Source organism: Canis aureus, chromosome Y, assembly GCF_053574225.1.
Source record: "Canis aureus isolate CA01 chromosome Y, VMU_Caureus_v.1.0, whole genome shotgun sequence".
NCBI lineage: Eukaryota > Metazoa > Chordata > Mammalia > Carnivora > Canidae > Canis > Canis aureus.
The window spans coordinates 932,048-1,220,405 of NC_135650.1; the positions used below are offsets into that span (position 1 = coordinate 932,048).

At 41.1% G+C, this 288,358-nt stretch overlaps 6 protein-coding genes and 1 long non-coding RNA gene across 18 annotated transcripts; 2 read left to right on the top strand and 5 right to left on the bottom strand.

Annotated features, from left to right (window-relative positions):
* Positions 1-9,354: 9,354 nt before the first annotated feature.
* Positions 9,355-11,726, bottom strand: LOC144309403 (testis-specific Y-encoded protein 3-like). The gene is made up of 5 exons (XM_077890473.1): positions 10,956-11,726; positions 10,151-10,228; positions 9,878-9,989; positions 9,589-9,734; positions 9,355-9,495 (listed from the first exon to the last, which is right to left on the bottom strand). The coding sequence occupies exons 1-5, from the start codon at positions 11,634-11,636 to the stop codon at positions 9,355-9,357; spliced, it is 1,158 nt and encodes a 385-aa protein (XP_077746599.1). The 5' UTR covers positions 11,637-11,726.
* A 3,546-nt stretch (positions 11,727-15,272) lies between these two features.
* LOC144309404 (testis-specific Y-encoded protein 3-like) lies at positions 15,273-17,360 on the bottom strand. The gene is made up of 5 exons (XM_077890475.1): positions 16,874-17,360; positions 16,069-16,146; positions 15,796-15,907; positions 15,507-15,652; positions 15,273-15,413 (listed from the first exon to the last, which is right to left on the bottom strand). The coding sequence occupies exons 1-5, from the start codon at positions 17,246-17,248 to the stop codon at positions 15,273-15,275; spliced, it is 852 nt and encodes a 283-aa protein (XP_077746601.1). The 5' UTR covers positions 17,249-17,360.
* A 3,834-nt stretch (positions 17,361-21,194) lies between these two features.
* Positions 21,195-23,566, bottom strand: LOC144309405 (testis-specific Y-encoded protein 3-like). The gene is made up of 5 exons (XM_077890476.1): positions 22,796-23,566; positions 21,991-22,068; positions 21,718-21,829; positions 21,429-21,574; positions 21,195-21,335 (listed from the first exon to the last, which is right to left on the bottom strand). The coding sequence occupies exons 1-5, from the start codon at positions 23,474-23,476 to the stop codon at positions 21,195-21,197; spliced, it is 1,158 nt and encodes a 385-aa protein (XP_077746602.1). The 5' UTR covers positions 23,477-23,566.
* A 6,430-nt stretch (positions 23,567-29,996) lies between these two features.
* LOC144309388 (uncharacterized) lies at positions 29,997-55,813 on the bottom strand. Of its 5 annotated transcripts, none has more exons than XR_013375397.1 (6): positions 55,734-55,788; positions 51,760-51,926; positions 43,803-43,953; positions 40,527-40,627; positions 35,249-35,387; positions 29,997-30,926 (listed from the first exon to the last, which is right to left on the bottom strand). It is a non-coding gene; the product is annotated as an uncharacterized LOC144309388 (long non-coding RNA). The 5 variants fall into 5 exon arrangements; XR_013375395.1 differs by having other exon boundaries at positions 29,997-30,932; XR_013375396.1 differs by lacking the exon at positions 29,997-30,926 and adding an exon at positions 35,083-35,100.
* On the top strand, positions 55,800-163,174 carry LOC144309386 (cullin-4B-like). 5 transcript variants are annotated; one of them, XM_077890458.1, is made up of 21 exons: positions 55,800-55,905; positions 58,063-58,281; positions 62,003-62,118; positions 84,691-84,809; positions 85,066-85,120; positions 88,538-88,611; positions 89,308-89,470; positions 89,569-89,658; positions 90,779-90,861; positions 91,602-91,669; positions 93,255-93,373; positions 99,801-99,993; positions 100,785-100,889; positions 101,613-101,723; positions 126,524-126,609; positions 127,012-127,119; positions 127,947-128,060; positions 136,000-136,105; positions 139,082-139,254; positions 161,028-161,180; positions 162,933-163,172. In XM_077890458.1, the coding sequence occupies exons 2-21, from the start codon at positions 58,077-58,079 to the stop codon at positions 163,026-163,028; spliced, it is 2,337 nt and encodes a 778-aa protein (XP_077746584.1). In that variant the 5' UTR covers positions 55,800-55,905; positions 58,063-58,076; the 3' UTR covers positions 163,029-163,172. The 5 variants fall into 5 exon arrangements, with proteins under 5 accessions (XP_077746584.1, XP_077746586.1, XP_077746587.1 ...); XM_077890459.1 differs by having other exon boundaries at positions 55,895-56,030; positions 162,933-163,174; XM_077890460.1 differs by lacking the exon at positions 100,785-100,889 and having other exon boundaries at positions 162,933-163,173.
* A 16,982-nt stretch (positions 163,175-180,156) lies between these two features.
* Positions 180,157-223,443, bottom strand: LOC144309396 (serine protease 53-like). Of its 4 annotated transcripts, XM_077890469.1 has the most exons (15): positions 223,322-223,443; positions 222,823-222,985; positions 222,229-222,476; positions 221,712-221,848; positions 207,102-218,838; positions 205,977-206,174; positions 205,278-205,446; positions 204,279-204,538; positions 203,980-204,113; positions 203,813-203,869; positions 203,569-203,728; positions 182,734-182,869; positions 182,108-182,355; positions 181,019-181,152; positions 180,157-180,506 (listed from the first exon to the last, which is right to left on the bottom strand). In XM_077890469.1, exons 1-15 carry the CDS (start codon positions 223,380-223,382, stop codon positions 180,234-180,236), a joined length of 14,115 nt encoding a protein of 4,704 aa, XP_077746595.1. In that variant the 5' UTR covers positions 223,383-223,443; the 3' UTR covers positions 180,157-180,233. The 4 variants fall into 4 exon arrangements, with proteins under 4 accessions (XP_077746595.1, XP_077746596.1, XP_077746594.1 ...); XM_077890470.1 differs by having other exon boundaries at positions 181,115-181,152; positions 203,569-203,869; XM_077890468.1 differs by having other exon boundaries at positions 203,569-203,869.
* A 40,327-nt stretch (positions 223,444-263,770) lies between these two features.
* On the top strand, positions 263,771-275,727 carry LOC144309417 (RNA-binding motif protein, X chromosome-like). Its single transcript, XM_077890479.1, has 9 exons — positions 263,771-263,897; positions 266,078-266,196; positions 266,667-266,773; positions 269,436-269,610; positions 271,086-271,238; positions 273,120-273,234; positions 274,103-274,228; positions 274,308-274,396; positions 274,901-275,727. Exons 2-9 carry the CDS (start codon positions 266,088-266,090, stop codon positions 275,203-275,205), a joined length of 1,179 nt encoding a protein of 392 aa, XP_077746605.1. The 5' UTR covers positions 263,771-263,897; positions 266,078-266,087; the 3' UTR covers positions 275,206-275,727.
* The last annotated feature ends 12,631 nt before the right edge of the window (positions 275,728-288,358 follow it).

Consider the following 288,358-nt stretch of genomic DNA (forward strand, 5'->3'; position numbering starts at 1 on the left):
GTGGGTAGTATTTGTCGTTTATAATGGCTGAGTAATATTCCATTGTATACATAAACCACATCTTCTTTATCCATTCATCTTTCGATGGACACTGAGGCTCCTTCCACAGTTTGGCTATTGTGCACATTGCTGTTAGAAACATCGGAGTGCTGGTGTCCCGGCGTTTCATTGCATCTGAGTCTTTGGGGTAAACTCCAACAGTGCAATTGCTGGGTCGTAGGGCAGGTCTATTTGCAACTCTTTGAGGAACCTCCACACAGTTTTCCAGAGTGGCTGCACCAGTTCACATTCCCACAAAGAGTGTACGAGGGTTCGCTTTTCTCCGCATCCTCTCCAACATTGGTTGTTTCCTGCCTTGGTAATGTTCCCCATTCTCACTGGTGTGAGGTGGTATCTCATTGTTTTTTGATTTGTATGTCCCTGATGGCAAGTGATGCGGAGCATTTTCTCATGTGCATGTTGGCCATGTCTATGTCTTCCTCTGTGAGATCTCTCTTCATGTCTTTTGCCCATTTCATGATTGGATTGTTTGTTTCTTTGGGGTTGAGTTTAATAAGTTCTTCATAGATCTTGGAAACTAGCCCTTTATCTGATAGGTCATTTGCAAATATCTTCTCCCATTCTGTAGATTGTATCTTAGTTTTGTTACCTGTATCCTTTGCTGTGCAAAAGCTTCTTATCTTGAAGAAGTCCCAATAGTTCATTTTTGCTTTTGTTTCTCTTGCCTTCATGGTTGTATCTTGCAAGAGGTTACTGTAGCCAAGTTCAAAAAGGGTGTTGCCTGTATTCTCCTCTAGGATTTTGGTGGAAACTTTTCTCACGTTTAGATCTTTCATCCATTTTGAGTTTATCTTTGTGTACGCTGAAAGAGAGTGGTTCAGTTTCCTTCTACTCCAGAACTGTGAGAGGAGTCGGAACAAGGATTTTCTGGCATGGACCTTAAAGATGCATCACAGAGAGGATTGGAGAGAGTCCTTGCCGTGTAAAGTTCCCTTGATGGTACACACCAGGAGCAAAGGAACAGCAGCCACCACGAGAGGAGCCGGAGCAAGGCTCAGATCATGACCCCTATTATCCATAATGAATAACAACCTTCATGTCTAGGCCGAAAGATAAATAGCGCACTGAAACTTAGGGCATTGGTGAAAATGTGTTGTTGTTGGAGAAAAGGAAGAGATTTTGTAAAAAATCTATTCAGGGGGAGGGACAGGCATGAGTGCCGTTGTTGGAGGAACGTTGGAGGAAGAATCAGGAGACTTCTCAGTCCAGAGCCTTGAGAGCTGACCACGCTGTCTGCCTGGGAGGCACAGAGCAGGGTATGACGTGATCAATTTCCCATCCCTGGCGTTTTTGCCCAAAAAGAGAGCACAACTCCTATCTACACACGAGAAAGCATCAGATACATGTGAACTGAGAGACAGTCTACAATTATCGGTTGCTAGTATTCTTCAAAATTGTCAACATCTTCAACAATTAGGAAAGACAAAAGAAGTGTCACGGAAACGAAAGCCATGTGACAACTAAGTGTAATGTGCTATCACACACAGGTGTCCAGCGGAAGAAGCACCTTCCTTGGAAAACCTGGCGGAATCTGAGTGCCGTCTGTAGTTTAGTCCTAGTGTACACATGTGGGTCTCTTCGTTTTTATCATTGGAGCGTGGTCAGGAGATGTTCACCTCTGAGGGAGACGGATGAAGGGTGTACAGAAATTTTCTGCACTGCGTTTACAAGTCTGCACTTTGAAAATCATCCCGACCAATGCAGTACCTTGTGGTCTCAGCTATGTATTTCAAGGGTTTGGGTTGATTCTGCCTTGCATTTTTTTATGTTTTATAGAGGGTGGCTGTTCAGGTTACCTGCTCTTTCTCTGTTGTTGGAAATAAAAGCACTCATCTACCAAAAAATGAATGAATGAATGAATGAATGAATGAATGAATGAATGGCAAAATCAATCAATCAATCAATCAGTCAGTCAATCAATCGAGGAAGTCTGGCCGGAGGCAGGCGGCAGGCCATGCAGGAGCCCTTCCTTACTAGGCCTGGGGGAGGGCCCCGCATTCACTGGGCGGTGCCCCGGCCCCTGCGCCACACTGTGCGGTTGTGTATCCCTCCTGGACCTGCACGATGGGGCAGGCAGTCCTAAGTGAGCCAGGTAGGATCTGGCTCCCACGGACACAGTCCCCCATCCACCACAGGCTCTCCTGCCACTCACCACCCTCAGCCACACAGCCAGGGTGGTGTGGAGTGTGCGGACCTTCAGGGGGATCGGGGGCCAGACCTCGTGCGCTCTGCGAGGTCTGCTGAGTCCCTGAGGCCTCTATGCTCCCTGCCCCTCCTTGACTGGAACCATATGGGACGCCTCGGGCCGCCACCAAACAAGTAGTGCACCCCATTGCAACAGTACAGGCACTGGGTCCCGAAAGGAAAGAATTGGGGTCTCCTTCAGAGGCAGACGGACTCAGACGCCCAGCTCATCTTGGTTATTTTTATTTACTCAAATTCTCGTTCGTTTGTTTATTGATTGATTGATTGATTGATTGATTAGTGAGATGCATACACACAAACACAAACACACACAGGATCTTGTGTTTCTAACTTTTAATGAAAGTTACATGGCTCCTGGAGCCCCATCATGTGTCTGACGTGTCAGCACCACAGCGTCGTCCTCAGTGATCTCCTCTGCAGGAGAGCCGTGTTGACCGCTGGCATCCATCTGTATGTGTGCGACGGCTGTGGACAAGTGTGCCGTCGCCTCATATTCATCTCGGCATCTTGAGGCTCCCTGGCAGGGACAGAAACACCCAGGGCCTCAGGTACACGCAGAGACACAGACAGCCAGGCGGCCATGACACAAGTCTGTATGGTCTCTGGGCCAAGGGGCCGACGCACGAGTGATTCTCGGCCTGGCTCCAATGGCTATGATTCTCCTGGCCCCCGCAGCGCCCCCCACCCGAGCAAGGGGGGTTCTGCCTTTAGGTTTCCTCCACGCACGCGCCCACGGAATTCAAACTCGTGCTCCTTAATGTCGGCATGCTGGCCAGGGTTCTCTGTGTGCCTTTTGGGCGGCGGAGGGGACGCCAATGGAGACCGAGGGGATTGCTGCAGTGATTCCACCCCCGCCTAGCGCCTCGTTGCAAAGTTTCGCCTACGCACGGTGTCAAGGGCAGCAGGGACACCTTGGCCGTGCCCACACGTCTGGCGGTACTCGGGCACCGGAGGACGGGGTTCAGGGCCCCGCCAGGACCATTCGCACAGGCGGTGCGGCTCGGCTGGCTTTGTTTCTCTGGCACGGCTCATTGCAATGACAGAGCCCTTTCCCAATGTCTTGAGCTTCCCCAGGCACGAGCCCTTTGGCACGGCCCTTCCCCAGCCTCCCGGGTTCAGGGGGATGATGCCAACTTGACCTGGGGTCACTCCCCGTCAGGGCCACCCGCAGCCTCAGTGTGTCAGCCAAAGTCCCCCGAGATCCCCCCTTTCCACGCCCACACCCTCGGCTCCTCACCTGTCCTCCTGTGGCTTCCCTCTCCCGGCGCCTTCTTCCTCTCGTAGTACTTGAGGACATTGGGCCACAGGTCATCCATGATGAGCTGGCAGGAAAGAGAGAGCGGGACTCACATCCCCACCCGGAGCAGCTGGGGGACCCAGCGAGCTCACTGACCCAGTCTGTCACAGGGCCCCACCTCAGCGATCCTGCCTGACCCGGCAAGGTGGTGGCCACAGAACCAGTTGAAGAAGTTAAGGCCGTTGTCGTGGGTCTGGCGACGGTAGGCCTCCCGTTCGTAGTGCTGCGACCACTGGATGGGAGTGGAGTGCGACGCTCTGTAGCCTGCAGGGCAACCGGCACGTGAGACGGTGCTGCACGGTGAACCCGGTTCCACCGTCCACCCGCCGCTTCCAGGCAGGCCTGCAGGCCGGCAGGCAGGCAGGCAGGCAGGCAGGCCGGCAGGCAGTCATGCCGAGCTGTCTTACCAGCAGCACTGACGACATACTCCTTCACGAGGACTTCGTTCTGGAAGTAGGATTTCTTGCCAAAGAACAGCAGGATCCTGCGGCAGGCACTGGGAAAGGTGACTTCCTGCACCTGCCGACAAATGGGGGACACGGAGACGGGGTTGGGGGTTCCCGGGGAGCGTGGTGACACCTCTGTGCTGAGGCCTCCCCCTGGCAGCCTCAGCTCGCCAATCACGTGTCCTAGCCTCTCGCCTCCCGACCCAGGACCCTCTTCCGCGCCCTGGGCCTGACCTTCAGGTTCGTCATGAAGCGAAGCATGCGCAGATCTTGCTCACTGATCACGGCTGACAGCTGGGGGTGGTTCCCAAACTGCTTTAGGTCAAGGAGCCTTCCGGGGCTGGAGATGCGAGAGCTACAACAACGCCGCAGGCCCGCACAGCAGCGTGGCCCTGGCGCCCCTGCCCTCCCGCCGGCTCCCGGGCCATCCGCACAGGCTGCACCGAGCACGGCCCGCTGGGCCTCGGGCTGCTGCCCATGTGCGCGCTGCCACGGGACGGGAGCTGTGTATCCCGAGACACGCCCCTCCCCGCACCCCGTCCACCGCACATGCCTGTGGCCCCACGGCAAGGCACAGTGGGCTGCTCCCGGGACGGTGCACGTCCCTGGCTCTGGGCGACCAGGTCAGAGGTGGGCACACGCAGCCCCCTGGCTGCAGCAGTGTGCCGAGGCGAAAAGGGGCTTTGCGGGGAGCCGCGGCCAGTGCGGAGACCCTGCTGCCACTCCCACGTGTGACCCGGACCGCATGTCGTCCCGCGCACTTGACACTCGCTGCCTCTGGGGACGATCCAGCCCAGGAGGAGCCCACCCTCAAGCGGGCTCCCAAGGCTGTGGCGATCACCGGGGCATGAGCGTCGTCGCCACTCCCACCCCGGGACGGGCGGGGAGCGTTCACCAATGCTGTCCGAGGGATGCCCATACCCCACAGCGCCCCTGCCCTCCTCACGGCCCGCTTGGCTCCGGCCCCCCCACCCCCAGCCCCCCACGTCCCCCCCACCCCCGTCACCTTGGGGTCCTTGCCCCACAGCAGCAAGGATACAGCCTTGGCCCAGAAGCCACGGATGCCCTGCATGTGGGCGCTTCGCTGTTGCAGGCGATGGTGCCTTCTCTGACCCAGCCTGAGCTGGAACGGAGCAAAGGAGCGCCTGCCTCTTCCATTGGTGGGCTCCATGTCTGCCCGCAGCGCCTCGAGAGCCTCCAGCGGGCACTCCAACGGACTCGGCCCTGCCTCTGGATGCTCTGACCCTTGCTGCTGCTCTTGCAGCTCCCTGGCGCCTTCCTCTCCCTGGCCCTCCTCCATGGCCTCCTCCGGCTTATGTGCCTCTTCCTGAAGATTCGCCTCCTCCTCCAGCATGTACTTCGTCTCAGACATGACGGCCTCCTCCTCAGCCTCCCCCTCTTCCTCGTGAGCCATCGCCACATCCTCGGCGTCGTCCTGCTCGGAGTCATCGTCCACCTCAGGCCTGTCGTCTTCAGTCTCCTCGTCGTCGTCAGTCCCGGTCTCCTCATCAGATTCCTCGGGGTCAGTCTTCATCTCATCGGCCTCCTGGTCGTCCGCTTCAAACTGCGTGCCCTGCTCAGATTCCTCCCCCGAGTCCTCCTCATGCTCACACTCCTCCTCCTCTCCCACCGCCTGAGACTCCCCCTCCCTCTGCCCCTCTTCCTCTGCCTCCTCACGGTTGTCAGCCGCCGCCCCGTCTACGACCTCGACCAGCACCATGGCGTCTTCCACCGCCAGCACCAACTCCACAAGCAGCGGGGCCTGCTCGGTCTCCCTCCCGGCGCTGGCTTCATGCACACGCTCCTGCACGGTCCCAACGCCTAGGGACTGCAGCGTCCCCTCATCCCTCGGGGTGCCTACGTCCCCGCGGGCCCCGGCTGCCTGAAGTCTCCATTGCAGCACGAAGCAGGGCCAGGATGCCGGGGCAAGCCCGGCTTCCCGGGACCCCGTCTCGCTCTCCATGGGGCCCCGGCCCGGTTCCCAACGCCCCCCCGCCCCCCCCGCCACGGGCCTGTAGGGAGCTGGGCCGCTGTGAGGGAAGGCGCTGGAGGTCCGAGTCCGCGAGTCCCCGCAGTGGCCCGGCTCGTGGCTGGCGGAAATACGCCCCCTAGGGCCGCCGCCGGGAGGCGCGGGCGAGAAGGCGGCGCAGGCGCAGAGCGGCTCCTGGCCTGCCGCCTGCTGCCAGGCACCTGTGCCCTGACTCACCGGGAGCTCCACCCCCGGGAGTGGAGTTACGTGCCGGACCTTGGCCCCAAGGAAGGCCCTGCCAATCAGGGGCAAGGCGGTGGGAGGGGCTCTGGGCGGTCCCGCCCTCCCACGACTAGCCCTGAGCCAGGGAGTCCAGGAGACCGAGCAGCCGCCTCGGCGGAGGTCGGGTCGGTGTCCTCCAGCCCCCGTCCGTGTCTCTGGCCATTTTCCTGGCCGACATCTGCCAGACGATGCCCAGGAGATCCCCGAGAGCGTGCCGCCCACTGCGTCCTGGGGCACCACCTGCCGGCACCGGAGCCTTTACATCCAGGAGGTCTCTTGAGGATGTGAAGAGCCAGAAAGAGTGTCACTCCCACTTTGCAGTTAAGAAGGAGAGCCGAAAACAAAGCCTTTGAATTCACAATTTGTCACTAACTCGTGAGGGATTTGAGGTTGCAGGGCAACCACGCGCGCGTCCTAAAGCCCGAGGAAAAGACGGGAGCTCTGGCTTACTTGGAGAGGACAACAGGCAGATGATGGTGACTAGAATTCATCCAGGGGAGTGTTCACTTGCAAGACAGTGAATCCCATGATGACCACAAAACCTGGGGAAGTCTGAAACATCTTGAGGGCTTTTCTCGCCTCGACCTTACAAGATGCATCACAGACAGCATTGGACAGAGTCCTTGCCGTGGAAAGTTCCCTTGACGGTGCACACCAGGAGCAAAGGAACAGCAGCCACCACGAGAGGAGCCGGAGCAAGGCTCAGATCATGACCCCTATTATCCATATTGAATAACATCCTTCCGTCTGGGCCGAAAGATAAATAGCGCACTGAAACTTAGGGCATTGGTGAAAATGTGTTGTTGTTGGAGAAAAGGAAGAGATTTTGTAAAAAAATCTATTCAGCGGGAGGGACAGGCATGAGTGCCGTTGTTGGAGGAACGTAGGAGGAAGAATCAGGAGACTTCTCAGTCCAGAGCCTTGAGAGCTGACCACGCTGTCTGCCTGGGAGGCACAGAGCAGGGTATGACGTGATCAATTTCCCATCCCTGGCGTTTTTGCCCAAAAAGAGAGCACAACTCCTATCTACACACGAGAAAGCATCAGATACAAGTGAACTGAGAGACAGTCTACACTTATCGGTTGCTAGTATTCTTCAAAATTGTCAACATCTTCAACAATTAGGAAAGACAAAAGAAGTGTCACGGAAACGAAAGCCATGTGACAACTAAGTGTAATGTGCTATCACACACAGGTGTCCAGCGGAAGAAGCACCTTCCTTGGAAAACCTGGCGGAATCTGAGTGCCGTCTGTAGTTTAGTCCTAGTGTACACATGTGGGTCTCTTCGTTTTTATCATTGGAGCGTGGTCAGGAGATGTTCACCTCTGAGGGAGACGGATGAAGGGTGTACAGAAACTTTCTGCACTGCGTTTACAAGTCTGTACTTTGAAAATCATCCCGACCATATGCAGTACCTTGTGGTCTCAGCTATGTATTTCAAGGGTTTGGGTTGATTCTGCCTTGCATTTTTTTATGTTTTATAGAGGGTGGCTGTTCAGGTTACCTGCTCTTTCTCTGTTGTTGGAAATAAAAGCACTCATCTACCAAAAAATGAATGAATGAATGAATGAATGAATGAATGGAAAAATCAATCAATCAATCAATGAATCAGTCAGTCAATCAATCGAGGAAGTCTGGCCGGAGGCAGGCGGCAGGCCATGCAGGAGCCCTTCCTTACTAGGCCTGGGGGAGGGCCCCGCATTCACTGGGCGGTGCCCCGGCCCCTGCGCCACGCTGTGTGGTTGTGTATCCCTCCTGGATCTGCACGATGGGTCAGGCAGTCCTAAGTGAGCCAGGTAGGATCTGGCTCCCACGGACACAGTCCCCCATCCACCACAGGCTCTCCTGCCACTCACCACCCTCAGCCACACAGCCAGGGTGGTGTGGAGTGTGCGGACCTTCAGGAGGATCGGGGGCCAGACCTCGTGCGCTCTGCGAGGTCTGCTGAGTCCCTGAGGCCTCTATGCTCCCTGCCCCTCCTTGACTGGAACCATATGGGACGCCTCGGGCCGCCACCAAACAAGTAGTGCACCCTGTTGCAACACTACAGGCACTGGGTCCCGAAAGGAAAGAATTGGGGTCTCCTTCAGAGGCAGACGGACTCAGACGCCCAGCTCATCTTGGTTATTTTTATTTACCCAAATTCTCGTTCGTTTGTTTATTTATTGATTGATTGATTGATTGATTGATTAGTGAGATGCATACACACAAACACAAACACACACAGGATCTTGTGTTTCTAACTTTTAATGAAAGTTACATGGCTCCTGGAGCCCCATCATGTGTCTGTCGTGTCAGCACCACAGCGTCGTCCTCAGTGATCTCCTCTGCAGGAGAGCCGTGTTGACCGCTGGCATCCATCTGTATGTGTGCGACGGCTGTGGACAAGTGTGCCGTCGCCTCATATTCATCTCGGCATCTTGAGGCTCCTTGGCAGGGACAGAAACACCCAGGGCCTCAGGTACACGCAGAGACACAGACAGCCAGGCGGCCATGACACAAGTCTGTATGGTCTCTGGGCCAAGGGGCCGACGCACGAGTGATTCTCGGCCTGGCTCCAATGGCTATGATTCTCCTGGCCCCCGCAGCGCCCCCGCCCCGAGCACGGGGGGTTCTGCCTTTAGGTTTCCTCCACGCACGCGCCCACGGAATTCAAACTCGTGCTCCTTAATGTCGGCATGCTGGCCAGGGTTCTCTGTGTGCCTTTTGGGCGGCGGAGGGGACGCCAATGGAGACCGAGGGGATCGCTGCAGTGATTCCACCCCCGCCTAGCGCCTCGTTGCAAAGTTTCGCCTACGCACGGTGTCAAGGGCGGCAGGGACACCTTGGCCGTGCCCACACGTCTGGCGGTACTCGGGCACCGGAGGACGGGGTTCAGGGCCCCGCCAGGACCATTCGCACAGGCGGTGCGGCTCGGCTGGCTTTGTTTCTCTGGCACGGCTCATTGCAATGACAGAGCCCTTTCCCAATGTCTTGAGCTTCCCCAGGCACGAGCCCTTTGGCACGGCCCTTCCCCAGCCTCCCGGGTTCAGGGGGATGATGCCAACTTGACCTGGGGTCACTCCCCGTCAGGGCCACCCGCAGCCTCAGTGTGTCAGCCAAAGTCCCCCGAGATCCCCCCTTTCCACGCCCACACCCTCGGCTCCTCACCTGTCCTCCTGTGGCTTCCCTCTCCCGGCGCCTTCTTCCTCTCGTAGTACTTGAGGACATTGGGCCACAGGTCATCCATGATGAGCTGGCAGGAAAGAGAGAGCGGGACTCACATCCCCACCCGGAGCAGCTGGGGGACCCAGCGAGCTCACTGACCCAGTCTGTCACAGGGCCCCACCTCAGCGATCCTGCCTGACCCGGCAAGGTGGTGGCCACAGAACCAGTTGAAGAAGTTAAGGCCGTTGTCGTGGGTCTGGCGGCGGTAGGCCTCCCGTTCGTAGTGCTGCGACCACTGGATGGGAGTGGAGTGCGACGCTCTGTAGCCTGCAGGGCAACCGGCACGTGAGACGGTGCTGCACGGTGAACCCGGTTCCACCGTCCACCCGCCGCTTCCAGGCAGGCCTGCAGGCCGGCAGGCAGGCAGGCAGGCAGGCAGGCCGGCAGGCAGTCATGCCGAGCTGTCTTACCAGCAGCACTGACGACATACTCCTTCACGAGGACTTCGTTCTGGAAGTAGGAGTTCTTGCCAAAGAACAGCAGGATCCTGCGGCAGGCACTGGGAAAGGTGACTTCCTGCACCTGCCGACAAATGGGGGACACGGAGACGGGGTTGGGGGTTCCCGGGGAGCGTGGTGACACCTCTGTGCTGAGGCCTCCCCCTGGCAGCCTCAGCTCGCCAATCACGTGTCCTAGCCTCTCGCCTCCCGACCCAGGACCCTCTTCCGCGCCCTGGGCCTGACCTTCAGGTTCGTCATGAAGCGAAGCATGCGCAGATCTTGCTCACTGATCACGGCTGACAGCTGGGGGTGGTTCCCAAACTGCTTTAGGTCAAGGAGCCTTCCGGGGCTGGAGATGCGAGAGCTACAACAACGCCGCAGGCCCGCACAGCAGCGTGGCCCTGGCGCCCCTGCCCTCCCGCCGGCTCCCGGGCCATCCGCACAGGCTGCACCGAGCACGGCCCGCTGGGCCTCGGGCTGCTGCCCATGTGCGCGCTGCCACGGGACGGGAGCTGTGTATCCCGAGACACGCCCCTCCCCGCACCCCGTCCACCGCACATGCCTGTGGCCCCACGGCAAGGCACAGTGGGCTGCTCCCGGGACGGCGCACGTCCCTGGCTCTGGGCGACCAGGTCAGAGGTGGGCACACGCAGCCCCCTGGCTGCAGCAGTGTGCCGAGGCGAAAAGGGGCTTTGCGGGGAGCCGCGGCCAGTGCGGAGACCCTGCTGCCACTCCCACGTGTGACCCGGACCGCATGTCGTCCCGCGCACTTGACACTCGCTGCCTCTGGGGACGATCCAGCCCAGGAGGAGCCCACCCTCAAGCGGGCTCCCAAGGCTGTGGCGATCACCGGGGCATGAGCGTCGTCGCCACTCCCACCCCGGGACGGGCGGGGAGCGTTCACCAATGCTGTCCGAGGGATGCCCATACCCCACAGCGCCCCTGCCCTCCTCACGGCCCGCTTGGCTCCGGCCCCCCCACCCCCAGCCCCCCACGTCCCCCCCACCCCCGTCACCTTGGGGTCCTTGCCCCACAGCAGCAAGGATACAGCCTTGGCCCAGAAGCCACGGATGCCCTGCATGTGGGCGCTTCGCTGTTGCAGGCGATGGTGCCTTCTCTGACCCAGCCTGAGCTGGAACGGAGCAAAGGAGCGCCTGCCTCTTCCATTGGTGGGCTCCATGTCTGCCCGCAGCGCCTCGAGAGCCTCCAGCGGGCACTCCAACGGACTCGGCCCTGCCTCTGGATGCTCTGACCCTTGCTGCTGCTCTTGCAGCTCCCTGGCGCCTTCCTCTCCCTGGCCCTCCTCCATGGCCTCCTCCGGCTTATGTGCCTCTTCCTGAAGATTCGCCTCCTCCTCCAGCATGTACTCCGTCTCAGACATGACGGCCTCCTCCTCAGCCTCCCCCTCTTCCTCGTGAGCCATCGCCACATCCTCGGCGTCGTCCTGCTCGGAGTCATCGTCCACCTCAGGCCTGTCGTCTTCAGTCTCCTCGTCGTCGTCAGTCCCGGTCTCCTCATCAGATTCCTCGGGGTCAGTCTTCTTCTCATCGGCCTCCTGGTCGTCCGCTTCAAACTGCGTGCCCTGCTCAGATTCCTCCCCCGAGTCCTCCTCATGCTCACACTCCTCCTCCTCTCCCACCGCCTGAGACTCCCCCTCCCTCTGCCCCTCTTCCTCTGCCTCCTCACGGTTGTCAGCCGCCGCCCCGTCTACGACCTCGACCAGCACCATGGCGTCTTCCACCGCCAGCACCAACTCCACAAGCAGCGGGGCCTGCTCGGTCTCCCTCCCGGCGCTGGCTTCATGCACACGCTCCTGCACGGTCCCAACGCCTAGGGACTGCAGCGTCCCCTCATCCCTCGGGGTGCCTACGTCCCCGCGGGCCCCGGCTGCCTGAAGTCTCCATTGCAGCACGAAGCAGGGCCAGGATGCCGGGGCAAGCCCGGCTTCCCGGGACCCCGTCTCGCTCTCCATGGGGCCCCGGCCCGGTTCCCAACGCCCCCCCGCCCCCCCCCCGCCACGGGCCTGTAGGGAGCTGGGCCGCTGTGAGGGAAGGCGCTGGAGGTCCGAGTCCGCGAGTCCCCGCAGTGGCCCGGCTCGTGGCTGGCGGAAATACGCCCCCTAGGGCCGCCGCCGGGAGGCGCGGGCGAGAAGGCGGCGCAGGCGCAGAGCGGCTCCTGGCCTGCCGCCTGCTGCCAGGCACCTGTGCCCTGACTCACCGGGAGCTCCACCCCCGGGAGTGGAGTTACGTGCCGGACCTTGGCCCCAAGGAAGGCCCTGCCAATCAGGGGCAAGGCGGTGGGAGGGGCTCTGGGCGGTCCCGCCCTCCCACGACTAGCCCTGAGCCAGGGAGTCCAGGAGACCGAGCAGCCGCCTCGGCGGAGGTCGGGTCGGTGTCCTCCAGCCCCCGTCCGTGTCTCTGGCCATTTTCCTGGCCGACATCTGCCAGACGATGCCCAGGAGATCCCCGAGAGCGTGCCGCCCACTGCGTCCTGGGGCACCACCTGCCGGCACCGGAGCCTTTACATCCAGGAGGTCTCTTGAGGATGTGAAGAGCCAGAAAGAGTGTCACTCCCACTTTGCAGTTAAGAAGGAGAGCCGAAAACAAAGCCTTTGAATTCACAATTTGTCACTAACTCGTGAGGGATTTGAGGTTGCAGGGCAACCACGCGCGCGTCCTAAAGCCCGAGGAAAAGACGGGAGCTCTGGCTTACTTGGAGAGGACAACAGGCAGATGATGGTGACTAGAATTCATCCAGGGGAGTGTTCACTTGCAAGACAGTGAATCCCATGATGACCACAAAACCTGGGGAAGTCTGAAACATCTTGAGGGCTTTTCTCGCCTCGACCTTACAAGATGCATCACAGACAGCATTGGACAGAGTCCTTGCCGTGGAAAGTTCCCTTGACGGTGCACACCAGGAGCAAAGGAACAGCAGCCACCACGAGAGGAGCCGGAGCAAGGCTCAGATCATGACCCCTATTATCCATATTGAATAACATCCTTCCGTCTGGGCCGAAAGATAAATAGCGCACTGAAACTTAGGGCATTGGTGAAAATGTGTTGTTGTTGGAGAAAAGGAAGAGATTTTGTAAAAAAATCTATTCAGCGGGAGGGACAGGCATGAGTGCCGTTGTTGGAGGAACGTTGGAGGAAGAATCAGGAGACTTCTCAGTCCAGAGCCTTGAGAGCTGACCACGCTGTCTGCCTGGGAGGCACAGAGCAGGGTATGACGTGATCAATTTCCCATCCCTGGCGTTTTTGCCCAAAAAGAGAGCACAACTCCTATCTACACACGAGAAAGCATCAGATACAAGTGAACTGAGAGACAGTCTACACTTATCGGTTGCTAGTATTCTTCAAAATTGTCAACATCTTCAACAATTAGGAAAGACAAAAGAAGTGTCACGGAAACGAAAGCCATGTGACAACTAAGTGTAATGTGCTATCACACACAGGTGTCCAGCGGAAGAAGCACCTTCCTTGGAAAACCTGGCGGAATCTGAGTGCCGTCTGTAGTTTAGTCCTAGTGTACACATGTGGGTCTCTTCGTTTTTATCATTGGAGCGTGGTCAGGAGATGTTCACCTCTGAGGGAGACGGATGAAGTGTGTACAGAAACTTTCTGCACTGCGTTTACAAGTCTGTACTTTGAAAATCATCCCGACCATATGCAGTACCTTGTGGTCTCAGCTATGTATTTCAAGGGTTTGGGTTGATTCTGCCTTGCATTTTTTTATGTTTTATAGAGGGTGGCTGTTCAGGTTACCTGCTCTTTCTCTGTTGTTGGAAATAAAAGCACTCATCTACCAAAAAATGAATGAATGAATGAATGAATGAATGAATGAATGAATGAATGGAAAAATCAATCAATCAATCAATGAATCAGTCAGTCAATCAATCGAGGAAGTCTGGCCGGAGGCAGGCGGCAGGCCATGCAGGAGCCCTTCCTTACTAGGCCTGGGGGAGGGCCCCGCATTCACTGGGCGGTGCCCCGGCCCCTGCGCCACGCTGTGTGGTTGTGTATCCCTCCTGGATCTGCACGATGGGTCAGGCAGTCCTAAGTGAGCCAGGTAGGATCTGGCTCCCACGGACACAGTCCCCCATCCACCACAGGCTCTCCTGCCACTCACCACCCTCAGCCACACAGCCAGGGTGGTGTGGAGTGTGCGGACCTTCAGGAGGATCGGGGGCCAGACCTCGTGCGCTCTGCGAGGTCTGCTGAGTCCCTGAGGCCTCTATGCTCCCTGCCCCTCCTTGACTGGAACCATATGGGACGCCTCGGGCCGCCACCAAACAAGTAGTGCACCCTGTTGCAACACTACAGGCACTGGGTCCCGAAAGGAAAGAATTGGGGTCTCCTTCAGAGGCAGACGGACTCAGACGCCCAGCTCATCTTGGTTATTTTTATTTACCCAAATTCTCGTTCGTTTGTTTATTTATTGATTGATTGATTGATTGATTAGTGAGATGCATACACACAAACACAAACACACACAGGATCTTGTGTTTCTAACTTTTAATGAAAGTTACATGGCTCCTGGAGCCCCATCATGTGTCTGTCGTGTCAGCACCACAGCGTCGTCCTCAGTGATCTCCTCTGCAGGAGAGCCGTGTTGACCGCTGGCATCCATCTGTATGTGTGCGACGGCTGTGGACAAGTGTGCCGTCGCCTCATATTCATCTCGGCATCTTGAGGCTCCTTGGCAGGGACAGAAACACCCAGGGCCTCAGGTACACGCAGAGACACAGACAGCCAGGCGGCCATGACACAAGTCTGTATGGTCTCTGGGCCAAGGGGCCGACGCACGAGTGATTCTCGGCCTGGCTCCAATGGCTATGATTCTCCTGGCCCCCGCAGCGCCCCCGCCCCGAGCACGGGGGGTTCTGCCTTTAGGTTTCCTCCACGCACGCGCCCACGGAATTCAAACTCGTGCTCCTTAATGTCGGCATGCTGGCCAGGGTTCTCTGTGTGCCTTTTGGGCGGCGGAGGGGACGCCAATGGAGACCGAGGGGATCGCTGCAGTGATTCCACCCCCGCCTAGCGCCTCGTTGCAAAGTTTCGCCTACGCACGGTGTCAAGGGCGGCAGGGACACCTTGGCCGTGCCCACACGTCTGGCGGTACTCGGGCACCGGACGACGGGGTTCAGGGCCCCGCCAGGACCATTCGCACAGGCGGTGCGGCTCGGCTGGCTTTGTTTCTCTGGCACGGCTCATTGCAATGACAGAGCCCTTTCCCAATGTCTTGAGCTTCCCCAGGCACGAGCCCTTTGGCACGGCCCTTCCCCAGCCTCCCGGGTTCAGGGGGATGATGCCAACTTGACCTGGGGTCACTCCCCGTCAGGGCCACCCGCAGCCTCAGTGTGTCAGCCAAAGTCCCCCGAGATCCCCCCTTTCCACGCCCACACCCTCGGCTCCTCACCTGTCCTCCTGTGGCTTCCCTCTCCCGGCGCCTTCTTCCTCTCGTAGTACTTGAGGACATTGGGCCACAGGTCATCCATGATGAGCTGGCAGGAAAGAGAGAGCGGGACTCACATCCCCACCCGGAGCAGCTGGGGGACCCAGCGAGCTCACTGACCCAGTCTGTCACAGGGCCCCACCTCAGCGATCCTGCCTGACCCGGCAAGGTGGTGGCCACAGAACCAGTTGAAGAAGTTAAGGCCGTTGTCGTGGGTCTGGCGGCGGTAGGCCTCCCGTTCGTAGTGCTGCGACCACTGGATGGGAGTGGAGTGCGACGCTCTGTAGCCTGCAGGGCAACCGGCACGTGAGACGGTGCTGCACGGTGAACCCGGTTCCACCGTCCACCCGCCGCTTCCAGGCAGGCCTGCAGGCCGGCAGGCAGGCAGGCAGGCAGGCCGGCCGGCAGGCAGTCATGCCGAGCTGTCTTACCAGCAGCACTGACGACATACTCCTTCACGAGGACTTCGTTCTGGAAGTAGGAGTTCTTGCCAAAGAACAGCAGGATCCTGCGGCAGGCACTGGGAAAGGTGACTTCCTGCACCTGCCGACAAATGGGGGACACGGAGACGGGGTTGGGGGTTCCCGGGGAGCGTGGTGACACCTCTGTGCTGAGGCCTCCCCCTGGCAGCCTCAGCTCGCCAATCACGTGTCCTAGCCTCTCGCCTCCCGACCCAGGACCCTCTTCCGCGCCCTGGGCCTGACCTTCAGGTTCGTCATGAAGCGAAGCATGCGCAGATCTTGCTCACTGATCACGGCTGACAGCTGGGGGTGGTTCCCAAACTGCTTTAGGTCAAGGAGCCTTCCGGGGCTGGAGATGCGAGAGCTACAACAACGCCGCAGGCCCGCACAGCAGCGTGGCCCTGGCGCCCCTGCCCTCCCGCCGGCTCCCGGGCCATCCGCACAGGCTGCACCGAGCACGGCCCGCTGGGCCTCGGGCTGCTGCCCATGTGCGCGCTGCCACGGGACGGGAGCTGTGTATCCCGAGACACGCCCCTCCCCGCACCCCGTCCACCGCACATGCCTGTGGCCCCACGGCAAGGCACAGTGGGCTGCTCCCGGGACGGCGCACGTCCCTGGCTCTGGGCGACCAGGTCAGAGGTGGGCACACGCAGCCCCCTGGCTGCAGCAGTGTGCCGAGGCGAAAAGGGGCTTTGCGGGGAGCCGCGGCCAGTGCGGAGACCCTGCTGCCACTCCCACGTGTGACCCGGACCGCATGTCGTCCCGCGCACTTGACACTCGCTGCCTCTGGGGACGATCCAGCCCAGGAGGAGCCCACCCTCAAGCGGGCTCCCAAGGCTGTGGCGATCACCGGGGCATGAGCGTCGTCGCCACTCCCACCCCGGGACGGGCGGGGAGCGTTCACCAATGCTGTCCGAGGGATGCCCATACCCCACAGCGCCCCTGCCCTCCTCACGGCCCGCTTGGCTCCGGCCCCCCCACCCCCAGCCCCCCACGTCCCCCCCACCCCCGTCACCTTGGGGTCCTTGCCCCACAGCAGCAAGGATACAGCCTTGGCCCAGAAGCCACGGATGCCCTGCATGTGGGCGCTTCGCTGTTGCAGGCGATGGTGCCTTCTCTGACCCAGCCTGAGCTGGAACGGAGCAAAGGAGCGCCTGCCTCTTCCATTGGTGGGCTCCATGTCTGCCCGCAGCGCCTCGAGAGCCTCCAGCGGGCACTCCAACGGACTCGGCCCTGCCTCTGGGTGCTCTGACCCTTGCTGCTGCTCTTGCAGCTCCCTGGCGCCTTCCTCTCCCTGGCCCTCCTCCATGGCCTCCTCCGGCTTATGTGCCTCTTCCTGAAGATTCGCCTCCTCCTCCAGCATGTACTCCGTCTCAGACATGACGGCCTCCTCCTCAGCCTCCCCCTCTTCCTCGTGAGCCATCGCCACATCCTCGGCGTCGTCCTGCTCGGAGTCATCGTCCACCTCAGGCCTGTCGTCTTCAGTCTCCTCGTCGTCGTCAGTCCCGGTCTCCTCATCAGATTCCTCGGGGTCAGTCTTCATCTCATCGGCCTCCTGGTCGTCCGCTTCAAACTGCGTGCCCTGCTCAGATTCCTCCCCCGAGTCCTCCTCATGCTCACACTCCTCCTCCTCTCCCACCGCCTGAGACTCCCCCTCCCTCTGCCCCTCTTCCTCTGCCTCCTCACGGTTGTCAGCCGCCGCCCCGTCTACGACCTCGACCAGCACCATGGCGTCTTCCACCGCCAGCACCAACTCCACAAGCAGCGGGGCCTGCTCGGTCTCCCTCCCGGCGCTGGCTTCATGCACACGCTCCTGCACGGTCCCAACGCCTAGGGACTGCAGCGTCCCCTCATCCCTCGGGGTGCCTACGTCCCCGCGGGCCCCGGCTGCCTGAAGTCTCCATTGCAGCACGAAGCAGGGCCAGGATGCCGGGGCAAGCCCGGCTTCCCGGGACCCCGTCTCGCTCTCCATGGGGCCCCGGCCCGGTTCCCAACGCCCCCCCGCCCCCCCCCCGCCACGGGCCTGTAGGGAGCTGGGCCGCTGTGAGGGAAGGCGCTGGAGGTCCGAGTCCGCGAGTCCCCGCAGTGGCCCGGCTCGTGGCTGGCGGAAATACGCCCCCTAGGGCCGCCGCCGGGAGGCGCGGGCGAGAAGGCGGCGCAGGCGCAGAGCGGCTCCTGGCCTGCCGCCTGCTGCCAGGCACCTGTGCCCTGACTCACCGGGAGCTCCACCCCCGGGAGTGGAGTTACGTGCCGGACCTTGGCCCCAAGGAAGGCCCTGCCAATCAGGGGCAAGGCGGTGGGAGGGGCTCTGGGCGGTCCCGCCCTCCCACGACTAGCCCTGAGCCAGGGAGTCCAGGAGACCGAGCAGCCGCCTCGGCGGAGGTCGGGTCGGTGTCCTCCAGCCCCCGTCCGTGTCTCTGGCCATTTTCCTGGCCGACATCTGCCAGACGATGCCCAGGAGATCCCCGAGAGCGTGCCGCCCACTGCGTCCTGGGGCACCACCTGCCGGCACCGGAGCCTTTACATCCAGGAGGTCTCTTGAGGATGTGAAGAGCCAGAAAGAGTGTCACTCCCACTTTGCAGTTAAGAAGGAGAGCCGAAAACAAAGCCTTTGAATTCACAATTTGTCACTAACTCGTGAGGGATTTGAGGTTGCAGGGCAACCACGCGCGCGTCCTAAAGCCCGAGGAAAAGACGGGAGCTCTGGCTTACTTGGAGAGGACAACAGGCAGATGATGGTGACTAGAATTCATCCAGGGGAGTGTTCACTTGCAAGACAGTGAATCCCATGATGACCACAAAACCTGGGGAAGTCTGAAACATCTTGAGGGCTTTTCTCGCCTCGACCTTACAAGATGCATCACAGACAGCATTGGACAGAGTCCTTGCCGTGGAAAGTTCCCTTGACGGTACACACCAGGAGCAAAGGAACAGCAGCCACCACGAGAGGAGCCGGAGCAAGGCTCAGATCATGACCCCTATTATCCATATTGAATAACATCCTTCCGTCTGGGCCGAAAGATAAATAGCGCACTGAAACTTAGGGCATTGGTGAAAATGTGTTGTTGTTGGAGAAAAGGAAGAGATTTTGTAAAAAAATCTATTCAGCGGGAGGGACAGGCATGAGTGCCGTTGTTGGAGGAACGTTGGAGGAAGAATCAGGAGACTTCTCAGTCCAGAGCCTTGAGAGCTGACCACGCTGTCTGCCTGGGAGGCACAGAGCAGGGTATGACGTGATCAATTTCCCATCCCTGGCGTTTTTGCCCAAAAAGAGAGCACAACTCCTATCTACACACGAGAAAGCATCAGATACAAGTGAACTGAGAGACAGTCTACACTTATCGGTTGCTAGTATTCTTCAAAATTGTCAACATCTTCAACAATTAGGAAAGACAAAAGAAGTGTCACGGAAACGAAAGCCATGTGACAACTAAGTGTAATGTGCTATCACACACAGGTGTCCAGCGGAAGAAGCACCTTCCTTGGAAAACCTGGCGGAATCTGAGTGCCGTCTGTAGTTTAGTCCTAGTGTACACATGTGGGTCTCTTCGTTTTTATCATTGGAGCGTGGTCAGGAGATGTTCACCTCTGAGGGAGACGGATGAAGGGTGTACAGAAACTTTCTGCACTGCGTTTACAAGTCTGTACTTTGAAAATCATCCCGACCATATGCAGTACCTTGTGGTCTCAGCTATGTATTTCAAGGGTTTGGGTTGATTCTGCCTTGCATTTTTTTATGTTTTATAGAGGGTGGCTGTTCAGGTTACCTGCTCTTTCTCTGTTGTTGGAAATAAAAGCACTCATCTACCAAAAAATGAATGAATGAATGAATGAATGAATGAATGAATGAATGAATGAATGGAAAAATCAATCAATCAATCAATGAATCAGTCAGTCAATCAATCGAGGAAGTCTGGCCGGAGGCAGGCGGCAGGCCATGCAGGAGCCCTTCCTTACTAGGCCTGGGGGAGGGCCCCGCATTCACTGGGCGGTGCCCCGGCCCCTGCGCCACGCTGTGTGGTTGTGTATCCCTCCTGGATCTGCACGATGGGTCAGGCAGTCCTAAGTGAGCCAGGTAGGATCTGGCTCCCACGGACACAGTCCCCCATCCACCACAGGCTCTCCTGCCACTCACCACCCTCAGCCACACAGCCAGGGTGGTGTGGAGTGTGCGGACCTTCAGGAGGATCGGGGGCCAGACCTCGTGCGCTCTGCGAGGTCTGCTGAGTCCCTGAGGCCTCTATGCTCCCTGCCCCTCCTTGACTGGAACCATATGGGACGCCTCGGGCCGCCACCAAACAAGTAGTGCACCCTGTTGCAACACTACAGGCACTGGGTCCCGAAAGGAAAGAATTGGGGTCTCCTTCAGAGGCAGACGGACTCAGACGCCCAGCTCATCTTGGTTATTTTTATTTACCCAAATTCTCGTTCGTTTGTTTATTTATTGATTGATTGATTGATTGATTAGTGAGATGCATACACACAAACACAAACACACACAGGATCTTGTGTTTCTAACTTTTAATGAAAGTTACATGGCTCCTGGAGCCCCATCATGTGTCTGTCGTGTCAGCACCACAGCGTCGTCCTCAGTGATCTCCTCTGCAGGAGAGCCGTGTTGACCGCTGGCATCCATCTGTATGTGTGCGACGGCTGTGGACAAGTGTGCCGTCGCCTCATATTCATCTCGGCATCTTGAGGCTCCTTGGCAGGGACAGAAACACCCAGGGCCTCAGGTACACGCAGAGACACAGACAGCCAGGCGGCCATGACACAAGTCTGTATGGTCTCTGGGCCAAGGGGCCGACGCACGAGTGATTCTCGGCCTGGCTCCAATGGCTATGATTCTCCTGGCCCCCGCAGCGCCCCCGCCCCGAGCACGGGGGGTTCTGCCTTTAGGTTTCCTCCACGCACGCGCCCACGGAATTCAAACTCGTGCTCCTTAATGTCGGCATGCTGGCCAGGGTTCTCTGTGTGCCTTTTGGGCGGCGGAGGGGACGCCAATGGAGACCGAGGGGATCGCTGCAGTGATTCCACCCCCGCCTAGCGCCTCGTTGCAAAGTTTCGCCTACGCACGGTGTCAAGGGCGGCAGGGACACCTTGGCCGTGCCCACACGTCTGGCGGTACTCGGGCACCGGACGACGGGGTTCAGGGCCCCGCCAGGACCATTCGCACAGGCGGTGCGGCTCGGCTGGCTTTGTTTCTCTGGCACGGCTCATTGCAATGACAGAGCCCTTTCCCAATGTCTTGAGCTTCCCCAGGCACGAGCCCTTTGGCACGGCCCTTCCCCAGCCTCCCGGGTTCAGGGGGATGATGCCAACTTGACCTGGGGTCACTCCCCGTCAGGGCCACCCGCAGCCTCAGTGTGTCAGCCAAAGTCCCCCGAGATCCCCCCTTTCCACGCCCACACCCTCGGCTCCTCACCTGTCCTCCTGTGGCTTCCCTCTCCCGGCGCCTTCTTCCTCTCGTAGTACTTGAGGACATTGGGCCACAGGTCATCCATGATGAGCTGGCAGGAAAGAGAGAGCGGGACTCACATCCCCACCCGGAGCAGCTGGGGGACCCAGCGAGCTCACTGACCCAGTCTGTCACAGGGCCCCACCTCAGCGATCCTGCCTGACCCGGCAAGGTGGTGGCCACAGAACCAGTTGAAGAAGTTAAGGCCGTTGTCGTGGGTCTGGCGGCGGTAGGCCTCCCGTTCGTAGTGCTGCGACCACTGGATGGGAGTGGAGTGCGACGCTCTGTAGCCTGCAGGGCAACCGGCACGTGAGACGGTGCTGCACGGTGAACCCGGTTCCACCGTCCACCCGCCGCTTCCAGGCAGGCCTGCAGGCCGGCAGGCAGGCAGGCAGGCAGGCAGGCCGGCAGGCAGTCATGCCGAGCTGTCTTACCAGCAGCACTGACGACATACTCCTTCACGAGGACTTCGTTCTGGAAGTAGGAGTTCTTGCCAAAGAACAGCAGGATCCTGCGGCAGGCACTGGGAAAGGTGACTTCCTGCACCTGCCGACAAATGGGGGACACGGAGACGGGGTTGGGGGTTCCCGGGGAGCGTGGTGACACCTCTGTGCTGAGGCCTCCCCCTGGCAGCCTCAGCTCGCCAATCACGTGTCCTAGCCTCTCGCCTCCCGACCCAGGACCCTCTTCCGCGCCCTGGGCCTGACCTTCAGGTTCGTCATGAAGCGAAGCATGCGCAGATCTTGCTCACTGATCACGGCTGACAGCTGGGGGTGGTTCCCAAACTGCTTTAGGTCAAGGAGCCTTCCGGGGCTGGAGATGCGAGAGCTACAACAACGCCGCAGGCCCGCACAGCAGCGTGGCCCTGGCGCCCCTGCCCTCCCGCCGGCTCCCGGGCCATCCGCACAGGCTGCACCGAGCACGGCCCGCTGGGCCTCGGGCTGCTGCCCATGTGCGCGCTGCCACGGGACGGGAGCTGTGTATCCCGAGACACGCCCCTCCCCGCACCCCGTCCACCGCACATGCCTGTGGCCCCACGGCAAGGCACAGTGGGCTGCTCCCGGGACGGCGCACGTCCCTGGCTCTGGGCGACCAGGTCAGAGGTGGGCACACGCAGCCCCCTGGCTGCAGCAGTGTGCCGAGGCGAAAAGGGGCTTTGCGGGGAGCCGCGGCCAGTGCGGAGACCCTGCTGCCACTCCCACGTGTGACCCGGACCGCATGTCGTCCCGCGCACTTGACACTCGCTGCCTCTGGGGACGATCCAGCCCAGGAGGAGCCCACCCTCAAGCGGGCTCCCAAGGCTGTGGCGATCACCGGGGCATGAGCGTCGTCGCCACTCCCACCCCGGGACGGGCGGGGAGCGTTCACCAATGCTGTCCGAGGGATGCCCATACCCCACAGCGCCCCTGCCCTCCTCACGGCCCGCTTGGCTCCGGCCCCCCCACCCCCAGCCCCCCACGTCCCCCCCACCCCCGTCACCTTGGGGTCCTTGCCCCACAGCAGCAAGGATACAGCCTTGGCCCAGAAGCCACGGATGCCCTGCATGTGGGCGCTTCGCTGTTGCAGGCGATGGTGCCTTCTCTGACCCAGCCTGAGCTGGAACGGAGCAAAGGAGCGCCTGCCTCTTCCATTGGTGGGCTCCATGTCTGCCCGCAGCGCCTCGAGAGCCTCCAGCGGGCACTCCAACGGACTCGGCCCTGCCTCTGGATGCTCTGACCCTTGCTGCTGCTCTTGCAGCTCCCTGGCGCCTTCCTCTCCCTGGCCCTCCTCCATGGCCTCCTCCGGCTTATGTGCCTCTTCCTGAAGATTCGCCTCCTCCTCCAGCATGTACTCCGTCTCAGACATGACGGCCTCCTCCTCAGCCTCCCCCTCTTCCTCGTGAGCCATCGCCACATCCTCGGCGTCGTCCTGCTCGGAGTCATCGTCCACCTCAGGCCTGTCGTCTTCAGTCTCCTCGTCGTCGTCAGTCCCGGTCTCCTCATCAGATTCCTCGGGGTCAGTCTTCTTCTCATCGGCCTCCTGGTCGTCCGCTTCAAACTGCGTGCCCTGCTCAGATTCCTCCCCCGAGTCCTCCTCATGCTCACACTCCTCCTCCTCTCCCACCGCCTGAGACTCCCCCTCCCTCTGCCCCTCTTCCTCTGCCTCCTCACGGTTGTCAGCCGCCGCCCCGTCTACGACCTCGACCAGCACCATGGCGTCTTCCACCGCCAGCACCAACTCCACAAGCAGCGGGGCCTGCTCGGTCTCCCTCCCGGCGCTGGCTTCATGCACACGCTCCTGCACGGTCCCAACGCCTAGGGACTGCAGCGTCCCCTCATCCCTCGGGGTGCCTACGTCCCCGCGGGCCCCGGCTGCCTGAAGTCTCCATTGCAGCACGAAGCAGGGCCAGGATGCCGGGGCAAGCCCGGCTTCCCGGGACCCCGTCTCGCTCTCCATGGGGCCCCGGCCCGGTTCCCAACGCCCCCCCGCCCCCCCCCCGCCACGGGCCTGTAGGGAGCTGGGCCGCTGTGAGGGAAGGCGCTGGAGGTCCGAGTCCGCGAGTCCCCGCAGTGGCCCGGCTCGTGGCTGGCGGAAATACGCCCCCTAGGGCCGCCGCCGGGAGGCGCGGGCGAGAAGGCGGCGCAGGCGCAGAGCGGCTCCTGGCCTGCCGCCTGCTGCCAGGCACCTGTGCCCTGACTCACCGGGAGCTCCACCCCCGGGAGTGGAGTTACGTGCCGGACCTTGGCCCCAAGGAAGGCCCTGCCAATCAGGGGCAAGGCGGTGGGAGGGGCTCTGGGCGGTCCCGCCCTCCCACGACTAGCCCTGAGCCAGGGAGTCCAGGAGACCGAGCAGCCGCCTCGGCGGAGGTCGGGTCGGTGTCCTCCAGCCCCCGTCCGTGTCTCTGGCCATTTTCCTGGCCGACATCTGCCAGACGATGCCCAGGAGATCCCCGAGAGCGTGCCGCCCACTGCGTCCTGGGGCACCACCTGCCGGCACCGGAGCCTTTACATCCAGGAGGTCTCTTGAGGATGTGAAGAGCCAGAAAGAGTGTCACTCCCACTTTGCAGTTAAGAAGGAGAGCCGAAAACAAAGCCTTTGAATTCACAATTTGTCACTAACTCGTGAGGGATTTGAGGTTGCAGGGCAACCACGCGCGCGTCCTAAAGCCCGAGGAAAAGACGGGAGCTCTGGCTTACTTGGAGAGGACAACAGGCAGATGATGGTGACTAGAATTCATCCAGGGGAGTGTTCACTTGCAAGACAGTGAATCCCATGATGACCACAAAACCTGGGGAAGTCTGAAACATCTTGAGGGCTTTTCTCGCCTCGACCTTACAAGATGCATCACAGACAGCATTGGACAGAGTCCTTGCCGTGGAAAGTTCCCTTGACGGTACACACCAGGAGCAAAGGAACAGCAGCCACCACGAGAGGAGCCGGAGCAAGGCTCAGATCATGACCCCTATTATCCATATTGAATAACATCCTTCCGTCTGGGCCGAAAGATAAATAGCGCACTGAAACTTAGGGCATTGGTGAAAATGTGTTGTTGTTGGAGAAAAGGAAGAGATTTTGTAAAAAAATCTATTCAGCGGGAGGGACAGGCATGAGTGCCGTTGTTGGAGGAACGTTGGAGGAAGAATCAGGAGACTTCTCAGTCCAGAGCCTTGAGAGCTGACCACGCTGTCTGCCTGGGAGGCACAGAGCAGGGTATGACGTGATCAATTTCCCATCCCTGGCGTTTTTGCCCAAAAAGAGAGCACAACTCCTATCTACACACGAGAAAGCATCAGATACAAGTGAACTGAGAGACAGTCTACACTTATCGGTTGCTAGTATTCTTCAAAATTGTCAACATCTTCAACAATTAGGAAAGACAAAAGAAGTGTCACGGAAACGAAAGCCATGTGACAACTAAGTGTAATGTGCTATCACACACAGGTGTCCAGCGGAAGAAGCACCTTCCTTGGAAAACCTGGCGGAATCTGAGTGCCGTCTGTAGTTTAGTCCTAGTGTACACATGTGGGTCTCTTCGTTTTTATCATTGGAGCGTGGTCAGGAGATGTTCACCTCTGAGGGAGACGGATGAAGTGTGTACAGAAACTTTCTGCACTGCGTTTACAAGTCTGTACTTTGAAAATCATCCCGACCATATGCAGTACCTTGTGGTCTCAGCTATGTATTTCAAGGGTTTGGGTTGATTCTGCCTTGCATTTTTTTATGTTTTATAGAGGGTGGCTGTTCAGGTTACCTGCTCTTTCTCTGTTGTTGGAAATAGAAGCACTCATCTACCAAAAAATGAATGAATGAATGAATGAATGAATGGCAAAATGAATCAATCAATCAATCAATGAATCAGTCAGTCAATCAATCGAGGAAGTCTGGCCGGAGGCAGGCGGCAGGCCATGCAGGAGCCCTTCCTTACTAGGCCTGGGGGAGGGCCCCGCATTCACTGGGCGGTGCCCCGGCCCCTGCGCCACGCTGTGCGGTTGTGTATCCCTCCTGGACCTGCACGATGGGGCAGGCAGTCCTAAGTGAGCCAGGTAGGATCTGGCTCCCACGGACACAGTCCCCCATCCACCACAGGCTCTCCTGCCACTCACCACCCTCAGCCACACAGCCAGGGTGGTGTGGAGTGTGCGGACCTTCAGGGGGATCGGGGGCCAGACCTCGTGCGCTCTGCGAGGTCTGCTGAGTCCCTGAGGCCTCTATGCTCCCTGCCCCTCCTTGACTGGAACCATATGGGACGCCTCGGGCCGCCACCAAACAAGTAGTGCACCCCGTTGCAACAGTACAGGCACTGGGTCCCGAAAGGAAAGAATTGGGGTCTCCTTCAGAGGCAGACGGACTCAGACGCCCAGCTCATCTTGGTTATTTTTATTTACTCAAATTCTCGTTCGTTTGTTTATTGATTGATTGATTGATTGATTGATTAGTGAGATGCATACACACAAACACAAACACACACAGGATCTTGTGTTTCTAACTTTTAATGAAAGTTACATGGCTCCTGGAGCCCCATCATGTGTCTGACGTGTCAGCACCACAGCGTCGTCCTCAGTGATCTCCTCTGCAGGAGAGCCGTGTTGACCGCTGGCATCCATCTGTATGTGTGCGACGGCTGTGGACAAGTGTGCCGTCGCCTCATATTCATCTCGGCATCTTGAGGCTCCTTGGCAGGGACAGAAACACCCAGGGCCTCAGGTACACGCAGAGACACAGACAGCCAGGCGGCCATGACACAAGTCTGTATGGTCTCTGGGCCAAGGGGCCGACGCACGAGTGATTCTCGGCCTGGCTCCAATGGCTATGATTCTCCTGGCCCCCGAAGCGCCCCCCCGCCCCCGAGCACGGGGGGTTCTGCCTTTAGGTTTCCTCCACAAACACGCCCACGGAATTCAAACTCGTGCTCCTTAATGTCGGCATGCTGGCCAGGGTTCTCTGTGTGCCTTTTGGGCGGCGGAGGGGACGCCAATGGAGACTGAGGGGATCGCTGCAGTGATTCCACCCCCGCCTAGCGCCTCGTTGCAAAGTTTCGCCTACGCACGGTGTCAAGGGCGGCAGGGACACCTTGGCCGTGCCCACACGTCTGGCGGTACTCGGGCACCAGAGGATGGGGTTCAGGGCCCCGCCAGGACCATTCGCACAGGCGGTGCGGCTCGGATGGCTTTGTTTCTCTGGCACGGCTCATTGCAATGACAGAGCCCTTTCCCAATGTCTTGAGCTTCCCCAGGCTCGAGCCCTTTGGCACGGCCCTTCCCCAGCCTCCCGGGTTCAGGGGGATGATGCCAACTTGACCTGGGGTCACTCCCCGTCAGGGCCACCCGCAGCCTCAGTGTGTCAGCCAAAGTCCCCCGAGATCCCCCCTTTCCACGCCCACACCCTCGGCTCCTCACCTGTCCTCCTGTGGCTTCCCTCTCCCGGCGCCTTCTTCCTCTCGTAGTACTTGAGGACATTGGGCCACAGGTCATCCATGATGAGCTGGCAGGAAAGAGAGAGCGGGACTCACATCCCCACCCGGAGCAGCTGGGGGACCCAGCGAGCTCACTGACCCAGTCTGTCACAGGGCCCCACCTCAGCGATCCTGCCTGACCCGGCAAGGTGGTGGCACAGAATCAGTTGAAGAATTTAAGGCCGTCGTCGTGGGTCTGGTGGCGGTAGGCCTCCTGTTCGTAGTGCTGCAACCACTGGATGGGAGTGGAGTGCGACGCTCTGTAGCCTGCAGGGCAACCGGCACGTGAGACGGTGCTGCACGGTGAACCCGGTTCCACCGGGCCACCCGTCGCTTCCAGGCAGGCCTGCAGGCCGGCAGGGAGGCAGGCAGGCAGGCAGGCCGTCATGCCGAGCTGTCTTACCAGCAGCACTGACGACATACTCCTTCGCGAGGACTTCGTTCTGGAAGTAGGAGTTCTTGCCAAAGAACAGCAGGATCCTGCGGCAGGCACTGGGAAAGGTGACTTCCTGCCCCTGCCGACAAATGGGGGACACGGGGACGGGGTTGGGGGTTCCCGGGGATCGTCGTGATACCTCTGTGCTGAGGCCTCCCCCTGCAGTCTCAGCTCGCCAATCACGTGTCCTAGCCTCTCGCCTCCCGACCCAGGACCCTCTTCCGCGCCCTGGGCCTGACCTTCAGGTTCGTCATGAAGCGAAGCATGCGCAGATCTTGCTCACTGATCACGGCTGACAGCTGGGGGTCGTTCCCAAACTGCTTTAGGTCAAGGAGCCTTCGGGGGCTGGAGATGCAAGAGCTAGTACAACATCGCAGGCCTGCACAGCAGCGTTTCCCTGGCACCCCTGTCCTCCCGCCGGCTCCCAGGCCATCTGCACCGGCTGCACCGAGCACGGCCCGCTGGGCCTCGGGCTGCTGCCCATGTGAGCACTGCCACAGGACAGGAGCTGTGTATATCGAGACACACCCCTCCCCGCACCCTGTCCACTGCACATGCCTGTGCGCCCACAGCAAGGAACAGTGGGCTGCTCCCAGGACGGCACACGTCCTTGGTTCTGGCCGACCAGGTCAGAGGTGGGCACACTCATCCCCCTGGTTGCGCAGTGTGTCGTGGCGAAAAGGGGCTTTGTGGGTTGCCGTGGTCAGCGCTGAGACCCTACTCCCATTCCCACGGAGTGACCCAGACCGCATGTAGTCCCGTGCACTTGACATTCGCTGCCTCACCCTCAAGGGGGCTCCCAAGGCTGTGGCGATCACCGGGGCATGAGTGTCGTCACCACTCCCACCCCTGGACGGGCGGGGAGCTTTCACCAATGCTGTCTGAGGGATGCCCATACCCTACAGCGCCCCTGCCCTCCTCACATCCCGCTTTGCACAGCCCTGTCATCCTGGCATTCTTGCACATAGCATCAAGGATACAGTTTTGCCCCAGAAGCCACGGTTTCCCCGATATGGGCACTTTCGTGTTCCAGGGAATGTTGCCATCTCTGACTGGGTCTGATTTGAACCGTGTAAGGGAGTGCCTGCCTTTTTCATTGCTGGGCTCCATCTCCCCGGAGTGCCTCTTTTGCCTCAGGGGGGACTCCAAGGGACTCAGACCTGCCTCCGGATGCTCTGAGCTTTCCAGCTTCTCTTGTATCTCTTGTCCTCCTTCCTCCCTCATGCCCTCCTTGGTGCTCTTTTCCCGCTTCTCTTCCTCCTCCTCAGCTTCTTCATCGGCCACTTCCCGCTTAAACTTAGCTGGGTCCACAGCTGCCCTCTTTTCTAATGTGACCTCCTCCTCATGTTCGTCCTCTTCCTGTCTTCTTGTTCACCCTCCTTCTCCTTTTCAGTGTTCTTCATCTCTCAGGCTCCTCCACCTTCATCTCCTCCTCAGCCTTCTCCCCAGCCTTCTCAAACTCTTCCTTCTCACTCTGCTCTTCCTCTCCATCTTCCTGTTCCTGTCCCTCCTCAGCCTGCAGCTCCTTGTCCTCTTGTACACTTCTATCCTCCACCACCTCCTCAGCAGACTCCGTATCCTCCACTACCACCAAGTTCATTTCCCTGATTATTTCTTCAACCTCCGGCACCAAGTCCTCACTGGGGCGGGCCTCCTCTGTCTCCTCTCCGACCCTGGCTTCTGGTTGGGGCTCCTGTGTCATCCCAACCCCTAGGGATTGCAGCGTCCCCACCTCCCTTGGGGGGCTACAACCCCTTGGGCCCAGGTCACCTGATGTCCCAATTCCAAGAAGGAGGGCCAGGATTCTCATGCAGGTCCCAATTCCCTGGACCCTGCCCTGCTCTCCATTGCCCCCTTCCCAATCCCGAGTCAAATGTTTGGTGGCACCTGGACCCCTTGGAGCGCAGGAGCTGAAGGTGCAAGTTCTTGGTTCCTGGTAACTAAGGGGAGGTTGGCAACTGGAACCCTGCCATTCGTAGCACTGTGCAGAGGCGCGAGGCCGGAATGTTCGCACCCGCACAGTGGCTCATGGCCTAATGCCGCAGGCGAGCGGTGTTGTTATTGGCATAGCCCCTCATCAACTCCCCCAACCACATGCTGCCACCAGAGACTTCATATCTAGGAGGTCCCTTCGGCGGCAGCCACCCGCCATCCAGGAGCCTCACCAGGCCCTTCCTTACTGAGCCTGGGGGTGTGCTCTGGATTCACTCAGGGGTGGTCCGGCCACTGCACCTCGCTGCGCACACGTGTATCCCTCCCGGACATGCATAGGGTGGGGACGGCTGGGAGGGGGTGTCACAGGCAGCCAGGCAGGATCTGGCATCCAGGGACACGCTCCCCCATCCAGCGCAGGCTCCCCTGCTGTCCACCGTCCCCAGCCCCTGGTCCCAGGTTCCAGGCCACCAGCACCCCTGGCAAAGAAATAATTGGCCAGAAATTAGGAAGAGCAAACCCAGGGCAAGGTCCATGGGCCAGCGGGCTGCCTAGAAACCTAGTAACATAACCCCACTGAGGTTGGCGATTGGATATCAGTGGCATAATTAAAGGGCAGGATATGTCACCTAAAGCGTCATTCTGGATACTTGTCCTCAAAGCCAATGGTAGGACTGGCTAATACCATCTCCTTTTCTGTCTGCCCCTTTTGAAAGGCTTGGGTTCCTCCTTCCTTGTCTGACTTTCACACTAGGCTTCTCCTCTGGGTCATTACCAGTTATGATATACCTCCAGCATCCTGGTGCACAGAGCCCACTTCATCCACCTTCCTGAGGAGCATCTTTGCCCTCTCTGTTCCTCCCCTGTCCTGCAAGTTCTCCTACAGTGGTTCGGCCATGGAATGCAGGATCACCGACGGGCGGGATGGCAAAGGGAGCATTTGCAGCACACTTGCCGTTCTGAGGTTCTCAGGGCCTTCAGGACTGTTACACAGCCCATGACGGTGCGCTGCAGCAGTGAAGGTAGAGGCATAGGATGCACACCTCGTGAGTTGCAAGGAAGGCCCCGTGGTTACTGGAAAGCACGTTTGTCATAGAAGGACCTCATTTCAAAGGAATGGGCCAGGATGCCTGGGGGATTTGGACTTAGCTGGGATCCAGTGCACCATTTTTGAGGGTCACAATGTCACTAGTTTAAAAATCTGCTTTCCAGGATGCTTGGGTGGCTCAGTGGTTGATGATCTGCCTTTGGCTCAGGGCGTTATCCTGGGCTCTAGGGTTGAGTCCCACAGTGAGCTCCCTGTGGGAACCTGCTTCTCCCTCTGCCTGTGTCTCTGCTTCTCTCTGTATCTCTCATGAATAAAATGAATAACATCTTAAATAAATTAATCAATTAAATAAAAATCTAATTTCAACGAAAATGCGGAAGCCTGCGGGGAGGAAAACTGACACACACTCCTGCAAGACAAATGGGAATATTTCTGACACTGTCCCTGGGAGAGCCCAGATTCTGGAAGTGCTGATACAATGAAAACCAATGCAGCTCTTGTGAGAGTGCCCCACACAGCCTCCAGAAAGGAGGGTCCTGAGGAAATATTGCACCTGAAACAGCACTACCTTGGGGAGCCAGAAGAGTGATTTTGATTGTGTGTGTGTGTGTGTGTGTGTGTGTTTGTCTGAGTGGAAGGGGTTTGGGGATGTTGGAGAGAGAGGGAGAAATAGGGAAAGGGTGGGAGGAATGAGAGGAGGATTAGGCTGGGCAAGAGGCTGTGAGACAGAGGAGGATGGAAGCAGGCAGGGAGGGTGGGGGAAGGAAGCAGGATAGTAGTGACGGAGGGAGGGAAGAGGGGAAGAGAGGGGCATGGATGCACGAGGGGACTGTGGAGAGGAGGGATAGTGGATGGCAGGTTAGCAGGGCAGAGGGAGGGCAGGCCCGCAGGGTGGAGGGCCGCAGGCTGAATTCTGAACATTGCCAAGGACAGAGAATGATAGGAACCATCCCCTGCGAGACTTTAAGAGGATGAGAAGGAGAAACAAGGTGACAAGGACATGAAGCGCACGTGTCCTCCAAGGTCTGCAGGATCACCTCATGCCTACGATGAGCACTTGGGAAAACAGGACTGCCAGAAAGGGATGGGAAAGAGGAAAGGGCAGCATGTGCGTGAAGACCTAATGTGCCGAAGCTTTGCGAATTCTCTGGAAAACGCTGAGTCTGCCCATCCAAGGACCCCGGTGTGCTCCTGGCTGAGGGAATTACCATCCCAAGAGATGCCCTGTGCAACGGGCTCACCTCAGCTGGCTGAAAGGCAAAGAACGACTCTCAGAATCTGCATGGGCAGCAGTGACCCAGAACTCAGCCAGGTCCTTCTGAAGACCCTCAGCGGGAGGAAGAGACAACCTTCTGGTGGGATGCCTGGAGGCCAGAAGGCAGTGGTTGAGTGTTCACCAAGTTCAAAGTAGAATGCTGTAATATACGTTACATTAACTTACATGAACATAGGTGATGTTGGGCAAGAATGACTGAGAAAATGCTCACCAGATGCAAGGTCAAGGAGCAAGAGAATGAGCCCAGGGGGCCTCTATGCTAAGGACTGTGTCATGCTGAAAAGAGCCTTGGTGAGACGGTTAACTGAAAGTGCTGGCCTGAACTAACGCCTCCCCAGAAAGTACTGGCAGAAACAGGAGAGCAGGACCTGTGTTTGGAAGTAGTCTGCATTGCCTACGTGGGCTGAAAGACAAGGGCGTCCAAGCAGACGTACATTTATTTTCCTCGGCTCGGCTCACACAAAGCTACATCTAGTAAAGCGAAGGAACATACATGGAGTAATGTGAGACACACAGGGGCCGGCTCCCCATGCACTGTGCTAACTACAAGTACACAGAGCAGCAACCCCGCATTCCCCTGGGGTAGTGCGCTCACTGGAACTCTCTGTGGGGAGAGCCCTCAAGAAGGCCTGTTAAGCGTCATTATGGTAAAGCACTGTGCTGAAGCAGAAGAAGCCAACCCCAGAACGATGTGTGCTGGAGTTGAGCACCCGTGTGGAAGGAAGGTAAAAGTGTCAAAGGTGCGCAATGAGCCAGAAGGGAGAGCAGTGGTTACCTGGTGTGGGGGTGGGGGGGCGGGACCCAAGCAGAGGTTGTGCACACCTAACCAGCACGGGGCGGGGGGGCAAGCAGTACGGAATACTTTCCCTGCCTACTTAGCGTTTTTGATTAGCCAGGTGTCTGCAGAGACATTTCAGAATGAAGGGGCAGAAGGACCTCCGAGAGGTGATGGATGCGGGCCCATGTGGGATGACCATCACGTTCCCCCCTTACCTACCACTTGTCACCAGCCAAGGGGAGCATAACCCACTGGTGTCACAGAAATCGGCGTGTTCCCCAAGTCATGAATCAGACACCTCAGTGGGAAGCCTTGGGGCTATTAAGGATTCAAACAGGAGCAGGGTACAGAGAACACAAACAACACAGTGGCACGAGAGTCTGTCCCAGTGAGCAAAGACCTTAGGCAGCAAAGACATGAGGCAGCAATGGAGGAAGGTGCATAGGAGGGCCCCACATTGTTGAAACCCTGCCGACGACCAGGCTGGGAGCAGCAGACAAACCTCTTAGGCCTGAGGCCACAAAACAGTGGAGGGTGGGGGCCAGGAGGGTGGGGACTCGGGGTGGGGTTGGGGTGTGCGGACCCTGTAGGGACATATGGGCCAGACAACTTGCACGCTGCAAGGCCTTCTGAGTCCTCTGAGGCCTCTTTGGGGCTCAACAAAATAAGTGGTGTACCCCGTTGGAACAGGAGAGGCACCTGGTCACAAAGGAAACCATCAGGGTCTCCTTCAGAGGTGCACAGACTCAGAGGCAGCAGCTCTTACACCTAAAGCCACAGGTCCCCCCAGAGGTACTGTGGCAGAGCAGAGACTCGCCGAGCCCAAGGCACTTTCGAAGGCACAGCTGTGCATGTCTGTGCACAGGCACAGCTGCTAGATTGCAGACGAACGGCATAAGCAGACAGAGGCAGGCAAGGGCATGGTCAGGGAATCAGGGACCCGGAAGCAATGGGGCGGGGGGCTGTGGTCAGACAAAATCCTTTCTCTATCTGGAGAAGAACATGAAGAACCCGAGAGGCTGGGGGTACATTCACGTGCTGCCGAACCCCAGAGCCCTATAAGCCTGCCAATTCCTATGGTGGGCCTCTCTGAACAGGCAGCACAAGTGCCGGCAGGCGTGTGAGTGTGTGTGTTGGTTCTCGCGAGTGGTTGTGCCTGTAGGACGGTGTGATAGTAGCTTTCAGTGATGCCTCAGTATATGCTGGTGAGTGAGAGGGTGGGAAGGAGCATGTCAATGGGTCTGTCGCTACATGCAAAGCTATGCGTCAGTACAGGTGAGTGAGCAGGTGTGTCCTAGGAGCATATCAGCATGTGTGTCAGTTCCAGCAGGTGAGTGTGAGGGTCAGTTGGCGTGTGTGAATGTGTCCGGCAGTACATGCGATTATGCATGTTGACAGGAGCAGGGGAGTGTGTGTTAGGCACACAGGCGCCCATGTGTGTATGTTTGAAGGTATGAGTGTGTACTTCAGGATGTGCGAGTATGTGTAACCATAGCCATGTGTGTGGGTGGTTTGTGTGCGTATGTGTGCGTGTGCCGGTGCGGGCGCCTCTCGTAAGTTTGAGCGTGTGGGTCCGTACCAGTGAGTGAGTGAGTGCCAGTATGGGAAAGCGTGTCACTCACCAAGGGCCAGTGTGTGTGTGTTTGTTGGTTTGAGCGTGTGACAGACAGTATGGGAATGGGTGTCCATTTGAGGGAGAGAGTGTGTGTTGATAGGAACTGGTGTCAGAGAGCTGTAACGGGTAGGTGATCAAGTGCCAGTGTGAGTGTCAGCTGCAGTGTGCTGGTGAGGTTGTAGTAGGAACCCTCCACCTCCACTTTGGAGAACAACCCTAACACTGTATGCTAAGTAAACATGAACAGTAAATATCTCCTACCAAATATCTCTTAATCTTACCCCTGGTAGGGTGGGCCTCCAAAAATATCCCAAATTTCCACCTGAAAGTCCCCAAATCACACTGACTATACATCCTCTCCAAGGCAGACATCCTCTTAAATGGCATCCTGGCTCCTAGGCCCATATATACATGTCAGAGGGTTCCTGAAGTCCATCCTTCTTCCACAGAAGTTTCTCTTGGGCTTTAGGGGCCCCATTCTCCTGCTACTCCATGCACAGGCCAATGTGAGTCTTTCTGTTGGTCATAAACCAAAGCTACAAAGCAGCAAAGCCGCAGCTAATGCTGTCATCACCAGCAACACGGGCCTGGATTCAGCCAAGTTCAGCGCATGAAGCCAAAGAGGTCCCAGAGGCTGTCTGTCTGTTTACCAAACAGGGGCCTGAACCTTAGTACCCCTTCAAATCTACATACTATCATAAGGAGTGATTCTTTGTGGGTGTTGTACTCCTTCTAAACCATCTTCCCTAGGGTTCAAATGAGGGCTGTCGTAGGCACAGTGCTTTGGAAGTGGGCAGAGTCTACAAGACGACAAGACACAGTGGGCAAGACACAGGTAAGACTGAGGGTTCCTCAATGCCATCATGTCCTAGCAGCATGCTTAATTAATATGCCTCTTCATGGAGTGATATTCTAAATGAGGTGATGGGGGCAGTTTAGGGAAGTTACCAAGAAGGATTTCCGAGTTCACTGCGTCCCATGTTTACAATCAGGTGTCACCCGCATCCAAGTCCATAAACCAGAGGGCAGTCTGAAGGCTGGCAGGGCAGAGTGTACTCCACAATGAAATACAGAGGAGAAGTTGCACCTGAAAGGTTAGGGATGTCAGAAAGTTGGTGGTGGGGGGGTTGCTGCGGGCAGGAGGAGGGAGGGAATCGCAAGAGGTGCAGGCAGAGAAATGGACCCTCCCACCAGGGGACTCAACGGGGATTAATAATCCCATAATATTGGGCTTTAAACACCAGAGGGACTAAATTCCATTAGTTCATATAACCAGTGGGACTGGGAGCCTCGAGATTTGGAGGTTGGTAGATGTGGCACTGGGAGAGCTGGATGGGCAAGTGATAGCTAGGTTACTGTGCTTAAGGAGACAGACCCTGCATGGAGAGACAGCATACACAAAGCAGTTTACACAGTGTCATGGGCAAACAGGGCATAGATCTGTTCAACTGATTTCAAAAACAAGGAGCTGGCAGCCCCATTATGCTCCCCCACTAGGCAACATAGGTACCGAGATGCCTGCAGGGGAAGGACTGCACAGACGCTGGCTATCTGACCTGCTGATAGTGCTTCATCCCCAAGTTCTCCTGGGGACTGCATACTGCAAGCATGCAAAGCACCTCAGCCTGAGGTTAGGGCAAATGTTGTTGAAATCATATGGGTACCATGCCCCTCTGCTGGGCACACAGCTGCCACACATGCCATGACCAGCTACCATGCTGCAGCTGGCCTCATACCCTGGTGCCGCGCACCAGACACCTTTGTGTTCAGGTGCCAGCTGCCACAGTGTGCTTCAGGACATCTAGCACAGGGCCAATGGCTCAGGGAGGCCTGGGTGGCTCGGTGGTGGAGCGTCGACCTTTGGATCAGGGAGTGATCCTGTGTTCCTGAGATGGAGTCCTACATTGGGCTCCTCCTGGGGAGCCTGCATCTCCCTCTGTGTCTCTGCCTCTCTCTGTGTCTCCCATGAATAAATACATAAAATCTTTTTTAAAAAACGACTAATGACCCAGCATGAATTTTGACAACGCAACCACTCTGCTCCCTAGTTGCCCGACAGGAACCCCCTGACTGCCAAGACCTAGCCTGTCTGGGTCTTACGAACAGTGCACCACGAACAAGCACAGTGCACAACAGGCAGAAAGTCACTGCCTCCAATGGCACTGAACACAAAAGCCACTCAGACACAACAGTAGGCCGGGAGCAGCTAACATACAATTCTCTCCTGATTTGTCATGTTCTGGAACAGGGGACAGTGCACTGCGGGACACTCGTGATCTCTTCTTCAGAAAGTCACTACTTTCAAAACAACACAAGAAGTTGTTCCTGTCTCATGACCCTGAGATGAAGAGTCACATGCTCTGCTGACTGAGCCAGCCAGGCACCCTCAGAATGAATTTTTTTTTTAAAAAAGGAGACCCAGCAATATGCCTCTTTGCTAGAGAATGATTTTGTACCCAAACAAAATGTTTGTTTCAATGTGAAACATTGAAAGTGAGGGAGTAGAGAACCTTGATAATGCAAAGGACATCAACGTAAAGCTACAGCAGTGTCGGACAAACTAGACTTTCAACCAAAGGCTGTAGTAAGAGATGAAGAAGGACATTATATCATTCTAAAGAGGTCTATCCAACCAGAAGATGTAACAATTGTAAATACACTTATGTCCCTAATTAGGGGGTAGCCAAATTTATAAACCAATTAATAGCACAATTAATGAAACTCACTGACACTAATATAGTAATAGTATGGGACTTTAACATTCACTCAGAGCAATAGAGACGTCATCTAAGCAGAATGTCAACAAGGAAACAAAGGCTTTGAATAACACATTGGACCATATGGACTTTGCAGATATATTCAGAACATTTCATCATAAAGAAGAGGACTACACATTCTTTTTGAGTGCACATGGAAAATTATCCAGATGAAATCACATACTGGGCCACAAATTGGCTCTCAATCCAGTACAAAATATTGAGATTGTACTACGTGTATTTGCAGACCACAATGCTTTAAACCTTAAAGTCAAGGACAAGGAGAAATTTCAAAGGGACACAAATATACAGAATGCTAAAGAGCATCCTAGTAAAGAATGAATGGATCAACCAGGAAGTTACAGAAGAATTTAAAAAGTAGATAGAAACAGATAAAGATGGGTATGTGACAGTTCAGAACCTTTGGGATACAGCAAATGCAGTCCTAAGAGGGAAGTATATAGCAATATAGGGCATTCTCTAGAAACAAGAAAAGTCTCAAGCACATAATCTAAACTTAGCCAAAAGGAGCTGGGGAAAGAACTCATATAAAGCCTAAATCCAGCAGAAAAGTGATAAATTATAAAGATGAGAGATATAGAAAACAATGATATAGAAATATTTTAAAAAATGAAAAGCAAGAGCAGATAAACTAAGCTAGGAGTTATTACTTTGAAACAAGTACTAATACTCAATAAACCCCTAGCCAGACTTATCAAAAAAGAAAAGAGAAAGGACCCAAACTAATAAAATAATGAAAGAGGAGAGATCACAACCAACACCAAAGAAACACAAACAATTAGAAGAGAATATTATGAGCAATTATATGCCAACAAATTAGATCTAGAAGAAATTGATAAATGCCTACAAATATACAAACTATCAAAATTGAAACAGGGAGAAGTAGAAAACCTGAAACAGACCCCTAAGTGGCAAAGAAATTGAAGCAGTAACCAAAAATCTCCCAACCAATGAGTCCAAGAAAAGATGGATTTCCAGTGGAATTCCACCAAACATTTAAAGAAGAACTAATACCCATTCTTCTGAAACTATCTCAAAAAATAGAAATTGAAGGATTACTTCCAAGCCCATTCAAGAAGACAAGCATTGCCTTCATCCCAAAACCAAAGACCCTACCACAAAGGAGAATTACAGAGCAATAACCCTGACGAACATGGATGCAAAAATTCTCACCAAGATATTAGCCAAAAGGATCCAACAATACTTTAAAAGAATTATTCACCACGACCTACTGAGATTTATTCCTGGGCTGCAAGGGTGGCTCAACACCTCCATTTCAATCGATGTGTTACACCACATTAATAAGAGAAAGAACAGGAACCATTGATCCTCTCAATCGATGTAGAAAAAGCCTCTGACTATGTACGGCATCCTTTCTTGATAAAAACTCTCTGTAGTCTAGGGATGGAAGGAACCTACCTCCATATCATAAAAGCCCTCTATGCAAAGCCCGCAGCAAATATCATTCCCAGTGAGGAGAAACAGTTTCCCAGTTGGGAAAATCCAAATCAAAACCAGTGAGTTAAGTTACCACCTCACACGAGACGGGATGTCTCAAATCAACAATTCATGAAGGAAGAGACACTGGCAAGGATGTGGAGAGGAGGAACACTCTTACACAGTTGGTGGGATTGCAAGCTGGTCTAGCCATACTGGAAAACAGTGTGGAAGTTCCACAAAAATAGTAAAAAATAGAGCTGCCCTATGACCCAGCAGTTGCAATACTAAGGTATCAAAGGGTACAAGCATAGAGTTTTGAAAGGGGAACATGCACTGTAGTGTTTCTACAGCAACATCCACAATAGCCAAACTATGAGCAGAACCCAGATGTCCAATGACAGATGAATGGATAAAGAAGAAGTGGTATACATATACAATGAGATATTACTCAGTCAGTGAAAGGAAAGAAATCCTGCCATTTGCAATGATGTGGATGGAATTAGAGGGCATTATGCTAAGAGGTGTAAGTCAGTCTGAGAATGACATATGATCATATGATTTCACGCATATGTGGAATTTAAGAATCAAAACAGATGAACATGGGGAAACAGAGGGAGAAATAAAGTAAAACAAATTCTGAAAGGGAGGCAAATCCCAAGACAGGCCGCACTCTAGGAAACAAACTGAGGGTTGCTGGAGGGGGGGAGGTGGATGGGGGATGGGATAACTGAAGAGATGGGCAGTAAAGAGAGTACTTTAATGTATGCAATTGATGAATCATTAAGACCTACCTCTGAAGCTAATATAACAGTACTTTTTAATTAAATTTAATTTAAACATAAAATAAAATTTTACAAAAGGAAAACTTTGTGTTCCCAAAGGAGATGTGATAGAGGTTAAAGCAGAAAACTCATTTAGAGAAATAAGTGCTGAAACTTTACAAATCCAAAAACAAGAATTGAACAGAGAAGTCCGTGAATCTACTAGAACACCCTGTTATGTCAATGTGAAAATACCATCTTCAAAATGCATATATTAGAAACGTTAAAAAGCAAGAATAAATCAAGATTTATAAAAGCATCCAGGGAAACAAGGAATAAACTACAGAAGAACACCCATTAAGCTCTCAATGCATTATATGTAGAAAAAAACAGAACAGGAGAGATTGGAAATTCTTATCCAATGGATGTTCAAAGGGGATATTTTACACAGCAAATTTGTCTGGTCAGGACACGTGGGGTGGGCAGAGTTTTCTGCTGGTCCTCTGGGAAGGGGCTCCCACACTGGGACTGAGGCAAACTTGAGCCAGAAGGGTAATACTGCTGGTGTGCTTGGGTGTGGGACCTATTATAAGCAAGTAAGGCAGTCATTGTTGGCATTGTGCTTTACTGGAGGTATGTGGCTCTGTGTTTATGCAGAGGTACAGGGGAGGGAAAGGGTCCCAGCTAGCTCCTTTGTCCTTGGAGATGGATCTCTGGTGCTTGCTGCTCTCAGAGAAGCACTCCAAGGAGAGCAAATTATCTGTCTCCTGTGTGTCCCAAGTATTTTTCAGATCACTGTTCCTGTGCTATCTGGCTCCAGTTGTTCTTTGCCTGCCTTCTCTCCAGGAGAACAGTGTCCTCTGGATCCCATCCCCCAGCCCAGCATAGTGGCTTGTAAAATTCTAGGTTTGGGACCCCTGAGTGATCAGTGGCTGAACATCTGCCTTCAGCTCAGGGAGTGATTCTGGGGTCTGAGATTGAGTTCTTCATGGGGCTCCCCGCAGAACTCCCCTCCCTCTGTGTCTCTGCCTCTCTCTCTGTGTGTCTCTCATAATCAAGTAAATACAATATTTTTTAAAAACAAAAAATAATAACAAAACTCTAGATTTTAGGGACATGGTGTGGGCAAGGACCTTCACTGGTTTTCTGGGGCTGAGGGAGGTTTCAGACAGAAGGGCAGTCATGTCAAATCACAGGTGTGTGGGACTGAAGCATTTCTTCCCTACACCATGTCTCTACATTTCCCACCTTCTTCAGTGTACCTTCTTCTTGCCCTTCAGTTGTGGAGTTTGTTCTTTCTGTCTTCAGGTCCATACTAGGGTATTTAGGATGATTTGGTTGTTATCCACCTGTGGTAGAAGGATAAGAAAACCCTAGGGTCCTATATCATCATCATCTTAGCTCTTTCTCCACTTTCTTTGTTTTAAAAACAACAAACAACAACAACAACAACAACAACAACAACAACAACACCCTTAATTTCAGTGTTCATTCTATTGTTCCAATCTCCATTTCATTAATTTCTTCTGAATACTGTTACCTTCTTCCTTCTAACTTTGGTCTTAGATTGTTTCTTATTTTCTAGGTTCTTCTTTTTCCTTCTTGCCTTGCCTTTATTTTTATTTTTAGTATATTTTTAAATTTGATTTTGACTTGCCAACATATAGTATAACACTATACTCATCCTGTGATGTGCTCATCCTGTCCAGTACCCCCCCTCAGTCCCTAGGTTCTTGAGGTATAAAGTCAGGTTGCTTATTGATCTTCTCTTTAAAAAATTGGTATTTATTGCAGAAAAATTCTTTCCTAGAATTGTTTTTCTGCATTCCCTAGGTTTAGAATAGAAACATGCTTTATTGGTATTTCATTTGTTTAAACATATTTCCTATGTCCCTTATAAGTACTTTTTGGACTTACTGGTTGTTCAGGCAAATATTGTTGGTTTTCCACATACTTGTAAATTTCCTGGTCTATCTCCTGTTATTGATTTCTAATTTCATGGCTTTGTGGTCAGAAAAGGAGCTTCATATGATCTCAATCTCCTTAAATTTGCTGAGAATTGTCTTGTGGCCTCTCATACAAACTATTTTGGAGAATGTTCCATGCCAACGGGAAGAGAATGTGTATTCCACTATTGTTGAATGGATTGTTCTATAAATGTCTGCTAGGTCCACTGGGTCTACAGCATCTTTCAGATCCAAGCTTTTGTGTTTATGATCTCTGAATGACTTATGCATTTATTGGCAGCTTGGCTCACTGGCTTGTCTCCCTCCCTCCCTCCCTCTGTTCTATAAATGTCTGCTAGGTCCACTGGGTCTACAGCATCTTTCAGATCCAAGCTTTTGTGTTTATTTTTTATTTTATTTTATTTTTTTTGTGTGTGTTTATGATCTCTGAATGACTTATGCATTTATTGGCAGCTTGGCTCACTGGCTTGTCTCCCTCCATCCCTCCCTCCCTCCCTTCCCTCCCTCCCTCCTTCCCTCCTTCCCTTCCCCCCTCCTCGCTTCCCTCCCTCCCTTCCTCACTCCCCCCCTTTCCATCCTCCCTCCCTTCCTCTCTCCCTCCCTCCCTCCCTTCCTCTCTCCCTCCCTTCCCTCCCTCCCCCCTTCCTCCTTTCCCTCCCTCCCCTCCCTCCCTTCCCTCCCTCCTTCCCTTCCTTCTATCCTTTCTTTTTGATGGTCTCTCTCAGTTAAAATCTTTTTGTTTTGAGATACATCCATTTGCTTATTTTTCCTTCTGTTTACCCTGAGAAAACATTTTCTAAAAACATCGCTAAGATCAATGTCAAAGAGCTTAAATTCTATGTTTCCTTGCGGAGTTTTATAGTTTTCAGTCTTACATTTATTTCTTAATCCATTTTTATTCTATTTTTGTGTATAGAGTAAGAAAATAGCCCAGTTTCATTCTTTTGCGTGCACCTCGCACTTTTCCCAATACCACTTAGAGAAGAAAGTATCTTTCTGAGCTGTATTTTCTTACCTCCTTTGCCATACATAAAATGATGATATAAGTGTGAACTAATTTCTGGGCTCTGTACTCTTGAGCTGTCTGTTTTTTGGGCCAGTATCATACTGCTACAATCACTATTAGTATTGCAGTATATATCCAAATCCAAGAGGGAGATACCTCCACGTTAGCTTTTCATTCTGAATATGGCTTTTCTACACATCCATGCCAGTACCTGTTTGTTCTTGTGGAGTTAATTTTAGGCTGTGGAAATTTAGGCAGGTGTGAGATGAAATTACTTTTTTAAAAAAAATTTAAATTCAATTGGCCAACATATAGTACATCAATAGTTTCAGATGTAGCTTTCAAGAATTCATCAGTTGTGTATAACATGCAGTGCTCATTACATCACGTGCCCATCACCCAGTTACCCTACCTCCCCTCCGCCCTTCATCTCCCCTACGGAACCCCTCAGTTTTCTTCTCAGGAATAAGAGTCTCTCATGGTCTGTCTTCCTCTCTGATTTTTCTCCATTCAGTTTCCTCTCCTCCAATAATCACTTGCAGTGTTTCTTATCTTCTGCATATGAGTGAAACCATATGATAACTGAGTGGTTATCACTGAATGACTATTTCACTTAGCATAATACCATACAGGTCCATCTACATCAGTGTAAGTGGGAGGTATTCATTCTTTCTGATGGAGGAGTACTACTCCTTTATATACATCTATATATCACATATACACACTCTGGCACACCACATCTTCTTTATCCATTCATCTGTCAATGGACATAATGGCTCCTTCCACAGTTTGGATTGTGAACATTGCTGCTTTGAACACTGGGGTGCACGTGCCCCTTTGGATCACTACATCTGTATCTTTGGGGTAAATAAGTGGTAGTGCAATTGCTAGGTGGTAGGGTAGCTCATTTTTAACTTGAGTAATATCCACACTGCTCTCCAAGTGGCTGCACCAGCTTGCATTCCCACAAACAGTGTAAAAGGATTCCTTTCCCCACATTCTCTGCCACCATTTATTTTTCCCGTCTGTTGACTTCAGCCATTCTCACTGGTATAAAGTGGTGTATCTCTGTGCCTTTGATGTGTATTTCCCTGAAGGCAAGTGAAATGGAGCATTGTTTCATGTACCTGTTGGCCATTGTTTCTGTTGGCCATCTGTCGGTTGTTTGTTTGTTTGTTTGTTTGTTTTGCAGAAATGCCTGTTCCTGTCTTCTTCATTTCTGCCCATTTCCTGACTGGATTATTTGGTTCAGGGCTGTTGAGTTTGATAAGTACCTTTCTTCAGAATTTTATTTATTTATTCATATCACACACACACACACAAACACAAACACACAGAGGGAGAGAGAGGGGCAGAGGGAGAGGGAGGCTCCATGCAGGGAGCCCAATGTGGGACTCAACCCTAGGACTCCTGGATCACTCCCTGAGCCAAAGGCAGATGCTCAACCACTGAGCCACCCAGGTGTCCCTAACAAGTTCTTTGTACATCTTGGATACTAGCCATCTATCTGATCTGTCATCTGCAAATAACTTCTCCCATCCTGTAGGTTACCTTTCACTTTTGTTGACTGTTTCTGTTGTTGTGCAGAAGATTTTTATCTCGTTGAAATCCCAAAAGTTCATTTTTGCTATTGTTTCTCTTGGCTTTAGAGAGGTGTGTAGCAAGAAGTTGCTGTGGCTGAGGTCATAAAAGTTGCTGCCGCCTTATTAAAAAGAAGAGAGAGAAGACTCAAATTAATAAAATCATGAATGAGAAAGGAAGATCACTACCAACACCAAGGAAATACAAACAATTTTAAGAACATCGTATGAGCAGCTATATGCCAATAAATTAGGCAATCTAGAAGAAATGGATGCATTTCTGGAAAACCACAAACTACCGAAACTGGAACAGGAAGAAATAGAAAACCTGAACAGGCCAATAACCAGGGAGGAAATTGAAGCAGTCATCAAAAACCTCCCAACACACAAAACTCCAGGGCCAGACATCTTCCCTGGGAAATTCTATCAACATTGAAAGAAGAAACAACACCTATTCTACTAAAGCTGTTTGGAAAGATAGAAAGAGATGGAGTACTTCCAACTCATTCTATGAGGCCAACATCAACTTAACTCCAATACCAGACAAAGACAACAACATAAAGGAGAATTACAGACCAATATCCCTGATGAACATGGATGGAAAAATTCTCAACAAGATACTAGCCAATAGGATCCAACAATACATTAAGAAGATGATTCACCATGACCAAGTAGGATTTATCCCTGGGATGCAAGCTGGTTCAACAACTCGTAAAACAATCAATGTGATTGATCATATCAGCAAGAGAAAAAACAAGAAACATATGATCCTCTCAACAAAGATAAACTCAAAATGGATGATATATCTAAATGTGAGACAAGATCCCATCAGAATCCTAGAGGAGAACACAGGCAACACCCTTTTTGAACTTGGCCACAGCAACTTCTTGCAAGATACATCCATGAAGGCAAAAGAAACAAAAGCAAAAATGAATTATTGGGACTTCATCAAGAAGCTTTGGCACAGCAAAAGAAACAGTCCACAAATCTAAATGACAATCTACAGAAGGGGAGAAGATATCTGCAAATGACGTATCAGATAAAGGGCCAGTATCCAAGATCTATAAAGAACTTATTAAACTCAACAGCAAAGAAACACACGATCCAATCATGAAATGGGCAAATGACATGTGAGGAAGACCTAGACATGGCCAACAAGCACATGAGAAAATGCTCCACACCACTGGCCTTAAGGGAAATACAGATCAAAACCACAATGTGATACCACCTCACGCCAGTGAGAATGGGGAAAATTAACAAGGCAGGAAACCACAAATGTTGGAGAGGATGTGGAGAAAGGGGAACCCTCTTGCACTGTTGGTGGGAATGTGAGCTGGTGCAGCCACTCTGGAAAACTGTGTGGAGGTTCCTCAAAGAGTTAAAAATAGACCTGCCCTACGACTCAGCAATTGCACTGCTAGGGATTTACCACAAAGATACAGATGCAATGAAACACGGGGACACCTGCACCCCGATGTTTCTAGCAGCAATGTCCACAATAGCCAAACTGTGGAAGGAGCCTCGGTGTCCATCGAAAGATGAATGCATAAAGAAGATGTGGTCTATGTATACAATGGAATATTAATCTGCCATTAGAAACAACAAATTCCCACCATTTGCTTCTACATAATGGAACTGGAGGGTATTATGCTGAGTGAAATAATTCAATCGGAGAAGGACAAACATTATATGTTCTCATTCATTTGGGGAATATAAAAATAGTTTTCACTATTTCACTAAGGGAATAAAGGGGAAAGGAGAAAAATGAGTGGGAAATATCAGAAAGGGAGACAGAACATGAGAGACTACTAACACTACTAACACTGGGAAACGAACTAGGGGTGGTGGAAGGGGAGGTGGGTGGTGGGTGGGGGTGACTGGGTGATGGGCACTGAGGTGGGCAATTGATAGGATGAGCACCGGGTGTTTTTCTATATGTTGGCAAATTGAACACCAATAAAAAATAAATTTATATAAAAAATAAAAAGCGTTATGCCCTCGTTAAAATTTTTTTTATAAAGTTGTTGCCTCTGTTCTTCTCTAGGATTTTTTTTAAAGATTTTATTTTTTAAATTTTTATTTATTTATGATAGTCACAGAGAGTGAGAGAGAGAGAGGCAGAGACACAGGCAGAGGGAGAAGCAGGCTCCATGCACCGGGAGCCCGACGTGGGATTCGATCCCGGGTCTCCAGGATCGCGCCCTGGGCCAAAGGCAGGCGCCAAACCACTGCGCCACCCAGGGATCCCCTTCTCTAGGATTTTGATGGATTTCTGTCTCACATTTAGGTCTTTCAACCATTCTGAGGTTATCTTTGTGCCTGGTGTAAGAGAATGGTTCTTTTGCAAGTGGCTATCCAATTTCCCCAACACCATTTGTTCAATATTCTCTTTTTGGCATCATATATTCTTTCCCGCTTTGTCAAAGATGAGTTCGCCATAGAGTGAGGGTCCATTTCTGGGTTCTCTATTCTGTTCCACTGACCCATGTGTCTGTTTCTGTGCCAGTACCCTGCTGTCTGGATGATCACAGCTTTGTAATACAGCTTGAAGCCAGGCATTGTGATGCCACCAGCTTTGTTTTTCTTTTTCAACATTCCTCTGGCTATGTCAGGGTCTTTTCTGGTTCCATGTAAATCTTAGGATAATTTGTTCCAAGTCTGTGAAAAATGTCCCTGGTATTTTGAAAAGGATGGCTCTGAACGTGTAGATTGCTCTGAGCAGCACAGACCTTTTCACATTTGTTCTGCCAATCCGTAAGTGTGGAATGTTTTTCCATCTCTTTGCGTCATCCTCAATTTCTTTTAGAAGTGTTCTGTAGTTTTTAGGGGACCTTTGCCTCTTTATTTAGGTTTGTTCCTAGGTATCTAATGGGTTTTGGAGCAATTGTCAATGGGATCAATTCCTTAAAGTCTCTGACTTCTGTCTCATTGTTAATGTATGGAAATCCAAATGATTTCTGTGCATTGATTTTGTGTCCTGTCACTTTGCTGTATGAGTGCTAGCAGTTTTGGGGTGGAGTCCTATGGGTTTTCCATATGCTGTATCATGTTGTGTGCAAAGAGTGAGAGTTTGCTTCTTCTTTGCCCAACATGAATGTCTTTTATTTCTTTTTGTTGTCTGATTGCTGACTTGTCTGATTGTTGTCTGACTGGCTGAGACTTTTAGCACTATGTTGCACAACTGTGCTGAGAGTGGGCATCTCTGTCACGTTCCTGACCTTAGGGGAAAAGCTCTCAGTTTTTCCACTTTGAGAATAATACTTATGGTGGGCTTTTCATAGAGGGCTTCTATGATACTGAGGTATCCTCACACTGTGGAGAGTTTTGATCAAGAAATGATGCAGTACTTTGTCAAATACTTTTTCTGCATCAGTTGAGAGGATCCTATGGTTCTTGTCTTTCTCTTATTAATGTGAGTTATCACATTGACTTATTGTGAATACTGAACCACATCCTTACCCAGGAATGACTCCCATTTGCTCATGGTGAATAATCCTTGGAATGTTCTATTGGAGCCTATTGGCTAGTATCCTGGGGAGACTGTTGACGTCCATGTTCATCAGGGATATTGGTCTGTAATTCTCCTTCTTGATGGGGTCTTTGGTTTGAGTATCAAGGAAATGCTGGCCTCATAGAATGAGTTTGGAAATTTTCCTCCCATTTCTACTTTTTGAAACAGCTTCAGCAGAATAGGTATTACTTCTTCTTTAAATGTTGGTAGAATTCTCCTAGGAAGCCATCTGGCCCTGGATTTTTGTTTCTTGGGAGTTTTCTGATGACTGTTTCGATTTCATTGCTGGTTATTGGCCTGTACAGGGTTTCTATTTCTTCCTGTTTCAATTTTGGTAGTTTATAAGTTTCCAGGAATGCATCTATTTCTTCCAGATTGCTTATTTTGTTGGCATGTAGTTGCTCACAGTAGGTTCTTAAAATCATTTGTATTTCCTTGGTGTTGGTCAGGATTGCTCCTCTTTCATTCATGATTTTATTAATTTGGGTCCTTTCTCTTTTCTTTTTGATTACTCTGGCTCAGCGTCTATCTATCTCATTAATTCTCTCAAAGAAGCATCTCCTGGTTGTGTTGATCTGGTTTCTATTTCACTCATTTCTGCTCTAATCTTGATTCTTTGTCTTCTCCTGTTTGGGTTAGGCTTTATTTGTTGTTCTTTCTCCAGCACAGGTAGGTGTAAGGTTAGCTTGTGTATTTGAGATTTTTCTAATTTTTTTGAGAGAGGCTTGTGTTGAAATGTGCTTCCGTCTTAGGGACGCCTCTGCTATATCCCAGAGGTTTTGTACAGTTGTGCTCTCATTCTCCTTAGTTTGTATGAATCTTTTTAATTCTTCTTTAATTTCCTGGCTAACCCATTCATTCTTTACTAGGATGGACTTTAACCTCCAAGTGTTTGTGTTCCTTCCAAATTTCCTCTTGTGATCAATTGAGTTAAAATTTCAAAACACTGTGGTCTGAAAATATGCAGGGAAAAATCCCAATCTTTTGGTATAATTTAGACCTGATATGTGACCCAGTATTTGATCTATTCTGGAGAATATCCTGTGTGTATTCAGGAAGAATGTAAACTCTGCTGCATTAGAATGGAATGCTTTGTATCGATCTGTGAAGTCCATCTGGGCCAGAGTGTCATTCAAAGTCCTTGTTTCCTTGTTGATCTTCTGCTTAGAATAATATGTCTATTGCTGTGAGTGTGGCGTTGAAGTCCCCCTACTATTAATGTATTATAGCCATATGTTTCTTTACTTTGGTTACTAATTGGTTGATATAATTGACTGCTCCCACGTTGAGGACCTAAATATTCGTAATTGTTGACTAGACCCTTTAAGCATGATATAATGTCCCTCTTCATCTCCAACTATAGACTATAGTTTAAAAATCTAATTTTTCTCATAAGAAAATTGCTATCCCAGCTTTCTTTTGAGGTCCATTTCCATGGTAAATGGTTCTCCCCCTGCCACACACACTCATTTCCAGTCTGATGGTGACTTTAGGTCTAAAATGGGTTCTTGTAGACAGCATATGGATGGGTTTTGCTTTTTATCCAGCCTGGTACCCTGTGTTTCTTAACTGGATCATTTAGCCCATTTACATTCAGAATAACTAGTGAAAGATAGGAATTTAGTGCTGTTGTATTACCTATACAATCCCCGTTTCTGCAGATGGTCTCTGTTTCTTTGGGCTTCCCCTTCCCTTACAGGATCCCCCTTAACATTTCTTACAGGGCTCATTTACTGGTCACAATTTTTTTTTCTTTTTTCTTTTTTTTTTTTTAGTTTCTGTCTCTCCTAGAAACTCTTTATCTCTCCTTCCATTTTGAATGAAAGCCTTGCTGGATAAAGTATTCTGGCTACATGTTTTTCTCATTTTCTACCCTGAATATATCATCCCAGTCCTTTCTGGCCTGCCATGCTCTGTGGATAGGTCTGCTGTTAATCTGATATTTCTCCCTCTGTAGTTAGGAACCTTGTCTCAAGCTGATTTTAGAATTTTCTCTTTATCTCAGAAATTTGGAAGCTTCACCATTATAATTTGGCATCTTGATTAGTTTTGATGATTTTGGGAGGTTTCTCTCTATCTCTTGGATGTGAATGCCTGTTTCTTTCCCCAGTTTAGGGAAGTTCTTAGGTAAAATTTTCTCCAATACACCTCCTGGCCCTCTACGTCCCTCCACGCCCTCTGCAATCCCAGAGGATTTATAATGGATTTTATAACGGATTTTTTAAAAATAATAAGTTTATTTTTTATTGGTGTTCAATTTGCCAACATACAGAATAACAACCAGTGCTCATCCCGTCAAGTGCCCCCCTCAGTGCCCATCTCCCATTCACCCCCACCCCCCGCCCTCCTCCCATTCCACTACCCCTAGGTCGTTTCCCAGAGTTAGGAGTCTTTAGTTCTGTCTCCCTTTCTGATACTTCCTAACAATTTCTTCTCCCTTCCCTTCTATTTCCTTTCACTATTATTTATATTCCCAGAATGGATGAGGCCATACAATGTTTGTCATTCTCCGAATGACTTATTTCACTCAGCATAATACCCTCCAGTTCCATCCACGTTGAAGCAAATGGTGGGTATTTGTCGTTTCTAATGGCTGAGTAATATTCCATGTATACGTAAACCACATCTTCTTTATCCTCTAATGCATTTTTTAAAACTATCACTTAACTCTCAGAGCCTGTCCTTATAGACTCTTACTTGTTTTTGTCTTTTCCTCAGCTTCCTTATGTCCCATCAACTTGTCTTCTAAGCCACTTTTTCTCTCTATTGAGAATAACTACTCTAGCTACTAGAGCATCCAGTTTAGACTGCATCTCAGAGTGTTTTAACACTCTGATTGTATCTCATTTCTGCACTATGAGGTTCTCTAGAGTCTTTCAAGTTTATTTTCATGTCCAGTTAGTAACTTTATAATTGTGATTCTGAATTCTGTCTCCAACATCTTACTTAAGTCCATATCCATTAGATCTGTGGCAGGGAACATTACCACTGATTCTTTCCTTTGTGGTCAATTCTTTCTTGGATGTATGAGTGTGCAGAGTCAAAAATAGCAACCATGACCCAAGCAGAATACTGGGCAATTCTGAGGAGGTCAGGAACCAGAAAATAAAAGGAAACAACAAGAAAAATAAAAGCAAATTTTTAAAAAGGGGGAAAGTAAGTGGTGGGGGAAAGTGAATACAATCTCATACACGGACCAAATTGGCGATCCATTTGTTGCTGAGTGTATTTTGGTCTGTACATGTTAGAAGGTACTAAATTCCAAATTTACTTTTTAAAAAGCAATATATATCTATATAATAAAATTGAATATGGTGAAAGGATGCTTTATCTATCTACATATGTCTATAACATGTAAGTGTAAAATAGGAAAGTTAAAAAAGAAAATAATAATAAAAATAAAGGTTGATATAATTCTGTAGTGAAGACAAGAAAAGGGAAAGCATATTGGGTCATTTTAACCTAAAAGACAAAAAAAAAAATCATAAGAGAAAAACTTGCATTCTATGTACTCCAATTCTGAAGCTTTCCACCACTGTTTGATCAATAAACCTGCTGTTTTCCTGTTATTCCAGAAGGTCTTCTGGGCGAGAAGCCTGCTGTAGTACATTCTCATGAGTCTGTGCCTGGGTGGAGATGCACCACCCCTTGCCAGGTGGCAGGGCTCAGCTTAAGTTGTTTGTGAGGTCTTTGCTCCCTGGAGGCCATGCCTCTCTAGAGGGTGAAATGGGAAAATACGGCTGTTCCCAGATCTCCAGTCCTGGAGTAGGGAGATCCCACTGTATGCCAAACTGCAGACTGCTAGAGAGCCCAGTCAGTCACTCAGATCCTTCCTTGATACAGGTGGGAGGGAGTGGGGAGAACACTGATTTGCACGATTTGTATGTTTTGCCCTCTCCTGCATGTACCTGCTCCACCCCTCCTGAGGAACCAGAGCGTTACCCTGCTTCTGTACGTTGCAGGGCTCTGGCACAGAAAGAGTTCACTTTGGTGCAATGCACATCTGGTCTGCTTCTCCAGATGAGACTGGAGGTTGCTGTGTTCAGTCCTTTGCAGGGACCCAGCATGACAGCAGTTACCCCATCTGTCCACAGTTTGTAGTTTATGCAATAACAAGCTAAGTCTTCTTCCAGGCTCATAGACCTAAACCCATTTTCCCACTCCAATGCTTGAGAATTCTGCCAGCTTAGGCACCCATTTCTATTCTTCTAGGAATATTGAGACCTCACTGTCCCATCTGCGATTGTGCTGTTTCACCACTGAGGGAAATACCTCAGACGCAGATTTCTGAAGGTCTTGACTTTTGAGTCTCAGGACTGTACAGTTCTCTCCCAGCCCCTTACAAAGGCTCCCTGCCCCAGCCCATGCTGTTTATCTTCCCATATATTCCCTCCATTTCTGCTCTTCTCAGTCCTACCTTTCAAGAAGTGGTCACTCCCATGTTTGTAGAGTTTCAGTTTTTGTTTCCTTTCAACGCAGGTTGAATTCATAGGTGTTCCGGATGTTTTGATAGTTATGTAGCTCAATTTGGCAACATCCCACACACTTGGGGAAGGTGAGTGTTCATTCACATGGTCTCACTTTCTGTGGGAGAAATCACAGGGTGATAAGATCTAAGTTCATATATATATATATATATATATATATATATATATATATATATGCAAACTGGTATTTTTGTCTGTTTATCTTAATTATGTGGTGAAACTTCTTCTCCGGACTTCCTCAAGTGTTATGTTGTCTGTGGGTGATTGTCTAAGACAGGGTCCACAGACATATCTGAGATCTATGTGCATATTACTTGACACTGAGGTGGGTAAAAACTCCTCTTGGATCTCTTGGCATGTGATGCTGGAATGTACATCTCCAATAGAAGCAATTGTGTGCACAAATGGATGCCAATTTCTTCTGATTAGAAAGGACAACAAACAAAGATATTCATGTCATCATTCTTAAATGATCAATTCTATAGCAGTCAGTGCATCCACAATATTTTACCACTCTGCATTTCCAGTTATTCCATCATTGCAAATAAGAACTCCATATTCAGTAAAAATTCTTCAAATTGGAAAAAAGTAGAAGTATTTTGAAGGTACCATTGGTAGAGATGACCCAATGACCATTTACAAGCAACATTCATAAACACTATGTAGATAGCCTACTCTGGATTCTTTAACATTCTGTACGTGGCTAATAGTCCAAAGGAAATCTTTTCCCACCTTTGCTAAGTAAAATTGAGAACCATTACTTGTATTGTTAACTTAGATTCTTTTGTGACCCAACTATTGAAGACTAGAGTATGGAAGAAAGATAAATGAGTGTTTGGGAGGCACGCCCTTTTTAAAAAAAAAAAAATTTTTTTTTGAATTGGAGTTCAATCTGCCAACATATAGTGTTACACCCAGTGCTCATCCTGCCAAGTGCCCCTGCTCAGTGCCCATCACCCAGTCACCCCAACTCCCCTTCCAACTCCCCTTCCACTACCTCTCGTTCCTTTCCCAGGGTTAGGTGTGTCTTATGTTTTATCACCCTCACTGATATTTTCACTCATTTTCTGGGAGGCACTCCTGTAAAAGCTTGGATCAAACTATCCTATCACTAGACTGGAAGTAATTTCATTTCAGTTCATCAGACAGTGCATGGACGGAAGATATTTTCATGATGTCAGCAAGGCAAGGAGGTTATGTAGTTGTGGCAGTATATATCAGATACAAGAATTCTGGTAAGGTTCTCAAAGGATCAAAAATTAATTGCAGGGTTTATGGAGAGTGTTGGGATATAGAGAAGGAAAGATTAAGTTTCTATCTGATCTAGCTGACTAGGACAAAATACTCCAGCTGTTTCATGCTCAAAATCATGTCCTATCTTTCAAACACCTGTTAAACTTGGAAGATGAAAAAAATACACATTTTGGATTTTCTTATAGGTTTTGTATTTCTTTTGGCTTTCCTCTTGACCTTCTCTCCCACTATAGAAGAATTTTATTACTTTTACAAATCAGTGAGAAAAGAAGTCTTTCTTTCTTTCTTTTTTTTTTTATTTTTTTTTGGTTTAGATTACGAGGAAAGAGAGGGTTTAAGTTGTATTGACGATGTTGAAATCTTAGTCACTCTTTCACCTGGATTTCAGAGGAAAAATGAAGTTCACTCATTAAAGCAATATATTGGTGAGGTAGATTGTCAAAAATATGATATGATTGTCTAAGAACAAAAACATGAGTACCACTGACTCCAGAACAGTCCATTGACTCGGTGTAACTTTTATCTCAACCTGCTAAATTCTTCAATCCAGAGAACATTTCTGTTATTCTAGGGATAAAGATGACTAATGCTTCCTTGTTAAGGGACATTTTTTATTATTATTTATGATAGTCACAGAGAGAGAGAGAGAGAGAAAGAGAGAGGGAGACACATAGGCAAGGGAGAAGCAGGCTCCACGCACTGGGAGCCGACGTGGGATTCGGTCCCGGGTCTCCAGGATCGCGCCCTGGGCCAAAGGCAGGCGCCAAACTGCTGCGCCACCCAGGGATCCCTTTTTTTTTTTTTTTTCAATCTGAAGAGTACAGCTCTGTAGGTGCAATTGTTTTATTTTTTGTTTGTTTTTCCCTTTTTAAAAATAAATTTATATTGTATTGTTGTTCAATTTGCCAAGATACAGAATAACACCCAGTGCTCATCCCGTCAAGTGCCCACCTCAGTGCCCGTCACCCAGTCACCGCCCCCCCCCCCCCCCCCCGACCCCCCACCGCCCACCTCCCCTTCCACCACCCCTAGTTCGTTTCCCAGGGTTAAGAGTCTTTCATGTTCTGTCTCCCTTTCTGATATTTCCCAGTTATTTTTTCTCCTTTCCGTTAAGGGACATTAATATTAACAATTTAGAGATTTAATAGCCTAACAGAAATTGAGGCGGACTTGGTGAAAAAGTCAAAAGTTTTTCAACCTGACTCTTGTTTTCCCTGGGAAATATGAGGGTCAGTATTTCATTCCATCTTCCTCAAGGTTGGAAACATGATTCACTTCACTTATTGAATATTTATTGTGCTAAGTAAGATTTTGAGGGATGGGAATATAGATGGCAATAAAAAGAGATAAAAGGCCTGAGCTTTATGATCTCACATTTTCTATAATGCCTTTGCTGTTATGAAGGAATGTAGGAGTGAGAATTAAAATAATCCATAACATTTTTAAGGTCAACAAAGGTACAGAGTAGTAGTATGTGTTATGTGAAAAGAAAGTTAAAAAAAAAAAAAAATTGGTATTATTTAGAGTGCAGTTAGTTAACATGACAGTGTAATATTGGTTTAAGGTGTACAATATATTGATTGAAATATTTTTTCAAGGGGTTGCCTGGGTGGCTGAGCGGTTTAGCGCCTGCCTTTGGCCCAGGGCGGGGGTCCTGGGGTCCAGGGATGGCGTCCCCCGTCGGGCTCCCTGCGGGGAGCCTGCATCTCCCTCTGCCTGTGTCTCTGCCTCTCTCTCTCTCTCTCTCTGTCTCTCTATTTCTCTCATGAATAAATAAAAACAAAATCTTTAAAAAAAGTAAAAAAATTTTTTTTTTCATAAGTGGATATGTACTTATGTTTAGATACATTAACTTTCATTGATTTAAAGGATTTAGTAACACAAAGTAGCAATATAAAATGGTGAGAGTAGCAATTACTGGCAGGCATTCAGATGCACCTGGGGAAAATGTTAATTACGTTTTCTAGCAAAATGAATTAATAATAGAAATGAAATGTTTCATTTACGCACGTACATGAAAATTCACAATGTTTACCCATACTGTTTATTGTGGTCCTAATAGAGGTTAATTTAAATAACAAAATTACCAGGACTTCCAGAACATACATAAAAGCTAATCAGAATAATTCTTTTTTTTTTTTTTTAAAGGGTGAAGGAGTTTATATCTTTAATTAAGCTGCGAGATGGTAATTGTTCCCTGTATCATCACTGATAACTTCGTTAGATACTGTCTAAGAAAGCAGTGGATGGAGAGGCGGAAGCATTAGGATATGCAATTGATTCATTTCTGTTCCACTACATTTCTGTTCTGTTTCTGGTCATTTAAGTAAGTCAGTGCGAGGGGGATCCCTGGGTGGCTCGGTGGCTGAGCGTCTGCCTTCGGCCCAGGGCGTGATCCTGGAGTCCCGGATCGAGTCCCCCATCAGGCTCCCTGCGTGGGGCCTCCTTCTCCCTGCTCCTGTGTCTCTGCCTCTCTGTCCATGTCTATCATAAATAAACAAATCTTTAAAAATAATAAATAAGTAAATGTGTACATTTGGGGGCTCAGTAATGTACCCCAAGGTGCTTTCCTTTTTTTCCCCCCAAGACTAATGATCTGGTAATTGTAGGCTATGTTTCCATAGACATGGCTATAGCGCCTCTCTCCTACCCCTTGCAGTGCCCAGGATAAAACTTTGCTTACCATCCGTCGGTCATAATGGGATTTTAGACTCCCGTCATTTCCGGTGGAGACCGGTTGAAGTCTCGCATCGCGAGACCGTGGGGCCGTGGGGTAGTCCACCGGCGGTCGTTGCTGAGGTAGTTTTCCATCTTTTAGAGAGGCAAGTACTTTGCGCCCCAGCATCCAAAATGTGTAAATTATTACTAGTTCGTTATGCCTTAATCTTGAGAGTAACTTGTTGGTATTTTAGGTCACAGTGGTTAACAGGCTTCTGTCGTTGGCTTTGTAAGTGACTCTTTAAGAATGTGAATATTTATTTTCTTTATTGACCTTGCTTCCATCTTTTCGTTTTCGAGTGAACATCCTATTTTTCTCAGCCTTTTTCATTTCCATTTTTCTTTGCCTCTCTCTATATATTGTGCGCCTTTTCAAGTTTGTTTTTCATTATATCTGATTTGAGTGTGTCTTCGACTCTTAGTTTGCCCGTCCATGCTGTGCCTTTAGTGCAGTTTATACGGGTATTTCACTTTGTATTTCTTAGGTTTCCACAGTTTGGTGTGGTTTCTCTCATATTTACACAAGTTGTTACTTTTGACTTTTATTTGTACATTTTGGTTTTTATTTATTTATTTATTTATTCATTTATTTATTTTTATGATAGTCACACAGAGAGAGAGAGAGGCAGAGACACAGGCAGAGGGAGAAGCAGGCTCCATGCACCGGGAGCCCGACGTGGGACTCGATCCCGGGTCTCCAGGATCGCGCCCTGGGCCAAAGGCAGGCGCCAAACCGCTGCGCCACCCAGGGATCCCCATTTTCGTTTTCTTTTTAATCCAGTTTTAAATCTCTGACTTTTTATGTACCCATTTTTTTTTTTTTTTATGTTCATCTGTTTCCATTTTTCGATGTCCTGTTTTTTATTTTAATGCTTTTATGTGGTAATCATCACTGGTTTCTTTCTGTTGATGTCATTTAGTTTGTTCACATACGTGTCCTCTCCAGTTCTTGAAGTACTTTGTTTTTCCCTACTTCTATTCTTTCCCTACTTCTATGTTAGGGAAAAGAGTTCTACAAATATAGAATGTTTACCTTGTGTCTCTGTATCTTCATGACACAAGTACTATTTTATTTGTTTTTTTGACTTTTCATATTTTTATCCCTCAGAAATATAGCCTGCATTTCATTCTCTGAGTCTTTTGTCTTTTCATTTTCTTTGTGTTAATGTCTTTATTTCTTCATGCCTGCTTTTAAAAATGTCTTGTTGAGCTTCTCGTACATTGCACGTTTGTGAGCGTCCACCATTGCTTCCCTCTCTTCCCCTGAATTTCTCTCGTGTTTATCCATATATTCATTTCTATCATAGTTTCTTTATGCCTTTCTCATTATGTGAGTAAATATTCTTTGCCTGATTCTTTTTTCTCTTTGGTTTTTCCCCACCATATTGTACAACCCCCTTTCTTACTGCTTCTACTGGTTTCCCGCCTTTAAACCCTTACTAGATGCAACTTTCTGCCCATGCATCAGTTTTTACTATTTTCTCATTTTCCATCTTATCTCTCAGACTTGCCATATTTTCTGCACCTTTATGATGAATATTTCATGAGAGTCCAGAGCGTTGTGTCTTTTGTGTACCCCTATATCTCATGTGTTCCAAACACCTGAATGGTACACAATAAATAAAAATCTTGTGCTCTGCCTTTCCTGACTTTCTATACTTCATTTCTTCTTGTCTGTTTAATATTTTTTAGCCATTCCTATGGTTTGTCTTTGTCTCTTTTCCTCTCAGGGTAGCTCTTTGTTGCAACAGGTTCTGAAATTTACATTTATGGGTGCCTTGCACTTTTCTTTCTTTCTGAGTCTGTTTCCATTTTCTGTCTGGAGTTTCTTTTATTTATGTATTTATTTTTTATGTATTTATTTGTTTTTACCTTTTTACTTCCCGTTTTCTCTTGTTCTCTGATCTTTGTTCTTTCCTTGGCATATATGCCCTCTACACGTTACTCTAAAAAATATTCAGGATTATTTTCTCATTTACTACTACATTACCACTTCTTGTTTCAGTTTTCTTCTTCTTCTTCCTTTTTTTCTTTTTTTTTTTGACTTTGCTCTTGATTATTTTTCTCTCTTGTTTTGATGGTTATTCATTTTTTCACACTGAGACCCTGGGGTAACAACCAGAGCCAAAGGCAGATACTTAACTGAGCATCCAAGTTGCTGTTATCTCCTCCTGTTCCTAAATTTCCTTCCTTAAGTCAGACTTCTTAAATCCAGCAGACAAAATTATAAACTGGAATTTTTATTTATTTATTTTTTACAGGACTTAATGTGAACATGGCTGAGGAAGACTCATCCTCATCATCTGCTACTACCTCTCGGGAACAAGAACAACTTGAAAACAGAAACTTGATAGTTCCCTCTGTGGCTGCAGACCATCACACAGATGACTTGACTGAAGCCTCCACAACTCTGTCTGGTTTTGCCAGTGTCAAGCTTGGCACAGGCTCTGTCAAGAAATTAGTAATCAGAAACTTTAAAGGTAACATAATGATCATTTTATAAAGATTTCAGTTTTAGCTCCACATTTCCTATTGCTGCTTTTTGATTTTTGAATTCTGAGAGATAAAGTTATATTTTTTGCGGCACAGGTAAATTTTAGAAGATTTAGGAACATTGCTTTCCCAGCCACGATATAATCATGCAGTAACCCGTGACCTTTGGAAATTTGCTCCGTGCTTCACTTTTTTGTTTCCCTCTAAAATACATTTTCAGTTCTCTCTTAGATTTTGAAATACATTCTAGACTTCCAAACCTTTGTAGATTAGTTTCCCATCTTTTTAGTGACTAGATCTGTGTTATAGTGAAAAGTGGTCTTACACAGATAGTCAAAAAAGCAACAATTTAATTATTTGCTGACATAAAATATGTGGTAAAAATAATACACTTGGATGTGAATAATAAAATCATAAATAAGATCTAGTAGTAAGAATAAATGGATTTTATGCATTTAAAAGTTTTTGAGAAGGGCAGCCCCGGTGGCTAGGCCGTTTGGCACCGCCTTCAGCCCAGGATGGGATCCTGGAGACCCAGGATGGAGTCCCATGTCGGGCACCCTGCATGGAGCCTACTTCTCCTTCTGCCTTCGTCTCTGCCTCTCTCTCTCTTTCTCTCTCTCTCATGAATGAATAAATAAAATCTTTAAAAAGAATAAAAATAAAAAAATAAAATTTTTGAGGAAATATTAATATAAAAATTAGAGACTCAACAATTACTGAATCAAGTTTTTTCACGTAAGGTTTTTAAAAGTAAATCCTTACATTTGTATTTTTTTATTTTATTTATTTTTTAAGGATTTATTTATTTATTTATTTATTTATGAGAGAGAGTTAGAGAGAGAGAGCGAGAGAGAGAGAGAGAGAGAGAGGCAGAGACACAGGAGGAGGGAGAAGCAGGCTACATGCCAGGAGCCCGACACGGGACTTGATCCCGGGACTCCAGGATCATGCCCTGGGCCAAAGGCAGGCACCAAAGTGCTGAGCCACCCAGGGATCCCCACATTTGTATTTTAAAAACCAACATTTTTGATATCCCATTAGGTTTCTCATTGTTTATACAGTTTAAAGGATGTATTCCAGCCTTGTTACTATCTTTAACTGTGAGGAATTTTGTTTGTTTAGAAATTCTCATATTCACTTCTTGTCTGCTTACAAAGTACAACTCTTGATTGTAGGGAAAATCTCAAATATTACAGAATTTCTGTAGAACACCCCACATTCTGTAGAACTTTTCAAAAATGTTTTTAATATTTTGCCCCCTAGTGGTTTTTCTGTTTTATCTGTCTAGAACCTAGTGCATGCTACTAGGTGTATTACGCAGAAGTTTGACTTTCAATTGTTGCAACTGTAAAAAAGCAATCTTTAGGAATATTTCAAATAACATGAATTCATATTATATTCATGCGTCGTTGAATGAATGAAAATTAGGACTTCCAATATCTTTTGGTATATTTCAATATTTGTAGGATAAATTTCAGCAACTGAAATGCCTTGGTCTATACCTCTTGTTTTCGTTTTTTTTTTGTTTTGTTTTCGTTTTTTAGTCGGTATTAGTCGATATTAGTAATTTGATCTGCTTTTGTTTTCATAGTTAAGGTTTAGCTGTATTAAATATCTCTTAAAGTTATTTAAATAATTTTGACTAATTTCACATTCCTACATGAAGGATTTAAAAAATATGCCTTTCTGTTTCACATTTTTAACACTAAAAACAAATTTAGAAAATACTCTAGTGCATTGAGTTGGAAGATTGAAATAGTACTCTACTGTTTTGAGTATCATCATACGGACTTTTGATTTTTTTGCTGACTTTTTTTATATGAACTTGTAGATTTGAAGCAACACTTCCTCTTCTTTTCTCATGATATAATTAATAATGGTTTTTAGGCTTTTAAAATAACTCATTCTTTCAGGGGAAATTTTGTATAATAGTAAATTTCTTGAGAGTGAATGTGATGATTAAAAACAAAGCAAAACAAAACAAAACAAAACCTGAGGCACTCGGGTGGCTCAGTCAGATGGATGACTGACTTTTGATGTCATCTCAAGTCTTGGTCTCAGGGTCTTCAGTTCAGGCCTTCATTGGGCTCCATGCTGAGTGTGTAGACTCTCTTTTATTAGTTCTGCGCTTGTATTTTTACTGAGGTGAAATTCACTTTACACAAAATTAGACTTTAACTGCTTTAAAATGGACACTTGTGGGTTTAGTAAATGACAATATTATGTAACTACCACCTGAGTCTAAACCTGAGACATTCTTTTAAATATTTTATTTATTTGAGGTAGGGGAAGGGAGATACCAAGAGAATGAATGAAAGAGTGAGTAAGGGGAGGGGCAGAGAGCGAGAGAGAAGCAGACTGGATTCTCAGCATGCTTGAGTGGGGCTCAATCCCAGGACCCTGAGATCATGACCTGAACTAAAACCAGGAGTCGGATGTTTAACTGACTGAGTCAACCAGACATCCCGGATTCTGAACTAAGTAATTTTAATCATTCTCATTTAGTCCTTTGTAATCACCTCAAACTGAAGCCCCATAAGCATAAACATTATCGTTTCCCTGCCCCTTCCTTTTGCTTTCCTATCTCCTCTCTACCAGATGGTCAGCAGTTTGCTTTCTGTCTCTATGGAATTACATATTCCGGATGTTTCATATAAATGAAATCATTCTGTAAGTGTCCTCTTCTGTCTGGCTTCTTTCACATAGTATAGTGCTTTTGGAGTTCATTCATGTTGTGTGGCATGTGTGATAGCTTCATTTTTATGGGCTAAATAAAACTCCATTGTATGGACATTCATGCTGCTATGAACATTTATGTCTAATATTTGTATGAATGCCTGGTTTTAATTCTCTGGCTGTATAGCAAGAAGGGAATTGTGAGGTTACATGGTAATTTTGTGTTTAACTAATTGAAAAACTGCTAAGGTTTCCCACAATTTTATATTCCCACCAGAAATGTACAAGTGCTCCGATATATCTACCTTCTCTCAAAAACTTGTCGTATGCTTCCTAGTAGGTGTAAAGTGGTTTATCATAATTTTACCTACATTTATCTGTTTACTTATATTGACTGAGTTTTCATACGCTACTTGGCCATTTGTATAAATTCTTGAAAATGTCTCTTCACATTCTTTGCCTAGTTATTAATTGCATTTATCTTTTTTTGTAGTTGAATTGCAAGAGTTTTTATTCTAGGTGCTTGATACTTATCGGTTGTATGGTTAGCAAATATTTTCTCATATCCTCAGGGTTGTATTTTTGCTTTCTTGGTTTTTCATTTGGTGCACAAAAATTTTTACATTTTAGAGTAATGAGCTCCAAGAAATTTTCTTTTGTTGCTTATACTGTGGTGTCAAGAATGAATCTATTGCAAGATCCAGGATTATGAATATTTATCCCTATATTTTGTACCAAAATTTTGATAGATTTTTCTTTCATATCTATAGTCAGGCCTTTGATTTTGAATTATGTTTTGAATATGTTAGGTAGCAGTCTGTCTTCATTTTTTTAAATGTAGATATCTCGTTGTCCTAGTGTTATTTATTGGAGAGACACATTTTTACCTGCTCAGTGGTCTCCACACACCTGTTTAAAATAAATTTGTTTTAAGTGTATGATGATGTTACATTTCATCATTTGGACACCGTTAGTATTTGGCCATTGTCTCCTAAACATTTGATTCATAATCTTTTGTTTATTTATTAGATAAACCCTTGATACTGGAAAACTACACTGAAGAGGCATGGCAAAAACTAAAAGAAGCTGTGCAGGCTATCCAGAACAATACCTGTGTTCAGTACAGCTTGGAAGAACTCTATCAGGTGTGTGTTATTTTGGGATATATAAATACTCATTACTAGTAATGGAGACAGGACATATATTAGTAATTGTATTATATTTGCTTGCATCTATTTTATCATTATGCATTATAATCAGAGAATCCATCGAAGATTGCAATCATGAAGTTCAGTTTCTGAATTTATAATTGGTAGATTTATTTAGCTGCAGTTATGCTGTGTACACTCTGCTTTATGTATATTCTTATTCTTTGGTTATTTTAATTCAGTTTAATTTAGCAAGATTTTGTGTAAGTTTCTCTTGCTTTAAAAATAATCTAGAATGGCTTTTTATTAAAATTGGAGAAAAATGCATCCAATGACGAATGAACGTCAAGACTATCCAGGACCTTGTAAGTAGTTTACCCCATAAATAGATATTAGAAAGATAACTACATTGTTGAATACCAGTAGTTCTTTCTTTGTTTTATGTAGCATATTTACCTTTTTTCTCCATACAACTTTACATTAGCCCCCCCCCCCCAAAAAAATATTTCTCAAAGGAATACAGTAGAATTTTGGAGCTGTTATTCAGACTAATTTTTTTAACTTGATTTACTCTTTTATAACAACATAATCACTATTCATTTCCTTCTTTTTGTTACGATCCTAGCTTCATTCTTTGTGTTTTCTGGACTCTTACAAATTACAAGCTGTTAGCATTTTTTGGTTAGTTTTCCTTTTTACTCAAATCATCTGTTTTATAGGTAGTTGTATACCTTGATCTCATTTTTTAAATTCTCCTATGTGCACAATTTGAAATGCTGAACCTCAGTTCTTTTATATGAATACTTTAATCCACACTATCAGCTGATAGTCCTGATAAAAGCATTTGGCAGGAGATTCTATTCTTTCAGGCCTCAGTTTTCTCATATTTTAAAGTGCTAATAATAACACTGTAGTATTTAGAGCACAGTGTAATTTTGTTAGGTATAAGATGATGTATGATTGAGATAAATGATTTGAAACAGTATCTAATAGAGAGCACCTAAGTAATTTTGAAGCAGTCACTCTTTTTTCTCTAGCTCCTCCTTTGGACACGTGGAATAGTTTTACACTCATATATGCCTTCTGTATATTATATGTACAGTCAGAAAATTATCCTTTTAGAGATATATGTGTATATTTTATAAATAGGATATTACTTATTCTCAGTAAGTCTTGTACACTTAAGTATTTGTACTTACTCTCTTGAATGTGAAGTTCTTGTAGTATACATATTCTTTTATCCATTTTTTATTACAGTGAAACAAACATAAGATATTATCATTTTAGGTTTACGTTTCAGTGACATCAAGTACATTCACTGTGTTGTGCCATTACTAGCACTACCCTAGTTCAAGGACTTTTTTCATTCCCCAGAGGGGAAGCCCATGCCCATTAAGGATTCAGTCTCCATTCCCACCTCACCCGTCTTCTCAATTTCTTTTCTATATGTAGAGAGTTACCTAATCTTGGTATTTTGAATAGTGGGAATTATGCAACAGGCAAGCTTTTGGAACTACCTTTTTTCACACAGTATATATTTTCAAGGTTTGTTTATATTGTATCATGTTATACTACTTCATTCCTCTTATAGATAGGTAAATAACATTTCATTATGTGATACACCACATCTTTTTTACGAGTAATGAACATTTGAATTGTGGGTTGTTGTGAATAAGTCTTCTGTGAGCATTTGCGTGTAAAATTTTCTTTGACTGCTGGCTTTCAATTATTTTGGTTTTATATGGTGAAATGGAAGTGCTAAATCATGACACAGTTCTATACTTAAGTTTTTGAAGTATGGTCTAATTGTTTTTCACAGTGGCTGTCCCATAGTACTTTCCTGTACATTCTCTGTGAGGGAATGTACAGGATCCAGTTTTTCCACATCGTCCCCAACACTTGTTATTTTACATTTTTTCACTGTAGACATCCTAGCAGACGTGAAGTGGTACTCATTGTGATTTGCATTTTCTGAATGACAGTGACATGAAACATCTGTCTTCTCATGAGCTTGTCTTCTTGTGTGTGTCCTTTGAAGATTGTTTGAAAATGTGTTTTTCAAGTCTGCCTTTTATTAAACTGTATTTGTCATTTTGTTAAATTGTATGAGCTCTTGATATATTCTGGATGCTAGACTTTAAGATATATTGTTTGCAAGTATTTTTTTTTTTTTTACCATTCTCTGGATTGTCTTTCTACTGTTTATGAGAAGAGATTTTTGAAAGTGAAATTTACATAACAAAAAATTAACTTTTTCTCGTTTCAGAAGAAGTAAAATTTAGTGATTCATCACTTATATATAGTGTTCCTTCCATCACATGCCCTCCTTAATGCCCATTACCCAGTTCCCTTATCGTCCCACCTCTCTCCCCTCCAGCAACCCTCAGTTTGTTTCCCAGAGTTAGGAGTCTCTCGTGATTTGTCTTCCTCTCTATTTTTATCTTATTTCCTCTTCCCTTCCCCAGTATTGACCAGTTTTGTTTCTTAAATTCCACATAAGTGAAATAAATGGAATTTGTTTTTCTCTAACCTGTTTCACTTTGTATAATACTCTTTAGTTCCATCCACATGATTGCAAATGGCAAGATTTCATTCTTTTTGATAGGAATAATATTCCATTACAGGTATACTTCGCTTCTTCTTTGTCTTTTCATCTGTTGGCGTCCATTTGGGTTCTCTCTGTAGTTTGGGTAGTGTTGATAATGCTGCTGTAAAGATTGGGGTGCATGTGTGCCTTTTCAAATCAGCATTTTTGTATTCTTTGGATAAATGCTTAAGAGTGCAGTTGCTAGGTCATATGGTAGCTCTCTTTTTAACTTCTTGAGAAACCTCCATACTGTTTGCAGCAGTTTGCATTCCCACCAGCAGTGTAAGAGGGTTCCCCTTTCTCCACACCTATCTCAGGACCTGTGGTTTCCCGTGTTGTTCGTTTTAGCCATCCTTACCATTGTGTTTTTGATTTGTATTCCCTGATGCTGGAGTGACGTTTAGAATCTTTCCATGTGTCTGTTGGCCATTTGTGTTTCTTTCTTGGATAAATGTCTTCTTCTATCTGTTTCTTACTTAACTGGATTGTTTATATTTGAGGTGTTGATTTTGTGCAGTTGTTTATAGATTCTGGATACTAACATTTTTACTGGTATATAGTGTATTTATAATGTTGTATTGGATAAGCAGTATCTTACTAAATTTAATTTTTATCACCCAGATGGAAATTAAACAGTTACATTTCAATTTTTATTCCCCACCTGTGGCCAACACTGATTTGGTTTCAATTTTTTAATTTCATTTTTAAGGATTATCTTGTTCAGGATATTTCATATAAATGCAGTTAAATAGTATGTCTCTCATGTCAGTTTTCTTTCAGTTGGCATTATGTTTTTAAGATCCAGCTATGTTGTGGCATGTACCTATACATCATACTTTATTACACTGAATAATAATTCATAATATGGATGTGCCAGAATTTATTTACTCACTCATCTCTTGGTAGAGCTATGATCCCATTTTTGATTGTTGTAAATAGTGCTTTTATGAACACAAATGTACGTGTACTTGTTTGAGTGGGGTTCTCAATTCATTTGTGTATACCTAAAGGAGAATTGAGAAATCATGTGATAATTCCATGTTTAACTTGTTTAGAAGCCGCAACATTTGTTCCTCAGTAGATGTACCACTTTACATGGTATTGTCCATATATATGAAGGTTTTAATTTCTCCACACCCTTTTCAACACTTTTTTTTTAGTTCTTTTGATAATAGTCATCAGAGTGGATTTTAAGTAGTTCACACTGAAGTTTGATTTACATTTCGCAAATGACTAATGATGTTCAATATGTTTGTATAGGCTTGGGATATTTGTATATTTGATTTTTTTGAGAAATGTCTATTAAGTACTTATATTAATAATATCACCTTAATAAAAAATGAAGTACTTAATAGACATTAAATTTAACATAACAAAATTTCCCATTTAAAAATATGCAGTTGGTTTCAGCTCAGTCATAATCTCAACGTTCTAAGACTGATCCCTGCATTGGGCTCTGGCTCAGGGCAGAATCTGTTGAGGATTCTCTTCCTCCTCTTCTACTTTCCACCCTCTTTGCCTGTCCTTCTTCCATTGCACATGCTGTTTAGATCTGGGTTCCATTCATATATACTGTTAGAAAAAGTTCCAACTTTGCTTACATGTGGTATCAATTCATTTAACCGATTATTCTCTTCTTGTTGAGTGGTATTAGTATCCTTGCCAAGTACCAGTGGAATTATGGATGTATGTGTGTATTTATAGTGTATTTCTGGTTTTTTAGCTGTATGCCTGTCCTTATTCCAAAATTATACTCTTTTGATTATGCTAGGCTTTATCATAGCCTAGGCTTTATTGCTTTTCCTATTTCCCCAGACTCCTCCTCAGATAATTCTAATTGGTCTTAATTTCATGTTTGCTGATTTTAACTTCAGCTGTTATATTTTCAGCTTTGGGTTTTTGCTTGTTCTTATGATATATTTTTATTGAAATTCTCCATTCATTGAGACGTGATTTAGCTTGTTTCCTTTGGGATGTTTTTGGCCAAAATATAAAAGTCATTTTAGCATATGATAAAATGTATTGATTGTGGTAAGTCCAAGTCTTTGCTCCCTTGTGGGTAGCTTTCGTTAATTTCTGTATTCATAGAATGGGCCATATTTTCTTTTTCTTAAGATTTTATTTATTTATGCATGAGCGACATAGAGAGAGGCAGAGACACAGATAGAGGGAGAAGCAGGCTCCATGCAGGGAGCCGGACCTGGGACCCAATCCTGGAAGCCTCGGCAGGAGCCCCCAACCCCCACCCCCACCCCCGCTGCTCCCGGGGCCGCGCAGCCCGCGTCGGCGTGGAGCCTCTGCCCCAGCCGCGTCGGAGCTGCTCCCCTGGCCGCGCAGTCCCCTTCGAGTACTCCAGGGGTCGTGTAGCCCCTTCCGCGCGGAGCCTCCACTGGAGCCTCTCCGAGCTGCTCCCGAGTCCAGCCATGAGCGCGCTGCAGCCCTTTTATGGAGCTCGGCCTCCGGGTGTGGCGCGCTCTCTCCGGGGCGCAGGTGTCTTTTAGTGTCCCAGGGAGCCTGAGGGCATCCCCGCCCTCCTGGGATCCTGCTCTAACTCCCTGCGAGCGCCTTTCCACCTGGGAAGGTTGGTGCAGCTCCTGCTTCTCCAGGACGGAGCTTTCCTGTCCTGGGGACACTCACCCAGGCCTTAGCCCAGCTCCTGGCGGGGCCCCTCCCCCTCGGATGCCTTTTGTTTCTTTATCCACCGCACCGCCCCCAGGTCTTCCTACCTTGATAGAAGCGTGAACTCTTCTCACTGTATCTTTCTGCCGAATTCGTAGGTTTTCAGGATGATTGAAGGATATCTAGGTAATTTGGTGGGGACAGGTGACTTGGGGACCCTACTCTTCCGCCATCTTGCCCCATGCCCCTATAGTTTTTTTTAAAGTTTTAAAAAATTATTTAATTTTTTGTTAGTTATCATACAGTGAAATATTGCTTTCTGGAGTAGAATTCAGTGATTCATCACTTAAATACACCAGTGCTCCTCACATCATTGCTGTCCTTAATGGCTGTCAGTCATCTAGCCCATTGCCACCCAATCTCCTTCCATCAACTCTGTTTTTTCTTTATTACTAAGAGTCTCTTATTGTTGGTTTTCCTCTTTCCTTTTGCCCCATGCCCTCGTCTTCATGTGTTTTGTTTCCTAAGTTCTACATCTAAGGGACATCATATGATATTTGTCTTTCTCTGAACTTATTTCACTTAGCATAATGTGTTCTAGCTCCATCCACATAGTTGCAAATGGCAAGATTTCATGTTTTGATGACTAAGTGATGACTAAGTAATATTCCATTGTAAATATACCACTTCTTTATCCACTCAACAGTCCATGCACTTTTGGACCATCTCCATAGTTGTGCTCTTTCCATAGCTTGGCTTTTGTTGATAATACATCAGAATGCATGTACCTCTTAAAATTTGTATTATTGTGTCCTTTGGGTTATAGTGCAGTTTCTGGGTCACAGGTTAGTTCTATTTATAACTTTTGAGGACCATTCATCGTATTTTCCAGAGTGCCTGTACCAGTTTGCATTCCTACCAACAGCATAAGAGAGTTCCTGGTTCCCAAATCCTTGCCAACCCCTATTATTTCTTGTGATGGCTAAATTCTTGTGAATGGCTAATTTTAGCCATTCTGACAGGTATGAGGTGGTGTCTCATTGTGGCTTTGATTTGTATTCCCTGATAATGAGTGATGTTGATTGTCTTTTCATTTGTCTGCTATCCATCTAGGTATCTTCTACTCAGTTCTTTTTTTTTTTTTTTTTTGACAAGTAATTGAATTTATTGTGAGGGACATTAAAGAAATTTCCATGTATCATAGAAACAGATTAACCCTTTCAGGGCTTCATTTTCTTTTTTGATATTTTTTAATTATAAATTTATTTTTTATTGGTGTTCAATTTGCCAACATACAGAATAACACCCAGTGCTTATCCCGTCAAGTGCCCCCCACAGTGCCCGTCACCCATTCACCCCCACTGCCCGCCCTCCTCCCCTTCTACCACCCCTGGTTTGTTTCCCAGAGTTAGGAGTCTTCCATGTTCTGTCTCCCTTTCTGATATTTCTTACCCATTTCTTCTCCCTTCCCTTCTATTCCCTTTCACTATTATTTATATTCCCCAAATGAATGAGAGCATATAATGTTTGTCCTTCTCTGATTGACTTATCTCACTCAGCATAATACCCTCCAGCTCCATCCACGTCAAAGCAAATGGTGGGTATTTGTCGTTTCTAATGGCTGAGTAAAATTCCATTGTATACATAAACCACATCTTTTTTTATCCATTCATCTTTCAATGGACACCAAGGCTCCTTCCACAGTTTGGCTATTGTGGACATTGCTGCTAGGAACATCGGGGTGCAGGTGTCCCGGCGTTTCATTGCATCTGAATCTTTGGGGTAAATAAATCCCCAGCAGTTCAATTGCTGGGTCGTAGGGCAGGTCTATTTTTAACTCTTTGAAGAACCTCCACACAGTTTTCCAGAGTGGCTGCACGAGTTTACATTCCCACCAATAGTGCAGGAGGGTTCCCCTTTCTCCACATCCTCTCCAACATTTGTGGTTTCCTGCCTTGTTAATTTTCCCCATTCTCACTGGTGTGAAGTGGTATCTCATTGTGGTTTTGATTTGTATTTCCCTGAAGGCAAGTGATGCAGAGCATTTTCTCATGTGCATATTGGCCACATCTATGTCTTCCTCTGTGAGATTTCCAACATATGACTTTTAGTTCGACACAGTTCTTATCAGAGCTAATGCTTTGGAACTGACAGCAAGAAAATGACCAATGGAGAGAGACCAGAGAGTCTGCTGTACCACAGACAGTGGACACTAAAAGATATATTGGGTCTTAAGAACAGAGGTACCTTTCACTGGGAAACTACATTTACAACTAAAGAGAACACTTACTCTCAAGAAGTGCAAGAGGATGTCAGATGCTCTACTTAAGCTGACTGGTGAAGGTCTTTCCCTCTATGAGGCCAGTCTGAAAAAACTGAGAAACACAGCTTTTCCCCCAAATGCCAAATGAAGGGCCAATAAAAGATCTCAAAGAACACATACACACAAACAAGAAAACATGGCCTACTCAAGAGAATAAATGGCCCTTAAGAAAAGGCTTAAGAAATACCTGACAAAGAATTCAAAAGAACCATCCCAAAGCTGAACAATCAGCTAAAAATGAAGGTGGACAACAGAATAAAATCGAGAATGATGCCAGTGTAAAATGAGAACAGGTCCTGAAAGAGAAAGTATAGGGAGGAAATAAGCAGATGCATGGATATGAATAATACAGTAACTGAAACATTCACTAGAAAGGTTTGCCATCAAACTTGATCAAGCAGAAGAAAGAATAAATGAACACAAAGACAAGCCATTTGCATTCTTGGGTCAAAGAAGCAACAGAAAAAGTCAGAAAAGTAAACGAAACCTAAGGGATTTATGGGACACCATCAAGGTTTATAAATATTATGGGGGTCATTCAGCACAATCAGTGGGATTCTTTTTCAGGGGATGCAGGGATGGCTTTCTGTTTGCAAATTAATCAGCCATCAATGTGATGCACCACACAAGCAAAATGAAAGAGGAATATCAGTACATCTCAAACATCCATGTATGATTTAAAAAAAAAAAAACCACATCAACTTTCCATATCAAGGAAACAGAAGCAAAATCAAACTGTTGGAAATGACACCAAAATTCAAAAAACCTTTGGCATAGAGGAGGGAACCATAAACAGAATAGAAAGTCAGCCTACTGAGTGGAAGAAGATCTTTGCTGATGATATACTAATAAGGGGTTAGTGCCGAATCTACATAAAGAATGATTAGTCAAAAAGACTAATAACTTCATTGAAAGAAGGGCAGACAATCTGAGAACTAGAGAATCAGTTTTCAAAAGAAGACATCCCAAGGGCCAACAGACCGACGCCTGACATGGAAACATGCTCAACATCTCTCATTATCAGGGAAATGCAAATCAGCACTACCACACGTATCCCATTCTATCTGACCAAATGGCTAGAATCAACAACACATGAAACAAAGTGTTGGTGAGGCTATGGAGAGAAAGGAACCACTGCTAGTGGGAATACGGCCAAATAAAGAATTGAAATGAGTTACTTAAGTAAACTGAGAGGCTGGAGAAACACCACAGGAAGACAATTCATTGACATCAGCAATAACAGAAATACATAAGGCAAATGTGACATTAACAGAAACAGAAATCACAAAGAGAGAAGCAAATGAATTCTGGAGATGAAGAACCCAGTGAACAAAATAGAGAATTCAATAGTGAGCACCAACATCAGGACAGACCAAACAGAAAAAAGAATCAGTAAAACAGGAGAGGAATTTGAAATAGCCCAGTATAAACAAACAGAGTAAAAGAAGCCTCCTAGACCTATGAAGCACCACTGCAAAATCACAATACCCAAACCCTAGAAATCCAAAAGGGGAAGAGAGAGAGAGAGGCAGCAGAAAGTTTTTTTTTTCAAAGAAGTAGTGGGTGAGAACTTTCCCAACCTGGGGAGAGATTTGAAATCCAAAGCCATGAAGATACACACTACCCCATTACTATGGTTCAAATGATCTTCTCCAACACTCTGCGATAAAACTGAAGAATCAAAGACCAAGAGAGATCCTAAAGGCATCAAGAGAAAAAGAGATAATATACAAAGATACCAATTGGATAATTTACCAGCAGATTACTCACTACAAACCTTACAAGTCGGAGAAAGTGGGATGATATGTTCCAAGGGCTGAAAAAAAAAAATATTGCCAAGCATAAATACTCCATCTAGTGAAATTATCCATTAGAAATAAAGGAGAGGGCAGCTGCAGTGGCTCAGCAGATTGGCACCACATTCGGCCCAGGGTGGGATCATGAAGACCCAGGATTGAGTCCAATGTCGGGCTCCCTGCATGGAGACTGCCTCCCGTTTGCCTCTCTGTCTCTATCCCTTTCTATCTCTCTCTCTCACTCTCACTCTCTCTCGCTCTAGCTCTGTGTGTGTGTGTCTGTGTCTCATGCATAAATAAAAGAATATAAAAAAAGAGAAATGAAGGAGAAACATTTTCGCATATAGAACTAGAGGAACTCATCATCACTATGCCTGTCTCACAAGAATTGGAAAGTTCTTCAAGCAGAAATCAAAGGACATTGATCATAACAATAACTTAGAAAAATATATGACATTGGTATAGGCAAATACATCGTTAAATTGAAAAACTCTAATACTGTGTAGGAGGTGCATTGCCTACTTAAATATAGTAAAAGTGTAAAGCTATCAAAAATAACTAAAGCTAGTATAGTTTGTTAACAAATGCACAGTACAGAATATGGCAAATGTAACACTAAATGCAGAAAGGGGGGGCATCATTTATGTATGTCATAGAACACATTTCATACATGCTATGTGGTTTTCTGCTGATCCACCCAGGCATTTTTCATCCTGTGTGGTATAGACTGTTGTCGGTATAGGCTCTTATGGCTAACATGTTTTTATGCAAGTCTCACGGTAACTGCAAAGCAAATACTTACAGATTCACATAACAGATCATGATGATATACCACCACAGAAAATCACCAGTTAAAGAGAAAACTAACAGACACCACACTCACCCAAACTATCCAAAAACAAAACAAAACAAAACAAAACCAAACACCAGGAAACTACAAAACACATCAAACCAATAAATGGCATCATTAAATCATTATGTATCCATAATTAATATATTTACACTGAATTACCCAATGAAAACGTACTAAATGAATGCATTAAGGAAGGGCTGCTAACAAACAACTCTTCAGTTTTGAGCACAACAGAGGCTCAAGCTGAAAGAATTGAAAACACATTCCATACAAATGGAACCCAAAAGAGAGCGGGTACAGCCACACTTATGTCAGACTAAATAGACCCATTAAGCCAAAAACTGAAAGATGTGACCACGAAGGTCATTACATAATGATAAGATAGTCAACTTGTCAAGAAGGCATAACCATGCTAAATATATATGCACCCAATACTGGAGGAACTAAATACATTAGGCAAATACTAACAGATCTGAAAGGCAAGCAAGGGACTTGAATAGTCCACACTCAGCAATGCAAAAGATATTCAGACAGATAATCAGGAAGGGAATGGTGTGAGACAAAAGAGAATTAGTGTCTGTTAGAAGTAGACATATATAGGAAATTCATTCCCAGAGCAGCAGAATATGATCATCTCAAGCGCCCATGCAACATTTGGCAGGACAGATCAGATGACAGGACACAAAGCAAGTCTTACCAAATTTAAGGAGTTTCCGATCCTACAAATACAGCTTGTCTGACTACAGTGCTATGAAACCAGAAATCAAGAACAAAAGGGAAACTGAGAAGCCTATAAATAAATGGAATTTATTAATATGCTCATGAAGAACTTATGGTTCAGGAAGAAATCAAAAGGAAAAGAAAAGCTATGAAACAAATGAACATGGAAAACACACCAAGGCCTAAGGGAGGATGCAAAGGCTTTTCTAAATGAGAACTTTAGAGAGATAAATGCATAAATATGTGAAACTTCTAACATAAACAATCTAACATTACAGTTCGAGGAACTAGAATAAGAGGAACAACTTAGACAAAATTACCAGAAAGAGAGGAATAACAAAGATCAGAGGACAAAAATCAGTGAAAAAGAGACTAGGAAAATCCTACCAAAAAGATCAACAAAACAAAGAATTCACTTCTGAATATACATACTTTCAGCTCACTTAGGGAAAAGAAAGAATATGCAACCAAAAACAGTCAGAAATGAGTGAGGAAACATTTCAACTGATACCACAGAAATAGGATCATAAGAGACTACTATACTCAATTATGTATAAGCAAATCAGATAACCCAGAACTAATGGATGAGTCCTGGAAACACACAACTGACAAGACTGACTCAGGGGGATACAGAAAATATGACCAGTAACGAATAAGATTGATTCATTAATCAAAAATCTTCCATGTGGCAGAGAGGAAGATGGCAGCAGAGTAGGAGAACCCGAGGCTCATCTAATCCAGTGAACAGAACCAGATAACCATAAATCATGCTAAATGCCCCAGAAGCCAACCTGATGACTGAGAGAACAAACTCCAGAACTACAGGGAGTGAAGAAGCCAGATTAAGGAACATGGGAAGTGCAGAGACATGGCTGAGGGAAGAGAGATTGCAGGTGCTGTGGAGGGCAAGGACCCATGGCCATGGAGAAGGGTGAGAAATGCAGAAGCACAGAGGGTACACACAAGGGGAGCACTTCCCCAAAGCCACTGGCTGGGAGAACAAGATGGGCTGATTCTTGCAAGCAGCAGGGCTTAAAGCCTATAGTTTTATTTTTATTTTTTATTTTTTTAATAAATTTATTTTTTATTGGTGTTCAATTTGCCAACATACAGGATAACACCCAGTGCTCATCCCATCAAGTGCCCCCCTCAGTGCCCATCACCCATTCCCGCCCCCTCTTCTCCTCCCCTTCCACCACACCTAGTTCGTTTTCCAGAGTTCGGAGTCTTTATGTTCTGTCTCCCTTTCTGATATTTCCTACCCATTTCTTCTCCCTTCCTTTCTATTCCCTTTCAGAATTATTTATATTCCCCAAATAAATGAGAACATATAATGTTTGTCCTTCTCCGATTGACTTATTTCACTCAGCATAATAACCTCCAGTTCCATCCACGTTGAAGCAAATGGTGGCTGTTTGTCATTTTTAATAAGCCTAGAGTTTTAAAAGTGAACTGGATTTGGCTGGGACAGAGCCCCAAAAGCTTTGAGCTGTTCCTCAGGAGAAGGTAGCCAAACAACCCAGGTGCTGACAGCATCGAAACAGCCACCTAAAGGACACATGGAGGCACACAGTGGGGATATTATGCACTCCTGTCAGAGAATGACCCTATGAGATAGCATTCATGAAGATACCTCTCCAGGAACAAAGGCACTGGCAGGCGCCATCTCCATCCACTGCCCCTCAGCATAAACATGGAGCCACTTGTGGGGAGCAACACAGCACCCACCCTGGTTGCCTAACCTACTTACAGCAAGCCCCAGCTCACTTCAGAGTGGAGCATACCCTGTTAAAACTCAGCACTTTCAGGCCAAGAACCAAACACTGCCCACTGCAAGTAAAAAGAGCCCCTTGCAGATGACCAGCCTGAAGGACAGAGCAGCCAAAACACAGCAGCAGAGTGCACAGAGCACAAGCCACAGACATTCCCTGGACCAAAAGGCTCTGGACAATACATGACCTCTTCTTCATAGGATATAACTCTCAGGAGGAAAAAAACAACAAAAGAATCAGATAAGATCTCAGCGCTACCTGAAACAGTTATGAGTAATATGCCTGGTGGAGAATATTAAACAATAGCCTAAGAATATTCTCTGGCCTTCAGAGAGCAATAGAAGATATCAGGGAGACCCTTACCACAGAGACATGAGTTTAAAAAAAAAAAAAAAAAGGTCCGAAATGAAAAATGCAATAAACAAGAATCCAAACAGACAATGCAATGAACAGCATGCCCAGCAAGCAAAAGAACAAATTGGAGACCCAGAGAAGAAAGAAATACACACACGCACACACACACATGCACACACACACACACACACACACACACAAAAGACTCCACAGGGAATAATGAAACTGAACAAAATAGAGAAAGAATTCTGCAGCAAGAGAATAGATTTAGGGAACTCAACGAGTCCATCAAATGTAGTAACATCCAGATTACAGGCGTCCCTGAAGAAGAGAAGAGCAGGCAGAAAAATTTATTTGGGAAAACCGTAGTTGAACACGTCACTAATATGGGAAAGGAAACAGACATCCAGATCCAATACACACAGAGAACTGCCATCAAAATGAACAAAAGCAGGCCAGCACCAAGCCAATTGTGATTAATTTTGTGAAATATAGTGATAAAAGCTGTAAAAGAAAAGAATTCCCTAACTGATAAGGGAAGACCCATCAGACTAGCAGTAGATCTGTCCACAGAAACTTGGCAGACCAGGAGGCAGTGGTTTGAGATATTCAAAGTGCAGAATGGCAAAATGCTGCAGGCAAGAATGTCCTATCCAGCAAGGCTGTCAATCAGAATAGGAGACATAAAGAGTTTCCCAGACAAACAGAAACTAAAGGAGTTTGTCACCACTTCAGCAGCTCTGCAAGAAATCTGGTAAGGGACTCTTTGGATGGAATGGAGAGACCAAAAGCAACAAAGACTAGAGAGGAGAGACTACAGATAACATGAAAGATAAATCTCCAGACATAATGACAAAACAAGGATTAGAAAGGCACTAAACCCACATCCATCAATAATTACTCTGGATGTCAGTGGACCAAGTGGTCCACTCAAAAGACACAGAATATTGGAATGAATAAGAGTATTTTAGACCCATCTATGCTGCCACAAGGGACTGATTTCAGATCTGAAGATACCTGCATATTTAAAGGGAGAGGATGGAGAAACCTCTCTCAAGGAAATGGAGCAGCGACACTTGTATCAGACAAAATATGCTTTAAAACAAAGACTGTAACAAGAGACAATGAAGGACACTACCTAATAATAAAAAAAGGACCATCCAACTAAAGGATCTAACAATCATAAGTATATATGCACACCACATATGATCAACCAAATAAATAAACTGGTTAATAACAACCATAAAAAAACTACTGATAATAATATTATAACAGCAGGCGACTTTAACACCCCACATAACGGCAACTTAACAGATAGAAAATCTTCAAGGAGAGAATGGCTGAATGACCCCAAGGAGTGGATGGTTTTAAGCAGGAATTTTCAGAGCATCTCATCCTAAAGCAGCAAAATACACATCCTTTTAGAGTGCACATGGAGAACAGTCCTCAGAATAGATCACATACTAGGACCCAAAACAGGCCTCAACAGCTACGAAGAAGACTGAGCTCAGGCCATGCACATCTTCAGACCAAAATGCTATGAACCTTAAAATCAATCAGAAGAAAAAGAATTGGAGAGACCACATATACATGGAGGATAAAGAACCCACTAGTGAAGAAAGATGAGTTAACCATGAAATCAAGAAAGAAATTGACAACTATGGGGGAAACAAAAGAAAAGGAAATCATCACATCCAAAACCTTTGGGTTGAAACATAGGTGGTCCTAAGAGGGAAGTATATAGCCATATGGGTCTTCCTCATGAAGCAAGAGAAATTCCAAATGAGCAACTTAACCTTCCATCTAGAGGGGCTAGAAAATAGAATAACAAGCAAAACCTAGAGCCAGCAGAAGGACAGAAATAATAAAGATGAGAGCAGATATAAGAAACTAACACAGAAGAACAGATCAACAATACCAGGAGCTGATTCTTTGGAAAAAAAAAAAAACAATAATATTGAAAAGCCACTAGGCAGACTTAAAAAAAAAAGTAGAGGAAGAATCCAAAAAAAACAAGATCACAAATCAAAGAGGACAAATACAAGCAACACCATAGAAGTTAAAAGAAATATATGAAGACCATCATGAAAACTACATGCCAACAAGTTCAACAATCCAGAAGAAGCGGATAAATTCTTAGAGTCTTCCCAACCACCTAACTTGAAACAGGAAGAAACAGAACAGTAGAACAAACCAATAAGCAGCAAAGAAATGGTCAGTAATCAAAAAATTCACAACAAAGCCAGGAACCGGTGGCTCCTCAGTGGAATTCTACCGAACACTTAGAGAAAAGCTAATACCCATTCTTTCCAAACTATTCCAAAACCCAGAAATGGAATAGTATGGGAAACTTCCAAGTTCATTCCATGACCAAACCAGTATGTCACTGGGGTGCATGGGTGGCTCACTCTGTTAAGCGTCAGCCCTCGGCTCAGGTCGTGGTCTCAAGTTCCTGGGATCAAGCTCATTGTTCAATGGGGAGTCTGTTTCTCCTCCCTGTGCCCCTCCTTGTCCTGGAACACACACACTCTCTCAAATACATAGAAATAGTTTGTTAAACATACAGACATGCACACGCACATGTGCCCTCATGCATCCGTGTTGTTGCTGCCACAACAGACATATGAAATAAGTAGATCAGAACTGAGAACCCAGAAATGGACCCTCAACCCTATGGTCAACTCATCCTCAGCAAAGCGGAAAAGCCTATCCAATGGAAAAAAAGGAAGTCTCTTCAATAAACAGCGCTGGGAAAATTGGACAGCCACATGCAGACACAGGAGCAATTTCCTGCAGCATACAGAAAAATAAACTCAAAATGGGAGAAAGACCTAAACAAGAGAAGGTGTCGAATATGAATAAAATGGTTAAGATTCATGGAAAAAAGATTTATCTAGTTCTGTGTGTCTGTGGGAAAAAATCAAGAGGCCTGGACCAACCTCCACGGTGTCTTTTGACTAAGACAAAGAGAAGACAGTTAATTAATGAATGGAACACATATGTGGATCAAACAGGTTGTAGGTAGGTAGTAGGTATTGTAAACTGACCAAAGAAAGTTCAACATTTCTGCATGTAACCTTCAGAATATCAAAACCCCTTTCATGTAACCATAGTACCGTAGACTTGTTTTTCCACTAGATTAGGTCACGCTCTGTCTAGCACCTCTGTCTTTGTGTCACGATCACTGCTTTCTCAGGAAATCAATAAAGAAAAAACAATAGTTCTTATGAGAAAAGCGGTGTCTTAATCTTTAGAATGCTCCAAGATTCTTGTGAAAAAATGGAAAATGTAATTATCTACTGAACCAGATCCTAGGGAAAACAAGGCAATGTAAAATGATATAAATAAAGCCCCTCTGAAATGACCATGAGGAGATGTATGCACCCTGACTCTGTGTGGGTGCGCGCTCTCCTCTTTCTGGGGACGTTGGCCTGTCCTTCGAGAGACCCACCCCAGCTGGAGCTGGACTCTGGCAAGTGGCACCCAATGTGGGGCTGGAGGAGGTAAGCACTCTTCTACAGGCATGGACAGGATTCTGCTCTTGGGTGCTGCAGACCCCTCTGTGAAGGAATACAGAGTGAGAGTGAGCAGATAGAAAGAACTTCGAGAAGCTGTAGGCCATAAAGAGTCAAAAGAGAGATGGCTCTTTACTGAGAGTATTAAGCACATGATAGAAAAATGAGGTATTAAGATTACTCATGCTCAGTTAGCTAGATTTTTAGGCTTTGTTGAACTTTGATGTCCTTGGTTTCCTAGAGACGGTAGTCTCGGTGTTAGAACATGGAACAAGATTGGGGAAGAAATGAATTTATTCTACTCAAATCATGGGCCAGAAAATGTACCCGTGGAGGGGTTCTCATGGTGGGGACTTCTAAGAGATATGTTAGATCTGTTCCCTACTTCCCCAGGCTTTACAGGAAAACTAAATCATCATAATACTCCCTCTCCCCTCCCCCAGAGCAAACTCCACCCATGCATAAATCTACTTCTCAGGTTTTCTCCTTTAAGGAAGAAAATTCTGATGATGAAAACCCAGAAAGAAAAAAAAAAGATGAGAAAGAGAATGGAATAGGGGTGATGACCAACTTTCCCCTGAAGATGAGGCTACTTTAGAGGAAGAAGCCACTAAACTAAGTATCATGAACATGATTGGGACCTTTTAGCTAATGCCAGGGCACCCGACTATGAATCAGTGGCTAATTTGCATAAAACCTCAAAAACCACAAGGAGAAAGGCTTCATTACGTAAAACATCCCTAGATCCAATTAAAAATACTGGCTTCAAAGGAACAACGTGGGATGTTCTGAAAGATGCGGACTTGACATTTAACTTTTTTGCTGTGACTTCTGATGATGAATGGGGTGAGGCGCAGTAGGAACCCCTTCCTTACAAGGTTTTAAAGGAACTTAAAAAGGTGGTTTCTGATTATGGTCCTATTTCCCCATATACTATGCAACTAGTCAAAAGAGTAGCCAGTCGATGTGGATGACTCCTTATGATTGGCATCAGACTGCAAAGTCCTGTCTGTCTGAGGGAGTATACCTCCTATGGAAAGCAGAATATGAGGAATTAGCTAAACAATAAATTGGTAATAACAGAAAATCAGGGCGCGGCTCCATAACTTTTAATATGATAATGGGGTTGGAGGAATGGTCACAGGCTTGTGACCAATTTAAATTGTCAAAAGAGGTGTTAAGCCAATGTTCCAGCATCGCTGTTGACGCTTGGAGACACGTACCTGCTGGAGAAATTAAAACTACAGGCTTAAGGAATATCAAACAAGATCCAGAAGAAGCATACTGGGACTTTTTAGCAAAGCTTATTGATGCAGTTGAAAAGAATATTCCGAATGATGAGGTTTCTCAAATAATTATAAAGCAACTAGGCTTTGAGAATGCTAATGTCAACTGTCAAACTTTAATCAGACCTGTTAGAAAGACATGTTCTTTAACATAATGATTATGTTAAGGGATGCTCAGAGATCACACCATCTTATTTACAAGGCATTGCTATTGCTACAGCGCTTCAAGGACAAAGGAGCTTCAGTTTCTTGCAAAAATGACTAATGCAAAGTTTTTTTAAAAGACTTTATTCACAGAGAGAGAGAGAGGCAGAGTCACAGGCAGAGGGAGAAGCAGGCTCCATGCAGGGAGCCCAACATGGGACTGGATCCTGGGTCTCCAGGATCACACCCCAGGCTGCAGGGGGCACTAAGCCGTTGGGCCACCGGGCTTGCCTCTAATCCAAAGGTTTTTAAGCCTAATAATAGTACTTGTTTCTCCTGTAGTCAACCAGGACATTTAGGCAGAAAACGCCCTCAAAACGTAGGACATGATCCCGGAAGTACAAACATGCCTGCTACTTACTATATCTTGCCCCAGAACTCTATGTCCTGATTGTGGCAAGGGGTATCACTAGAGTAAGGAGTGCAGATATAAAAATCACAAGAGGGCAGCCCGGGTGGCTCAGCGGTTTAACACTGCCCTCAGCCCAGGGCATGATCCTGGAGATCCGGGATCAAGTCCCACAACCGGCTCCCTGCAGGGAGCCTGCTTCTCCCTCTTTCTGTGTGTCTCTGGCGGTCTCTCTCTGTTTGTCTCTCATAAATAAATAAATAAATAAAATCTTTAAAAATAAATAAATGGTTCTTGTTTTTTCTCTTGCTGATAGGATGAATCACGTTGATTGTTTTACGAGTGTTGAACCAGCCTTGTGTCCCAAGAATAAATCCTACTTGTTCATGGTGAATAGTTTTCTTAATGTATTGTTGGATCCTAATGTCTAGTATCTTGTTGAGAATTTTTGCATCCATATTCATCAGGGATATTGGTCTGTAATTCTCCTTTTTGGTGGGGTCTTTGTCTGGTTTTGGAATTAAGGTAATTCTGTCCTCACAGAACGCATTTGGAAGTACTCCATCTCTTTCTATCTTTCCAAACAGCTTTAGTAGAATAGGTATGGTTTCTTCCTTAAACGTTTGATAGAATTCCCCTGGGAAGCCATCTGACCCTGGACTTTTGTGTGTTGGGAGGTTTTTGATGACTGCTTCAATTTCCTCCCTGGTTATTGGCCTGTTCAGGTTTTCTATTTCTTCCTGTTCCAGTTTTGGTAGTTTGTGGCTTTCTAGGAATGCGTCCATTTCTTCTAGATTGCCTAATTTATTGGTGTATAGCTGTTCATAATATGTTTTTAAAATCATTTGTATTTCCTTGGTGTTGGTAGTGATCTCTCCTTTCTTTTTTTTTGAACTCTCCTTTCTCATTCATGTTTTATTAATTTGAGTCTTCTCTCTTTTTAATAAGGCTGGCTAATGGTTTATCACTTATTATTTCTTTCAAAGAACCAACCCCTGCATTTGTTGATCTGTTCCACAGTTCTTCTTGTCTCGATTTTGTTGAGTTCTGCTCAAATCTTTATTAACTCTCTTCTTATGCTGGGTGTAGGATCTATTTGCTGTTTTTTTTCTAGCTCTTTTATGTGTAACGTTAGCTTTTGTCTTTGAGTTCTTTCCAGTTTTTTTTTTAATAATGGATAGACCTCCTAATTATGATAAATATCCATCTTCATCTCCTGTTACAGTCTTTGTTTTAAAATTTAGTTTGGGAACCTGGGTGGCTCAGTGATTGAGCATGTGCCTTTGGCTCAGATTGTGAATTTGGGGTCCTGGGACAGAGTCCTACATCAGGCGCCCTGCAGAGAGTCTGCTTCTCCTTCTGCCTGTGTCTATACCTCTTTGTGTGTGTCTCTCATGAATGAATAAAATCTTTAAAATAATTTTAAAAAATCTACTTTCTCTGATATGAATATGGCTACTATGTCTTTCTTTTAAAGTCCCATTCATATCCTAGGTGGTTCTCCATCCCCTCACTTTCTATCTGCAGATGTCCTTAGAGATCTTGTTTTTTTATTTCTATTTTTATTATTTTATTATTTTTTTAATAATAAATTTATTTTTATTGGTGTTTAATTTGCCAACATACAGAATAATACCTAGTGCTCATCCCGTCAAGTGCCCATCTCAGTGCCCGTCACCCAGTCACTCCCACCCCCCGCCCTCCTCCTCTTCCACCACACCTAGTTCGTTTCCCAGAGTTAGGAGTCTTCATGTTCTGTCTCCCTTTCTGATATTTCCTACCCATTTCTTCTCCCTTCCCTTCTATTCCCTTTCACTATTATTTATATTCCCCAAATGAATGAGAACATATAATGTTTGTCCTTCTCTGATTGACTTATTTCAGTCAGCATAATACCCTCCAGTTCCATCCACATTGAAGCAAATAGTAGGTATTTGTCATTTCTAATGGCTGAGTAATGCTCCATTGTATACATAAACCACATCTTCTTTATCCATTCACTTTCGATGGACACCGAGGCTCCTTCCACCGTTTGGCTGTTATGGACATTGCCGCTAGAAACATTGGGGTGCAGGAGTCCTGGTGCTTCATTGCATCTGAATCTTTGGGGTAAATCCCCAGCAGTGCAATTGCTGGGTGGTAGGGCAGATCTATTTTTAACTCTTTGAGGAACCTCCACAAGTTTTCCAGTGGCTGCAACATTTCACATTCCCACCAATAGTGTAAGAGGGTTCCCTTTTCTTCGCATCCTCTCCAACATTTGTGGTTTCCTGCCTTGTTAATTTGCCCCATTCTAACTGGTGAGGTGGTATCTCATTGTGGTTTTGATTTGTATTTCCCTGATGGCAAGTGATGCAGAGCATTTTCTCACGTTTGTGTTGGCCATGTCTGTGTCTTCCTCTGTGAGATTTCTGTTCATGTCTTTTGCCCATTTCATGATTGGATTGTTTGTTTACTTGGTATTAAGTTTAATAAGTTCTCTGTAGATCTTGGAAACTAGGCCTTTATCTGATAGGTCATTTGCAAATATCTTCTCCCATTCTGTAGGTTGTCTTTTAGTTTTGTTGACTGTATCCTTGGCTGTGCAAAAGCTTCTTACCTTGATAAAGTCCCAATAGTTCTGTTTCTTTTGCCTTCGTGGATGTATCTTGCAAGACGTTACTGTGGCCAAGTTCAAAAAGGGAGTTGCCTGTGTTCTCCTCTAGGATTTTGATGGAATCTTGTCTCACATTTAGCTCTTTCATCCATTTTGAGTTGATCCTTGTGCATGGAACAAGAGAGTGGTCTAGTTTCATTCTTCTGCATGTGGATGTCCAATTTTCCCAGCACCATTTATTGACGAGACTGTCTTTCTTCCAGTGGATAGTCTTTCCTCCTTTATCGCATATTAGTTGACCATAAGGTTGAGAGTCCACTTCTGGATTCTCTATTCTGTTTCATTGATCTATGTGTCTATTTTTGTGACAGTACCACACTGTCTTGATGACCACAGCTTTGTAGTACAACCTGAAATTTGGCATTGAGATCTTGTTTTTTTAAAACCATTCTTATACCCCGTATCTTCGATTGGATCATTTAATTCATTTACAGAGTATTGTAGCAAGATACGAATGTAGTGCCATTGTGTTACTGTCAAGTTGATGTTTCTGTTGATGTTCTCTGTTGCTAAGCTCTAGCCAGAAAACATAAGGGCAAATTCCAGAGTCAAATATATTTATAGATCTTTGAGAACAAGGTCTGTATTTACTCCCCACCATAACCAGTAAACTATATTGGATTAGATTTTTACCGTGGTAAAAGGGTTAATACCAAAAGGCGCTATTACTGAAATGTAGCAGATTTTTTCTTTATCAAATGTTCCTTTAATTGTAAGGGTTTTGGTGAAATCCCAGAGCTCTGAAAAAAATTGGTTCTACAGTTTTGCTGACCTAATTTTTTATTTAAATTTTTTTTTAATACCGTGTTTGGTCACATCACTCCTGTGATGTGGGGATATTATAATATAAAAAAATCGTTTATTTATTGCTTATTGCAAGCATTTTAAGCCACACTTAATAAAAATAAAATAAAAATGGTTGTAGTTATTGTACACATTATTTTAAATTCCTTTCTTAATTTTTAAATTTTAAACAAAGATTATTATCTTTTAAACATTCCCAAAGGTAAGATATAGATTAATTTACTGTTTAGACAACTAGTTTCATGGAATTATTTTAAATTTTAAAAAGTTAATTATGGGGATCCCTGGGTGGCGTAGTGGTTTAGCGCCTGCCTTTGGCCCAGGGCGTGATCCTGGAGACCCGGGATCAGGTCCCGTGTCGGGCTCCCGGTGCATGGAGCCTGCTTCTCCCTCTGCCTGTGTCTCTGCCTCTCTCTCTCTCTCTCTCTGTGACTATCATAAAATAAAAATTAAAAAAAAAAATAATTATGGTGAATGGGTACTTAAAATTACTGCTTACAACAGGCTTGTATATACTCGGATGGAAGAATTTTAAGAACATTTTCTTCAGATATTATAAATTTTGAGATAGTTTTTTATTATTTAATAGTCCTTAATATGTTAAACTATTCCTATTCATTTATGAATTCATAAGAAATAAGTTCATAATCACTAGTCAGTATTATCAATAAATGCAGAAGAAGTGAGCTTGGTTATTTTCAACTTACGCATATATGTTTTTAATTTTTCAGAGTGTTAAAAACCTTTGCTCCTACAATTTGTCTGCAAACTTATATAAGCAGTTGAAGCAGCTTTGTGAACAGCACATCAGAGCAGAAATTCATCAACTCAGAGAGTATCCTTTTTTCCCCTTTGAGTTGTTTATCTTCTGTCCAATTTTCTATGTTGATATCTGAGTAAAAATACTAACTTGGCATATGGGGTTAATATTGTTTTTGTATTTTTATGTTCTGTTTAAAAATGAGGGGTGCTTGGACTTAATGGTTAGCATTATTCAGTTTTACCAAATGCTGTCTTTTAGTAGTCTTATCTTGCATTTGCAAGATCTCTGTTAGTTTTAGAATATAAACTTTTCCTTAACATTACCTCATGTATTCTTTGGATACTGGCCCTTTTCTAAAGAAAATGGATAAATGCTGGCAAGATCATGCTAGACAAATGGTAGTATATAGAAACTGTACTTTTTAGCTAAAAGAACTACTATGGAATGTGTTAAGTGGTCTCTAAAAGAAAATCAAACAATATAGTTAACTCACACTATTTAAAAACATACTTGGAAATGCTTTTATGGTAGAAGTCTAGTTCTTTAAGATTTGTTTTAGTTTATTGGTGTGTATAAATTTAGGAAGGTTTTTTTTTTTAAGAGAGATATTATATTTTAGATATAGACAACTATAATATTTAACATAAATTTAGGATTAAAGAAGAGTTACAATATATATGCCAGATTTAGTCTCACTAAATAAATACTACTATAAATAAGTAATTGTCATTTGAAGTTTGAATATACAAGGGATGTGCTATAAAGGCATTGGAGCTATAACAAAGGGAATTATACTAAGGTAAAAAGGCATTTTAAATATCTCAACGATATTTGAAAATGACATTTTCAAATGTATCAATGTTTCCATGTATATTTGAATATGAAAATATGCAAATTGTGCCTGCTTTTCAATTTTGGTATAATAAAGTAAGTATAAGATAATATAATGTGTTAATACTCTTACTATAAGTTTTGAATTTTTTTTTTTAATTTTTATTTATTTATGATAGTCCCAGAGAGAAAGAGAGAGGCAGAGACATAGGCAGAGGGAGAAGCAGGCTCCATGCACCGGGAGCCCGATGTGGGATTCGATCCCGGGTCTCCAGGATCGTGCCCTGGGCCAAAGGCAGGCGCCAAACTGCGGCGCCACCCAGGGATCCCCTAAGTTTTGAATTTTTATTTAATGTGTAGAAGCAATGCTGTGAATTCAAATCTTCACTAATGAAAAGTGTATTTCTCAGTTTCGTACATAAAGATGAAAAGGTTTTGATGACTGTCTCATTTCCTCCCTGGTTATTGGCCTGTTCAGGATTTCTATTTCTTCCTGTTCCTGTACTTAGTGATTTTCCAGAAATGTGTCTATTTCTTCTAGATTTCCTAGTTTATTGGCACATAGCTGCTCATAAAATGTTTTTAAAATCATTTGTATTTCCTTGATATTGGTTGTGATCTCTCCTTTTTCATTCGTGACTGACTTTTTTTTTATGGTTCTTTTACAAAACATCTCTTTGGGGGTATAATGTGATATACAATAAGGCACAGATACTTGACTATACAGTTCAATAAGTTTTGACATATATATCCTTGGTCATCTCTGCCTCTGAAACAGAACAGGAACTGAACATGGGTCCCCTCACTCTGAAAGAAAAATCTGTGGCTGCCTCCATTAAGAGAAGAAAGAGCTAACCTATGCCTCTTCTGTAGCTTACTTTACAGGAATTGAAAGGGAAGGCGATATGAACTTTGATTGTTTAAATGAATTGCCCTTCATATTTGGTTGATTTAATTCTTTGTTTTTGGAGTTAAGATCCATTCTCACTCATTTCCAGTTCTAACTCATGTCCTCGTTAGTCATACATGGCTACCATATCACAACTTTCTATTTTTCACCTTTATTTGAAAAACTGGCTGTGAATCTTGGCTCAAAATCAAGGCTGTGAGCCTTGCAACTATCAGTGTCCTTTAATCTCCCACAGCACTGTCGCATGACAAGTTTCTCTGGACAGCATAATTAACTCTTCCTATAACAATTCGAAATATTTTGTGCAGAGTTCCAAGTGGAATCAACAAAGAGGTGCTGTAAATGGTTTAAGTTAAAGCAAAAACACATATTTTCTAGAAACAGAATATCCATGAATACAATGATTGACAATGTTAAGGTTGTACAAGCACATTTTAAAATCTTATAAATGTAATTACATTATTTATAGTGACCGTAAATTTGCCACAAAAGTAAAAGTCTATAAAACTATATTGAGGATATCTTGTGGGTTTTGATCCTGATTAAAGGATGGTGTGTCAAGGGAAACATGCATGACTTGTATGTTAATTATTCCATGCAGTATTTAACCAGTCAGTTTGGAATATACTTCCTAGAAAATTCCTACTGCTTTACACATAATTCACATGTTATCACTTCTGTGCTGTTATCTCTTTATACCGCTCTGGTTTTCTTTTCTCTTTTAGTTTCTCCTGTTTATATAAACAAATTTGTATTATACTTTAAAGGTGTGTTTAAATTATTAATGCTCTACTTCTTTTTTAGATTATAAATTCTTTAAAAAAATTATGAGATATAATTGAGACATAACATTGTGCAAGTATAAGATGTATGATGTGATAATATGATACATTTATATAGTACAAAATGATTACCAGAGTGGCATTAACTAATTAATACCTTCATCACTTCACATAATTACTATTTGTTTTTTGTAGTAAGAACATTTAAGGATCTATTCTCAATACCTTTCAAATATTTTTCAAGTATATGGGTGATTAATTTTGATCACTAAGCTTTATATTAGACCTCCTAAATTTATTCTCATACTTTCACCAATTACTGTTTTAGATTTAAAATAATAGGGGCAGCCCTGGTGGCGCAGCGGTTTAGTACTGCCTGCAGCCCAGGGTGTGATCCTGGGACCTGGGATTGAGTCCCACATCAGGCTCCTTGCATGGAGCCTGCTTCTCCCTCTGCCTGTGTCTCTCTCTCTCTCTCTCTATCTCTCATGAATGAATGAATGAATAAATAAATAAATAAAATAGTTTTAAAAATAAATTTAAAATAATATAAAAACATTTCCTAACAAATTAAGTTTTTATTATGAAATTAATATAACTAATACTTAGAGTTTCTCATTTGAATTTTCTAGTGCAGTATTACTAGATAACACACTAGTGAAAATTCTTTGATTTCATCAATAATTTTTAAAAATATAGAGGGTACTTGACATAAGAATGTTTGAGAACTGCTATTCTTGTATAGGCTTACATTGCAGTTAATTTGTACATAACCAATGTATTCATAGTAAAAAATTCCCTTGGTACTCTGTCTTGAAATATAAAGCATAAGATTTTATATTTGTACATAGATTTTGTCGTAGTGCATATTCTTGTTAATTCTTAGTTAATAAGAAATCTTATTTCTTTTTGTTTACTATTTACAACTCTAGCTCTTAGTCTTCTAATCTTCTATAGTTTTTTAAAAGATTTGTTAAGCAAACTGTACTTCTTACTAATAACTAATATTTTAGCAGTTTTTACAAAGTGAGAATAATCTACGTGGATAAATTTTATTTATGTATCTCCATTAATCTTTACTATTTGAAAACTAGCAATGTGGAAAAAGGGTGAAAAATTGAAAAGTTATCTTTCTGGGATAAATAAGTTGCTGCCTATGTTTGATTTAAATATTGATAGCAATGTTTATAAATAATGTACTTTTCTTACGAATTAAGATTTTATTAGATGAATAATAGTTTAACCCCAGAATCTTTCAGACATAATGTTTTACCTTGTTTTATTTCTGACAGAGCATGATTAGGAACATCTTTCTGTTCCTAGATAGAACTTACGTTTTTCAAATTTCGATGTTGTCTTCCATTTGGTAAGGATACAATAATTACTTGAAAAATTATTATGTGTGATTTATGATCACTTTCTTATCTCCTAACTGAAAGAAGACATAATAAGATGAATTTATAAACTTCCAAAAATAATTTTGATAACCCGTATTTCTCTATGTGTATCATGAAACTTAGAAATGTTTAAAATTATGTTAAAGCACATGGTAGCATAGTTTATGTGATAATTTATTATAAAATTATAAATTATAATTTATAATTTTCCTCAGTGTTAATAATTGTTTAGGAGACATATTATTTCTAAGTTAATTCTAGATAATGAATCATATTTCATATTTCTGATGGAAACACTGGAAAGTTGTAAATTAATACCAAATTATGCTAATGAAGGCTAAAAAATCTAAAGACAAGTGTAACAACTGTTACAAGTGTAACAGTTTTAGAGTCACCCTGAATTTTGATTTATTTTTTAAAAATTATGGAATTATGCATGTCATCCAGTTGTCTTTGTGTATTCTGAAATCTTACGTTTATTTTAGTTGACTTCAGACCATCAAAAAACAAAGTAGAAGAATTTAACCAACTGTAGATAGAGTTTGGCATCAAAGTATAATTTATTGAACTATGGATAATGCATTATTACTTAAAGTATAATGGCAAAAAAAACAGAATTTACAGTTTTAAAAATATATTTAGATAGGTTTTTTTTGTTGTTTCAGGGATATGGGCCTTGAATTATTTAAATCATATATAATTTGTGATCAGAATGTTCAGAGTAGGACCATAGATGGAATTCTTCTGTTAATTGAAAAAGAAAGAAATGGTGAGATGATTGATAGATGTCTGATTCAAAGGCTTTTAAGTATGCTTTCTGATTTGCAGGTAAGTAATGCTCAACTTCCATTACTTTGAAGCTAATTTTTAATCTGGTATTCTAAATATCAGTTTTAACTGAGTTTTAAAAATATATTCCATTTTAGATTTACCAAGTATCATTTGAGAATAAATTCCTAGAAGAAACAAACAGGTTCTATGCAGCAGAGGGAAGGAAGCTGGTGCAAAAAAAAGAGGTATTTGAAGACTCTAACCTTATCTGTAAAACAGATCATTAAATACTTGGTGGAGAACCATGTTTATAATTCCTATTTAAATTTTGACATACTTTTCTTGCTAATACTTAATTTTTTTCTCTTCTTGGGCATTTGCTAAAGGTTTGTCAATTTTGTTGTCCTTTCAAAGAACTTGTTTTTGGTGTTCCTGATTTTTCTTTTTCTATTGTTTTTCTCCTTTCTGTTTCATTAAATTCCACACAATTACTTTCTTTACTTGCTTCAGGTTTAGTTTGATCTTTTCCCACAGTCTTTATGTAGAAAACTAGGTTTAAAAACAACAGAAAAAGTTAGGTTATTGTTTTAAGATCTTTCTTTTTCCAATGTAGCTATTTACAAATATAGATAGCCCACTCAGCATATGTCAGCTACAGTCCTTAAATTTTGGTATGTTCTAGGTTCATTTTCACATGGTAAAGTATGTCCTACTTTTGTTCTTAAGAAATGTCTTGTTTAATTTACTCATATTTGTGAATTTCTGAAATTTTCTTTTTCCCTCCATTTTCACTACATTATAATAAATGAGCACATTTTGTATGATTTCATTCTTTTAAGCTATTTTCTCTTGTTTTGTGGTTTGATGGGGTCTTATAGAATGTTCCATATACACTTAAGAAGACTATGTATTGTATTATTCAGTGGTTTTTTGCAAATGTTTGTTAGTTCTTGTTTAGTTTTGTTAAACCCTTCTGTTTCTTTGCTGGTTTTTGTCTTAGCATTTTAGCCATTATTTATCTTATATATGATTTACATATATGTCATTGGCTTTTGAAGTCACCAACTGTTGTTGAATTTTCAGTTTCTCTTTTCATTTCTGACAGCCCTTTGCTTCCAGTATTGTATGGTTTTGTTTTAGTTATATTAAAATTTCAAGCCACAGTGTTTCCAGTTACAAATTAAACTCAGTTTTATAATTCTTGGTATTCTGGCCATATGGAAATGAACTGAGGATGTAGCTGGGTCTTAAACTAAATTTATTTAGGACAGACATGTTTTTGTTTGTTTGCTTGTTTTGTTTGTAACTTTTGTGCTTTAAGTCCTATAATTTTTAGACATAATAAGTTTAAAATATTCTTTTCAGATTCCTGAGTGTCTTTACCATATCAAGAATCTCCTAGAAGAAGAAGTAGACAGAGTTAGAGCCTACCTAAGCCTTAACACACAGTAAGAACATATATAGTATAATTACATATAGGATTATTATATATTTTTTACACTTTGAGATTGCAACTATTTAAACACATCAATAATTACCATGGGATATGATGAAATTATAAATTTATTTCCCTTTTAGGCTAAGTTCTTCTCTCCCTCTTTTCTTCATTTGTATCAAAGTAATGAAAATTCCTGACAAATAGAAATTTCTTCATAAGTTTATTTTTCAAGTTTTTCATGAGCCTAAGTGAAAAATCTAAGTTTGGAAAATAGGTTGTTGATCTTTTTGAATTATAGATGAAAGAATGGTCTTTATGTTAGATAGACATCTGCTGTTATTTAATTTTCTCCAATTAAGTAATGATAATTATAACTCATCTTTAAGATCAGTAGAAGTTCAGGGGAACCTGAGTGGCTCAGAGGTTGAATGTCAGCCTTTGGCTCAGGTCCTGGAATCGAGTCCCATGTTGGGCTCCCTATGGGGAGCCTGTTTCTCCCCCTGCCTACATCTCCATGTATCTCTGAATAAATGAATAAAATCTTTTAAAATAAAATTAAATCAGGAGAAGTTTATGAATAAAATTCAGTCTTCCTGAAGACCATCAGTAGCAATTTTATGGCATAAGTTATAGTGGGAAACAAGAAATCAAGATTGATAACAGTAATATATGCACTAGCATTCTGGAAAGCAGTTTTATCACTCCAGTATGAGAATCTTTTAGTGATGTAAAACTTTATTTTTAAAACAGGAAGCTACTGATTGCTATTGTAGAAAAGCAACTTCTAGGTGAACATTTATCAGCAGTTCTTCAGAAAGGTAAACAAGTATAGATACGTTTAGCTAAATAGTATTAAGGAAAATAATTTTCAATTTTTAAATAATTTTAATTTCTGTGTTCTTGTGATGTCTTCCTTTAAAATGATACATAAAATGAAGGTATTCATATATCTCAAAAACAGTAATGTGGTAAAGTTTTTTTGACTGTTCTTAAAAATAGTCTGTTACATCTTCCTGATGTTTTAAAATTTTAGATTATAAGTGCTCTTGAGCACATGTTTTGCTTTACTTCTGGTATTTTCCCATTCTTCACATAAGGTTAACATTTGCTTAACATATACGTATTGAATGTTTACTTCTTGGTGCAAAACAAGTAAATTTGATATAGGGTGAATGCTTATTTAGAAGCCCTTATTAAAGTGAGTGCATGTAAACTAAAATTTAACTATTTTTTTGGACAAGAGAGATATAACATAGAATAAGAACACAAATACTGAACCTTTTTTTCTGTTTGATGTAGTTTTGGAATGTAAGTGAGGCTTGATGGGGTAAGGAGTCAATCACCAACAAAGAATTCTTGTGACATCTTTGGAGCAAAAATGGTGGCTTTATTAAAGCACTAGGACAGGACTCATGGGCAGAAAGAGCTGCTGCCCCAGGGTTGTGAGAGGTGGCTGACTATATACTATGTGTTTGGGACTATATACTATGTGTTTGGGGTAGATAGGAAAAGGAGATTTCAAAAGGATTTTCGTACGCTAAAGAGAACCTATCAAAGACCTTACCGTTGCCAAGGTAAGGTTGTTTTTCCTTCTAGTAAAGCATTAACAGTTGGGAGCTTCCTTCTGGAAGCTAGGTTATTGATAAGAATGCTTTTTCCTTGTTAAGTCACTAAGACTTCTGGTAAATGGAGGGAGACTCTGGTCTATAGGACTGTAATCTCTAAAAATTAACTATTTGCTCCTTCCTTCCCTTAGTTTTACGGCAGCCAGGAGTGCCTGAGGAATGTCAGACACATCCCATCTCTGAGGGGCAGGCAGGTCCTCTGTGGGGTGTCAGCTTGTGCTTTGACCTCAGCTAGATCTCCACATCCTCGTCAGTTTTGCTCCTTAAATTTTGTATTACCAAAATGGGAGGACTTCCTTATTCTTTTCCAGTAGGATTTATAACATTTGCCAACTCTTAGAATAAACTCCAGCAACTTTAAAAAGCATCCTCAATTTTATAGAATTAGGTGCTAATGTTTTAAAAACGCAGTTTGACAAAATCACGGGGAAAAAGTATATAGTATATATATCATTTTTAAATTATAAATTAAAATTCATATTTTTTTCTTTTTAGTAATGTCTGCCCTACAAATTCGTTTACTATATGCAGTGGTTTATAAAGACAACAGTTAGAAGAATGAAAAAAGAAGTAGTCCAGAGGCATAAATTATTTTTTGCATTATCCTCTAATTACTGCTTAATTTAAAACTTACTGATATTACTTTCATTTGTAAAGTTTAGTACTGTACTATTTTGATCAAGTAAATATTTTAATCTCAAAATAATGCCTAACTGAATGTATATCTTGAGGAGGATATTTGTATTGCTCATTTTGCCTTCATGTTTCTAATATTCAGGCTTAAGCTATCTTCTTGATGAAAACAGGGTTGAGGATCTGTCTCTACTCTACCAGCTGTTTAGTAGGGTAGAGTGTGGAGTTCAAGTTCTTCTTCAACATTGGATTGATTATATAAAGGTATTATTTAAAGAAGATATCATTGAAAAATAATATAGATTATTAATGGTTTATTTTCCCACTTTAATAATGTGCTTTTTTACCTTAAGATATATGTTAACTTGAAATTCATAAAGTATATTTTAAACGTTCTTTTAAAACTCTTTTTTCCCCAGTTCATAAATTCCAAATCCCCCAATAATATTTCCATTTGAAAGGGAAAGACGGGTACATTATTTATGGTATAAAATTTGAATTTAGGTCTTTTGTTTGATAACAACAAATTATTATTGAATTAAATTAAATTAAATTGTCTCAGAGAAGCAGAAAGGCTGCTTTCTTTTTTATAAATTATTATTTTTTATTTAAATTCAATTTGACAACATATACTATAATACTCAGTGCTTATGCCCTCAAGTGCCCTCCTCAGTGCCCAACACCCAGTTACACAATCGCCTGCCTACCTCCCCTTTTGCAACCCTTTGTTTGTTTCCCAGAGTTAGGAATCTCATGTTTTGTCCCCTCTCTAAATTTTCTCACTCATTTTCTCTCCTTTCCCCGATAATCCCTTTCACTATTTCTTACATTGCCCTATGAGTGAAACCATATGATGATTGTCCTTCTCCAGTTGACTCTCTTCATTCAGCATAATACCCTCCAGTTCCATCCAAGTCAAAGCAAATGATATTTGTCTCTTCTGTTGGTTGAGTAACATTCCGTTAGATACATAGACCACATCATTTTCATCCATTCATCTGTCGAAGGACATTATGACTCCTTCGACAATTTACCTGTTGTGCACAATGCTGCTGTAAATATTGGGGTGTAGCTGTCCCAGCATTTCATTGCATCTATATCTTTGGGGTAAATAACTAGTAGTGCAATTGGACATGGGTTATACGGTAGCTCCATTTTTAACTTCTTGAGGAGCTGCCACACCGTTTTCCAAAGGGGTGGCACGACTTTGCATTCCAACCAGCAACACAGGAGGGTCCCCATTTCTCACATCCTCCCCAGCATTGTGGTTTCCTGTCTTGTTGTCATCATTCTCACTGGTGTGAGATGGTATCCCATTGTGGTTTTGATTTGTATTTCCCTGTTGGCCAGTGATGTGCAGCATTTCCTCATGCACTTGTTGGCCATATGTAGGTCTTCTATGGAGAAATGTCTGTTCATGTCTTCTGCTCCTTTCATGATTGGATTGTTTGTTTCTTGGGTGTTGAGGTTAGTTTGTTATTTATAGATCTTGGATACTAGCCCTTTTAACTGATATGTCATTTAGTTTGGTTGTCTTTTAGTTTTCTTTTGCTGTGCAGAAGCTTTTTATCCTGGTGAAGTCCCAATAGTTTGTTTTTCTTTGTTTCCCTTGCCTTCATAGATGTATCATAGATGTATCCTGCAAGAAGTTGCTGTGGTCAAGTTCAAAACGGGTGTTGCCTGTGTTCTCCTCTAGGAGTTTGATGGATTCTTGTATCACATTTAGATCTTTCATCCATTCTGAGTTTATCATTGTGTATGGTGTAAGAGAATGATGCAGTTTCATTCTTCTGCCCATGGCTGTCCAATTTTCCCAGCACCCTTTATTGAAGATACTGTCCTATTAAATTGGGTATTCTTTCCTGCTCTATTAAAAATTAGTGGACCATAATGTTGAGAGCCTATTTCCGGGTTCTCTATTCTGTTCCATTGATCTATGTGTCTGTTTTTGTGCCCGTGCCACACTGTCTTGATGATCACAGCTTTGGTAGTATAACTTGAAATCAAGCATTGTGATGCCTCTGGCTCTGAATTTCATTTTCTTTTTTTTAATAATAAATTTACTTTTTATTGGTGTTCAATTTTTCAACATACAGAATAACATCCAGTGCTCATCCCGTCAAGTGCCCCCCTCAGTGCCCAACACCCATTCACCCCCAACTCTCGCCATCTTCCCCTTCCACCACCCCTACTCGATTCCCAGAGTTAGGAGTCTTTATGTTCTGTCTTCCTTTCTGATATTTCCTACCCATTTTTTCTCCCTTCCCTTCTATTCCCTTTCACTATTATTTATATTACCCAAATGAATGAGAACGTACAGTGTTTGTCCTTCTCAGATTGACTTATTTCACTCAGCATACTACCCTCCAGGTCCAACCACGTTGAAGCAAATGGTGGGTATTTGTAACTTCTAATGGCTTAGTAATATTCCATTGTATACATAAACCACATCTTCTTTATCCATTCATCTTTTGATGGACACCAAGGTTCCTTCCACAGTTTGGCTGTTCCACAGTTTGGCTGTTCCACATTGCTGTTGGAAACATCGGGGTGCAGGTGAATTGTTACTTTAGGGTGAAATGCTGTAAATGTATCTGTGATTTTCATCTGGTCCAGTGAATTGTTACTTTAGGGTGAAATGCTGTAAATGTATCTGTGATTTTCATCTGGTCCAGTGTGTCACTAAAAGCTCCTTGTTTTGTTGTTCATCTTCTGCTTTATCGTCTGTTTGTTGCAGTTAAAGGGGTGTTAAAGTCCCCTACTATCATTATATTATTATCAGTGTGTTTTATCTTATTGTTATGTTATATAATTGCATTCTCCCATGTTAAGGATGTAAGTATATAGAATTGTTAGATCTTTTTTATATGTGTTTTTAATATATGTTTTAATTCCGATATAGTGTCCTTTACTCATTCTTACTACAGTCTTTGGTTGACAATCTAATTTGTGGGATATAAGGATCGCTACACTAGCTTTTCTTTCAATATCCATTAGCATGATTTAAATGCTTCTCAACCTCCTCCTCTCAGTTTCAATCTGGAGTTTGTCTCCAAACTCAAACTCCAAACTCATATTATTTCTGGGCATTGATTTTGTATCCTGCCATGCTACCAAATTGCTGTATGAGTTCTAGCAATCTTGGGGTGGAGGCTTTTGGGTTTTCTATGTAGAGTATCATGTCATCGGCGAAGAGGGAGAGTTTGACTTCTTCTTTACCAATTTGAATGCCTTTAATGTCTTTTTGTTGTCTGATTGCTGAGGCTAGGACTTCCAGTACTATGTTCAATAGCAGTGGTGAGAGTGGACGTCCCTGTCTTGTTCCTGATCTTAGGGGAAAGGCTCCCAGTGCTTCCCCCATTGAGAATGATATTTGCTGTGGGCTTTTCGTAGATGGTTTTTAAGATGTCGAGGAATGTTCCCTCTATCCCTACACTCTGAAGAGTTTTGATCAGGAATGGATGCTGTATTTTGTCAAATGCTTTCTCTGCATCTAATGAGAGGATCATATGGTTCTTGGTTTTAGTCTTGCTGATATGATGAATCACATTGATTGTTTTACGAGTGTTGAACCAGCCTTGTGTCCCGGGGATAAATCATTCTTGGTCATGGTGAATAATTTTCCTAATGTACTGTTGGATCCTATTGGCTAGTATCTTGTTGAGAATTTTTGCATCCATGTTCTCTCCTTCTATTTTGAATGACATCCTATCTGGATAAATATTCTTGGCTATATGTTCTTCTCATTCAGTATGCTGTATATCTCATGCCTGTCCTTTCTGGCCTGCCAGGTGTTGTGGAGAGGTCTATTGCTAGCCTTTTGTGTTTACCCTTGTAGGTTATCAATGTCTTATCTTGAGCTTCTTTCAGGATTTTCTCTGTCTCTGAAATTTGCCAGCTTCGCTATTCCATGTTGGGGTGCTGACCTTTTCTTAAAATTGATTTTGTCAAGGGGAGTTTAGTACATAGGGCAGGTCTGTTAGCAAAGAACTATCTCAGCAGTTGCTTATCTCACAATCCTGCACTTGGATGTCTATTTCTTTTCCCAGATTAGAGAAGTTCTCAGCTATAATTTGCTCCCCATACCTTCTGTTCCCCTCTTTTTTCTCGAGGGTCCCAGTTATTTTAATATTGTTTTGTTTTATCACTTATCTTTTGAATTCACCCTTCCTGATCCAGTAGTTGCTCTTTTCTCAGCTTCTTTATTATTCATTGTTTTGTCTTCTATATCACTATTCTCACTTCTGCCTCATTTTTTCCTAGCAGTTAGAATCTCCATTTTTTATTACATCTCTTTAATAGCCGTTTTGATTTTGACTTGATTAAATTGTAGTTTTATTTTTCTCCAGAAAAGGATTGTCTAATGTCTTCTCTGCCCTTTTCAAGCCTAGCTAGTATCTTAATAATTGTTATTCTGAACTCCAGTTCCGACATCTTACTTTCATCCATATTGACTTAGGTCCCTGACAGTCAGTACTGCCTCTTGTTCTCTTTTTTGAGGTGAGTTTCTCCACCTGGTCATTTTGTCTGGAGCAGAATAGATGAACAGAAACAGAATTCTAAAATGACAACAATGACCTCATGTAATTAAACACTATAAACAAATTAGAAAGAGACCCAAAATCTAACGGAAGTTTTTTAAAAAAAGAATATAATCAGACAAGTGAACAGAACAGAGCAATACACCGAATCCTGTGTATATTTTGGTGTCTTAGAAAACACATCCCAAAATAGTAAAGAAAGAAAAACTTCTAAAAATGAAATTAAATACAATGAAAGGATAGAATATAAGAGTTTTAAAAAAGATGTAAGAGTGTTGAAGTAAAGAAATTGAAAAGGAAAGAGAAAAAAATTAAAATTGAAAGAGTGAAGAATTATGGGGAAAAGAAACATGAATTCTACATGCTATATTCCTATCGTGCTGGGTTTTGCAGTTCTCAATGATTGGTAAACTTGGTCTTGATTGGATGTTCTTGCTGATAATCTTGGGAGGGCTCTGTTAGTTCTGAGTAGATTTGGACCACCCTTGCTAGGGGGCCAGGCTAAGTAAGCAGTTCTGAATTGGTGTAGGTGGCTTTTGTTTCTTGTGGGCTTTCCACGCAGCTTTAGAGGATGAGAGTGAAAATGGAGGCCTCCCCATCTCCAGCCTCCACTCCTCAGAGCACCCTCAGGGAAAATCAGTCAGTCACTCCTGTCTCCCTGATCTCTGTCCACACTCCTTACTCACCCACCCTGTGACCGAGCTCTTCTATCTCAGGCACGTGATCCCATTTCAAGTCTCCAAACACTGCAGACTTTAATGGTGTGCACCAGCAGGTCTCCTCTTGGGGGACAATGGTTGTCGCCCTGGGGTGCTGGTGCTTGCTGGCCCCCAGTTTTCAAAGTGGTTGCTGGACCAGGTCCTCGTTCACTGTTCATGGCAACAATGAACTGAGCCCACTCATAGGTTTTCTGACTGCAGGCAGCTTCCCTGTTCCAGTGAATTCCACCTGGGGATTCTGCCACACTCAGGCACCTCTGTTCTTCCTGTGACCCCAGGGATCCTGAGACCACAGTGTCCCATCTAAGACACTGTCCCCATTCGCCACCTGAGCACGTTTCAGGCAACAATGTCTCCCCACAGCAGGGTTCTTGGAATTTTGCACTCCCCTGTATATCCCTTTCCAGCAGCTGGCTTCTCGAAGCTCCTCCGCTGCCCCCAGTTATCTTTTAATATATCGCCTCAGATTCACTTTTTTTCACCTCTTACCTTGTAGAAAGTGGTCACTTCACTATTTTTGCAGCAATGCTTTTCTTAGATCTCCTTCTGAGTTCACAGGTGTTAAGAATGATGTAATAGCTATCTAGCTGAATTCCTGGGAGCAGAAGAAACTAAGGTCCTCTATTCCCCCACCGTCTTGGACTGTCTCCGCCCTTTAGTACATAGGGCAGGTCTGTTAACAAAGAACTATCTCAGCAGTTGCTTATCTCACAATTTCTTAATTTTCCTTCACTATTAAAGGATTCAGGTTTTTCTGCCTATAGAGCTTTTGGTGACAGTTTTTTCACCCAGCATTTTAATCATGTTACTCTGTCGCCTTTTGACTTCAAATAGCTTTTAATGACTTTATTATTAGTGAAGATCTTTTGCACAGGATGAGTTGCTTTTCTCTCACTGCTTTTAAGATCATTTAAGCAGTTGAAGAGGAGATGATAGCACACTGTCTTATTTCACAACTTTTTTCAGTAAGCATCACTTTGGTTTTAGTAGGTTTCTCATTGTATTCCAGAATTCTGAAAATCTGATGCTGACAAGCTCTGGTAGCTTAATCATTTCTTTAATGCACAGAGATGAAATAAACCCTTTTGAGCCCAATTGCTTTCTTCTTTTTCAGATATTTTCTTCTATTTATTCCTGTGACTCTAATATACTCCTTACTTAATTTATTGTTTTGGCACCATAGACTTTCATTACTAATATGTTTCAAAATAGTTCTCCACTCAAATAATCAGTTTACCTTTATTTCTCTTGGCTTCATTTCTAGAGCACCTTATCTTTATCTAGTGGTATCTTTTCCTTTTGATGTTTTCTGCATATTTTCTATCCTGCACATTTGCTATTCTCAGTCTTGTAACTGAAGTTAAATTTATGTTGTTTTACTTGCTATTTTTAATAATTATCATCATAATGTAAGGTAATTGTATTTTTCAGAAATTTGGTAACAGCATAGTTACTAATCCTGTGAAAGATAAAACAATGGTGCAAGAGCTTCTGGATTTTAAAGATAAGATCGATTTTATTATTGCAACTTCTTTTCTGAAGAATGAGAAGTTTATTGTTGCTATGAAAGACGCTTTTGAAACATTTATAAATAAAAGATCTAACAAGCCCGCCCAGCTTCTAGGTATGGTTTTCAATTTTATGAAATACGTATTTTATTCTTTATTGCATTTCATTTAAATATGTGACGGGAGTTCAGTTTGACCTCCTAATTCATCATAATTATAAGATTGACTATCAGTGATTATAATAAACTATTTTTCTCAAGTTTAGTTTTCACAAGGCATTGTTCATTTGTTTAATTAATAGTAACCTAGCACTTTAGAAACTTCTGTTCCTTTAGCTTGTTTTAAATTCAGCATTTTTTAATCAGTAGATAAAACAAAAAATTATAGATAGGCCTACTTCTTTTTCTCGTTCTTATTTATTTCTTATAAAATAAATGAAAGCTTTTCTTACATGAAACCTAATGATTTTATATTTTAAGGTAATTTTTTTATTGACATGCTTTCTGAAAGTTGAAACAAAATGTCATATTGATATTCTCTTGTTCTTTGAAATGAATAAATCACTTAATCTTTAAGATTTGGGGATTGATATAATCTGTTTTATATAACACGTTATTTTTTGCGATTTTTAAAAATAGATTGGGGACATGGGACTATATCGTATGAAGAAATGGCTATAACATTTGGACATTGAGGTTATAGAAATATAAAAGCACTTAGAAGAAATATTTTTTTCTCGTATTTTCCTTCCATTTCTCTATCCATCAGCTCAATTATTGGTTTTCTGTTTTATGAAAATGCACCTTGCTCTGGAGGAAAATATTTATTTGAAAGGAAATTTTTTTTTTGTTTGTAGTATATATTTGAAAATGTAGCATTACTTAGAAAGTTATTTTTTACATTTTAGCAAAGTATGTGGATTCAAAACTTCGTGCAGGTAACAAAGAAGCTACAGATGAAGAACTTGAAGAATTACTAGATAAAGTAATAATTTTATTTAGGTTCATTAATGGTGAGTAGACTGGTTTAAAACGTGTATTTAAAAGTTTGGAACAGGGCGCCTGGGTGGCTCAGTCAGTTAAGTGTCTGCCTTCAGCTCAAGTCATGATCCTAGGATCCTGGGATGGAGCCCTGCATTGGACTCCTTGCTGGAATGGGAAGCCTGGTTCTCCCTCTGCCTCTGCCTGTTGCTCCCCCTGCTTGTGTTTTCTGGCTGTATCTCTCATGCCTACTCTCTCTCTCAAATAAATAAATTCTTTTAAAAATAGTGTTTAAAACAATAATAGCTCTTGTAGAAGAAATTAAAGAATTATGTGCAAATCCCAACATAAATTGCAATTGAATAGTTTTTATGGTTCTAAAACTGATAAGTTAAAACAGTTTACAATTTAGTAATGGTAAGTATGTTCACATTGTTGGACAGCCATCACAATTACCTGGCTTTTAACTTTTTAATCATAAACTAACTCCCTGCAAATTAAGCAGTCATTCATCATTACTTTCTTGCTTTCAGTTTCTGGCAACCAATAATTTGACTGTTCATGATGTGGATGTATGTATTTTCAGATATTTTATATAAATATAATCACATTACATGTGACCGTTTAGTTTCACTTGCTGTTAATATTTACATGATTTTCAAATATTATTGGCTATAGTATGTCCTTTCATTGGTATCTGGTATTATCATTTGCATTTTCCAAGTCTAACGTTCAGGTGCTTTTCCTTAAAACAGGAAAAGATGTTTTCGAAGCCTTCTACAAAAAAGATTTAGCCAGACGTCTCTTACTTGGTAAGAGTGCTTCAGTTGATGCAGAAAAATCAATGCTGTCCAAACTGAAACAAGGTGTGTATCTTGACATGTATATTGTTTATTTTAGTCTTTTTTTTTTTATTCTGTGTTTCATGAATCTGCATGGAGAACAATGATTTCCTTTCAGTGTTGGTTGTGATCTCTCTTTCGTTCATGATTTTACTTACTTAGGTCCTTTCTCTTTTCTTTCGTTAAGTTTAGCTAGAAGTTTATCAATTTCATTTCTTGTTTTAAGGAACCAGCTCTGACTTTGTTGTCCTTTCTACCTTTTCTCTTGTTTCTGTATCATTTATTTCTGCTCTAATATTTACTATTTCCCTTCTGCTGGATTTAAGCTTTACTTTCTGTTCTTTTTCTAAATCCTTTAGGTGCAAGGTGAGATTGTGCATTTGAGAGTTTTCTTCTTTCTTAAGACAGGCCTGTATTGCTATCTGCTTCCCTCTTAGTACTGCCTTTGCTGCATTGCAGATGTTTTGGACTTTCATATTCTTATTTTCTTTTGTTTCTATGTATTTTTCAATTTTTTCTTTAATATCGAGTTAACCCATTCATTATTTAGGAGGATGTTCATTACCCTCCTTGTATTTGTCATCTTTCCAATTTTTTTCTTCTGGTTAGTTGACTCCAAGTTTCATAGCATTGTGGCTGAAAATATATGGTATGATTTCAAACTTTTGTACTTGACCGGGGGCAATTTGTGATCCAGTATGTGATCTATTCTTGAAAATATTCCATGTGCACCTGAGAAGAATGTGTATTCTCTTGCTTTAGGAATGCTCTGAATATGTCTGTTGAATACATCTAGTCCAATGTGTAATTCAAAGCTTTCAGACGTAGTTGATCTCCTGCTTTGATGATCTGTCCATTCTGAGTGGGATATAAAGTCCGTCACTGTATTATTATTATTGTATTATTATCAGTCATTAAGTTTACGTTTGTGATGAACCGATTTCTTTATGTGGCTGTTCCCATGTTGAACACAAAAATATTTGCAATTGTTAGATCCTTTTCATGGATAATTAAGATGTACTACCATTCTTCATCTGTCAGTTTTTTTTAAAATCCAGTTTGCCTGACGGAAAAGATGACTACTTCAGCTTCCTTTGGAAATCCATTAGCATAATAAATTTATTTATTTATTTATTTATTTATTTATTTATTAATAAATAAATTCCTTCCTTTTAATCTGCAGGTGTCTTTGGATCTAAAATGACTCTATGTAGGCGCCATATAGATGGGTCTTTTTTTTCTTTTTTAATCCATTGTGACATCTTATGTCTTTTGATTGAAATATTTAGCCTACTTAGATTCTGAATGATTATTGATAGATACGAATTTAGTGCCCTTTTGTTACCTGAGGATTTGGTGTTTCTAATGATATTCTTTCTTCTTTTGTTTTTTTTTTTTCTCCACTCAGGGATTCCCCTGTGATTTTTCTTGCAGGGCTGGTTTAGTGGTTATGAACTCCTTTCGTTTTTTTTTGTTTGTTTGTTTCTGGGAAACTCTTTATCTCTACTTTTATTCTGAATGACAGTGTTGTGGGAAAACTTGCGTATTTTCCACCTTTAGTATGTTGTGTGTATTTGCCACTTTCTTCTGGTCTGTAATATTTCTGTGGAGAGATCTACCACAAACCTGATTTTTCCAGTGTCTTGCTTTATAGGTTAGGGGTTTCTTTTCCCTTTTGCTTCTGGATTATCTCTGTATTTTGCAAAGTTTACTATAAAAAGTGTTGATGTTGTACATCGTTTGTTGAATTTGATGGGATTTTCTGTGCTTCCTGGATTTGGATGTCTGTTTCATTACCCAGGTTAGGGCAGTTCTCAGCTGTACATTGATGAAATTAATATAGTTTTTAAAGATTTTATTTATTTAATCATGAGAGGGAGAGGGGGAGAGGAGAAGAGGGGGTGAAGAGGAAAGGGGGAGAAGCAGGCTCCATGAGCCCGATGTGGGACTTCATCCCGGGTCTCCAGGATCACACCCTGGGCTGAAGGCGGCACCAAACTGCTGAGCCACTGAGGTTGCCCGATGAAATTAATATACTGCCCCTTTTCCACTCTTTTTCTTCTGGGACTCCTGTATGAATTGGATCTTGGTGGTATCATTTTAAGGTTAAACCTTTTTTTTTTCATTTTTTTATCTCTCTAGTAAGGGACACTCTAGTGTCTTCCATGCTTTTCTCAAGCCCAGCTAGTATCCTTATGATTGTTTTAAATTCTTGCTCAGGCATGTTACTCACACATGTTTTTTTTAATAAATTAATTTTTTATTGGTGTTCAATTTACCAACATACAGAATAACACCCAGTGCTCATCCCGTCAAGTGCCCCCCTCAGTGCCTGTCACCCATTCACCCCCACGCCCGCCCTCCTCCCCTTCCACCAGCGGTAGTTCATTCCCCAGAGTTAGGAGTCTTTATGTTCTGTCTCCCTTTTTGATATTTCCTACACATTTCTTCTCCCTTCCCTTATATTCCTTTTCACTATTATTTATATTCACCAAATGAATGAGAACATGCAGTGTTTGTCCTTCTCCGATTGACTTACTTCACTCAGCATAATACCCTCCAGTTCCATCCACATTGAAACAAATGGTGGGTATTTGTTGTTTTTAATGGCTGAGTAATATTCCATTCTATACATAAACCACATCTTCTTTATCCATTCATCTTTCGATGGACAACGAGGCTCCTTCCACAGTTTGGCTATTGTGGACATTGCTGGTATAAACATCGGGGAGCAGGTGTCTCGGCGTTTCATTGCATCTGAATCTTTGGGGTAAATCCCCAACAGTGCAATTGCTGGGTCCTAGGGCCATTCTATTTTTAACTCTTTGAGGAACCTCCACACAGTTTTCTTTTTTTTTTTTTTTTTTTTTTTTCCACACAGTTTTCCAGAGTGGCTGCACCAGTTCATATTTCCACCAACAGTGTAAGAGGATTCCCTTTTCTCCGCATCCTCTCCAACACTTGTGGTTCCCTACCTTGTTAATTTTCCCCATTCTCACTGGTATGAGGTGGTATCTCATTGTGGTTTTGATTTATATTTCCCTGATGGCAAGTGATGCAGAGCATTTTGTATTTGTATTCTATTTGATTTGTATTTCCCTGATGGCAAGTGATGCAGTGCATTGTCTATGTCTTCCTCTGTACTCACACATGTTTTGATTAGATCCCTGACTGTGGAGTCTTACTGTTCTTTCCTTTGGTGTGAAATCCTCCCTCTTGCCATTTTGTCTAGGTCACTCTGTGTGTGTGTGTGTGTGTGTGTGTGTGTGTGAGAAAGTCTGTTACATTATTAGTACTGAAAGTAATAGTGATATATTAACTTAATAGTAGTAATAATTCATTAATAATTAATAGTACTATGTTAAGAAGAGTCTTATACTGTCTTAGACTTCGTGCTTTAGGAAATGTTTCATAATGTGCACCATGCTGTTGTGTATTGGCTCCCCCTACCTTCGGGTCAGTACTTTGCAGAACTTCTCTTCACCTACAGTAGGGAGTGTTTGGACCTTATCCCTTGTGTGGCATTTTTTTGTCTGGTTGTTAAAAGAAGCTAGATCTTATTTCCAATAGAGTTGAAGCCTTGGAGCAGTCTGTGATCAGTAGTCTTGGTCCTTGTAAGGGTTTTTTTTTTCTCATCTTCTGTTTGAGGGTCTTGCCTTGTTGGATCTCATGCAGACAATCTGAGGAAAAATGAAACTGCAGAGCACAGGGTGGTGGGGCTTGTAAGTGGATCCATCCTCCACTGGGGTGCTGTGTTGCTCAAGAGAGTAGATCACTATTGATGGGTAAGGGAAATGGTGTCACCCCACTCTCTCATCCCTGGAGCAGATGTTACCTGCCACTCCTCATAAAGCAAACATTCTTCCCTCTTGTGTCCCAGATTTCCATCAGATTCTTGCCTTCACTCTGTGCCATACTATATACCTGTCAGGCAGAATTTTCTTCTTGTGTTTTATCTCAAGTGTGGGCCTGAGTTTTATAACTCCAAATTTATGGATCTGGCACAGTGTGGACCTCCATTTACTCTTAGGACAGGGCACTGGCTCAAAGTTTATGGTACATAAAAACGCCATTACCAGAGAATTACAGACTAGAATATCGTCCCTAATGATGCAGAAATTCTCACAAGATAGTAACTAATCAGATGAAATGGTTACGTTAAAAGTATTACTTACCATGACCAAGTGGGATTTATTCGTGGGCTACCAGCATGGTTCAGCATCTGCAAATCAATCAACACGGTACAGCACATTAATAAAAGAAAGGACAAGAACCTTATGATCCTCTCAACTGATACAGAATAAACATTTGGTAAAACAACATCCTTTCTTGATAAAAGCCTTCAACAATGTAGGGATAGAGGGAACATACCTCAACATCATAAAGGCCATATATGAAAGACCCACAAGTAATATCATCCTTAGTGGGGAAAACAGACCTTTTGTGCTAAGGAAAAGGACAGACACATCACAGGGATGCCCACTCTCTGCAGTGTTGTTTAACATAGTAAGGGAAGTTCTTAGCCTCAACAATCAGACAACAACACATATCAGGGGAATTGAATGGAGAACCCAGAAAAGGCCCCTCAACTCCATGGTCAACTAATATTTGACAAAGCTGGAAAGAATATCCACTGGAAAGAGGACAGTCTCTTCAATAAATGGTGCTGGGAAAATTGGACAGCCATGTGCAGAAGAATGAAACTAGACCACTCTCTTACACCATACACAAAGATCAACCCAAAATGGATGAAAGATCTAAATGTGAGACAAGATTCCATCAGAATCCTAGAGGAGAACACAGGCAAAACCCTTTTTGAACTCGACCACAGCAACTTCTTGCAAGATACATCCATGAAGGCAAGAGAAACAAAAGCAAAAATGAATTATTGAGACTTCATCAGATAAAAAGCTTCTGCACAGCCAAAGAAACAACGCACAAAACTAAAGGACAACCTACAGAAAGGGAGAAGATATTTGCAAATAACGTATCAGATAAAGGGCTAGTATTTAAGATCTAAACTTAAATGGCGAAGAAAACAAACAATCCAGTCATGAAAAGAGTAGAAGACATGAACATTTATTTCTTCATAGAAAACCTACACATGGCCAACAAGCACATGAGAAAATGCTCCACATCACCTGCCATCAGGGAAATACAAATCAAAACCACAATGAGATACCACCTCACACCAGTGAGAATGGCGAAAATTAACAAGACAGGAAACCACAAGTGTTGGAGAGGATGTGGAGAAAGGGGATCTCTCCTGCACTGCTGGTGGAAATGTGAACTGGTACAGTCACTCTGGAAAACTGTGTGGAGGTTCCTCAAAGAGTTAAAGACAGACCTGCCCTATGACCCAACAATTGCACTGCTGGGGATTTACCCCAGATGCAGTGAAAAACCTGCACCCCAATGTTTATAGCAGCAATGTCCACAATAGCCAAACTGTGGAAGGAGCCTCGTTGTCAATCAAAAGATGAATGGATAAAGAAGATGTGGTCTATGTATACAATGGAATATTCCCCAGCCATTAGAAACAACAAATACCCATTTGCTTCAAAACGTGGGTGGAACTGGATGGTATTTTGCTGAGTGAATAAGCCAGTCGGAGAAGGACAAACATTGTATGGTCTCATTCATACAGGGAATATAGAAAATAGTGAAAGAGATTAAAGGGGAAAGGAGAGAAAATGAATAGGAAATATCAGTGAGGGTGACAGAACACGAGAGACTCCTCTAACTCTGGGAAAGGACAAGGGGTAGTGGAAGGGGAAGTGGGGAAGGACATGGGGTGACTGGGTGATAGGCACTGATGGGGGCACTTGATGGGATACGCACTGGGTGTTATACTAGATGTTGGAAAATCGAACTCCAATAAAAAATATATTTAAAAACCCAATCAGACAGCAAAGGGAAATAAAAGGCAAGCACTCACATTGGCAAAGAAGTCAGACTTTCACTGTTTTCAGATAACATGATGCTATATAGAAAACCCAAAAGACTTCACCAAAAACATTGCTAGAATTGAGAAAGGAATTCAGCACAGGTGCTGGATACAAACTCAACTACAGAAGTCTGCACAACAACAATAAAATGAATTCAAGGAGTTGATCCCATTTCCAGTTGCATCAGAAACCATATGCTCTGCCTAGGAATATACCTAGCCAAAGAGGGTCAAGATCAGGATTCTGAAAAGTATAAAACACTAATGAAAGCAATTGAGAAAGACATGAAAAAATGGAAGCACATTCCTTCCTCGTGGATTGGAAGAACAGATATTGTTAACATGTGTCTAAGTGACTGGCTGTAGCCATGTACACATGGAAGGCAAACTCTATTAGAACCTCACCAGCATTTTTCACAAACCCAGAACAAACACTCCTAAAATTTGTATGGAACCAGAAAGTACCCTGTGAATTGCCAAAGGAACATTGAAAAAGGAAAAACAAAGCAGGAGACATCACAATCCCAGACTTCAAACTGTGTGTTAAAGTTGTGATCATCAAGACAGTATGCTACTGGCATAAAAACAGACACATAGATCATAAAATAGAGTACTTAGAAATGGACCTCAAATCTGTGCTTAAGTAATCTTCAAAAAAGCAGGAGAGAAAATCCAATGGGGAAAAAGACTGCTGTTCAACAAATGATGTTGGGGAAATTGGACAGTCACACGTATAAGAAGGAAGCTGGACCCCTTTTTATATAATACACAAATAGAAATTCAAAAAGGGTGGAAAGACCTAAATGTGAGACCGGCATCCATCAGCATCGTAGAAGAAAACACGATCAGCAACCGCTTTGACCTCCCCCACAGCAACTTCCTGCTAGAACGGTCTCCAGAGGCAAGAGAAACAAAAGCAAAAATGAACTATTGGCACTTCATCAGGATAAAAAGCTTTTGGACAGGAAAAGAAATGATCAGCAAAACTAAAAGGCAACTTACAGAATGGAGAAGATATCCAGAAATAACAGAATAAGGGCTAGTATCCAGAGTTTATAAATAACTCCTCAAAATCAATACCCCCAAAATACAAAATCCAGTTAGGAAATGGGCAGAAGATGTGAACAGACATGAAGACATGTCTCCAGAGAAGACATCCAGATAGCTAACAGACAAATGAGAAGATGCTCCACATCACATGCCATCAAGGAAATACGAATCAAAACCGCAATGAGATCCCACCTCACACCAGTCAGAATGGTTAAAATAAACAAGTCAACAAACAATGGATGTTGGTGAGGATGCAGAGAAAGGAGAATCTGTTGGTGGGAATGCAAAGTGGTGCACCATTGTGGAAGACATTATAGAGGTTTCTCAAAACGTTACAAATAGAAGTATTCAGCAATTGCACTATTAGGTATTTATTCCAAAGGATACAAGAAATAGTGATTTGTGAAGGCAAATGTACCCCAGTGTCCACAATAGCCAAACAGTGGAAAGAGCTAAGCTGCCCATGAACAGATGGATTAAGAAGATGTGAAATATGCGATGGAACATGCTGTGGTCTTCTAAACCTTCAGCTTTTTTGCTCCCCTGCCTGTAAAATCTGTCGATAATCATCTGCTCTAATTTTCCCCTGGTTTTGTGGAAGTGTTTCTCTGGGGCAATCTGTATCCCCTGTTTTTTTCTGTTTCTTTCTCTATCCTCTCTCTGAGAGCAAGGCTCTCTGCTGTAGCTCCTGTGATTCTTTTCTCTTTGGAATCTCATCTCTGTATGTCCTAATTTTTCATAGTATGGCCTTCCCCCCCCACCCCCGCCAGTTGTGCAGTTTGTTTTCTCAGCATTCAGATTGCGTTTGGAATGATTTGCTACTTATCTAGCTGAGTTCAAAGGATAAGGCAATCTTAGGGTCCCCCTATTGCTCTGCTATTTTACTTCTTCCCTCAGTTGGTATTTTTTAAAGAACCAACTCATTGATCTTTTCTGTTACCTTGTTAATCAATATTCAATTTATTTCATCTCTGATCTTATTTCCTCCCTCTTACTATCTTTTTTCTTCTATTTCTCTTCCTGTTGGGTTGAAGGTTTATGTTTTGCTTGCTTCTTTTTTGGATATATTTATTTTTATTTTACTTCTTTATTCACGAGACACACACACACACACAGAGAGAGAGAGAGAGAGAGAGAGAGAATCAGAGTCATAGGCAGAGGGAGAAGCAGGATCCATGCAGGGAGCACGATGCAGGACTCGATCCTGGGACTCCAGGATCATGCCCTGAGCCGAAGGCAGATGCTCAATGCATTGCTGCTATGAACATTGGGGTGCAGGTTTCTTGGTTTTTCACTGCATCTCTATCTTTGGGGTAAATCCCCAGTAGTGCAATTGCTGGGTGCATCTAGGTGAGCCACCTAGGCATCCCTGTTTTGCTTACTTCTTAAGCTAGGCCTGTATTGCTGCAATCTTCCTACTTAGAAGAGGATTCACAGCATTCCAGGCCCTCCTGTTTCGTTTCTTCAATCCCACATTTGGTGAAGTTACGTGTCATTTGTTTTTCTCTGACATGTTTTGACTAGCCCTATATTCTCTATCATTGCAACAGGTAAGATTTCATTATTTTTGATGACTAACAGTCCATTTAATATATATATCTCACATCATCTTTATCCATTAGTCAAGGTGAACTTATGCTGTTTCCACATTGCTGTAAGTCGGGTATTTAAGTCCCTTACTACTATTGTATTATTATTAATGAGTACCTTTATGGTAATCATTTATTGTATTATATATTAACATGTTTTTATGTATTAACATGCCACATTGAAGACATAAATGATTACAATCTTTAGATCTTTTTGTTGGATAGACCTCTTTATTTTGGTATAGTGCCCTTCCTCATCTGTTAATACAGTCTTTGGTTTAAAGTCTAGTTTGGGGGAACCGTTAGTGGCTCAGGGAATTAAACATCTGCCTTTGGCTAAGGTGGTGATTTCCAGGTCCTAGAAGTCGCACATGTGCTCCCTGCTCTGTGGAGAGCTTCTCCTTCTGCTTTCCACTTCCCCTGCTTCTGCTTGCTCACACACTGTTGGTAAAAATCAATCAATCAATCTTTAAAACATACAAATAAAGTCTAGTTTGTCTAGGGGAAGTAAGGCTACTGCAGCTTTCTTTGGACTTTCATTTGCATGAAAAATATTTTTACCCCCGCCCCCAACATTCAATCTGCAGCTGTCTTTAGCTCTAAAACAAGTCTCTTATTGACAGTTTACAGTTGGATCTTGTTTTTTTTTAATCATTTTAACACTCTGTGTATTTTGATAGAAGCATTTAGTTTACTTACATTCAAATTCATTATTGATATAAAATGTATATTCTCATTGTATAGCTTGTTTTCTCCGTTCTGGAGATCTTTTTTCTGGTGTTTCCTTGTTTTATGTAACATTTTGTTTCTGCTTTGCCCTCCAAGAGGCAACTTTAATATTTCTTGCAGGGATGGCTTGTTTTATTTATTATTATTTTTGTATATTTTTATTGGAGTTCGATTTGCCAACATCTAATAAAATAACCAGTGTTCATCCCATCAAGTGCCCCCATCAGTGCCCGTCACCCAGTCACCATCCCCCTGCCCACCTCCTCTTCCACCACCCCTTGTTCTTTCCCAGAGTTAGGAGTCTCTCATGTTCTGTCACCCTCACTGATACTTCCCACTTATTTTCTCTCCTTTCCCCTTTAATCTCTTTCAGTTTTTTTATGTTCCCAGTAAGAATGAGACCATACAATGTTTGTCCTTCTCAGATTATTAAGCACTCAGCATAACACCCTCCATTTCCATCCACGTTGAAGCAAATGGTGGTTATTTGTTGTTTCTAATGGCTGAGGAATATTCCATTATATACATAGAGCACATCTTCTTTATCCATTCTTGTCCTCGATGGACACTGAGGCTCTTTCCACAGTTTGGCTATTGTGGACATTGCTGCTACAAACATTGGGGTGCAGGTGTCCGGCTGTTTCACTGCATCTGTATCTTTGGGATACCCAGTAGTGCAATTGCTGGGTCAGAGGGTAGTTCTATTCGTTTTTTGTTCTTTTTTTTATTTTATTTATTTATTCATGAAAGAAACAGAGAAGCAGAGACACAAGTAGACGGAGAAGCTGCCTCCATGCAGGAAGCCCGACCTGGGACTTGTTCCCAGGACTCCAGGATCACACCCTGAAGTGAAGGCAGTGCTAAACCACTGAGCCACCATGGCTGCTGAGGTAGTTCTATTTTTCACTCATCGAGGAACCTCCACACAGTTTTCCAGAGTGGCTGTATCACCTCACATTCCCACCAACAGTGCAGGAGGGCTCTCCTTTCTCCACATCTTCTCCAACATTTGTGGTTTCCTGCCTTGTTAATTTTCCCCATTCCCACTGGTGTGAGGTGGTACTGCGTTGTGGTTTTGATTTGTATTTCCCTGATGGCAAGCGATGCAGAGCATTTCCTCATGTGCTTGCTGGCCATGTCTATGTCTGCCTTGGTGAAATTTCGTTCATGTCTTTCGCCCATTTCATGATTGAATTATTTGTTTCTTTGCTGCTGAGTTTAATAAGGGCTTGGATACCAGCCCTTTATCTGATAGGTCATTTGCAAATATCTTCTCCCATTCTGTAGGTTGTCTTTTAGTTTAGTTTATTGTTCTTTTCCTGAGCAAAAGCTTTTTATCCTGATGAAGTTCCAATAGTTCATTTAGCTTTTGTTTCCCTTGCCTTCATAGAGGTATCTTGCAAGAACTTGCTGTGGGCAAGTTCAGAAAGGGTGTTTCCTGTGTTCTCCTATAGGATTTTGATGGATTGCGGTCTCCTTTTAGATCTTTCATCCACCTTGAGTTAATCTTTGTGTATGGTATAAGAGAATGGTCTAGTTTCATTCTTCTGCACATGGCTGTCCTATTTTCCAAGCACCATTTATTGAAGGGACTGTCCTTTTTCCAGGGGAAATTCCTTTCTGCTTTGTCAAATATTAGTTGACCCGAGAGTTGAGGGCCCGTTTCTGAGTTATGTATTCTTGTTTTTTTTATCGGAGTTCAATTTGCCAACATATAGCATAATACCCAGTGCTCATCTCATCAAGTGCCCCACTAACCGCGCATCACACAGGAACCCCCACACCCCGCCCACCTCCCTTTCCACCACCCCTTGTTCCTTTCCCAGAGTTAGGAGCCTCCCAGGTTCTGTCTCCCTTTCTGATATTTCCCACTCATTTTTTCTCCTTTCCCCTTTATTCTCTTTCACTATTTTTTATATTCCCCAAATGAATGAAACCATATAATGTTTGTCCTTCTCCGATTGACTTATTTTCACTCAGCATAGTACCCTCCAGAGCCATCCACGTCGAAGCAAATGGTGGGTATTTGTTGTTTCTGATGACTGAGTAATATTCCATTGTATACATAAACCACATCTTCTTTATCCATTCATCTTTTGATGGACACCAGGACTCCTTCCACATTTGGCTATTGTGGCCATTGCTGCTATAAACATCAGGGTACAGGTGTCCTGGTGTTTCACTGGATCTGTATCTTTGGGGTAAAACCTCAGCAGTGCACTTGCTGGGTCATAGGGCAGATCTATTTTTAACTCTTTGAGAAACCTCCACACAGTTTTCCAGAGTGGTGGCATCAGTTCACATTCCCACCAACAGTGCAGGAGGGTTCCCCTTTCTCCACATCCTCCTCTACATTTGTGGTTTCCTGTGTTGTTACTTTTTCCCATTCTCACTGGTGTGAGGTGGTACCTCCTTGTGGTTTTGTATGTATTTCCCTGATGGCAGGTGATGTAGAGCATTTTCTTTTTTTTTTAAATAATAAATTTATTTTTTATTGGTGTTCAATTTGCCAACATACAGAATAACACCCATTGCTCATCCCATCAAGTGCCCTTGTCAGTGCCTCCCACAAGTCACCCCCACCCCCGCCCTCCTCCCCTTCCACCACCCCTAGTTCATTTCTCAGAGTTAGGAGTCCTATGTTCTGTCTCCCTTTGTGATATTTCCTACCCAATTCTTCTCCCATTCCCTTCCATTCCCTTTCACTATTATTTATATTCCCCAAATGAATGAGAACATATAATGTTTGTCCTTCTCTGATTGACTCATTGCACTCAGCATAATACCCTCCAGTTCCGTCCACGTTGAAGCAAATGCTGTGTATTTGTCATTTCTAATGGCTGAGTAATATTCCATTGTATACATAAACCACATCTTCTTTATCCATTCATCTTTCAGTGGACAACGAGACTCCTTCCACAGTTTGGCTATTGTGGACATTGTTGCTAGAAACATCGGGGTGCAGGTGTCCCGGCATGTCATTGCATCTGTATCTTTGGGGTAAATCCCCAAAAGTGCAATTGCTGGGTTTAAGGGCAGGTCTGTTTTTAACTCTTTGAGGAACCTCCACACAGTTTTCCAGAGTGGCTGCACCATTGCACATTCCCACCAACAGTGTAAGAGGGTTCCCTTTTCTCCACATCCTCTCCGACATTTGTGGTTTCCTGCCTTGTTAATTTGCCCCATTCTCACTGGTGTGAGGTGGTATCTCATGGTGGTTTTGATTTGTATTTCCCTGATGGCAAGTGATGCAGAGCGTTTTCTCATGTGTGTGTTGGCCATGTCTGTGTCTTTCTCTGTGGGGTTTCTGTTCATGTCTTTTGCCCATTTCATGATTGGGTTGTTTATTTCTATGGTGTTGAGTTTAGTAAGTTCTTTATAGATCTTGGAAACTAGCCCTTTATCTGATACGTCATTTGCAAATATCTTCTCCCATTCTGTCAGCTGTCTTTTCGTTTTGTTGCTGTATCCTTTGCTGTGCCAAAGCTTCTTATCTTGATGAAGTCCCAATAGTTCATTTCTGCTTTTGTTTCTTTTGCCTTCATAGGTGTATCTTGTAAGAAGTTACTGTGGCCGAATTCAAAAAGGGTGTTGCCTGTGTTCTCCTCTACGATTTTGATGGAATCTTGTCTCACATTTAGATCTTTCATCCATTTTGAGTTGATCTTTGTGTGTGGTGAAAGAGAGTGGTCTAGTTTCATTCTTCTGCATGTGGATGTCCAATTTTCCCAGCACCATTTATTGAAGACACTGTCTTTCTTCCAGTGGATAATCTATCCTCCTTTATCGAATATCAGTTGACCATAAAGTTGAGGATCCACTTCTGGATTCTCTATTCTGTTCCATTGACCTATGTGTCTGTTTTTGTGCCAGTACCACACTGTCTTGATGACCACAGCTTTGTAGTACAACCTGAAATCTGGCATTGTGATGGCCCCATCTATGGTTTTCTTTTTTAAAATTCCCCTGGGTATTTGGGGTCTTTTCTGATTCCACACAAATCTTCAAATAATTTGTTCTAACTCTCTGAATAGAGTCCATGGTATTTTGATAGGGATTGCATTAAACGTGTAAATTGCCCTGGGTAATACATTGACATTTTCACAAGATTAATTCTGCCAATCCATGAGCATGGAATGTGTTTCCATCTTTTTGTGTCTTCCTCAATTTCTTTCAGAAGTGCTCTATAGCTTTTAGGGTATCGATCCTTTACCACTTTGGTTAGGTTCATTCCTAGGTATCTTACGGTTTTGGGTGCAATTGTCAATTGGATTGACTCCTTAATTTCTCTTCTTTCAGTCTCATTGTTAGTGTATAGAAATGCCACTGACTTCTGGGGATTGATTTTGTATCCTGCCATATTGCCAAATTGCTGTATGAGTTCTAGCAATCTTGGGGTGGAGTCTTTTGGGTTTTCTATGTACAGTAGTATCATGTCATCTGGGAGGAGGGAGAGTTTGACTTCTTCTTTGCCAATTCGAATGCCTTTAATGTCTTTTTGTTGCCTGATTGCTGAGGCCAGGATTTCTAATACTGTGTTGGATAGCAGTGGTGAGAGTGGACATCCCTGTCTTGTTCCTGATACTAGGGGAAAGGCTCTCAGTGTTTCCCCATTGAGAATGATATTTGCTGTGCGCTTTTCATAGATGACTTTTAAGATGCTGCGGAATGTTACTTCTATCCCTATACTCTGAAGCGTTTTGTTCCCGAAATGGGTACTGTATTTTGTCAAATGCTTTTTTCTCTGCATCTGTTGAGAGGATCATATTATTCTTGTTTTTTCTCTTGTTGATATGATCTATAGATTGATATTTTTTATTGTTTTATGGGTGTTGAACCGGCCTTGTATCCCAGGGATTAATCCCACTTGGGCATGGTGAATAATCTTCTTAATGTTCTGTTGAGTCCTATTGGCTAGTATCTTGTTGAGAGTTTTTGCATCATGTTCATCTGGGATATTGGTATAGTTCTCTTTTTTTGTGGTGTCTTTGGCTTTGGATTTAAGGTGCTCCTGGCCTCATAAAACGAGCTTGGAACTATTCCGTCCCTTTCTATCATACTGTACGGCTCTAGTAGCACAGGTATCATTTCTTCTTTAAACGTTTGATAGAATTCCCCTGGGAATCCATCTGGCCCTGCCTGGACTTTTGTGTTTTGGGAGGTTTTTGATACTCCTTCAATTTACTCGCTGGTTATCGGCGTGTTCAAGTTTTCTATTTCCTCTTGTTCCAGTTTTGGTCGTTTAGGTTTTCCAGAAATGCATCCATTTCTTCTAGATTGCCTAATTTATTGGTGTATAGCTGCTCATACTGTGTTTTTTAAATCATTTGTGTTTCCCTGGTGTTGGTAGTGATCTCTCCTTTCTCATTCATGATTTTATTAATTGTCTTTTGTTTTATTTTTAATAAGGGTGGCTAATGGTTTATCTGTCTTATTAATTCTTTCAAAGAACCAACTCCTGGTTTCGCCTATCTGTTCTACAGTTTTTCTGGCCTCTGTTTCATTGAGTCCTGCTCAAATCTTTATTATCTCTCTTCTTCTGCTTGGTGTAGGTTTTATTTGCTATTCTTTCTCCAGTTCCTTTAGGTGGGAAGGCAGCTTGTGTATTTGGGTTTTTCCAATTTTTTGAAGGATGCTTATATTGCAACATATTTCCCTCTTAGGATTACTTTTGCTGTATCCCAAAGATTTTGAACAATTTTATCTTCATTTTCATTAGTTTCCATGAATCTTTGTAATTCTTCTCTAATTTCCTGGTTGACCCTTTCATCTTTTCGTAGGATGCTCGTTAACTTCCACATACTTGAGTTTCTTCCAGAGTTCTTCTTGTGACTGAGTTCTAGTTTCAGAGCATTGTGCTCTGCAAATATGTAGGGGACAACCCCAGTCTTTTGGTATTGGTTGAGACCTGATTTGTGACCCAGTGTGTGGTCTGTTCTGGAGAAAGTTTCATGTGCACTTGAGAAGAATGTGTATTCATTTGCATTTGGATGGTAAGTTCTGTATATATCTGTGAAATCTATCTGGTCCAGCATATATTTTAAAGCCCTTAAAGCCCTTGTTTCTTTGATGATGATGTTCTTAGAATATCTGTCATTTGCAGAAAGTGCCATGTTGATATCTCTTACTATTTAGTGTATTATTATCTAAGTATGTAGTTTTTGGTTATTACTTGATTAATGTACTTGTTAGCTCCCACAGTAGGGGCATAACTCTTCATGACTGTTAGGTCTTCCTTTGGATAGACTCTTTAAATATGAAACGGTGTCCCTCTTCATCTCTTACTACAGGCTTTGGGATAAACTTTAATTTATTTGATATAAGGATTGCTACCCCAGCTTTCTTCTGAGGATCATTTGAATGTTGCATGGTTCTCCAACCTTTCATTTTCAGGCTGGAAGTGTCCTTAGGTCTCAAATGAGTCTCTTGTAGACTGCAAATAGATGGGTCTTCTTGCTTTTTTCCATTCTGAAACCCTGCATCCTTTGATGGGATCATTTAGCCCATTCACCTTAAGAGCAACTACTGAAAGATAAGAATTTAGTTTCATCATAATACCTATTCCATTCCTGTTTTTGTGGATTATTTCTTTGGGCTTTCTCTTTCTTTTACAGGGTTCCCCTTAATATTTCTTGCAGAGCTGGTTCAGTGGTCACATAATCTTTCAGTTTTTGCCTATCTTAGAATTCTTTCTCTCTCCTTCTATTCTGAATGAGAGCCTTGCTGGATAACATATTCTTGGTTGCATGGTCTTCTCATTTAGTACCCTGTGTATATCTTGCCAGCCCTTTCCTTTCCTTCCAAGTCTCTTTGGAGTGGTATGCTGTGAATCTAATATTTATTGCCATATAACTTAGAATTCTCTTGTCTATTGCTGATTTAAGGATTTTCTCTCTATCTTTGGAATTTGCAAGTTTCACTATTAAATGTCAGGGTGTTGAAAGTTTTTTATTGATTTTGGGGGGAACCCCCTCTCTCCTGGATCTGAATGCCTGTTTCTCTCCCAAATTAGGGAAGTTCTCAGCTATGATTTATTCAGATATGCTTTCTGGCCCTCTGTCCCTGTTGGTGCTCTCTAGAACCCCAATTATATGTATATTTTTCCTAATGAGGCTGTCATTTATTTTCCTTACACTTTCCTCATGGTCTTTCACTTGTTTTTCTCTTTTTTCCTCAGCTTCCTTCCTTGCCACCAGCTTGTGTTCTATGTCTCTCACTCTTTTTTCCACCTCATTAACCCTCGTCGTTTGGACCTCCAGTTTGGATTGCATCTCATTTCATTGATTTTTAATTTTGCTGATTAGATCCAAGTTCTGCAGTCATGGAGTCTCTTGAATCCTTTATGTTTTTTTCAAGAACTACAAGTAGTTTATAATTGTGCATCTGAATTGGCTTTCTGACTTCGAATTGTAATCCAAACTCTGTAACTCTGTGGCAGATTCTCCCGTGGTGAATTATTCTTTGTAGTCATTTTTCCAGTGCAGAGTGGCTGTATGATTGTATTGAGTCAAGAATATCAACCACAACCTACGTTCACCATAGATTATTATTTCGAGTTCAGAGACCAGAAATTGAAATCAAGTTCTTGGTCAAGAACTTGCTCTTCCCATCTCTTCTTCCAGCTGGTCATCTGGGGGAGATGCCTGCTGTGCTGATTCTCAGGTGTGTGCACCTGGAGGAGCTGCCCCACCCCCTGCCAGGTGCAGGGCTCAGTGGGAGCTGTTTACCCTGTGAGACCTCTGTTCCCTGGCTGTGCTTTCCCCCCAGGCATGAGGAAAACAACAATGGAGGTGGCCAGAATTCCAGCTCTGGAGTCAGCTCCCTGCACTAACTGCCGCAGTCTCCCAGTCTTCATGGGATTCTTCCTGGGATGGTGTGGGTGCAATGATCTCACAGCCTGCAGGGGCCAGGTTTCAGGAGAGTCCTCACTGTCCTGTGCCCTCCCCGCTTTCGCCTGTCCCAGGGGAGTGCAGGATCGTGGTGCTTTGGGATCCGGGGCCCTGTGCTGCTGGGATGGCGGTCCCAGTGGCAGGGCTCCCGAACGCAGCAGGGCACAGACACCTCCGTCTGGAGCTGCCCTCCTAATCCACTGGCTTCTCCCAAATGCCCCGCTGGCCAAACACTCCAGCCCATTACCGAGATTTGTCCACAGTTTATGGTGCACTTTCCCAGAATGAAGCATCATGGAGCCCCTTCTCTCATTGTGACTCAGAAAGCTGGAGGCTTCACTGGTCCTCTTGCCATTCTGCCCAATTTCCGTGCTAAGCACTTTTCCTTCTGGAAGGAATCAGGGGTGGAATTTTAAACTTCCTGCTTCTCCAAGGCTGGGCTTTCCTGTCTTGGAGGCTTTTGTTGCCTGGCTTTAGCCTGGCTCTTCACACATCCCGCCCCGCCCTTGATCATTTTTTCTTTTATTATTTTCCACCTTCTACCTTGCTAGAAGCGAAAACCCTTCTCTTTGTAGCATTCAGGCTATTCTCTCTTTAAATTTCATGTCGAATTCATAGGTGTTCAGGATGATTGGAAAGTTATCTAGGTAAGTTGGTTGGGCCAGGTGAGTTGAGGACCCCTACTCCTCTGCCATCTTGCCTCTATCTCAAACTTTTTTTTTTAATTTATTTTTTATTGGTGTTCAATTTACTAACATACAGAATAACCCCCAGTGCCCGTCACCCATTCACTCCCACCCCCCGCCCTCCTCCCCTTCTACCACCCCTAGTTCGTTTCCCAGAGTTAGCAGTCTTTACGTTCTGTCTCCCTTTCTGATATTTCCCACACATTTCTTCCCCCTTCCCTTATATTCCTTTTCACTATTATTTATATTCCCCAAATGAATGAGAACATATAATGTTTGTCCTTCTCCGACTGGCTTACTTCACTCAGCATAATACCCTCTAGTTCCATCCACGTTGAAGCAATGGTGGGTATTTGTCATTTCTAATAGCTGAGTAATATTCCATTGTATACATAAACCACATCTTCTTTATCCACTCATCTTTCGTTGGACACTGAGGCTCCTTCCACAGTTTGGCTATCGTGGCCATTGCTGCTAGAAACATCGGGGTGCAGGTGTCCCAGCGTTTCATTGCATTTGTATCTTTGGGGTAAATCCCCAACAGTGCAATTGCTGGGTCGTAGGGCAGGTATATTTTTAACTGTTTGAGGAACCTCCACACAGTTTTCCAGAGTGGCTGCACCAGTTCACATTCCCACCAACAGTGTAAGAGGTTTTCCTTTTCTCCGCATCCTCTCCAACATTTGTTGTTTCCTGCCTTGTTAATTTTCCCCATTCTCACTGGTGTGAGGTGGTATCTCATTGTGGTTTGATTTGTATTTCCCTGATGGCAAGTGATGCAGAGCATTTTCTCATGTGCATGTTGGCCATGTCTATGTCTTCCTCTGTGAGATTTCTGTTCATGTCTTTTGCCCATTTCATGATTGGATTGTTTGTTTCTTTGGTGTTGAGTTTGATAAGTTCTTTATAGATCTTGGAAACTAGCCCTTTATCTGATATGTCATTTGCAAATATCTTCTCCCATTCTGTAGGTTGTCTTTGAGTTTTGTTGACTGTATCCTTTGCTGTGCAAAAGCTTCTTATCTTGATGAAGTCCCAATAGTTCATTTTTGCTTTTGTTTCTTTTGCCTTCGTGGATGTATCTTGCAAGAAGTTACTGTGGCCGAGTTCAAAAAGGGTGTTGCCTGTGTTCTTCTCTACGATTTTGATGGAATCTTGTCTCACATTTAGATCTTTCATCCATTTTGAGTTTATCTTTGTGTATGGTGAAAGAGAGTGGTCTAGTTTCATTCTTCTGCATGTGGATGTCCAATTTTCCCAGCACCATTTATTGAAGAGACTGTCTTTCTTCCAATGGATAGTCTTTCCTCCTTTATCGAATATTAGTTGCCCATAAAGTTCAGGGTCCACTTCTGGATTCTCTATTCTGTTCCACTGATCTATGTGTGTGTTTTTGTGCCAGTACCACACTGTCTTGATGACCACAGCTTTGTAGTACAACCTGAAATCTGGCATTGTGATGCCCCCAATTATGGTTTTCTTTTTTAAAATTCCCCTGGCTATTCGGGGTCTTTTCTGATTCCACACAAATCTTAAAATAATTTGTTCTAACTCTCTGAAGAAAGTCCATGGTATTTTGATAGGGATTGCATTAAACGTGTATATTGCCCTGGGTAACATTGACATTTTCACAATATTAATTCTGCCAATCCATGAGCATGGAATATTTTTCTATCTCTTTGTGTCTTCCTCAATTTCTTTCAGAAGTGTTCTATAGTTTTGAGGGTATAGATCCTTTACATCTTTGGTTAGGTTTATTCCTAGGTATCTTATGCTTTTGGTTGCAATTGTAAATGGGATTGACTCCTTAATTTCTCTTTCTTCATTCTCATTGTTAGTGTATAGAAATCCCACTGATTTCTGGGCATTGATTTTGTATCCTGCCACGCCACCGAATTGCTGTATGAGTTCTAGCAATCTTGGGGTGGAGACTTTTGGGTTTTCTATGTAGAGTATCATGTCATCGGTGAAGAGGGAGAGTTTGACTTCTTCTTTGCCAATTTGAATGCCTTTAATGTCTTTTTGTTGTCTGATTGCTGAGGCTAGGACTTCCAGTACTATGATGAACAGCAGTGGTGAGAGTGGACATCCCTGTCTTGTTCCTGATCTTAGGGGAAAGGCTCCCAGTGCTTCCCCATTGAGAATGATATTTGCTGTGGGATTTTCATAGATGGCTTTTAAGATGTCGAGGAATGTTCCCTCTATCCCTACACTCTGAAGAGTTTTGATCAGGAATGGATGCTGTATTTTGTCAAATGCTTTCTCTGCATCTAATGAGAGGATCATATGGTTCTTGGTTTTTCTCTTGCTGATATGATGAATCACATTGATTGTTTTATGGGTGTTGAACCAGCCTTGTGTCCCAGGGATAAATCCTACTTGGTCATGGTGAATAATTTTCTTAATGTATTGTTGGATCCTATCGGCCAGTATCTTGTTGAGAATTTTTGCATCCATGTTCATCAGGGATATTGGTCTGTAATTCTCCTTTTCGGCGGGGTCTTTGTCTGGTTTTGGAATTAAGGTGATGCTGTCCTCATAGAACGAATTTGGAAGTACTCCATCTCTTTCTATCTTTCCAAACAGCTTTAGGAGAATAGGTATGGTTTCTTCTTTAAATGTTTGATAAAATTCCCCTGGGAAGCCATCTGGCCCGGGACTTTTGTGCCTTGGGAGGTTTTTGATGACTGCTTCAATTTCCTCCCTGGTTATTGGCCTGTTCAGGTTTTCTATTTCTTCCTGTTCCAGTTTTGGTAGTTTGTGGCTTTCCAGGAATGCGTCCATTTCTTCTAGATTGCCCAATTTATTGGCGTATAGCTGTTCATAATATGTTTTTAAAATCGTTTGTATTTCCTTGGTGTTGGTAGTGATCTCTCCTTTCTCATTCATGATTTTATTAATTTGAGTCTTCTCTCTCTTCTTTTTAATAAGGCTGGCTAATGGTTTATCTATCTTATTAATTCTTTCAAAGAACCAACTCCTGGTTTTGTTGATCTGTTCCACAGTTCTTCTGGTCTCAATTTCATTGAGTTCTGCTCGAATCTTTATTAACTCCCTTCTTCTCTTGGGTGTAGGATCTATTTGCTGTTTTTTCTCTAGCTCCTTTATGTGTAAGGTTAGCTTTTGTATTTGAGTTCTTTCCAGTTTTTGAATGGATGCTTGTATTGCGATGTATTTCCCCCTTAGGACTGCTTTTGCTGCATCCCAAAGATTTTGAACGGTTGTATCTTCATTCTCATTAGTTTCCATGAATCTTTTTAATTCTTCCTTAATTTCCTGGTTGACCCTTTTATGTTTTAGCAGGATGGTCCTTAACCTCCACGTGTTTGAGGTCCTTCCAAACTTCTTGTTGTGATTTAGTTCTAATTTCAAGGCATTATGGTCTGAGAATATGCAGGGGACAATCCCAATCTTTTGGTATCGGTTTAGACCCGATTTGTGACCCAATATGTGGTCTATTCTGGAGAAAGTTCCATGTGCACTTGAGAAGAATGTGTATTCAGTTGAGTTCGGATGTAAAGTTCTGTAGATATCTGTGAAATCCATCTGGTCCAGTGTATCATTTAAAGCTCTCGTTTCTTTGGAGATGTTGTGCTTAGAAGACCTATCGAGTATAGAAAGCGCTAGATTGAAGTCACCAAGTATAAGTGTATTATTATCTAAGTATTTCTTCACTTTGGTTAATAATTGATTGATATATTTGGCAGCTCCCACATTCGGGGCATATATATTGAGGATTGTTAAGTCCTCTTGTTGAATAGATCCTTTAAGTATGATATAGTGTCCCTCTTCATCTCTCACTACAGTCTTTGGGGTAAATTTTAATTTATCTGATATAAGGATGGCTACCCCTGCTTTCTTTTGAGGACCATTCGAATGGTAAATGGTTCTCCAACCTTTTATTTTCAGGCTGTAGGTGTCCTTCTGTCTAAAATGAGTCTCTTGTAGACAGCAAATAGATGGGTCCTGCTTTTTTATCCAGTCTGAAACCGTGCGCCTTTTGATGGGGTCATTAAGTCCGTTCACATTCAGAGTTACCATTGAGAGATATGAGTTTAGTGTCATCATGATATCTATTCAGTCCTTGTTTTTGTGGACTGTTCCACTGAACTTCTTAAAGGGGAATTTTAAGAGTCCCCCTTAAAATTTCTTGCAGAGCTGGTGTGGAGGTCACATATTCTTTTAGTTGCTGCCTGTCTTGGAAGCTCTTTATCTCTCCTTCTATTTTGAATGAGAGCCTTGCTGGATAAAGTATTCTTGGTTGCATGTTCTTCTCATTTAGGACCCTGAATATATCCTGCCAGCCCTTTCTGGCCTGCCAGGTCTCTGTGGAGAGGTCTGCTGTTACCCTAATACTCCTCCCCATAAAAGTCAGGGATTTCTTGTCTCTTGCTGCTTTAAGGATCTTCTCTTTATCTTTGGAATTTGCAAGCTTCACTATTAAATGTGAGGTGTTGAACGGTTTTTATTGATTTTAGGGGGGGATCTCTCTATTTCCTGGATCTTAATGCCTGTTTCCCTTCCCAGTTTAGGAAAGTTTTCAGCTAGAATTTGTTCAAATACATATTCTGGCCCTCTGTCCCTTTCGGCGCCCTCGGGAACCCCAATTAAACGTAGGTTTTTCTTTCTCAGGCTGTCGTTTATTTCCCTTAATCTATCCTCATGGTCTTTTAATTGTTTGTCTCTTTTTTCCTCAGTTTCCCTCTTTGCCGTCAACTTGTCTTCTATGTCACTCACTCGTTCTTCCACCTCGTTAACCCTTGTCGTCAGGACTTCTAGTTTGGATTGCATCTCATTCAATTGATTTTTAATTTCGGCCTGATTAGCTCTAAATTCTGCAGTCATGAAGTCTCTTGAGTCCTTTATACTTTTTTCTAGAGCCACCAGTAGCTGTATAATAGTGCTTCTGAATTGGCTTTCTGACATTGAATTGTAATCCAGATTTTGTAACTCTGTGGGAGAGAGGACTGTTTCTGATTCTTTCTTTTGAGGTGAGGTTTTCCTTCTAGTCATTTTGCTCAGTGCAGAGTGGCCAAAAGCAAGTTGTATTGGGAAAAGGAGAAAAAGAGAGGAGAGAAAGAAGGAAAGAAAAGAGAAAGAGAAAAAAAAAGCGAAGAAAGAAAACGGAAAAAAAAAAAGAGAAAGAAAAAGAAAGGAGAAAAAAGGGGTGGGGGAAGGAAACAAATCAAAAAGCAAAACAAACAAACAAAAAAAAAAAACAAAAAAAAAAGGAAGAAGAACCACCGGGGAGTATCTTCTGATTCTGTGTACTTTAAGTCCCTTGGCTTCTCCTGGTAGTTGTCAGTCTAGCTGGTGTTCCGGGGGAGGGGCCTGCTGTGCTGATTTTCAGGTGTTAGCAGTTGGGGGAGCTGCTGTGCCCCTGCCTGGTGCAGGGCTCAGTGGGGGTTGTTTACCCCGTGAGGCCGCAGGAGGAACAGCCCCAGTGGCGGGGCAGCTCTGGAAACCTGGATTCAGCTCCGGCAGGAACTCCGTCTGCAGGGCCTGGAGGCTCCGGGGCGGGGCCGCTGATCTGCTCAGCTCGGGGCAGGAGCATCCTTGCTGTCCTGGGCCCTCCCGGCCTCTGCCTGTCCCGGGGAGGCGGGATCCTGGGCTGTGTTGGCGCCCTGTGCTCCGGCGCCTGCGCTGTTGGATTCGCGCTCCCGGGCCACGCAACCCCCTCCGCGGAGCTGCCGCCCGAGCCCCTCCGAGCTGCTCCTGGAACCGCGCAGCCCCCTCCGCACGGAGCCTCTTCCTCTGCCCGAGCCCCTCCGAGCTGCTCCCGGGGCCGCGCAGCCCCCTCCGCGGAGCCGCTGCCCGAGCCCCTCCGAGCTGCTCCTGGAACCGCGCAGCCCCCTCCGCACGGAGCCTCTTCCTCTGCCCGAGCCCCTCCGAGCTGCTCCCGGGGCCGCGCAGCCCCCTCCGCGGAGCCGCCCCCGAGCCCCCCGAGCTGCTCCGGGTCCCGCTGTGCGCGCTGCAGCCCTTAGGGAGCTCGGCGCACTCTCCTGGGCGCGCAGTTGCTCTGTTAGTGTCCCCGGGAGCCCGAGGGCATCCCCGCCCTCCTGGGTCCTGCTCCACCTCCCTGCGAGCCCCTTTCCTCCCGGGAAGGTCGGTGCAGCTCCTGCGTCTCCGGGACGGGGCTCTCCTGTCCTGGGGACACTCGCCCCGGCCTCAGCCCGGCTCCTCGCGGGGCCCCTCCCCCTTGGAGGCCTTTGTTTCTTTATTTCTTTTTCCCCGTCTTCCTACCTTGATAGAAGCGCGAACTCTTCTCACTGTTGCATTCCAGGTGGTCTCTCTTTAATTCTCAGGCCGAATTCATAGATTTTCAGGATGATTGGAAGGTTTTCTAGGTAATTTGGTGGAGACAGGTGATTTGGCGACCCTACTCCTCCGCCATCTTGCTCCTCCCCCCTATCTCAAACTTTTTATTCCTGGAAATGACTACTGTTCCCAGTCCTTTGGCATGCCTTTTTATTTATTTTTTTTCCCCCAAACCATTACTTGAGTTTAGGCTGGAAGAGCTTATTTATTTATCTTTGAATGTTCTGGGGAACTTTGTATAATATTCCATACTGATAGAGTCCTGGATTAGTTACTCTGGGAGGCCTGAATCGAGTCCAGACAAATACAGTTTCTTGGGAACCAGATATTCATATTGAAACCATAAACAGTGATGCACAAGATTTTTTTTTTTTGTGCAGGAAATTGGATAGAATATAGTAAGGTAAAATACTGCATACTTAATTTATGTTGCCTTTACACTGGTTAATCAGTTGGTTTATGAGAACCTTCGAACATCTCTCAGGATTTTGGTAAGGGATAATTCTGATACTTCTGTAAGGTTTCTCAGTGTTTATTTCAGGGAGCTGGGCTCTCAGAGTTCCCGATCTATGGTATTCCTCAATGTCACCTATAATTGTTTTAAAATATTTTACAGAATGTGGAACTGCTTTCACTAATAAACTTCAAGGAATGTTTAAAGACATGGAGCTTTCCAAAGATATCATGATTCAGTTAAAACAGGTATTTAATTAATTTCATTTTGAATGCAGGTTATATCTTTAGTGAGTAATTTATCATTAATTTATCAAGTTGTTTTTAATTTTTTATTTTTTTATTTTTATGTTTTTTAAAGATTTTATTTATTTATTTATTTATTTATTTATTCATGAAAGACTGAGAGAGAGAGAGAGAGAGCCAGAGACACAGGCAGAGGGAGAAGCAGGCTCCATGCCCCGGGAGCCCGATGTGGGATTCGATCCCGGGTCTCCAGGATCGCGCCCTGGGCCAAAGGCAGGCGCCAAACCGCTGCGCCACCCAGGGATCCCCTATCAAGTTGTTTTTAGTAATGAATTTCTATTACAGAGTTATAACCATGTATGGGTTTTTAAATTTTTATTTCATTGCATTTTTCTATTTTTACAGTATATGCAGAACCAAAATATACCAGGAAACATTGAATTGACTGTGAGTATTCTGACGACAAGTTTTTGGCCAACCTATATCCCTAAGGAGATCCAGTTACCCCCAGAGGTAAGAAATTTGTTGTTTATGACTATAAATATATCCCATAGCAGATAAGTTTTAATGTAACCTTTTAGGTCTCTGTGCCATTTGTATGTTAATGTAAATATCACTTTAATGTTGCCCATTTTGAAAGGTATTTGTTCAGGTTTTAGAATGGAGGGCAACCAGATTAAACAGTTCAGTATTCAAGAAATTTAATAGTTTAGTTTGTTGTTATTATGTAGTCAGATGAGATTCTAAATCTATCATCCTGGCTTCCTTCTGCTTTCAGGCTGTGGTTTTTACTGGTATTGGCTTATATTTTCTTTACAATGTTTTAATATAACTATTTATTCATGTATCATGTAAATATATGATGGAAAAAGGATTCAGCACATCATTGTTCTACTCATTTCATTTAGTAATCATGGAAATTCGTGTCCAGGTACCACCAATTTTCAGCATGCAGCTTTGGTTTTAGCTTTCTCTTCTCTGCTAAATCAATTACCCATCATCTTTTTAATGGTCCCTTTTATTAATGTTGGCAACTCAGTTGCTATTATCTTTACTTTCTTTCTACATGGATTTATTTTTCATAATTATATTACCGTGTTTGTCATTTTCCTTAGGAGCATATGTAAGCTATTGAACACATATAAACTAGAAGAAAATAACAGTGGTTTGTTTTCTACTTTCAGAGCTCTCATTTTTCTCACTCAGTCCTTTCCCTAAAAGTCTCTTACATAGTCCTGTGTGAGGTGGTGATATACAATTTTAATATAATACTCTAGGGCTGCCACTGGGATGTTAGCTGGCATAAGTTTCAATAATGATGCTTTACTTCTTTCCTCCAGATGGAAAGACTTCAGGAAAATTTCAGAAATTTCTACTTAAGCAAACACAGTGGCCGGAAACTTCAGTGGCAGTCAACTCTTGGACACTGTGTTCTTAAAGCTGAATTTAAAAAGGTAAGCAAGTTATTTTTAAGGATAGCATTTTACTTTTACTTTTAGTTTTCTCTTTTTTTAATTTTTTTTATTTATGATAGTCACAGAGAGACAGAGAGAGGCAGAGACATAGGCAGAGGGAGAAGCAAGAAGCAGGCTCTATGCACCAGGAGCCCGACGTGGGATTTGATCCCGGGTCTCCAGGATCGCACCCTGGGCCAAAGGCAGGCACTAAACCGCTGCGCCACCCAGGGATCCCTACTTTCACTTTTAAATAATAGTTTTATCTTGATAAAGAATATTTTTAATACATATTTTCCTTATGAAGGAAGGAAGTTTTTATTTAATGATGAAGTGTTTGAACTTTGAATATGCTGATAGATGCATCATTTTTGTACAAATCAGTTTTTAAAACATTACTTATTTAAACATTACTTTTAAAAGATTAATTTAAATTTACTTTTTGTCTACTCTTGGATTTCTGTGATATCAAACCACACTCTTTGCTCTCTGATGATTCAAAATCACTATCAGTAATTATCAGAACCCTGGCCATTTACCACTCTGACCTCAAAAGCCTGATGGAAGCTTGCACTTAATCAGCGCAGTGTGAAATTGAGTCTGACATAGTTGGGTGTGGAGTGTTTTATTGAAATTATTAGGCTTAAAGGAAAAAAATAAGACCAGCATCAAAGCTCCCTGGATTGTGTAGCACATTAACTTTCTGATGTAATGACATAAATGAAGGAAAGAAGAAAAATGTTGACTGAGCTCCGAGAGATCATTTCTTGATGCCTGGGACTTAGGAATTGATTTGGGACAAAATAGGCAATTAATTGCCTAGTGTGTTTAATGCCATTCACTGCGTGAACTTCTGAGGTAATGACACAGCAATTGGCTGGCTCTCTTTCCTTATCAGTATCTTTAACTCTTGTCCGGGTGGTAGGTTGAAAATTGGGTCCCCAAGATAATATCTTATTATTCTTAGGAACTGTAACATTTCTTTATATGAAAAAAAAAAGGTCTTTGCAGATGTGATGAAAGACCTTGAGATAAAGTCTTAATCCGTAACCCAGAAAGTCATCCTGGATTATCTGACTGGGCCCTAAATGCCATAACAAAGGTTACATACAAACTCACACACACACAATTCTCCCTCACCCCCTTCCCAAGACACACACACATGCCTGTGCGTGCACACACACACACACACAAAGGAGAAAGTGAGACAGAGAGAGGAAAGGTATTGTGAAAATGGCTGGAGGATACTGTAAACTCCCTGAAGAGAGTATAGCCCTGCCACACATTGATTCTTACCCAGTGATATTCATGTGAATTCCGGACCTTCAGAACTGTGATAGAATATATACTGGTTTCACTTTGCGCCACTGTTTGTGGTAAGTCTTATAGCAGCCACAAGAAGTTTATATATCTTCCAAAGCACTTCACTGTGTGACACGTTTTTTCTTTTCATAGAAGCCCCAGGCATTGACAATCCATAGATAAATATCTCCAACATGTTTCTCTCTACCTTCAAAGAAGACTGAATCTATTCCTTAAGTGTATAAATTGAGTATGGTGGCTCATTGATCAAAGTATTAAGAGATGATAAGAGAGATTTTGTCTTAATTCTGTCTCTGCCAGTTTGGGAAAGGCCATGCTGAAAAGCGATAACTCACATTTGATTTGAACAGAGGAAAATGTAAACCATGTTTACATTTCAGGAGTGATAATAGTTAGACCCTTAAGGTTCTCAGGGTAATATAAGATACACTTGATTTCCCAAGGTAAAGTTGGACCTAGATGATGCAAATTCTCAGGTTACATCTGAATATTTAATATTATTGAAAGAACTTACATAAGAGGATGAATAATTACAACTAATTTTTACATGATATGTATGAATGCATTATTATCCTTGCTCTTAAATACCTATGGGAAACTCAGTGTATGCCTGATCACAAGTAAAATAGTACAGAGATGTGATTAAAAATGACAAACTTAATCATACTTCTTTCACTTCAGGAAGCCTGAAAAGATAAAGAATTTGCCTCCAACCATTTTGTCTTCTATCATGATGCAAACATACAATTAGTTTTACTAATTTTTACTAATTTTACTGATATTAGAGATTACTAATGTGCAATTTTCACTTCATTTTACCTTTCTGGATTCATCATGAGCATCTATATTAATTAATAAATGAAAAGTTAAATTTTAATTGCTTTCTATGGTGACTCTTCTTAACAGTTTAAAGTCCTTCACTTAGGAAAGAAAAAAACCCTAATTATTAGTGACACTAACATTTGTAATACAATTGGAAAAGGGAGTCAAGAAATACTGTGATATTTTCCTGAATTATTCTATATGTTGATAATACCAGATTGAGTTAGATAGGACCAGTCTTCTTGCTGGTTGGACTCTCATTATTTGAGAAATTATAATATTTTCATAACACTTTTTTTCATTAAAATGATTTGAAATTAAACTATACATGCATTCTCTTCAATCCAGCAGTGTAAGATTTAAAGCAAAATTGAACAGAAATCATAAAGTCTCCCTTGATCAGCACCTCCCACCAAACTGATACATTTATTATGCTTGATAATGTTCCATTGACACATCATTATCTTCCAAAGTCTATATATTGTATTAGTGTTCAAGGTTGATATATTGCAGCTTACAGGTTTGGAAAGTGTATTATGACATGTATTACTACACTGAGTAATTTCAAGCTGTAAAAATTCTGCATCCCACCTGAATGCGACACGTATTTTTTTTTAAGATATTATTTATTTATTCATGAGAGACACAGAGAGAGAGAGGCAGAGACACAGGCAGAGGCGGAAGCAGGCTCCATGCAGGGAGCCTGATGTGGGACTCAATCCCGGAATTCCTGGATCATGCCCTGGGCAGAAGGCAGGCAACCACTGAGCCACCCAGGGATTTCACGACATCTATTTTAAATTAAAAAGTCTGCAAGTACATATTTTCAGAAGTGTTACTTGTTTCCCAGTAAAAATTTTAAGACCTTTCTTGTTTTTTGTTTTGTTTTGTTTTTGTTATTCAGCAAATTATACACAATGGATTCTTTACTAGGGAAATACCTTCCATTATTGTGGAGCATTTTTCGTCATATAGTAATGATGTAAAAAAAATAAGCTCTGCTTAATTACTGTGTAAGTTCACATTATCATAACCAAATTTGAGGACTATATTAGGGATAATTTAATTATTTTCAGGTGTATTCATGAAGACCCATACTTTTTTCAAAGTTTCATCCCAGAATGAACAAAGGTTGGGATAAAAGGGAACTAGTGCAGCATTTGCTGGAATTAATAATTAGTATCTCACTCTCCCTGGAAGCTATTTACCTGCATTCAGGATAATATGAATAACTATAGGTATTAAAAAGTTATGACTATATTCTGCCTTTTTAATACATTTAAAGGAAATAACAACTGTCTTGAAAACTAGATGATGCATTTGTACATGGGGAAAACCAATAAAAGCACAGAAATAAAACATACAAAAACAGAAATGTAATATTTAGCAGTGAATGCAAATTATAAAGTCATAATCAGTTATAATCTTGATAATGTAATCACCATATCTGTTACTTTCCAGCAATAAATATGTTTATTCATTTTCGGTACATACTTATTTAGCTGTGTAACTTTTCATTTAGAATTAAATCATTTTTATTGAGAGTGGTCTCCAAATTGTTTAAGATTCCGATGCCACAAAAGCTGGATCTACTCCTGTTAATGGACCAAAGTCTAAACTTCATAGGAAGACATTTAGAGGACAGGCTGTAATTAGAGAATGGGGAAGAACAGGGAAGACTGAGGTAATTGATAAGAAGTAGATGGCTTGAAGTTGGAGGAATGGAGCTGAGTTTGAAACAGGAAAAAAAATAAAATTGGTGGGAAAAATGGAGAAAATAAAAATATGGTAAGCCTGCAGTTGAAATCATTTAGTTAAGATTAAATTCTAACCTCTGCTGTTCAGCTAAATGTTGGCTGTATGCTTCTCAGTTGTGGCCTTCATTATGTTGAGGTATGTTATTTTGTAACTACTTGTTTGAGAGTTTTTGTCATGAATTCACTTGAATTATTTTCAAGTGCTTTTTCTGCAACTATTGAGATGATCATGTGATTTGTATCTTTCATTCTGTTGGTGTAATATATCACATAGCTTTGCATATGTTGACTCACCTTTGTATCACAGGGATGAATCCCTTTGGGTCATGGTAGAAGATCTTTTTAAGGTTCTGTTAAATTCACTTACCCAGTATTTAAGTTGAGAATTTTTGCACATGTATTCAAGGGATCTTGCTGTTTTCTAATAGCGTCTTTATCTGCCTTATTATGAGTGTAAAAATGTTCGCCTACTGAAATGAACCTGGTACTGTTTCCTCATCTTAGTTATTTATAAGAGTTTGAGAAGAGTTGGTGTTATTTTTTAAGTAGTTTACCCCTTATGAAGTTAGGGTCTGTATTTTTCTTTGTATAGGATTTTGATTTACCTGTTCGATCTCTTTGCTACTAATTGCTGTGTTCAAGTTTTTTATTTTTTTATGTTTCTGTGTTGGTAAGTTATGTATTTCTAGAAATTCAGTTATTTTTTCTAGGTCATCTAATGTTTTGGTGTATAGTAGTCTTATGAATCTTTGAATTTCTTTCGTTTCTGTGGTAGTCTCGTCTTTATAATTTTTTGTCATCTCTCTTGATGAGTCTGTAAAGGTTTGCAAATTTCTTCTTTTCAAAGAGCCAACTTTTAGTTTTGTTAATGTTCTTTCTCTGTTCTCTTTCATGTATTTCTGCTCTGATACGAGGTCTCTCCTCCTACTAATTTGTACTTCGTTTTTGCTTTTCTAGTTACTACTTGATATAAATTAGGTTAATTTGAGGTAATACAATAAATGTAGATATTTATTGCTGTAAAAATAATCCCTTTAACCACTGCTTTTGCTACAACTCATCAGTTTTATTTCCCTTATCATTTGTCTCAAGTAAGTATATTTATAAGATCTTTGATCCATTATTGTGTCGTGTAACTTCCATATATTTGCAAGTTTTCCTTTTGTTACTGATTTCTGATTTCTTACTATTGTGGTCAGAAAATAGACCTGATATAATTTCTATCTTCCTGCTTTTTAAAATTATTTAAATGGCATATATGATCTGTCCTAAAAAAGGCTCTATGTGTCCTTGAGTCTGTAGTATTTTTCAGCTCTCCCTACTAATTGATTTTGCATCTGGATGAACGGTCTGTTCTTGAGAATAGTGTATGGAAAGTCCTTACTGTTAACTTGTCACTTTTTAATTTATTTCTCCTTTTAGTTCTATTACTATTGCTTTATATATTAAGTGCCCCAATGTTGACAGCATATATATTTATGTATTTAAAGTTTCTGTCAAATACATATGTTGACAGCATATGTATTTAAAATTTCTGTATTCTTTTTCGATTGCCCTTTCATTATATAATCACCTTTCTTTGTCCATTCTTGGCCTTATCTATATTTTGTCTAATTTCTGTTAATTGTTAATTAATTGGCTATTAATATAAACTAGGTAAAACCTTTCACCTCCTCCTGTACATTCTGTGAAAGCTAAAATGCAGTTTTTGATATGCACCATATCATTGGATCTTACTTTTTCATTTTTTTTATTACTATATAGATCGCTCTCTCCTGCTTGCAAAGTTTTGGTGAGAATTCTGCTCATATTCTTGTGAGTCCCACTTCTGTATATGATGAGCAAATTTTCTTTTGTTGCTTTCAAAATTCTTTTTGTTTACACATTTGATAATTTCATTGTAATGAGTCTACTCCTTAAAAGTTTAACCTATTTGGAGTCTCTTGGGGCTCATGAGTCTGGACATACATTTCTTCCGCCTAGTTTAGGAAGTTTTCAGTCCTTATTACTTTAAATATATCTTCTGTCACATTGTCTTTCTCCTCTTTTTGTAGGATTCTCATAAGCTTGAATAAGCTCTAAACTGAATTATTCACTCAGTGTGTTCTTCCGCTGTAGAATTTTTGTCTTAGTCATTTCTGTATCTTTGTTGAAATTATTTTCATGCATTGTTTTCTTAAATTCCCCTTAGTTGTCTTTCATTATTTGTAGTTCACTAAATTTTGTTAAGAGGATTGTTCTGAATTATTTGTCAGTTCATATTCATTTTTTGACATAATTTTTGGTGCTTTGTTAGTATACTTTGACAGTGTACTGTTCACGTGAATCTTTGATTCCTTGAGTTATCTGTATATTTGAGTAGGCAGTTCTTTCTAAAGCCTTTACAGGTTTGTTTTGGCAGAAAAACACCTTCACTAAGGAAGCTCAGCTAGGGGTACTAAATAGGCCAGCTGTTAGCACTCATGAGCATATGGGAATTAGTTTTGAGATATTAGTTGGGCACTTATGCTCTCAGACTGATGGGAATATATATTAGCATAGCATTGTGGAAAACATGAGATCATAAAGCATTTGATTTTCTGTTACTTACTTCGCTTAGCCTCATGCCTTCCGTCCATCATCATTGTCAGAAAGGGTAGAATTTTCTTTTCTTATTGATAAATATACCATTGTATCTATGTATAATTAATGTATATAAAAACTGTATACCTACATAAACCTATTTAATCTGTGTATCTATTTAATCTAATCTGTCTCATTTTCTTACACATTTTTATGTTCATATATACTTAGGTTGTTTCCAAGTCATGGCTGTTGTAAATAGTGCTGCAAAGAACATGAAGGTGCACAGATTTCTTTTACGTAGTGATTTCCTTTCTTTCAAATAGAAACCCAGAAGTGGAATTGTTGGATTATATAATATATTGTTCTAGGGACTCCGAGATGGCTCAGTGGTTGAGCTTCTGCCTTCAGCTCAGGGTGTGATCCTGGAGTCCTGGGATTGGGTCCCAAATTGGGTTCCCTGCATGGAGCCTGCATCTCTCTCTACCTGTGTTTCTACCTCTTTCTCTGTCTCTCATGAATAAATAAATAAAATCTTAAAAAAATATATATATATAATGGTTCTATTGTTATTTTCATGATGAACTTCCATCTTTGTTTGTTTACAGTTTCCCTAGTGATTATTGATTTTGAACATGTTTTCATGTAGTTTTCGGCCATTTGAGTATCTTTTTTGGAAAAACTGATTATTGAAAACATTTGCCTGTTTTTAATGAGCTTTATTTTGGCTTTTCTTAAATTGAGTAGTATAAATATTTTATGTATTTGGATATTACCCTTTATCAGATAAATGGTTTGCAAATATGTCCTTCCATTCTGTAGGATGCCTTTCATTTTGTTGAAATGAACAATGAATAAATTTCTTGTATTTCTTTTCCTTTGCAGAGAATTGCTATTATGACAGTCCCATTTGCTTATTTGCTGTTGTTTTGTTGTTGTTGTTGTTGTTGTTGTTGCCGCTGCTGCTACTGTTGGTATCATATCCAAAAAGTTGTCAAGACCAGTGTCAAAGGGGTTTTTCTTCCCCCCATGCTCAAAGGTTTAACATTAAGTATTTAATTGATTTCAGTTAAATGTTTAGAAGGAGTACAACGTTGTAATTTTCATAATTACTATCAGTGAATGGTAACTGAAAGAAGTAATTGGGAAATTATTTAGCCAGAGTTATGTGAATATGAATAAGTCACGAATAGATAATTAACGTATATTTTCCTGTTATTTTTTTAAATATCTATCTAGTGTGTTCTGAGGGTTGAGATGGAAAGTGTGTTTTATCTATTGGTGGAAACGGTAAATTCTATTATTTTCTAGTAATATTCACCTACTTTTAGCTCTATTTTGTTTCCACAGGACTTATTTTTCAAATTAATACTTTAATACAACAAATGTATACCATCTTATGTAACTAAAGTCCTACCTGAGTCATCAATAACATGTTATTGTTCTATAAATTAATACAATATTGCTTCTAATAGGGCAAAAAAGAACTTCAGGTGACTCTTTTCCAAACATTGGTGCTGTTGATGTTTAATGAAGGAGATCATTTCAGCTTAGAAGAAATTAAGATGGCTACTGGATTAGGTAACTTTTTTTTTAATTTTAAAATTTTATTTAATTTTATTAATCATTAATTTTATTAATAAAATTATTAATTATTAATAAATTTATTATTTATTATAAATTAATAAAATTATTAATAAAATATTAATTTTTATTAATTTTATTTAATTTAAAAATTTTATTTAAAATTTTTTTGTATATATTTTTTATTGGAGTCTGACTTCCCAATATTATAACACCCACTGCTCATCCTGTCAAGTGCCCATCTCAGTGCCCATCACCCAGTCACCTTAACCCCCTCTCCCACCTCCCTTTCCACCACCCCTTGTTCATTTCCCAGAGTTAGGTGTTGCTCATGTTCTGTCACTGTCACTGATATTTTTACTCATTTTCTCTCCTTTCCCCTTAATTCCCTTTCACTATTTTTTATATTCCCCAAATGAATAAGACCATATAATGTTTGTCCTTCTCCAATGGACTTATTCCAGTGGACTTATTCACTCAGCATTATACCCTCCAGTTCTAACTACATTGAAGCAAATGGTGGGTATTTGTCATTTCTAATGGCTAAATAATATTCAATTGTATACATATACCACATCTTTTTTTATAATAAATTTATTTTTTATTGGTGTTCAATTTGCCAACATACAAAATAACACCCGTCAAGTGCCCCCTCAGTGCCCGTCACCCATTCACCCTCAGTGCCCGTCACCCATTCACCCTCAGTGCCCGTCACCCATTCACCCTCAGTGCTCATCCCGTCAAGTGCCCCCCTCAGTGCCCGTCACCCATTCACCCCCACCCCCAACCATCCTCCACTTCCACCACCCCTAGTTCGTTTCCCAGAGTTAGGAGTCTTTATGTTCTGTCTCCCTTTCTGATATTTCCCACACATTTCGTCTCCCTTCCCTTGTATTCCTTTTCACTATTTTTTAACAATAAATTTATTTTTTATTGGTGTTCAATTTACCAACATACAGAATAACACCCAGTGCTCATCCCGTCAAGTGCCCCCCTCAGTGCCCGTCGCCCATTCACTCCCACTCCCTTCCACCACCCCTAGTTCGTATTCCAGAGTTAGGAGTCTTTATGTTCTCCCTTTCTGATATTTCCTGCCCATTTCTTCTCCCTTCCCTTATATTCCCTTTCACTATTATTTATATTCCCCAAATGAATGAGAACATGCAGTGTTTGTCCTTCTCCAATTGACTTACTTCACTCAGCATAATACCCTCCAGTTCCATCCACATTGAAGCAAATGGTACGTATTTGCCATTTCTAATGGCTGAGTAATATTCCATTGTATACATAAACCACATCTTCTTTTTTTTATTATTTATGATAGTTACACACACAGAGAGAGAGGCAGAGACACAGGCAGAGGGAGAAGCAGGCTCCATGCACCAGGAGCCTGACGTGGGATTCGATCCCAGGTCTCCAGGATCGCGCCCTGGGCCAAAGGCAGGCGCCAAACCGCTGCGCCACCCAGGGATCCCCACATCTTCTTTATCCATTCATCTTTCGATGGACACCGAGGCTCCTTCCACAGTTTGGCTATTGTGGACATTGCTGCTAGAAACATCGGGGTGCAGGTGTCCCGGCATTTCATTGCATCTGTATCTTTGGGGTAAATCCCCAACAGTGCAATTGCTGGGTTGTTGGGCAGGTCTGTTTTTAACTCTTTGAGGAACCTCCACACAGTTTTCCAGAGTGGCTGCACCAGGTCACATTCCCACCAACAGTGTAAGAGGGTTCTGTTTTCTCCACACCCTCTCCAACATTTGTTGTTTCCTGCCTTGTTAATTTTCCCCATTCTCACTGGTGTGAGGTGGTATCTCATTGTGGTTTGATTTGTATTTCCCTGATGAAAGTGATGCAGAGCATTTTCTCATGTGCATGTTGGCCATGTCTGTGTCTTCCTCTGTGAGATTTCTGTTCATGTCTTTTGCCCGTTTCATGATTGGGTTGTTTATTTCTATGGTGTTGAGTTTAAGAAATTCTTTATAGATCTTGGAAACTAGCCCTTTATCTGATACATCATTTGCAAATATCTTCTCCCATTCCGTAGATCGTCTTTTAGTTTTGTTGACTATATCCTTTGCTGTGCCAAAGCTTTTTATCTTGATGAAGTCCCAATAGTTCATTTTTGCTTTTGTTTCTTTTGCCTTTGTGGATGTATCTTGCAAGAAGTTAAGAAGTTCCTGTGGCTGAGTTCATAAAGGGTGTTGCCTGTGTTCTCCCTAGGATTTTGATGGAATCTTGACTCACATTTAGATCTTTCATCCATTTTGAGTTGATCTTTGTGTATGGAGCAAGAGAGTGGTCTAGTTTCATTCTTCTGCATGTGGATGTCTAATTTTCCCAGCACCATTTATTGAAGAGACTGTCTTTCTTCCAATGGATAGTCTTTCCTCCTTTGTCGAATATTAGGTGACCATAAAGTTCAGGGTCCACTTCTGGGTTCTCTGTTCTGTTCCATTGATCTATGTGTCTGTTTTTGTGCCAGTACTACAGTGTCTTGATGACCACAGCTTTGTAGTACAACCTGAAATCTGGCATTGTGATGCCCCCAGATATGGTTTTCTTTTTACCACATCTTCTTTATCCATTTATCTTTGGATGGACACTGAGGCTCCTTCCACAGTTTGGCTACCACCACACCAGTGAGAATGGTGAAAATTAACAAGACAGGAAACAACAAATGTTGGAGAGGATTTGGAGAAAGTGGAACCCTCCTGCAATGTTGGTGGGAGTGTGAACTGGTGCAGCCACTCTGGAAAACTATGTGGAGGTTTCTCAAAGAGTTAAAAATAGAACTACCCTGTGACCCAGCAATTACACAGCTGGGGATTTACCCCAAAGATGCAGTGAAACGGCAGGACACCTGCACCCCAATGTTTGTAACAGCAATGTCCACAATGGACTAAGTAAGTTTTGATTATAATTGTTAAGTGTGTGATATAAAAAATTCTAAACATTTTTTTTCTCATTCAGAGGATAGAGAACTAAGAAGAACTCTACAGTCATTAGCTTGTGGCAGAGCTAGAGTTCTCATCAAAAACCCCAAGGGCAAGGATGTGGAAGATGGTGACAGATTTTTTTGTAATGAGGAATTCAACCACAAACTCTTCAAGATAAAGATCAATCAAATCCAGGAGAAAGAAACGGTATTTTTTTTCCTCTTTATCTTAATGTCTCTTTTTAATTTTCTGACACCTTTTATAAGTCTTTTGTTTTTGGATCAGCAGTAATTCTAACAGCACATTTTTTTTTATTGTGGTAAAAACATGTAAAATTTGCCATCCTTACCGTTTTGAAGTGTAAAGTAGTGTTAATACATCTACACTGTGGTGCATTGTGTCCAGAACTTCTTCATTTTAAATAACAAAAAAAAAACTGTCTTCTGTAGCAGTACTCAACTTTTCTTCTTAACCACCAGCCTTGGTAAACAATAGCTTTACTTACTTTTTTATTTTCTATGAATGTGACTAATTTTGGTAACTTGTATAAGTAGGGGACCACACAGACTGTGTCTTTTTGTGACTGGCCTAATTCGCTTAGCATAATGTCCTAAAATTTCATACATGGAATATGTGATAGCATGTAACAAGATTTATTCCTATTTACAGCAAATGTTCCATTTTATGAATATGTCACATTCTATTTATCCATCTATTTTCATGGTCCTTTGAATACTGTTGCTGTGAATGTGAATGTACAGTGTATACAACTATCTTTAGAGATAACTATCTCAAAACTATCTTTTTGAGACTCTCCTTCAATTCTTTGTCCATAGGATCCTACACAACTGGATCCTACAGTGGATCTATTCGCATTTATTTTGAGGAATCACTATACTATTTTCCATAGGACTTGCAAGCTTTATAAAAGATTACCACCAGTGCACAAGGGTTTTAGTTTCTGTATATATTTTGCAAGACTTATTTTCTGCATTTATTATTATTATTATTATTATTATTATTATTATTACAGACTTTCTACTAGGAAGAAGTGATATCTCCTGATCCTTTTGATTTGCATTCTGTAGACTGATAATATTGACCACTTTTTGTAAAGTTTAAATCTAAGTTAACATACAGTACAGTGCCGTATTGGTTTCAGGAGTAGAGCTGATTCATCCCATACATACAACACACAGTATTCACAAGCACCCTCTTCTTCTTCTTTTTAGTGTTTTTAAAGATTTTATTTAATTGAGAAAGAGAGACAGAGAGTATACCCACACCACTGAGGGGAGAGGCAGAGGGACAAGCAGACTGCCAATTGATTAGGGGATGCCCCATGAGGGCTCAATCCCAGGACCCTGAGATCATGACTTGAGCTGATGTCAGACACATAATTGACTGAGCCACCCACGTGCCCACAAGTGTCCTCTTTAATAATAATGTCCCATTTAGCCCATCCCCCCACTAACCTCCATCAATACTGTTTGTTTTCTGTAGTTAAGGATATCTTTCGGTGTTTTTCTCTCCCCCTCTCATTCCCATATATTCATTTGTTTTCTTTCTTTCATTTTTTTAAAGATTTATTTATTTATTCATGAGAGACACACACACACAGAGGGAGAGGCAGAGATGTAGGCAGAGGGAGACTTAAATACAACATATGAGTGAGATAATATGGTATTTATTTGACTATATGACTGACTTATATTGCTTAGCATAATATACTTGAGCTCCATCCACATCCTCACAGATCACAAGATTTTATTTATTTTTTAATAGTGAAGTAATATTGCATTGTGTATCTGACATATCTTCTTTATCCATTCCTCACCTGATGGACACATTTAGATTCTCTCCATAGCTTGCATATGTTGATAACGCTGCTATAAACATCAGGGTGCCTGTAACTCTTCAAATATATTTTATTTATTTTTTGGGTAAATACCTAAGAGTGCAATTGCTGTCTTTGGGTATTTCTATTTTTAACTTTCAGTGGAATTTCCACACCCTGCAAGAATGATTGCACCAGTTTGCATTCTTACCAACAGTGCACCAGTGTTTTCCCTTTCTCATGCATGCTAATCAACATCTGTTGTGTCTTGTGTTGTTTATTTGAGCCATTCTGAGTGCTGTGGGGTGATATCTCATCACAATTTTGACTTGTATTTATTTGAGAATGCGAGATGTTGACCATCTTTTCATGTGCTTGTTGGCATCTGGATGTCTTATTTGGAAAAGTGTCCATTCATATCTTCTGCTGATTTCTTAACTGGACTATTTGGTTTTTTTGGGTGTTGAGTTTGACAAATTCCTTCAGATTTTGGATATTAGCCCTTTGTCAGATATATCATTTGCAAATATCTCCTCTCATTCCATTAATTGTTGTGTTGATTGATTCCTTCACCGTGCAGAAGTGTTTTACTCTGAAGACCCAGTAGTTCATTTTTGCTTTTATTTCCCTTTCCTCAGCATATGTCGATTTTTATAATAAATTTATTTTTTATTGGTGTTCAATTTGCCAACATACAGAATAACACCCAGTGCTCATCATCAAGTGCCCCCCTCAGTGCCCGCCACCCAGTTACCCTCACCCCCCACCCCCCTCCCCTTCCACCACCCCTAGTTCATATCCCAGAGTTAGGAGTCTTCATGTTCTGTCTTCCTTTCTGACATTTCCTACCCATTTCTTCTCCCTTCCCCTCTATTCCCTTTCACTATTATTTATATTCCCCAAATGAATGAGAACATATAATGTTTGTTCTTCTCCGATTGACTTATTTCACTCAGCATAATACCCTCCAGTTATATCCACGTCAAAGCAAATGGTGGGTGTTTGTCATTTCTAATGGCTGAGTAATATTCCATTGTATACATAAACCACATCTTCTTTATCCATTCATCTTTCGATGGACACCGAGGCTCCTTCCACAGTTTGGCTATTGTGGACATTTCAGCATATATCTGATAAGTTGCTACAGCTAGTGTAAGTTGCTACAGCTTGTGTTCTCCTCTGGGATTTAGATGGTTTCCTGTCTTACCTTATGGTCTTTCATCCATTTTGATTTTGTTGTGCTATTCTTCTGAGTTTTCTCAACACTATTTGTTGAAGAGACTGTGTTTTCTCTATTAGATATTCTTTTTGCCTTGTTGAAATTTAGTTGTCCACAGAGCTATAGGTTCACTTCTGGGTTTTCTGTTATGTTGCATGGATCTATGTGTCTGGGTTTCTGCGAGTATCATACATTCTTGATGATGACAGCTTGGTAATACAGCTTGGTATCCAGAATCATGATACCTCCAATTTTATTTTTTTTTCAGGATTCCTTTGGCCATTTGGGGTGTTTTGTAGCTTCATAAATATTTGGTGTTTTTTTTATTCTACGTCTGTGAAAAATGCTTGTAGAATTTTGGTATGCATTGAATGTGTAGATTGCTCTCGGTAGTATAGACATTTTAACAGTGTTTGTTCTTCCAGTCCATTAGCATAGACAGCATACTTTTCCATTTCTTTATGCCTCCACAGTTTCTTTCATAAATGCTTATAGTTATCAGAGTACAGATTGTTTACTTCTGTAGTTAGGTCTTTATTCTAGGTATTTTTTTTTCCTCTTGGTGAAATTGCAAATGGAATAGATTTCCTTAATCTTTTCCACTGCTTTATTATTGCTTGATTTTGTATCTGCAACTTTGCAGAACTTAAATATTTTAGCAGTTTTTTTGGTGAAGTCTTTTTGGGTATTTACAGAGTATCATGTCATCTGAAAACAGTGACTTGCTGATTTGGAAGCACTTTATTTCTTTATTTCTTGTTTTCTGAGTGCTGAAGCTAAGACTATGGCAATTTAACCTATGTTAAATTGTAATGGTGAGAGTGGACATTCTAGTCATCTTCCTAAATGCAGAGGGAAAATTATCATTTTATACTCATTGAGGAAGACACTAGCTGTGGGTCTTTTGTCATATGGACTTTATGATGTTGAGTTATGTTCTATCTATCCCTACATTGTTGAGGGGTTTTGGTATTTTTAAAGATTTTATTTATTTATTTATTTATTTATTTATTTATTTATTTATTTATGATAGACATAGAGAGAGCAGGCAAAGACACAGGCAGAGGGAGAAGCAGGCTCCATTACAGGAGCCCAACGCGAGACTTGATCCCGGGACTCCAGGATTGCGCCCTGGGCCAAAGGCAGGTGCGAAACTACTGAGCCACCCAGTGATCCCCAGGTTTTGGTATTTTTAATCAAGAATAGATGCTGTAAGATATTTACAGAACTTTACCCTTTCGTCTTTTAACGGGATGGTCCTTAACCTCCACATGTTTTAAATCCCTCCAAACTTTTTGTTGTGATTTAATTCTAATTTCAAAGCATTATGGTCTGAAAGTATGCAGGGGATCATTCCAATCTTTTGGTATTGGTTAAGACCTGATTTGTGACCCAGTATTTCGTCTATTCTGGAGCAAGTTCCATTTGCACTTTAGAATGTGTATTCACTTGTGTTTGGGTGTAAAATTCTATAAATACCTGTGAAATCCATCTGGTCCACTGTATCATTTAAAGCTCTCGTTTCTTTGGAGATGTACTTAGAAGACCTGTCAATTGTAGAAAGCACTACATTGAAGTCACCAAGTATAAGTGTATTATTATCAAAGTATGTCTTCCCTTTGATTTTCTTAAATTTATTTTTTATTGTTGTTCAATTTGCCAAACATAAAGAATAACACCCAGTGCTCATCCCATCAAGTGCCCCCCCTCATGCCCGTCACCCAATCATCCCACCCCACACCCACCTCCCTTTCTACTACCCCTTGTTTGTTTCCCAGAGTTAGAAGTCTCTCATGTTGTCTCCCTTTCTGATATTTCCCACTCATTTTTTCCCTTTCCCCTGAATTCCCACTATCTTTTTTATATTCCCCAAATGAATGAGACCATGTAATGTTTGTCCTTCTCTGATTGACTTATTTCACTTAACATAATACCCTCCAGTTCCATCCACGTCAAAAAAAATGGTGGGTATTTGTTGTTTCTAATGGCTGAGTAATATTCCATTGTACACATAGACTACATCTTCTTTATCCATTCATCTTTTGATGGACACCGAGGCTCATTCCACAGTTTGGCTATTGTGGACATTGCTGCTAGAAACGTCGGGGTGCAGGTGCCTCCGCATTTCACTGCATTTGTATCTTTGGGGTAAATCCCCAACAGTGCAATTGCTGGGTCATAGGGCAGATCTGTTTTTCACTCTTTGAGGAACCTCCACTCAGTTTTCCAAAGTGGCTGCACCAGTTCACATTCCCACCAACAGTGTAAGAGCGTTCCCTTAATCCTCATCCTCTTCAACATTTGTGGTTTCCTGCCTTGTTCATTTTCCCCGTTCTCACTGGTGTGAGTTGGTATCTTATTGTGCTTTTGATTTGTATTTCCCTGATGGCAGGTGATGCAAAGCATTTACTCATGTGCATGTTGCCTATGTCTGTGTCTTCCTCTGTGAGATTTCTGTTCCTGTCTTTTCCCCATTTCATGATTGGATTGTTTGTTTTTGGGGGGTTGAGTTTAATATGCTCTTTATAGATGTTTGATAGTAGCACTTTAACTGATACGTCATTTGCAAATATCTTCTCCCATTCTGTAGGTAGTCTTTTAATATTGTGGACTGTTTCTTTGACTTTGCAAAACTTTCTTATCTTGATGAAGTCCCAATAGTTCATTATTGCATTTGTTTCTCTTGCCTTCATGGTAGTATCTTGCAAGAAGTTACTTGGCCAAGTTCAAAAAGGGTGTTGCCTGTGTTCTCCTCTAGGATTTTGATGGAATCTTGTCTCACATTTAGATCTTTCATCCATTTTGAGTTTATCTATGTGTATGGTGAAAGAGAGTGGTCTAGTTTCATTCTTCTGTATGTAGACGTCCAATTTTCCCAGCACCATTTATTGAAGAGACTGTCTTTCTTCCAGTGGATAGTCTTTCCTCCTTTATCAAATATTAGTTGACCATAAAGTTGAGGGTCCACTTCTGGCTTCTCTATTGTGTTCCATTGATCTATGTGTCTATTTTTGTGCCAGTACCACACTGTCTTGATGACCACAGGTTTGTAGTACAACCTGAAATCTGTCATTGTGATGCCCCCAGATATGGTTTTCTTTTTTCTTTTTTCTTTTTATTTTTTTATTTTTTTATTTTATTTTATTTTTTTGGTTTTCTTTTTTAAAATTCCCCTGGCTATTCGGGGTCTTTTCTGATCCCACATAAATCTTAAAATACTTTGTTCTAAGTCTCTGAAGAAAGTCCATCGTATTTTGATAGGGATTGCATTATACGTGTAAATTGTCCAGGGTAACATTGACATTTTCACAATATTAATTCTGCCAATCCATGAACATGGAATATTTTTCCATCTCTTTGTGTCTTCCTCAGTTTCTTTCAGAAGTGTTCTATAGCTTTTAGGGTATAGATTCTTTATTTCTTTGGTTAGGTTTATTCCTAGGTATCTTAGGCTTTTGGGTGCAATTGTAAATGGGATTGACTCCTTAATTTCTCTTTCTTCAGTCTCATTGTTAGTGTATAGAAATCCCATTGATTTCTGGGCATTGATTTTGTATCCTACCACGCTACCAAATTGCTGCATGAGTTCTAACAATCTTGGAGTGGAGGCTTTTGGGTTTTCTATGTAGAATGTCATTGGCGAAGAGGGAGAGGTTGACTTCTTCTTTGCCAATTTGAATGCCTTTAATGTCTTTTTGTTGTCTGATTGCTGAGGCTAGGACTTCCAGTACTATGTTGAATAGCATTGGTGAGAGTGCACATCCCTCTCTTGTTCCTGATCTTAGGGGAAAGGCTCCCAGTGCTTCCCCATTGAGAATGATATTTGCTGTGGGCTTTTCGTAGATGGCTTTTAAGATGTCGAGGAATGTTCCCTCTATCCCTACACTCTGAAGAGTTTTGATCAGGAATGGATGCTGTATTTTGTCAAATGCTTTCTCTGCAGCTAAGGAGAGGATCATATGGTTCTTGATTTTTCTCTTGCTGATATGATGAATCACATTGATTGTTTTACGAGTGTGTTGAACCAGCCTTGTGTCACGGGGATAAATCCTACTTGGTGATGGTGAATAATTTTCTTAATGTACGGTTGGATCCTATTGACTAGTATCTTGTTGAGAATGTTTGCATCCGTGTTCATCAGGGATATTGGTCTGTAATTCTCCTTTTCGGCGGGGTCTTTGTCTGGTTTTGGAATTAAGGTGATGCTGGCCTCATAGAATGAATTTAGAAGTACTCCATCTCTTTCTTTCTTTCCAAACAGCTTTAGTAGAATAGGTATGGTTTCTTCTTTAAATGTTTGATAGAATTCCCCTGGGAAGCCTTCTAGCCCTGGACTTTTGTGTGTTGGGTAGTTTTTGATGACTGCTCTAATTTCCTCCCTGGTTATTGGCCTGTTCAGGTGTTCTATTTCTTCCTGTTCCAGTTTTGGTAGTTTGTGGCTTTCCAGGAACGCGTCCATGTCTTCTAGATTGCCTAATTATTGGCGTATAGCTGTTCATAATATGTTTTTAAAATCATTTGTATTTCCTTGGTGTTGGTAGTGATCTCTCCTTTCTCATTCATGATTTTATTAATTTGAGTCTTCTCCCTCTTCTTTTAATAAGGCTGGCTAATGGTTTCTACCTTATTAATTCTTTCTAAGAACCAACTCCTGGTTTTGTTGATCTTTTCCACAGTTCTTCTGGTCTCGATTTTGTTGAGTTCTGCTCGAATCTTAATTAACTCTCTTCTTCCCTTGGGCGTAGGATCTATTTGCTGTTTTTTTATCTAGCTCCTTTAGGTGTTAGGTTAGCTTTTGTATTTGAGTTCTTTACAGTTTTTGAATGGATGCTTGTATTGCAATGTTTTTCCCCCTTAGGACTGCTTTTGCTGCATCCCAAAGATTTTGAATGGTTGTATCTTCATTCTCATTAGTTTCCATGAATCTTTTTAATTCTTCCTTAATTTCCTTGTTGACCCTTTCATCTTTTATCAGGACGGTCCTTAACCTCCACGTGTTTGAGGTCCTTTGAAACTTGTTGTGATTTAGTTCTAATTTCAAGGCATTATGGTCTGAGAATATGCAGGGGACGATCCCAATCTTTTGGTATCGGTTCAGACCTGATTTGTCACCCCGTATGTGGTCTATTCTGGAGAAAGTTCCATGTGCACTTGAGAAGAATGTGTATTCAGTTGAGTTTGGGATGTAAAGTTCTGTAGATATATGTGAAATCCATCTGGTCCAGTGTATCATTTAAAGCTCTTGTTTCTTTGGAGATGTTGTGCCTAGAAGTCTTATCTAGTATAGAATGCGCTAGATTGAAGTCACCAAGTATAAGTGTATTATTATCTAAGTATTTCTTCACTTTGGTTATTAATTGATTTAAATATTTGGCAGCTCCCACATTCGGGGCATATATATTGAGGATTGTTAAGTCCTCTTGTTGGATAGATCCTTTAAGTATGAGATAGTGTCCCTCTTCATCTCTCACTACAGTCTTCCGGGTAAATTTTAGTTGATCTGATATAAGGATGGCTACCCCTGCTTTCTTTTGAGGACCATTTGAATGGTAAATGGTTCTCCAACCTTTTATTTTCAGGCTGTAGGTGTCCTTCTGTCTAAAATGAGTTCTTGTAGACAGCAAATAGATGGGTCCTGCTCTTTTATCCAGTCTGAAACTCTGTGCCTTTTGATGGGGTCATTCAGCCCATTCACATTCACAGTTACTATTGAAAGATATGAGTTTAGTGTCATCATGATATCTATTCAGTCCTTGTTTTTATGGATATTTCCACTGAACTTCTTTTTCAAGGGGAATTTTAAGAGTCCCCCTTAAGATTTCTTTCAGAGCTGCTTTGGAGGTTACATATTCTTTCAGTTCCTGCCTGTCTTGGAATCTCTTTATCTCTCCTTCCATTTTGAATGAGAGCCTTCCTGGATAAAATCTTCTTGCTTGCATGTTCTTCTCATTTACGACCCTGAATATATCCTGCCAGCCCTTTCTGGCCTGCCAGGTCTCTGTGGAGAGGTCCGCTGTTACCCTAATACTCCTCCCCATAAAAGTCAGGGATTTCTTGTCTCTTGCTGCTTTAAGGATCTTCTCTTTATCTTTGGAATTTGAAGCTTAACTATTAGATGTCGAGGTGTTGAATGGTTTTTATTGATTTTAGGGAGGGATCTATTTCCTGGATCTGAATGCCTGTATCTCTTCCCAGATTAGGAAAGTTTTCAGCTAGGATTTGTTCAAATACGTATTCTGGCCCTCTGGCCCTTTCGGTGCCCTTGGGAACCCCAATTAAATGTAGGTTTTTCTTCCTCAGGCTGTCATTTATTTCCCTTAATATATCCTCATGGTCTTTTAATTGTTTGTCTCTTTTTTCCTCAGTTTCCCTCTTTGCCATCAACTTGTCTTCTGTGTCACTCACTCGTTCTTCCACCTCGTTAAACCCTCGTCGTTAGGACTTCTAGTTTGGAGTGCATCTCATTCAATTGATTTTAATTTCTGCGTGATTAGATCTAAATTCTGCAGTCATGAAATCTCTTGAGTCCTTTATGCTTTTTTTTCTAGAGCCACCAGTAGCTTTATAATAGTTCTTCTGAATTGGCTTTCTGACATTGAATTGTAATCCTAATTTTGTAACTCAGTGGGAGAGAGGACTGTTTCTGATTCTTTCTTTAGAGGTGTGGTTTTCCTTCTCGTCATTTTGCTCAGTGCAGAATGGCTAAAAACAAGTTGTATTGGGAAAAGGAGAAAAAGAGAGGAGAGAAAGAAGGAAAGAAAAGAGAAAAAGAAAAAATAATAAAGGAATAAAAATAAAAAATAGAAAGAAAAGGAAAGAAAGGAAAAGGGTGGGGGAAGCATACAGAAATCAAAAAGAAAAAAAAAAACACAGGGGAGTATCTTCTGATTCTGTATACAGTAAGTCACTTGACTTCCCCTGGAACTTGTCTAGCTGGTGTTCTGGTTGAGGGGCCTGTTATGCTGATTTTCAGTGTTAGCACTTGGGGGAGCTGCTCTGCCCCCTGCCTGGTTCATGGCTCAGTGTGGGTTGTTTACTCCATGAGGCCCAGGAGGAACAACCACAGTGGCAGCGGCAAGCTCTGGAGTCTGGATTCAGCTACCCCAGTTACTATGGAGTTCTCAGTCTGCAGGGGCCTGGATGCTCAGCTCGGAGCAGTAGTGTCCTTGCTGTCCTGGGCCCTCCTGGCCTCCGTCTGTCCCTGGGGGGAGGTCGGATCCTGGGCTGTGTCCCCGGAGTGCTGTGCTCCCGGGCCTGTGCTGTTGGATTCGCACTTCCAGCCGTGCAGCCCCCTCTGCGGAGCCCCCGCCTGAGCCCCTGCCTGAGTCCCTCTGAGCTGCTTCCGGGGCACGCAGCCCCCTCTTCTCGGATTCTCCCACCAAGCCTCCCCGAGCTCCCCCAGCGCAGCCCCCTCCCCGCCGAGCTGCTCCCGAGTCCAGCCGTGTGCCACTGCAGCCTTTTAGGGAGCTGGGCACGGTCTCCCCAGGGCGCAAGTGTCTGTTAGAGTCCCATGGAGCCTGAGGGCATCCCCGCCCTCCTGGGGTCCTGCTCTAACTCCTTGCGAGCCCCTTTCTGTCCGGGAAGATTGGTGAAGGTCCTGCTTTTCTGGGAGGGTGCTTTCCTGTCCTGGGGGCACTCGCCCCCTCCTTAACCCGGCTCCTAGCGGGCCTCTCCCCCTCGGATGCCTTTTGTTTCTTTCTTTATTTTTTCCCCGTCTTTCTACCTTGATAGAAGCGTGAACTCTTCTCACTGTAGCATTCCAGCTGTTCTCTCTTTCAATCTCAGGCTGAATTCATAGATTTTCAGGGTGAAGGTTATCTAGGTATTTTGGTGGTGACAGGTGACTTGGGGACCCTACTCTTCTGCCATCTTCAGTCCATAGGTTTTATTCTATATCATTTGTATTTCTTTGGTATTGGTTTGATCTCTCCTTTTCCATTCATGATTTTATTGAGTCTTTTCTCTTTTGTTTTTAATAAGGCTGGCTAATGGTTTATCTGTCTTACTAATTCTTTCAAAGAACCAACTCCTGGTTGCGCTGATCTGTTCTACAGTTCTTCTGGCCTCTGTTTCATTGAGTCCTGCTCGAATGTTTATTATCTCTCTTCTTCTGCTTGGTATAGGTTTTATTTGCTATTCTTTCTCCAGTTTCTTTAAATGGGAAGTTAGCTTGTGTATTTGGATTTTTTCCAGTGTTTTGAAGGATGCTTCTATTGCAATATATTTCCCTTTTAGGATTACTTTTGCTATATCCCAAAGATCTTGAATGGTTGTATGTTCATTTTCGTTAGTTTCCATGAATCTTTGTCATTCTTCTCTAATTTCCTGGTTGACCCTTTCATCTTTTAGTTGAATGCTCTTAACCTCTACATACTTGAGTTTCTTACAGAGTTCTTCTTGTGACTGAGTTCTAGTTTCAAAGCATTGTGCTCTGAAAATATGTAGGGGACAACCCCAATCTTTTGGTATTGGTTGAGACCTGATTTGTGACCCAGTGTGTGGTCTGTTCTGGAGAAAGTTTCATATGCACTTGAGAAGAATGTATATTCATTTACATCCGGATGGTAAGTTCTGTATATATGTGTGAAATCCATCTGGTCCAGCGTATCATTTAAAGCCCTTGTTTCTTTGGTGATGTCATGCTTAGAATATCTGTCATTTCAGAAAGTGCCATGTTGATATTTCTTACTATTTAGTGTATTATTATCTAAGTACGTATTTTTTGGTTATTACTTGATTAATGTATGTGTCAGCTCCCACAGTAGGGGCATAACTCTTCATGATTGTTAGGTCTTCTTTTTGGATAGACCCTTTAAATATGATGCAGCGTCCCTCTCCATCACTTACTACAGTCTTTGGGATAAACTTTAATTTATCTGATATCAGGATGGCTACCCCAGCTTTCCTTTGAGGACCATTTAAATGGTAAATGATTCTCCACCCCAGTGCAGAGTAGGTGTATAAGCCAGCTGAATCAAAGATATGAACCACTACCCAAGTAAATTTCACCCTAGATGATTCTGATGAGGTCAGAGACTTGGAAATGAAAAAAAAGTCAGAACACAAAATAAAACAAAGGGACCACTAAAGTGAAAACAAATTTTAAAGAAAAGTAGAAAATATAGAAGGCCAGGAATCCCAAAAAAGAAGAGGGAAAAGAAAAAAAAAGATATAAAAGCAAAAGTAAAGGTGGGGGAGGAATGAGAAAAAAAGGTGGGTTGGGAGATGGTGGTGGTGAGTAAGTTGTAGTGTAGGGAGAATGTAGTGCACCTGTGAGGTAGTAGAGGGTAATACTTTTGGTTCTGAGTGTATTAAGTTCTGTATGTGAGAAGATGCTCAGTCTCAAATGTATATAAACCAGAAATACTTGTAGAGAGCTCCACCATTGACCACCAAAACAGAAATGAGTTAAAAGAAGGGGGCAGAATTAGAATGAATAGAAAATGTAATCTCACAGAATGAACCAGCACAGTATACCACGTGGTTCTTGGTGCATGCTGGTCATATTTTAGAAGGCATTAACTTCCGCCATTATAGGATGAAATGAGGCAGAGAAAACAAACACAGAACAAAAACCCGTATCTCTATCTCCCAAAATTAAACTGGGTATGTTGAAGGGAACTAGAACTGCAAAATATATCTAAGTCATGTAATTGTAGAAGTATGAAAGTCAAAAAGGAAGAAACTTAAAAATGAAGAGGTGGTAAAATATTGTAGTTAAGGTGGGAAAAGAAAACAAAATTAGAAATTTACAGTCTGATCTAAAAACAGGTACTGGAAAAAGGAAGAGAAATAAGGGAGGGGTACTCTCTGGTTCTATATAGTATAAATCCCTCAACTTCCCCTGGAGCTTTATAGGGCTGCTTGGTCAAGAACTTGCTCTTTCCCTGTTCTTCCAGCTGGGGGAGGGGCCTGCTGTGGTGATTCTCAGGTGTTTGCACCTGGGGGAGCTGCCCCACCCCCTGCCAGATGCTGGGCTCTGTGGGAGCTGTTTACCCTGTGAGGCCTCTGTTCCCGGGCAGTACTACCTCTCTCAGTCACAGAGGGAAACAAGGGTGAGGAACCCTACTTTTTTTTTTTTTTTTGGAGTTCAATTTGCCAACATAGAGCATAACACTCAGTGCTCATCCCATCAAGTGCTCCCCTCAGTGCCTGTCACCCAGTGACCCCCACACCCCACTCACCTCCCTTTCTACCACCCCTTGTTCTTTCCCCAGAGTTAGGAGTCTCTAATGTTCTGTCTCCCTTTCTGATATTCCCCACTCATTTTTCTCCTTTCCCCTTTATTCCCTTTCACTATTTTTTATATTCCCCAAATGAATGAGACCATATAATGTTTGTCCTTCTCCAATTGCCTTATTTCACTCAGCATAATACCCTCCAGTTCCATCCATGTTGAAGCAAATGATGGGTATTTGGAGGACTCTACTCTTCCTCCATCTTGCCTAAAATTATTATGTTTTTTATTGTTTTTGCATATTTGGGTACTCCCATGTTGGTTCATAAATATATGCAATTTTAATATCTGCTTCTTGGAATGTTGTCTTTATTGTGAAATGGTGTTCTTGTCTGTTGTTACAGTCTTTGTTTTAAAGTTTAGTTTGCCTGCAGAGCCTTTATTTTAACTTGTTATATGAAAAATATTTCTGCATCCCCTCAGTTTCAATCTGCATTTGTCTTTGGGTCTAAAATGAATCTCTGGTAGGCAGCATACAGATGGGTCTTGTGTTTTTATCCATTCTGACACCCTATGTGTACTTGCTCCAATTACATTTAGAATAAGTATTGATAGATATGTATATATTTTTATCATGTCTGGCTGTATGTAAAGATTATCTCTGAACCTTTGTTCTCTTTTTCATGGTTTGTTCATTTTCTTTAGTAATTTATATTTGCTCTTTTTTTGTACTTTGCATATTTATTAGTGCTTTTTGATATACTATTACCATTAGTTTTTGTTGTTGTTCATTTAAGTTTAAACCTATTCTTTTCTCCCGTTTTTCTCTTTAGTTCAGCCTGATTACTTTGTTACTTTGTTCTATGTCACTAATTCTTTCCTGTGTTTCTTCCATCCTTGTGTTCATTCCATCCAGCATATTTCACATTTTATTGTGAGACTCTGTTTATTGAGCCTTCCAGCTGTGCCATGTTTTTGTCATCTCTCTGCTAATGGCCTCACTGATGTCCTCCACTTTTCAGAATCCAGTGACTATTCTTTTCATCATTGCTTTAAAATCCTTATCAGGCTTTGTTACTTATATCTGTTTCACTTAGATCTTTGACTGTGGCCTTGTTCTGTTCTTTCATTTGAGACAGGTTCATCTGACTTACTTTGACTCTATGTGTCTGTTTCTATGTTTTCAGAAAGTCAGAAAGGAGAACTCCTGGGTGTAGCATTATTAGCAGGTCAGATAGCCAGCATCTCTGCAGCCCTTCTCCTACAGGCATCTCCATGCCTAGGTTGCAAAGTGAGGGAGCATAGTAGGGCTGCCAGCTCCTTGTTTTTGAAATCAGTTGAACAGATCTATGCCATTGGCCCATGACATTGTGTAAACTGCTTCGTGTATGCTGTCTCTCCATGCAGGTTCTGCCTCCTTAAGCCGAGTGACCCAGCTATCACTTGCCCGCCCAGCTCTCCCAGTGCCACATCAGCCAACCTCCAAATCTCGAGGCTCCAAGTCCCACTGGTTATATGAACTAATGGAATTTAGTCCCTCTGGTGTTTAAAACCCAATATTATGGGATTAGTATTCCCTGTTGAGCTCCCAGGTGGGAGGGCCCATTTCTCTGCCTGCTCCTCTTGCGATTGCCTCCCTCCTGCCCGCAGCATCCCCCACCTTTCTGACATCCATAACCTTTCAGGTGCAACTCTCTGTATTTCGTCATGGAATTGGCTCTGCTAGTCTTTTTTGATTCTTTTTAAAAAACTTTTGAAATTCACTTTAACATATAGTGTATTATTAGTTTCAGAGTTACATTTAGTGATTTATCAGTCTTATATAACACACAGGGCTCGTCACATGTGTCCTCCTAAATGTCCATCCCACAGTTATCCCATTCCCCACTCATCTCCCTTCTAGCAACCCTCAGTTTGGTTCTTTTTAAATTTTTTTTTGTTTTCTTTTTATTTTTGCTTTGTCTTTTTAAAATTTAAATTCAATTTGCCAACATAGGGTATAACACCCAGTGCTTATCCCATCAAATGCCCTCCTCAGTGCCCATCACCCAGTCACCCTATCTCCCCACCTACGTCCCCTTCCTCAACCTTTTGTTTGTTTCCCATAGTTAGGAGTCTCTCATGGTTTGTTTCCCTCTCTAATTTTGTTTCCCTCTCTAATTTTGTTTCTTATAGTTGAGTCTCTTATGGTTTGTCTCCCTCACTGATTTTTCTTACTTAATTTTCCCCTCCCTTCTCCTATGTTCATCTGTTCCGTTTCTTAAATTCCATATATGAGTGAATTTTTTATTTTACCTCTGTTTGACTTATTTTTTAAATTTATTTACTTTTTATTGGAGTTCAATTTGCCAATTTGCTATATTGAACAATATAGCAATTTGTTCAATTTGCTATATTCAACATATAGCATAACACCCAGTGCTCATCCTGCCAAGTGCCCCCCTCAGTGCCCATCACCCAGTCACCACAACCCCTCTCCGCCCCCCACCCACTTCCCTTTCCCCTACCCCTTGTTCGTTTCCCAGAGTTAGGTGTCTTTCATGTTCTGTCATCCTCACTGATATCTTCACTCCTTTATTCCCTTTCACTAATATTTATATTCCCCAAATGAATGAGACCATATAATTTTTGTCCTTTTCTGATTGACTTATTTCACTCAGCATAATACTCTCCAGTTCCATCCATGTGTTGGACTTATTTTGGTTCATATAATGCCCTTTAGTTGTATCCATGTCATTGCAAATGGCAAGATTTTAGTCTTCCTGATGGCTGAGTTGTATTCCATTGTATATGTATACTACATCTTCTTTATCCATTCATCTGTTGATGGACATCTGGACTCTGTCCAAAGTCTATTGGGGACATTGCTGTGATAAACATTGGGGTACAAGTCACCCTTCAGATCACTATATTTATTTCTTTTGGGTAAATACCCAGTAGTGCAATTGCTGGATTGTAGGGTAATTACCTAATTCTGTTTTTAACTTTTTGAGGAACCTCCATGCTCTTTTCCAGAGTGGCTGCACCACTTTCTGCCAGTTTTTATTGATAATACCTATTTTTAAACATGGGATGGTTGAGTTCAGGACCCTCCTACTCTGCCATCTTCCCTTTAGCCTATTTTAGCATTCCTTGTTGAAGCAAGCCTTATGGTGGCAAAATCTCTCAGCTTTTGCTTCTCTGGGAAAGTATTTATATTCTCATTTTCTGGTGGACAGCTTTGCCAAAGGACTATTCTGGCTCTCAATTTTTTTCTTTTAACATTTCAAAAATATTATCCCACTCTTCCCTGGCCTATGAAGTATCTCTTTTGCTGATGGTCAAATGAGTTACCATATAAGTTTCCGAATTTGTTTCTCTGATGCTTTTGAGAACCTCTCTTTGTATGTAATTTAGACAATTTTATTACAATGTTTTCTAGAGGATTGTTTTAGAATGAAATATAATTAGGTGATCTTTTAGCTGTATGACCTTGGATGTCCTAAGTTTCTGTTCAGATGTTAAATTCTCAACCATTTTTTAAATTATTTTCTCTTAAAGTGTAATTGACATATAATGTTATGTTAGTTTCAAGTGCACAACATTATGATTCAGCATAATATGCTTTCCCATGTGATCACCACAGTAAAATTATCTAAGATTGGTCACCATACCTAGTTGGGTTTTTAAAATATTTTTAATTTAAATTTAGTTTGCCAACATATAGTATAACACCCAGTGCACATCCCATCAAGTGCCTTCCATCATGAAGTTACCCCATCCACCCACCCATCTCCCCTTCCTCAACCCTTCATTTGTTTCCCAAAGTTAGGAGTATCTCATGGTTTGTCTCTAATTTTTCCCACTCAATTCCCCTTCTTTCCCTTATAATCCCTTTCACTATTTCTTATATTCCATGTATGAGTGAAACCGTATGATGATTGTCCTTCTCTAATTGACTTATTTAACTCAGCATGATACCCTCCAATTCCATCCTTGTCAAAGCAAATGGTGGGTATTCATCCTTTCTGATGGCTGAGTAATATTCCATTACCATACCTAGTTATTGACATTATTTACTATAATATTTTGCTAAATTGCATTACCGTGTTTTGTTCATTTTATACTAGCAAGTTTGCACATGTTAAATTCATTTCCCTATTTCACTCATTCTCTCATCCCCTCCCATCTAGTACCTGGTGAATTATTCTTTGTGTGTGTTAGTTTCAGTTTTCCTTTGTTTGTTTATATGTGTTTTAAATGCCAATATAGATAAGGAAATCATTAAGTTCTCATCTTTCTCTTTTCATTTCTCTTTCATCTTTTCATTTAGCATAGCACTCGAGGTCTATTATCCATGTTATCAAATAGCAAGATTTTATTGTTTTTTTATGTTTGAGAAATAAACACATGCACACACACTGGCCACATATTCTTTGTCCATTTCTCTGTCAGTGGACAGTTAGGATACTTCCATATCTTGGCTGTCATAAGTAGTGCTGCAATAAAAATATGGTCTTTACAATTAATGTTTCCATTTTCTTTTGATAAATACCCAGACCTGGAATTACTGGGTCTCATGGAAGTCCTTATTGTTAAATTTTTTTGGAACTTCCATAGTGACTGCAACATTTGGATTCCCACCAAACATTCAGGAGGGTTTCCTTTTCTCTGTATTGTTACCAACACTTGCTATTTCTTGTGGTTTTGATAATAGCCAGGTGTGAGATGGTATCTCATTGTGTTTCTAATTTGTATTTCTCTCATAATGAGTGATGTTGGACATCTTTTCATGTGTCTGTTGGCCCTCTGGATGTTGTTTTTGGGAAAATGTTTGTTGACACCTTCTGCTCTGTTTTAATTGAATTGTTGTTGGTTGATACTAAGTTATATCAGTTACATAAGTTATAAATTTTGAATATTAGCCTCTTATTATTTATATCATTTGCATATGTCTTCCTGAATCACTATGATATCTTTTCATTTGGTTGGTATTTTTCTTTGCTACAAAAGATTTTTAGTTTAATGTAGTTTCATTTGTTTATTTTTGTCTTTGTTTTCTTGCCCCAGCAAAAGAAATTATTGCTGAGACTGATGTCAGGGATTTCCTGACTTGTTTTCCTCTAGAAGCTTCTAGCCTGTGTTTAACTTATTAACCCATTTTGAATTTATTTTATATATGACTTAAAGTAGTCTAGTTTCATTTTTTGCAAGAAGGCATCCAGTTTGCCTAACAGTATTTATTGAAGAACCTATCTTTTCCCCCATTATATATTCTTGCCTCCTTTACCAAAGACTAATTTACCTGTGTTACTTGGGTTTTTGCCTAGATTGCATATTCTGTGCCTGTTTTTGTGCCAGTATCATATTGCTTTGATTACTCTAGTTCTGTAATAGAGTTTGAAATAAAGAAGACTGATACCTTCAGTTTGAACTTATTTCTCGGGATTGCTTTGATCATTCACTGTCCTTTGTGCTTTATGTTTTAAGGTTATTTTTCCAGTTATCTGAAAGATGCCATTGGTGTTCTAGCAGAGATCACACTGAATCTGTAGATTGTTTTGGATAAAAGGGATAATTTAATTAGTTCTTCCAATCCAAGTCCAAGGTACATTTTTCAATATATTAGTGTCATCTTAGTTCCATCTGTCAGTTTATTTAAAAGTTCAAGTCCTCTAGTCCTATTTCATTCAGGTTGCTTGGTGTTTTTTCACTGCTTACATTTTATTTTATTTGTGTTTTGTGTATAACTGTACCTGGGATTGTTTTTCTTAATTTCTCTTTTTGGTAGTTAATACTGAATAGAATGCAGTGCATAGCCTGGCTCCCACTTTCTTGAATTCATAACTTAGTTTATATAGTGATTTTTGGTGGAGTCTTTAGCATTTTCCCCATATGTATTATGTTAGTTGTAAATAGTGATAGTTTTATTTCTCTTACAATTTTGATGCCTCTTATTTCTTTTTTTATTTTTTGACTGCTGCAGTTAGGACTTCCAGTACTATGTTGAACAGCAGTAGTGATAGAGCATCCTGACCGTAGAGAAAAAGCTTCACTTTTGAGTGTGATGTCAGCTGTGGGTTTGTTATCCATAACCTTTATTATATTGAATATAATAAAATTATATTTAAATTGAATAAAATAAAATTTCCTCTAAGTTTACTTCATTGAGATTTTTTGTCATGAATGGATTTTGAATGTCAAATGCTTTTCCATCCTGTGTTGAGATGATCATGATTTTTGTCATCCTTTTTTTGTGCGTATGTTCTGTTACATTAATTTGCAGATGTTGAACCACACTTGCAATCCTAAGTAAATCCTACTTTGTCCCATAATATGATTATTTTAGTGTATTTTTGGATTTGATTTGCTAATATTTTGTTGTGGATTTTTGTGACTATACTCATTAGAAGTATTGGCCTGTAATCCCTGTAAGTTTAACAGCAGCAAGCAGGATAGTTTTTTAAAATCACTTTTATTGAACTAAGATGACTTTGTAGGGCAGTCTGAACCTCAGAAGAGACAAAACACAAGTACTGGCTCACTTATATTAGTCTGAGGAGGAAATAATATCTATGCATGGGGATATTATATTTTAACAAATTGCTTAAGGTTTGATAAAATTACTCAGAGATTATAGAATACATGAAGCTAAAGACATAAAAGGGAGTTCAAATTAACTTGACACTTTTCTCCCATAAACCTCACTAAGTAGAAGTTTAGGGGAAAGATTGTGAAAACTGGAGAAAGCCCTCTATGGAACAATCCTAAAAGACACCAATATCATTGCAAGAGATGCCTAAATTCTTCTTTTAAAAGCAAAATTATAAACCCACTAAATGAGAAACAATAAAACTTTTTCATTTCAAATTCAAAACATATTTCATTTGCTTCTCTCTTTATCTTTATTATGTATTTCCTTTTAGTGACTTGAGTTCAGTTATCTTTTCTTTTTAGAGCTCCTTCTGTTACTGATTTGAGATGTTTCTTTTTTAAATGTGTACATTTATACCTTTAAGTTTGCCTTTGAACACTGCTCTACAGTATTCTATAGTTTTATTTTTAGTTGTATTCTTTCTCACTCATTTCTAAGTATTTTCTACTTTCCCTAGTGATTTATTTTTTAAAATTTATTTATTTATTTTACAGAGAGAGAGAAAAAGAGAGAGAGAGAACGTGCGTGAGGGGAGGGGCAGAGGGAGAGGGAGAGGAAGAGAAATCCTCAAGCAGACTCCCCGCTGAGCGTGGAGCCAGATGCAGGGCTTGATCCCACGACTCTGAGATCATGACCTGAGCTGAAATCAAGAGTTGGACGCTTAACCGACTGAGCCACCCAGGCACCCCTTCTAGTGATTTGTTCTTAACCTGTTGGTTATTTAGGAGTCTATTATTTATATCGATGTATTTTTTTATTGATTCCTAGGTTGAGTCTGTTATGTTTGGAGATAATACTTGGCATGAGTTTGATCTTTTATGCATTGTGTGTAAAAAAGCATTATATTTATGTGTATAAAAATATTTTGTGTATAAAAACATTATGCTAAATGAAAGAAGCCAGACATAATAGGTCCGTTATTGTATATTCTTTCCATGTTATATTTGAAAAGTAGGCAAAGCCATAGATAAAGTAGGAAGAGTAGTAGTAACCATATCATGGGGAATGGGGAGTAAAGAACGATTACTTTAATGTATATGGGCTATTTTCTAGAGTGGTGACATTGTTTTGAAACCAGAGATTGATGATAGTTGCACAACATTGTGAGTATGCTAAATGCTGCCGCCTATGTACTTAAAAATTTTTAAACATTTAAACAATTTAAAAGTGGTTAATTGTACGTTTGTCATTTCACTTCAAAAGGAAATATATGTCTGAAGAATAGAATTGATAAATGAAGGTATCTTTATTAGAGATGGTAAATTTAAAGCTTTACTGGAAAAAGAAGAGTTGAGATCACCCTAAAAAGGGAAGAGTAGAAACAGCATTTGAGCAACAAATAATATTGATGAAAGCACACACAGACCATCAAGTAGTAAAAATACAGAAAATGTTGAAAAATCAAAAGCAAGCCATTCTTCTTTGAGGATTTGGAAGTTTTATTTGGAATTTGCATCCTAGGAAGCAGTGAAAAAGATTATATATCGTAGCTGGAAACTCAGGTGATTTGGAAGATTACTACTGAAGGTTTAGAATATAAGAAAATATGGAAAAAGTTTGAAGTTAGAATTTTCAATGTTTTTAGAATATACTATAAAACTAAAAATAAGTTATACATGTCTTTTTATATTTGTCAGAGGCTAAAATGAGAAAGTCTCTGAAAATAAACAATTGAATGTGAAGAATAGAAAAATAAACTTACACTTGAATAAATTATTGATGGACTAATTTTATGCACACAAGATAAATTTTACTTTGTATCTTTGACATGACATTTAAACATGGTATCTTGAAACATGGTAGCATAGAACCACAAGAGAGAGTTCTTGACCAAAGAACACACAGTTATCTTAAAAGAACTGGAAATTCAAATCATAGCCACATGGTTTCCTATTAATTTTTCTGGTTAAAAGGAGACTAAAAATTGAGGATGACTTAATGAAAACTTAATCTCAAAAGGATACTATATAAAAGATTTCCATTAAAAGCAAAAATGAATTATACATGTTTTGTGTTCTCTCTACAAAAATTATCTTTCAAATTTTAATTTTCATAACCTGGTTATTTTGAAATTTTATGTATTACCATTTTATCTTTTAATTATTTTTATTAGATAGAGGAACATACTATCACCACACAAAGAGTTTTCCAAGACCGACAATATCAGATTGATGCTGCAATTGTTCGCATTATGAAGATAAGGAAAACACTTAACCATAATGTACTTCTCTCAGAATTGTATAATCAGCTAAAATTTACACTAAAGGTAAAGAAATCTACCAAAAATTCAGTAGCATTGAGTACTTTAAGTTTATTAAGTAATTTTAAATAAAACTATATATCTTGTGAGTACTATGTCAGTGTGATTAGCATAGTGAGTAGAATATACTTATGTTCCTTTTTTTGTTATGCTTTATTAAATTATTGATTGTATCAATTTTATAAACAATAAATTATAACATTTTAAAAAGTAACAAAAAAGAAAAATTAACTTCATGATCCAATTTTAATATTTTTACTGTACCTCCCATGATGTAGATGCTCTTCCATGATGTATTACCTGTATAGAATACATTTAAGAGTTGATTTTCTTTCTATTGCTTGTAACTGAACACTTCCCAATTACTATCAGAGAGGCCTTTGGTCTCATTATGATAGTCTTTTTTCTCTATCTTTGCCTCTTATAAAGATTGATCTTGCTGATGTATTAAATATTACAATCTAGGGATCCCTGGGTGGCACAGCAATTTGGCGCCTGCCTTTGGTCCAGGGCGCGATCCTGGAAACCCGGGATCGAATCCCACATCGGGCTCCCGGTGCATGGAGCCTGCTTCTCCCTCTGCCTATGTTTCTGCCTCTCTCTCTCTCTCTGTGTGACTATCATAAATAAATAAAAATTAAAAAAAATAAATATTACAATCTAGACAATTATATAGCAGTATTTGGCAAATTCTTGGTTTTAAAAGTTGAGAGGTCTTTTTATAAACAGTTACAGGTATTTTGTTTGGTTCTTACAGTTTAGGTATTGGAATAAATTTTGGGAGGAAATTTCAAAAAAATTTTTCAAACAATCATCAATGTTTTGTCCTCAAAATAAAGTGAAAAAATTGCTTATAGATTTTTTGTATATCCTAAATAATCAAAATATATATGCTACAAAATATATCGATTTCTAGACTAATGTATGGCTTATCTTATAAAGTCTGGAGCTTGTCAGTTAGGATTTCTTTCTTTTTTTTCTCACAGTCAGCTAGGATTTCAGTCCTATCTTATTTCATCTGTGTCCTCTTTTTGTGACTCTTGCAAACTTACATAAAATGTTTTATGTAAACTTCTCATGGAAAATGATAATTTTAATTAACAATTTATTCTAGTGTTATTAAGACATAAAAGTGGCCTGAAGTATAGTAAGTTCCTAGGAAAGGTTACATGTCCTACTACGTTAACCATTTTTTGTACTCTTGATTTTTTAAATTTAAAAGCTATGTCTTCTTTGAAGTAAAAATACTTACTTTTTAAGTCTTTCTGGATTCTCTACCCATGGCTCACTTGGGTACTTTAGTGTGGAATTATTTTTTTATGAGCCTTCTAATAAGTACAGCCTCCATATCCACTAAACACGTGCCTAAGAGAAACAGTTGTCTTGAAGGTATTAGCTGTCCTCTGCATTGAAAGCCTTTGTTCTATGGCAGTGGTTAGTTAATGAATATAACTTATTTTTCTCTGCAGAAGTTATTAAAGAAACTGAAAGTATGATTTTTTTCCCAAATGCAGTCGAGTTGCATTTTTGTTTTATTCTTTATGTATTAATTGTGCTGTATTCCTATTTAGTACTTTTCTTATGTTGTGTAGATTTCATGGTAGTAATTTGTTTTAGTTAAGAAATTTGCTTGCTGAGAAATATAAATATTAAAAATATATATATGAAATGAAATAATTTGTTTTTTTGTATTTGAGGAGGGAACAGAAAATATTGTTAAATCACTTATTAATCCTAATAATTTACTTTATTTTATAGCCTTCTGATCTGAAGAAGAGAATAGAATCGTTAATTGAAAGAGACTACATGGAAAGAGATAAAGAAAATCCAAACCAGTACAAGTATATTGCATGAAGCTCTGGCCTTAACTTGAATACTTGACACTATTCCTACATTTAGTAGGTGGCTCACAGTCCTGTTAATTGATTAAAATATTCCATTAACACTTGAATAAAAATACATTAAAAATAAAAGTGGAGAATAAAAATTTTCATCAACATTTTCAATTTTAAAATACACAACTTTCTGAACGACAACTTTTTATTTTTGTATTTATTTTTATTTTTTTTATTGGAGTTGAATTTGTCAACATATACCATAACTCCCAGTGCTCATCCTGCCAAGTGCCCTGCTGAGTGCCGATCACACAGACACCCTAACGCCAGCCACCTCCCCTTCCACTAGCCCTTGTTCATTTCCCAGAGTTAGGTGTCTCTCATGTTTTGTCACCCTCACTGATATTTGCACTCATTTTCTCTTATTTCCCTTTATTCCCTTTCAATAATTTCGATATTTCGAAAATGAATGAGACCATAGAATGTCTTTTTCCGATTGACTTATTTCAACAGTTCACATTCCCACCAAAAGTACAAGAAGGTTCCCCTTTCTGCACATCCTCTACAACATTTGTTGTTTCCTGTCTTGTTAAGTTTCCCCATTCTCATTGGTGTGAGGTAGTATCTCATTGTGGTTTTGATTTGTATTTCCCTGATGTCCAGTGATGCGGAGCATTATCTAATGTGCTTGTGGGCCATGTCTATGTCTTCCTCTGTGAGATTTCTGTTCATGTCTTTGCCTGTTTCATGATTGGATTGTTTGTTTCTTTGCTGTTGAGTTTACTAAGTTCTTTATAGATCTTGGATACTAGCCCTTTATCTGATATAATATTTGCAAATATCTTCTCCCATTCCGTAGGTTGTCTTTTAGTTTGTGGACTGTTGCTTTGCTGTGCAGAAACCTCTTATCTTGATGAAGTCCCAGTGGTTCATTATTGCTTTTGTTTCTCTTGTATTCATGGATGTATCATGCAAGAAGTTACTGTGGCCAAGTTCAAAAGGGTGTTGCTTGTGGATTTGATGGAATCTTCTCTAACGTTTAGGACTTTACTCCATTTCGAGTTTGTGTACACTGTAAGAGAATGGTCCAGTTTCATTATTATGCATGTGGTTCTCCAATTTTCCCAGCACCATTGATTGAAGAGACTGCCTTTCTTCCAGTGGATAGTCTTTCCTGCTTTGTCAAATATTAGTCGACCACGAAGTTGAGGGTCTACTTCTGGGTTCTCTATTCTGTTCCATTGATCTATGTGTCTGTTTTTGTGCCAGTACCACACTGTCTTGATGACCACAGCTTTGTAGTACAACCTGAAATCTGGCATTGTGATGCCCCCAGATATGGTCTTCTTTTAAAATTCCCCTGGCTATTCGGGGACTTTTCTGATTCCACACAAATCTTCAAATAATTTGTTCTAACTCTCTGAAGAAAGTCCATGGTATTTTGATAGGGATTGCATTAAATGTGTAATTTGCCGTGGGTAACATTGACATTTTCACGATATTAATTCTGCCAATCCAGGAGCATGGAATATTTTTCCATCTCTTTGTGTCTTCCTCAGTTTCTTTCAGAAGTGTTCTATAGTTTTTAGGGTATAGCTCCTTTACCTCTTCGGTTAGGTTTATTCCTATTATCTTCTGCTCTTAGGTGCAATTGTAAATGGGATTGACTCCTTAATTTCTCTTTCTTCAGTCTCATTGTTAGTGTATAGAAATGCCATTGATTTCTGGGCATTGATTTTGTATCCTGCCATGCTACCAAATTGCTGTATGAGTTCTAGCAATCTTGGGGTGGAGGCTTTTGGGTTTTCTATGTAGAGTATCATGTCATCGGCGAAGAGGGAGAGTTTGACTTCTTCTTTGCCAATTTGAATGCCTTTAATGTCTTTTTGTTGCCTGATTACTGAGGTTAGGACCTCCAGTACTATGTGGGATAGCAGTGGTGAGAGTAGACATCCCTGTCTTGTTCCTGATCTTAGGGGAAAGGCTCCAAGTGTTTCCCCATTGAGAATAATATTTGCTGTGGGCTTTTCGTAGATGGCTTTTAAGATGTTGAGGAAAAAAAAAGATGTTGAGGAATGTTCCCTCTATCACTACACTCTGAAGAGTTTTGATCAGGAATGGACGCTGTATGTTCTCAAATGCTTTCTCTGCATCTAATGAGAGGATCATATGGTTCTTGGTTTTTCTCTTGCTGATATGATGAATCACATTGTTTTACGAGTGTAGAACCAGCCTTGTGTCCCGGGGATAAATCCTACTTGCTCATGGTGAATAATTTTCTTAATGTACTGTTGGATCCTATTAGCTAGCATCTTGTTGAGAATTTTTGCATCCATGTTCATCAGGGATATTGGTCTGTAATTCTCCTTTTTGGTGGGGTCTTTGTCTGGTTTTGGAATTAAGGTGATGCTGGCCTCATAGAACGCTTTGGGAAGTACTCCATAGCTTTCTATCTTTCCAAACAGCTGTAGTAGAATAGTTATGGTTTCTTCTTTAAACGTTTGATAGAATTCCTCTGGGAAGCCATCTGGCCCTGGACTTTTGTGTCTTGGGAGGTTTTTGATGACTGCTTCAATTTCCTCCCTGGTTATTGGCCTGTTCAGGTTTTCTATTTCTTCCTGTTCCAGTTTTGGTAGTTCGTGGCCTTCCAGGAATGCGTCCATTTCTTCTAGATTGCCTAATTATTGGCGTATAGCTGTTCATAATATGTTTTTAAAATTGTTTGTATTTCCTTGGTGTTGGTAGTGATCTCTCCTTTCTCATTCATGATTTTATTAATTTGAGTCTTCTCCCTCTTCTTTTAATAAGGCTGGCTAATGGTTTATCTATCTTATCAATTCTTTCAAAGAATCAACTCCTGGTTTTGTTGATCTGTTCCACAGTTCTTCTGGTCTCGATTTTGTTGAGTTCTGCTTGAATCTTTATTAAATCTCTTCTTCTGCTGGGTGTAGGATCTATTTGCTGTTTTTTCTCTAGCTCCTTAGGTTCAAGGTTAGCTTTTGTATTTGAGTTCTTTCCAGTTTTTGAATGGATGCTTGTATTGCGATGTATTTCCCCTTAGGACTGCTTTGGATGCATCCCAAAGATTTTGAACAGTTATATCTTCATTCTCATTAGTTTCCATGAATTTTTTAAATTCTTCCTTAATTTTTTGGTTGACCCTTTCATCTTTTAGCAGGATGGTCCTTAACCTCCAGGTGTTTGAGGTCCTTCCAAACTTCTTGTTTTGATTTAGTTCTAATTTCAAGGCACCATGGTCTGGGAATATGCAGGGGACGATCTGAATCTTTTGGTATCGGTTCAGACCCAATTTGTGACCCCGTACGTGGTCTCTTCTGAAGAAAGTTCTATGTGCACTTGAGAAGAATGTGTATTCAGTTGAGTTTGGATGTAAAGTTCTGTAGATATCTGTGAAATCCATCTGGTCCAGTGTATCATTTAAAGCTCTCATTTCTTTGGAGATGTTGTGCTTAGAAGACCTATCGAGGGTAGAAAGAGCTAGATTGAAGACACCAAGTATAAGTGTATTATTATCTAAGTATTTTTCACTTTGGTTAATACTTGATTTAAATATTTGGCAGCTCCCACACTTGGGGCATATATATTAATTATTGTGAAGTCCTCTTGTTGGATAGATCCTTTAAGTGTGAGGCAGTGTCCCTCTTCATCTCTCACTACAGTCTTTGGGGTAAATTTTAGTTTATCTGATATAAGGATGATTACCCCTGCTTTCTTTTGAGGACCATTTGAATGGTAAATGGTTCTCCAACCTTTTATTTTCAGGCTGTAGGTGTCCTTCTGTCTAAAATGAGTTCTTGTAGACAGCAAATAGATGGTCCTGCTTTTTTATCCAGTCTGAAATCCTGTGCCTTTTGGTGGGGTCATTCAGCCCATTCACGTTCAGAGTTACTATTGAAAGATATGAGTTTAGTGTCATCATGATATCTATTAAGTCCTTGTTTTTGTGTATTGTTCCACTGAACTTCTTTTTATTTATTTATTTTTTTAATTTTTTATTTAAATTAAAAGACACAGGCAGAGGGAGAAGCAGGCTCCATGCACCAGGAACCTGTTGTGGGATTCGATCCCGGGTCTCCAGGATTGCGCCCTGGGCCAAAGGCAGGCGCCCAACCGCTGCGCCACCCAGGGATCCCTGAACTTCTTTTTAAAGGGGAATTTTAAGAGTCCCCCTTAAAATTTCTTTCAGAGCTGTTTTGGAGGTCACATATTCTTTCAGTTCCTGTCTGTCTTGGAATCTCTTTATCTCTCCTTCCATTTTGAATGAGAGCCTTGCTGAATAAAGTATTCTTGCTTGCATGTTCTTCTCATTTACGACCCTGAATATATCCTGCCAACCCTTTCTGGCCTGCCAGGTCTCTGTGGAGAGGTCTGCTGTTACCCTAATATTCCTCCCCATAAAATTCAGGGATTCTTGTCTTTTGCTGCTTTAAGGATCTTCTCTTTATTTTGGTAATTTGAAAGCTTAACTATTAAATGTCGAGGTGTTGAATGGTTTTTATTGATTTTAGGGGTGGGGGGAGAATCTCCCTATTTCCTGGTTCTGAATGCCTGTTTCCCTTCCCAGATTAGGAAAGTGTTCAGTTATGATTTGTTCAAATACATATTCTGGACCTCTGTCCCTTTCGGCACCCTCGGGTACCACAATTAAACGTAGATTTTTCTTCCTCAGGCTGTCACTTATTTCCCTTAATCTATCCTCATGATGTTTTGTTTGTCTCTTTTTTCCTCAGTTTCCCACTTTGCCATCAACTTGTCTTCTATGTCACTCATTCGTTCTTCCACCTCGTTAAACCTCATCATTGGGACGTCTAGCTTGGATTGCATCTCATTTATTGATTTTTTATTTCTGCCCCATTAGATCTAAATTCTGCAGTCACAAGTCTCTTGATTCCTTTATGGTTTTTTCTAGAGCCAACAGTATCTTTATAATAGTGCTTCTGAATTGGCTTTCTGACATTGAATTGTAATCCAAATTTTCTAACTCTGTGGGAGAGAGGACTGTTTCTGATTCTTTCTTTAGAGGTGTGGTTTTTCTTCTCCTCATTTTGCTCAGTGCAGAGTGTCCAAAAACACGTTGTAGTTGGAAAAGGAGAAAAGGAGAGAAGAGAAGAAGAAAAGAAAAAAAGAAAAGAAAAAAGGAAAAACAAATGGGAAGCAAACAAATAAAAAAACAAGGGGGAGTATCCTCTGATTCTGTATACGGTAAGTCCTTCGACTTACCTAAGTTTCCAGGGCTGCTTGGTGAATAATTTGTTTTTCCCATGTCAGTCTAGGTGGTCTTCTGGGGGAGGGGCCTGCTGTGCTGGTTCTCAGGCGTTAGCACTTTGGGGACCTGCTCAGCCCCCTGCCTGGTGCAGGGCTCAGTGAAAGTTGTTTAATCTGTTTATCCTGTGAGGCCGCCGTGAGGCTTGGTGGGGGTTGTTTATTCCTTGAGGCCCTAGGAGGAACAACCGCAGTGTCAGCGGCCAGCTCTGGAGCCCTGGATTCAGCTCCAGCAGTAACTACGGAGTTCTCAGTCTTTAGGGGCCTGGAGGCTCCGGGGCGGGGCCGCTGATCTGTTCAGCTCGGGGCAGAAGCGTCCTTGCTGTCCTGGGCCCTCCTGGCCTCTGCCTGTCCTGGGGGGAGGTCAGAACCTGGGCTGTATCCCGGCGCCCTGTGTACCAGGACCTGAGCTGCTGGATTCGCGCTTCTGGCCCCGCAACCCCTTCTGCGGGGAGCTGCTGCCTGAGCCCCTCCGACCTGCTCCCGGAGCCGCCCAGCCCCTCCCTGCGGAGCCTCCACTCGAGCCCCTCTGAGCTGCGCCCGGGGCGTGCAGCCCCTCTGCGTGGAGCGTCTTCCTCTGCCGGAGCCGCAGCCTAGCTGCTCCCGGGCCGCGCAGCCCCCTCGGCGCGGAGACTCCACCTGAGCCCCGCCGAGCTGCTCCGCGTCCAGTTGTGCAGACTGCAGCCCTTTAGGGAGCTCAGCCACGGGTTGTGGGGCTCACCCCGGGGCGCAGGTGTCTGTTAGTGTCCCAGGGAGCCTGAGGGCATCCCCGCCCTCCTGGGGTCCTGCTCTAACTCCCTGCGAGCCCCTTTCCGCCCGGGAAGATTGGTAAAACTCCTGCTTCTCCATAGGAGGTATACTCCCTGGGGCGGAGGGGACTTTGCAGTCTGATGCCAATCATAAGGAGTCATCCACATCGACTGGCTACTCTTTCAACCAGTTGCATAGTATATGGGGAAGTAGGACCATAATCAGAAACTACCTTTTTAAGTTCCTTTAAAACCTTTTAAGGAAGGGGTTCCTATTGTGCCTCACCCCATTCATCACCAGAAGTCACAGGAAAACAGTTAAATGTCAAGTCCGCGTATTTCAGAGCATCCCGCGTTGCTCCTTTGAAGCCATATTTTTAATTGGATCTAGGGATGTTTTACATAATGAAGCCTTTCTCCTTGTGGTTTTTGAGGGTTTATGCAAATTAGACACTGATCCATAGTCGGGTGCCCTGGCATTAGCTAAAAGGTCCCAATCATGTTCATGATACTTAGTGGCTTCTTCCTCTAAAGTAGCCTCATCTTCAGGGGAAAGTTGGTCATCACCCCTATTCCTATTCTCTTTCTCATCTTTTTTTTTCTTTCTGGGTTTTCATCATCAGAACTTTCTTCCTTAAAGGAGAAAACCTGAGAAGTAGATTTATGCATGGGTAGAGTTTCCTCTGGGGAAGGGGGGAAGGAGTATTATGATGATTTAGTTTTCGTGTAAAGCCTCGGGAAGTAGGGAACAGATCTAACATATATTTCAGAAATCTCCACAATGAGAATGCCTCCACGGGTATATTTTCCAGCCCATGATTTGATAGAATAAATTCATTTCTTCCCCAATCTTGTTCCATGTTCTAACACCAAGAGACTACCGTCTGTAGGAAACCACAGACAACAAAATTCAACAAAGCCTAAAAATCTAGCTAAGTGAGCATGAGTAATCTTAATACCTTGTTTTTCTATCATGTGCTTAATACTCTCAGTAAAGAGCCATCTCTCTTTTGACTCTTTATGGCCTACAGCTTCTCGAAGTTCTTTCTATCTGCTCACTCTCACTCTTTATTCCTTCACAGAGGGGTCTGCAGCACCCAAGAGCAGAATCCTGTCCATGCCTGTAGAAGAGTGCTTACCTCCTCCAGCCACACACTGGGCGCCACTTGTGGGAGTCTAGCTCCAGCTGGGGTGGCTCTCTAGAAGGAAAGGAACAACATCACCGAAAGAGGAGAGCGCGCACCCACACATAGGGTGCATACATCTCCTCCTGGTCATTTCTGAGGGGCTTTATTTATATCATTTTACATTGCCTTGTTTTCCCAGGTTCTGTTTCAGTAGTTAATTACATTTTCCATTTTTTCAACAAGCATCTTAGAGCATTCTAAAGATTAAGACACCACTTTTCTCATAAGAACTATTGTTTTTTCTTTATTGATTTCCTGAGAAAGCAGTGATCGTGACACAAAGAGAGAGGAGCTAGACAGAGGGTTACCTACTCTAGTGGAGAACAAGTCTACGGTACTATGGTTACATGAAAGGGGTTATTATATTCTGAAGGTTACATGCAGAAATGTTGAACTTTCTTTGCTCAGTTTACAATACCTACTACCTACCTACAACCTGTTTGATCCACATATGTGTTCCATTGATTAAATAACTTTCGTCTCTTTGTCTTAGTCAAAAGACACCATGGAAAAAAAAAAAGACACCATGGAAGTTTGTCCAGGCCTCTTGATTCTTTCCCACAGACAGACAGAACTAGATAAAATCTTTTTTCCATGAATCTTAAGCCATTTTATTCGTATTCAACTCCTTCAGTGATAGCTTTCCTTGGGCTAGATTCCCACATTTCTTTTACCATTAACTGATCAAAAAACTCAGCTTTACTCATATTAGAGGAATTATAGAGTGGGGGGCATTGGGTTTTATTCCAAGAAGCATGTCAGAGATTTTGATTAGTTTTAGACTCCATATTTCTCTTATGAAAATCACCCAATAATGTTATAATGATGCTGAAGATGGCCAGACACAAAGTGAAAGGGATCAGTGGGAGCCAGCTAGTGGCTTCTCCTGATTTTTCAGGATTAACTCTCATGCCGGAACTTTGTCAAACAGCATGAGTAGCCTGGCTCGCATCATTTATGCATCTGTTTCGGTTTTGTTTACTCCTTTGTTTTATTTTAGTTCTGCTTAGGTTATTTGTCTTTCCATTCGGTAGCTCTGTTTTACCTGTCTCCTCTTGGGGCCACACCAGTTTGCATTTTCCCACCAACAATGCAAGAGGGTGTCTCTTTCTCCGCATCCTCACCAGTGACATCTGTAGTCTCCTGTTTTAGTAATTTGAGGCATTCTGACAGGTGTGTGGTGGTATCTCATTGTGGTTTCAATTGGCATTTCCCTGATGAGGAGTGATGTTGAGCATCTTTTCATGGTCACCCGGTTATCTCCTTCCAAATACATGGATTCAGGTTCTCTATCCATTTTTACCTGGATTATTGGGGAGTGGGGTTGGTGGAGTTCTCTGAATTTTTTGTGTATCTTGGATATTAACTGCTTATTAGACATATCATTTGCAGATATCTTCTCCATTCAGTAGGTTGCTTCTTTGTTTTATTCAGTTTTTTCTTTGGTTGCATAAGCTTATTTTCGGCATACTTAGCTTATTAGCATAGTTCAATTCTGCTTTTGTTTCCCTTGCCTCTGGAGACATGTCTAGGAAGAAGTTGCTATGGCCAAGGTCCAAAGTTGCTGCCTGCATTTTCCTCTAGGATTCTGTTGGATTCCTGTCTCTTGTTTAGGTCTTTCTCCCATTTTGAGTTTATTTTTCTGTATGCTGCAGGAAATTGCTCCTGTGTCTGCATGTGGCTGTCCAATTTTCCCAGCACTGTTTATTGAAGAGACTTCCTTTTTTCCATTGGATAGGCTTTTCCGCTTTGCTGAGGATGAGTTGACCATAGGGTTTAGGGTCCATTTCTGGGTTTTCAGTTCTGATCTACTGATTTCATATGTGTGCTGTGGCAGCAACAATACGGATGCGTGAGGGCATGTGTTCGTGTATGTTTAAAAAACTATTTATATGTATTTGAGAGAGAGTGTGTGTTCCAGGGCAAGGAGGGGCACAGGGAGGATAAACAGAGTCCCCGCTGAGCAAGGAGCTTGATCCCAGGAACCTGAGACCATGACCTGAGCCGAGGTTGGACGCTTAACTGACTGAACCACCCAGGCACCCCAGTGACATACTGGGTTGGTCATGGAATGAATTTGGAAGTTTCCCATACTATTCCATTTCTGGGTTTTGGAATAGTTTGGGAAGAATGGGTATTAGCTTTTCTCTATGTTTTCAGTAGAATTTCAGTGAGGAGCCATCAGTTCCTGTCTTTGTTGTGAGTTTTTATATTACTTACCATTTCTTTGCTGCTTATTGGTCTGTTCTAGTGTTCTGTTTCTTCCTGTTTCAAGTTAGGTGGTTGGGAAGATTCTAGGAATTTATCCACTTCTTCTAGATAGTTGAACTTGTTGGCATGTAGTTTTCATGATGGTCTTCATATGTTTTTTAAATTTCTGTGCTGTTGCTTGTATTTGTCCTCTCTGATTTGTGATCTTGTTTATTTGGATCCTTCCTCCACTCTTTTTTAAGTCTGGCTAGAGGCTTTTCAGGTTTATTGTTTTTTTTTTTTTTCCAAAGAATCAGCTCTTGGTATTGTTGATCTGTTCTTCTGTATTCTTTAGTTTCTTATGTCTGCTCTCATCTTTATTATTTCTGTCCTTCTGCTGGCTCTAGGTTTTGCTTGTTGTTCTTTTTTCTACCCCTCTAGATGGAAGGGTAAGTTGCTCATTTGGGATTTTTCTTGCTTCATGAGGAAGGCCCATATTGCTATATATTTCCTCTTAGGACCACCTATGCTTCCTCCCAAAGGTTTTGGCTGTCATGATTTCCTTTTCTTTTGTTTCCCCCATAGTTGTCAATTTCTTCCTTGATTTCATGATTAACTCATCTTTCTTCACTAGTGGGTTCTTTATCCTCCATGTATATGTGGTCTCTCCAATTCTTTTTCTTCTGATTGATTTCAAGGTTCATAGCATTTTGGTCTGAAAATGTGCATGGCCTGAGCTCAGTCTTCTTAGTAGCTATTGAGGCCTGTTTTGGGACCTAGTATATGATCTATTCTGAAAACTGTTCTCCATGTGCACTCTTAAAGAATGTGTATTTTGCTGCTTTAGGATGAGATGCTCTGAAAATTCCTGCTTAAAACCATCCACTCCTTGGGGTCATTCAGCCATTGTCTCCTTGAAGATTTTCTATCTGTTAAATTGCTGTTAAGTGGGGTTTTAAAGTCACCTGCTGTTATAATATTATTATCAGTAGTTTTTTTATGGTTGTTATTAACCGGTTTATTTATTTGACTGATCATATGTGTGTGCATACATATTTATTACTGTTAGATCCTTTGGTTGGATGGTCCCTTTATTATTATTATGCAGTGTCCTTCATTGTCTCTTGTTACAGTCTTTGTTTTAAAGCTCATTTTGTCTGATACAAGTGTTGCTGCTCCATTACCTTGAGAGAGGTTTCTCCATCCTCTCCCTTAAAATATGCAGGTATCTTTAGATCTGAAATCAGTCCCTTGTGGCAGCATAGATGGGTCTAAAATAGTTTCTTATTCATTCTGATACTCTGTGTCTTTTGAGTGGACCACTTAGTCCACTGACATCCAGAGTAATTACTGATGGATGTGTGTTTAGTGCCATTTTAATGGTACTAAGCCATGTGGAGGACAGTAGTAAACCCCTAGGCAAGGAAAGGAAGAGCTATATCATGAATACAAGGCATACTTTCACTACCACCTTTGATATCCTTGGAATTAAGCAGTTTCACAAATACTTGCCTTTTGTGTATGCATGTGTTCGTGTGTGTGTGGGCCTGCATGTGGTCAGGGACACTCCTCCTCTGTGGATGTGAACAACATAAAGCATCACGGTTTGACCAAAAAGAAGTCAAGGAGGCGACCACTGTTGTAAGACATAGATAGATGAGTCTATGTGGTCCTCTGCCTGCACAGGACAGAAGTGAAGGAAAGGGTCACCAGTGCCACCTTGAGAGAATGTCCAGAACATATCTGTGGTGACAGTGTGACAGTGACAGACACATAAACAAATTAAGAAGCACTTTGTATTTGTGTGTGTGTTTGTGTGGGGGATACAGAAAGTGGCAAGGAGGAAATCAGCTCAGGGGACCCTCCAAATCCAGCCTGTGCAATTTCATGTATAGGGATGATTGGGGCATGTTGGCAGGGGAGGGAAGGGCAGGGTTTGGTAGGCAGAGAGACCACCAACCTCTTTACAGGGCCCAGGAGGAGGACAGGGAGAGACAGATGTCTCTTAATGGGAGCCTTATTCTTTAGGGCAGGGCAGAAAGGCAGGGAGGAGCCCTGCCAAAGGGGAACTCTGGGGACCTTGTGGCTCCTGGTACTGCTGCATTGCATTCACATTGCTTGGAGAGTGTCACATAGTATGCAGGATCCTAGAACGGTGCCCCATATTGGCATGGTGCAAGCCAGAGAATTATTCATGTCAGCATCACCAGTTCAGGTCAGCATCACCAGTGGTTCAAGCTGTGCTCCAACAGAACTAAGGAGGAGTCAGGCCCTCACAGTCCCTGAGGACCCACATGCTCCCACTCCTGCACCACTACCCAGACACAGAAACAGGCCCCAACAATGTGTGAGGGAAAGCAGGTGTGAGTTGTGAGCACTGTGGGTTTGTGAGCTGGCTGTGTGTGAGGGGGTGTGTACTCACAGGTCTACGTGTGTGTCTGCATTTGTGTGTGCATGTACTTGCAGCTGTGTGTACCTGTGTGCCTGGCATCGAGCATGAGTGTTGTGTGTACATATGCTTGTATGCACACGTGTCTCTGTCTGCAGACAAGTGTTCATGCCTGTGTCCTGGAGAACATGGTTGTGTTGTTGCATGCGCACATGTTGTGTGTGGCCACATGTGCATTCCTGTGAGGCACAGATCAAGTGTGTGTGCACAAACGTGTGCATGCTTGTGTGCCAGCAACTGTGTGCTTGTGAGTCTTGTGTGTGCATATGTTTGTTTGCACATGTGTGTCTCTAATCACAGCCACATGTTAATGCCTTTGGGCCAGAGGATGTGGGGGTGTGAGTCTGGCATGTCATATGTTTGCACGTGCACATGTGTGTTTCTGTGTGTATCTCTGTAGCCATCTGGGCACACCTTTGCCCCGGAGATTGTGTGTGCATATGTGGTATGTGTGTGTGTGTGTGTGTGCAGGTGTGGCCACATATGCATGCCATAGTGCTGAGGACCATGCATGTGAAAGTGGCATATGCCTTTGTTTGCATGCACACTTGATTCGGTGTCTGTCACCACCTCTGCATGCTTCTGGGCCAGAGAAGGTGGGTGTGTGTTTGTCACATGTGTGTATTTGCCTACAGATGTGTGTGTATGTGTCATCATGCGTACATGTGATCCTGAGACCATGTGGTATGAATAGTGTGAGTGTGTGTCGCATGGGTGTGCATGCATATGCCTGTGTGCTTGTGTGTGTGTGTGTGTGTGTGTGTGTGTGTCCTTGGCCACCTGTGCATGCCTGTGTGACAGAATATGTGGCAGTATGTGTGTTGTATGCCAGTGTGTCTACAAGTGCATGTGTGTGTGTGTGTGTGTGCACAGGTATGCAGGGACCTCTCCTCCTGGCAGAACGGCCATCCTGGCATCCATTCAGCTTCTGTTTAGGGCAGTCTTCTGATTCCTGTATACCTGGCCAAGGGAAAGGGGAGGAGCTCGGCCCCCCAGCCACATGTTACCTTCCTCACCAAAGGGCACCTAGCTTGCTCCTGCCTGAGCCAAAGGCAGCTTCCAAGCAAGCCGTCTCATCGTCCCCACTCCCAGCCCCATGAACACTTGGCCACACCTGTGCTTGGGACCTTTCAGTGTGTGCCCCAGCAGTCTCTTCCTGTTGCCTATAAATAGTCCCTGGTGAGCCTCTCACCTTGGGCCACATGGTGTGACACTGATATTTCTTAGCCTGTTTGGACTACTGGCCACACTTTCTCGGGAAGCTGTCACTCTGTGCCAGCAGCTTGGTGTAGGCTGAGGAGGGTTTCAGCCATAGGGAGCAGGAAATCCTGCCAGCCTCACAGTGCCCACCCCAACTGGCAGTAGGTGGTGCTTGCTTTTTGTTAGTGTTGGGGATCTGAAGCCGGACATAACTCTTCCCATACAATTATAGGCTGTTGGAGAGCTATGGACTGAGGAAGGAATGCTTGTCCCACTCTGACAGCTCACCACTCAGATATGTCTTCCCAGCTCCTTGTCCCTGAAGTGGAAGGCAGCCTTGCAATTTCCACAGTCCTGTCCCTAGGATTGGTTGGGTTGGCAAGATGGAAGTGAAGTCCCAGGGACTCTGTGGGTGGCAGCAGGTTGGCCTGCCAGACCTGGCCCTGGAGATCCCCAGAATGGGCTGCGTCCACCCCACCCACTTTCCCTGGAACCTCTACCCTTCCTCTGGTCTTTTGGGAAGGACCTGTGAACTACACAGAGGATGGGAAAGGCTAGACAATGCTCTGAAACCATTTGTCATGTGCTATCAACACACAGGCACCATGGTGCCATGGCTGGGTGGAGGTCCAGCATGTCCTGGTGTGAAATGGGGAGGGTATCAAACATATGCATTGCAAAGCCCAGAGGAAGCCTGCTGCCGCCACCACCATCACTGCAGCCTCAGGTGTCCTCCCTAGGCCTGTGATCTGAACTATGGGATGTGGGTACATGAGCTTCTCCCTGGACGACCCAGTGTCCACAGAGCATGGGACCCTGGTCAACTCTGCTGGGGCACTGCACCTGGGGCCGACTATTGTTGTAGCTGTTGCTCAAAGTAAAGAGCCCTAAGCTGATTGCCCCTGGAGTGTCAGTGCACCCAGGGCCTTGAGTTGTTCCTGCATCCAGGGCACAGGGTCTCCTTTTGGAACCGTGGAGTTTGCCAGCCTTCCTTTCTGGGGAGAGACGGGTCTATTCAGGTCAACTCTGGCCTGGTCAAGGTCTGCATGTTATCCTTCCCAGTAAACACAGATCCTGTGTTCAGCCTCTTCATTTCTGGGAATAAGTCTGTATCTCTCTCTGTGCCTCTGTGACTCTGTGACTCTTTCTGACCCACATGGACCACATCTGCCTGTCTCTGTCTGCCTGTGTCTCTGAGTATGTCTGCCAGGAGAAGCTGTAGTAGACAGTCTCAAGTGGTCACCACCAGCCTGGGGTGTCTCTGAATCAGATGACTAACATGTCCTCTGGTGTCTAAAGGAAACCCCTCCATGTCATGTAAATGGCACACTGGCTGGAGGGCATAGATTGTGATTTCAAGATCCATGACACTGCTGCCGACAGTAAACCATCTAGGGAAAGTGAAGAGGGATGGGAACGCTGCTGTCAGCAGAAGAGATGCATCACTTTGGTCCCCACAGCAGATTGGATTCCCAGATCTGCCACTCCTCCAGTGGCTTTCTGTAAGCCACTCATGACATGTAAGGCAGCTGGAGAGGGAGTCCACCTCTTAAAAAAAAGTGGCTTATTTCTTCCCAAACATGATGGTACTGGACTCCAAGATGCTGAGTCTCATGGGCACATCCATTGTCTCTTCTCCTCATTGCTTTGACAAACGGACACTGGCTCATGACATGTAAGGCAGCTGGAGAAGGAGTCCACCTCACCTTCAGGACTCCAAGATGTCTGTCACCTTCCACCACATCCCCAAGAACCACAGTGCCCCCCCTCCCAAGACACTTGAGGTTGGGGTCTATACATGCACAGGAACACAGTACTTTCAGAAGGGCCCTGGTGCCCCAGGGGTCCCTGCTGCCAAGTGAGAGGACAAAACACACCGGTTGGTTTAGGACCAACACATACATGACGTGGGAGGAAGGAGGACATCTCTAAGAAGACCACCAGGTTCAGGGGGTTGGGGAAAGCTGCTGGGAGACTTAGGTGTATGGGCAGGACTGCCAGTGCCCAGGCTGCAATGTGCCTTTCCTGTGCACTACCATGCAGGGGAGGGATGGGCAGCCCATCCTGTGTGTGTGTGTGTGTGTGTGTGTGTGTGTGTGTGTGTGTGTGCTGTCCAGTGTCCATTTGTCAAAGCAATGAGGAGAAGAGACAATGGATGTGCCCATGAGACTCAGCTTCTCATAAGGTGTCTTCTCCATATCACACACCTTTTATGCTGTGGTCCCTCTCACCTTCTCTTTGTGGCAAGGGTACTGCCAGATGTCTGGCATTTGCATGAAAGTCTCCTGGGAGGAGGAATTAACATGGACATAATCCATGTGAAGGACAAACAGGTTCCCATGTGTGTATGTTCACATGCATACACATGTACGTATGGACATGTTTGTTTTGTGCATGTGCAGTATAAGCACACAGTGTACTGAACACCTTGGGCACCTTAGAAAGAGGCTAGCATGAACTTTGCAAAGCTTGAACCAGGGAGGCAAAAGAAGTCAACCCAGCAGTACCACTGTTTGAGTGGTGGTATAAATGGAGTCATGCTACAGCACCATACATCAGATTTCACCACTGCTACAGGAAACAGAAAGACCTGTGTGTGAGCACAAGAAGTTGCAGTGGCCTCAAGAATCAGAATGGACCCATTGAGCACATGCACAAGAAGTATTACACCTTGTCCTCTTCCACAGAGAAACCAAGACAGGGACCTCTATCTTCAGGGCATAGCACATGTGGCAGTTTGCCAAATGAAGTGATGGAGATGGGTGTGTAAGAATCCCCTACTCTTCTCTCATTCTTATAGAGACTGGCTTGCATTGACACCAGACCAACTGTCCCAAGCCTACTTTGCTGGCTCAGAATAACAGTCATGTATTTTCTCACAACTTTGTGGGCCAGCAGTGGGGATGTGATGGCCCAGCTTCATGTTGCACTCACTTAGTTGCACTTAGTCTGACCTGGCTGGCCTGGAGCGGGGATGGTTACGTAGGATGTGATCCCCTCTACAAGCTGGACAAGATGGGAAGCCCTTCCTGCAAATATCATTCATATGATTGGCAGAAGGCAATACAAGGCGTTCTGTCTCCAGCGGTTGAAGGCTCTTGAATTCACAGTGCCTGTCAACTAGATGCCATTCTCAGCTCCTTACTGCCTGGCCCTCCAAACGGTGGGCTCTGAGATTATCACCCAGGTAGATGGTATGCACCTGCCCCTCTCTCCACGGGGTTACTCAGACTTTGTCTTACAGGAGGGACATCTGGGTTCCTCTTACTGTATGCCCTGGGCTCCAGGAAAGACATGTGTTCTGATATTGTATCTCAGTGGATTTTTCTTTTTACAAGAAAATATTTTTTGAATTGGATGGTTATTACTTGACAGCCAATTTTTTTCTTGACATTTCTAATTTTTATGTACTTCTTTTTGCTTCATGTCGTTAACATATTAGTTGTCTGTGTATATAGTGATTCATCAGTTTACTACAACTCCCTTGCTCTTCTAGACAAGTTTCTTGCTTAATCCCTATCATCTTTTTAACCTAGGCCTCCAAAGTCTTCTCTTCTAAGCTAGTTATTCTCAAGAATTGATTCTCTTTTTTCTTTGCCTTTTGCTTATTTTCCTTTTACTTACTTGTTTTTTGACCTAAAGGAGTTATAAAGTAAACTCTTTGTTGTGTTTTTTATGTAATCATTTTAAATAATGCACAGGTGTTTATGTATATTGTAAATATAATACATTAATTAATTACATTTTGTTACTACTTTTTTTCATTTTCTTACTACTTAAGGCAGTAAAATACTATTTATTGTCTTTAACAATTGAAATATTTAGAATACATTTATTTGAATATGTCTTGGATATAGCATAGAGGGTTCCTTCAAATATAGATTAAGTATAAATTGAGATTGTTTTGTGTATATATATCAATGAGAATTATTTTTGGTAATATCTTATTAATTATTAAATAAAGCACATGTTGGAAAGTGTGAATTTTTTCAAGTTTGAAATTGTTATACTCTATATTATTTTAGAATGTTATGAGACTGTCATTTTAATGAATAGAATTGATGCTTATTTTTTTAATTTGATATTTTTTAATTTTTAAAATTTGATATTTTATCTTTTTAAATTACAAAATGCCCAAAGTAGTAGTTATCATTATAAGCACTGGTTTACAACAGACTCTGGACTGTAATAATCATTAATAAAGAAAATTGTAGTGTTGTTGTCTCTTCATAAAGACTAGATGACTTTGGCTTCTCTGCCCAAGGCATGAGGGCCTGGTTTAGGGGATGACCTGCTTTTGCTGATGTGGATAATATCCAGGAGAAGTGTGGGCTGACAATGGTAGCAAGTGCCTTTAGACTGGTGATGCCTATCTGTCTCCAGCTGCCATTTCCAGATATTGGTCTACACATAACAGCACTGCCTGGAGTCACTGGTTCCTGTGAAGGCAATGGTAAAATCTTTATTCAAGTCACTGTCTTAAATTCTTACTTAATATTAGACTTTGTCAGTTAGAATGAGAATATCTATTTAGAAAATAGTAAGTGTTCAAATAGATACATAAGCCAATCAACATCATTATCAAATAGATTTCTCTCATAAGTACAGTACTGATAAAGCCATTGACAGTCTTTAGGATGACATTTGTAATGGCAAATTAAGGTTTCACCTATCTCCAGGACTTAGAAGATACAGAATTATGTGAAATGCCTAATTTCTTTGGAGACCACCCAAACAGCTTTTCAGTGTGGGTAGTTAGGAATAACAAATGTCAGATAAAGTGGAGATTAATAGCATATTCCTTTGAGGAAGTTTTTTCTGTAGGTAATTATATTTTTTTCCCACTGAACAAAAATCCAGTTTCTTATATTGATAACCTATTGATTGGATGCTCTACATTTTTATATGTGGAGAAAGTTATAAATTAGAATTTTTAAAAGGAGATTTTTACCACATTTTTATCAGAGATTTTCTCCTGAGTAATGAAGCAGACAATAGAACTGCCAATGTCAGGATAGAGGTGGGCACAGCTTGAAGCTCCCATTACCTGCATCTGTAACATTTCTGGACTCTCATCTGTCTCTCCTAGAAAAACAGGTATAAAATAAGAAGTCCAAGGGACATAGTCTGCATTGAAATGCTAATGAAAGAGACAATACCATGATCTCTGTCATCACTTTAAATTATCTCTAAGTTTTAATACTAAGAAATTTCATTTACTTTGTTACCACTATCTTACTGAACAAATTTATCCATTCTAATAATTTTCCTCACTTTTTATGTGCCACTTCTCAGAATTAACAACTTGATTTTCATTTGTAAAATAAATTTCAATTCACATCTACCTTCATTTTCTTAAATAAGTATAAATTTTAAAAACAATATTTCCATTATCCTAAGGTTAGCAAACTTAGTAAGCAGTTCATGTCTACTTTATTTATGAAACCTGACTGTATACAGAAAGATCTCCCTTATGTTATTTTGCACATTTGAAGTCTAATGGAGTCATTTTCAAAACTATCATTTTATATAATAAAAACCAATTTCAGAGTTTATCTCTGATTTTGATTAAAAAATTAAAATTAATAATGGAACAACTGCTCATTTTTCTCCTTTCCCCTTCATTCCCTTTCACTATTTTTATATTCCCCAAATGAATGAGACCATATAATGTTTGTTCTTCTCCGGTTGACTTATTTCCCTCAGCATAAAAATGAGTGGGAAATATCAGAAAGGGAGACAGAACATGAAAGACTCCTAACTCTGGGAAACGAATTAAGGGTGGTGGAAGGGGAGGTGGGTGGGGCGTGGGGGTGACTGGGTGACAGGCATTGAGATGGGCACTTGACAGGATGAGCACTGGGTGATATTCTATATGTTGGTAAATTGAACACCAATAAAAAATAAACTTATTAAAAAATAATGATAATAATGGAACAACTGTGATTAGAATTCTCTTCTGAATTTTAAAATCAAGTAAATGGACCCTCTGTCTCACTGTTTTAAAACTACTGTCCTAATAAACAAAGTAACTACTGACCTGGTTTGAGAACTCTTGGCCCAGAAAGCCAACATTCTGAGCTATTCAAGTTCTTTAGATGTCCCAATGGTGCTAAAAGCTGAATGGGAGTCTGGACCTCTTGAAGGAGCAGCAGTGCTAGATCATTTCTTGCTGCCCCACTCACCATCCGAAATCTCTCATGCAGTAGAATGTTAGACACCTTAACAACTCTCAGAGGTACACCAGGATGCCTTAGGCCCATTATTACAGCAGTGTCTTCAGGATTCCTAAGTGTGCAGTTAGAGACTAATTAGAATTTATTCACTAGGAAATATGAGCCCATAGAAGCCATCAGTATTAGGCTTTCCAATGCATTGCCTTAGTGGTGATGGGCAAAGATCTCACTTTACCTGTAGAGAAATCAGAACCCAATGAAAACTCATAAACATTAGAATTAGAGAGGTATTAACTAAGAGAAGTATCAGTCAGACAAACACATTGAGGCAAATTTCTCACCTCACCGGAAGCAAAGATGCTATGAGACATAATTCAGACATAATATGTTCAGACATAATATGAAGTGAATTAATTCAATGAAGACATAAACAAACTAATTTGAAAATACTGTATTATAGTGTATTAAATGAAGCAGGATCCAAACTTACATGTTCCTGACACAATGAGCAGCAGTGAGAACCCAAGAGCTGCTAACAATGGAACCACTGCAAATTTCACTGCCACAACTGATTATCATGGCCTGCCAAGGCATGGCATATTGTAGAGAAATTCGATCTGCCAAAGCTGAGAATAAAAGTAAATTCAGTAGAATTGTCATCTGTAGTCCATCTTTAGAAGTTTTTCATCCTTCCTAGCTCTGGTAAGCTTATCATTATTACTAAAATTGACTTTCAAATACATCCCCTGTATGTGCCATTTCCCTGAAAAGAATAATTGACTTAGAGTTGTTTCCAAATCCATCATTTCCTTGTGGCCTAGTTTAATTATCTTTCATTTGTCAAATAATTGGGAACTATTACTTTCAAAATGTTACCTTGCATAGTTAGGTGTCATTAACATGGTAAGCAATAAAAAAGAAGCAAAATTTTATTTTGAAAATTTATTAGAGAAATATATTTAAAATTTTAATTTAGCTGGAACCAGAGAAATAACTTACTACATGAAAATTGTAGTCACACTGAAAAGGAAGGGAAGATGGTAGCACAGTAGGAGGGCCATACATTCACCTCATTGAGTAAACACAACTAGATAACTATCAAATTATACTAAATGTCACAGAAATTGGTCTAAAGACTGAGACAACAAGTTCCACAACTAAAGAAACAGAAGAAGCCATATTGAAGAAAGCAGGAAGTATGGAGATGTTGTTTGAGAGAGAATGAATCATGGCTGCTACAGTAGGTAGGGAGCAATGATCAAGAAGGGTGAGAGACAGACTAGTATAGAGGGCAGTGCATAGGAGAAAAAAACTGAATTTTGATTGAATTTTGTGATTTCTTGCAGCCCATGGTGCTAAAAGCCTGGAGTTTTAAAGGTCAGCAGTCTGGGCTCTGAGAAAGCCCAGAGGAAGGAGAAAAGGCAGGCAAAAGCCCAGGAATATTAGTGAAGAGCACCTGGGGGCATATAGAAGAGAGGCTTTATTTCAGATAATGTCCCAGAGAGGCAGCATTCACTGACAGACTGTCTTCATGAAAAAGGAAATAGAGGCTCCGTTTATTTCCTCTGCCCCTCAGCATAAACACAGAACCACCTGTGTAGGGCAGCACAGCACCCATACTGGCTGTCTAACCTACTTACACCAAGTCCCATTTCCCTGGTCTCTGGTAGTACCAATAAAACTTGCCTCAGTGTCAGTGTGGTGGGCTCCCTTCTCTATAAGCCCATCACAAACATCACACCACATCTCCCAACCTGAGAGTTTTATGAAGCCTTGGTTCCAGAGGCAGTGGTGACATATCTCAATTCACAAGCAGTCCAGAGCACACCTACTAAAAATCTACATTCAGGCCAGGGACTAAACACGACCCAGAGAAGTCAAAGAAAGTATATGCAAAAGACCAGCTGGAATGATAAAACGGCCAGAACAAAACAATAGAGCAAAGGCAGTACACACTGGAGAAATGTCTGAAAGCATCAGAGTCTGGGGAACAGGGACACTGGCACAGCAGGGCGCTACAGGACTTCTTCATCACCCACCAGAACAGGAGATATAGCTGACTTTCCTAACACAGAGAAACTGGCACAGAGATGAGACTTGGACAAAAATAAAAAGACAGATAAATTTATATTAAATGAAAAAAAAGATAAGGCCAGGTTCAGACATCTAAGGTAACAGATATAAGGAACATGCTTGATAGAGGATGCAAAATAATAATCATAAGGATATTCACTGGACTGAAAAAGAAGTGAATGGCCTCAGTGAGACCATTAACACATATGAAGAATAACTCAGATATAAAATGCTCAATAAATGAAATGAAAAACATGCTTGATGGAATGAAGAGTAGGATAGAAGAGATGGAGAACCAACTTAATGATCTAGAAGACAGAAAAATGGAAACAAATATAGCTGAGCAAAAAGAAGAAAGCAGGACAAAAAAATAAAATAAATTTATAAAATCCTCTAATGTAATAACATTCATTTTATAGGGGCCCCAGAAGAAAAGAGAAAAGAGGGTAAACAAATTTATTTGAAGAGATAATAATTGAAATGCCCCTAATCTGCAGACAGAAACATATCCTGATCCAAGAGGCACAAAAACCCCTCAACAAAATCTACAAAAGCAGACTCACATCAAGACATATTGTAATTAAAATAGAAAAATAAAAACCAGTGACAAGACAAAAGTTTAAAAGCAGGAAGACACAAGGAGACAGTTACATAAGAGGGAAAACCCATAAGGATGTGTGGATTTTTCAGCAGAAATTTTGCAAGCCAGAAGAAAATAACATGATATATTTAAAGTACTTAATGGGAAAAATCTACAGCCAAGAATACCCTATCCAGCAAGGCTGTCATTTAGAATAGAAAGAGAAATAAAGTTTCCCAGACAAACAACACCTAAAGGACTTAATGACCAGTAGACCAGTTCTGCAAGAAATAAAAAAAAGAAATATGCCAATCTTTGAGTGGAAACAGGAGACCAAAAGTTACAGTATGAAGGTAGGAAACATAAAAGCAGTAAACATGAATATTTTTATAAAATGTCCTGCAAAGAACCCACAAAATAAAAGGATTTAAATAAATAAAAGGATTTAAAATACGACAGCAAAGAGGGGCCTGCGTAACTCATTTGGTTAAGTGTCCATTCTTGATTTCAGTTCAATTCATGATCTCAGGATTCTGAGATTAAGTCCCAAGTCTGTTTAGCATAATCTCTCTCCCTTTACCTCCCCTTCCCCTCCTGCTCATGTTCTCTCTCTAATACATACATACATATATATGAAACACAGCTTATATTTAAAATGAAGGGAGGAAGGGAGTAAAGAATGGATTCAAACTTAAATGACCATCAAATTAATATAGACTGTTATATGCAGAGTATGTTTATACAAAACTAACAATAACCATAAATCAGAACCACTAATAAATAAAGAATAAAGAGAAATCCAAGTATAGCATTAAAGAAAATCAGCAAAGATTAGAAAAAGTCAAAGAAAATATTCAGAAACAATCACAAAACAAATACACTAATAGGTATTTACCAATCATTACGTTGAGTGTAAATAGACAACATTCCAGTAAAAGACAGAGTGACACATGGATGAAAAAAATAAGATCTATTTTTATTCTGCATATAAGAGACTCATTTTAGAGGCAAAGGCATCTGCAGCTTGAAAGTGAGGGAATGCAAATGGCGATGAAAATAAAAAAAGTGTGGAAATGTTTATATTAGACAAATTCAACTTTAAAATAAAGACTGTTGATGATGGACAAAGAGGAGCACTATATAATCATAAAGGGGTAATCCAACAAGATCTAACAATTGTAAATATCTTTACATCCAACATGGGAGCACCCAAATTTGTAAAGCAGTTAATAACATTAAGGAATTAATTGGTAATAATACAGTAGTAAAAGGGGACATTAACACCCCACTTATATCAATGGACAGATTATCTAAACAGAAAAGCAACAAGGAAACAAGGGCTTTAAATGACATACTGGACCGCATGGACTTAACACATTTATTACTAACATTCCATCCTAAAGTAGCAGAGGACATATTCTTTTCAAGTACAAAGGGCTGTTTTCCAGATTCCATCTCATGTAAGCCCACAAAACAAGCCACAACAAATTCAAAATGAAAGTCATATCTTGCATCTTTTCTGATGACAATGCTATGAAACTAGAAGTCAACCACAAAAAACATCTATAAAGGCCACGAATACATAGAAGATAAACAACATACTAAACAATGAAATGGGTCAACCAGGATATCAAAGAGGAAATTAAAAAGTACACGGAGGGATGACTGGGTGGCTCCTTGGTTGAGCATCTGCCTTTGGCTCAGGGTATGATCCTGGGGTCCCAGGATTGAGTCCCACATCAACACGGAAGAGTAATACATGATATAGGAGGCAGGGCAAGATGGCAGAAGAGTAGGGTCCCCAAGTCACCTGTCCCCTCCCCCCCTAACATACCTAGATAACTTTCAAATCATCCTGAAAACTTGCGATTTCGGCCTGAGATTTAAAGAGAGAACAGGGATCCCTGGGTGGCGCAGCGGTTTGGCGCCTGCCTTTGGCCCAGGGCGCGATCTTGGAGACCCGGGATCGAATCCCACGTCGGGCTCCCTGCATGGAGCCTGCTTCTCCCTCTGCCTGTGTCTCTGCCTCTCTCTCTCTCTCTGTGACTATCATGAATAAATAAATAAAATCTTTAAAAAAAAATAAAGAGAGAACAGCTGGAATGCTACAGTGAGAAGAGTTTGCGCTTCTATCAAGGTAGGAAGACGGAAAATAAATAAATAAATAAATAAATAAATAAGCATCCAAGGGGAGAGGTCCCGCAAGAAGACTGGCTAAGGCCAGAGGGTGAAGAGCCTCCAGGACAGAAAGCACAGTCACGGAGAAGCAGAAACTTTACAAATTTTCCTGAATGGACAGGCACTTGCAGGGAACTCAGGCAGGATCCCAGGAGGGGCAGGGATGCCCTCAGGCTCCCAGGGTCACTAATGGAGGAGCTGTTCCCCCGGGGGAGAGCGCGCCACACCTCGTGGCCGAGCTCCATAAAGGGCTGGAGCGCAGCCCCTGGAGCCCTGGGAGCAGCTCAGGTGGCAGCTACAGGCAGAGGGGGCTGCCGACCCGGAGAGCAATTCCAGCTGTGCAAACCCCGGAGCCCAGGGTGCCATGGGACACAGCCAAAGATCTGGCGCTCCCGTCAGGACAGGCGGAGGCCAGGAGGATACTGCGCAGCAAGGAGGCTCCTGCCACCAGGCGGCCCTGCCCTAGAGCATCCAGGCCCCTGAGGACTGGGAGACTGTGGTAGTTACTGTTGGAGCTGACTCCAGAGCTGGAGAACTGGCCCCGCCACTGTTGTTGTTCCTCCTGGGGTCACCCTGTACCTGGGACTGACCAGGGGCGCCAGGGAGCAGGGGACTCATAGGATAAACAGCTCCCACTGAGCCGAACACCTGGCAGGGGGCTGTGCACACACCTGAGAATCAGCATGGGAGTCCCCTCCCCCACAATACCAGCAAGAAGGACAGGGAAAGAGCAAGTTGTTGACCAAGCAACGCTAGAAAGTTCCAAGGAAGCCAAAGTACTTAGAGTATATAGAATCAGAGGATACCCCTCCTTGTTTATTGTTTGTATCCCCCCTTTTTATTTTCTCTCTCTCTCTCTTTTTCTCCTTTTTCCTGTACAGCTTGTTTTCAACCACTCTGCAATGAGCAAAATGACTAGAAGGAAAAACTCACCACAAAGGAAAGAATCAGAAACAGTCCTCTATCCCACAGAGTTACAGAATTTAGATCACAGGAGGCAAGGGAAGATGGGGGAAGAGTAGGGTCCCCAAGTCAACTGCCCCACCAAATTACCTAGATAACTTTCAAATCATCCTGAAAACCTACGAATTCGGCTTGAGATTGAAAGAGAACAGCTGGAAAGCTACAGTGAGAAGAGTTCGTGCTTTTATCAAGGTAGGAAGATGGGGGGTGGTGAAGAAATAAAGAAACAAAAGGCATCCAAAGGGGAAGGGCCCCACAAGGAGCCAGGCTAAGGCTGGGGCGAGTGCCCCCTGGACAGGAAAGCCCTGTCCTGGAGAAGCAGGAGCTTCACCAATCTTCCCAGATAGAAAGACGCTCAGGGAGTTGAAACAGTATCCCAGGAGGGGCGGAATGCCCTCAGGCTCCTAGGGACTAAAAGAGGAACTGCACCCCGGGGAGAGCCGCCACACCCCGAGGCCAAATTGCCTACAAGGCTGAAGCACGTGAAGGGCGGTGCCGGGAGCAGCTCCAAGGCGGCTCCAGCAGAGGCTATGCAGGGAGGGATCTGTGCCGTGGAAGCAGAATTCCAACAGCGCAGGCGCGGGAGCACAGGGCACCGGGGACACAGCCCAGGATCCCGCGATCCCCCCGGGACAGGCAGAAGAGAGAAGGGCACAGGACAGCAAGGACACTCCTGTTAACAGGCGGCCCGAAGCTGTGCAGATCAGTGGCCCCCGTCCCCGGAGCATCTAGGCCCCTGCAGACTGAGAGCTCCGGTAGTTACTGTAGGAGCTGACTCCAGTGCTGGAATGCTGGCTGTCGCCACTGTTGTTCCTCCTCCTGGGGCCTCACAGGATAAACAATCTCCACTGAGCTTCACAGTGGCCTCACATGATAAACAGTTTAAACAACTTTCACTGAGCCCTGCACCGGGCTGGGGGATGAGCAGCTCCCCCAAGTGCTAACACCTGAGAATCAGCACAGGTGGCCCCTCCCACAGAAGACCAGCGAGACCGACAGGGGAAAAACAAATTATTTACCAAGCAGCACTGACAAGTTCCAGGGGAAGTTGAGGGATTTACAGTATACGGAATCAAAGGATACTACCCCTTGTTTTTTGTTTTCTGTTTGCTTCCACCCACCCCCTCACCCCCGTTTTTCTTTTCTTTTCTTCCTTTTTTTTTCCTTTTTCTTTTCTTTTTTTTTCTTTTTCTTTTCTTCTATCTCCTCTCTCTTTTTCTCCTTTACCCAATACAACATGTTTTTGGACACTCTGCCCTGAGAAAAATGGCTAGAAGGAAAAACTGACCTCAAAAGAAAGAATAAGAAACAGTCCTCTCTCCCACAGAGTTACAAAATTTGGATTACAATTCAATATCAGAGAGCCAATTCAGAAGCACTATTATAAAGCTACTGGTGGCTCTAGGAAAAAGCATAAAGGACTCAAGAGACTTCATGACTGCAGAATTTAGATTTAATCAAGCAGAAATTAAAAATTAATTGAATGAGATGCAATCCAAACTAGAAGTCCTAACAACGAGGGTTAAAGAGGTGGAAAAATGAGTGAGTGACATAGAAGACAAGTTGATGGCAAAGAGGGAGACTGAGGGAAAAAAGGACAAACAATTAAAGACCATGAGGATAGATAAATGGAAATAAGTGACAGCCTCAGGAAGAAAAATCAACATTTAATTGGGGTTCTGAGAGCGCCAAAAGGGACAGAGGTCCAGAATATGTATTTGAACAAATCATACTCGAGAACTTTCCTTATCTGGGAAGGGAATCAGGCATTCAGAACCAGGAAATTGATACATCCCCTCCACTAAAATCAATAAAAACCGTTCAACACCTGGACATTTAATAGTGAAGCTTGCAAATTCCAAAGATAAAGAGAAGATCCTTAAAGCAGCAAGAGACAAGAAATCTCTAAATTTTATGGGGAGAAATATTAACAGCAAACTTCTCCACAGAGACCTGGCAGGCCAAAAACGGCTCAGCAGGATATATTCAGGGTCCTAAATGAGAAGAACCTGCAGCCAAGAATACTTTATCCAGCAAGGCACTCAATCAGAATATAAGGAGAGATAAAGAGCTTCCAAGATAAGCAGACACTGAAAGAATATTTGACCACCAAGCCAGCTCCGCAAGAAATCCAAAGGGGGATTCTGTAATAGAAAGAAGTCCAAGGGAACAACCCACAAAACCAGGACTGAATAGGTAACATGATGACACTAAATTATATTTTACAATAGTAACTCTCAATGTGAATGGGCTTAATGACCCCATCAAAAGGCACAGGGTTTCAGACTGGATACAAAAGCAAGACCCATCTACTTGTTGTCTACAAGAGACTCATTTTAGACAGAAGGACACCTACAGCCCAAAAATAAAAGGTTAGAGAACCATTTACCATTCAAATGGTCCTCAAAAGAAAGCAGGGGTAGCCATCCTTATATCAGATAAACTAAAGTTTATCCCGAAGGCTATAGTGAGAGATGAAGAGGGACACTATATCATACTTAAGGGATCTATCTAACAAGAGGACTTAACAATCCTCAATATATATGCCTGGAATTTGGGAGATGCCAAGTATATCAATCAATTAATAACCAAAGTTAAGACATACTTAGATAATAAAACACTTATACTTGGTAACTTCAATGTAGCAATTTCAACAATTGACAGATCTTCTAAGCACAACATCTCCAAAGAAACAAGAGCTTTAAATGATACACTGGACCAGACATATTTCACAGATATTTACAGAACTTTACATCTGAATGCAATTGAATACACATTCCTCTCAAATGCACATGGAACTTTCTCCAGAATAGACCTCACACTGGGTTACAAATCAGCTCTTAACTGATACCAAAAGTCTGGTATCGTCCCCTGCATATTCTCAGACCATGGTGCCTTGAAATTAGAACTAAATCACAACAAGAAGTATGGAAGGATTTCAAACATGTGGAGGTTAAGGACCATCCTGCTAAAAGATGAAAGGTCATCCAGGAAATTAAGGAATAATTTAAAAGATTGGTGGAAACTAATGAGAATGAAGATGCAACCATTCAAAATTTTGGCATACAGCAAAAGCAGTCCTTAGGGGGAGATACATCGCAGTACAAGCATCCATTCAAAACTGGAAAGAACTCAAATACAAAAGCTAACCTTGCACCAAAAGGATCTAGAGAAAAAAACAGCAAATAGATCCTAAACCCAGCAAATGGAGTTAATAAAGATTCAAGCAGAACTCTATGAAATAGAGACCAGAAGAACTGTGGAAGAGATTAACAAAACCAAGAGTTGGTTCTTTGAAAGATTTAATAAGATAGATAAACCATTAGCCAGCCTTATTAAACATGAGAGAAAAGACTCAAATTAATAAAATCACGAATGAGAAAGGAAATATCACCACCAACACCAAGGAAATACAAACGATTTTAAAAACGTATTATGAACAGCTATACGCCAATAAATTAGGAAATCTAGAGAAAGGAATGCATTTCTGGAAAACCACAAACTACCAAAACTAAAACAAGAGAAAATAGAAAACCTGACAGACCAATAACCAGGGAGGATATTGAAGCAGTCGTCAAAATCTCCCCCTGAGACACAAAAGTCCAGGGCCAGATGGCTTCCCTGGGGAATTCCATCAAACGTTTAAAGAAGAAACCACACCTATTCTACTAAAGCTGATCGGAACAATAGCAAGAGATGGAATACTTCCAAACTCGTTCTATGAGGCCAGCCTCACCTTAATTACAAAACCAGACAAAGACCCAACCAAAAAGGAGAATTATAGATCAATATCCCTGATGAACACAGATGCAAAAGTTCTCAACAAGATACTACCCAATAGGATCCAACATTACATTGAGAAGATTATTCACCATGACTAAGTGGGATTTATCCCTGGGATGCCTGGTTCAACACTTGTAAAGCAATCAGTGTGATTGATCATATCAGCAAGAGAAAAACCAAGAACCATATGATCCTCTCAATAGATGCAGAGAAAGCATTTGACAAAATACATCATCCATTCTTGATCAAATTCTTTAGAGTGTAGGGATAGAAGGAACATTCCTCAGCATCTTAAAAGCCATCTACGAAAAGCCCACAGCAAATAACATTCTTAATGGGAAAGCAGTGGGAGCCTTTCCCCTAAGATCAGGAACAAGACAGGGATGTCCACTCTCACCACTGCTATTCAATATAGTACTAGAAGTCCTAGCCTCAGCAATCTGGCAACAAAAAGAAATCAAAGGCATTCATATTGGTAAAGAAGAAGTCAAACTCTCTCTCTTCACAGATGACATGATACTCTACGTAGAAAACCCAAAGACTCCACCCCAAGATTGCTAGAACTCATACAGCAATTTGTAAGTGTGGCAGGATACAAAATCAATGCCAGAAGTCATTGGCATTTCTATACACAAATAAGGAGACTGAAGAAGGAGAAATTAAGGAGTCAATCCCATTGACAATTGCACCCAAAAGCATAATATAACTAGGAATAACCCTAACCAAAGACGTAAAGGATCTATACCCTCAAAACTACAGAACACTTCAAAAGAAATTTAGGAAGACACATAGAGATGTAAAAATATTCCCTGCTCATGGATTGGAAGAATTAATATTGTGAAAATGTGAAGGCTACTCAGGGAAATTTACATGTTTAATGAAATCCCTATGAAAATTACCATGGATTTCTTCACAGAGTGGAGCAAATTATCTTAAGATTTCTGTGGAATTAGAAAAGACCCCGGATAGCCAGGGGAATTTTAAAAAAGAAAACCATATCTGGGGGCATCACAATGCCAGATTTCAGGTTGTACTACAAACCTGTGGTCATCAAGACAGTGTGGTACTGGCACAAAAACAGACACATAGATCAATGGAACATAATAGAGAATCCAGAAGTGGACCCTCAACTTTATGGTCAACTAATATTCTATAAAGGGGGAAAGACTATCCACTGAAAAAAAGAGTCTCTTCAATAAATGGTGCCGGAAAATTGCACATCCACATGCAAAAGAATGAAACTAGACCATTCTCTTACATCATATACAAAGATAAACTTAAAAAGGGATGAATGATCTTAATGTGAGACAAGATTCCATCAAAATCCTAGAGAAGAACACAGGCACACCCTTTTTGAACTCGGCCACAGTAACTTCTTGAAAGATACATCCATGAAGGCAAGAGAAACAAAAGCAAAAATGAACTATTAGGACTACATCAAGATAAGAAGATTTTCCACAGCTAAAGAAACAGTCCACTAAACTAAAAGAAAACCTACAGAATGGGAGAAGATATTTGCAAATGACGTATCAGATAAAGGGCTAGTATCTTAGATCTATAAAGATCATCTTAAACTCAACACCAAAGAAACAAACCATCCTATCATGAAATGGGCAAGAGACATTAACAGAAATTTCACAGAGGAAGACATAGACATGGCCAACATGCACATGAGAAAATGCGCCGCATCACTTGCCTTCAGAAAACCAAGAATCAAAGCCACAATGAGTTACCACCTCACACCAGTGAGAATGAGGAAAATTAATAAGGCAGGAAACAAATGTTGGAGAGGGTGTGGAGAAAAGGTAACCCTCTTGCACTTTTGGTGGGAATGTGAACTGGTGCAGCTACTATGGAAAACTGTGTGGAGGTTCCTCAAAGTGTTAAAAATAGATCTGCCCTATGACCCAGAAATTGAACTGCTGGGGGTTTATCCCAAAGATACAGATATAATGAAACACCAGGAACCAGCACCCCGATGTTTATAGCACCAATGTCCACATAAGCCAACCTGTGGAAGGAGCTTTGGTGTCCATCGACAGATGAATGGATAAAGAAGATATGGTCTATGTATACAATGGAATATTACTCAGCCATTAGAAGTGACATATACCCTCCTTTTGCTTCAACTTGGATGTAACTGGAGGGTATTATGCTCAGTGAAATAGTCAATCCGAGAAGGACAAACATTATATGGTCTCAATCACTTGGGGAATATAAAACATAGTGAAAGGGAATAAAGGGGAAAGGACAAAAAAATGAGTAGGAAATATCAGAAAGAGACTGAACATGAGAGTCTCCTAACTCTGTGAAACAAACAAAGGGTGGTAGAAAGGCAGGTGGGTGGGGATGTGGGTGTTTGGGTGATGGGCACTGCCGGGGCCACTTGATGGGATGAGCACTGGGTGTTATTCTATATTTTGGCAAATGAACACCAATAAAAAATTAATTAAAAATAAGAATTTGGGTTACAGTTCAATGTCAGGAAGCCTATTCAGAAGCACAATGATAAAGCGACTGGTGGATCTAGAAAAAAATCATAAGAATTCAAGAGATTTCATGACTGCAGAATATAGATCTAATGAGACCAAAATTAAAACTCAATTAAATGAGATGCAATCCAAACTGGAGGTCCTAAAGATGGAGGATATCGTATTAGAAGAATGAGTGAGTGACACAAAAGACAAGTTGTTGGGAAGGAAGGAAGCTGTGGGAAAAAAAAGTTAAAAACACTTAAAAGATCATGAGGATAGATTTAGAGGAATAAATGACAGCCTCAGAAGGAAAAGTCTATATTTAATTGGGGTTTTACAGGGGGCCAAAATGGACAGAGGACCAGAAAGTGTATTTGAACAAAATATAGCTGAGAACTTTTGGGAAGGCAAACAGGCATTCAGATCCAGGAGATAGATTCCACCCCCACTAAAATCAATAAAAACTATTCAACACCTCGACATTTAATAGTGAAACTTGCAAATTCTAAAGATGAAGAGAAGATCCTTAAAGCAGCAAGAGACAAGAAATCCCTAACCTTTATGGGGAGAAATATTAGGTTAACAGCAGACCTCTCCACAGAGACCTAGCAGGCCAAAAAGGGCTGGCAGGATATATTCAGGGTCCTAAATCAGAAGAACCTGCAGCCAAGAATACTTTATCCAGCAAGACACTCAATCAGAATATAAGGAGAGATAAAGAGCTTCTAAGATAGGCAGAAACTGAAAGAAAATGTGACCACCAAGCCAGTTCTCCAAGAAATATTCAGGGGGACTCTGTAAGAGAAAGAGGAAGCCCAAAGATATAATCCACAAAAAGAGGGACTGAATAGGTATCATGATGACACTAAATTCATATCTTTCAATCGCTACTCTAACGTGAATGGGTTTAATGATCCCATCAAACAGTGTAGGTAGGGTTCAGACTGGATAAAAAAGTAAGACCTGTCTATTTGCTGTCTCCAAGAGACTCATTTTATACAGAAGGACACCTACAGCCTAAAAATAAAAGGTTGGAGAACCATGTCCCATTCAAATGGTCCTCAAAAGAAAGCAGGGGTAGCCATTATCTTATCAGATAAATAAAAGTTTATCCCAAAGACTGTAGTGAGAGATGAAGAGGGACACTATATAATACTTAAAGGATCCATCCAACAAGAGGACCTAACAATCATGAATATTTATGCCCCAAATGTGGGAGCTGCCAATATATCAATCAATTAATAACCAAAATTAAGACATACTTTGATATAATATACTTATACTTGGTGACTTCAATGTAGCGCTTTCTACAATCAACAGGTTTTCTAAACACAATATCTCCAAAGAAACAAGAGCGCTAAATGATACACTGGACCAGATGGATTTCACATATATTTACAGAACTTTACATCCAAACGCCACTGAATACACATTTTTCTCAAGTGCACATGGAACTTTCTCCAGAATAGACCAGATACTGTGTCACAAATCAGGGCTTAACTGATACCATAAATTTTGGAATCATACCCTGCATTTTCCGACCATAATGCTTTGATACTAGAACTAAACCATAATGCTTTGATACTAGAAGAAAAGGTTTGGAAGGATTTCAAACACATGGAGGTTATAGACCATTCTGATGCAAGATTAAAGTGTCAATCAGGAAATTAGAGAAGAATTAAAAAGATTCATGGAAACTAATGAGAATGAATATACAACCATTCAAAATCTTTGGGATACAGCAAAAGCAGTCCTGAGGGGGAAATACATCGCAATACAAGCATCCATACAAAAACTGGAAAGAACTCAAATAGAAAAAAAGCTAACCTTTCACCTAAAGGAGCTGGAGAATGAACAGAAATAAAACCTTCACACAGGAGAAGACAGTTAATAATGATTCGAGCGGAACTCAATGAAATAGAGACTAGAATAACTGTGCAAAAGATCAACAAAACCAGGAGTTGGTTCTTTGAAATAACTAATAAGATAGATAAACCATTAGCCAGCCTTATTAAAGAAGAGAAAAAGACTCTAATAAAATCATGAATGAGCAGAGATCAGCACCAATACCAAGGAAATACAAATGATTTTAAAGACTTATTATGAGCAGCTATAAACCAATAAATTAGGCAGTCTAGAAGAAATGGACAGATTTCTGGAAAACCGCAAACTACCAAAACTGGAACACAAAGAAATGTAAAACCTGAACAGGCCAAAAACCATGGAGGGAATTGAGGCAGTCGTCAAAAACCTCCCAAGACAGAAAAGTCCAGGGCCAGAAGGCTTCCCAGGGGAATTCTATCAAACGTTTAAAGAAGAAACCATAATGATTCTACTAAGGTGTTCAGAAAGAGAGAAAGAGATGGAGTATTTTCACACTTGTTCTATGAGGCCAGCATCACCTTAATTCCAAAACCAGACCAAGACTCCACCAAAAAGGAGAATTATAGACCACTATCCCTGATGAACATGGATGCAAACATTCTCAACAAGATACTAACCAATAGAATCCAACAGTACATTAAGAAGATTATTCACCATGACCAAGTGGGATTTATCCCCAGTATGCAAGGCAGGTTTAGCATCAATGTGATAGATCATATCAACAAGAGAAAAACCAAGAGCCATTTGATCCTCTCAATCGACGCAAAGAAAGCTTTTGATAAAATACAGCATCTATTCCTGATCAAAACTCTTCAGAATGTAGGGATAGAAGGAACATTCATAAGCATCGTAAAAGCCATCTATGAAAAGCCCACAGCAAATATCATTGTCAACAGGAAACACTGAGACCCTTTCCCCTAATATCATGAACAAGACAAGGATGTCCACTCTCACCACTGCTATTCAACATAGTAGTAGAAGTCCTAGCCTCAGTAATCAGGCAACAAAAAGAAATCAAAGACATTCAAATTGGCAAAGAAGAAGTCATACTCTCCCTCTTTGCAGATCACATGATACTGTACATAGAAAACCCAAAGACTCCACCCCAAGATTGCTAGAACTCATACAGCAATTTGGCAGTGTGGCAGGATACAAAATCAATGCCAGAAGTCATTGGCATTTCTATACACAAACAAGGAGACTGAAGAAAGAGAAATTAAGGAGTCATTCCCATTGACAATTGAACCCAAAAGCATAAGATGCCTAGAAATAAAGCTAACCAAAGAGGTAAAGGAGCTATACCCTAAAAACTATAGAACACTTCTGAAAGAAATTGAGGAAGACACAAAGAGATGAAAAATCATCCTTGCTCATGGATTGGAAGATTAATATTGTGAAAATGTGAATGCTACCAAGGGCAATTTACACATTTAATGCAATCAAAATACTGTGGACTTTCTTCAGAGAGTTGGAACAAATCATCTTAGGATTTGTTTGGAATCAGAAAAGACCCCGAATAGCCAGGGAATGTTAAAAAAAAAGAAAAGCATAACTGGGGGCATCATAATGCCAGATTTCAGGTTGTACTGCAAAGCTGTGGTCTTCAAGACAGTGTGGTATTGGCCCAAAAACAGGCACATAGATCAATGGAACAGAATTGATAATACAGAAGTGGAACCCTGGAACACCTGCACCCCAATATTTATGGCAGGAATGTTCACAATAGCCAAACTGTGGAAGGAGCCTCGATATTCATCAAAAGATGAATGGATAAAGAAGATGTGGTATATGTATCCAATGGAATATTACTCAGCTATTAGAAATGACAAATACCCTCCATTGGCTTCAATGTGTATGGAATTGAAGGGTATTTTGCTGAGTGAATAAGTCAATAGGAGAGGGAGAAACATGTTCTGTTACCTTTAATTTGGGGAATATAAAAATAAAAGGAAAGGAAAAATGTGTGAAAATATCAGTGAAGGTGACAAAACATGAGAGACACGTAACTCTGGGAAACATACAAGGGCTAGTGGAAAGGGAAGTTGGTGGGGGTTTGGGGTGACTGGGTGATGGGCATGAGCAGGGAATTTGGTGGTTTGAGCACTGGGTGTTATGATAAATATGGCAAATTGAACTCCAATTTAAAGAATTAAAACACCTGGGGCCTCACGGGGCACACAACCCCCACTGAGCCCTGCACCAGGCAGGGGGCAGAGAAGTTCCCTCAAGTGCTAATACCTGAAAATCAGCACAACAAGCCCCTCCCCCTGAAGACCAGCTAGACGGACAAGTTCTAGGGGATGTCAATGGACTTAAAGTATACAGAATCAGAAGGCACTGCCCCGTGTTTGGTTTTTTGCTTTTTTGTTTTTTTCTTTTTGATTTCTGTTTGCTTCCCCCAACCTTTTTTTCTTTCTCGGTTTCTTCTCTTTTTCTTCATGTATTTTCCCATTTTTCTTTTTTCTTTTTCTCTTTTTTTCCTTCTTTTCTCCTCTCTTTTTCTCCTTTTCCCAATACAACTTGTTTTTCACCACCCTGCACTGAGCAAAATGACTAGAAGGAAAACCTCACCTCAAAAGAAAGAATCAGAAATAGGACCCATCTATTTGCTGTCTGCAAGAGACTCATTTTAGACATAAGGACACCTACAGCCTGAAAATAAAAGGTTGGAGAACCATTTACCATTCAAATGGTCCTCAAAAGAAAGCAGGGGTAGCCATCCTTATATCAGATCAACTAAAATTTACCCCGAAGATTGTAGTGAGAGATGAAGAGGGACACTATCTCATACTTAAAGGATCTATCCAGCAAGAGGACTTAACAATCCTCAATATATATGCTTCAAATGTGGGAGCTGCCAAATATATCCATCAATTAATAACCAAAGTTAAGACATACTTAGATAATAATACATGTATACTTGGTGACTTGAATCTAGTGTTTTCTACACTCGGTAGGTCTTCTAAACACAACATCTCCAAAGAAACAAGAGCTTTAAATGATACACTGGACCAGATGGATTTCACAGATATTTACAGAACTTTACATCCGAATGCAACTGAATACACATTCTTCTCAAGTGCACATGGAACTTCTCCAGAATAGACCACATACTGGGTCACAAATCTGGACTGAACCAATACCAAAAGATTCGGAAGTCCCCTGCATATTCTCAGATCATGGTGCCTTGAAATAAGAACTAAATCACACGAAGAAGTTTGGAAGGACTTCAAACACGTGGAGGTTAAGGACCGTCCTGCTAAAAGATGAAAGGGTAAACCAAAATATTAAGGAAGAATTAAAAAGATTCATGGAAACTAATGAGAATGAAGATACAACCGTTCAAAATCTTTGGGATGCAGAAAAACAGTCCTGAGGGGGAAATACATTGCAATACAAGCATCCATTCAAAAACTGGAAACTCAAATACAAAAGCTAACCTTGCACCTAAAGGAGCTAGAGAAAAGCCAGTAAATAGATCCTACACCCAGCAAAAGAAGACTCTTAATAAAGATTCGAGCAGAACCCAATGAAATTGAGAACAGAAGAACTGTGGAACAGATCAACAAAACCAGGAGTTGGTCCTTTGAAAGAATTAATAAGATACATAAAACATTAGCCAGCCTTATTAAAAAGAAGAGGGAGAAGATTCAAATTAATTAAATCATGAATGAGAAAGGAGAGATCACTACCAACACCAAACAAATACAAATGATTTTAAAACATATTATGAACAGCTATATACCAATAAACTAGGCAATCTAGAAGAAATGGACACATTCCTGGAAAGCCACAAACGACCAAAACTGGAACAGGAAGAAATAGAAAACCTGAACAGGCCAATAACCAGGGAGGAAATTGAAGCAGTCATCAAAATCCTCCCAAGACACAAAAGTCCAGGGCCAGATGGCTTCCCAGGGGAATTCTATCAAACGTTTAAAGAAGAAATCATACCTATACTACTAAAGCTGTTTGGAAAGATAGAAAGAGATGGAGTACTTCCCAATGCGTTCTATGAGGCCAGCATCACCTGAATTCCAAACCAGACAAAAACCCCACCAAAAAGGAGAATTATAGACCAATATTCCTGATGAACATGGATGCAAAAATTCTCAACAAGATACTAGCCAATAGGATCCAAAGGTACATTAAGAAGATTATTCACCATGACCAAGTATTCCCGGGACACAAGCCTGATTCAACACTCATAAAACAGTCAATGTGATTCATCCTATCAGCAAGAGAAAAACCAAGAACCATATGATCCTCTTATTAGATGCAAGAAGGCATTTGACAAACTACAGCATCCATTCCTGATCAAAACTCTTCAGAAAGTAGGGATAGAGGGAACATTCCTCAACATCTTAAAAGCCATCTACGGAAAGCCCACAGCAAATATCATTCTCAATGGGGAAGCACTGGGAACCTTTCCCCTAAGATCAGGAACAAGACAGGGATGTCCACTCTCACCATTGCTATTCAACAGAGTACTGGAAGTCCTAGCCTCAGCAATCAGACAACAAAAAGACATTAAAGGCATTCAAATTGGCAAAAAGGAAGTGAAACTCTCCCTCTTCGCCAATGACATGATACTCTACATAGAAAATCCAAAAGCCTCCACCCCAAGATTGCTATAACTCATACTGCAATTTGGCAGCATGGCAGGATACAAAATCATGTCCAGAAGTCAGTGGTCTTTCTATATATTAACAATGAGACTGAAGAAAGAGAAATTAAGGAGTCAATCCCATTTACAATTGCACCCAAAGCATAAGATACCTAGGAATATACCTAACCAAAGAGGTAAAGGAGCTATACCCTAAAAACTATAGAACACTTCTGAAAGAAATTGAGGAAGATACAAAGAGATGGAAAAATATTCCATGCTCATTGATTGGAAGAATTAATATTGTGCAAATGTCAATGTTACCTAGGGCAATTTACACGTTTAATGCAATCCTTATCAAAATACCATGGACTTTCTTCAGAGAGTTAAAACAAATTATTTGAAGATTTGTGTGGAATCACAAAAGACCCCGAATAGACAGGGTAATTTAAAAAAAAGAAAACCATATCTGGGGGCATCACAGTGCCAGATTTCAGGTTGTACTACAAAGCTGTGGTCATCAAGACAGTGTGGTACTAGCACAAAAACAGACACATAGATCAATGAAACAGAATAGAGAATTCCAAAGTCAACCCTCAACTTTATGGTCAACTAATATTTGATAAAGGAGGAAAGACTATCCACTGGAACAAAGACAGTCTCTTCAGTCAATGTTGCTGGGAAAATTGGACATCCACATGCAGAAGAATGAAACTGACCACTCTCTTTCACCATACACAAAGATAAACTCAAATGGATGAAAGGTCTAAATGGGAGACAAGAGTCCATCAAAATCCTAGGGAGAACACAGGCAACACCCTTTGTGAACTCGGCCACAGTACTTTTTGCAAGATACATCTACGAAGGCTAAAGAAACAACAGCAAAAATGAACTATTGGGAATTCATCAAGATAAGAAGCTTTTACACAGCAAAGTATACAGTCAACAAAACAAAAAGGCAACCTACAGAATGGGAGAAGATATTTGCAAATGACGTATCAGATAAAGGGCTAGTTTCCAATATCTATAAAGAACTTTTTTACCCAACACCAAAGAAACAAACAATCCAATCATGAAATGGGCAAAAACATGAACAGAAATCTCACAGAAGAAGACATAGACGTGGCCAACAGGCACATGAGAAAATGCTCTGCATCACTCCTCATCAGGGAAATACAAATCAAAACCACCATGAGACACCACCTCACACCAGTGAGAATGGGGAAAATTAACAAGGCAGGAAACCACAAATGTTGGAGAGGATGCAGAGAAAAGGGAACCCTCTTACACTTGTGGGAATGTGAACTGGTGCAGCCACTCTGGAAAACTGTGTGGAGGTTCCTCAAAGAGTTGAAAATAGACCTGCCCTATGACCCAGCAATTGCACTGTTGGGGATTTACCCCAAAGATTCAGATGCAATGAAACTCCGGGACACCTGCACCCTGATGTTTCTAGCAGCAATGTCCACAATAGCCAAACTGTGGAAGGAGCCTCGGTGTCCATCGAAAGTTGAATGGATAAAGAAGATATGGTTTATGTATACAATGGAATATTCCTCAGCCATTAGAAATGACAAATACCCACCATTTGCTTCAACTTGGATGGAACTGGAGGGTATTTTGCTGAGTGAAATGAGTCAATCGGAGAAGGACAAACATTATATGTTCTCATTCATTTGGGGAATATAAATATTAGTGAAAGGGATTTGAAGGGAAGGGAGAAGAAATGTGTGGGAAATATCAGAAAGGGAGAGAGAACATAAAGACTCCTAACTCTGGGAAACAAACTAGGGGTGGTGGAAGGGGAGGGAGGTGGGGGGTGGGTGTGAGTGGGTGACGGGCACTGAGGGGGACACTTGACGGGATGAGCACTGGATTTTATTCTGTATGTTGGTAAATAGAACACCAATAAAAAATTAATAAGAAAAAAAAGAATCTATACTATATGAAAGTAGTCTTTAAACTGTCAAAGTGATAAGGATTTCTAAAGATCAGAGCAAGGATAGATAAAAGCCTCCTTTGATGGGCACTAAGGAGGGTACTTAATGGGATAAGCACTGGATGTTATAGTATACATTGGCAAATCGAATTTCAATAATATATATAGATGATATAGGTATAGATATAGATGTAAATTAAAAAATAAAAGTCTCCTTTACTTTGGATATGACAATAAGAACATGATAAACAGAATTAGGTGAAAATATGAAGATATATGATTGGGTCAGATATAAATTTCTGAAAAAAAACAATAAAGTGAGGTAGTCATTGATGATAGTATGATAGATCTCATAACAGGAAAAGAAAGATGATGATCACAATGTAACAGATTTCAGTATAGCAATATAGAGAAATCATTAAATATGACTACCAAAAAAATAAATACTTAACTTAAAATTCTACCATTACATTTGTAAGACTCTGGTAATAAAGAAATTTTGTTAAAAGAATTAAAATTTGAGTGTTATGCTAACCCTGTTCCTCTTTCTATTCTGATGATGTGATCAGATCATTCTACTTCTATGGATGGTACAATAATTAAGTAAATTATTATAATCATGTTAACTACAGCAGCAGAAAGAAATATTATGAAAGTTAAATAATACACCAAATATGAAATATCTTTGGAAATCATGAGGTTAATGATTCCTATTATTTTGTTGGTATAAAAACTCATGAATTTCTCTGAAAAAAAAAAACTCTCCCCTTCCTTTTCTAATTGCATTATTCTTTTCTCTTCCTTTTTTTTCATACCTCCCTCGCTACCATTTTTGGGAGCCTTACTCTGAGGCTGTGGCAGAGAGATGAACTGTGGCCGAATAGAAGCAGGAGTGGGAGTAAAAGCCGAGATGTTCGTAGAAGTGGAGACTGAAAGGGAGATGGAAGCAGAAGTAGTCATGGCCCCTTGCTGGGACCATGGTGCATGGCTGGGCCGTGTAACTCCCTGAAGCCAAAAAAGGAAAGGGCTCACTTGACTGAAGACGTAGGGCTTTGTGCAATGTTCATCGAAGTGACTCAAAATTCCCACCTGTACCCATGTATCCTTTTGATGTAGATGGCATACCAGAGGTGCCCCTAAGTCACCCTGCAAGACAGAAGGAGCAAAATGTCCATGTACATTTTAAAGGAGGATAGGAAGCAATTTTTGGTGTTGAAGAAGTAACTTCTGCTTTCCACACCCCTCAACTGTATCACCTTACAGCCAGCCTCCCCCATAGCTTTCTTGGCTTCCACACAGAAAGTGAATTCATTCAGCTTGGGCCAAAACTGGGCACATGTGCTGACTTGCAGTATACTTAGGTGCCTTTTTTGCAGAATCCCAGGACTTCCTAATGAAAAAATGGAGAATAGAGAGGATTTTAGATTTACCCTAGGTACAAGGGAGAGATATGACTGAAGAAAAAAATAACTAATCTTTTATTACATGAAAGGATATTACTCTTTCCAAATAAATCATTCTTATGCCATTTCTGTAATTATTGTACATTACTCACCTCTCATGAGGGACCAACTGGGTAGCCAGCAGTCATAAAGCTGTATACTTTTCTCTTGCTCCACATTCTCCTTCAGGCAGATAGGAAGCACCAATGGTTGAAAGTGTAGTGGCTGCTTCAGGAAGATTAGCCCAGGGCCTAGAGGTCCCTTGGGACCTAGGTAGGGCATGGCACGGTGAATGCCTACAGTTTGAGCTTGAGCAGGCTCTTGAAGATCAACAAGCCCCACTTGGACCAGGGCTAGTGCTTCTGAGTTTTTTCTGGGAGGGAAAATTTATCAAGCGTTTTACTATTAAATATTTCACTTTGAAATAAACCTCTGGTGTTTAATATGAATCCACTAAATCCCTTCACTTTTTGTGTATTATTAGGAACGCTATGCATAATATCTTTGGGAATGAGGAGGTAAAAGTTACAATCCAAACCATTTCTTTGTTTAAAATTCCTAACTTAAATTATTTGGCATGCTAATATTTAGTGTTTAACACCTAGTGAAAAACATTTTGAAAGTTAGGAGTTGAAATAATCCCACTTAACAAAATGTAAGTAACTTTGTGGACAGTTATTGCCTTTCCGTGGGCCTTGTTTTGTTTGTTCTATGTCAAAAGAAGAAATAAAACTATACTCAAAAGAATATTTTTCAGATACTTATAATTCTACAGATTTATATATTTAAGGGTCAACATGATTGGAGACAGAAAATGGAAAACTGTAATTCTAATGTAGGTTACTATTAAATTTCCATCATTTTATTATAGGTAAACTTATTCAAAAATTGGTTATCTTTATAGATCTATTGATTTGGGTCCTAAAATTATCCCTGAAAAACAGGTAGAGTACTAATTTAGAGATTCTTGAGGATATGATGAGAAATAAGAGATGCTTTCTCTTTAGTTAAGAAAATGTATGTGATTACTGCAAGAATATATACTAAATTTGATTTCTAACAAAGAATATGTGCTTCTTTAAAGAACCTTGAAATGAATTACTCAGACTTACATGAAATTTGCACATCTAGCTGTGGTAAGGATCCACTGTTCATTCAGTATAGAGCCAGCACAGAAATGGGAGAAAGAGAGTTGCACAGAAACCATCCAGGGAAATTCACCCACTTCTGCTTCCCAACAGTTTGGACAGTGGGGAGCAAGGCCAGGTCGTAATCCACACTCTGTAGAAGGAATCCATGTTTCCAATAGGTTGAAGTTAGTATTACTACCTCCTTTACTTGATCATTTTGATTTCCTATTTTTAGATTTTACAAAAGTGCTTGTTTATTTTCAACTTTAGGAAAATGCTTGGGGAAAAAAAGGAAAATGCTTGGAACTATATAATTTTAACCCTATAGAGTTGGCTATGGGAACAGAAATTGTCTGCATACACTCTGAAAATACTATATTCATTACTCAAATAGGAAAAATAAGCAGTTTCTAAGTACTACACATATTTTTATAACATGCTCTGAAAGAAACTATATTTATAAAACAAACTGTTTCTAGCAAAAATTAATCTTCTCTCAATAAGTACACACCTTAATATCTTGTTATTTTTGTTCCCCCTTCCCTGATCTAAATGTTTTGAATATTATCCTGCCCAAGTATGAGTAAAAGACTTCTGACTTAATCAAAAACTCTTGTTTTAGGCTCTAACAAAGACCTTGCTCCCAAGGATAACTCAAATAGATGACTACACTGAACTCACCTGTGGTTTCATGAGAAATAACAGCTGTCTTGAAGAGCCAGAAATCCTGGATAGTCTCTTTCCAGATCACACCCAGGTGACACTCAGCCAAAGAAATATTGAGTTCTGAATAGTTGGTATGATCTTGTTCAGGCTGATTAGACTTGGTTCCAGATTGAAATCCAGGCATCAGAGAAGTCTCTTTTGTTATAAATGTGGCTGGAGAAGCAAGCAGATATGAAAAAGTATGAGAAATAATGGTCTCTTCAGTAAATTTTAGGGAAGACAGTTCCTTGTCAGAGCTGTCAGAAGAGGAGTCTAAGGGCAAGAGAATAGAAGAGAAGACTCCTGGAGAAAGAATGGAGCAAGAAGGGAAAGTACAATATAAAGGGAATATGCAAGAAGAAATGACCAAACATGAGTGGGACAATGCACATGGGGATGAGAGCGAGCAAGGAACAAGAAAGGAAAACGATGGAGAGATGGGGTAAAGAGAAGTAGATGGTACATCAGGGCTTCCATTTGTTTTGATAACTTGTAATTTATTGCCAAAGTTCGGGTAATCAAGTCTTTCAGGAATCCATGTACTCAGAAGTTTAAGAAAGGAAATGTTTGTGAGCTCACTCAATTGGAAAGAATTAATTTCATCTTGGCTTTCTGTTGTTGCTATCTCAGTTGAGAAACCTATAAAATAATGATCTGGGGAAAGAATTATTTCTATTGGTAAAAAAGGTATATGTTTAGACCAGGAATTGAAATCACTAGTTAAGAAAGTTGCTCCATCTGGCTCAATTTCAGAAGGAACAAATGATATAATGCTATCATGCCAGACAAATGTTATCTCTACTTCAGTATGGATCCATGTTCTGACTTTGTTAGGCTCATCTATAGCAAAGGATGCAATAAAATCAGTTTCAGAGTGGGCCCAGGATCTGACTGTTTTGGTTTCAGGATTGATCCAAGGGTGAACCACACCAACTTCAGGCTGCAACCTGAAGCTAAATATCTGATCTTCTGAATTGGTCCATGGTGTGACTTTATTTATTTGAATGTGCAACCAAGATATAAGTGTATCAGCTTCTAGCTTCATCCAGGGTCTGACTATTTGAGTAGGTTCAGGGTAGGTTCAGGGTTGATTTGCAGTACCTCTTTGCTGAATCCAATCCTGAACTATGCCTATGTCAGCATGACCCCAGGAACTGACAGACTGGGAGTCAGATTTAATCCAGGGTCTAGTTGTATCACTTTGAGTCTGTAACCAAGATGTAATTGTATCAATTTCAGGTAAGGTTGGAGGTTTTACTACTTGATTTTCTGTGGGGGTCCAAATTTGGATTACTTCAGTTTCAAGTTGAGTCCATGGTCTAATTGTATTAGTTTCAGGTTGATTCCAAGGTTGTATTGAATCTATTTGAATTTGCAACCAAGGTCTTATTACTGTATCAGCTTTTGTCTGGGTCAAAGGGTATATTTCTACATTTTCAGACTGAATCCATGATTTAATTGCAGCAGTTTCAAACTGAATCCAGGGTTGCAGTGTACTGATTTCAAGCTTGGTCCTGGATATGAATGTACTAGTTTTATACTGAGTCCAAGAGCTGGTTATGTCACTTTGGGTCCAGAAAGATGTCATTTGAGATTCAAGCTGGGACCAAGGCCCAACTGCATCATTTTTATTCATGGACCAAAATGTACCTATAAGTCCTTCAGTCCTGGTAAAGACTGCCTGAAACTCAGGCTGGGTCCAGGATGTGACTGTACTACTTTTAGACTGAGTCCAGAGGTTGAAAATGCTAGCTTCAATCTGAATCCATGGTCGCAAAGCATTACCTTCAGAAAGGGTCCAGGTTCTTACTTTGTCCCTTTCAGATTTATTCCTGGGGTGAAATATACCAGTTTCAGTTGGAATCCATGATATGACTGTAGAATTTTCATGTTGGGCCAAGGGCTTCATACTAGCTTCATACTGTGCCAAAGTGCTCACTCTTTGAGATTCTGAATGGGTCCAATTTCTTAATGTTTCTGTTTCCATTTTAAACCAATTTCTATTAATATCAGCTTCAGGTAGGGGCACAAATCTGGCTGCTTGAGGCAAAGGCACTATCCATGATGCCACTGTTTCAAATTTAGGCAAAGACCATGTATTGACACTATTAATTCCAGGGTATATTGACAGAAGAGATGCTATATTTTTTACTTGGATCAAGGATTGAGTATCACTTTGAGGATGCAATGATATACTAAATATATGAGCTTCAGGCAGTATCAAAGTTTCCTTAGATTCATATTTTGGCATTGTCCAAAATGTGACTGTGTCAGTTACACTTGATATATAAGATATATAAGAATTTACTGCTTGATATTCTGTCTGAGTATCTGTCCAGGATGTAAGTGTGGAAACTTCAGATTTTGTCCAAGTTTTAATTACTGAATATTTGTTCTGAGTCCATATTCCCACTGAGGAAGCCTTAGTCTCTGTCAAAGGATTTAGGAGAGAGGCATCCAGGGTCCATGGTGTTAAGGTAAAAACAACTGTCACTATCCAGGGATTTATTGCTGGAGGTATAGGTTGGGTCCATGGCATAACTCTGGATGCATCAATTTCTGACCAGGGATTTACTGTTAGAGGTGCAGGTAGGGTCCATGGCATGAATCTGGATGCATAAGCCTCTGACCAGGGATTTATTGTTAGAGGTGTAGGTTGGGTCCATGGCATGAATCTGGATGTACCAGTTTCTCTCCAAGGATTTACTGCAAGAAGTAAAGGATAAGTCCATGGTGTGACTCTGGATACATCAGGATCTGTCCAGGGATTTACTCCTATAAGTAAAGGTTTAATCCATGGTGTGACTCTAGATGCATCAGCCTCTGTCCAAGGATTTACTACTGGAGGTAAAGGTTGGGTCCATGGAGTGAATCTGGAACCAATAGTCTCTGTCCAGGGACTTACTGCTAGAGGTAAAGGTTGGGTCCATGGCATGACTCTGGATGCATCAGCTTCTGTCCATGTATTTGCTACAGGAAGTAGAGGTTGGGTCCATTGCATAACTCTAGATCCATTGGGATCTGTCCAGGGATTTACTGCTGGAGGTACAGGTTGGGTCCTTGGTGTGAATCTGGATGCATCAGTCTCTCTCCAGAGATTTACTGCTAGAAATAAAGGTTGAGTCCATGCCATGACTCTGGATGCATCAGTCTCCAACCAGTGATTTGCTGGTAGAGGTACAAGTTGGGTCCATGGCATGAATCTGGAACCAGTAGCCTCTGTCCAGGGATTAACTGCTGGAGATACAGTTTGGGTCCATGGATTGAATCTGGAAGCAACAGCATCTGTCCAGGGATTAACTGCTGAAGGCACATCTTGGGACCATGGAATGATTCTAGATACATTCATATATGTCCAGGTGTTTACTGCTGGAGGTACAGGTTGGGTCCATGGCGTGAATCTGGATGCATCAGCCTCTGACCAGGGATTTACTGTTAGAGGTACAAGCTGGGTCCATGGCATGAATCTGGATGCATCAGCCTCTGACCAGGGATTTACTGTTGGATGTACTGGTTGGGTCCATGGCACGAATCTGGAACCAACAGCTTCTATCCAGGGATTTACTAAGGTAGGTACAGGTTGAATCCATGACATGAATCTAGATATATCAGTATCTGTCCAGGCATTTACTGCTGAAGGCACAAGTTGGGTCAGTGACATGAATCTGGAACCAATGGCCTCTGTCCAGGGATTTACTGCTAGAGTTACACCTTGATTCCATGGAGTGATTCTGGATGCAGCACCCTCTGTCCAAGGATTTACTGTTGGAGGTACAGGTTGGGACCATGGTGGGACCCTAGATGCACCAACTTCTGTCCAGAAATTTACTGCTTGAGGTATAGGTTGAGTCCATGGCATGAATCTGGAACTAACAGCCTCTGTCCAGGGATTTCCTGCAGGAGGTATAACTTGGGTCCATGATATGACTCTGGATGCATCAGCCTCTGTCCAGGGATTTACTGCTGGAGGTACCAATTGGGCCCATGGCATGCCTCTGGATGAATCAGCCTCTGTCCAGGGATTTATTGTTGGAGGTACAGCTTGGGTCCATGGCATGACTCTGGATACATCAGCCTCTGACCAAGAATTTACTAGTGGAGGTACAATTTGGTTCCATATGAATCTGAATGCATCAGTCTCTGTCCAGGGAATTACTCCTGGATGTACAGATTGGGTCCATGGCATGACTCTGGAAGTAACATCCTCTGCCCAAGGATTTACTGCTGAAGATATACCTTGTGTCCATGGTATGACTTTGGAAGCAATAGGCTCTGCCCAGGGATTTACTCCTAGAGTTACAGCTTGGTTCAATGGTGTGATTCTGGATGCATCAGTGTCTGTCCAAGGATATCCTGTGGCTGGTACAGCTTGGGTCCATGGAGTGACTCTGGAAGTGCCAGCATCTATCCAGGGATTTCCTGCTGGAGGTACAGTTTGGGTCCTTGGCATGAATCTGGAACCGACAGCCTCTGACCAAGGATTTACTATTGGAGCTACAGGTTCAGTCCATGGTGTGATTCTGGAAGTGACAGACTCTGTCCAGGGATTTACCACTGGAGGTACAGCTTGGTTCCATGGCATCAATCTGGAACTGAAATCCTCTTTCCAGAGATTTACTGCTGGAGTTACAGGATGAGTCCATGGCATGAATCTGGAACCAGAAACATTTGTCAAGAGATTCACAGCCAGAGGTACAGATAAGGTCCGTGGCAAGACTCTGGATGCATCAGCCTCTGTCCAGGGAGTTACTGCTGGAGTTACTGGTTGGGTCCATGGCATGAATCTGGAACCAACAGCCTCTGTCCAGGGATTTACTGTTGGAGATGCTGTTTGAGTCCATGATATGAATCTGGAACCCACCGCCTCTGTCCAGAGATTTAGAGTTAGAAGTACAGCTTGGGTCCATGCTGGAACTCTGGATACATCAGCCTCTGACCAGTGATTTACTACTGGAAGGACAGCCTGGGTCCATGGCATGAATCTGGAACCAACAGCCTCTGTCCAGGGATTTACTGCTGGAGGTACAGGTGGATTCCATGGCATGACTCTGGATGCATAAATATCTGTCCAGGGATTTACTGTTGGAGGTTCAGACTGGGTCCATGGCATGACCTTGGATGCATCAGCCTCTGTCCAGGGATTTATTGCTGGAAATACAGCTCTGGTCCATGGCGGGACTCTGGGAGGTACAGCTTCTGCCCAGGGAATTACTGCTGGAGGTACAGGTTGGGTCCATGGCATGCCTGTTGAAGTTATGGTCTCTGTCCAGGGATTTACTGCTAAAGGTACAATTTGGGTCCATGGTGAGACTCTGAAAGTGACAGCCTCTGTCCATGGAGTTAATGCTGAAGGTATATATTGGGTCAATGGCATGAATCTGGAACCAACAGCCTGATTTCCTGCTGGATGTAAAGCTTTGGTCCATGGCATGACTCTGGATACATCATCCTCTGTCCAGGGATTTCCAGCTGGAAGTACGGGTTGACTCCCTGTTATGACTTTGGATACAACAGCCTCTGTCCAGGTATTTACTGGTGGAGTTATAGCTTGTGTCCATGGTGAAACTCTGGAAGTTACAGCCTCTGTCTGGGGTTTTACTGCTGGAAGTACAGGTTGGTTCCATAGCATGTCTCTTGAACTGACAGCCTCTGTCCATGGATTTACTGCTAGAGGTACAACATGCATCCATGCTGGGACTCTGGATGCATCAGCCTCTGTCCAGGGATTTCCTTCCAGAAAGACAGCTTGGGTCCATGGCAGGACTCTGGATGCATTTACCTCTGCCCAGGGATTTACTCCTGGAGGTACAGCTTGGGTCCATGGCATGAATCTGGATGTATCAGCCTCTGTCCAGGGATTTACTGCTGTAATTAGAGATTGAATCCATGTCATGAATCTGGAACCAACAACCTCTGTCCCTGGATTTACTGCTGGAATTACAGGTTGAGTCCATGTCATGAATCTGGAACTAATAGCCTCTGCCCAGGAATTTACTGCTGGAGGTATATCTTGGGTCCATTGCATGAATCTAGAACCAACAGTCTCTGTCCAGGGATTTCCTGCTGGAGGTACAGCTTGGGTCCATGTCATTAATCTGGAACCAACAATCTCTGTCCCTGGATTTATTGCTGGAATTACAGGTTGAGTCCATGTCATGAATCTGGAACCAACAACCTCTGTCCCTGGATTTACTGCTGGAGGTATATCTTGGGTCCATTGCATGAATCTAGAACCAACAGTCTCTGTCCAGGGATTTCCTGCTGGAGGTACAGCTTGGGTCCATGGCATGAATCTGGAGCCAACAGCCTCTGTCCAGGAATTTACTGCTAGAGGTACAGTTGGAATCCATGCCATGAATCTGGAACTGACAGCCTCTGTCCAGGGATTTACCGATGGAGATACATCCTGTGTCCATGGTATAGCTCTGGATGCATTAGTTTCTGTCCACAGATTTCCTGCTGGAGGTACAGCTTGAGTCCATGGCATGAATCTGGAACTGACAGTCTCTGTCCGGGGATTTACTGTTGGAGCTACTGCTTGGGTCCATGGTGTGATTCTGGATGCATAAACCTCTGTCCATGGATTTACTACTGGAGGTAGAGACTGGGTCCATGGCAGTACTCTGGATACATCAGCCTCTGTCCAGGTTGTTACTGCCGGAGTTGCAGTTTGGGTCCATGATGGGAGTCTGGTTGCATCAACTTCCATCCAGGGGTTTACTGCTGGAGATACAGACTGAGTCTGTGTTGTGACTCTGGAAGCAATAATCTCTGACCAGGGATTTACAGCAAGATCCTGAACCTTCATTAATGGTGTGACTGTGTCACTCTCAAATTGTGTCCATGGTTTAACCACTACAGATTGTAATTGGGTCAATGGTGAGGGTATTTCAAAATCAGACCAAGGATTTATTGCTGAATTTTTGGCTTGGGCCCAAAATATATTTGAGGAATCTAATATAGGTGTCCAAAGTTTTGCTCTTGAATATTCATCCAGGGTCAAAAGTGTGACTGTATCTGCAACAGACTTTGTCCAGGGATTTAATGCTAGATTTTCATTCTGAGTCCACAGGATAATTGTTTCAGCTACAGCCTGTGTCATTGGGGTTATTGTTGGGTGTTCAGCTTGTATCCATGGCATGACTATGGAAGCAACAGGCTCTATCCATGGATTTACTGCTGGAGATTCAGTCTGAGTCAACAATGTAACTATACTAGCCTCGGGCTCAATTGATGGTTTTAGGGCTGGAGATTTGTACTCTGTCAAGAAATGTACTCTTGGTAATTCAGACTGTGTCCATGGATTTACTGCTGGAAATTGAATGGTATTTACTGATGGAGATTCAGTCTGTGTCCATTTTGTTATTGTATCAGGTATAGGCTGCGTCCAGTGATTTATAGCTAGAGATTCAGTCCATAGTGGTACTATGGAAGCTAGAGGTTCTGTCCAGGGAATTAAGGGTGGAGATTCAGACCGAGTCCACTTTTTTACTGTACTTACATCAGTGTCCAATTTGGACCCTGGCACTGTCCAAAATTTTACTTCAGAAAATTGAGATTTAGTAACTATATCAGATATCATCTCTATCCACGGTTTCATATTTGGAAAAAATCCCATTTTCCATGGTATGACAGTTTCAGAAACAGCCTCTGCCCAGGTGTTTTCTTCTGAAGATTGATTCTGGGTCCATTGTGTGCCTGTGTTATTTTCATGCTGTGTCCAGGGATTTACTACAAGAGATTCAGCCTGGATCCACAGTGTGACCGTGACATTTTCAGGCTGTGTCCAGAGATATGCTGCAGGAGATTTAGCCTGGGTCCATGTTGTGATTGTGTCACTTTCAGTCTGTGCCTGTGGATTTACTGCTGGAGACTCAGCCTGAGACCATGATGTAAATGTGTCAGCTTCTGACTGTATCCATGGATTTAATGCTGGATATCTACCCTGGGTCTGCCATGTGACCAGATTAGTCTTGTGCTGGATCCAGGGATTTATTGTAGCAGATTCATCCTGAGTAAATGCTGTGACTGTGTCACTTTCAAAATGTGTTCTGGGATTCACTGTGAGAGATTCATCCTGGGTCCACAGTGTGACTATATCAACTGTAGTCTGTGACCAGAGATTTATGATATCAGAATTTGCCTGGGTCCAGAGTGTGACAGCACCAATTTCTTCATCAAGATTCATTGGTGTTACTGTGTCACCTATAGCATCTGTCCAGAGATTTACTGCTGGGGACTCACCACTATTCCATGGTGTGACTGTGACAGCTACAGATTGTGTCCAAGGAATTACTTTTAGAGATTCACCCTGAGTCCATTGTGTTTCAGTTTCAGAATGTGTCCAGGGTTGTACTAAAGGTGATTCAGCTTGGTTCCATAGTATGATTGTTTCAAATATACCCTGAGTCACAGACTTTATTGCTAGAGATTCAGCCTGAGTCAGTGGTGTGATTATGAAAGCTAAAGCCTCCATCCAGGTTTTCACTGGTGAAGATTGATCTTGTGTCAACAGTGTTACAAGTAAAGCTCTAGCATCTATCCAGGGATTTATTGTTGTAGATTCAGCCTGATTCCAAGGTATTACTGTGGTAGATACAGCTTCTGTCAATGGATTTAGTGCTGGTGATTCTGTCTGGGTCCTTGTTGCAACAGTTGAAGCTACTGTCTCTGTCCAGGGTTTTAATACTAGAGTTTCAGTCTGAGACCACAGTGTGACATCAACAAAAGGGTCTGTCCAGGTCTCTACTGCAGGAAATTCTTCATTAGTAAATGATGTGACTGTATCTGAAACATCTTGTGTCCACTGAGTTACTGCTGGAGGTTCACCCTGTGTCCACTGTATTACACTATCAGATACAGGCTCTGTCCAGGAGTTTAATTGTGTAGAATCAGCCAGGGTCCACAGTATGTCTACATCAGCTATAGATTGTGTCTGAGGATTTACTGCTGGAGATTCAGCCTCAGCCCACTGTATAACACTATCAGGTACAGTCTCTGTCCAGGGATTTATTGCTGGAGAGTCAGCCTCCACCCCCTGTGTAACACTATTGGATACAGTGTCTCTCCAGGGACTTACTTCTGTAGATTCAGTCAGAGTCCATGGTGGAACTATGTCAGCTGTAGGTTGTTTCCACAAATTTACTCCTGGAGTTTCTTCCTGGGTCCAAATTGTGACTGTGTCAGTCTCAAATTGTACACAGGGGTTTACTTCTAGATTTCCTTTTTTGGTCCATGTTGAGACACCATAAATTTCATACTGTCTCCAGGAATTTTCTACTAAAGATTCTGTCAAAGTCCATGTCGTAAGTGTATGAGTTTCAGACTTTTTCCACAGATGTAATGATGGAGACACATCCTGAGTACACAGCGTGAGTGTATCACCTACAGGCTGTGTCCAAAAATTTGCATCTAGAGATTTAGCTTGGGTCCCCTGTGTGCCTGTCCCAGCTACAGCATCTATCCAAGGATTTACTGTTGGAGATTCAGCCTGAGGCCACAGTAGGACTCTGTTAGTTTCAGGTTGTATCCAGGGATTTACTTCTGGAGACTCAGCCTGCATCAGTGGTATGACTGTATCACTCTCAGACTGTCTCCAGGGGATTGCTTCTGGAGATTCACCTTGTATCCATGGTATGACTATATCACTTTCAGACTGTGTCCAAGGGTTTACTTCTGGAGATTCACCCTGTATCCATGGTATGACTGTTTCACTTTCAGACTGTGTCCAGGGGTTTACTTCTGGAGAGTCACCCTGTATCCATAGTATGACTGTATCATTTTCAGGCTGTGTCCAGGGGTTTACTTCTGGGAATTCAGGCTGCATCCATGGTGTATCATCTACAATTTTCACCCAAGGAAGTACTTCTGAAGGTTCACCCTGGGCCCATTGTGTGACTGTATCAGCCACAGACTTTGTCCAAGGATTTATTTCTAGGGACTCATCCTGGGTCCAGAATACATCTGTATCATTATCAGACTGTATCCAGGGATTCATTGCTGGAGATTCAGCTTGTGTCCACATAGCTGTGTCAGCTGTAATTTTTGTTGAGGAATTTATTTCTGAAGATTTGCCCTGGGTCCACTGTGTGATTAAATCATCTTCGGTCTGTGTCCAGAGATTTGCAGCTAGCAGTTTAGGCTGAGTCCACTGTGTGACTGTATGAGACAAAGGATGTACCAAGAGCTTTTGTCCTGAAAATTTGGCCTTTTCCCATGTTGTGACAGTATCAGCTAACATCTCTGTCCAATGATTTATTGCTGGACCTTCTCCTTGGGTTGAGAGTATAACTGTTTCAGTTTCAGACTGTGCCCAGGTATTAACTTCTGGAGTCTCAGCCTGTGGCCATGCCCATGGTGTTGATGTATCAGCTCCATTTTGTGCCCTGGGATTTATTATACCCATATCTGGCTGAATCCAAGGTCTTGTGTCTGATTGAGACTGGGTCCAGAATCTAACTTTATAACCTTCAAGCTCATCCCAGGGCCTGACAGCATAAATGTCATGTTGTATCCAAGCTCTGAGCTTATCTGCCACAGGTTGGCTCCAGGGCCTGACTATTTCTGTTTTAGATTGTATCCGATGGTGGATTGTTTGGGTTACTGGCTCTGTCCACATTGTGGTTGTCTCCACTTGAGTCTGGAACCAATGTCTGACATTGTCAGCCTCAGATTTAGTCCAGAGTCTAGCTATATCACCTTCAGATTGAGTCCAGGAGTGGGATGTTTGAATTTCTGTCTCACTCCAAGGTTTGAATGTATGTATTTGATTGATAGATCTGACTCTATCAGTTTCAAGCTCAGACCAGGAAATGGTTGTTTGAAATTCAGGTTGGCTCCAAGTTCTGATTGTATTGGTTTGTATTTGCAACCAAAGTCTAGCTGCATCAGCTTCCGGCCCTGTCCAGGGTGTAACTGTATTAATTTTAGACCGTGTCCAGATTCTGAATGTTGATGCTTCAGGCTTCATCCCTTGCTGGATACTGTCAGCTTCAGACTGAGTCCATGGTCTCACTATGGCGACTTCAGGCTGAGTCCAAGGGTAACGTGTTTGAGAATCTTGCTGGGATCTTGCTCTTATTTGATTAGACCTAGTCCTTAACCATGATATGGCTGTATCAGCTTTAGGTTTGTTCCAAAATCTGACTGTTTTAATTTCAGTGTGGATAATGGATCTAATTATATATGCTTCTGACTGAGTTTGAAGTTTGTCTTTACTATTTTCAGTCTGGGCTCGAGGTCTGAGTATTTGAAACTTATGCTGAATCCAGGGTCTGATTCTTTCAGTTTTAGTCTGTATCCATGGTCTACTTATATTCACTTTCAGCTGAGTCAGTGATTTTTTTGCTTGAGTGTCTGGCTGGGTCCAGGTTTGGACTATGTTAGCTCCAGGCTGAGTCCAGGGTCTGACTGTATCAGCTTTAGACTCAATGAAAGGCTCAATTATATTTGTAATAGTACGTATCAAAAACCAGGTTGCAGCTGCAGTTTGAATATGGGGTTTAACCATAATAGATTCACGCTTACTCAGTGGAGTTATTTTCTCTATTTGACTCGAGGGTTTGATCAGACTGCTCTTATATTGTGCCCAAGACTTAATAGTGTTGCTTGTAGATGGAACCCAAGTAAAAGGCATATTAAGTGCTAAAGAAGTCCACAATTGAGCTGACTTAGAGTCAGGGAGAATCCAGTATTTATTAGTCTTTTCTGTAAGTTCTTGGAATCCATCCATATTTAAGACTGAGTGAAACCATGGTTCAAAGGTAAGAGTTACTGTAGGATACTGAGAGACATCGGCATTTAGTGTGGAATGCTTCCAGAATTCATTTTTACTAACTCTTAAAGGGACCCATGCATGCAAATTAAAAGTTACTGGTTTAAAAGTAGTGTGAATTCTATTAACTACATGGTGTATTTGGCTTCCAATATTCTCTTCACTAGATTGCATCTGCTTCAGTGTTCCTGTTTTATCAGGTGTAGAGTGTGTCCCAGGTGCAATGTCAGAGGTAATTTCTAGTCTGGTTCTAGCTAGAAGTTGGTCATGGAAAGGCAACTTACTAGACTGAACTTGAGACTGTACAATATTAATCCCAGAAAGAAGTTGGGATCCATGTATGCCACTTGGAAACAAAACCCAGGGTATAGCAGAATTAACTAATGTTAGAGTGTGAATCCCAATTATAACAGCTAAAGGATTAACCCAGTTTACTGAATTGGTTATAGTTTGGTATTGATATTTCATTGTATCTTTCTGAGGAAGGTCCCAGGGTATAAATTTATCAGATGTTGGAGACTTTGGGGGTCCAGAAAGTACCAAAGTTTCAGAAGTACCAGCTATTGGGGTATTCCAGGGCTCAGATATATAAGAAGGATCCTGTTGTTTGATAAGAGGAGAGGTCCAAGATAGTATCAGTCTTGTTGAGGAGAGCTGACTAGTTTGCAGGTATAACTGTGTACTGCCAGGAAAAGCCTCTCTATTATTTGAATTAGAAAATACTGGAGGAGGATTCCGGCGCTGTCTATTTAGTGGGAAAGTACCTAATCTTCTTTTCCATGACTGTATAGAAAATCCATGGGAAGTCAAAATGGCAGTGCCCCTTTTCAGGCTAAGCCTGTCTTGTGGAACATGTTCTACCCCAGGAGTAAAACTGCAGGGTGGGGGAAAAATAGGATCCAATGGCTTCTGGGTTGCCTTGATAAGCCATCTCATCCAAGATAGATATGGGGCTGTCTTGATGACAAAAATAGGGTCATAACAGGCCATTGAGGACTCACTGACCAGGCCTACCAATTCCCAGTGGTTGCCAAAAAGGCAGAGAACAGGACTACCCTGCTGTACCTAAATGAGGAAAAAAAGATAAGTCATATATATATATATGACAAACAGGCAGATAGAGAGATAAACATATGTATTACACACATCTTAGGATATATATAACATAGATTATGTGTAAATATATACTAATTATAAAATATATGGTATATATATAATACTTGTATATTATATACATAATGTTATGTGTAAGTGCATTAAAAATAAGATTCATATATTTTTCTACCACATACTCATGGTGAATAATAATAAATTTTACCTGGCACATATTTCATAAAGCTCCAGATTATGACTTACACATATTTGTAACTCCAGTTAAAGGAGAGAAACCAAATGACAGAGTGTATTTAAAGAAAAACTCCCAAACTCTAAACATAAACTATACTTTCAACTCTTTTTATTTGGATATTATTATTTCCTTAACTGAATATTTCTAGGCAGAGCACAACTTATACAGACATATGTAATTATTGTATTTATTCTTATACCTCAACTGCCATTTCTCTGGTTCAAATTGTCATCATTTCTTATTTTGAAGCCATCATCATTTCTGCTACCCTCCCACACCCAACCTTATTCCATGCTCTGTTCCCCTGGCAGGCATAATAATACTCAGAGTAAAAGGCAAGTTTTTAGTTTCTGACATCGGCTTAACATTTTTCCTTTCTTCATGTTGGTGCCATTATATGCTTCATTCTTCATAGAAATTTTTCTATAGTCACTTCCTCTGCCTGGAGTTGTCTTCTCTTATGGGATTTACTTGAATTGATTCTCATAGACTTTAGATTTTTGCATAAATAAAACATTTTTTCTCCTATCTTAATAGCACATTTCATTATTTTGCTATAACCAAATATTTTCTTGGAAGTATGTTTTACCCCCTGAAAATTTTTACTTTTTTAGTTTCTTTCCCATAACTTCTAAGCTTCATGATGATAAGGATAATAATATATTTTTTTAAAAACTACTAAACTTTAGCACAGCCCCCAATCATGTTTAGGCACTCAATATTTAATGAATGAATGATTCCTTATTATTCTTGCAGCCCATCATAATGAGGAAACAAATGTGTAGAGTACAAAGGTCCTTTAATAGACTTGGTTGGTTAAATTTCTTAATATATCTGACTTCCTTTATTTCATTTTTAAAAGCCACCTTCCAGATCACAAAATGTTTGACTCTCCCAAAATGCTTGCTTTTTGCTTTAAAATTTTTCTGTAACTCCAAGGACTTCAACAATTAAGTCCATGCCCCATTACTTCATAATATGGTCCAAATAATTTATTTTCTCATTTCTGTAGTGTTTTTCTAACCAATATGTGCCCCCCCCCACAAATTTTGCTGCTCAAATATTGTCTATGCATTAAAAAGTCATGACATTTACATAGCTTCTCTCTATTATAAAGAGCTACTTTCCTCTCAAAGTTTTAAGTATCCCCTTCATCTAGCCAAATGTATCTCCACGTTCATAATAAAGATTTCTACAAGAGCATTAACAAGATTGTATTGTAGTAAATAATTGCACTATTTGTTCCCATGATATCATAAAGTATCTGATCACCAGGCCCAGGCTAGGATCCAGGCCTGTTTTCTCTCTGTATCCTATCAATTTGTAATCTGTGGTTACTTTATATTCCTTAATTTCAAGTTTCTCATATATTGATTTCAATACTGTCTCTCCCTTTGGTCTTTTGGGATTGACAAAGTTTTCGCAGTATGTTTGTTAAGAACTTGATATCATCTCATATTCCTTTTCCATCAGGAATTCTTATCTATTTGTAAATTTCAATCATCTTTACTTTTGCCTTGCTTATTTTTTGCCTTAAATTTCTTTATAGCCTTTTATGACTTCTTAAATTGTATCTGCATTTCAAACTAAATATTGCTCTTTATAAAACATACTAGATAATCTCCTAGATTGAGCTTTAGAAAAAAAAGCCACAATATTCTTTAAAAATATATATTGGCAAATTGAACACCAATAAAAAATAAATTTAGAAAAAAAATAGAAATTGAACTCCAATTAAAAAAAAAAAAACATTGGGGGCAGCCCCGGTGGCTCAGTGGTTTAGCACTGCCTGCAGCCCAAAGGGTGATCTGGACCCTGGATCCAGTCTCACATCAGTCTCTCTGCATGCTGCCTGCTTCTCCCTCTGCCTGTGTCTCTGCCACTCTCTCTCTCTCACTCTCTCTCTCTTTGTCTCTGTGTCTCTATGAATAAATAAATAAAATCTTTTTTAAAAAAATACATATTGGTAGACAGGTACTCCTCATTCTATGCTACATTGTTTTTGTAGCCTCAGGAGAAAGAGATATAATTTTATTTATAACCAAAGTCTTATTTTTCATAAATACACAGTTTGTATTTGTAAGACTGAAATCTATTGGTATTCTAAGAATAACAAATCCAAAGATAAACTGTTCTGTTTATTGTTACAAATATATTTTTAGCAATTTGTCTAATTCTGAAATTTTATTGATAAAAATGTTCCTGCTTTATTTGTGATCTTAATAAATACATGTGACTTTTTTGACATAATGTATATGATTATATAATCATAATAAACACAATCTGTGTATTGCGATTATACATTATAATCATAATGTATATGATTATATAATCATAATAAATGCAATCTGTGGATTGCATGTGTAAGTAAAGACTTTTTTATTAAGGCAATAACACTTAACATGTTATCTAATGATCTTAAGTTTTTAAGTTTACAATGTAAAATTGCTAATTATACACATGAGGCTCTTTAGCAGATCTCCATCACTAATTCACCTTGCATACATGAAACTTTTAGCCATTTTATACAATTTTACATACATTTTTACATCTCCCTGCAATGGTAACTTTTCTATTATACAATAAGTACCCAGCAGTCTTCTTGTGGCTGACTCCAGATGCACAAATTGTTACTTTTAGTCAGCTGGATATGTTGATGGTGGCAGAATGAGAGGTCCAGCAGCTTAACTGACAGCTTCTTGATATTGGTTCCAAAGCTATTGTGGTCTGAAGAAATAGAGATGGGAACGATTATGAGATATGTGTTATTATATTATTACAACCTATTACTAGGTAAGTATAATTTTTTATCTTTTAATTACACAGAATTACTGAGATATTCTGATTTCTCCTTTCCTTCCACCTTATTTCATACATACTTACCTCATACTCTCTTAGATTTTTTAGCTATTTCTAAATCCTTCTTAAATAATAGAACATTGTTATTTTGCCTTCTTTACTCCAAGTAATGTAGAGTAAAATGGATTTAATTATTTATAAAACTTTTTAAACTTCCTGTTTTATTTTTATGTTACTTTGCTTTGCTATTTGATATCATTTTATGATTTACATTTATGATACAACAGAACAAGACTCTTGTGGCTTACTCTGATATTGGTATACTCTGCAGTGTCTGTATTGGCAGTTATAACAGCTCTTCCAGAAAATGTTATAAGTGGAATAAAGAGATATTTCTTCCCGCCTGATAGGGTCCTGCAGGAGCACCACCCCTATGTATCCTTTGACTGGATCTGTTCTAACTTGTGGATCAAAACTGGGGTGCAGGCATATTTTATGGCCAAGTAAGATATCTTCTTGGGCAAGGACTTCTGAAATGTCAGAGTGCAAATGCTTCCTAAAGGAATAAAAAAGTGCAGAATAACATAGGGAAATTAGACTGAGAAAAACACTTCATTAAATTTCCATTTAAGCTGAAATGTCTTTGTTAATATAAGGCTTTTTCTTACTTAGCAATGTAATCCAACAAATTTCTACTTACATTCCTGTAAAATGATGCTCTACATTACACACTGAATAGTATTTGACTTTTAGAACTTCAGGCTTCCTTTTTAATATATTATTTTCCAAAGACAAAAGTCCCTTGAATGCATCAACATCCAATGCAAATACAATTAATTTTGACAAAATATAAGATGTATACATAATTATTATCTCTTTCTCATGAGTCTAGCCATACTTACAGTTTACTCAGACAGCTGACTGTGGAGAGGATCCACCACTGACTCAGAATAATGCCCTGGCATGTTTCAGCCATAGACACTAACCATGGGATGTTGCTGGACGCTGTCAATGGGGCAATCGTTGAGGTCAATGAGCTTAACCACTGCTTTTGAGAATTGGGAACTAAAAGGCCAGATAGGGAGGGGAAGACGTAAATATAACATGAAAAACATCTGGTTGAATGATTAATGAGATTTATCATCCTACCTTTTCTCTGTTTAAGATGGGAAATAGAATATAGAGAAGAATGAGAAAAGTAAATAATAGTGACAAAATGTAAGAATAGATGAAAAGTAGTACGAAATGAAAAAAGAAGTAGGAAAGCATGAAAAAGAAGTAGGAAGAAGGATAAACATCAAGGAGAAAACAAAGTATTTCAAAAGGTTAAGGAAAAACAAAAATATTTTCCCAAGTAAGAGAAACAAGAGGAGAAAGAAATCCCAATCATTTGTAACTTACCACCACAGCAGTGAAAAAACAACCCCCAAAACTGGTAGAAGCAAAGTGGAGATCTCATCATGGCTCAAGTGGATTTGAATGCAAGATAGGGTTCTAGTTGAATAGCTGCCAGGGTTGAGACTGAAATGATAGCATATAGAATGTCTGACATCATAATTACTACTTATGAGATAGCTGTCTACTTCTATTATGATCAGCCAACTAGAAGTGTTACATGTAACAAATTTATTCAAGTTAAATGTATTCAGGGTCCTAAATGAGAAAAGCATGCAGCCAAGAATGCTTTATCCAGAAAGCTTCTCATTCAGAATAGAATGAGAGATAAAGAGCTTCCAAGATAGGCAGAAACTGAAAGAATATGTGACCACCAAGCCAGCTCTGCAAGAAATACTAAGGGGGATATATAGAATAGGAATAGAAAGAGGAAGCCCAAGGGAACAATCCACAAAAACAGGGACGGAATAGACATCATGATGACACTAAATTCATATCTTTCAATAGTAACACTGAACATGAATGGGCTTAATGACCCCATCAAAAGGCATAGGGTTTCAGACTGGATAAAAAAGCAAGACCCATCTATTTACTGTCTTTTAAATGTAAAACAACCTTTATTTAGTTCAGTGTTAACTTTCATTTTTAGAGTGGGACAATGGAATTCCCATTCCCACATCTTGTAACAAATATAATGCATTTGGCATTACCATGTAGCTTTATTATCTGCTAACTATACATAGAAATTAAAAGAATTAGACCTATATGATGTAACACAGAAAGAAGTTTATGAAATATTGAAATATTGATAAATAGTGGTTTATAATAACTTATACATCAATATAGAAAATCACTGAAATTACAATTTTAGAAAATTATCTCAAGAGCTACATATACTTCTCTCTGGTGACAATCTAGGACAAAGATCAATAATTAATAAATATTTACCTAATCTCTTGTATGGAGTGTGCCATAAATTAAACATATAAATCTCAGGAAAGGAAGACTTGGGTTTTCAGTTCAGTGGAAGAATGTACTGGATCAGATTAGTTTCTGCAAGACTGGACATAAAATATAAAATCAATTATATACAACTAAATATTTCATGTGTTAGGGGTCATGAGATACCAGTGAAATCAGCATCATGTTGTTATCTGAGCTCATTCTATCATTCTGCAATTTGGCTACCTCAATTCCATCCTACAAATGACAGAAAAGTGCTTTCTACTTACCATGTCCTGGTTCAAAAAGCAAAAAAATAGTACTCAGAGTGGTTTTTCATTAATTTCCATGGCAACTCCATTGTTTCTTTTCTCTTCATTTTACTACTCTGTGAAAGGCACTACTCTAATAATTTAAGCTATCCATTGAAAGATGAATGGATAAAGAAGATGTGGTATATGTATACAATGGAATATTACTCAGCCATTAGAAATGACAAATACCCACTATTTGCTTCGATATGGAGGGACCTGGAGGGTATTATGCTGGGTGAAATAAGTCGATTGGAAAAGGACAAATATTATATGGTATCATTCATTTGGGGAATATAAAAATTAGTGAAAGGGAATAAAGGGAAAGAAAAGAAAATGAGTGAAAATATAAGTGAGGGTGACAAAACATGAGAAACACCTAACTCTGGGAAATTAACAAGGAGTAGTGGAAGAGGAGGTGGGCGGGGGGTTTGGGTGACTGGGTGATGGGCACTGAGGGGGCACTTGGTGGGATAAGCACTGGGTATTATGTTATATGTTGGCAAATTGAACTCCAACAAAAAATTTTTTTAATTTTTTAAAAAATAATAATTTGATCTATGTGTCTGTTTTTGTGCTAGTACCACACTCTCTTGATGACCACAGCTTTGTAGTACAACCTGAAATTTGGCCTTGTACCCAGCTATGGTTTTCTTTTTTAATATTCCCCTGGCTATTCGGGGTCTTTTCTGATTTCACACAGATCTTAAGATCATTTGTTCCAACTCTCTGAAGAAAGTCCATGGTATTTTGATAGGGATTGCATTAAATGTGTAAATTGCCCTGGGTAGTATTGACATTTTCACAATCTTAATTCTTCCAATCCATGAGCAGGGAATATTTTTCCATCTCTTTGTGTCTTCCTCAATTTCTTTCAGAAGTCTTCTGTAGTTCTTAGGGTATATACCCTTTACTTCTTTGGTTAGGTTTATTCCTAGGTATCTTATGCTTTGGGGTACAATTGTCAATGGGATTGACTGCTTAATTTCTCTTTCTTTAGTCATTGTTAGTGTATAGAAATGCCACTGACTTCTGGGCATTGATTTTGTATCCTGCCACACTGCCAAATTGCTGTATGAGTTCTAGCAATTTTGGGGTGGAGTCTTTTGGGTTTCCTATATACAGTATAATGTCATCTGCAAAGAGGGAGAGATTGACTTCTTCTTTGCCAATTTGAATGCCTTTATTTCTTTTGTTGTCTGATTGCTGAGGCTAGGACTTCTAGTACTGTGTTGAATAGCAGTGGTGAGAGGGCTAGTATTCAATATCTATCTATAAAGAGCTTATTAAACTCAACAGCAAATAAACTAACAATCCAGTAATGAAATGGGCAAAATACATGAACAGAAATTTCACCAAAGAAAATGCTCCACATCACTTGCCATCAGGGAACTACAAATCAAAACTACAATGAGATACCACCTCACACCAGTGAGAAAGAGGAAAATTAACAAGACAGGCAACAACAAATGTTGGAGAGGATATGGAGAAAAGGGAAACCTCTTGCACTGTTTGTGGGAATGTGAACTGGTACAGCCTCTCTGGAATACTGCATGGAGGTTACTCAAAGGGATAAAAATGGAGCTATCCTATGGCCCAGCAATTGCACTACTGAGGATTTACCCCAAAGATACAGATGTAATGAAACACCAGGACACCTATACCCCAACGTTTTTAGCACAATGTCCACAAGAACCAAACTGTGGAAGGAGCATCAGTGTCCATAGAAAGATGAATGGATAAAGAAGATGTAGTCTATATATACAATGGGATATTACTCAGCCATCAGAAAAGCCAAATACTCATCATTTGCTTTGACTGGATTGAACTGGAGGGCATAATGTTGAGTAAAGTAAGACAATCGGAGGACATAATTATATGGTTTCACTCAAATGGAGAATATAAAAAATAGTGAAAAGGCTTATAGGGGAAAGGAGAGAAAATGAGTGGGAAAAATAAAAGAGGGTGACAAAACATGAGAGACTCCTAACTCTGGGAAAAGAACACGGGTAGTGGAAGGGGAATTGGGTGGGTGGATGAGGTGACTGTGACAGGTACTGAGGGGGGCTCTTGAGGGGTTAGTTAGTGGGTGTCATACTATATGTTGGCAAATTGGAACTCCAATAAAAAAAGTACAAAAAAATATGTATTTTTCTTTATACATATATATATAACTAAAGTAAAATAAAAAAGAAGTACTGAGTGAAGATGTGGTTTATGTATACAATGGAATATTACTCAGCCATTAGAAATGACAAATACCCACCATTTGCTTCAACATAGATGGAACTGGAGGGTATTATGCTGAGTGAAATAAGTCAATCGGAGAAGGACAAACATTATATGTTCTCATTCATTTGGGGAATATAAATAATAGTGAAAGGGAATTGAAGGGAAGGGAGAAGAAATGGGTAGGAAATATCAGAAAGGGAGAGAGAACATAAAGACTCCTAACTCTGGGAAACAAACTAGGGGTGGTGGAAGGGCAGGAGGGTGGGGGATGGGTGTGACTGGGTGGCAGGCACTGAGAGGGGCACTTGATGGGATGAGCACTGGGTGTTATTCTCTATGTTGGCAAATTGAACACCTATAAAAATAAATTTATTATTAAAAAAATAAAAAATAAAATATACATTCATAAAAAAAGAAGTAATGAGGAGGCACACAGTGAGGTACCAAGGGCTTAGCATAATGGTTTTTTTTTTTTTTTTTTAGCATAATGGTTTTTATCTTGCAAATATAGCCACTATTTTTTTTAATTTTTATTTATTTATATAGTCAGAGAGAGAGAGAGAGGCAGAGACACAGGCAGAGGAAGAAGCAGGCTCCATGCACCGGGAGCCCGAAGCGGAATTCGATCCTGGGTCTCCAGGATCGCGCCGGGGGCCAAAGGCAGGCGCCAAACCGCTGCACCACCAAGGGATCCCTATAGCCACTATTTTACACCACTATGTCTGTTAAACTGCAAAATGTCCCAAAACCCAGGGTTTCAGGAAGTATAACACAGACATTCAATTAACCCAGCTTTTTTGGCTTCTGTACAATGCTTAGCAAGCATTTAGGGTTCAACAGAAAATGTCAACAGGATGTGGTTTATGCCTTTATTGACCTATCCCTGAGCTTACTCGGGGCTGTGATATTTTGGAGTGCATGAGCCCTATTGCAGCCACCAGCTTTTAATAAAGATTCCTCAATTTAGCCTTTTGACTATGGCACCCAACTGTGAAACTCACTGCTTTAGATATAACGGAGGAAGGAAATGTATTTACTAATGTCAGAACTTGTGCTGAAGGGGCAGAAATCTTTAGGAGATTTCTCCAACAACAAAAAAGCTGGCATGTGCCATTTTCCTGATGCTCTGAATCTAGATACCCAGATACATGCATGAATCAATGAAAATAATCCCCACTCAGCCTATTAACACCACCTGCCCTTTTTGCCTGTGCTCTTGGGGATCCACCCCATACAAACTACCCCACTCAACAAGTGCCCATTTACATTAGCTCTTGTCCCAATACATACTTCAAGGAACCCTTCAAGGAACAGGAATTCATGCAACTCCATGTGAATACTGCTATATGGTTATGGGTATATAACTCATTGTATGTGACAGCATACAAACTGTGTATACAGTTCAGAAAAAGTGCCAAGGATAGGCAACCGGTGTGACCCAAATACAAGTACATGTTGGTTCCACACCACTCATTAACAGCACAGGGACCAAACTCTGCCCAGTGCAACACCCTTTTTGAACTTGGCCATGGCAACTTATTGCAAGATATATCTATGAAGACAAGGGAAACAAAAGCAAAAATGAATTATTGGGACTTCATCAAGATAAGGAGCTTCTGCACAGCAAAAGAAACAGTCAACAAAACTAAAAGACAACCTACAGAATGGGAGAAGATATTTGCAAATGACATATTATATAAAGGGTTAGTGTTCAAGATCTATAAAGACTTTATTAAACTCAACAGCAAAGAAACAAACTGTCCAACCATGAAATGGGCAAAAGACATGAACAGAAATTTCACCAAAGAAGACATAGACATGGCCAACAAGCTCATGAGAAAATGCTCCACATCACTTGCCATCAGGAAACTACAAATCAAAACCACAATGAGATACCACCTCACACCAGTGAGAATGGTGAAAATGTTGGAGAGGATGTGGAGAAAGGGGAACACTCTTGCGTTGTTGGTGGGAATGTGAACTGGTACAGCCACTCTGGAAAACTATGTAGAGTTTCCTCAAAGCATTAAAAATAGAGCTACCCTATGACCCAGCAGTTGTACTGCTGGGGATTTACCCAAAAGATACATATGCAGTGAAATGCTGGGACACCTGCACCCCAATGTTTATAGCAGCAATGTCCACAATAGCCAAACTGTGGCTATATAAAATTTGCAGGCCAGAAGTGAGTGGCATGGTTTATTGATAGTACTGAAACAGAGGACAGGGTGGGATGGGGAAAACTTGCAAAGAACAATTTATCCATCAGTGCTTTCACTCAGAATAGAGGGAGAAAGATAGTTTTCATGACAATAGCTAAAGAAGTTCATTGTGACTAAATTAATCATTTTTAAAGATTTATTTATTCATAAAAGAACAGACTGAGAGAGAGAGGCAGAGAATAGGCAGAGGGAGAAGCAGACTCCTGGCAGGGACCCTGATGCGGGACTCTATCCCAGATCCCAGGATCACGTCCTGAGCCAAAGGCAGGAGCCCAACTGCTGAGCCACCCAGGCATCCTGAAACTAAACTAGTCTTATAAGAAACTTTTAGATAAAAATAAAAAGAGAGTAAAAATAAAGGAAAATTAAAAAATTTTAAAAAAGAAGTGTACATCAGAAGAGGTTAGAGAATCAATTTGTACTTAGCAATAAAAGGCTCATTTGATGAATAAATAAATAAATAAATAAATGGCAAAATATACATACCTATCAGTAATTACTTTGACTGTCATTGGATTGAACACTTCAATAAAAAGACATGCAGATGTACTATATGTTATCTAATTGAATTAATTAAAAGACCTGCCTATATGCTGTGTACAGGAGAATCACTTCAGCCCTAAAGACACATGCAGGTAAAAGTGAAGGAATGGAAAACCATTCACAATATAAATGGAAGAGAAAGGAAAGCTGGAATATCAATATTACATTAGACAAAACAGTCTTTAAAGTAAGGCCAGAAGAGACAAAGATGGGAGCAGCTAAATACATAAGCCACCATTTGCAGACATAAAGGAAGAAATTAGTGCTAATACAATAAATCTAATGACACACTGAATGAGATGGATCTAACATATACATTCAGAACATCCATTCAAAACAACAGAACACACATTCTTTTTACACACATGGAACAGTTCTCAGAATACATCAGTTGTTAAGTCTCAAAACAAGTCTCAATAAATTCAATAAGATTGTAATCATAAAATCAGATGCATCTTTTCTGATCACAATACTGTTAAATTAGGGATCCCTGGGTGGCGCAGCGGTTTGGCGCCTGCCTTTGGCCCAGGGCGCGATCCTGGAGACCCGGGATCGAATCCCACGTCGGGCTCCCGGTGCATGGAGCCTGCTTCTCCCTCTGCCAGTGTCTCTGCCTCTCTCTCTCTCTCTCTCTCTCTGTGACTATCATGAATAAATAAATAAAATCTTAAAAAAAAAACAATACTGTTAAATTAGAAATCAATGACAAGGAATAAAAGGGAAATAACATTTAAGATACAAGTCTTTTTGAGGGAGCAAGGATGATGGGGTAGGAGGAGGACCCTAGGCTTGTCTTTTCCCTCCAACATAACTGGATAGCTATCAAATCATTCTTTTTTTTTTTTTTCAAATCATTCTTAAACCCAAGAAATTGACCCAAGAACTGAAAGAATACCACAAGTAGAGGGAGGGAAGAAGGTACCCCAAGGAAAGTACGAAGTGCAGAGATGTGGTTTAGGGGAAAAATAGACTATTGGTCTATTGGTACTTTGAAGGAGAGGGAACTATGGTCAGAAAAATGAAAGAGAGAAAGAGGACCACACAGAGAAATGCACAAGCATAACATTACCCCAAAGCCATTGGCTTAGAAAATGAGTGGAATTGATTTCTGTAAAGTTTTGCAACCAGCAAGTCTTGAAGAACAGATATTTATTTATTTATTTATTTACTTATTTATTTATTTATTATTTATTTATATATTTATCCATTCATTCATTTTACTTTATTTTTTTAATAATAAATTTATTTTTATTGGTGTTCAATTTGCCAACATACAGAATAACACCCACTGCTCATCCCATCAAGTGCCCCCCTCAGAGCCTGCCACCCAGTCACCCCCACCTCCTGCCCCCCTCCCCATCCACCATCCCTAGTTCGTTTCTCAGAGTTAGGAGTCTTCCATGTTCTGTCTCCCTTTCTGATATTTCCTACCCATTTCTTCTTCCTTCCCCTCTATTCCCTTTCACTATTATTTATATTCCCCAAATGAATGAGAACATACACTGTTTGTCCTTCTCCGATTGACTTACTTCACTCAGCATAATACCCTCCAGTTCCATCCACCTTGAAGCAAATGGTGGGTATTTGTCGTTTCTAATGGCTGAGTAATATTCCATTGTATACATAAACCACATCTTCTTTATCCATTCATCTTTTGATGGGCCCTGAGGCTCCTTCCACAGTTTGGCTATTGTGAACATTGCTGGTATAAACATCTGGGTGCAGGTGTCCTGGCGTTTCATTGCATCTGTATCTTTGGGGTAAATCCCCAACAGTGCAATTGCTGGGTCATAGGGCAGGTCTATTTTTAACTCTTTGAGGAACCTCCACACAGTTTTCCAAAGTGGCTGCACCAGTTCACATTCTCACCAACAGTGTAAGAGGGTTCCCCTTTCTCCACATCCTCTCCAACATTTGTTGTTTCCTGCCTTGTTAATTTTCCCCATTCTCACTGGTGTGAGGTGGTATCTCATTGTGGTTTTGATTCGTATTTCCCTGATGGCAAGTGATGCAGAGCATTTTCTCCTGTGCTTGTTGGCCATGTCTATGTCTTCCTCTGTGAGATTTCTATTCATGTCTTTTGCCCATTTCATGATTGTTTCTTTGCTGTTGAGTTTAATAAGTTCTTTATAGATCTTGGAAACTAGCCCTTTATCTGATACGTCATTTGCAAATATCTTCTCCCATTCTGTAGGTTGTCTTTTTGTTTTGTTGACTGTATCCTTTGCTGTGCCAAAGCTTCTTATCTTGATGAAGTCCCAATAGTTCATTTTTGCTTTTGTTTCTTTTGCTTTCGTGGATGTATCTTGCAAGAAATTACTGTGGCTGAGTTCAGAAAGGGTGTGGCCTGTAGGATTTTGATGGAATCTTGTCTCACATTTAGATCTTTCATCGATTTTGAGTTTATCTTTGTGTATGGCACAAGAGAGTGGTCAAGTTTCCTTCTGCATGTGGATGGCCAATTTCCCCTGCACCATTGATTGAAGAGATTGTCTTTCTTCCAGTGGATAGTCTTTCCTCCTTTGTTGAATATTCCTTGACCATAAAGTTGAGGGTCCACTTCTGGATTCTCTGTTCTGTTCCATTGATCTATGTGCCAGTACCACACTGTCTGGAATACCACAGCTTTGTAGTACAACCTGAAATCTGGCATTGTGATGCCCCCAGCTATGGTTTTCTTGTGTGAAATCAGAAAAGACCCTGAATAGCCAGGGGAATTTTAAAAAATAAAACCATTCATTCATTTTAAAGGTTTTATTTATTCATTCATCAGATACAGAGAAGGAGAGAGGCAGAGACCCAGGCAGAGGGAGAAGGAGGCTCCATGCAGGGAGCCCAGTGTTGGACTGGATCCTGGAACTCTAGGATCATGCCCTGATCAGAAGGCAGTAGCTCAACCATTACACCACTCACGTGTCCTGAAGACTGGACTTTTAAAGGTGAGTAAGAGGAGATCCCTGGGTAGCTCAGCTTAGTGCCTTCCTTTGGCCCAGGGCGCGATCCTAGAGTCCTGGGGTGAGTCCCACTTTGGGCTCCTGGCATGGAGCCTGCTTCTCCCTCTGCCTGTGTCTCTGCCTCTCTCTCTCTCTGTCTATCATGAATAAATAAAAAATTTAAAGGTTTCCTCTTTCTCTGCATCCTCTCCAACAAATTCCTGCCTTGCTAATTTTCCCCATTCTCACTGGTGTGAGGTGGTATCTCATTGTGGTTTTTGATTTGTAGTTTCCTGTTGGCAAGTAATGCGGAGCATTTTCTCATGTGCTTGTTGGCCATGTCTATGTCTTCCTCTGTGAGATTTCTGTTCATGTCTTTTGCCTATTTCATGATTGGATGGTTTGTTACTTCGCTGCTGAATTTAATAAGTTCTTTAATATAGCTCTTTATCTGATACGTCATTTGCAACTATCATCTTCCATTTAGTAGTTTGTCTTTTTTGTTTTGTTGACTGTATCCTTTGCTGTGCCAAAGCTTCTTATCTTGATGAAGTCCCAATAGTTCAATTTTGCTTTTGTTTCTTTTGCCTTCATGGATGTATCTTGCAAGAATGTGCCGTGGCCAAGTTGAAAAGTGTGTTGCCTGTGTTCTCCTCTAGGATTTTGATGGAATCTTGTCTCACATTTAGATCTTTCATCCATTTTGAGTTTATCTTTGTGTATAGTATAAGAGAATGGTCTAGTTTCATTTTTCTGAAACTAGACCATTGGATGTCCAAATTTGATGTCCAATTTTCCCAGCACCATTGATTGAAGAGACTGTCTTTTTTCCAGCGGATAGTCTTTCCTGCTTTGTCAAATATTATTTGACCACAAAGTTGAGGGTCCACTTCTGGATTCTCTATTCTGTTCCATTGATCTATGTGTCTGTGTTTGTGCCAGTACCACACTGTCTTGATGACCACAGCTTTGTAGTACAACCTGAAATCCTGCATTGTGATGCTCCCAGCTATGGTTTTCTTTTTCAATATTCCCTTGGCTATTTGGGGTCTTTTATGATTCCACACAAATCTTAAGATAATTTTTTCCAACTCTCTGAAGAAAGTCCATGGTATTTTGATAGAGATTGCATTAAACATGTAAATTGCCCTGGGTAACATTGTCATTTTCACAATCTTAATTCTTCCAATCCATGATATGGGATATTTTTCCATCTCTTTGTGCCTTCTTCATTTTCCTTCGGAAGCGTTCTATAGTTTTTAGGGTATAGATCCTTTACCTCTGTGGTTAGGTTTATTGCTAGGTATCATATGGTTTTGGGTGCAATTATAAATGGGATTGACTCCTTAATTTCTCTTTCTTCAGTCTCATTGATAGTGTATAGAAATGCCACTGACTTCTGGGCATTGATTTTGTATCCTGCCACACTGCCAAATTGCTGTATGAGTTCTAGCAATTTTGGGGTGGAGTCTTTTGGGTTTTCTACATAGAGTATCATGTCATCTGTGAAGAGGAAGTGTTTGACTTCTTCCAAATCATCCAGTTTGAATGCCTTTTCTTCCTTCCTTCCTTCCTTCCTTCCTTCCTTCCTTCCTTTCTTTCTTTCTTTCTTTCTTTCTTTCTTTCTTTCTTTCTTTCTTTCTTTCTTTCTTTCTCTGATTGAGGCTACAACTTCTAGTACTATGTTGTATAGCAGTGGTGAGAGTGGCTATACTTGTTTTGTTCCTGATCTTAGGGGAAAGGCTCCCAGTGCTTCCCGATTGAGAATTACATTTGCTGTGGGCTTTTCATAGATGGCTTTTAAGATGCTGAGGAATGTTCCCTCTATCCCTACACTCTGAAGAGTTTTGATCAGGAATGGATGCTGTATTTTGTCAAATGCTTTCTCTGCATCTGTGGAGACAGTCATATGGTTCTTGTTTTTTCTCTTGCTGATATGATCAATCACATTGATTGCTTTACGAGTGTTGAACCAGCCTTGCATCGTGGTGACCACTTGGTTATGGTGAATAATCTTCCTAATGTACTGTTCAATCATATTGGCTAGTACATGGTTGAGAATTTTTGCAACTGTGTCCATCAGGGATATTGGTCTCTAATTCTCCTTTTTGGTGGGATCTTTGTGGTTTTGGAATTAAGGTGATGCTGGCCTCATAGAACAAGTTTGGAAGTACTTCATCTCTTTCTATCTTTCCAATCAGCTTTAGCCAATATTTTGTTATCAGTTAAGACCTGATTGTGACCCAGTATGTGGTCTATTCTGAAGAAAGTTCCATGTGCACCTGAGAAGAATGTGTATTTGGTTGCGTTTGGATGTAAAGTTATGTAAACATCTGTGAAATCTATCTGGTACAGTGTATCATTTAAAGCTCTTCTTTCTTTGGAGATGTTGTGCTTAGAAGATCTGCCATTGTAGAAAGCACTATTCAAGTCACTAAATGTAAGTGTAGTTTTATCTAAGTATGTCTTAACTTTGGTTATTAATTTATTGATATCCTTGGCAGCTCCCAAATTTGGGGCATAAATATTCATGATTGTTAGGTCCTCTTGTTGGATAGATCCTTTAAGTATGATATAGTGTCCCTCTTCACCTCTTACTACAGTCTTTGGGATAAACTTTATCTGATATGAGGATGGCTACCCCTGCTTTCTTTTGAGGACCATTTGAATGGGACATGGTTCTCCAACCTTTTATTTTCAGGCTGTAGGTGTCTTTGTGTCTAAAATGAGTCTCTTGTAGACAGCAAATAGATGGATCTTGCTTTTTTATCCAGTCTGAAACCCTGTGCCTTTTGATGGGGTCATTAAGCCCATTCAGAGTTCAGAGTTACTCTTGAAAGATATGAATTTTGTCATTGTGATACCTATGCAGTCCCTGTTTCTGTGGATTGTTCCCTTGGACTTCCTCTTTCTATTACAAAATCCCCATTAGTATTTCTTGCAGAGCTGGCTTGGTGGCCATATATTCTTTCACTTTCTGCCTATCTTGGAAACTCTTTATCTCTCCTTCTATTCTGAATGACAGCCTTGCTGGAAAAAGTATTCTTGGCTGCAGGTTCTTCTCATTAGGACCCTGAATATATCTTGCCAGGCTTTTCTGGCCTGCCAGGTCTCTGTAGAGAGGTCTTCTGTTATTTTTATACTTCTCCCCATAAAGGTTATGAATTTCTCGTCTCCTGCTGCTTTAAGGATCTTCTCTTTATCTTTGGAATTTGTAAGCTTCACTATTAAATGTTGATGTTTGAGTGGTTTTTATTGATTTCTTTTGGGGGGGAAATCTCTCTATTTCCTATATCTGAATGCCTGTTTCCCTTCCCAAGTTAGGGAAGTTTTCAGCTATTATTTGTTCAAATACAGTGTCTGGATCTCTGTCCCTTCCAGTGCCCTAAGGAACCCCAATTAAACGTAGTTTTTTCCTTCTGAGGCTGTCATTTATTTCCCTTAACGTATCCTCATGATCTTTTCATTGTTTTTCTTTTTTCCTCAGTTTCCTTCCTTGCCATCAACTTGTCTTTTATGTCACTCACTCATTCCTCTACCTTGTTAAGCCTTGTCGTATGACCTCCAGTTTGGATTGCATATCATTATTTTATTTTTCATTTTGCATATCATTTTTTATTTTTTTTATGTTTCATTTTTTATAATAAATGTATTATTTATTGGTGTTCAATTTACCAACATACAGAATAAAACCCAGTGCTCATCCCGTCAAGTGCCCCCCTCAGTGCCCGTCACCCATTCACCCCCACCGCCTGCCCTCCTCCCGTTCTACCACCCCTAGTTCATTTCCCACAGTTAGGAGTCTTTATGTTCTGTCTCCTTTCTGATATTTCCCACACATTTCTTCTCTCTTCCCTTATATTCCCTTTCACTATTATTTATATTCCCCAAATGAATGAGAACATATAATGTTTGTCCTTCTCCGATTGACTTACTTCACTCAGCATCCAGTTCCATCCACGAAGCAAATGGTGGGTATTTGTCGTTTCTAATAGCTGAGTATATTCCATTGTATACATAAACCACATCTTCTTTATCCATTCATCTTTCGATGGAAACTGAGGCTCCTTCCACAGTTTGGCTACTGTGGACATTGCTGCTAGAAACATCTGGGTGCAGGTGTCCTGGTGTTTCATTGCATCTGTATCTTTGGGGTAAATCCCCAACAGTGCAATTGCTGGGTCGAAAGGCTTTTAACTACTTTTAACTATTTGAGGAAACTCCACAGAGTTTTCCAGAGTGGCTGCAACAGTTCAGATTCCCACCAACAGTGTAAGAGGGTTCCCCTTTCTCCGCATCCTCTCCAACATTTGTTGTTTCCTGCCTTGTTTTTTTGTTTTTTTTTATTGGTGTTCAATTTACTAACATACAGAATAACCCCCAGTGCCCGTCACCCATTCACTCCCACCCCCCGCCCTCCTCCCCTTCCAACACCCCTAGTTCGTTTCCCAGAGTTAGCAGTCTTTACGTTCTGTCTTGTTAATTTTCCCCATTCTCACTGGTGTGAGGTGGTATCTCATTGTGGTTTTGATTTGTATTTCCCTGATGGCAAGTGATGCAGAGCGTTTTCTCATGTGCATGTTGGCCATGTCTATGTCTTCCTCTGTGAGATTTCTGTTCATGTCTTTTGCCCATTTCATGATTGGATGGTATGTTTCTTTGCTGTTGAGTTTAATAAGTTCTTTATAGATCTTGGAAACTAGCCCTTTATCTGATACGTCATTTCAAATATCTTCTCCCATTCTGTAGGTTGTCTTTTTGTTTTGTTGACTGTGTCCTTTGCTGTGCAAAAGCTTCTTATCTTGATGAAGTCCCAATAGTTCATTTTTGCTTTTGTTTCTTTTGCCTTCGTGGATGTATCTTGCAAGAAGTTACTGTGGCTGAGTTCAAAAAGGGTGTTGCCTGTGTTCTCCTCTAGGATTTTGATGGGATCTTGACTCACATTTAGATCTTTCATCCATTTCGAGTTTATCTTTGTGTATGGTGAAAGAGAGTGGTCCAGTTTCATTCTTCTGCATGTGGATGTCCAATTTTCCAGGCCATCATTTATTGAAGAGACTGTCTTTCTTCCAGTGGATAGTCATTCCTCCTTTATCGAATATTAGTTGACCATAAAGTTGAGGGTCCACTTCTGGGTTATCTATTATGTTCCATTAATCTATGTGTCTGTTTTTGTGCCAGTACCACACTGTCTTGATGACCACAGCTTTGTAGTACAACCTGAAATCTGGCATTGTGAAGCCCCCACGTATGGTTTTCTTTTTTAAAATTTGGGGTCTTTTCTGATTCCACACAAATCTTAAAATCATTTGTTCCAACTCTCTGAATAAAGTCCATGGTATTTTGATAGGGATTGCATTAAATGTGTAAATTGCCCTGGGTTACATTGACATTTTCACAATGTTAATTCTGCCAATCTATGAGCATGGAATATTTTTCCATCTCTTTGTGTCTTCCTCAATTTCTTTCAGAAGTGTTCTATAGTTTTTAGGTTATAGATCCTTTACCTCTTTGGTAGGATTGTATTTCATTTAATTGATTTTTAATTTTGGCCTGATTAGATCTAAATTCTTCAGCCATGAAGTCTCTTGAATCCTTTATGCTGTTTTCTAGAGCCACAGTGGCATTATAATAATGCTTCTGAATTGGCTTTCTGACATTGAATTGTAATTCAAATTTTGTAACTCTATGGGAGAGAGGATAGTTTCTGATTCTTTTGTGGTCAGTTTTTCCTTCTAGCCATTTGCCCAGTGCCTAGTGGCCAAAAACAAGTTTTACTGGAAAAAGAGAATAAAAAGGGGGGGGGGAGAGCGAAAAAAAGGGGGAAAACAGAAAACCAAAAAACAAGGGTAGTATCCTGATTCTATATACTGTAGATCCATCGACTTCCCTTGGAAATTTCCAGTGCTGCTTTGTGAATAACTTGCTTTTCCCCTCTGTTTCCAGCTGTCTACTTGGGGAGGGTCCTGTTGTGCGGATTATCAGCTGTTTAACCTGTGAGTCCCTCTGCTCCCTGTTGCCCCTGGTCAGTCCCAGGTACAAGGTGACACCAGGAGGGACAACAACAGTGGCGGTGGTCAGCTCTCCAGCCCTGGAGTCACTCCTGCAGTAACCACCACAGCTCCCAGTCCACAGAGGCCTGGATGCTCTGGGGGTGGGGGGAGCCAATCTGCACCGTTTGGGGCTGCCCAAAGGCAGCAGCATCCTTGCTGTCCTGTGTCCTCCCAGTCTCTGCCTGTCCTGGGAGGGAGTGCCAGATCATGGGCTGTGTCCCCCAGCACCGTTGGTTCTGGGACCTGCCCAGCTGGAATCGCGCTCCCGGAGTGCAGGCCCCTTCTCCCGGAGGTGCCACCAGAGCCGCCAACTGAACTGCTCCCGGGCAAGCTGCTCGCGAGCCGGCACACGCTGCAGCCCTTTAGGGAGCTCTGCCTGCATTGTGTGGCGCGGTATCCCCTGAGAGCAGGTCCTCCGTTAGTGCCCCTGGGAGCCTGAGGGCATCCCCAGCCATCCTGGGATCCTACTCCAATTCCCTGCGAGCGCCTTTCTGTTGGGGAAGATTGGTAAAGCTCCGCTTCTCCCGGCCTGGGCTTTCCTATCCTGGAGGCACTCGCTGCGTGGCCTTAGCCCGGCTCCTTGGTGGGGCTCCTCCCCCTTGGATGCTTTTTTATTTTTTTCTTTCTTTATTTTCTTTCCGTCTTCCTACCTTGATAGAAGCGCAAACTCTTCTCACTGCAGCATTTCAGCTGTTCTCTCTTTAAATCTGAGACCGAATTCATAGGTTTTTAGGATGATTTGAAAGTTATCTAGGTAAGTTGGTGGGGACAGGTGACTTGGGGACCCTACTCTTCCACCATCTCGCCCCAGCTCCAAGTACACTAAGTTAAAACTCACCACATTCAGTTAACACTGCCCACTGCAGGCAACAAGAGTCTCTACAGATGACCAGCCTAAAGGACAGAGCAGCCAAAACACAAGTAGCAGAGTGTATGCAACACACAGCAGACACTCCCTGGAGTAACAGGCCCTGGACAATACATGACCTGTTCTTCACAGGACATTACTTTCAGGAGCAGAAAACATAATAGGCTTTTCTAAAACAGAAAAGAAGACAGAGGCTTTCACAAAGTTCCAGGTTGGAGGAATTCATCCTAAATGGAACAATAAAATAATTCATAGCCAGATATCTAAGTGAAAGAGATAGAAATGACATGCCTGATGGAGAATTTAAAGCAACAATCATAAGGATACACGTTGTGCTTGAGAAAATCATGGAAGAAATATGGGAGTCCCTTCCTGCAGTGATAAAAGAGTTAAAAACAATAATTCAGTAATAAAATATGCAATAATTGAGACTGAAATAGGCTGGAAGGAATAAACACAGGGATGGAGGAAGAAGAGGAATCAATAAATTATATAAAAGACAGTGTTATACAAATTTAAAAAGCTGAACAAAAGAGAAGAAGAACTATGGAACAGGGAAATAGATTTAGGGAACTCAGTAACTCCAAAATCATAATAACATTCATATCATAGGAGTCCCTGAAAAAAAAGAGAGAAAATGGGACAGAGAATTTATCTGAGGCTGAAAATGTTCCTAATGTGGACAATGAAATAGACATCCAGATCTAATAAGCACAGAGAACATATATCAGCAAAAGGCAAGACAACACCAAGACAACTGTGATTACATTTGTAAAATATGATAAGGAAAAAAATTCCTAAACGAAGCAAGACAAAAGAAGTCTAACTAGTAAGGGAAGACTCATAAAGTTAGCTGAAGATCTCTCCACAGAAACCTGGCAAGTCAGAAGGGAAAGATATTATATAGTCAATGTGCTGAGTCGGAAAATTTGGTAGCCAATAATACTGTATCCAGGAAAGTCATCATTCAGAATAGAAGGAGAGAGAGTTTACCAGACAAAAACTAATTGAGTTTGTGACCACTAAAGCAACTCTGCAAGAAATATTAAAGGGGACTTTTTGAGGGAAGGAGAGACCAAAGGTGACAAAGTCAAGAAACAATCACAGAAATCTCCAGAAATGACAAAACCAGTAATAAAATGACACTAAATACAGTAATTACTCTGAATGTAATTGGATTAAACATTCCAATCAAAATACACAGATACCAGAATGGATAAACAAATAAAACTGGTTTGTTGCCTATAAGAGACTCATTTTAGAATATATAACAACAATAAATACTGATGCAGCTAACATGAAAGGACCCAAGTATTTAGAAAATTAATAACAAACATAAAGGAACTATGTGATAATAATACAATAATGGGAGGGGCCTTTAACACCCCACTGCCATCAATGGACATATCATCTTAGCAGAAAATCAACAAGAAAATGATGGCTCTGAATGACGTTCAGACCAGATGAGACTTCAAGATATGTTCAGAACATTTCATCCCAATGTGGCAGAATACACATTCTTCTCGAGTGCACAGGCAACATCTCCAGGATAGAGCACAGACCAACCAGGCCTCAACAAGTACAAAAAGACTGAGGTCGTACTATGCATATCTTCAGACCACAGTGGTAAGAAACTTGAAGTCAACCACAAGAAAAAATCTACAAGGACCATGCTTGGTTAACAACATGCTACTACAGGATTAATGGGTCTACCCAAGAATCAAAGAAGAAAAAAATGCATACAGAAATGTATGCCAACAAATCAGACAACCTGAATGAAAGGGGTGTATTCCTTTTATTTTAAGAATTTACGTACTTATTCATGAGAGAGAGAGCGAGAAAGGCAGAAACACAGGCAGCAGCACAAACACCGTCATGGGACTCAATCCTGGATTGCAGCATCAGGACTCGAGCTGAAACCACTGAACCATTCACATGTCTCAGAAATGGGTGTATTCCTAAAAACATATAAACTACCAAAGCTGAAATAGGAAGAAATTGAAAAACTTGAACAGACTGATAACCAGAAAAGAAATTGAATCCGTAATCAGAAATCTAGCAATAAGCAAAAGGCCAGGGCCAGATGGCTTCTAGCCAAACATTTAGAGAAGAGCTCCTACCTATTCCTCTCAAACTAACCCAATACTTAGAAAAGGATGGAAAACTTCTGAATTCATTCTGTAAGATTATCATTACCCTGATACAAAAACCAGACTAAGACTTTGCTAAAGAAGAGACACATCAAGGCCAATACCTGAGATGAAGATGGATGTAAAAATTCTCAATAAGATACTAGCAAATCATATACAACTGTACATTAAGAAAATCATTCACCATGATCAATTGGGGTTTATTTCACTTGCAAGGATGGTAATATTTACAAATCAATCCACTTGATACACCACACTAATTAAAGAATAGATGCATAACATTGTTTGACAAAGTTCAAAATCCATTCTTGATAAAAGCCATCAACAAAGTAGGTTTAGGGAAAGAGGCAAGATGGCTGAAGAGTAGGGTCCCCAAATCACCTGTCTCCACCAAATTACCTAGATAACCTTTAAATCATCCTAAAAATCTACGAATTCGGCCTGAGATTTAGAGAGACCAGCTGGAATGCTACAGTGAGAAGAGTTCGCGCTTCTATCAAGGTAGGAAGACCGGAAAAAAGAAATAAAGAAACAAACGGCATCCAAGGGGGAGGAGCCCCACGAGGAGCCGGGCTGAGGCCGGGGCGAGTGTCCTCAGGACAGGAAAGCTCTGTCCCGGAGAAGCGGGAGCTGCACCAACCTTCCCGGGCAGAAAGGCGCCCTCAGGGAGTTAGAGCAGGTCCCCAGGAGGGCAGGGATGCCCACGAGCTCCCTGGGACACTAACAGACACCTTCTCGCGCAGGAGAGTGTGCCATACCCCGCGGCCGAGCTCCCTAAGGGCTGCAGGGCCCACGGCGGGACCCGAGCAGCTCGGAGAGGCTCAGCGGTTCGGGCGGCGGCTCCGCGGAGGGGGCTGCGGGGCGGGAGCAGCTCGGAGGCGGCTCCGGCAGAGGAAGAAGCTCTGTGCGGAGGCGGCTGCGCTGCTCCGGGAACAGTTTGGAGGGGCTCCGGTGGCGCCTCCGCGGAGGGGGCTGCGTAGTCGGGAGCGCGAATCCAACAGCGCAGGCCCCGGAGCACAGGGCGCCAGGGCACAGCCCAGGATCCGGCCTCCCACGGGACAGGCAGAGGCCGGGAGGGCCCAGGACAGCAAGGACGCTCCTGCCCCTAGCTGAGCAGAGCAGCGGCCCCGCCCCCCAAGCCTCCAGGCCCTACAGGCGGAGTGCTTCAGAGTTCCTGTGGGGGCTGAATCCAGGTTTCCAAAGCTGCCACCGCCACCGTGGTTGTTCCTCCTGGGGCCTCACGGGGTAAACAACCCCCACTGAGCCCTGCACCAGGCAGGGTGCAGAGCAGCTCCCCAAGTGCTAACACCTGAAAATCAGCACACAGGCCCCTCCCCCAGAAGACCAGCTAAACGGACAAGTTCCAGGGGAAGTCAAGGGACTTAAGTATACAGAATCAGAAGATACTCACCCGTGGGGTTTTTTTTTTTCTTTTTGATTTCTGTTTGCATCCCCCACCCTTTTTTCCTTTCATCCTTTTATTCTTTTTCTTTCTCATTCTCTTTTTCTTCTTTTTTTTCTTCCTTTTTTCTTTGTTCTTTTTCTTTTTTCTTTCCTTCTTTCTCTTTCTCTCCTTTTCCCAATACAACTTGTTTTTGCTATTCTGCACTGAGAAAAATGACTAGAAGGAAAACCTCACCTCAAAAGAAAGAATCAGAAACAGCCCTCTCTCCCATACAATTACAAAATCTGGATTACAATTCAATGTCAGAAAGCCAATTCAGAAGCACTATCATACAGCTACTGGTGGCTCTAGAAAAAAAGCATAAAGGACTCAAGAGACTTCATGACTACAGAATTTAAATCCAATCAGGCAGAAATTAAAAATCAATTGAATGAGATGCAATCCAAACTAGAAGTCCTAATGACGAGGGTTAACGAGGTGGAAGAACGAGTGACTGACATAGAAGACAAGTTGATGGCAAAGAGGGAAACTGAGGAAAAAAGAGACAGACAATTAAAAGACCATGAGGTTAGATTAAGGGAAATAAACGACAGCCTGAGGAAGAAAAACCTACGTTTAATTGGGGTTCCCGAGGGCGCCAGAAAGGGCCAGAGGGCCAGAATATGTATTCGAACAAATCCTAGCTGAAAACTTTCCTAATCTGGGAAGGGAAACAGGCATTCAGATTCAGGAAATAGAGATATCCCCCCTAAAATCAATAAAAACCATTCAACACCTCGACATCTGATAGTGAAGCTTGCAAATTCCAAAGATAAAGAGAAGATCCTTAAAGCAGCAAGAGACAAGAAATCCCTGACTTTTATGGGGAGGAGTATTATGGTAACAGCAGACCTCTCCACGGAGACCTGGCAGGCCAGAAAGGGCTGGCAGGATATATTCAGGGTCGTAAATGAGAAAAACATGCAACCAAGAATACTTTATCCAGCAAGGCTCTCACTCAAAATGGAAGGAGAGATAAAGAGCTTCCAAAACAGGCAGGAACTGAAAGAATATGTGACCTCCAAAGCAGCTCTGAAAGAAATTTTAAGGGGGACTCTTAAAATTCCCCTTTAAGAAGAAGTTCAGTGCAACAATCCACAAAAACAAGGACTGAATAGATATCATAATGACACGAAACTCAGATCTGTCAATAGTAACTCTGAACATGAACGGGCTTAATAACCCCATCAAAAGGCGCAGGGTTTCAGAGTGAATAAAAAAGCAGAACCTATCTATTTGCTGTCTACAAGAGACTCATTTTAGACAGAAGAACACCTACAGCCTGAAAATAAAAGGTTGGAGAACGATTTACCATTCAAATGGTCCTCAAAAGAAAGCAGGGGTAGCCATCCTTATATCAGATCAACTAAAATTTACCCCGAAGACTGTAGTGAGAGATGAAGAGGGACACTATCTCATACTTAAAGGATCTATCCAACAAGAGGATTTAACAATCCTCAATATACATGCCCCGAATGTGGGAGCTGCCAAATATTTAAACCAATTAATAACCAGAGTGAAGAAGGACTTAGATAATAATACACTTATGCTTGGTGACTTCAATCTAGCTCTTTCTACCCTCGATAGGTCTTCTAAGCACAACATCTCCAAAGAAACGAGAGCTTTAAATGATACACTGGACCAGATGAATTTCACAGGTATCTACAGAACTTTACATCCAAACTCAACTGACACATTCTTCTCAAGTGCACATGGAACTTTCTCCAGAATAGACCACATACTGGGTCACAAATCGGGTCTGAACCGATACCAAAAGATTCGGACCATCCCCTGCATATTCTCAGACCATAATGCCTTGAAATTAGAACTAAATCACAACAAGAAGTTTGGAAGGACCTCAAACACGAGGAGGTTAAGGACCATCCTGCTAAAAGATGAAAGGGTCACCAAAATATTAAGGAAGAATTAAAAAGATTCATGGAAACTAATGAGAATGAAGATACAACCATTCAAAATCTTTGGGATGCAGCAAAAGCAGTCCTAAGGGGGAAATACATCGCAATACAAGCATCCATTAAAAAACTGGAGAGAACTCAAATACAAAAGCTAACCTTACACATAAAGGAGCTAGAGAAAAAACAGCAGATCGACCCCACAGAAGAGAAGTTAACTAGAGAAGAAGAGAGTTAACTAGAATTCGAGCAGAACTCAATTCTATGATCCTTTGGGTTTATTTCACTTGCAAGGTCTTCATGAAATCGAGACCAGAAGAACTGTGGAACAGATCAACAGAACCAGGAGTTGGTTCTTTGAAAGAATTAATAAGATAGATAAACCATTAGCCAACCTTATTAAAAAGAAGAGAGAGGAGACTCAAATTAATAAAATCATGAATGAGAAAGGAAAGATCACTACCAACACCAAGGAAATACAAACGATTTTAAAAACATATTATGAACAGCTATATGCCAATAAATCTAGAAGAAATGGATGCATTCCTGGAAAGCCACGAACTACCAAAACTGGAACAGGAAGAAATAGAAAACCTGAACAGGCCAATAACCAGGGAGGAAATTGAAGCAGTCATCAAAAACCTCCCAAGACACAAGAGTCCAGGGCCACATGGCTTCCCAGGGGAATTCTATCATACGTTTAAAGAAGAAATCATACCTATTCTACTAAAGCTGTTTGGAAAGATAAAAAGAGATGGAGTACTTCCAAATTCGTTCTATGAGGCCAGCATCACCTTAATTCCAAAACCAGACAAAGACCCCCCCAAAAAGGAGAATTACAGACCAATATCCCTGATGAACATGGATGCAAAAATTCTCCACAGATACTAGCCAATAGGATCCAATAGCATATTAAGAAAATTATTCACCACGACTTGTAGGATTTATCCCTGGGACACAAGGCTGATTCAACACTGGTAAAACAATCAATGTGATTCATAATATCAGCAAGAGAAAAACCAAGAACCATATGATCCTCTCATTAGATGAAGAGAAAGCATTTGACAAAATACAGCATCCATTCCTGATCAAAACTCTTCAGACTGTAGGGATACAGGGAACTTTCCTCGACATCTTAAAAGCCATCTACGAAAAGCCCACAGCAAATATCATTCTCAACGGGGAAGCACTGGGAGCCTTTCCCCTAAGATCAGGAACAAGACAGGGATGGCCACTCTCACCACTGCTATTCCACATAGTACTGGAGGTCCTAACCTCAGCAATCAGACAACAAAAAGACATTAAAGGCATTCAAATTGGCAAAGAAGAAGTCAATCTCTCTCTCTTCGCCGATGACTTGATACTCTACATAGAAAACCCAAAAGCCTCCACCCCAAGATTGCTAGAACTCATACAGCAATTTGGTAGCGTGGCAGGATACAAAATCAATACCCAGAAATCAATGGCATTTGTATACACTAACAATGAGACTGAAGAATGAGAAATTAAGGAGTCAATCCCATTTACAATTGCACCCAAAATCATAAGATACCTAGGAATCAACCTAACCAAAGAGGTAAAGGAACTATACCCTAGAAACTATAGAACACTTCTGAAAGAAATTGAGGAAGACACAAAGAGATGGAAAAATATTCCATGCTCATGGATTGGAAGAATTAATATTGTGAAAATGTCAATGTTACCCAGGACAATTTACACATTTAATGCAATCCCTATCAAAATACCATGGACTTCATTCAGAGAGTTAGAACAAATTATTTTAAGATTTGTGTGGAATCAGAAAAGACCCCGAATAGCCAGGGGAATTTTAAAAAAGAAAACCATACGTGGGGGCTTCACAATGCCAGATTTCAGGTTGTACTACAAAGGTGTGGTCATCAAGACAGTGTGGTACTGGCACAAAAACAGACACATAGATCAATGGAACAGAATAGAGAACCCAGAAGTGGACCCTGAACTTTATGGCCAACTAATATTCGATAAAGGAGGAAAGACTATCCATTGGTAGAAAGACAGTCTCTTCAATAAATGGTGTTGGGAAAATTGGACATCCACATGCAGAAGAATGAAACTAGACTACTCTCTTTCACCATACACAAAGATAAACTCAAACTGGATGAAAGATCTAAATGTGAGACAAGATTCCATCAAAATCCTAGAGGAGAACATAGGCAACACCCTTCTTGAACTGGCCACAGTAACTTCTTGCAAGATACATCCACGAAGGCAAAAGAAACAAAAGCAAAAATGAACTATTGGGACTTCATCAAGATAAGAAGCTTTTGCACAGCAAAGGATACAGTCAACAAAACAAAAAGACAACCTACAGAATGGGAGAAGATATTTGCAAATAACGTATCAGATAAAGGGCTAGTTTCCAAGATCTATAAAGAACTTATTAAACTCAACAGCAAAGAAACAAACCATCCAATCATGAAATGGGCAAAAGACATGAACAGAAATCTCACAGAGGAAGACATAGACATGGCCAACATGCACATGAGAAAATGTTCTGCATCACTTGCCATCAGGGAAATACAAATCAAAACCACAATGAGATACCACCTCACACCAGTGAGAATGGGGAAAATTAACAAGGCAGGAAACCACAAATGTTGGAGAGGATGGGGAGAAAAGGGAACCCTCTTACACTGTTGGTGGGAATGTGAACTGGTGCAGCCACTCTGGAAAACTGTGTGGAGGTTCCTCAAAGAGTTAAAAATAGACCTGCCCTACAACCCAGCAATTGCACTGTTGTGGATTTACCCCAATGATTCAGATGCAATGAAACACCGGGACACCTGCACCCCGATATTTCTAGCAGCAATGTCCACAATAGCCAAACTGTGGAAGGAGCCTCGGTGTCCATCGAAAGATGATAGGATAAAGAAGATGTGGTTTATGTATACAATGGAATATTACTCAGCCATTAGAAATGACAAATATCCACCATTTGCTTCAAGGTGGATGGACCTGGAGGGTATTATGCTGAGTGAAGTAAGTCAATCAGAGAAGGACAAACAGTGTATGTTCTCACTCATTTGGGGAATATAAATAATAGTGAAAGGGAATATAAGGGAAGGGAGAAGAAATTGTGGGAAATATCAGAAAGGGAGACAGAACATAAAGACTCCTAACTCTGGGAAATTAACTAGGGGTGGTGGAAGGGGAGGAGGGCGGGTGTGGGGGTGAAAGGGTGATGGGCACTCAGGGGGACACTTGACGGGATGAGCACTGGGTGTTATTCTGTATGTTGGTAAATTGAACACAAATAAAAATTATTTTATTAAATAAAAGTAGGTTTAGAGGAGATTTATCTCAGCATAGAGGAGGCCTTATATGAAAAACCCAAAGGTTCTCTTCTATAGGTAGAATTAAGACAGGGATGTCCACAGTTACCATTGTTATTTTACACAGAATTGGAAGTCCAACCCATAATAAGATAAAAACAAGAAAGCAATAAAAGGCATCAGCAAAGATAACGTCAAAGTTTCTATCTTTGCAAACATGATACTCTATATAGAAAATTCAAAATTACCAAAAATTGCTAGAATTGGTACTTGAATTCACTAAAGTCATAGCATACAAAGTCAACATCCAGAAATCTTTTGCATTTCCACACTAATAATGAAGCTGCCGAAATAGAAATTAAGGAATTGATTCCATTCAGAATCACCCTAAACCCATAAGCTACCTAGGATCAAACTCTTTTTAATCAAAGAGATAAAAGATAAATAAACATAAAACACTTATGAAAGTAAGTAAAGATGACACAAAGAAATGGAAAGACATATGATGTTCATGAATTAGGAAAATAAGCCCTTAAAATATCTACACCAGCCAATCAATCTACACATTTAACAAAATCCCTATCAAAATACCAACATGATTTTTCACAGAGCTAGGACAAACAATCCTAATGTTGTATTGAAACACAAAAGAATAGCCAAAGCAATAGTGAAAAAGAAAATAAAACCTGAAGGAATCTCAGTTCTGGATTCATGGTATAGTACAATCACTGTTGATCAAGAAATCACACTACTGGCACATAAATCAATTTAACAGATTGAAAATACAGAAATTAGCCCACAATTAGATGGTCAATTAATCTTTGACAAAGCAGGAAAGAATGAAAAAGAAACACAGTCTCTTCAACAAATGGTGTTAGGAAAATGACAGTGATTTGTAAAAGAATGAAACTTTTACACTCTTCACAAAAATAATTTCAAGGGATGCTCAAGAGTGGCTCAACACCTGAATGTCTGCTTTGGCTCAGACAAAAAGCTTATTGCTGGGACTCCTGGGTGGCGCAGGAGTTGAGCATCTGGCTTTGGCTCAGAGCATGATTCCAGGGTTCCAGGATCAAGTCCCCCACTGAGCGCCTTGCATGGAGTCTGCTTCTCCCTCTGCCTATGTCTCTAATCTTTCTCTATGTGTGTCTCTCATGAATAAGTAAATAATGTCTTTAAAAAACAATTTCAAAATGCATTAAAGATGTGAACAGGAGACCTGAAAACATAAACATTCTAGAGCACATTATAGGCAATAAGCTTTTTATTTTCTTTTGTTTTTTTTTGTATATTTTTTATTGGAGTTTGATTTGCCAACATATAGCATAACACTCAGTACTCATCCCATCAAGTGCCCCCCTCAGTGCCTGTAGCCCAGTCACCCTATCCCCCTGCCTGCCTCCCCTTCCACTACCTCTTATTCATTTCCCAAAATTAGGAGTCTCTCATGGCGTGTCACCCTCTCTGATTTTTCTCACTCATTTTTCTCCTTTCCCCTATAATCCCTTTCACTATTTTTTTTATATTCTTCATATGAGTGAAACCATATAACGATTGTCCTTCTCCAATTGACTTACTTCACTCAGGATAATACCCTTCAGTTTCATCCATGTCAAAGCAAGTGGTGCATATTCATTGTTTCTAATGGCTGAGTAATATTCTATTGTGTATATATACATACATATATATGTGTGTGTGTATATGTATATATACATATTCGTGAGAGAGAGAGAGAGGCAAAGACATAGGCAGAGAGAGAAACATGCTCCCTGCAGGGAGCCTGATGTGGAACTCGATCCCCGGACCTGGGGTCACACCCTGAGCCAAAGGCAGATGCTCAACTCCTGCACCACCCAGGAGTCCCAGCAATAAGCTTTTTGGCACTGGCTGTAGCAACGTATTAGACATGTCTCCTGAGGCAATGGAAACAAAAGCAAAAATAAGTTATTGGGATTTTATAAAAATGAAGATCTTCTGCATAGCGAAAAGATTAATCAACGAAACTGAAAGATAACCTACAGAATGGAAGAAGACATTTGAAAATGACAGATTTGATAAAGGGTTGATACCCACAAAATAAATAATTTATACATCTGAACATGCTAAAAGCAAATTATTCAGTTAAAACTGTGCAGAATACATGAATAGACATTTTTCCAAAGAAGATATATAAATGATCAATAGACACATGAAAAATTGTTCATTCATGAGAGACTCCTAACTTTGGGAAATGAACAAAGGGTAGTGAAAGGGGAGGTGGGGGGGGATGGGGGGATTGGGTGACGGGCACTGAAATGGGCACTTGATGGTATGAGCACTGGGTGTTATACTATATGTTGGCAAATCGAACTCCAATAAAAAAAATACATACATAAAAAGAAATTGTTCATTATCATCACCATCAGTGATATGAAAAACAATGCAATATAACACTGGCCAAAGTGGCTAAAATCAACAATATAAGAAACAGCAGATTTTGGCAAAGATGCAGAGAAAAAGAAACCCTCTAACACTGTTGGTGGGAATGAAAACTTTACAGCCATTCTGGAAATAGTATGAAGTTTCCTCAAAAAGTTAAAATAGAACTACCCTACAATCCAGTGATTATACTACTAAGTATTTACCCAAAAGATACAAAAATATTAATTTGACAAGATACATGTATCCTGATGTTTACAGCAGAATTATTAACAAGAGCCAAATTATAGAGAAATACATGTACCCTGATGTTTACAGGAGAATTATAAACAAGACCCAAATTATAGAAAGAGCTCAAATAACCATCAACTGATGAATGAGTAAAGAAGAGTAGTATATATGTATACAATAGAACATTACTTAGTCAAAAAATAGAGTGAAATCTTTCCATTTGCAACAACATGGATAGTGCTAGAGTGTGTTATGTGGACTGAAATAAGTCAGTCAGAGAAAGACAAATATCATATAACTTCACTTATATATGAGATTCAAGAAAGAAAATTGATGAACATAGAGGTGGAGAAAGAAAGGAAAACAATGAACAGACTCTTAACCATAGAAAACAAACTGATGGTTACCAGAGGGTGTGGGGAGTGGAGCAATGGATGAAATAGGTGATGAGGATTAAAGAGTGCACTTGTTTTGATGACCATTGAGATGACTATATGGAAGTGTTAAATCACTAAATTTTACACCTGAAACTGACATTACACTGTGTATTAACTTATTGGAATTGAAATAAAAACTTGGAAAAATGTAAACCAAAATACAAAGACTTAACTACATTAAATGGATCAATCAAGAAATCAAAAAGGAAGCTTAAAAATGAGAAAAATGAAAATGAACAAAATCTTTAGGCTAGGAAAGGAAAAAAGCTGAAAGCCAATATAAAGAAGGAAATAATTTAAAAAATAAAACAGAATAAATAAATAAAATGGAGACTAAATGCATAGGTCAATAAGACTGGAGCTAGTTCTTTGAAAAGATAAAATTGATAAACCTTTAACCAGATTCATTGAGGAAAAAAGGAAGGAGGACTAATATAATAGAAACAAAAATGAATAATAACAAACAGCAGCGTAGAAATTCAAAGCATTATAAGAGAATATTATGAAAAACTAGATCTCCATAGATTGAACAACCCAAAAGAAATGGATAAATTCCTAGAAACACATAATCTCCCAAAACAGAATCAGGAAGAAAGAGAAAATCTGGACAGACTAAACTAGCAGTAACATTGAATCGGTAGTCAGAAAACTCCCCCAAGAAAACAAATTTCAGGACAAGAGAACTTCAGATATGAATTCTACAAACATTTAAGGATGAGGTAATAACTATTCTTCTCCCACTATTTCAAACATTAGTAGAGGGAGGTAAGCATCTCAATTTATTCTGTAGGGTCGGCATTATTCTGATACCCAAACCAGATAAAGATATTATAAAGAATAAAAAAACTATAGGCCAAAATTCCATATTCCAGCACGTCTCCCCAGCGCAGGCACCTGCCAAGGTTCCGCCCGCGCCCGCGCCCGCGCCCGCGCCCGCGCCCGCGCCCGCGCCCGCGCCCGCGCCCGCGCCCGCGCCCGCGCCCGCGCCCGCGCCCGCGCCCGCGCCTTCGCGGAGACGCTACCGCCGCCGACGCACCGTCGCTGGTGCGTGTGGCGCTCTTTGCTCTTCCCTTACTGTCTTGGCAGTTCTTTCCTGATGTCGCTTTCCGTCCTTGTGTGATTCCTTTTGAACTTTCTTTTTTTTTCATAATTATCTTTTTTATTGGAGTTCAACTTGCCAACATATGGCATATCAACCAGTTATCCTGTCAAGTGCCCCCAGTGCCCATCACAGAGTCACCCCAATCCCCCGCCCACCTCCCTTTCCACCACCCCTTGTTCCATTCCCGGAGTTAGGAGTCTCTCATGATATGTCACCCTCATGGAGATTTCCCACTCATTAACTTCCTTTTCTGTACCGGCAGTATGGATTTTGTAAACTTGTTTCATTGCCTTGCATGGCACTGCATTGCGTTGTGATTCTGTCTGCTTTGTAGGTGGGCATTTCTTTTTCTTTTTCCTCTTCTACTCTTCAGGTCTGGTTTCCTTTAACAAGCCGACCAAAACACAGTCAGGATCGTGTCTTCTTCTTTTTCTTCTTCTTCTTTTTTTATTTATGATAGTCACAGAGAGAGAGAGAGAGAGGCAGAGACACAGGCAGAGGCAGAAGCAGGCTCCATGCACCGGGAGCCCAATGTGGGACTCGATCCCGGGTCTCCAGGATTGCGCCCTGGGCCAAAAGCAGGCGCTAAACCGCTGCACCACCCAGGGATGCCCAGGATCGTGTCTTCTTTAAGCTATGGATTGTTCTCTTCCTCTCCTCTTTTTCTTTTCTGGACAAAACGACGACCTGGAGAAATTCATCTCGAGAGAAATAACAGGAGGCAGGACACACAGCCAGACCTGCCTAGGTATGGATGTTACTAAGATGTCTGGAGGCGAATTGCAGACCCTCATTACCCTGAGGACACTCGCTGGGCTTGAAAACCCCGATGTACACAGCAGAACACTGAACCTGGCTAGGCCATCGTGAAAAATGCTATGACTGGGATGCTGTAAAAAATGGAGGGTCGGGTAGCCAGGATTAAGGGGGCACAAAAGAGTCAGCGATGTAGAAGAGAAAACAATGAAATGTAAGGAAGCTGAAAAGCACAGAAGACAATCTAGAGATCACGGAGGGAGATGGAGGGAGACGGAGGGAATCCTGTGATCCCTTGAAGCGACATAGTAACTCTATAGCAGGAGACCCAGAATAAGAATGAGAATTACAATGAGGATGAGAAGGAGAAGGAAAAGGAGAACAGGGAGAAGAAGAGTGGTGAAAGGGGAAAAGAAGGCAGATCTGAACTCATTGGAGCAAAGGACTTCCCTACTCTGGGGGAGGAAGCAGGCCTTCCAGTCCAGGGGGCATATAGATTTCCCACTCAAAATCAACACAAACAGGTGAATATCATGACATAGTATAGTGAAACTTGCAAAATACAAAGCTGAAAGCAGCTCAGGAGAATTCCATAACCTACAAGGGTAGACACAGAACGCTGCAACCTGTCCACAGATACCAGAATCCAACCTGCTAAGAGGGAAAAGTATGCTGTCAAGAATACTTTATCCAACAAGGCTGTCATTCAGAACAGAAGGAGAAATAGAGTACCCAACACAAAAACTAAAGTATTTCATGAACACTAAACTGTCCCTGCAAGAAATATTAAAGGGGACACTTTGAATAGGAAAGGGAGACCAAAATAATAACAGCTAGAAAGGAATAATCTACAGAAGCAGCTACTTCACAGGTAATAAAATGGCACAAAATTCATGTCTTTCCATAACTACTCTGAATGTAAATGAACTAAATTCTCCAATCAAAATATACAGTGTGTCAGAAGGCATTAAAAAAAATAAAATAAAATAACCAAGATTCAAGGATGCCTGAGTGGCTCAGGGATTGAGTGCCTTTGGCTCAGATCATGATCCTGGGTCCTGGGATTGAGTCGCACATCAAACTCCTCACAAGGAAGCTGCTTCTCCCTCTGCTATCTCTCCCCTCTCTGTATGTCTCTTATGAATAAACAAATTAATAAACAAGATCCCTTGATATACTGTTTACAAGAGACTCATTTTAGTTGCAAAGTCACCACCAGATTGAAAGTGAGGTTGTGGAAAACCATCTATCATGCTATTGGACTTCAACTTATAGAATAAAAACTAGATTTTAAACTAAAGACAATATAAAAGGCACACACTGAGTTACAAAAAAGAGTCAATTATTACAAAAAGATTGAGATCATACCATGCATATTTTCAGACCACAATGCTGTCAATCATCAGAAAAAAAATTGGAACATAAATACATGGATGTTAAAGAACTTCCTACTAAAGAATGATAGGTCAATCTAGAAATTAAAGAATTAAAAATACATGGAAGCAAATGAAAATGAAAACATGACAGTTCAAAACTTTTGAGATGCAGCAAAAGCAGTCTAGGAGAGCAGCATATAATAATGTAGGTCTTCCTCAAAACTGGACAAACATCCCACTAAAAAGGAGAATTACAGACCCATTCCCTGATGAATATGGATGCAAAAGTTCTCATAAGACACAATCTACTGGAACTCAACAGTACATTAAAAGAATATTCATCATGACCAACTAGGATTTGTTACTGGGCTACAAGGGTTGTTGTACATCTGCAAATCAATCAATGTGGAATACCATAATAATAAAAAAAGGAAAACAAATATGTGATCCTCTCAACAGATACAGAAAATGCATTTGACAAAGTATAGCATCTTTTCTTGATAAAACCCCTCAACAAAGTATGGAAAAAAGAGCATAGCTCAACACATAAAAAGCCATATATGAAAGAACTACAATAACGTCGTCCTCAATGAAGAAAAATTCAGAGCCTTTCTATGATCAGGAACATGACAGGGATACCCTCTATCACCACTGTTGTTTGACATAGTACTAGAAGTGTGAGCCTCAGTAATCAAACAACAAAAAGAAATAAAATGCATCCAAATCCTCAAAAAAGGCAAACTTTCACTCTTCACAGATGACTTAATATTCTATGTAGAAAACTCAAGGCTCCAAAATATTGCTAGAATTAGTATAGAAATTTTGCAAAGTCGCTGGATATAAAACCAACACAGAGTAATCTTTTGCATTTCTATACACCAACAATGAAGTAGCAGAAAGAGAAATCAAGAAATTGATCCCATTTACAATTGCACTCTAAACCATAGTATACCTCAGAATAAACTAACCAAAGAGATAAAAAGATCTGCACATTGAAAACTGTAGAACAGGGATCCCTGGATGGCACAGCAGTTTAATGCCTGCCTTCAGCCCAGGGCGTGATCCTGGAGTCCCAGGATCGAGTCCCGCATCAGGCTCCCTGCTGCACGGAGCCTGCTTCTCCCTTTACCTGTGTCTCTGCCTCTCTCTCTCTCTCTCTCTCTCTCTGTCTCTCATGAATAAATAAATAAAATCCTTTAAAAAAGAAAAAAACTGTAGAACACTTATGAAAGAAAAGGAGGGAGACAAAAAGAAATGAAAAAAAGCATTTCATTTTTCTGGTTTGGAGGAAAAAAATATATTAGTAGGGAATGGAAAAAAAAAACAAAGAGCCAAAGTAATGCTAAAAGAAAACCAAATCTGGAGACATCATAATTCCAGATTTCAAGTGGTAATACAAAATACTAGAGGAGAATGCAGGCAACAACATCTTTGTACTTGGCTGCAGCAACTATTTACTAGATATGTCTCCAGAGGCAATGGAAACAAAAGGAAAAATGAACCATTGGGACTTCATCAGGACAAAAAGCTTCTTCATTGCAATGGAAAATAAATATCTAACTTATAAGAAATAAGGGAAATAAAAATAAGAAAGAAAAGTAAGGTTAACAGCAGATCTCTCCATGGGAGCTTGACAAGCCAGAAGTGAGTTGAATGAAAGTCAATGTGTTGGATGAGGTGGGGGTGGGGGTGGAATCTACAGCCAGGAATAAAAAGAAAGGCAATCATTCAGAAAAGAAGTAGAGAGAAAGTTTCAAGACAAACATGTGGGTCATGTGGACCCATGTGGACCCATAATCCCACATGAAATATTAAAGAGAAATTTTTCGGTAGGAAAGAAAAACCAAAAGTGATAAAGACTATAAAGGAACAGAAAAGAAACCCAGAAACAAACACAAAACAAGTATTAAATGGCACTAAAGGCATGTCTATGAATAATAGCTCTGTAAATGGACTAAGTGCTCCAATAAAAAGAGTGTCAGAATAGATTAAAAAACAAGATCCATCTATGTGGAGCCTACAAGAGACTCATTTGAGACCTAAAGATATTTGTATATTGAAAGTGAGGGGATGGAGGAATATTTATCATGCAAATGTATGTCAAAAGAAGGAGTAGGAATACATATATCAAGACAAAATAGATTTTAAACCATACACGGGGGGGGGGGGGAGGGCAAGATGGTGGAAGAGTAGGGTCCCCAAGTCACCTGTGTCCACCAACTTACCAAGATAATTTTCATATCACCTGAAAACCTACGAATTCAGCCTGAGATTTAATGAGAGAACAGCTGGAATGTACACAGAGAAAATACTTGTGCTTCTAAAAAGGTAGGAAGACAGAAAATAAATACATAAATAAATAAATAAATAAATAAATAAATAAATAAATAAAAATATCCAGTGATGGAGGGGGGCCGGGGAAGCCGGGCTAAGGCTGAGCGGCAAAAGCCTGCAGGACAGGAAAGCACAGTCTCAGATAAACAACAACTGCAATAATCTTTCCAGATGGAAAGGCACTTGCAGGGAAATCAGGCAGGATCCCAGGAGGGGCAGTAGATCCTCCAGGTTCCTGGGGTCACTAACAGAGGAAGTGTGCCTTGGGGAAGCCTGCGAAGCTTATATGGGGAGAAGTATTATCTTAACAGTAGACCTCTCCACAGAGACCTGACAGGCCAGAAAGAGCTCGCAGGATATATTCAGGGTCCTAAGACAAGGACATGGAGCCAAGAATACTTTATCCAGCAAGGCTGTCATTCAGAATAGAAGGAGAGATAAAGAGCTTCCAAGATAGGCAGAAACTGAAAGAATATGTGAACACCAAACCGATTCTGCAAGAAATATTAAGGGGGACCTGTAAAAGAAAGAGGAAGTCCAAAGAAACAATCCACAAAAACAAGGACTTAAGACATATTATGATGACACTAAATTCATATCCTTCATAGTAACTCTGATTGTGAATGGGCTTAATGACCCTTACAAAAGGCGCAGGGTTTCAGACTGGATAAAAAAGCAAGACCCACCTACCTGCTGTCTACAAGAGACTCATTTTAGACATAAGGACACCTAAAGCCTGAAAATGAAAGGGTAGAGAACCATGTCCCATTCAAATGGTCCTCAAAAGAAAGCAGGGGTAGCGATCCTCATATTAGATAAATTAAAGTTTATCCCAAAGACTGTAGTAAGAGATGAAGAGGGACACTATGTCATACTTAAAGGATCTATCCAACAAGAGGACCTAACAATCATGAATATTTATGACCCAAAAGTGGGAGATGACAAGTGTATCAATCAATTCATACCCAAAGTAAAGACATACTTAGATAATAATACACTAATACTGGGAGACTTCAACACAGTGCTTTCTGCAAATGGCAGATCTTCTAAGCACAGCATCTCCAAAGAAACAAGAGCTTTAAATGATACAAAGGACCAGATGGATTTCACAGATATTTACAGAACTTTACATGCAAATGCAAGTGGATACACTTTCTTCTCAAGTGCACATGGAACTTTCTCCAGAATAGACCACATACTGGGTCACAAATCAGGTATCAACTGATATCAAAAGATTGGGATTGTCCCCTGCATATTTTCAGACCATAAAGCTTTGAAACTTGAACTGAATCACAAGTAGAAATTTGAAAGAAACCCATACACATGGAGGTTAAGAGGATGCTGCTCAAAGATGAAGGATCAACCAGGAAATTAGAGAAGATATAAAAGATTCATGGAAACTAATGAAAATGAAGACACAATCGTTCAAAATATTTGGATATAGCAAAAGCAGTTCTAAGAGGATACATTGCAATACAAGCATCCCTCCAAAAACTGAAAAAAAGTCAATACACAAGCTACCCTTGCACCTAAAGGAGCTGGAGAAAGAACAGCAAATAAAACCTACACCAAGCAGAAAAAGAGAGTTAATAAAGATTCGAGCAGAACTCAATGAAATGGAGACCAGAAGAACTGTGGAACAGAGCAACAAAACCAGGAGTTGGCTCTTTGAAAGAATTAATAAGATAGATAAACCATTATCCAGCCTTATTAAAAACAAAAGAGAAAAGACTCTAATTAATAAAATCATGAATGAAACAGGAGAGAACAAAATCAATACTAAGGAAATTTAAACAATTTTAAAAACATATTATGTACACTCATACAGTAGGCAACCTAGAGGATGGACACATTTCTGGAACACCACAAATTAGCAAAACTGGAAGAGGAAGACACAGAAAACTTGAACAGGCTGATAACCAGGGGGGAAATTGAAACAGTCATCAAAAAACTCCCAAGACACAAAAGTCCATGGCCAGAAGACTTCCCAGGGGAATTCTATCAAATGTTTAAAGGATAAATATACCTATTCTACTAAAGCTGTTCCTAAAGATAGAAAGAGATGGAATACTTCCAAACTCATTCTATGAGGCCAGCATCACCTTAATTCCAAAACTAGACAAAGAGCCCACCAAAAAGGAGAATTATAGAACAATATCCCTGATGAACGCACATTCAAAAATTCTCAACAAGATACTAGCCAATAGGATCCAACAGTACATTAAGATTATTAATTAAGATCAATCAATATTAATAAGATTATACATTAAGATTATTAATTAAGATTAATTAATATTAAGATTAATACATTATTAATTGAGATTAATTCATTAATATGTATTAAAGTAAAATCACCACGACCAAGTGGGATTTATCCCTGGGGTGCAAGGCTGGTTCATCACCCATAAAACAATCAATGTGATAGATCATATCAACAAGGGAAAAAGCAAGAATTATTTGATCTTCTCAATAGATACAGAGAAAGCATTTGACAAAATACAGCATCCATTCCTGATCCAAATTCCTCAGAGTATAGGGATAGAGGGAACATTCCTCAGCATCTTAAAAGCATCTACAAAATGTCCACAGCAAATATCATTCTCAACAGGGAAACACTGGGAGCCTTTCTCCTAAGATCAGGAACAAGACAGGGATGTCCACTCTCCTCTGCTATTCAATATAGTAGTAGAAGTCCTAGCCTCAGCAATCAGGCAATGAAAAGAAATCAAAGGCATGCAAATCGGCAAAGAAGAAGTCAAACTCTCCCTCTTTGCAAATCACATGATACTGTACATGGAAAACCCAAAAGCCTCCACCCCAAGATTGCTAGAACTCATACAGCAATTTGGCAGCATGGCAGGATACAAAATCAATGCCCAGAAATCAATGGCATTTCTATACACTAACAATGAGACTGAAGAAAGAGAAATTAAGGAGTCAATCCCATTTACAATTGCACCCAAAATCATAAGATACCTAGGAATCAACCTAACCAAAGAGGTAAAGGATCTATACCCTAAAAACTATAGAACGCTTCTCAAAGAAATTGAGGAAGACACAAAGAGATGGAAAAATATTCCATGCTCATGGATTGGCAGAATTAATATTGTGAAAATGTCAATGTTACCCAGGGCAATTTACACATTTAATGCAATCCCTATCGAAATACCATAGACTTTCTTCAGAGAGTTGGAAGAAATTATCTTAATATTTGTGTGGAAACAGACACTTAGATCAATGGAACAGAGCAGAGAATTCAGAAATGACCCCTAACTCTATGGTCAGCTAATATTTGACAAAGCAGGAGAGACTGTCCACTGGGAAAAAGACAGTTTCTTCAATAAATGGTGCTGGGAAAACTGGACAGCCAGGTGCAGAAAAATGAAACCAGACCATTCTCTTATGCCAGACACATAGATAAACTTAAAATGGTTGAAAGATCTAAATTTGAGACAAGAATTCATCAAAAACCTAGAGAAGAACACAGGCAACACCCTTTTTGAACTTGGCCACAGCAACTTCTTGCAAGATACATACATGAAGGTAAAAGAAACAAAAGCAAAAATGAATTATTGGGACTTCATCAAGAAGCTTTGGCACAGCAAAAGAAACAGTCCACAAATCTAAATGACAATCTACAGAATGGGAGAAGATATCTGCAAATGACTTATCAGATAAAGGGCTAGTATCCAAGATCTATAAATTACTTATGAAACTCAACAGCAAAGAAACAATCCAATCATGAAATGGGCAAAAGACATGAACAGAAATCTCACAGAGGAAGACATAGATATGGCCAACAAGCACATGAGAAAATGCTCCGCATCACTTGCCATCAGGGAAATACAAATCAAAACCACAATGAGATACCACCTCACACCACTAAGAATGGTGACAATTAATAAGACCAGAAGCTACAAATGTTGGAGAGGATGTGGAGAAAGGGGAACCCTTTCTTGCACTGTTGGTGGGAATGTGAACTGGTGCAGCCACTCTGGAAAACTGTGTGGAGGTTCCTCAGAGTTAAAAATAGATGTGCCCTAGACCTAGCAATTGTACTGCTGGGGATTTACCCCAAAGGTACAGATGCAGTGAAATACGAGAAGACCTGCACCCCGATGTTTATAGTGGCAATGTCCACGATAGCCAAACTGTGGAAGGAGCCTCGGTGTCCATCTAAAGATGAATGGATAAAGAAGATCTGGTTTATGTATACAATGGAATATTACTCAGCCATTAGAAACAACAAATACTCACCATTTGCTTCAACATGGCTGGAACTGGAGGGCATTTTGATGAGTGAAATAAGTCAATAGGAGAAGGACAAACATTATATGGTCTCATTCATTGGGGGAATAGAAAAAATAGTGAAAGGGAATTAAGGGGGGGAGGAGAGAAAATGATTGGGAAATATCAGTGAGGGTGACAGAGCATGAGAGACTCCTAACTCCAGGAAATGAACAAGGGGTAGTGGAAAGGGAGGTGGGCAGGGGCTTGGGGTGACTGGGTGATGTGCACTGAGGGGGGCACTTGACAGGATGAGCCCTGGGTGATATGCTATATGTTGGCAAATTGAATTCCAATTTAAAAAATATAAACAAACAAACAAATAAATAAAACAAAAACAAAAAGAACAAAATTATTTTCCTCCAGGTTCTCTCTCTTTTTTTATTTTTTATTTTTATCTTTTTTAAAGATTTTATTTACTTATTCATGAGAGACACAGCAAAAGAGAGAAAGGCAGAGACACAGACAAGGGGAGAAGCAGGCCCCATTCAGGGAGCCTGATGTGGGACTCGATCACCAGGACTCCAGGATAAGGCCCTGGGCTAAAGGCATGTGCTAAACCACTGAGCCACCCAGGGATCCCCTCTCTCTCTCTCTCTCTCCCTATTTCTCTCTTTTTAAAGACTTTATTTATTATTCATGAGACACACATGGAGGCAGAGACATAGGCAGGGGGAGAAGCAGGCTCCATGCAGGGACCCTGATGTGGAACTCCATCCCAGAACTCAAGGATTACATCTTGGGCAATGGCAGATGCTCAATCACTGAACCACCCAGGCAACTCTTCTTTCGGTTCTCTTTTGCCTTTTATAATGCATGCTTCCATATATTCTGGCAAATCTCATTTTATATTGTTCTCTTTTTATCTTCTACCACACTATTTATAGGAATCCCACAAGTCTGCAAATGTTATCTCTGCCTAGAATATTAAGTAGCATGCCTAATAATTTACAATCCATTTTCAAGTCTTGCTCAAAACACATCTAAGTAAGTTTTCACCATATCTTCTTTAGCAGTTTTCCTAAACAATACCATATATTTTTTAGAAGTATTCTTTAACAAAAAAAAGAATCTGAGAGATAATTAGATTTAAATTTTGGCTTTTCTACAGGTATATCCATGAAACTGAAAAAGTGTTAAAGTCCGGTTTGTTTCCTCTCTTGCAAAATGAACATAATGTTTTGGGAGTTCCAAGCATTAACCGGGTAAGACAGTATGTAGAGACATTTAAGTGGCTAATCCTGATAATTGTCTATAAAATTATAGTCACTATAATGTGCATTAGTTTTAAAAAGTAAATGAAGAATTTTCTTATACTTTTACGGCATCCTACACATTGTATTATTATTATTACCATATTTATATATTTCCCAATGAGATCCTTCCAGTGGGTAATTTATTAATTCTTCATTTGTATTATTAATTGATATTAATAGATTATTTAAATATTTATAATAGTAATTATAGCATTCTTAGTAAAATTCACTAATAAAACCTATTTCTCCAAGAAAGAGCCCATCGTATATACTGGACATTAAAAAAAGTAAATGTTGGGCAGCTCCGCTGGCTTAGCAGTTTAGAGCCGCCTTCAGCCCAGGGCATGATCCTGGAGAACCAGGATGGAGTCCCGCGTGGGGCTCCCTGCATGGAGCCTGCTTCTCCCTCTGCCTGTGTCTCTAGGCCTCTGTGTGTGTGTGTGTGTGTCTCTCGTGAAATAAATAAAATCTTAAAAAAAATTCTGAGCACCTCATAATTTGAGAAATATTGTAAAAATTAGCAGACATAAGTTTGGTAAAATAGATGGGAGCAGTAAAAACTGTAGTATAGTATCATGTCATATGAATCATAAATTTTGAGAAATAATGCAAATTATGTCTGTAAAATATGTTGAAAAATTGCAGAGAATTTCACAAAAATAAGTTTTAGTTGTATTCTGTAGTTATTTAAGTGTGTTTTCTCATGTTAGGTTGCATTTTGGAAGTGAATTCTTAAAATTTCATAATGAAAAGGAATAATCTGTTAGGTAATAACAGTATTTTTTAAGGAATAGAAATGTTTTTATTTTAGCATATAGATTTGTTTATTAAGGATTGTGTTTATTGTGCATTGATTGAGATCAGAAAAATCTTCTTACAGGGATTTGGTTTTTTTGTTAATTTTGGAAATTTTGGTCAAACATTATATCCAGGTACTTGAGGATAATTGAGGATTATGTTTTTCAAATATGTGTATTTCAAAGCTGGTGAAAGTTTGGATTCATAAATGCTTTTACTGTTTTTATTCCTTTCTCTTACTGTATTTTTCATCACTGTTTTTTTCTTTTCACATTTAAAAAATTACTAGATACCATATGACAATGCACTGACAATATCCAAGGCAGTGATAAATTAGAGGATTATTTGTGATTAGAAGTGTATTTTTTTCTTTACGTAGGTTGGGTTAACATAACTGGAGAAAGTAAATAATAAAAGAGAAGTGGAGAACACATTTTATCTTTTAATGTTTTTTCAGGCTTTTCCCTCATGAGTCTTTCACGTCGATTTTATTCCACTCTATACGGCTTCCTTATTCCCTCCTTCCTCTGTGGCTCATCATGCAGTCACATCCGGGTTCCTTAGCGCGGTTAATTTGCTGCGCAGCGCTTCTCAGCCATTAGTTGGACTAGTGGTCGCTCACGGGAGGTTTAACGGGAGGTATCTGAAAAGCCGGAGGAAAAAAGGTAAGGAATTCAGGATTTTGGGGAAGAAAGACTTCAGGAAAATAGCCAGCAGTCATATCGTATCCTGTAAATTGATGAAATGTGGTAAATCAGACTTTGATTTTTCTCTCAGGCATTTTCAGTAAATCTTAAGAATAGTTATGTTGTACAAGAGTAAATATATATGTGCATAGAATATTTAGAGGAGTTAGGTGTCGGTCTTTTTATTGGAAAATACGTTTTCGTTTTTCTTCCACTCAGCAATGTGTTCCTGCGGCAGCAGGGGAAAGTCTGTGAAGTTCTTGAGTTCTGTTGGTGAACGATGGGGAGGATGGGCAAACAATGCATGGGTGTTAGGTTTTGGATGGTATATATGGTATTCGGAATTGTATAGTCAGGATAAGAACTCTTTTAATGATCTTACCAACACATTAATGCTGTTTCCCTTGGCTTTGCTTGGTTACATCATGGAGGCTCGGCACTGCTTGTCTGTCGAACATATAGCTTGGGCGCCATTTTGATTGATGTGCGCTTTTTTTTTTAACGGATTTTTCTCTTTGCGTGTGGTGGAAACAAATACAGGGAAGAATTATTAACCACTATATTAGAAACTTATGCCTTACTAATCAAAAAGCAAAATATTGATTCACTTAACAGAAATCCTCAAAGCATCCAGTATAAATTACAATGCTTAATTACATGAACTATTTGCTTGTCTTCTCTGTATAACAGTGTCTTAAATTTGCATTAGTCAAGGTTTTTCCTCTGACGTTAATTTTATGACAGCGTTAAATCTTTTATAAGTATTTGTTTTTAAATATTTTATTTATTCATGAGAAACAGAGAGGCAAAGCCACACGCAGAGGGAGAGAAGCAGGCTCCATGCAGGGAGCCCGATGCGGGACTCAATAACAGGTCTCCAGGATCACCGCCAAGGCTGAAAGTGGCTAAGCCGCAGAGCCACCTGAGCTGGCCCAAAATATTTTTATTGAGGGTTCCTCCGTGGCTTAGCGTGGCTTTCAGCCTTGGCCAGGCCGGCCCAAAATATTTTTAATGGGACAGCCCAGGTGGCTCCGCGGCATAGTGCCGCATTGAGCCTTGGCTGTGATCCGGCAGACCTGGTATTGGTCCCGCATCAGGCTGCCTGCATGGAGCCTGCTTCTGCCTCTGCATGTGGCTCTGCCTCTCTCTTTCTCTGCCTCTTTCTCTCTCTGTCCTCTGTCTTTTTCATGAATAAATATATATTTAAAAACAAATATTTTCAAAGCTTTGATTGCTGTAAAAAGAAAGTCTTTGGTCTGTGACCAAGATAAAAGCATAGTTGGGCAAGGAAAAACTAAGTAAGTTTAAAATATTTATTGGCACTTAAGAAAACTTAAAAATTTTTACTGTGAGATACAGAAACACATTTGAACTTTATTTCTAGATTTTAAAAAATGTAAACCATTTGAAAAGCAAAACCTGTATACTGCAGCCAAAACAAGTGCAGTGCACTTTTTTTTTTTAGGATTTGTTGTTTTATTTATTCATGAGAGACGGAGAGAGAGGCAGACGCAGAGGGAGAAGGAGGCTCCATGCACAGAGCCCGATGTGGGACTCGATCCGGGGACCCCAGGATCACGCCCTGGGCCGAAGGCAGGAGCTAAACCACTGAGCTACCCAGGGACCCCCTCTAAACAATTTTTTCAGACGTTCATAGAGAGTGCAACATTTTTCTTGTTAAACCAGTGCTCATTTTGCTCTTTACGTTACAGGTTTAATTTCTCTTTAAGGAGGAAGGGATAAAGGGAAAGGGACAGAGAATCTTAACCAGGTTGGGGCTAAGATTGCAGAAGAGGACACAGTTGAAAGAGGAAGTGAAGTGGGGGTACTACCTTCATCACAGTACCTTGATCATGACCTGAAGAAAAATAAGAGTCCACAGCTCAAGCAAGTGACCTACTCAAGTGATCCTCATTTTAGTCACGTTTTTCTTTGTTTTTAATTTTTACACCTAATTGGGGCTGGAACTAATGACTGCGAGATCTAGTACCACCCTCTACTGAGACAGGCACTCTACAAGTTTTATTTCCATTTTAAGACACAAAACAACTTATCAAGTCTACTTCACTTGAATTTAATATGCATGGTGCAATAAAATTAGATCTTTTGTCTTCCTGCTTTATTTTTCTAAACGTGTATGTATTATTTTTTTACATCAGTTACAGCAAAATGGTGGAAGCAGATCGGCCTGGGAAGCTCTTTATAGGAGGCCTCAGTATCGAGACTAATGAAAAGACTCTGGAAGCAGTATTTGGCAAATACGGTTGCATAGTGGAAGGTAACTTACAACTAACATTTGTGCAAATTTTTGAAGTACATTATAGTAAATATATATAATTTAACAGCTAACATTTTTTTTGTTTTTGAAACATATTTGAGGAGTTTTCCTTCCTTAAACATTTGTGTTTCATATTGAGAAAGCATTAACAGCAATGAATGAAAATATCCATGTAAGATTTCTTACTATTGGGGAGAGAAAAGAAGGAAGAGTAAATAAATATATAGAGATGCAGGGCATTGAAATGGGATAACATAGGCTAACTGTACAGTTCTTCACTGTTGATTTTTAAGAACTTAAAATGAATGTAAAGTTTTTTAAATTACTTGCAGAATTTTTTTACTTTTGTATCCAGGATATCAGGTTAAAGAGGACTTCAAAAAAATCATCAAAGGGTGGATTGATCATTTTCAAAGTATTAAAGTTCAGTTTTATATGACATTAAATTTAAAATTTTGTATGCACTGCAGTTCTTTTGATGAGGGATCAGGAAACAAACAAGTCCAGAGGCTTTGCTTTTATTACATTTGAGAGTCCTGCCGATGCTAAGGATGCTGCCAAAGATATGAATGGAAAGGTAAAAGAATGTCTTAATTTTCTAGCCCTGTTTTTTAGTGAACAGTATTTTTTTAGATTGTTTCTATTATTCTAATTTTTTAAGGTAGCATAATGTCTGTGCCAAAGTTCTTTACTCATTACTCTTCTTTTTGTTAAATAAATCATGGAGGACTGTAGTTGCTAAGAAGTGAAATGAACATGAGCTATAGCAATATAAATGTATCTTTGCATTAGCACAAAAATAATTTCAACAAAAGTAAAATTAAAAAAACTTGCACAGAAATAATTACAGTAGAAGTACAAACAAGTATAAAAAGCTATTGAAATTCATGGAAGTATTTCAGTAGTATAAAAGCCTAGAAAGACAAATAAGGAAGGTTAATTTTGCTACTTGGGGAAAATAATTCTTGAAAAGTTAATAGTTTAACAGAACCTTTACATTCAAGTAGGCATTCAGTTCTTGAGGACAAAAAATAATAGCAAACTGATGAAGTGTTGATCAAAACAATTCTCTGGTCACCTGAACCCAACTTTGTTCATCTTTCCTTAGTAAATTTTTTCTGTAATCAGTAATTTTTGTAAAATAGTTGTTTATTTTACTATAGTGGGCGAAGATTTATTTTGATCCAGCCTTTAATATATTGATGAATAAAGCAGATAGTCTTTTTCTTTTTGAATCTTAAAATCTAGTAATTATGTATTTCCTGTTTCTTTTTTTAAATATTTCAGTGATTCTGTAAAAATACTGTATTGTACACCAGATCCGCTCCATTTCAACTTTCTTCTTTGTTTCTTATTTTAGTCTGTTTTATGGCTCTAATATTTTTTAAGCTTTCTCTCAAATTTTTTAGACTGCTCAATCAGTCTTCCTTGGTCAGCCTTAAAACTCAAACTCAAGTTGTATATTTACTCCAAAATTTCACTTTCCCTTATTATATATATTTATACATAAATATGTATTTATATACTCATACAGCAAATTAAGTTCATTTTTAAATTATTTGTGGGACTTTTTAAGTTCACATAATGTAGAATACATATGTTTTCTTTCTGCCCCCATGGATTGTTTTTTATACAAAGCAGGCTGTCATTACATACTAACCTTTTTACTTTGCTTTCATATTTTATGTTTCTTAGCATGTTGAAGTTGGATTTGAATAAGGATTTTGTGCTGTATACAGAGGTGAATTAGCCTTATGTAATACGGTGATTCCTTTTCTTTCTGGTTTTCCAGGACAAGAACCTGTAGTTTGTCAACTTTATTCCTTAATTCTTTCATTCAGCAGATGTTTTTGTACTTTTTATGTGCTAGCCATTGGTAAAGCAACTGACTAATGGTTGTAAGTCAGACAAAATAACTTTTTTCTGTATTTGAGAGTGAAAGATAAAAACAGTGTAAACAGTGTAAACTTATTATACAATAAGTATAAGTTTCATATGCACAAAATCATCACAAGACACAAATAATTTAGTTAGAACTTGTAGGGAGATTGGACAGTGTTTGTACCCATGAAGATCAAGGGATGTTAGGTGAATCCTGTGTTTTGCAAAGGAAGCAGCCATGTATGACTTGATGGAAAATATTTTGGACTCAGAAACAGCAAATGAGTCCCTAGCATACGAACTGCCAGTAGTGGCTATTTAGATTGGGCCAGGTCCCACAGTTACCAGAAGCCTTGGTAGGAAGTTGGGATTTAAGATTATTTTCCATAAGTAATACAGAGTGACCAGAATATTTTATGTGGGACAGTTATTCCAAATTATGTTTTTTTTTTAAATTTTATTTATTTATGATAGTCACAGAGAGAGAGAGAGAGGCAGAGACACAGGCAGAGGGAGAAGCAGGCTCCATGCACCGGGAGCCTGATGTGGGATTCGATCCCGGGTCTCCAGGATCGCGCCCTGGGCCAAAGGCAGGCGCCAAACCGCTGCGCCACCCAGGGATCCCCCCAAATTATGTTTTTAAAAACCATATTGGCTCCTGTAAAATATTGAAGCATTATGAAATTGTTGGGAGATTAAGAGACTTAAGCATCTCTGAAAAAAAATAATGAATAATGAAAGAATAATGAAAGTTGTTTTCTAGGGACATATTTAAAGCACAGCTAGGGAGCAGGAGAATATGGCAAAACATTAAGGACCAGGGAAGTGTTACATTAAAAGAAAAGAAAATTATTATAATTACAGTAAGTAGAGCTGCAATTATATTAGAAAATTCCCTTTTAATTTTTAATAGAACAAATACAAAAAATAATATAGAACATAAATAATCATTTTAAAAAGTAATAGTAACTCCTAAATTTTAGTACATATTGTTATATACACCTTGGGACAGACACTGGAAGATTTAAATGATTGAAATATAAAAATGAAGTACTATGTTTTAGAAAATGTATATTTTAATGATATGTGAAAGTTACTAATTTTTGTTAATGTAGAGGGTATTTCAAGTGCTTTTTTTTCAAGGGGTTTTAATATCCCATACATACTACTTTTGTATTGGATGACTTCATGAAAGGTGATTACTAGTTAAATATCTCATATTTGGCATGTGAAGGGCCTGGTTATTTTTTTTAAGGAAAAGCATGTTAATCTCGAACTTGATTTTAGTGTCAGTAGATTTGTAAAACCTGTTTATTTGTTAAATTGGTGTAATATTACTGATACTATAATCTCTTTAGTCTTTGGATGGAAAAGCAATTAAAGTGGAGCAAGCCAACAAACCATCTTTTGAAAGTGGTGGAAGACGGAAGCCACCACCTTCTCCAAGAAACAGATGTCATCTAAGAAGTGTGAGATGTGGAAGAGGAGGAAGTGGCGGAGCAAGAGGACATTCCTCACGTGGAGGACACTTGGGTAATGTTTTAAAATAAAAGGATTTAACCATAGGACTGAAAAACAGTAAGTTTGAATGTATGGAAGGATCTGAGTTTTTATTTACATTTTTTTAGAAAATTAAGATTCATTAGATGTATTAATACTGATAATTGAAATATTTCTAAAAGCTAAGGAATTAGAGTTCTAAAAATGATTGAAGTAATCAGTTAAATAGCATAAATTTCAAACTAATTTCAAACTGCAGTGCTTTTTTTATATATGTATGTGCAAACATCCATGCAAATATCTGTTGTCATTGTGAAAGGAGGGTATTCTGCCATGGTCTGTTGTAATGACATTTGCATTTGGGGAAATATCAAAGGGAAATATCTAGAGCTTTCTTTAGATTTTGAAAGATTTTTTAACAGAAAAAGATTGAAGGCCACTGCTTCACAAATACATATATGTATCTTTGTTGTGCGTGTTGAAGAACAATTGAAAATAGTATTTATGAACTTTATGGAGATGACTTTTTTACTCAGTATGAAAGGGAGTCACTTCATATATGAAATAAATTTTGTTTCTTCTTTAGCCAGTTTTTTTTTTTAAAAATCAAACATTAAGTTGCTGTTTTTATATAAGTTCCTAATAATCAGGGGTTTTTTTTTTTACGAAATATCTCCTAAAGTAAATTACAAAGTTTGCCCTGTTTAAAAGCAATTTTGTTTTTATTCACTAAACTGATCTTGAGAAAGTTTTACCTATTTCTAATATATAGGAATGTTCATTTCTTTTTACCTGTGACAATACTGAGGAACGAGGATAAAAATGATTTTGGTTATTTTAAATAGGCATATCTTAACATACTATTAAAATTAATAGAATGTGTGCATTATAAGAATTGTATATGTTTACTTTTTTAGATATGCTTATTTGATGCATCTTCCTATTTAGATCTTTTTAAATATTTTAATTTATGCCCTATGTTGTGCTTTTTAAAGTAGCTTTCTTGACATCTGTATTATGTAAGCAGTTATTTACTATTTTTCCCCACTCCTTCAGGTTTCCCCAAATAAGTCTTTTTAATGTGAGTATAAATGTTTCATGAGTTTTTTTAGGTTTTCCAAATTAACTTTCACAGAGTAAGTCTTTGATTTTTATTTATATCATGTAAGAAAATACCATTAGTTCATACAAATATGGATACTTAAGGCCATGATACAGTTTAGTATTTTTAAACTGTAACTGAAATTTAATTTAAAAAGTTGATTGTAGGGATCCCTGGGTGGCGCAGTGGTTTGGCACCTGCCTTTGGCCCAGGGCGCAACCCTGGAGACCTGGGATCGAATCTCAGTCGGGCTCCCGGTGCATGGAGCCTGCTTCTCCCTCTGCCTATGTCTCTGCCTCTCTTTCTCTCTGTGTGTGACTATCATAAATCAATAAAAAAATAAAAAATAAATAAATAAAATAAAAAGTTGAATGTACTTTACTAAAAAGATTTCATTTAAATACAGATGATGGAGAATATACTCTTAACCTCAACATGAGTTCTTCCAAGGGACCCTTTCCAGTTAAAAGAGGTCCATCTTCAAGAAGTAGAGGCCCTCCTCCTAAAAGATCTGCTCCTTCTGCTCCTGGACATAGCAGTAGAGGAATTGGAGGAAGAGGTAAAATGCTATGAATTACAAAGACAATAGTTTTTTTCTGGATGAAAGTCAGCTCTTTTAAACTGAGTATTTAAGTTTCAAGAAGCAAAATGGAAAGGAGGTATGTGAGCATATTTATTGATAACTGTTTTGTTTCAGTTATGAGGTAATTCTTCAAGTTCATATTTTAAATACAGTACGTAATTAACAAACACCACAGTGGGGCAAAACATTCTTATTAAATACATGTTTGCTAAAGAACTCCTCTTGATTTTTTTTAAAGTTCCTACTAATATGCTTTGATTAGTGGTCTCTTTTTTGCAAGGTTTCAAGATCAAGATTTTCATGAATATCACAACATTCTGTTAGGGAACACTTTGATATATAGCATTGTTGGGCTGTGTACTTTGATCACTTGGTTTGTCTTAGTTATAAAAAATAAATGCAATTTGTCATATTTTTTCCTATGTTTGGACCATGATGGAGCTTTACTAAAAAGATTGTTTTAAATGCAGATGATGGTGGATACACACTTAATCTCAGCATGAGTTTTTTGAAAGTGTATAGGCTGGTGATGGCCTCATCTAAAAGTTACTGGAAAGTTAAGTTATAGAAAGTCATAATGTTTATGTACAAGGCGTTGTTTCATTTTGTGAGAATACTAAAATAAATAATTTATGTGAGTTATATTTTCTGCTTCCAAGAATCCTCTCATTAGGAAAGAAATGTTGTGTAAGTATTTCACGATTAATGAATAGGAAATATTTTGTTATTTAGATGAAAACAGATCAATGTGGGCTTGGATGGTTATTTAATAAAAGGGGTAGGGAGAGCAGGGTAGGGAGATCAGGGTACCTCGCATACAAGGTACTAGAAGTTTTGCAGTTGGGGGTGGTAAATAGAAAACGAAGAAGATACTTAATAAAACAGGAAGAGGCACAACTTGTTTCATTCAGTGGAGATATTGTTGTAAGAAAAAAAGCAAGGATGTATAAAATATGTTTAATTAGAGAGAGGTGGCTGTAGAAAAGAACATAGGAAACTGACAATGGAGTAATTACCTGGTATGTTAAAGTGACTTATAAATGCTTTTGCTATGTTAATATTTTGAATAATAAACAAGTATTCTTGACAGTGTTCCTATATATACACGTGAGTAAAAGACTACAAAACATGGAGAATCATAAGACCTAAAAAATGGTTGAGAATAAAAGGAAAAAACTAACAGGCACTAAGGGGGGGGCACTTGAAGGAATGAGTACTGGGTGTTATGCTATATGTTGGTAAATTGAACTCCAATAAAAAAAAAATACAAAAAAAAAGAACATGAAAAAACTATGGTAAGAAAATATTCTGACATTACATTATAATAACTTAGCTTGATAAATACTGTGATCTCTGAGGGGCAATTGGAAATATTTTAACCAGGTGTGGTAGGTAGAATATGTATGTGGAAAAAAATAGTTTGGTTGTAGTGGGACCATTGTAGTGGAGAGAATATTGAATAGCTTAAGAATGACTAATGAACTTTCTAGTAACCTGAACAAAAAAATCAAAGAAGACAGTGACAAATAGGAAAGAAAAACTGAGAAGTGAAAATAGGGAGATTTAGAAAATGTATAAATAACTACCAAAATTGTTATATTTAGAAGCTTTTTACTCACGCAAATTTGAAGATTACTCAATATTTATATAGTGAGGGGAAGGTAGCAGAAGATAAAATATTCAGGAATACGTAAAAAGTAAACAAAAGTACATATAAAAGTATCTTAAAGTACATACAAAAGTACATATAAAAGTATCTTAAAGGAGAAATCTTAATAATTGTGGAAAGACAGTGTTTTGGATTTTTCTTTTTTGCAAAGCTTATGAAGGTACTTATTTAAGAATTTTCAAATTAAGGTCCAGTATCACATGGGAGAGAAAATTATAGAGGTCCTTCACGCAAAGAGCCAGTCTCTTCCCGAAGAAATGACTATGTATCACCAAGAGATGATAGTTACAATGCCAAAGACAGGTAAAAGAAAGAGTATGTAAACAGTTAAGTCATAGTGGAATTTTTGTTGTTGAAGTGAAATTCAACAAAAGTAAAGATTTTAAAGTTACCACTTTAGTAACATTCAGTACATTTATAGTATTCTACAGTTGCCACCTTTATATATATATTCCCAAAACATTTTTATCATCCCCAGATAACCCATAATGTTACCCCCTACCCTGTCTTCAGGGCCTAACAAACACCAATCTGTGTTCTTTGTGTATTCACTGTTCTGCATTGATTATACTAATGGAGTCAAACTATTGTAATCTTCTATGTCTGGCTTTTTTAGCATCAGTGTTTTCAAGAAACATTGATATGTTAGTATGAATCCTTATTATGGTTTTTTATATTACATTATATATGCTATTAACATAGTCTTGTATATTTACACTGTAGTACAGTTGTGAACATTGATTTGCAAATATTTGAGCACCTATTTTCATCTCCTTTGGGTATATACTCAGGTGTGGAATTCTGGGGTTATATTGTAATTCTGTATTTAATTTTTTTAAGGAACCACTAACCTTTCCCACAAGGACTGACCTATTTTTACATTTCTGCTATCAATGTATGGATTGTCTTTTGTCTACATTAATAACATATTAATATTTTCCATTTAAGAAAAATTATAGCCAGTGTAGCAGGTATGTGAAGCAGTAACTAGTTTGGGTTTTGATTTGTATTTACCTAATGAGAGGTACTTGTTTGCCATTTGTGTATCTCCTTTAGAGAAAAGTGTATTCAAGTTTGCTCATTGAAAAAAGTTTTGTCTTTTTATTTTCTGAGTTTTTAAATATATTCTGGATATAAGAAATTGCATTTTAATATTTGCTGCTTTATTAAGTTATTCAAGCAGAGATTATCCAAGTTCCCGAGACACCAAGGATTATGCTCCACCATCTAGAGACTATTCATACCGTTACTGCAGCCATTCAACTTCTCGGGACGAACATTACTCTAGAGGATATAGGTACTATAAATATTTTCATTTTTATCAAGTAGGTGCTTGCAATTCTTAATTGTTACATTAATACCTTTTTTAAATTTAGTGATCGTGATAGCTATGGTGGTGGTCGTAATAGAGATTATTCTGAACATTCAAGTGGTGGCTCTTCTCGAGAATCATACGAGAATTATGGTAAGAGTCTGGTTGCTACTTAATTCTCCTATAATTAGACTTAACAGGCCATCTTGTTGTGTTTATAATGTTATTTTTAATTCCACTAGGAAAAATCAGTTTTATTGGTTTGAAGATCTGAATTACTTTAATAGTTCATTTAAACTAACAGGTTGCTTTTGAGGGTAAATTGGTAGTCTCTTTTTTCTCATTAAAAACATTCTAACATTTTTAACAAGGAAGAAAGGATATTTAATGGTATGAAGCATAGGAAAAATATAAAGGTCAGAATTTCAGCACATTTTCAGAAACTGACTACATTTATTCCAAATTATTTAGCTTGAAACATGCTACATTTACATTTTCTTTTAAATTTAAAATGCCCTGATTATTGCAGCAGAATATCTTTTCAGCAAGAGCAGTTCAAAATTTTTTTTCCAAATATTTAGTACTTAAACTAGGATCATGGTGTAATGCCACAAAAATTTTAAAGTAGTTATTTTTACTTGAACATTGATCTTTCAGGTACCTCCCGTGGTGTACCTCCAACACGTGGGCCCCCTCTCAGTTATGGTGGAAGCAATCGCTATGATGATTACAGCTGCACACGTGATGGATATGGTGGAGGTCGGGAAAGTTACTCAAGCAGCCGGGGTGATCTCTATATAAGCAGTCGTGAGCATGGTGGCAGACAAGAACGAGGATTTCCACTCTCTATGGAGAGGGGGTATCCTGCTCCTCGTGAATCATACAGTAGCTCAAGTTATGGGGGTTCCAGAGGAGGTCGTGGGGGAAATCGTTCTGAAAGAGGAGGTCATAGCAGATATTAAAAATAACTTCAGTACCAGTTTTTTTCCAAAAGAAATTTAAATGCTAGTTTTTTTACTGTTATTTTAGTACTATTAAAAGAAAAATGTTACTTTAATGAAGAAAGGGATACATTATTAACCTGCCCTCCATGAATTTTTCAATAGGATGAAAAACAATTCAAAGTAATTTCAAAATTTTTAATGATAATTGATGAAAACTAGAGAAGTTGTTTGAGTGTAGTGTCCACATTCTTAAAATTTTCTGCCTCTTTACCTTAAAAAAATGCCATGACATGGTATTATCTGATTTTGTTACTGAGTTAAAAAAAAATGTGAAAGCAAAAGAGACAGGAAAGCAAATTTCTATGGAAGGTAAATTGCACTGTTTGCCTAAAATTTCCTGTAGTGTCTGAACAAAATGGATACAATATAAAGTACTATGTTATTTTTCCACAGCAAGCTGTACCTGTTTTTCAGTTGGGCATAATAGCCCAATTATATGTTTATTCTTTAAATGTAAAAAAATTTGTTAAACTACCAAAAGTGTTTGCCTTATTATTCTCTTAAACCCTCCTAAAGAAATTCTGTAAGCTGAAAGAAAAGTTAGATGCAAGATGATACAACAGTTTAAGAAATAAAGGAAACATCCATTTACAGCAACAGATGACCAGAGTAGGAATAATGGTAATGAAACTAATTTTCCACCTAGATCAGAATTGCATCAGTAAGGTTTACAGAATATTAAGGTATAATGAAGAGCTCCTGGATTTTAAATAAACAACTCAAAAGTTTTGTATATGCTCTTACAAACATTGTGTTATTGGTAAAATATAAAGAAAATCATGAATTGCAATTTTTAAAATTAAGTTTTGGAGGATGAAGTGTCTAAAAGCTTTGACAGGCCTGTGAGATTGAGTTTGGAAAACTTCTGGAATACTGCATTTTTAAGGAAAAGCATAAGGGAAAATTATACACTCGAGAGTCAAAGTTAATAATCTACCTCACGATACTGAAATCATAAAAAGGGACACAAGGAAAAAGCAAAGTTAGTCAAAATTTTAAACTAAAATTACTTTCAGGGATCCCTGGGTGGCGCAGCGGTTTGGTGCCTGCCTTTGGCCCAGGGCGCGATCCTGGAGACCCGGGATCGAATCCCACATCGGGCTCCCGGTGCATGGAGCCTGCTTCTCTCTCTGCCTATGTCTCTGCCTCTCTCTCTTTCTCTCTCTGTGACTATCATAAATAAAAAAATAAAAATTAAAAAAAAATAAAATTACTTTCACAAGTTAACTCCAAATGTTTAACATTTTATGATTTTTAAAAATATGACATCTGAACTGCTCAGTGGGTTAAAGCATCGGCCTTTGGCTCAGGTTAGGATCCCAGGGTCCTGAGATTGAGCCCTGCACGGATCTCCCTGCACAGCAGGGACTCTGCTTTTCTGTCTGTTCCTCTCCTCTACTTGTGCTCTTGCTCTTTTGAAAAGAGACCTCTCAAAGTCTTAAAATACAGATTAAGTAAGGGGGAAGGACTGCTTTTCATGAGTAAATACTGATGAAGATCAGCAATACAAATAATAGAAAAAATTACAGAAACTTAACCTCAAATAGGATAAAAGTATTTTTCAAAGGATCTCCAAAGACATGACTCAAAAGGAGGCTAGGTAATTGAAGCTATGTAACATCCTGAGTTAAGGAAAGGAGGAGGTCTGGGGATGCAAGGTGAAGGCCATTCACAGGAGAGATGTTTAGAAAAGATGTTTATGTAAAAAAGGACTGGCATGGCTTCTTTTTGTGGTATGGGCCGCTGCCCAATGTTTAGGCAGTTGTGGCTGGGTGGGGGGACAGATAAAGAGCTTTTCTTGCAACTGCTGGATTCTGTCACTAGCTCAAAGAGACATGTATTTGAAATCCAGAAATAGGCAAATTCATAGTGACAAAACACAGGGGTTAGCAATAAGTAACTTCAAGTTACTGTTTCATGGGTACAGAGTTTCTATTTGGGATGAAAGTTTTGCAGAAGGATAGTGGTGATGGTTGTACAACCCTGAATGTTCTTAATGCTTCTGAACTGTAGTCTTAAACATGCTATATGTTGGCAAATTGAACTCCAATTAAAAATTAAAAAAATAAAAAATTTCACCATTCTGACTGGTGTTAGGTGGTATCTCATTGTGGTTTTGATTTGTATTTCCCTGATGGCCAGTGATGCAGAGCATTTTCTCATGTGCTGTTGGCCATGTGTATGTCGTCTTTGGTGAAATTTCTGTTCATGTCTTTTGCACATTTCATGATTGGATTTTTTCTTTGCTGTTAAGTTTAATAAGTTCTTTATAGATCTTGGATATGAGCCCTTTCTTTATCTGATATGTCATTTGCAATTATCTTCTCCATTCTGTAATAGTCTTTTAGTTGTGTTGACTATTTCTTTTGCTGTGCAGAAGCTTTTTTATCTTGATTAAGTCGTGGTAGTTCATTTTTGCTTTTGTTTCCCTTGCCTTCAAAGATGTATCTTGCAAGAAGTTGCTGTGGCCAAGTTCAAAAATGGTGTTGCCTGTTCTCCTCTAGGATTTTGATGGATTCTTGTCTCACATTTAGATCATTCATCCATTTTGAATTTATCTTTCTGGTCCAGTTTTATTCTTCACATGGCTCTTCTCCAGTTCCTTTAGGTGCGAGGTCACCTCGTGTATTTTATTTTTTCCAATTTTTTGAGGGATGCTTGTATTGCAATGTATTTCCCTCATAGGACTGATGTTACACGTATCCCAAAGATTTTGAATGGATGTATCTTCATTTTTATTGGTTTCCATGAATCTCTTAAATTCTTCTCTAATTTCCTTGTTGACTCATTCATTTTAGCAGGATACTCTTTAACTAAACTCTACATGTTTGAGTTTCTTTTCCAAATTTCTTCTTGTGATTGAGTTCTAGTTTCAAAGCATTGTGGTCTGAAATAATGCAAGGGACAATCCTAATCTTTTGGTATCCGTTGAGACCAGATTTGTGACCCAGGATATGGTCTATCCTGGAGAAAGTTCCATGTGCACTTGAGAGGAATGTGTGTGTTCAGCTGTTTGGATGGAAAGTTCTGTATATATTTGTGAAATCCATCTGGTCGGTGTATCATTTAAAGCTCTTGTTTCTTTGATGATGTGCTTATAACATCTGTCATTTGCAGAAAGTGTCATGTTGAAGTCTCCTACTATGACTGGATTATTATCTAAGTATGTCTTTACTTTGGGTATGACTTGATTGATATACTTGGCAGCTCCCACATTAGGGGCATAAATATCCATGATTGTTGTGTCCTCTTGTTGGATAGACACTTTAAGTATGATATAATGTCCTTCTTCCTATCTTACTACGGTCTTTGGGATAAAATTTAATGTATCTGATATGAGGATTGCTACCCCAGCTTTCTTTTGAGGCCCATTTGAATGGGTAAATGGTTCTCCGCCCTTTCATTTTCAGGCTGTAGGGGTCCTTAAGTCTAAAATGAGTCTCTTGTAGACAGCAAATAGATGGGTCTTGCTTTTGTATCCATTCTGAAACCTTTCGTCTTTTGATGGGATCATTAAGCCCATTCACTTTCAGAGTAACTATTGAAAGATACGGATTTAGTTTCATCACAATACCTATTCAGTCCCTGTTTCTGTGGATTTTTTCTTTGGGCTTCCTCTTTGTTTTAAGGATCCTCAATATTCTTGCAGAGCTGGTTTGGTGGTCACATATTCTTTCAGTTTCTGCCTATCTTAGAAGCTCTTTATCTCTCCTTCTGTTCTGAATGAGAACTTTGCTGGACAGAGTATTCTTGGCTGCATGTTCTTTTCATTTAGTACCCTACATATATCATGTCAGCCCTTTCTGACCTGCCAGGTCTGTAGAGAGGTCTGTTATTAATCTAATAATTCTCCCCATATAAGGTAGGATCTCTTGTCTCTTACTGCTTTAAGGATTTGCCTCTTATCTTTGGAATTTGCAAGTTTCACTATTAAATGTCAAGGTATGTATGGGTTTTATTGATTTTGACAGAGAGACCTCTCTATCTCCTGGACCTGAATGCCGGTTTCCCTTCCCAAATTAGGGAAGTTCTAAACTATGATTTATTCAAACATTTTCTGGCCCTCTGGCCCTCTTCGCACTCTCTGGAACCCCAGTCATACGTAGTTTTTTCCTACTGAGGCTGTCATTTATTTCTCTTAACCTTTCCTCGTGATCTGTCTCGTTTTTCTCTTTTTTCCTCAGCTTCCCCTCTTGCCATCAACTTGTCTTCTATGTTGCTCACTCTTTTCTTTCACCTCTTTAACCCTCAGCATGAGGACCTCCAGTTTGGAGTGAATCTCATTTAACTGATACTTAATTTCTGCCTGATTAGATTTAAATTATGCAGTCATGAAGTCTCTTGAATCCCTTATGCTTTTTTCCAGAGCCACCAGTAGCTTTATAATTTTGCTTCAGAATTCGGTTTCTGACATCGAATTGTTTTTTTTTTTATTTTTTTTTAATTTTTATTTATTTATGATAGTCACAGAGAGAGAGAGAGAGGCAGAGACACAGGCAGAGAGAGAAGCAGGCTCCATGCACCGGGAGCCCGACGTGGGATTCGATCCCGGGTCTCCAGGATCGCGCCCTGGGCCAAAGGCAGGCGCCAAACCGCTGCGCCACCCAGGGATCCCTCTGACATCGAATTGTAATCCATATTCTATAACACTGTGGCAGAGAGTACTGTTTCTGATTGTTTCTTTTGTGGTGAGTTCTTCCTTCCAGTCGTTTTGCTCAGTGCAGAGTTGCTGTATGAGTGGACTGAGTCAAGAATATCAACCATAACGTAAGTAAATTTATTCTTAGATTATTCTGCCAAGGTAGGAGACCAGAAATTGGAAAAAAAGAACAAAAAACAAAAGGACCACTAAAGTGAAAAATTTTAAAACATCTAGTAAAAAAGTAAAAAGTCAAGAATCCCAAAGAAGAATTTAAAAAAAATAGAAAAAAATAAGAGGAAAAAGCAAAAGTAAAGTTGAAAAAAAAAAAAAGAAGAAAAAAGGGGAAGGACTGGGAGATAGTGGTGGTGACGACGTTGCACTGTAGGGAGAATGTAGTCTACCTGAAGAATTCTGGAGGGTGATCCTCCTGTTTCTGGATATGCTAAGTTTTGTAGGTTAGAAGATGCTCAGTCCCAACTTTATATAAACCAGAAATACTTGTAGAGGTCCCCAACACCGACCACAAAAACATGAATGAGATAAAAGAGGGAGGCAGAATGGGAATGAGAAATCCCACAAAATGAACCAGCACGGTATAACTACTGGGTTCTGGGTGCATCCTGGTCATGTTTTAGAAGGTATTAACTTCTGCCATTGTAGAACAAAATGAGGCAGAGAAAGTAAAAACACAAAACCAAAAAAAACAAAAACAATGTATCTTGTATATCTCCCCAAATTAAGTTGAGTATGTTGAAGGGAATCTAGAAGTGGAAAATATAGATCTATGTATATATTATATACACATGTAATTGTAGATATATGAAAATCAAAAAGGAAGAATCTTAAAAATGAAGTGGTAAAATATTGTTAAGATGGGAAAAGAGAAAAAATATTGGAAATTTTCAGTCATATACAAATGAGTGTAATGGAAAAAGGGGAAAAAACTTTTAAGTAAAAAAAAAGAGAATGGACCCTGTAGTAGTCTCATACTATTTTTCCTCGATCTCCTCTTGATCCTGGAGCTTTCCAGTGCTGCTTGGTCAATAACTTGCATTTCCCCTGTTCCAGCTGGTCTTCTGGGGAAGGGGCCTGCTGTGCTGATTCTTGGGTATGTGCACCTGGGAAGCTGTCCCACCCCCTGCGAGGTGCTGGGCTCAGGGGGAGCTATTCTTTAAATTCTTTTTTTTTAATTTTATTTATTTTTTCATAGAGACACAGAGGGGGAGAGGGGCAGAAGAACAGGCAGAGGGAGAAGCAGGCTCCATGCAGGGAGCCCGAGGTGGGACTCCATCCAGGGTCCCCAGGATCACACCCCAGGCCGCAGGCAGGCTAAACCACTGCACCACCGGGGCTGCCCTCAGTGGGAGCTATTTACCCTGTGAGGCCTCTGTTCCCTGGCAGTGCTACATCTCCCAGGCTAATGGGATACAAGGAGGAAAATAACAATGGAGATGGCCGGAATTCCAGCCCTGGAGTCAGCTCCCTGCAGTAACTACCACAGTCTCCTGTCTGCAGTGGCTTAGATGCTCCCCTGGCTGGCGCAGGTGCAAGCATCTCACAGCTTGGAGGCACCCAGCAGTAGGAGAGTCCTCGCTGTCCTGTGCCCTCCCTGCTTCCACCTATCCCATGGGAATGCAGGATTGCAGGCTTTGTCTGCTCGGTGCCCTGGGATCCGGGGCCCTGTGCTGCTGGGATCAGACACCTCCAGGGCACAGACAGGGCACAGACACCTCCAGCTGGAGCTGCCCGCCTGACCGACCTGCTCCTCCCAAATGCTCCACAGGCTAAACGCTCCAGCCCTTTACCCAGATTGGCCCACAGTTTGTGGTGTACTTTCCCCCAGGGCCCTTCTTCTCATAGTGACTTGGAAAACTGCAGGCTCCACTGCCCCTCCTGCCTGCCATTCTGCCTTATTTCCCTGCTAAGCACTTTCCCTTCCGGGAATAATCCAGGGCAAATTTTTAAAGTTTGCAGTTCTCCAGGGCTGGGCTTTCCTGTTCCAGAGGCTTTAGCCTGGCTCCTCATGGTGCCCCTCCCCCACTTGATTCTTTTGTATTTTTTTTTCCACCTTCCTACCTTGTTAGAAGTGAAAACCCTTCTCTCTGTAGCATTCCTGGTGTTCTCTCTTTAAATCTCAGGTCAAATTTGTTAATGGTGGTTTGAAAGCTACCTAGGTAAGTTGGTGGGGCCGGGTGAGTTGAGGACCCCTACTCTTCTGCCATCTTGCAGCCTCAATTATTTCTCAGTGATAAAACTGGGAAGAAAAGAAATCCAGTTCTTTATGCTTTAAGTTTAAAGCTGGGTTCTGAGAGACCACCTGAAGATCAGATTCCATTAGCAATGATTTATGGTAAATTGCATCCTAGAAGAGAAGAAATGAATTTTATTTGGGTGCTGAGCCATAAGGAAATTGTTACCTGGATGAAATAACTAACTTTCTTTCTTCTCTTTCTTCTCTTTCTTTCTTTCTTCCCTTCCTTCCTTCCTTCCTTCCTTCCTTCCTTCCTTCCTTCCTTCCTTCCTTCCTTCCTTTCTTTCTTTCTTTCTTTCTTTCTTTCTCTTTCTTTTTCTCTCTCTCTCTCCCCTTCCCTTCCCTTCCCTTCCCTTCCCTTCCCTTCCCTTCCCTTCCCTTCCCTTCCCTTCCCTTCCCTTCCCTTCCCTTCCCTTCCCTTCCCTTCCCTTCCCTTCCCTTCCCTTCCCTTCCTTCTTCCCTTCCTTCTTCCCTTCCTTCTTCCCTTTCTTCTTTTTCTCTCTCTTTCTCTCTTTTTCTCTTTCTTTCTTTCAGTATAAGGCACTTGTGCTTCCAATGTTCAGTATTTTTTTTAGAACACCTACAAACATATTTACCAAACACTAGGTTCACTGATTGGTGAGGAGGCTCTGAGTCAATTCAGATTAATTTCTCAATTTCAGAGTCATTTTCATTAATTATATTTAAGGGTAATTTTTCTGTCTTGAAACTATTTTCAAGGTGAGAGTGGGTTTTTGTTTTGTTCTCTCTGTGACTCCTACTGTCTATTTCTTCTCTCTCCTTCTCTCTTTTTTCCCTTGTTGACATTTTCAGGAAATTGGGAACTGGTGGCTATAATAATGTTGAGAGGACTCCTGCCCATCCAACCTCAATATTTTGGATTTTTCACTATATCAAGGAAAATATTTCTAACTAAGGTGGAAATGGAAAAGACTTCTATGTTTTTGAGCCCTGAGCTTTAATGCACTGTGCCTTTGGAAAGTCTGTATAAAGCACTTAAGAAAAGTTTTGGGATGCTAGCCTTCTTTCTGAACTGATGATGTAATCTTAGACCAGTCCCTCTTTAGGGAGTAAAACCTCTATGATTGTTTGCACCAGACTTTGGTAACCATCAAAGAAGTCATTTCCTAGTCATTTTCAAGATGTCCTGAGAGGGTATTTGGCCAAAAATTTTCTCAGTTGGTGTTTCTCAGTTCCAAACAGTCTGAGTTTTAGAATTACGTTAGTAATTGTGAGTGAGGAGAACATATTTTACAAACCAGTCAAAATGCCTATAAGTGGGTTATGAATAGCCACTAATATTTCTAACTCTTGTCTAGATTTGATAGGATCCTTTAAATAGGATAAAGGACCAGCAGCTGTCCAGACATGTTTTTCTGCATTGAGGATCCAGATTGTACTTGGAAAGGATGCTATGTGGGAAACATTAGAACTGATGCAGTCTCATTACAGAGCCCTGGGAAGTAGATGCACTGAAATGAAACTTACTGTGTTTTCAGAGCTTCTGTTAACATTTTTGTCAGCATTTATGTACTACACTGTATGCCCCATATTGGAAAACATACAGACTCAAGGTCAAATTTGAGTGCCTTTTTTTTCTTTTACAGAAAGGAGAATGAAAGGTCTCTGAGGTAATTCAGAGACCAAAGAATTTCTTGAAGAAGGTGGAGGAATATAATTGTCAGAGGTCACATTTTGGAAGAGGGGTTTGAGTCCAAGGTGTCCAAAGATCTACAAATCTTCTGGAAGTTCAGGGATGATATCTGGGGAAAATAGGAAGAAGGCACTTATAGCAGGGAAAATTATGCATAAATGTCAACTTTTGTTCCAAATCTGGTTTTTGCTTTCCAGGGTTTTTTTTTTTTTCAGATTTTTAAAAAATTATTTATTTAGGTATCCTTTTAAGATTTTATTTATTTATTCATGAGAAACACACAGAGAGAGGCAGAGTCAGAGAGAGAAGTAGGCTCCTTGCAGGGATCCTGGAATCATGCCCTGAGCTAAAGGCAGATGCTCAACCACTGAGCCACCCTGCTGTCCCAGCTTTCCAGTTTTCTCAAGTGAGTCCACATTGCTAGACACAATGATTTTTTTTTTGCATTGCTCATCAATTTGATCTTCCTGTAAATATCAGTAGGACATTTGCTTAGAATGAGATTTCTCTAAAAATAAATTTAGGTATAAAAGTCTTTCCAGATCTAAAGTTCCATGTCCTGGCCATTGGCAAGTGGGATCTCTAAGAGTATACCCATTCCAAATTTGTCACAAACCAAAAAGCCTTTTTACAGAGATAAATACCTATTTTCCAGGCAATTTTCCAGGTATAAATTACTTGGAATTAATTTTTACCATAAAATCAGGAAGTCTTTTTGGAGTAGGTATATATGATTTATAACTGATGATCCAAAATGGTCATTCCCAGTGAAAGCAAAGACTGCTACCATAGGTCATAAGGGAAGTATTCGTGAAATATTCATGCTACCAATCTCCAACAAAACTGAGAAGCCTCTGTTCATGTTCTCACTGATTTGTGAAAGAATGCAGATGATACTGGAATTGGACTCTCCTGGCACCGAGAAGGCAACCAAAGGTAGAGATGTCAATATTACAAGCTTAAACTCCCGCCACCAGAGTTGGCACAGTTATACATGCTTTGTATCCTAGCTTGACAACCAGCTGCCAAATGCAGTCCTGACAACCTACACCCCACAACCACCGGAATCCAGGATGAATGAGCTCTTCACCAGATCTAAGTCACATTTTAAAGACATAAAATAATATAGAAGGGGAATCTCCTTTGTTTTACTCTCTTAGTTGATTGCCTACAGCAAAATTTGTTCAGAGAGAACCATAAGCTCACCATGAAACTGGCAGGTTTATGACTTATTCCCATGGTCTGCCCTGTGATGTTTCTGCTTAAGACAGGTGACTCAGGGATCCCTGGGTGGCGCAGCGGTTTGGCGCCTGCCTTTGGCCCAGGGCGCCATCCTGGAGACTCGGGATCGAATCTCAAGTCAGGCTTCCGGTGCATGGAGCCTGCTTCTCCCTCTGCCTATGTCTCTGCCTCTCTCTCTCTCTCTCTCTCACTATCATAAATAAAAATTTTTAAAAGTGACAGGTGACTCAAAAGAGAATGGTAAAGGGAAGTCCTACCCTGAAAGAGGACTAATAACAATGGTCATGGCTACGCAAACTCAAAGATCCAGATCACACAAATGTTTTCTTTTGGTAATATAAATTTGGAAAGGAAATGAGTTTTTTTGTTTCATTTTGTTTTGTTTTGTTTTGTTTTTTACTAACTACTCTTGACCAAAGCGATAGATAGAAATACAAGAGGTGGAGTTCTTAAGAAATCTTACCTTTGGGCAGCCCTGGTTGCTCGGTGGTTTAGCGCCGCCTTCAGTGGAGGGCGTGATCCTGGAGTCACGAGATGGAGTCCCACATTGGGCTTCCTGCATGGATCCTGCTTCTCCCTCTGCTTGTGTCTCTGCCTCTCTCTTTCTCTCATGAATAAATAAACTTTTAAAAAATAATTCTTACCTTCTGTTGCCTTATCAGGTATCCCAGATATTGAGTGCAGTCACAAGAAATAGTACTACAGTCTTTTATTCTCCCTTTGTGGTCACCAGAAGTATAAGGGAAGAAAAGATTTTCTCTACCTAACTGGATTCAGTGTATGAGCCTACAAAATATACTGAGAACAGAAAGATTGATAAGAGAAAATGGGTTCAAATGCATTCAATGTTAAGTTTTATGTTACAGTGGAAGAGTGGGGATGTTGGGATGCCTGAGTGGCTCAGCGTTTAGGCATCTACCTTCAGCTCAGGGTGTGATCCTGGAGTCCTGGGATTGAATCCCACATTGGGCTCGCTGCATGGAGCCTGCTTCTCCCTCTTCCTATGTCTCTGTGTCTTTCATGGATAAATAAATAAAACCTTTAAAAAAAAAGAAGAGTGGGAATGTTAACACATATATAATTAAAAGGAAGGGTAAGTTGCAATTACAAGAACTTGGCCTTAAAATTTACATATATAAATATCCTTACTGAAGGTTTTTATTTGTTTTTTCATGCAGCTTCAAATTATCATCTATTGTTCTTTCAACCCTAAAGACTCCCTTTACTATTTTTTTCTTAATTTAATTCAGTGAATTAATGTTTACTGTATTATTAGTTTCAGAGGTATACTTTAGTGATTCATCAGTCTTCTATAACAACATGCCCTCCTTAATGCCCATTACCCAGTTATCCCATTCCAACACCTCTTTACCCTCCAGTGACCCTCATTGTTTCCCAGAATTAAAAGTCTGTTATGGTTTGCCTCCCTCTCTGATTTCTTGTTTTATTTTTTCCTCTCTCATCTATGATCCTCTGTTTTGTTTCTTAAAATTTGCCTATTATTCTTCCTTAATGCCTATCACCCAGTTAACCATCTTCTTACCCCTCCCCTCCAGCAACTCTCATTTTGTTTCCTAGAATTAAGAGTCTTAAAATCTGCAGTCCTATTTTTATCTTATTTTATGTTTCTTTCCCTTCCCTATGTTCATCTGTATTGTTTTTTAAATTCCACAATAAATGAAAGCATGTGATAATTGTCTTTCTCTTAATGATATATTTTGCTTATCATAACACCTCTATTTGTATCCAGTCACTGCAAAGGGTAAGATATATATCACATATATTTGTTATTTTTGTATATGTGTGTGAATACACATATATAATGTATACATGTATATATCTTATGTATATGTGTGTATATATATGTGTCTATTTTAAAATATGTGTATGTATATACACAGCCACACATACCACATCTTTATCCATTCATCTGTCCATGGACATCTGGGCTATATCCATAATTTGGCCATTGTGCACTGTAGACATTACTGCCATGAACATTAGGGTGCTGGTGCCACTTTGCATCACCACATTTTTATCTCTGGGGTAAATACCATTAGTACAAGTCCTGGGTTTTAGGGTACCTCTTTTTAAATTTTCGAGGAACCCCATACTGTATTCCAGAGCAGTTGCACTAGCTTGAAATCCCACCAATAATGTAAGAGGGTTATCCTTATACCACATCCTTGCCAACACCTGTTATTTCCTTATTTGTTCATTTTAGCCATTCTCACTGGTGTGAGGTGGTATCTCATAGTGGTTTTGCTTTGTATTTCCCTGATGGCAAGTGATGTGGAACATTTTCTCCTGTGCATGTTGGCCATGTATAGGTCTTATACGGAGAAAAGTCTGTTCATGTCTTCTGCCCATTTCTTGATCGGATTGTTTATTTCTTGAGTGTTGAGTTTAATAAGTTCTTTATAGATCTTGGATACTAGCCCTTTATGTGATATGTTGTTTGCGAATACCTTCTCTCATTCCATAGATTGCCTTTTAGTTTTGTTGAATGTTCCTTTGCTGTGCAGAAGGTTTTTATCCTGACAAAGTCCCAATAGTTCATTTTGCTTTCATTTCCCTTACCTTTAGAGATGTGTTTTGCAAGAAGTTGCTGTGGCCAAGGTCAACAAGGTTGCTGCCTATTTTCTCCTCTAGGATTTTAGGATTCCTGTCATACATTAAGGTCTTATATCCATTTTGAGTTTATCTTTGTCTCTGGTGTAAGAGAATGCTCCAGTTTCATTTTTCTGCATGAGGCTGTTCAGTTTTTCTGTTACCATGTACTGAAAATTCTTTGCTTCTTTGTTGAAGATAAGTTGATCATAGAGTTGAGAGCCCATTTCTAGGTTCTCTATTCTGTTACATTGATCTATGTGTCTGGTTTTTGTGTGTGTGCCAGTACCAAGCTTTCTGGATGATCATAGCTTTATAATACAGCTTGAAGTCTGGCATTGTAATGTCACCAGCTTTGGTTTTCTTTTTCAGAATTACTTTGGCTATTTGGGGTCTTTTCTGGTTCCATACAAATCTTAGGATTTTATATTCCATTTCTGTGAAAAAATATTGATGGTATTTAATAGGGATTTCACTGAATGTGTATGTTGTCTGGATAACACAGACATTTTAACAATGTTTATTATTCCAATCGATGAATGTGGAATTTTTATCCATCTCTTTACATCTTCATCAATTTCCTCTGTAAGTGTTCTGTAGTTTTTAGAGTATATACCCTTTACCCTTTCTGTTGGGGTTATTCCTAGGTATCTTATGGTTTTCATTCAATGTTAAATGGGATTAACTCCTTAAATTCCCTTTCCTTAGTCAC

Bases quoted from the DNA above. Each gene is read 5' to 3' on its own strand.
- LOC144309404 (XM_077890475.1), bottom strand. From the start codon at position 17,248: ATGGCTCACGAGGAAGAGGGGGAGGCTGAGGAGGAGGCCGTCATGTCT. The intron at 15,653-15,795 runs GTAAGACAGCTC...GTTGCCCTGCAG, and splicing joins GTATGTCGTCAGTGCTGCTG to GCTACAGAGCGTCGCACTCC. The intron at 15,414-15,506 runs GTGGGGCCCTGT...CTTTCCTGCCAG, and splicing joins GGTCAGGCAGGATCGCTGAG to CTCATCATGGATGACCTGTG.
- LOC144309403 (XM_077890473.1), bottom strand. From the start codon at position 11,636: ATGGTGCTGGTCGAGGTCGTAGACGGGGCGGCGGCTGACAACCGTGAG. The intron at 10,229-10,955 runs GTATCCTTGCTG...GACCTAAAGCAG, and splicing joins GTGGCTTCTGGGCCAAGGCT to TTTGGGAACCACCCCCAGCT. The intron at 9,990-10,150 runs GTCAGGCCCAGG...ATTTGTCGGCAG, and splicing joins GCTTCATGACGAACCTGAAG to GTGCAGGAAGTCACCTTTCC.
- LOC144309386 (XM_077890458.1), top strand. From the start codon at position 58,077: ATGGCTGAGGAAGACTCATCCTCATCATCTGCTACTACCTCTCGGGAA. The intron at 85,121-88,537 runs GTAGTATATAGA...TATTTCTGACAG, and splicing joins AAGATCATGCTAGACAAATG to AGCATGATTAGGAACATCTT. The intron at 99,994-100,784 runs GTATGGTTTTCA...TTTACATTTTAG, and splicing joins CAAGCCCGCCCAGCTTCTAG to CAAAGTATGTGGATTCAAAA.
- LOC144309396 (XM_077890468.1), bottom strand. From the start codon at position 223,382: ATGATGAGATCTCCACTTTGCTTCTACCAGTTTTGGGGGTTGTTTTTT. The intron at 205,447-205,976 runs GTGAGTTCAGTG...TTCCTTCTACAG, and splicing joins TATTTCTCATGAAACCACAG to AGTGTGGATTACGACCTGGC. The intron at 204,114-204,278 runs GTGAGTAATGTA...TTTTTTCATTAG, and splicing joins CAGTTGGTCCCTCATGAGAG to GAAGTCCTGGGATTCTGCAA.
- LOC144309417 (XM_077890479.1), top strand. From the start codon at position 266,088: ATGGTGGAAGCAGATCGGCCTGGGAAGCTCTTTATAGGAGGCCTCAGT. The intron at 266,774-269,435 runs GTAAAAGAATGT...TAATCTCTTTAG, and splicing joins CCAAAGATATGAATGGAAAG to TCTTTGGATGGAAAAGCAAT. The intron at 269,611-271,085 runs GTAATGTTTTAA...ATTTAAATACAG, and splicing joins CTCACGTGGAGGACACTTGG to ATGATGGAGAATATACTCTT.
- LOC144309405 (XM_077890476.1), bottom strand. From the start codon at position 23,476: ATGGTGCTGGTCGAGGTCGTAGACGGGGCGGCGGCTGACAACCGTGAG. The intron at 22,069-22,795 runs GTATCCTTGCTG...GACCTAAAGCAG, and splicing joins GTGGCTTCTGGGCCAAGGCT to TTTGGGAACCACCCCCAGCT. The intron at 21,575-21,717 runs GTAAGACAGCTC...GTTGCCCTGCAG, and splicing joins GTATGTCGTCAGTGCTGCTG to GCTACAGAGCGTCGCACTCC.